We start from the raw sequence: 287281 nt of genomic DNA, 5'->3' as shown, positions 1-287281 counted from the left end.
CTAAGTAGAGACACTGCAAAGGCAGGTGAATATTCCAGAGTAGAATCCAGGGCAGAGGTCCAGGCTAAGGATATAAATTGGCAAGGCAGCAGCAGCATATGGTTAGCATCAGAACTATGAAGTTGGATGAGATCACCTAGGAAGAGAGTATGGGTAGAAAGGAGAAGAGGCCCAAGGCCCAAGCTCTGCAGGCTGTGAGTCTTTAGATAGCTAAAGAATTATGGTTACTCAGCACAGAAGACTGACCACCCAGCAATGGGAGGAGGATCAGGGGAGGAGGTTGTCCCCAAAGCCAGAGAAGAAAGCACATCAAGGAGAACATGACCAACTGTGTTCAGTACTATCAGATAAGGTCTCAGAAAAGGCCATTGGATTTAGCCTCAAGGTCACCCCTGGAAACCTGAAGTGCACTTTCAGTGGAGGAGCAGAGGTACAAAACCCTGATGAGAGTGGGTTCAAAATGAGTGGGATGAGAGAAACAAGAAGCAGCAAGTATTATTCAAAGACTTCCTTGAACCCATCAAGCATTTCCTTTTTCCTTAAGCTACTGTGAACTGCTTTTTATTGCTCATAACCAAAAACATCCAGCTAATGGAGGAGGGAGGCAGGAGGCAAATACCAAAGAAAGGTACTAAATACACACTATATGCCAGGAACTTCATACACATTGTCTCCTTTCATATACGTATACAATCACCCTATAAAGCAGGTGTTCCTTATCCTCATTTTAATGAGAAAGAAACTGAGGCCCAGAGAAATTAACTACCCTTGCATTCAAAGTGGCATTCAAACCCACCTTTGACTCTAGATCCCACAGCACACCTGGTGGGGCATGAGGACAAATATTACTGAAGGAACCAGAGAGTCACTGAGGCTCTATTTTGGATTAAGGTATGCACCAGTGGTTCTCAAACTTCAGAACCACCTGGAAAGCTTGTTAAAACCAGACTGCTGGATGCCAGATCAGCACTGGATAGGGAAGAGGGAAGAGTCTGCATTTCTAACGGGTTCCAGACGATGTTGACACTGCTGGTCCAAGGACCACACTTTGAGGACTGTGGATTTATACCATCAAACTCCCTTGCTCAGGTTTAGGGTCCCTGAAGAGCCCCATTCAGAACTCAGATCTCTCAGTCCAGCTTATCTCCAAGCTATGACAGGGAACTTCACAGTACTAGTCCAGACTCCTTCAGCCTCTTCCCTTGAATCCCTGCTGAGACCTGACACAGGGCAGTCACATGGCAGGCACTTAGTTTAAAATGTCTTGTGTTAAGGAAAAAAGTCTTGTATTTAAGAAGACTCCCCATATTTATCATCATATAGTCTATAACCATTTATAGTCATGATTATCAATGTGAGACACAGAACTCCCTAAATTCCACTCTTTCAGAACCATGGTTTCTTTGGGTAGTTTGACCAATGTGTAATCAAGGTGGAATACGTCTCTCCAGTGCCTTCAGGTCAGGCTGCTACAGATAGGACTATCCTGAAATTCACAGCCGTTTCCTCCGGCGTGCAGCCTCTGTAGAATGGTGTGGAGAACAACCCACATCCCTGACACTTCCTGCCCAGATCATAGTTTCTGACCCTAGAACTATATGCCTGCTCTTGTTGGACCCTGCCCTTCCTCACACCGCCACGGAGCAGGGTTGGGTCTCTTTTGGGTGTCTGCATCCATAAGGGACAGAACGGAGCATTGACCTTGAAGTTAGACACATTTCAATTCTACTCCAAATTCAGCCAAGTAGTATCTGTGTTCCCCCAAGCAAATGACTTGACCTCCCTGAGCCTGCTTCTTCTTCAATGAAAGAGAGACAAAAAAAAAAAAAATCTAATAGGTTGCTGGAGTGAATCATTAAAATGGTTTGTAAAATGCCCAGCATAAAGAATGGTTATTAACAGAGTTGTTTAATCATTCATTTAACAAGTATGTTAAATCATTCATTGAACAATTATGTTCGAGGCTCTGTGCTAGGAGCTGGGAGATCATCAGCGAAGAAAGGAAACAAAAATTCCTGCCCCTCCTAGATCTTAAGTCTGGTGGGAACAGTCAGGCCATTAGCATTATTACAGGACATGAAAAGGAGCTAAGTTTTTTGGAGAAGAGATGGGGCCCACCTTAGCAGGAAGTTTGCAACTGTTAATAGGATGGTCAGAGAAGGCCTTGTGGAGAAGATGTTCTTTGAACAAAGATTTGAGGAGATGAGGTGTGGGCCTTGTACTCTGGGGCAAGAGTACCTGAGGCAGAGAGAACAGCAAACACAAAGGCCCTGAGATGGGGCATTCTGCATGGGTTTGAAGATCAGCAAAGAGGACAGAGTGTGCAAACAGAAGAGGATTAGCAGTGAGGTCAGGACGTAATTATGTGGTTTTTTATTAATGGAAGCTATAAGCCAAAGGTAAGTCACAGCTGCCGTAAGTCAGTTCGCCTAGTGACAGCTACTAAAAGTCACGTTTTAAGTAATTGTGACATTTCACACATGACACAGCAGCCCTTGGTAAGCACACTTATGTGATGGGGTCTTTCCAATAGTAGTCAAAAGTGACCTTCACTAATATCAATAAAACCCAGATTCCCCAAGGATAGAATGGGGAAATGAATCTCAATGAATCTCCATGTGGGTAGGGGCAGCTGGATCTCAGCTCTTGAGCCCAGACCCCTGTCTTCCCATGGGGATCCGGCACCGCCACCAGCATTCTGGCCACTAGGGGGCGCTGCTTCCCATTTAACGCTCTCCTTGGCCTTAATGAGGAACCTTAGCTCAGCGGGGTCAAGGCTGAATGAAGTATGTTTATGAAGGTTTGCAAATACCAGGGAAGAGCAAAGGGGATCTAAACATAGGGACTTAACTGGAAATACGATCACCTGGGGATCTACGCCAACCCTAGGTTCCAGCTCCTAGCCAGCCTCTCTGAGGTGGGCACCATGTAGCATCTATTCATTTAATGCATCTTCATTGGGTGAATACCATGTGCCAAGCACTGTGCTAGACAATGGGGATAAAAATAAAATAGGCACAGATCTGGTACTTAACCAAGAAATCAACACATAATCCCAAAGGAATTACGCCAATAAAGGAAACGAAGAGAACACAGTGATACAGAGTATCTGAGCTGATTCAGGGTGCCCAGGGAAGAAGACCTCATGGGAGGGTTAACCTTTAATCTAAGACTTGTAGAGAGTCTATATACAGGGAGAGTAACCTTTATCCTAAGCTTCTAATGTATGCTCCTGAAGGTCTTGGAGCAAGGTAGTCGCAAAATGACCACAACAAGATCTTCTATGCCACATGCTCTTCCAGCATGACTTGGCCACATGAGAGGTAGGGTCCCAGTTCCCACCCCTGAGTCAGGACAGGGGCTGGGATTCTTCTCCCCAGTAGAGGAGGTGCCGTGTGACTCTGAAAGACAGGTCGTCCAAAGGATACAGCTTCCGCCCAGCTCGTCCCTCTTGAGACACTTGCTCTGGTGGAAGCCCTCATCTTGCTTATAAGGATGACCAAAGCCCAGGTGGAAGCTCACAGGGAGAGAAGTGATATAGAGAGAAACTGAGGCCCCCAGCCAATAGCTGACATCAACCACGAGACAGATGAGTCAAAAAGCCTTCAGATGACTCCAGCCACCAGCCTTGTGCAGCTGTCCCAGCTGAGGCCCCAAACACTGGTGGATAGACAAGCTGTCCCCACTGTGTCTTGTTTGAATTTTTCCCCCACAGAATCCACAAATGCAAATATTGTTTGTCTAACACCACTCTGTTGTGGAGAATGCACTGTGTAGTGCTGCGTAACTGGAACAAATGGATATAGGGAGAAGGAACCAGCTGGGAGGCAGATGCAGAAAAGAAGCACTATCCTAGACATTCTGATTCCCTGAAGTTTAGATCCAAAGAACATGACCCTTCCTTCTCCCCTACCTGATAAAACTTCCAGCCCCCTTTTCCTATCCAAGGAATCCCTGGCACCTAGGTGACTGACCTGGAAAGAATGGCTTCCCTTAATCAAGGGCCACCTACCTGCAGGTAGGATGGGTGGGGCCCCACAGTGAAGGACCATAAAGAATAAACAGAACGTGGTACAGTCACCTAGATGGTCCTGCATGGCGCATAGGCCAGGGAGTCATTTCCCTGCTTCCATTCTTGAGCCCATTCTGCTCATTCGTCCAAGGACGTGTCCACCTTAATTTTATATTTATAACATAATGTGTCAAGAGTAATTCCTTTTTCCATGATACGTAGCATTTCATCCCTTCAATGTTTTTGCTTCCTTTTAAATGTCGTTTGCTATTTTGCTTATTTTAGCATTTTAAAGACTTTTTTTTAAAAAAAAAAGCCATTTCATCCAAGTACATTTATCTTAATTGGGTGAAAATCCTTGAAATGCTGAAATGTAGCTAAATGGGAAAAATGCATCCAGAGTAAAGGGTTGCTACTGGCCTTCAAGGAGCACCACCCAGGGTTCAGTGTCTCCTCTATTGATGCAAAATTCAAAATCTAGAATGCAAAATTCATTTTGGGAGGCAATAAAATGAGTGAATCATTTTTTTTCTTATACTACCAGAAAAGAAATACATGTTGACTGTAGAAATTTTAGAAAATGTATAGTCAAAAGAAGGAGTAGTAAAATAATGGAAAGAGAGGAAAGAAAGAAATTAGAAATAATCCTATCATTACCCACAAAGCCAAAATTTCTCATTAATATATCCTGGTAGCCTATTAGGTCTTTTTTTAAAAAAGATTTATTTATTTTAGAAAGAGAAAGAGAGCATAGTGGGGCAGGACAGGGGGCAAGGGCAGAGGGAGAGAAAGAGTCTCAAGCAGACTGCACTGAGCACATAGCCTGATGCAGGGCTTGATCTCATGACCCTGAAATCATAACCTGATCCAAAACCAAGAGGTGGATGCCCAACTGATTGCACACCCCACCTACTAGGTCTTAATATGCTCATTCTGTGCCAAGCCAATGTCTCTCTTGTTTTTGTTCATTCATTCATTGTACAAATACTTATTAAGCACCTACTATGTGCCAGGCTCTGTCATAGGTAACGAAACTACAATGATGAACGGGCAACTATGACACAGCCTGATGCTTGCCATGGTGGGGAAAATAAAGGGCACTAGAAGGATGCATGGGAAGGCCCCCCCCCACTCTGCCACATTGGGGCACCAGGGAGAGATGTCTAAGTAGGCTTAATGATTGAGCAGACAGCAGGAATAAGGTGCCAGGCGTGGGGATCCCTGGGTGGCGCAGTGGTTTAGCGCCTGCCTTTGGCCCAGGATGCGATCCTGGAGACCCAGGATCGAATCCCACATTGGGCTCCCGGTGCATGGAGCCTGCTTCTCCCTCTGCCTGTGTCTCTGCCTCTCTCTCTCTCTCTCTCTCTCTCTCTCTCTGTGTGTGTGTGTGTGTGTGTGTGTGTGTGACTATCATAAATAAATAAAAAATAAAAAAAATATTTAAAAAAAAAAAAGGTGCCAGGCCTCAGGATGGAGGGGAGTGGCCTACATGTAGAGAGTGGCCTACAAATTGCAGGAACTGAGAGAATTTTGTATGGCCAGAGTCTGGATTGCAAGGAAGGGCATAGAGCCAGACTACCTCACAAAGGTGAGATCATGAAGGATCTTTATCCTAGGAAATAGGATAATGGAAAATGCAAAATATCTGTATAGGCCCCTTGTACGCTCAGATTTGAGGAGAGCCGATAATGAAGGTAGGGAGACTGGTCAGGAGGTTCTTCTCAAGTAACCCTGGCTGGAGATGCTAGAGGATGGTGAAGAAGAGGAAGAGTTCAAAGACTAGGGAGACATTTAGGAAGTAGAATCATCAGGACTTGGTGGGTGACTGGATATGGGGGTGAAGGAAAGATGGAAGTTGAAAATGACTACCGAGTATCCACGTTAACAAGTAGATACATTTGTGGATTTATCGCTAAAAGAGGGCACCAGGGGATGGGATGTGTTCAGTTTTTGACATATGAAGCTCCAAGTTTCCATGGGACATCCAGCTGGAGCTGAACAGTGGGGAGGTGAATGCAGTTTGCATTTCTGTCATTTCTGGCTGGTTTTCAGAGTCCCTGCATAGCATCTGTCTCTATCAAACTTCTCTGTGTTGGAAATTAGCAGTGTCTCTACTAGGATACAGGGTTTTGGACTCTGTTCCATACCTAATTCTGAAGCAAATGGTTACAAAAAGAAAAAGTCAAACAACTTGTTTTGTCTACAGAGTATGACCACTGAAAACAAACACACAAATAAATAAGAAATTAGTGGATTCACAAAGATGTTTGGGTTTATAAAGTTTCCCTCCACACAGCACCTGCCAACCCAAGGACATGCTGTGATCCTTATCAACAGGACCCATGTCACCAAGTTTACATTCCATTGGGGCTTGAGATCATTCTGTTAAATTAGTGTCACTCAGATTAGGCTGAGATTAACAATCCATGAGGACAACTCCTATATTACACAGCTGACTGAAGATGCATCTCCTGGTGGTGGCTACAAGGTATCTTACAAGGAAGAAAGGAAGACTAAGGATGTGGACAGAGGCTATAAGGGCTCAGGAAACAGGTTCAGAAGATGTATTTTACTTAAATCATAGCCTACTTTTGGTACCTTCTTGTGCCAAGGAGCCGTCTTATGTCCATTCCTCTGAATCTTCCCTCCACCCGCCCCTAAAACTGGCAGAGATCCCCTATCAGGATGAGCCCTGCCTTTCTAGCCTGCAGAGTTAGTTCCTCATAGAGAATCTGGACATTTTTGAGCCACCACAGCACAGGTTTGGGTTCACTTTTCATCCAAATCTTCAGAGTCTCAGATGCTATAGCCAAAGCCTGTTAAGTGGCTCCTTTGGCTCCATCTCAAGGTCTGCCTTCCTAACTCATTTCCGACTGCACCAGCAGGGGAACATGGTCAGCTTCCGGAATGAATTTCTGTGATGCATGCCTTTGTAGCTTCAGGAAATGGACCAAAGTTTTCAGCGTATTAGTTCTCCATTCATCCATTCAGCCATTTAATAAAACATTTAGCAAGTGCTATTTTCTGAAGATACAAGAGCAACAAAAACGAATGTGGCCCTTGCTCTCATGGAGGTTACAGTCTAGTTATGGCAACAGGCACTAATCCCCAGGGTTCAGAACGGCTGTTCCTATTCAGCAAGGTCTCCTGCAAGAGGAACAGGAGGATGTTTCATGCATCTCTGGCCATGACCAGAGATATGGAAAAAACCCAGATTCTTTATCACATGGTCCCCTCTCCGTAGGGTACAAGAATCCTCACACTAATCAGGTCCCATAAGCTTTCTACTTTGCCCACGGATCTCCAAGAAAGCTCAGATTCCTAAAATGACCCAGGTAAAGAACTGGAGACAATCTATCAGCTGCTTTAAGAAGTTGCCAAGGAGAGGGGCACCTGTGGCTCAGTCAGTTAAGCATCTGCCTTTAGCTCAGGTCATGATCTCAGGGTCCTGGGATCGAGCCCTGCATGGGGCTCCTTGCTCATCAGGGAGTCTGCTACTCTCTTTCCCTCTGCCCCTGTACCCACCCACCCACCACTTGTGCTTGCTCTCTCTCTCAAATAAATAAATAAAACTTAAAAAAAAGAAGTTGCCAAGGAGAATGTCTATTCAGTGTTCAACTGATATAAAAAACAAACCATCTCCTCGAATTTAAAGTAATGTTTACTCCCAGCATGTCAAGGTATCCCAATCAGGTGAGATGCCACCCCACTTCTTGACACACCTCAGTGTGCTGCATCCATGCTGTGTCAGGCATCTATTCTTGCCTCCAGGAGAACATGTGTAATTTTTGGCATTTTCATGTCTGCCATTAACCGATTAAAATTCCACTGAAATTGAAAGCTGCCAGCAAGGGAGCCTCAGGATTGTGGCCACTTTACCCAACATGGATTTGCCCACGGTGGTGGGAGTTGAGGCATCGACAACTGTTGGCCATTCTATGAAAGGAAAATGGACAAACGTATGGATTATGCTTCCTAGAATTCTCCTATTTGCAAAAGAAATTGCTGAATCAAAATCTCAACAGAAGTGATTGCAAAGGAAAGGACTGGCTGACAGATAAGTATTGAAAAGTCAAAAATTTTAGAAAGGGAGAAGGCACAAAACTAAACAGAAGAGTTAAAGCAGACAGAGGGGTGAACGAGTTGCTCTAGCTACAGAATGGAGCAGGGCTCCACAAGGAGGAGGAACACAGCCCATTTACAGGAGAGCAGCCAGACTCAAAAGACTACACAGAGCATATTTCCATTTATAAGATGTTCTGGAAAAGGCAAAATTGTGGGACAGGAAACAGATCGGTGGTCACCAGGGTCTGGGAGAGAGGAAAGGGGTTCACTACAAAGGGGTGCAAGGGGATCTGGGGGGTAATAGAATTCTTCTTGAATGTTGTAGTGACACAACCCTGTGCCTTTATCAAAACCCCCAAAAAGGATGGATTTTTGCTATATGCAAATTGTGCCTCAAGTTTTAAAAATTTAAATGTGGGAAAAAAAACAGGGAAAATATTTAGAATAAACATGTCAAATCCTGAGGTAATTCAGATTTATATATAGACACTTCAAGACCCAATAGATAGATAGGTAAAGAATAGAAATAGGCAATTTGTATGGGCCAGTATAAATCGTCTTTTAAAGAAGCATAGGGGGGGAAATCCATGCTGTTAAATTTTAATTCAGGCTAAAGCAACCTTGACATATCATTTTAAACCTACTCAATTTGGCAAAATTTCACAAAATAAACAATATGTAATGCGGGCCAAGTTGGAGAGAATCTAGAACCTCATTCATTACAGGTGCCATTATAAATCAGGATGGCCTCTTTGGAAAGCAGCATTATGAAACATTCCTAATAATTTCATTCCTGGAAACTTATACCAGAGAAATAACTCAACAAAAGCAAAAGCTACATGTCACAAATATGTTGATTACTTTCTCAGCTTTTACAGGCATATAACAACTAAAAACTAAATGTCCAACAGTAGACTATTGCTTGTAAATTATGACATAGCCACTAAAAATGACATCTGGAACATTGAGGAGAATTAAAAATGCTAATGATGTAGACTTGGGTAAAAAAAAAATGTGCAAAATTATATATGTAATGGTTTTTCACCTTAAGCAAGTTCTAAATTTTATTTCCTGTAAGTAAAAACATCCCATATATTTCAAAACAGCAAGAGCCAGTATTATTTGGAAAACAAGGATAGGGATTGTGTCAAACTCCATTTCTTATCTGCTTCCCCCTTACCCTTACCAACAGTGTTGGAAAGTCACACCTTCTAAGCCTTGGTTCCTTCATTTGTAAATTGAGGTAAGTAATGAGTGTTGTGGTTTAAAAAAAAAAAAAAAAAAGTAACAGGAAATAGCAAAAATTTAAGACAGTGGTTCAACAGGAAGTTGGAAGACTAATAAATAGCAGGGCTGATGACAAAGTTTTAAACAACTCCAGGATTTTGGGGGTGAGTTTTTTCTTTGTTTGTTTGTTTGTGCATATGTCTGTTCATGAGCTGGTTCTAGAGTGAACATTGCCAGAAGAGTTTTTAAAATTGAAAGAATGTGTTTAAAAATTAAATACCTTCTAATAACTTGCAAAAAGTTGCTTAAATTTTCCTTTTTTCTTTTTTCTCCTTTGCCTCCTTCTCCTTTTTGGTATGAAAATGTTCTCAACTCAGTTAAGCTGTTTGGATAATGTGATGTGGAGATATACAGTATGTGATTTGGAAGCAATAGTAAAGAAACAATATAATCGGGATCCCTGGGTGGCTCAGCAGTTTGGCGCCTGCCTTTGGCCCAGGGCGCGATCCTGGAGTCCCGGGATCGAGTCCCACGTTGGGCTCCTGGCATGGAGCCTGCTTCTCCCTCTTCCTGTGTCTCTGCCTCTCCCTCTCTCTCTCTCTAGCTCTATCTCTATCATAAATAAATAAATAAATTTAAAAAAAAGAAACAATATAATCACCACAGTGTCTTAAACATAAATGTTGTTGAGTCAATGATCAGTTGAATGAATATGGACAAGGGCCTGGGAGGATTTTTAAAAATCAAAATGTGGCCTTTGGGCAATTGGTGGTCTGAACACAACTTCAGAAATTCCAAGTCTAGAGGTTTAAGATAGTGTTTGAAATTCCATCTCAAAATTCCCCATTCCCAACACCTAATAAAATGAGCAAAACAGCTAAACCAGTACAAAACCAAACAGTCATCAACAGCAATCAAAGACCAACAGGATAAACTAATGAAATGTCAACTAAAGAAAGGAACACAAAATTCTGGGGCAAAACAAAAATTACAACATGGCATGGCTCTCAAACCACCCTTATCCCATAGAGGGGATAAGTCCCTTTAAGTAAATAAAGTTCAGAGAAGTTTTACTTAATCTCCCAATTCATACCCTTTTCTCTTCTGATATAGAAATAGGAGAAAGGGCTGCTGGGAAGAAATAGGGAGAGTCCAGGAACAGAGAAAGGGAACACCTAGAAAAAGCTCCAAATCTAAACACTGGCCCAACCCCTGGGGAGATAGAGATAGAGATAAGAGATATCCCACACACACACTAGTGGAGTGAACCTTGATCCAGGATACTGGTATAATTTAGAAGAGAGAATAGGGCTCAGCCAATTGTAACAGAAAGTATTTTTGCCTTTGTAGACTAAAGCAACTTTGCCCTGGATCTCTCTCCCTCCCTCCACCATTCCCCCAGGCCACAAATAAGTGCATGGAACACAAACTACCTAGCCTTTGAAATATAGCTTGGAGAGGAAACAATCTGGTTTCAGATAGGGTAGAAAGAGAGTTAAGAAGTCAACCACACTATATAATTATAAATAGAATGTCTGGTCAGAGCTGCCCAAGCATAAGATGAAAAGAAAGGTCACAGAAACTATGCAAACTTACTGAAGAAAAAAAAAAAAAGAAGAAGAAGGAAGGAAGGAAGAAGGGAGGGAGGGAGGAAAAAACATGCAAATATAAAACAAAAACTCAAGCAAGAAGGAAACATGACTCAAAAGAAAGGAAGAAATCCCTTATGTGCTACTTCATACCAGCAACAAATAAGAACATAAATCTCAATAAAACAAGAGCTCCAAACAAGAAAATAAAAACAATAGGATGAGATTTTCTGAACGGAGACTAAAGAATTAAGGAAACAAATTGAGAACCAAAACACTATTTTGGAACACTAAATAATTCAGGGCAGCAAAGAAGTGATTTTGGGTTGTAAACTGAATTAGTGAAATAAAAGTCTTGCATTACAATTAAAATGACAAACATCTTAAAACTGTTCAAGAGAAGCTGGCAGCTATGGAAGACAAAAAGTACCCAACATATGGATATTTGATTTCTTAAACTGCTAATCCAACAAAGATTTAAGAAGATGTGCTTACAGACATAATACCAAAAAATTGTCCTGATATAAAAAGAATAATGACTTTTTGGCTCTAAAGGGAAAATTTTATTAAGAATGCTTAATACCGGGATCCCTGGGTGGCGCAGCGGTTTGGCGCCTGCCTTTGGCCCAGGGCGCGATCCTGGAGACCCGGGATCGAATCCCACGTCAGGCTCCCGGTGCATGGAGCCTGCTTCTCCCTCTGCCTATGTCTCTGCCTCTCTCTCTCTCTCTCTCTCTCTCTCTCTCTCTGTATGACTACATAAATAAAATTAAAAAATTAAAAAAAAAAAAAAAGAATGCTTAATACCGAATATATCCCAGTTAAGCTGGGATCATACAGAATCAGAAAGAATTCCTCCCATACCCAGGAACAAGAATAAATTACCTACAAGGAAGAAAAAAAAGTCTAGCTATCCTCAGACAGTTCCACAGCATCATTCAATTTCAGCAGACAATGGAATAATGTCCACAAGGTTCTAAATGAAAGAAAGTGTATCTTGAGAATGCTATACCCAGTCCAGGATAATGCTCAAGCAATACAAGACTTATAAATCATTCTGGAAACAATGACTTCTATTGAAATCCAGACAACTGAGGGATGACCTTAAATAAATAATTCAGGAATGCAGAAGACATGTGAACAGGGCTGATGATGAGCACTAGATCTATTTCAATGTAGAACTAAGAATAAAGAACTATGGGGAAATATATTTAAATAACTGAATGTGAATGTTATAAACCTGGAAAATTAAAAATAGTGTAATTTTTAAAAATCAAGAAACAAAAGTAATAGGAAGAAACTCCTACATGTTAATCCTCTCATCTTTCTTAGCAAGAATAATTATACTGGCTAAAAACTAAAACACATAGCTTTTTAAAATCCCCAACCAGGGGACTGGCAAGATGGAGGAAGAGTTGGGGTCCTCAATTGATCTGGTCCACAAACTAACCTAGATAACATCCAAAACATCCTGAACACCTACAAATTTGACCTGAGATGGAAAGACAGAAGAGCTGGAATGCTACAGAGAAAAGTTTTTGCTTCTAACAATGTAGGGCGGCAAAAATAAAATAAAATAAAAAAGAAATAAAGTAGGGGAGGGGAACCGTGACTACCAAGGCTAAAGTGGAGTGGTGACAGCCTCTGGAGCAGGAAAGCCCACCCCTGGACAAGCGGGAACTTTAAAAATCCCTGCCTGAGTTTTCCCTGACAGAAAAGTGCTTAGCAAGGAAATCGGGCAAAATCGCAGGAGGGGCAGTGAAGCATCAAGATTCCCCGAGTGTGGGGATCCCTGGGTGGCGCAGTGGTTTGGCGCCTGCTTTTGGCCCAGGGCGCGATCCTGGAGACCCCGGATCGAGTCCCACGTTGGGCTCCTGGTGCATGGAGCCTGCTTCTCCCCCTGCCTGTGTCTCTGCCTCTCTCTCTCTCTGTGTGACTATCATAAAATAAAAAAAAATAAAAAATAAATAAAAAAATAAAAGATTCCCCGAGTGGGGCAGCCTCGGTGGCGCAGTGGTTTAGCGCTGCCTGCAGCCCAGGGTGTGATCCTGGAGGCCCGAGATCAAGTCCCATGTCAGGCTCCCTGCATGGAGCCTGCTTCTCCCTCTGCCTCTCTCTCTCTCTCTCTCTCTGAATAAATAAATTTTTAAAAATATTAAAAAAAAAAAAAAAAAGATTCCCAGAATCACATAAGAGGAGGGGCACCCGGGGGAAAGCTCACCGCAAATCAGTCTGATCTTGGTAAAGGGCTGGAGCGCCGCAGCCATCCGGAGTATTTGGAAGAAGACTGCTGGTTACATGGGTCAGCTCCGGAATACGCTTTACCCTACAGCCCAGCAACAGATGGAGGTGGCTGTCCTCTATTCCCTTTGGGAGAAGCAGTCCCCAGGGGCACAAGTCCAGCAGCGCAAGGCCCTGGATCTGAGGGCGCCAAAGCAGACAAAGCCGGCTATCCTCCTTTCACCCTGGGACAGGCAGAAGCAGGGAGGGCACAGGAAAGCAAAAACTCTCCTACCCTGGGCACCTGGCAAGCTGTCCAGATCAGTGCACCCACACCTGTCCCCAAGAGCATCTGGGCCAGTGTGGACTGGGAGACTGCAGTTAGTTACTCACAGGGAGCTCCACTCCAGAGCTAGAAATCTGGCTGCCACCATTTTTTTCCCTTTGTTTCACTTTGTGCCTGGGAGAGGCAGGGTGTCTAGGGAACAAAGGCCCCCCCAGAATAAACAGCTCATACTGAGCCCAGCACCTGGCAAGGGGCGGAGTATCTCGGCCCAGGCAGACACCTGAGAATCAGCATACCAAGCCCCTCCCCCAGAAGACCAGCTAGAAGAACAAGGGAAGAACAAGTTTATTGACCAAGCAGCACTGGAAAGCTCCAGAACTGAGGGAAAATAGTATACAGAACTAGAGGGCATCTTTCTTTCTTTTTCCATTACGACTCGTTTTTATACCAGACTAAAAATTTCCAATATTTTTTCTCTTTTCCTACCTTAACTTCAATATTTTACCAACTCTCATTTTTAAGGTTTTTTTTTCCTTTTTGACTTTCGTATTTCTACAAGTACATGTCTTAGATTTATTTTTCATTTCTGGATTCCCTTCAATGCATTCAATTTAATTTTCATAGATATCCGAGATATGGGTTTTTGTTTTTTGTTTTCTCCGTCTCACTTTGTTTTACAATGGTGGAAATTAGTACCTTCTAACACATGACCAAAATACACCCAGAACCAAGTGGAACAATGTGTTGGTTCATTCTGTGAGATTATATTCTGTCTTCCTTTCCATTCTGCCCCCCTATTTTATCTTGTTCATGTTTTTGTGGTCAATGTTGGGTCTTTATATAAGTAATACTGGTTTATGTAAATTTGGGAGTCAGCACCTTCTAACATACAGAAGAAAATACATTCAAAACCAAGAGCATCACCCTCTAGGTCCCCTCAGGGAGACTACATCCTCTCTACAACCACTTCCCTACCACCACCACCATCCTTTTTTCCTTTTTTTTTTTTCTTCATTTTTGGTTTTTTATTTTTACTACTTTGTTTTAGAATTTGTTTTTCACTTTAGAGTCCTTTTGTTTTATTTTGTTCTGTTCTTCTTTTTCTTTTATTTTCTGGTCTCATCTAGGGTGCATTTTACTAAGGTTATGGTTTATATTTTTGACTCAACTTGTTCATACAGCCAATTTGCACTGGACAAAATGACTAGAAGGAAGAATTCACCACAAAAGAAAGAACTGGAAACAATACTGTCTGTCACAGAGTTACAGAATTTGGATTTCAATGCAATGTCAGAAAGTCAGTTCAGAAGTACAATTATAAAGTTACCGGTGGCTCTGGAAAAAAGTGTAAAGGACTCTAGAGACTTTGTTACTGCAGAATTGAGATCTAATCAGGCCTAAATTAAAAATAGTTTAACTGAGATGCAATCCAAACTGGATTATCTAACTACTAGGGTTAATGAAGTGGAAGAGAGAGTGAATGACATAGAAGACAAGTTAATGGAAAGGAAGGAAGCTGAGGAAAAAAGGAGAAAAACAATTAAGAGCCCACGAGGAAAGGCTTTGGGAAATAAATGATAGCTTGAAAAGGAAGAATATACGTCTAATTGGGATTCCAGAAGAGGCTAAGAGAGAGAGGGGACGACAAAGTATATTTGAGCAAATCATAGCTGAGAACTTTCCAAACCGGGAAAGGAAACAGGCATTCAGATCCAAGAGAGAGAGAGAGGACCCCGCCAAAAATCAAAAATCATTCAACACCTCAACCTTTAATAGTGAAACTTGCAAATTTCAAAGACAAAGAGAAAATTCTTAAAGAAACTTGAGACAAGAGATTCTTGACTTATATGGAGAGAAATAGCAGATCAACAGCAGACTTCTCCACAGAGACCTGGAAGTCCAGAAAGGGCTGACATGATATATACAGGTTACTAAATGAGAAAAGCATGCAGCCAAGAATACTTTATCCAGCAAGGCTGGCATTCATAATAGAAGGAGATAAAGAGCTTCCAGAATAGGCAGAAACTGAAAGAATATGTGACCACCAAAGCAGCTCTGCAAGAAATATTAAGGGGGACCCTGTAAAAGAAAGAGGGAGCCCAAAGAAACAATCCACAAAAACAGGAACTGTATAGGTAATACAATGACACTAAATTCATTTCTTTCAATAGTTACTCTGAACATGAACAGGCTAAATGATTCCATCAAAAGATGCAGGGTATCAGACTGGATAAAAAGCAAGACCCATCTATATGCTGTCTACAAGAGACTCATTTTAGACCTAAGGACACTTGCAGCCTGAAAATGAAGGGGTTTACCATTTACCATTCAAATGATCCTCAAAAGAAAGCTGGGGTAGCAATCCTCATGTCAGAAAAATTAGAATTTACACCAAAGACTGTAGTAAGAGATGAAGAGGGACACTATATCATACTTGAGGGTCTATCCAATAAGAGGACCTAACAATCATGAATATTTATGCCCCTAATGTGGGAGCTGCCAAATATATCAATTAATAACCAAAGTAAAGAGATACTTAGATAATAATACACTAATAGTAGGAGACTTCAACAAGGCACTCTCAGCAAATGACAGATATTCTAAGCAGAACATTACCAAAGAAACAAGGGCCTTGAATGATACACTGGACCAGATTTCATAGATATATAAAACAGTCCATCCAAATGCAACCGAATACACATTCTTCTCAAGTGCATATGGAACTTTCTCCAGAATAGACCACATACTGAGTCACAAATCAAGTCTCAACCAATACCAAAAGACTGGGATTGTCCCCTGCATGTTTTCAGACCACAATACTTTGAAACTAGAACTCAACCACAAGAAGAAATTTGGAAGAAACTCAAACACATGGAGGTTAAAGAGCATCCTACTAAAAGATGAATGGATCAACCAGGAAATTAGAGAAGAATTAAAGATTCATGGAAAGTAATGAAAATATAACCGTTCAAAATCTTTGGGATACAGCAAAAGTGGTCCTAAGAGGGAAACACATTGCAATACAAGCCTCCCTCCAAAAATTAGAAAAATCTAAAATACACAAGCTAACCTTGCACCTAAAGGAATTGGAGAAAGAACAGCAAATAAAGCCTAAACCAAGAAGAAGAAGAGAGATAATAAAGATCAGAGCAGAACTCAAAGAAATATAGACCAGAAGAACTGTAGAACAAAATCAGGAGTTGGCACTTTGAAAGAATTAATAAGACAGATAAACTACTAGCCAGCCTTATTAAAAAGACTCAGATTAATAAAATCATGAATGAAAGAGGAGAGATCACATCCAATACCAAGGAAATACAAACGATTTTAAAAACATATTATGAGCAACTACATGCCAACAAATTAGGCAATCTAGAAGAAATGGATGCATTTCTGAAAACCTGCAAACTACCAAAACTGGAATAGGAAGAAATAGAAAACCTGAACAGGCCAATAACCAGCAAGGAAATTGAAGCAGTCATCAAAAACCTCCCAAAACACAAAAGTCCAGGGCCAGATGGCTTCCCAGAGGAATTCTATTTAAAGAAGAAATAATACCTATTCTACTAAAGCTGTTTTGAAGGATAGAAAGGGAGGGAATACTTGCAAACTTGTTTTATGAGGCCAGCATTACCTTGACATGGCCAACAAGTACATGAGAAAATGCTCCATATCACTTGCCATCAGGGAAATACAAATCAAAACCACAATGAGATACCACCTCACACCAGCGAGAATAGCGAAAATTAACAAGACAGGAAACAAATGTTGGAGAGGATTGGAGAAAGGAAACAAATGTTGGAGAGGATTGCAATGTTAGTGGGAATGCAAACTGGTACAGTGACTCTGGAAAACAGTGTGGAGGTTACTCAAGAAGTTAAAAGTAGAACTATCCTACTTGTAGGCCATGTCTATGTCTTCTTTGCAGAAATGTCTAATGTGAACTGGTACAGCCACTCTGGAAAATATTGTGGAGGTTACTCAAGAAGTTAAAAGTAGAATTACCCTATGACCCAACAATTGCACTACTGGGTATTTACCCCAAAGATCCTGATGTAGTGAAACACCAGGACACCTGCACCCCAATGTTCATAGCAGCAATGTCTACAATAGCCAAACTGTGGAAGGAGCCACGATGTCCCTCAACAGATGAATGGATAAAGAAGATGTGTTCTATATATATAATGGAATATTACTCAGCCATCAGAAGAGAGGAATACCCACCATTTGCTTCAACGTGGATGGAACTGGAGGGTATTATGCTGTGTGAAATAAGTCAGTCGGAGAAGGACAATCATCATATGGTTTCACTCATGTGTGGAATATAAGAAATAGTGAAAGGGATTATAAGGGAAAGTAGGGGAACTGGGTGGGAAAAAATTAGAGAGGAAAACAAACCATAAGAGACCCCCAACTCTGAGAAACAAAGGGTTGCAAGAGGGAAGGTGAGTGGCGGGGGGTAATGGGGTAACTGGGGGAAGGGCAATGAGGAGGGCACTTGAACGGATGACCACTGAGTGTTATACTATATGTTTGCAAATTGAATTTAAATTTTAAAAATGTAAAATAAATATAAATAAATCCCCAACCACTTAATAAAAATAAATTAAACTTAAAAATTTTTAAAATAGAGGCACCTGGGTGGCTCACTTAGTCAAGCATAGGACTCTTGATTTAAGCTCTGATCATGATCTTGAGGTAGTGCAATCAAGCCCAATGTCTGGCTCTACACTAAGTGGAGAGCCTACCTGGGACTTTCTCTCTCTCTTCCTCTTCTCCTCCCCTTATCCCTGCTCTCATAATAAATTAATTAATTAAATAAATAAATAAATAAATAAAAATAAAACACATCTACATAACAAAGAAAGAAAAATAAAATCTCCACTTAATTCTCATTCTCTCCCCAACCCACATCTCTCCTTCCCTCCCTCACCTCCTGTCATTCTTCTTAAAGGAATTATTACCCTCTTGTGGTAAAGACATATTTAAAATTTTTTTCAACTATTCCCTCTCGCTACAATTTCTTCTCTAGTACTGAATTCAAATAAAAGTAAAGTATTAAATTGAATGCTTTAAAAGAAATAGCATCTGCCTTTTATACAATATTTATATCTATATTCTAACCGTACGCATATACATAATACATTAAAACATGTGCCTATATCCATAAAAATATATCTAGAGCAGTTGTTCACCCGGTGTCAGCGATGGTTATTTCTGAGCTGTGGGATTTTTCCTCTGCTCCTGCGTCAACTTCCGCGCATCTTTTGATCTCTTTAGAACAAGCACGTTCTCTCTTTGGGTGTATTAGGAAGCCTATGGCTAGCAGAAGTGGACGTGCAAGGTGGTGGTGGAGGAGGGAGTGGGGCAGGTGTCAGGTGGACCGGGCAGCGGGACGGGGGGGGGGGGGGGGGGGGGGGGGGGGGGGGGGGCGGGGGCGGGGCCGGGCAGCGGGAGGGGAGGGGGCGGGGACCGGGCAGCGGGCACCTAGAGGGGAAGAGGGGGAAGGGCAGCGGGAGGGGGCGGGGCCGGGCAGCGGGATGGTGAGGGGGGAAGGGCAGCGGGCGGGGGCGGGGCGGGGCCGAGCAGCGGGAGGGGTTTGGGGGCGGGACCGTGCAGCGGGAGGGGGAAGGGGCGGGGCTGTGTAGCGGGCAGGGCGGGGCCCGGCAGCGAGAGGGGTTTGGGGGAGGGACCGTGCAGCGGGAGGGGGAAGGGGCGGGGCTGTGTAGCGGGCAGGGCGGGGCCCGGCAGCGAGAGGGGTTTGGGGGAGGGACCGTGCAGCGGGAGGGGGAAGGGGCGGGGCTGTGTAGCAGGCAGGGCGGGGCCCGGCAGCGAGAGGGGTTTGGGGGAGGGACCGTGCAGCGGGAGGGGGAGGGGGCGGGGCTGTGTAGCGGGCAGGGCGGGGCCCGGCAGCGGGAGGGGTTTGGGGGTGGGGCCGTGCAGCGGGAGGAGGCGGGGGCGGGACTGGGCAGCGGGAGGAGGCGGGGGCAGGACTGGGCAGCGGGAGGGGGCGGGGCCTGGCAGCAGGCGGGGGCGGGGCCGGGCAGCGGGCGGGGCCGTGCAGCGGGAGGGGGCGGGGCCGTGCAGCGGGAGGGCGGGGCCGTGCAGCGGGAGGGGCGGGGCCGTGCAGCGGGAGGGGCGGGCCGGGCAGCGGGAGGGGGAGGTCCAGGAAGGAGGAGGGGCGGGAGCGGGGGCTGCGGCGGGGGGAGCGCGTGCGGGGGAGCGGGCGGCGCTCCGGGAGGAGGAGCCCCGCGCGGCGAGGGAGGCGCGGGCTCGGGCAGGAAGCGCCGCCGGCCGCGCGCTGACCTACTTTCCTCGGGCCCCTGGGTTTGCGGCCTGGGCTCCTGCTGAGACAGCCCGGAGCCTCGGAGACACACACAGGTTCACCCCGGCGTCCCCGGGAAGGGGGTCCCCGCGCAGACGCCGCGTGCGGCCGGGCTTCCCGGCAGAGACCCGCCAGTGCAGTAGGCCCGTGACACCGAGTGGCTCCGTGGGACCTTCGGCCGAGAGCAGGCGCTCGCGCCCCGGGCCGCGGCTCCCGGCTGATGTCTGCGCTCCAGGCCGCAGGGAGGCCCGCGGGGCGACGCGCGCGCTTCCTCGGCTCCAGCTGCCTCCCAGCACCTGCCCAGAACTTGTAGAACAAGCCCAGTGTCACCTCGGCTCGGCCACTTTCCACGCCGTGTCCTTGGGCCGGTCACGATGCCCCGAGTCCCCGAGGCCTATCTTGCTTTTACAATGCAGAGAATGCTATTTCCGTCCCAAGGTCAGGGGGAGAGTAAATAAATAACGTGGGTCATGATGGCTGGACTGACCGCGGACACATGCCGTGTGTTCAACATAAAACGTGGTTTATCCACTCATTAGGAAGCCGCTTTGTCGAGGGCACCACTCATGGCCTCGGGTGCTCCACACCTGGTCAAGAGTGATTTATGTCATCAGAGTTACCTATGCCCTAAGACAGTTTAAAGTAACCATGTGCTTGAGGAAATGTGTCCTTTCTGAAATATTTCCTGTGAAATACTTTGGCCCTGTGCCCACTACCTAAAGAACTATGTTTTGGATCACTGGTATAAAAAATAATAAACACTTAAAAAGCAATTGCTATGAGCCAGATGGAGGGTGTCAGAGCTTTAGGTGAAGTAACTCTTGTAGCCTCTCTGTAGCAACCACCAGAAAGGAAACAGGCTGAAATAAGTGGTGGAGTTATAAACAGACATTTGTCATTTTGGGGTCAGAGGGTATCCATTCCCCCCTTTTCATGGTTAATATCTTTATTTCTTCTGGGGAAATGACCTCATCTGCACTGTGCATCTTGAGTAGCTGAGAAATCTTTTTTTTTTTTTTTTTAAGATTTTATTTATTTATTCATGAGAGACAGCAGAGGGAGAAGCAGGATCCATGCAGGGAGCCCAATGTGGGACTCGATCCTGGGACCACGGGATCATGCCCTGAGCCAGAGAGAGAAGTCAACTGCTGAGCCACCCAGGTGTCCCAAGTAGTGAAAAATCTAAGTCTCTTGCCCTCCCCACACCAAAGAGCTTACTCTGACCCAGCTTGGCCAACTGGACTCTCCCTCGCCCAGGACTTGGAATCACAATGGAAATGAACAGGACAGAAGAAAATACTAATTAAAAGGACAAAATTATAACAACAATAGCGCATTCTGCTGGTGATGCCCTATCTAGATTATTAATGCTCCCACCACAACCACCACCACCATGGCCCACAAGCCTCCTGTCTGCCCATCCAGAGCTCTGGATGCAGGAATCCAGCTAATATCCAGACAGCCGCAACCTGATATCCCAAGAGCACTAACTCTCCATCTCCCCCTCACCCCTAAATCTCTCCCATGTTCCTCGTCTCAGTGCAAGCCACCACCATCCTTCTAGTTTCCCAGCAGAGAGGCCTGGGAATTATCTTAGACTCTTCCTTTCTCATCCTCCACTCATCTGGTCTCCAGGCCTGTCAACTCTGCCTCGTAAAAGCTTGGAAACCCGTTCTTCCTTCATCTGCCTCAGTTCAGACCTTCATCCTTTGTCTCTTGGAAGATGGTGATCACTTCTCCAGGAAGATGCCTCCTATATCTGGGCCTTCCTCCTCTAACTCATCTTTCACGCCGCAGTCAGGGCAATCTTTCTCAAATCTTCCACATGTCTGTGTCAGGAGCTTGAAGCTCTTTGACAGTCTGTCCCTTGCTCCTTTGTAGAGCCCAGGCTCCTTATCATGGTAAATAAGGGCTTGTATCCCTTGCCACTCTGTTCCATTTCTTCTTATCTCTCAACACTCCTACCCAAGCACCTTCCTCCACTCACATGAAAGTTTTCACTGATGCAGGACATTCTTTGCTTTTTTGCTTTTACACTGTTCCCCAGTTCCACTCCGGCCACATGTTTTACTGCTTTGCATTTATCCTACAAGTGCTGTCTCAATCTGGCCCTTCTAACAACCACATCATCTCAAACAGAGTAGGATGAGTGAATGAGTACATTCTGCTTGGAGATGAAGAAAGGAGATAATCTCGCATTTGCTTTTTTCCCAGGCAGATTGTGGGAAGCTGGTTTACATTTCTGAGAGTGACTAAGAAGTAAGCCTGAAACTGCTGGCAGCCATGCTGCCACTACGAGGAAAACACTGCCTGGGAATGAAGCCGAAACAAAGGAAGACAGTTTGCCCATGAGACTGAGTTCCCCTGGTGACACTTCAGCCCCTAGATGCAGCTACAGCTGAAGTCAGACATAACTCTTGAACAATTGTGTAAACCATTCCCTCTTTTTGCCCAAGCCATTTAAAATGTGGGTTTTCCATCTATCACAAGCAGAAGAATCCTGATATCCCAAAAAAAAACACTAAATAAGAATACCCGTTGAGAGAAAAGCTTTAAAATCCACAAAATAGAAGTATAGGATCAACTTGAAGAGACAGAAATGGCCCAGCGGTTGGCAAGACTTAAACAAAGAAAGACTTATTGAGGGCAGATGTTGTGCCTAGATTCAAAGTTACCTGGCATTGTAAGTGTCTCTCAGAGGAGGGTTGGTTAGACATGCATGCCTGAACAAAGGAAAGTCAAGGAGAAAGAGTTGGCAATGCCCATCCAATTGCCATACAAGTTAAGAGGTATCAGAGTTCCCTTGGCAAGACTCCCCATCTAGTGCAAGGGCTCTGAACCTGGGGTCCCATGGCTGGGCTTCCTGGAGTTTTGTGAACCTCCTGAAATTGTATGTACAACTATACATCTTTCAGAGAAGAATGTCCATAATCTCAGATTCTCATGGGGGTTCATTACACCCCATGGGGGTTACAAATTGCTAAGGCAGTACACGAAAGTATTTCAGGCATTCTAACAGAGAAACTCTTCTGAAAGCCACCAAATTCTTTTATACCTTCCAGTCTCATTCTCAGGACACTCTCCAATAATCCTCTGTCCCATGCGTTTCCCCTCCAGGGAGAGATGCAGTGAGCCACTAATGGGGGACCCTTGGCTCCACTTGAGAGCTGTGTTTCTCACTGCCGAGTAAGAAATAGGGATATTGGCAGAGGGGGGCTGCATTATCCGAGGCAGCTCAGGTACAAGTACAGCAGGACTTGGGAAGTGGTATCTAGTATCTGTTGACCACATGTTCCAGGCACTTTCCTATATGTTATCTCACTTAATCCTAACAAATGTGAGACAGAAATTATTATCTCCATTTTTTATATGAGATCAAGGTTTATAGAGGCTAAGAAACTTCCACAGGGTTTCACAACTGCCTGACTTCCAAGACCATGTGTTTTCCACACGGCCAACAACTACCACAACCCCCATCCAAGTGCTGGTAATCACACTGGTTTGTGGTCACTTCGCCTGCGGTGCTACTGTCTTGATCTGCCCTCCCCGCCCCATGCACCACCACAACATGCTTCTAGCAGTGGACCCCTGCCTTCACCCCAAGCCACGGGGAATTTGAACCCAGGCACAACTACCTGTCACATCTTCTGGACAGAAAGGCTGATTTAGGGATGGAAACGACCCAAGTTCACACTACCTTCCTGGACTGTGTAAGTGGAGACCGCACGGGAGGCCCTTTGCCTCTTGGGCACTGGCGAAAACTAATCTTCAAGAGAAGAGAATAAAATCGATCAGCAACCAGAAGAGATGAGAGACAAGTAGCAGTAGCTCCAGCAGCTCCCAGTTCTAGAAGCTCTTCTTTGCATCCCATAAATTTCTCTAACAGCCTGGACAGAGTCACAACACCACGATGAAAGTGTAGTGCATGCCAGCATTTGACTCCCGTCAGTGAAAGCAGAATGATGTCATGAGAAAAAAAAAAAAAAAAAGAATGATGTCATGCCTCACTCAGTCTCAGGAGGGAGCTGGAAGTAGTTTAGAAGCTTCCAGTGAAGAAAGTTTGTCCCAGTAGATGGACACTTCCTAGCTTACCTAGAGAACCAATGTATTAGTCTGTATTGTGTTGCAGCAAAAGACTCCGAAAATCTTGGTGGCTTCCAACAACAAGGTTTATCTCTTGTACTCTGGTTTGCAGTCAGCTGCATCTCTGCCCCGCCCTGCCCCACATGTCTTCTCACTCCAGAGCTCAGGCTGAAGGAGCATCTGGGACATGCCGATCATTCTGCAGAAGGCAGGAAGGCAGGAGGCCAAGCCAGACTATGCAATATCTTCAAAAGTTTCTGCTCTGACATGGCATAAAATCACGTCTGCTTATATCACATTGGCTGAACAAAGGGCCAAGTCACATGGCCAAGTCACATGGCCAAGCCTGACAATATATTCCACCTACTGGAAAAACTCCTGGAAGAAATATATTCTACTCACTGGAATCACTGCTGGAAGTCATGTGGCAAAGGCTGTGGATATATAAAACCCTCATAGGGGGATCCCTGGGTGGCTCAACGGTTTAGCGCCTGCCTTCAGCCCAGGGCATGACCCTGGAGTCCTGGGATCGAGTCCCACATCGGGCTCCCTGCATGGAGCCTGCTTCTCCCTCTGCCTGTGTCTCTGCCCCCCGCTCTCTCTTATAAATAAATAAAATCTTAAAAAAAAAAAAAAACCCTCATAGGGAGGAAGAAGATGGTGGCAAACAATAACATAATCAATTACACCAAGAAACAAGCATGGGCTGGAACAACAGAACACATGACAAAGCTATCTTTTGTCAGAGGGAGCCCTCCAGCAGGGCTGCTGGGAAGAGGATGCAAAAGCAATGAGATTTGTGAATTGAACAAGGACAGAGCCCCAACTGCAGGCAGTCCAGGTTTCAGTGGCAAAAACAGAAAGTCCTGAGAGCTAAGTCTTTCAACATCTGGAACCCAAAGCGAGAATTCACAAAAGATGAGAATACAGTGGCCCAACGGAATGCCTGATGTGTGTGTCATAAGAATAATCATTATCTTGGGTTTTGAATAATTTTCCCGTCTGTTTTCTATTGTAGTCATTGTGCTACTTTCATAATTATAAAAATAAGCATTTTTATTTTTAAAGACATGAGCCCTCTGAAGCCTAAAAGAGCACGGGCTGTAGAGACAACTGGTTTCCAACGCCAAACTTCATGGTGATGAGGAAGGTTCATGTGTCGGATGATGCACCAAGGATGTGTCATTTCAATCCTGTGGGGAAAACAGTCCTGCCACCTATGGTAATGACTGACAAATGGAAAGCTGGTGGACTGGAAAAGCTTTTCCTTGGGCCGGGATGGGGGAAATCCCCAACCCAGATGTTCCAAGAATTTTCTGCTCAGATCCCATTTGGGGTTGAAGAAAGAGAAAGGCTACCATGAGTTCAGTATGTCTTGGAAATTCCGGGTTCCTTTCTGGCCCAAGAAAGGAGAGTAGGTAACATGAGCTTAAAAATGTCTTAGCACACACTAAGTGTGTGAGACAGTCAGCCCTGGGGTTTTGTGGAAATTAACAATGAGTTTGAGCTAATTTGCACCCAGTTTGGTGCAATGTGCATAGAGACTTTGGTGGTGGGCTTCTGAGTTACACAGACCTTTGAACCCTGGCCCTGTTGTGTGACAGCTCTGTGACTGTTAGCAAGTCACTTAATTTCTCTGTGCCTCAGTTTTCTCCTTGAAAAATGGGACAACAATAGCATCTATCTCATTGGGATGTGTTTTGGGGATTAAATACACACATGTGAAACTCCTAGCATTGTACCGGACAGCAGGCATACAACAGACTTCAGTTAGAAATAACTAATATAAGAGAGACAAAAATGATAGACATATGTGTATTTGCGGCTTTTCTCCTCCTTTCAAGAAAAGCTGGTGCTACTTGGTCATTATTTTCTCCTTCTGTCCCTTCTCACAACTTACCCTCCACTTCAGGGTCTTACTGGGGGGAGATGTGGCTAATCGGTGGGAGAAGAAGAGAGAGAAATGAGGATACGGATTTGCAGTGGAAAAGGCTAAACAGAACAAAAACAACAAGCAAACAATAAAGGAGAGAGAGAGAAGTAAAAGAAAAGAGGAGAAGTGGGCTTGAACAGTGAGGAAAATAAGAATTGGGACAAGAGACTTTGGAGCTATCTGGATAGTGGGAGAGAGGGGTACCCCAGATGAACCCAGGAAAGGGAATGGATTAGTTCTCTACTGCTGCATCAATTTTCCCAAAATTTAGCAGCTCACAGGAATACAAATACATCATCTCACAGTTTCTGCAGGTCAGAAACTGGGGAGACTGAGTTATTCTGGCTCAAGGCCTCTCATGGGGTGCAGTTACTGCATCAGGCAGGGATGAAGTCACCTCAAGACGAGATGACTGGAAGGAAGCCCCCCTCACACAGCTGTGGGCAGGAGGCCTCAGCTCCTCATCACAAGGCCTCTCCAGAGGGCTGCCTGGGTGTCTTCACAACGTGGCAGCCAGCTTCCTCAGAGGGAGTGAGCCAGCTCAGGGAACAGGAGGGAGCTGACCCAGCCCTGGAAATCCCCACCATCGCTTCCACTATATTTTGTTCACTAGTGGGCCACCAAGTCCAGCCCACTCTCAAGGTGAAGAGAACTGGCCTCCATCTTTTGAAAGGGGGGAGAGCAGATGAATTTTGGACATATCTTAAAACCACTGGAAGGATCTACGGGCATATCGCTGTGGATTGTGATTTTAATTTCCTTGAATATTATTGGGGGATGAAGCTTAGAATATTTTTTGCCTTGGCCATGAACTTTTTTGTTGTTGATTTACTATGACATGGTCCCTGGATTGGTCTTTACATTTCAGTATTATTTCCCTTATGCCTGAATGATATCTGTTAGCATTTCTTATAGTGTAGGTCTGCTGCAGGTGACTTCTCTCAGCCTCCTTCTGGTTCTGGGATTCTAAGGATACATATAAAAGACTATTGGATGTTGTCCCACAAACCAAGGCTCAGTTCACTTTTTGACATCTTTTCACTCTCTGTTCTTCAGTTGGACTATTATTACTCATCTGCCTTCCAGTTCCCAGATCTTGCCTTTTGCTATTTCAATCTACCACTAAGTACTCCCACTTCAGGTATTATTCATTTCAGTTCTTACTTTCACTGCTAGAATTTCCATTTGTTCTTTTTTTGTGGCCTTCACTTGTTTGCATAGGTCGCCTGTTCACTCCTTTAGTTCTCTGAATGCATTTATAATAGCTGCCCTAGAGTTTTCCTTTTCCAAGCCCAACATCTGGGCCATTGTGGGTTTAGTTTTTATTGCTTGCAGTTTTGCTTGACTAAATATTAAATTTTTCTGTTGCTTGTACATCTAGTATCTCTTCACTGAACACTGGGTGTTGTGATTAATCCATGATAGGGTACTCGTGGCTGTCTTTTTTTGTTGTTTTTTGGATTTTATCTTCTCAAAGGCACTGCTTCTGCAGTTCAGTTCCTGGTGGATCATCTTGAGCTAGTGTAGGTTTACTTTTAGGAGCTGTTACTCCAGATCTGTGGAAAGCCCAGTGTTTCCCAAGCTCCTCCAACTTGGCAGGACTCAACCATTAGTATGGAAAACTCTGCCTCTACTGAAAATCTTTTTTTTTTTTTTTTAGATTATTTATTTATTTATTTATTTATTTATTTATTTATTTATTTATTTATTTATTTGAAAGATAGGGAGGGAGAGAAAGAGAGAGTGCATGAGTGGGGTGGGGAAAGAAGCAGAGGGAGAAGGAAAGCAGACTCCCCAGTGAGCTGGGAGCCCAACACGTGGCTCCATTCCAGGACCCTGAAATCATGACCTGAGCTGAAGGCAGATGCTTAACCAACTAAGCCACCTAGATGCCCCTCTGCTCCAAATCTTATGACTCAGTTTTGCGTTCTGTTAGGAAAGGTACAAATTAGGTTCTAACCAAGGGCAGTAGTTGTCAACTGGGGTCATTCTGCCTCGAGAGGACACTTGACAATGGCTGGAGATATTTTTTGGCTGTCACAAGTCAGTGGTGTGGCATTACTGGTATCTAGGAGATGGGGGTCAGGATGCTAGATATCCTACAATGCACAAGACAGCCTCCCAACCACCCCGCCCCAACAAAGAACTCTCTTGTCCAAAATGGCAATAGAACCAAGGCTGAGAAATCCTACTCTAGGACAATCCTTTCTCCTAAGGTACGGCCTTCCTAGAAGCCAGATGCCATTAATGAGCCATTAACAAGCCATTAATGAGCTTTCTCCACTCTGGCAGGGCTGAAAATGCAATGAGTCCCAGACCAGAACTGCTGGTCCTCTAGTACCTAAACTCTGCTCTCAGACCTGTTCAGCAGCTCTGAACCTCTGATAGTCTTGTTTGCACGTGTCTCTCAGCTGGGGACTCAGAGGGAACCACACATATCTCCCCCTTGCCCCATGGATTCTAGCGTCTTCAGTTGCCCTGAACTCTGACCTATGCCTCTTTTAGCCAGTGGGACCATTGCATTCTGCTCAAATTCCTGTTCCTTATGCCACGGGTAGAACACCATCCCCAAGCAGGGAGCTGAATGGTTACAGGACTCAATTCAAGTTTCCCACTTCTGAGGGATCAGTCTTGTCACACTTATTGTCTACTGGCTGGACAAAAGTTACCCCCCATAGTTTGTCAGGCCAAGTTATTTATGGTGAGAGGGCTAATCCGTATCTTTACTCCATTGTGGCTAGAAACTGAAGTCCAGTGTGTTCATCTTGGCCTTTCCATTTCTAACCAAAACCTTATAGAAATTGGTGAATCTGAATAATTATGATAACATACCCACTGTAGGTGTTCCCAACCAGCTACTCACTGAAGACATTCCTAGTTCAGATTCTCATTCAACAGACATGAACTGAGCCATCTTGTAGATGAGGTTCACTGGATTTATCCGCATAACAGCCCTGAGAGGTGTGCATCATCATCCCTGTTTTTATGACATAAACTTGTGTCAGGAAGTGTAATTTTCCTAAAATTTAGGGGAGATAAAACAGATCCAGGGATCATATGGAAACACATCAGAAACATGAGGGGGACTCTCTGAACCTAAGTCCAGTGTCCTTTCTTTCCTTTCCAGCATCTGCAGCTGTCTTCCTGGGATCTATCCACCACCTCTCAGAGGAGATTAAATGGCCTCATAACATGACTGGTTTTTCCCTTCTCACACTCATCTGCTTTCTGCTAATTTCATTCATACTTTCCTTTTCTGGCAAGCCTGTATCTGGTGCTGGGCCTCTCTGTCCACATTTGTCCTGGGATATATCTGAGGCTAAATACTGCCTCTTTCCCTGGGATCCAGGAACTTACACTGTCAAGAAAATGTTTTCCAACATTTATATCACATAACTTTATTTCCTGTTAAAATCTTTTGAGACTTTTTAAAGTAATCTCTACACTCAACGTGGGGCTTAAACTCACAACCCCAAGATCAAGAGTCACATGCTCTACCAGCTGAGCCAGCTGGGCACCCCTCCTCTGTTAAAATCTTTTTTAAGAAAATCTCTCAAGTGTTAACTAAGCAGTTAAGCAATTTGGGAAAGAGAAGACTGAATGCTGTCTGTAGAGCACCAGTGAATACCGATCTACTTATTCCTACTTTTATGACTCAGGAACCAGTTTTTAGTTTGAAAACAGAGCAACATTATCTGTTTGCACTACAGAATCACAACAAAGAGCAACAACATTGTAGTGGGTTGAATGGAAGAATTAAAAAATATACACACACACACACACACACACATACATACATACATATATACCTTATAGAACACCTCTGGGTTCCAGAACTGTAGGAGAATAAATTTTTGTTGTTTTAAGACTCCTGGTTTTAGTAAGTTGTTATAGTGGGCACAGGAAACTTAGACAGATGTTCACAGAAAAAGGCAAATTTAATACACTAACCACACTGGACTTTTAAATATCTTTTCCGTTAATATTTGGTTTCCTGCTTGTTGGTGGATTTCTTCAATGACTAAATCTTGCTAGTACTGACAGCCAGCCATCAGAGCAGACTACAAATGTTTAAGTCAAAATAGGAGAAAAACTTAAAATTGAGAAATTAAGAAACAATTTTTCTGCTGATTAGGGAGTGATTGTTGTGTGCTTCCATAGCAACCTAGGTGGGACAGTTAGAATACTTTCAGCTGCAAGATGATGGAAAACCCAAACCAAAGTGGCTTAGACCTCAACAACACTTACTACTGGCTCACATTCTGGAAGAGCAAAGGTGGGATGGACTTCAGAGCCAGGGAGATAAAGTTGACAGATTTAATCGTCTCTCCACTCTGCCATTTACAGCGTTGGTTACTTCTTAAGGCTGTCCCCTTCACTGTTGGAGGGAAGCTGTCATAGGCAAGCATGGCTACATGCGTCCTCTTCCAGGTCCAGGAAGAGAGTCATAGAATAAGAGACAGAGACACAGAGAGATGTTTTCTGTAGCTCTCTCCTTAGAGAAGGTACTTTCCAGAAAACTAAAGAAAACCTTTCCAAGGTAATTGGCCAAAATTGGACCACATGCCTTTTTTTAAGCTGATTGCTAATAAGAATGATGGGTCATCCTAAAACTAAGGAGGCCATGAACTCTGAACTAGAAGTGGGTCAGGTTCCCCATGACCTCAGAATGCATTAAATGGGGAGTAGATATTTAAGCAAAATGGAGGTCTCTAAGGAAGGACCGGGAAGGGGACACTGATGGGTAAGTATTGTATATAAATGATGATGCAACAATACCAATGTGCCCACTATCCCATCTACCTTACAATATAAAATACAGCTATGGTTAAAGATCTCTGCATTCCCCTGCATAATTACATTCCTTCCTCCTCCCCAGAGTTACCTGCTATTTTAAATTTAGGGCTTATCGTCCCCATAGATTTCATTCTGTTTTTACTATATGTGTTTGTGTGCCTAAGCAATATGTTTCATTCATTGGTATGTTTTTAAATTTAATACACGTGGGATGTGCACATACTATTCTGCAACCTGCTTTTATTGTTCATCATCGGATCTGTGAGACACGTCCACGTAAATACGTGAAGTTTCAGTTCTCACATTTCCATGGATGCATTCCAAGGAATGGATTAATTCTCCTGTCAGTGAACATTTAGGCTGACGCTTTTTTCTTTAACTACTACAAAGAAAGCTGCTGTGAACATTCTCAGTACATGCTCAAAAGGAACATGAGTATATAATAGAAGTACCGGCACTGAGTTATATAAGGTTATATCTTTAACTTTCACTGTTCTCAGTAAATGCCAAACGAAATCATATCCCACCAGCTATGTCTGAGGGTTTTGCCCCTCCACACCCTTGCCAATACATGCTAAGCCCTCCTTAAAATGTGTTAGTCTTGTAAATGTTCTTTAAATAGTCTGTCGTTCTTGCTAGTCTCCTCCACATGGATGGGCAACCAACCACTGTGTTTACCCCATTCACTCCCAGACCCCAGACAATGCTTAGCACTTGGTAGGTTTTGTGACAAAATGGTGGGGCAGATGCTGAACTATTTTAGGGCAGGTTCCCAGCCTTATTTTTCTCTGCATAAATCCTTTGCTGTGTTGTTAGCAATAAGAAGGGAGGGAGGGTGTAATCGAGTTACCGGGAAAATCTTGCAATTAGCCGACTCAGCACACTCATGGGATCTGGAGTGTGGACAAAAGATGTCTCTACCTTTATCCTCAAGTTACCTATCAGTCAGAAGTCTTCTTCTCTCCTTCCCGGGGTGCTCCGGGTATCTAAGCCCACACTAAACCTCCTGGCCAGCGTCTTCCTCAGGCTCTGGCTCAGGCTTAGTTGTTCAGATCCATCCCATTTACCCTTTAATGGAGATGGGGGTTGGGAAGTAGGTGGGTGAACAGGGAGGAAGGGATGAAAAAAGAAGAAAACCAGCCTTCCTGGTCCCACCTTGGAGGGGAGCATATCAACACACAAATTTCTGAGCTCATAAATGGATCTGGTTTTCCCTCTGCTTTTTCTAGTACCTCCTTCTACTGTCCTAATTTAGTATGGGCCAAATTCCTAGAAAAAGACAAGTGTGCACCACACCCAGGACAGTGGGGACTGCATCCAAACTTTTTGTTTGTTCCAAAACCAGTCCCTGCCCCTGGCAGTGGTTCTCAACCAGGGGCAGCAGCGCCCTCTGGAGGCACACTGGAAATGCGTGGCGGCATTTTTAGTTACCTCCCTGCTTGGGAATTTAGTGGGTCAGGGCCAAGGATGTGCACAATGAACAGGCCTACAGAATAAGGAACTCTGGCCGAGGGTGAGGCCTGTCATGTTCACAAGTACGTCCTTGGGAGAGCCTGGCACATAGTGGAAGCTCCATAAGTCCTTGTTGAATGAACGAATGGGTGAATGCAGTCTTCTATGGCACCAGCTCACAGAACTCAAGTGCCTGCTCCAAGCACACACTGAAAACCAGAGTGTTAACTCATCGGTCTGAAACAGATGAGGAATCTGAAGGGAAAATATCCTCTCTGCCAGGAAGTAAGTGAAATAGTCTTTAAATGTGGGGAAAAGATTGTGTTCTCTATCCCTGGAAAGCTATGTAATCCTGTCTCCTCTCCCACTTAGAAATATGAGGGAGTTGAAAAGATACAGTCACAGTAAAAGAAAAGAAAAAAAAGGAAGAAAAAAAAAAAGCATAAATGCTCTGACATTACAAAGCAGCCAAAAACCTTATGCACATCAATCCCCTCCCCACTCCCCGGCCCCCTCACCACCATATGACAGTCACCATGAATGAACATCGAGGAACTAAATTTGCCAGAGCACTTACATGGGCTTTCAGGAGAAAGTGAAGGGAGTTCCCAAGCCTGTCGTACTCGGAGGGGGGAGAGCCAGTGACTGAGCGCTGGGCTCTAGATCAGAAGGCAAGGGTTTCAAACTATGCTGTGGCGCCCCATAGCCGAGAGACTTTGGGTAAGCTGCCAACTTCTCCAAGCCTGTTTCATCTATAAACTGGGTATAATGATACTTACCCTACAGGGTAACAATGAGGGTTAAATGAGAGAGTCAGTAGGGCACAGAGCACAGTGCCTGGCACTTAATAAACACATTATGATTTTATTATTAATTCTTTGAAAAGCAACCCCAAATAGCCAGTAATAAGACCACTGACCGCCTTGCAGAACAGAATAGACACTCAACCATTTAACCCAAGGACATGAGCAGACCAACAGAACACCCTGTTCTTAAAAGACACAGATGAAGAAATTTTATTCTGCTTCCAAGTCATTCTGTTCCCTGGTTGAACAACAGTATTGTGACTCACATTAAATTATAATTGTGTTTCTAGATCCCTCTGATGATAAAGATTTCACTTTTAGGCCTCTTTTTGCAAAAAGTGAAGGCCTTCCAGACAACTTATTCCTCGTTCAAACTTTACAAAATTCATTTATCTTCCCCCATCCTCCACCTTCCCAACTCAGGGCCACTGCTGGCATTTTGCTGTACGAAGGAATAGATGTGTGCTTTATTTCAATAACTTTGAGCATTGATAATAATGAAAACACTTGGCATCTGTTTTCTGTTGAAATGTGAAAGCTTCAGAGAAATATTTACAAAGCCTACTTTCCCCAACCACTGCTCTCAGATTTGATTAAATAACACAAAAAAACATGACATTCCAAATCAGAGTAACAAGCTGTTCTTGGGCTGTGTCGGGGCCAATCCTTTATATTTTCAAATTTATGAGTATGCTACTAGAGAAACACCACTTACCCAGCTGATCCAACAAATGCTCTCCCCTCTCGTTCACATGCAATAGTTTGTATCTTCCTGACTCAACTCCCAGTCACAGCCCCCTCCCACACCTTTGGAGATGAGGGGTGATGTGAGGAATATCTCCATAGTGCAGTGTACAAGTTGAGGCACATTCATAAGCTAACTGACCTTTTAGTGAAGATGCTCTGGCACAAATAAATCAAGGTAGAACAGGGAAGGCTTTTTTTTTTTTTTTTTTTTTTTAATGAAACTCAAGTCCCTATTCAGAAAGCTGAGAAATTCTTCTCCCTGGGAGAGCATGTAGGCAGGCAGCAACTTTCACACATCCAATTATAGAGATTTAAAGCAAACCCATTATCATTAAGTTTTACTATGTATAGGAGGCTGAATAATGGTCAAAGAGATCAGGTCCCAAAACCTGGGCCCTATAAATAGTATATTATTTGGAAAAGGGGTCTTTGCAATGTAATTAAATTGAGGGTCTTGAGATGGGGAAATTATCCGGGATTATCTGGTGGGCCCTAAATACCATCATAAGGGTCCTTTATAAGAAGGCAGAAGGAGAGCAAAAATAAGAGGCCATGTAGCTACAGAGGCAGAGATCGAAAGGATGTGGCTACCAGCCAAAGAATGCCAGCAGTCACTAGAAGCTTGTAGAGGCAAGGAATGGATTTTTCCCTAGAGCTTCAGGTGGGAACACAGTCCTGCCAACACCATGATTTCAGCCCAAAGACACCAATTTTGGAATTCTGGCCTTCAAGACTAAGAGAATAAATTTTTGTTATTTTAAGCCACTATGTCTGTGGCATTTTGTTACAGTGACCACAGGATATAAATGTACTATAAAAATAAAACGCAAATCATAACAGAGTCAAAATTTAATACTTTATGGGAAAATTTAATCCCATCCTCCCTCTGTTCCCATTTTATAGACCAGGAAATTAAATCAGAGAAGAGGCCAAGTGCCATGGTAAATCCACATACTGGGAGGCAGAGCTACGACCAGGTCTTCTGAGTCTCATAGCTCTTTTTAAAGAAAGAAGTCAAGCCTCCAGCCTGCTTGGGTGCCATTCTAACCTTCTCAGAATATTTCCGGCACTGTCCAATATTGTCCAATATGGTAGCCTCTAGCCACCTGAGGCTATTTAAATTCATTAAAATTAAATAAACTTTAAAATCCAGTCCCTTAGTCACACAAGCCACATTTCAAGGGCCCTACTACTCTCATGGATAGTCAGTGGCTACTGAATTACACAGCACAGGTAAACATTTCGATCATTACGGGAAGTTCTCCTGGACAGTGCTAGACTTGACACACAGAACACCCAGCCAACTTCTCACCAAACTTAAAAACTCCATGTCTGTTTGTTCATATTATATTTCCAACACCTAGTGCACTGGCTGGCCTGCTTGGGAACCCATAAAGACTTATATGAAGGTGCAGAGTGACATGAGGGATTGTGACCCTCTTACACTTTCTCCTTGCTGAGTAGGGCTTTCCTCTTGGCTTTGAGGGATACTACAACATTGGCCAAGTGCCACCACATCCCATACAGCTTCTTGTCTAGGCCCAAGAGCAGCACAGGGAGGCCAAGAATAAGACAAGGGGGCTAGACTGTTTCAAACCCTCATAGACCAAGGTCATGTCCTGAAAGAGCCTAGAAAGCATTCAGGGGCTGCTCCTAATTTGTTCTGATACCTCTTGGGATGCCAAGAGAAGTCTGACTCACTCTAGAAAATATCAATGAATATATGTGTGGCCCTTCAGAGTTCAAAAGCAATGCCATTGTCTCCTTTGATCCACACAACTGGTGAAGCTGAGACCTCCATTTTATGCCTGAGAAAACTGAGATTCAAAGAAGACAGACAACTTGCCAAAGATATGCAGAAAAGCCAAGATTCTAGTGAAAAATTCTAACTCTAAAAACTTGTTCACACCACCACCTCTTCTTCCTTCTTCCCTAAAGATACAGAGATATGTCCTAGGCCTTCTTGAGAACACAGACTGAGTCTTGCTCACCTGATATCCAGCAGTGCCTTCCTCAATCAAATAATGCTTAAGCTTGGTTTTCACATTTCACTCTTCCCCAGGGAAAACTTAAGGCAAATCAAGTCCAAAGGGAAATGAGACAAATAACTTGGAAATGCACCTCTGAGTAGTCAACTCCAGAAATAGAAATGTTATACAAATTCTTTTTTTTTTTTAAGTATTTTATTTATTTATTCATGAGAGACAGAGAAAGAGAGAGAGGCAGAGACACAGGCAGAGATAGACGCAGGATGCAGGATCAGATCATGGGACTCCAGAACCACGCCCCAAGCCAAAGGCAGATGCCCAACCACTGAGTCACCTAGGCATCCCAAAATGTTGTACAAATTCACTTCAGAGAAGTTCCTTATACTGACACAGAAAGCTACGTGCCACAATTGAGATAGGGTTTTTAGCACAGACAGCAGGCATTTTTGTCATGTGGCCAACATTCTGGAGGTTTTTTCTAACACACGCACACATGTGTTAGGATTCTGTGGACACTCCTAGTATTCTTAGAACACAATTTAAATCTCACCACACCTGAAATGGGATCATTTTATCCTCACACAACTCTATGCAGTAGAATTTAACCTTCCCATTTCACAGCGGAAGGAACCAAGGTTCAGACAGTTTAGGTAAATTTGTCCTCCCTCCATCACTACAGTTCATCAGCAACAGAGCTGGGATCTGAATACAAGGTCGGACTCTAAACTCCTTCTTGCAGCAGTACTCTGGCTCTCTACAAAGTCTGAAATAGACATTTTGGATTTATAGGAATTTGTCATGGAAAATAAGGCCTGGGGAGGAAAAAAGCCTCCAAAATAGTTATAAGTAGGCTTCCATGTAGATGGATGTGTACATATATATGTATATATACACGTATACCTCATATTTTGAACATACTCCTAATTTCATTCCTAGTGTTTATATTGTCAAAGTCTGTTGGTTTGTTTTTTTTTTTTTTTTTTTTTAGGCTACCCTCTGTCTTTAAGAGAAAAACCTAGAACCTATTAGAAACAATAAAAATAAAAATAAATCCTATCTAGGAAAAAAAAATCAACGGTATTGAGTCCTTTTCTCAGAAAAGGACATATTGATGACAAGTTATAATTCTAATGAAATTGCTTCTTGACTCAAAGAATCTAAGACTTTCCAAAAAATTTTTACTACGGAAATTTCAAGCATTCATTAGAGAGAAAAGTATAATAACCCTATGACTCAACCTTTTTTTTTTTAAATAAATTTATTTTTTATTGGTGTTCAATTTGTCAACATACAGAATAACACCCAGTGCTCATCCTGTCAAGTGCCCACCTCAGTGCCCGCCACCCAGTCTCCCTCGCCCCCCGCCCACCTCCCCTTCCACCACCCCTAGTTCGTTTCCCAGAGTTAGGGGTCTTTCATGATCTGTCTCCCTTTCTGATATTTCCCACTTATTTTTTCTCCTTTCCCTTTTATTCCCTTTCACTATTTTTTATATTCCCCAAATGAATCAACCTTTTATTTTCAACAGTTATCCACTCACGGACAATCCTGTTTCATCTAATCCCCCTGCACTCAACTATGTTTGCTGGTATTTTAAAGTAAATCCCACACATCTATCACTTCCCTCATGAATACTTTAGTAATGCATCCTTTTTCAAGGCAATCACAATCCATTATCACATTTAACAAAATTACAGTAATCTCTTATCACCTGAAACCCAATCTTACTTAAATTTTTCCAATTGTCCCCCAAAATGTCTTTTTTGCAGTTGGTTTGTTCCCATCAGAATCCAAGCAAGATTAATATATTGCATTTGGTTATGTTTCTTCAGTCTCTTAATTTTACACCACCCTCAAACCTGAACACAAAATGGATTTAACATTTAAACATAAGACCTGAAAAGTATAAAACTAGAAAAAAAACTTAGGAAAAAGCTCCTTGACGATGGCCTTGGCAACAATTTTCTGCAGATGACAGCAAAAGCACAAGCAACAAAAGCAAAAATAAACAAGTGGGACTACATTGAACTAGTAAGATTCTGCACAGCAAAAGAAACAATCAACAAAGTGAAAAGGCAATCTACAGAACAGGAAAAAATATTTGCAAGCCATATATGTGACAAAGGGTTACCATCCAAAACATATAAGGAAACAAAACAAAACATATAAGGAATTTATACAACTTGAAAGCAAAACAAAAAAAGCAAAAACATTGGATTAAAAAATGAGCTGAGGACCTGAACAGACATTTTTCCAAAGAAGACATACAAGTGCATACAGGTACATAAAAAGATGCTCAACATCACCAGTCATCAGAGAAATGCAAATCAAAACCACAATGAGACATCACCTCACACCTGTTGGAATGGCCATCACCCAAAAGATGTGTTAGAGAGAACATGGACAAAAGAGGATATTGACACTTGGGGTATTGGGAATTGCAAATGCTCTGTATGCAAACACTTCAGTTTAGCTAGGTCTAAAGCTCTCCACAGAATGCTTCAAGTTCTCAGTTCTTTACCCTGAAGAGCTGATTAAGAGCAAATGCCCTGAGAGTTTCATAATAGCTTTGCTCTTAAGATTTTGCTGTTATACTCGACATGACAATATGTCATATTAACACCCTTTCAATATATCACCAATAGGAACTGTTCTCAAAAACTTCGGTAGAGGGGTGCCTCGCTGGCTCAGTTGGTGGAGCATGCAACTCTTGATCTCAGGGCTGTAAATTTGAGCCACATGTTGAGTGCAGAGATTACTTAAAAATAAAATTGTTTGGGCACCTGGGTAGCTCAGGTGGTTCAGCATCTGCCTTTGGCTCAGGTCATGATTCCAGGGTCCTAAAGCTGAGCCCCCTGTCAGGCTCCACACTCACCACAGAGTCTGCTTGAGATTCTCTCCCTTTTTCCCTCTACCCCCCACCCCGCTCATTCTCTCTCCCTCAAAAAAATAAATCTTTAAAAAAAAATTAACTGGAGGAAAAGAACTAAGCTAGAGACGTGGCCAACAAGAGTAGGAAAGTCTTTAACCTTAAAGAAGTAGTCACTTTATGGTAGGTAGTTACATCGGAGATAGTGTAAGTCAAATTTTTCATCTACTTCTCTCCTGGGGATTTTATTTATTTATTTTTAATATTTTATTTATCTACTTATTCATGAGAGACACAGAGAGAGAGAGAGAGGCAGAGACACAGGCAGAGGGAGAAGCAGGCTCCATGCAGGGAGCCCGACGTGGGACTCAATCCCAGGTCTCCAGGATCACGCTCCGAGCTGAAGGCGGCGCTAAACCGCTGAGCCACCCGGGGATCCCCTCCTGGGGGTTTTATTAAAATGAAGATTCTCAGTGGGTATGAGGCAGGGCCTGACACTCTGCATCTCTAACAAGCTCCCATGTGATGCTGAAATTGCTGATCCGTGGACCACAGTTTGAGCAGCCAGAGTGCATATGTAGATGAAGGTGTATGGAGAGAATGCTCCCTTACAACTCCCCTTTCTGCCGTGCCCTTCCCACCTCCCCATATCCTCCCAACTACTTTCACTCCCCACTCACTATTCCTCTAGGATTAAAGACTTAGTCCTCTAACTGTTCAAAGTACAACCACTCCTCACAAGCAGCCATCTCTGCAGGTTAAAATTTTATGGAAGGTACACCTGCTCCTGGAAATGTAGCTGATTAGATTACCTAAAACTTTCCTAATAAAAAGTGCATATTTCAAATGAAATTTTTAAGGCACAGCTGACCTCATGGGAAAGTACAGAAAATCTTTGGAGGCTGAAAACACAATGCTGTAAAGCAAAAAAGTAAAAGTGTCAGCAGATGCTGTGCATCCTAGACCAGTCCCAGCAAACCTTTTCATTCACACACGGGACAAAGATGAAAGACGTTGGGTCTGCAGGAGTGGTACGGGAAATAAGAATACTATGTAGTGCCAGGAGCACCAAAGGGTACCCCCTCTAAATAAAGGCAACTAGAAAACAGCCATCCATTCACCAGCAATAGGGAGACCAGAGTAAAACCTAACTTATCTTGGGCTCTGAGAAGAAAAAAAATTATCACCCAGAATTCACAACCATGAGTCTTCCTCACCTAAACCTGAGCAATTTTCATTACTCAAGGGGTCCAGGAATCCCTAAACAACACAATTAGCACAAAAGGTGGCTCTGAGTCAGTAGCACCTCTGGGGCACCTGGCAGAGGCAAATACAAGAGCTCTGAAGGGTGGAGAGATACACCCTCAGGGACAACTGCACAAAGTCCAGTTAACTAAACCCACTAGAGATACGCTAATAGAAAAAAAAAACAACAACAACAACAACAACAACAACAAAACCACATAACACATCTCTAGCTTAGTTGCCATAAGGAAGAGACAGCAAACAAGCAGAAGTGTTAGATATCAAAAACTTCAAGTACTGGAACTATTAGATAAAAACTATCAAAGGAAAACTATTTAAAAATAAAACAAATAGGGATCCCTGGGTGGCGCAGCGGTTTAGCGCCTGCCTTTGGCCCAGGGCACGATCCTGGAGACCCGGGATCGAATCCCACGTTAGGCTCCTGGTGCATGGAGCCTGCTTCTCCCTCTGCCTGTGTCTCTGCCTCTCTCTCTGTGTGTGTGTGACTATCATAAATAAATAAAAATTTAAAAATAAATAAATAAATAAAACAAATAATAAAAAGTATTTTTTTTATTTTTATGAAAATAGGTGGATTTGAAAATGAACCAAATAAAACTTGGTTTTATTTGGGATTTCAACAATTACTGAAATTAAAAACTTCATGGTTGTTTAAACAGCAGAGAAGACACAGCAGAAGAGATAATAAACTGGAAAACAGATCTGAGAAAATCACCAAGAAGGCATGCAGAAACGTAAAGCAACAGAAAGTCAAAAGGGAAAGTATAATGCATATAATGTACATAATGGCAGAACGTTTTTACTACAAGGCATTGAATAAGCTATCTAAGCACTAGAAGGGATGAAGAAACTTCATGAACAATTCCTGAAGCCATCTGCAGAGCTGAATCTATGTTCCTGACACAATTAAGAGGCTGCTTGGCAAAAACAGGGGTAAACCACAGCACAAACATCTGGCCCTATAGCCACTCCATGTCCCCCATGATCCACACCAGCAAGACAAACACCTGACATCCTGCTCTCCCCAGTTCAAGCCCATTTCAAATTCAAATCTTAGTGATTAATGCACACTAATTCGTTAAATCCTAACTGTAAGAGAATCTGAGAAAATGGCTTTCCTGTTTCGGCGGTCTGGAGAAGCACATAGAACAAACATTGAGCAAGTTCATGTCCCACATAGAGGAACGTCCTTAACCAGGCATAGGTGTCTTCCAGGATTTTGTTTCAGTAACAAAACCAGTCTGATGCTTCTATTAAACACTGTACCAGATGCCTGAACCAAGTGCAATTTTTTTTTAAAGTATAAGCATTAGAAGAAACAATGCTGTTAATATATTCACAAGTGACATGACGGTCTACATAGAAATATCTAAAATAATCTATAAACTATTAGAATTAAGAATATTCAGCAAGCTTTCTGGATAGATCAATATAAAGAAATCAATTGCATTACATTAATAATAGTAAAATAGGACATGCAATTTTAAAAGTACCACTTAAGAGCAAATCTAGCAAAAGATGCATAAGATTGTCATTTAAAAATCATAAAAATGTATTTAAAAACATAAAAGACCTGAAAAAATGGACAGATATATTATTTAAACACCACTGAATTTAAACAATTCAATATCAATAAGATGTATTAATTTTACATCTGCAACTATTTGTGGTATAATTTAGAAATTCCTAGTGCAGTTGCAGATGTATCCTTACAGCTCAACAAAATCCAATGTTTATACTCAAGAGACACTCTCACAGGCTACACCAGAAGACATGTAAGAATGTTAATGATAGCATTTTAATAGCAGCAAAAATTTGCTATCTAAAAAAGACCATCAATAGGAAATGCATAAACTGTGGTACACATACAATGGAATATTACATAGCAGTTAAAATGAATAAAGAAGAACTTCATTTACTAGTATAATTGTGAAAAAAAGTAAGCTACAGAAGGCTATACACATCATGACAACTTCTAAGTAAAATATTTATACATACAAAATAATATAGTTTATGGATACTTACATCTATCTTAGAAGTGTAAAATCATACACAGGCATGAAATAGAGTGTAGTTACCTCTGATAAAGGAAGAAAGGGGAATAGGATTGGGCTGAGACACACAAGAAGGCTTCACCCACCTTTGTATTATTTATTTTAAAAAAATAACCTGAAACAAACATGGCAAAATGTCAGTTAATAATGCTGGAGAATGGGTACATGAGTGTTCATACAGTCTGCATACTTCTGTGAAGTTGACAAGTTTCCTTTACAAAGAGAATGGCAATGTTAGCTGGTTTCCCAAAGATAACTCACATGAGTGTGGCACTCTCGTCCCTCACAGTGTCAGAAGCGGTTCACGCTGGGTGAACTGGGTGTCTTCCAAGAGTGAGCACAGCTCTGCAAGCTCGCTTTCCCACCCCGCCTCTCTACCACCAGTCTCATTTTCAAGCATCCTGTCTTCCTGGACTAGCTGTACTTGGAGGAAGGAGACTGACCCCCAGGCCTCCAGCCTAGGCCACCTGCCCCACCTGGAATACCACTGAAGCAGAAGACTAATAACAAGCGTTCCTCTTGCCTCCCCTTGCGCTCTCCACTGTGAACCAGCCTCCTTCAGTGACTTCCCTGAGGGAGGCAGGCATGATCATGGATTTAGGCAGGATCTGGCATATCTGAATCCCCAGATATAACATCATTTAAAGGGCACCAATTTCCATCTGAGTTGGTGGCAAAGGCAGCTCACTTGGGACTTGGAGACTTGTTCTGCTAAGCATAGAGAGCTCTCTGGTGTGTCCACTGGCAGACCAATGACATTACCTCTATTGGTTTACCCCAAACTCTTTCTTAGGAAACAAACTCTGCGCTTTGAGCCAAAACCCCACGGACATTAAAGTGATTTTAAACTCCATTTATGAAGGGTCAGAAAAGGGTCAACTTTCTAACCTTGCCTTTAGTAAAACTGTTGTTGTGCTGTTTGCAGTAAAGTGTTAATAAATTTGTCATGAACAGAAAATCAGGGCTCACGGCGGTCTACAAAATTAGATTTCTCAGGAAAACGTTGGCCTGAGCTCTTCAACTTCAAGAGATGGTCCTTTATGACCCCAAACCACTAGAAATCCTAAGTGAAGTACATCTATCACTTCACTCTGCATCCTGCATAGACTCAACCATGTCTTCCCAGGGCCCTCCAAAGGAAACCCAAATTCTCCAACAGGACTTAAGTGGTCCTTTGTGACATGAGCCCTCACCTGGACGATGTCCAGCTCGTTCATCACTATAGCACCAGCACTCAATGCAGTACCAGGTGCCTGATAAAGTCAAGAGGACATAGGACCTCTGCTCCTTCCCACCCCATCTCCCTCTAGCCTCTTAGGCTCCTACTACAAGTGGCAATAAAAAACTAAAAATTAAAAACAGAAACAAAACAGAAATCCCCAGAAGGAAAGTGTGCTTGCTCCACAAAGGAGAAAACTGTGAGATTTCACGTTGACCACAGAGGGCTGAGGAAAGCAGGCCAACTGATGACATATCCTAAACCAGGTCACGGTATCGAGACAGAAAGAGATGCAGACAGCTGAGCACTGGGGCACAAATCCAATCATCAAGGTACAGGCAGGTCCCACTTCCTCCCTAATCTACCTGGCATACGGTTCCTCAGTCTTCCACAAATGACACACCCCTGTAGACTCTCTGAACTCCAGCAGTCCTGGACTGAAGGTGCTCTGTCGCAGAAGGCACAAAACAGTCTTGTGTTAGTGTACATCATAGGTAACAGGTACTTTCAACTGACACAATGTTAGAAATGGGAAAGGTGACCATCCGTGGGCAGTGATGACTCCTTGCATTCCTTCTGTGCAGTAGAGGTGTGCCACAGGGAGGTGGACGCAGCCGGGACCAGCTCCGGAGAGCACATCCTCACAGCTCCACTTCGATGACATCAGCCTAGTGTCTGAAATCTGCCTTGGCAGGAAGGTGTACACCACAGACAAGGGCAAACGCTACAAGTTAGGGCCTTTTATATTCATTTCTCAGGACCAGTTATTAAACATTTACTAGCTGATAACTAGTTCTTGGTAAACATGTTAGCGTGTCTGAGATTTGGGTCCTCAGAGAAGAAAAAGAGCCTGTGTGACAGCAGTGCACCTGCGCAGGCGGGTGTTTACTGCTCTCTGAAAGGAATACTTTGTTTCCTATGGTGCTTCAAGTTTTTAATTTCTCATTAGTTTTCTGGGGGAAAAAACAACAACAACAAGAGTATCCCTGTCAGCACAGGCCCTGAATCTCACTCACTTATGCATCCTCAAAGATTTCCCTCCACAAACCACTCGCTCCCTCCTTTCCGGCATTCTTTTCAAATATACCCATTCCCAGTGTCACTCACCATTTCCATTTGATTTTGTAAAACCCTCTCAACCTTACTCTGTCCTTCCCTTCAGAGCCAAAACTTTCCAAATACGCTGGCATCCTCCAGTTCCCTGTAAGGTCCCACCCACTCCACACCACAGGAAGCGGCTCTCAGGTCAGAGTTGACAGAGGAACTAAAGTGACTGGTGCCTCAGCCCTTCATTTGATCCAGTGACATTTCCTCCTCTGGAGCCCGCTTGGAACTCTGAGGCACCATTCTCTATGGTTTGCCCTCCCTCTCCAGGTCTGCTCCTTCTCCATATACAGGGCTCCTTTTCTCGTCCCAAAATAGTGATGTGAATGCACAGAGACCCACCCGTCAGTTATCCATACTTCTGGAGAGTTGAGGGGCATTAGGTAGGGTACAACATCTAGAAAACTCACAGATTGTCCAGATGTTCCACCAAAATGTGGAATTTTTAAAAAATCAAGCGACCCCAAAGTTTCAGCCTGCTCTATTAAACACCTCCGGTGGTCCACAAATCAACACTAGCCACATGCAAGCTGCTGTCTCCCAATTCTGTTCTTGTCCGACAGCAATTACATTCCAGACCTGCATCCTCAGAAGCTGGAAAGCCAGGGTTTTCTGCAAACCTCAAACCCAGCAGTGTACCCCACACGTATGCTACAACCCCTCCCACTTGGGGTAGAGCTCCAGCAGCAGGCAGATAGAAGTACCTGAGACCTCCTAGTCAGCCATGCTGTGTTCAAATTCCCCTCAAATCTAGACACCTGTTTGGATCCTCAAGCCAGGTCTCTATTTCAGGCCTTCATTTATTTACCACCCAAATCAGGGCAAAAAGCAAATAGGTCTCCCTGGGTGTAATCTCCCTTCTCTAATCTATCTCCTAAACTATCACCAGAAAAAAAATCTTACTAAAATACAAATAGAAACACATCACCGTTCCAAGTAAGGCCCCTCCACAAATCCCTAATCACCATAGTAAAATCTGCAACTGATCACAACAGCATGGAGGGGAAAAAACTCCCACTAAATTCAAAGTCATTTCTTATCTTCCTCCACCAACAGCTCTCATATTCCAGTCATGCTAAACAACTTGAAGCTTCCCCAGAATATATTCCATTTTCACTCTGTTTGTCAAAGGTTACCTTGCTCAGTAGCTTTCTTGGAATAGCTGCTTCCTTCTAAAGGCAGGGCATGGATGCCCTTTCTATGTTTTCTATGACAGCTACCTCATCGTGGTGCTGTGACACTACTGTATTAGTCAACTTGTCAGTTTACAACAAGCTGCTGAAGGCAAAATGTCTCATTTCTGCACCTGCAGTGACTGACACAGAGGAAGGGGCTGCATAAATATTCGTAAATCTCAGTCTTGAAAGGGTCCTCAGAAGTAATTCTACTCTTCCTCCAAATCCTCCGAGCCTTCATTAAATACCTGCTGTCCTGTGTAACCACCTTGCTAAGTGAATGTCCACACTCTTGAACACCTCTGATGATGGGGAAATCACTTACTCAACACTGACATCAGCAAGCCCTCATTCTGGACATACACACAGAATTCACTAGCAGGAGCTCACAGCTCACCGTCTGTTGACACCTCATCCAACAAGAAGGTCAAGGCCCTGCTGTGGCTGTGGCTAGAAGTTGCTAACTTCCAGATCCACACTGGTTTCAGGAACACCTGGCAGAAAGAGCACTGGGGGGTGCCTGCTAGAAATGAGTCTAGGAACAATAGAGTTGGGTCATTTCCATTATTGTGAACACAGCTGGGACTTCCAAACTCTTTTTGCCTCTTTTTGCCCTAGCCTGTGTCTTCAATGTTTAAGATCCAGAATTGCCACATGTCAAAGAGGTTAAGTCTAATGGGACCATTTTGCTCTAATTCCAGGAAAGTCTAAGAGAAAAGAAAAAATACGATTAAAGCCAATTATTTTATTGAAGGAGATAAGCAAATGCCCATTGTTGGCAAAGGGAAGAGACATGTTGGAAGTCAGGTGTGTTCGCAGATGAGAGAGAGTAACCAAGGCTCCACCCAACAAATATTCAGAATCAGGGCTTCTGTATTTCTCCATGGCTTGACTTCTCTTGGGTCACTTTCCAGTCAAAGGATTCTGGAGACCAAATCAGGTAAGATTCTTTTGGTTATCAACCAATAGTCTTTACATCTTCTCTCAGCCAAGGCATCCAGGGAAAGTATACAGGCAACCCTCAGAGAGACTACAAGTTTGGTTCCAGACCATCACGGTAAAGCAAATATAACAAAGTGAGTCAAATGAATTTTTTGGCTTCCCAGCACGTATGAAAATTACATTTATACTAGCCTGTAGTCTATTAAGTGTATAATAGCATTATGTCTAGAAAACAATGTACATGCCTTAATTAAAAAATACTTTATTGCTAATAAAGTACTGGAAGGTCTTGCTTCGATGTTGCTGCAGCTTCTACATTGGCACTTGCGGCTTCACCACGCGCTTTTAGGTTATAAAGACAGCTTCTTTGCTTTAAACCTCACAAATCAGTGTCTACCAGCTTCAAACTTTTCTTCTGCAGCTTCCTCACCTCTCGGCCATCACAGAATTGAAGAGAGCTAGGACTTTGCTCTAGAGTAGGCTTTGGCTTAAGGGAACGTTTGATCTTCTATCCAGACCACTGAAACAAGGCTGTTTTGCTTCCTTACCATTTGTGTGTTCACTGGAGTAGCACTTTTACTTTCCTTCAAGAACTTTCCCTTTGTATTTGGCAACTTGGCTCCAGCCTATCTCGGCTTTCAACATGCCTTTCTTGCTGAGCTTATCACTTCTACCTTTTGACTTACAGTGAGAGATGAAGGACTCTTCCTTTCACTTGAATACTTAGAGGCCATCGTAGGATTACTAACTGGCCTAATTTCAATATGTTGAGTCTCAGGGGGTAGGGAGGCCCAAGGACAGGAAGAGACAAGGGAATGGCTGGTTGGTGAGCAGTCACAATACATAGAACACTGATTAAGTTCACTGTCTTATACGGGCACACTTTGTGGCACCCCAAAACAATCACAATAGTAACATTACAGATCACCATAAGAAATATAATAATAATTACAAAGTTCAAAATATTGTAAGAATTACCAAAATGTGATACAAAGACACAAGGTGAGAAATGCTGTTGGAAAAATGGCGCCAATAGACTTGCTTGTGCCAGGTTGCCACAAACCTTCAATTTGAAAAAAACGCATTATCTGCGAAGTTCAATAAAACGAAGCACAATAAAACAAGGTATGCCTGTAATTTATTTTTCAGATTCCTCTGCGGGATTAAAAAGTCTTTTTCTCATCGCATTGCCATGCTCCCTGCTCTTGGTCCTCTTTTCCATGTACTGGAAAATAAAAGGAAGGGGGGAGAAAAGAGACAGCACATTATATTACCATTTGTACCAGCTAAGTTAAATATTTTAAAATATTTGCAAAATAAATTGTTTTTGCTGATAAAATTATTTGACTTTTACTTCACTGAATCTGAAATCACAAACACAGTACAGCACACCTACACTAATAAATACACAAATATTTACGGAATTAATTTCCTCCCAAAATATGAATTCAGTAAATATTTAAGATGAGTGAGTTTTGTCCCTGTTCTACAGGAGGAGCTCACAATCTATCAAAGTCGTCTAAGGCTGAACATTGCCGATTTCTACAAAGGTTAACAGAACATGGCTTCTGCCTTCTAATAGCTACTAAGTACCTTTTATAAAGTGCTTTATTATCAACATCCCTTATAAAAAAATATCACAATCAGAATTAAATATAGTGCTTCATGTACTCTGACAGATATGAACTACAGTGGACCTACTAGTTCTTATGACACAGATATTTTATTTCTATAAATATTTTCAAAAGTAATTGGCTTTTGGCAACCATATTATAACCCATTAGTTCACATGGAAACCTATAGTCAGCTGAACTTCCCAAGATTTTTTATTATGAATAGTCATCAAACCTGATGCTCTCCAAATCCTACATTTTTATGATCAGTTAGATCTAAATGTAGTTTTCACCTTGGAGGTTTTTAGCCTAGTATTCTGATCTGGCCAGTAGGTTACAAGTAACAGGAAATATACAGCCTGGCACTTAGAAAAAGCACTTGTTTAAACCAGAGAAAGTTGGATATAAGTGTTTTTATATAGACCAATAGACATATTTTAAAGGTGAATGAAGGATCCTTATGGAAAAGGGGGAAAAAGTAAAAGTAAATTCAAGTTGAAAACACTAAGTATATGTGAACAGCTAGACATCAAAATCTTTCAGGAGCCAGAAGTACAGGAAAAGGCCACAGAAAGAAAATCAGTGAGAGAGAGCTAACCAGGCGCCTGACTGGGTGCCCTGCCCCAGACCCCTGAGAGACAATGCTGTGAAGGTTTATGCTCACTGCATCTTTGGGTCCTGTAACCTCAAATAAGAGGAGCTAGGCTAGATTATCTCTAAGAAGTTTTCTAGATCTAAAGTTTTTATTGAAGAGTTCTAACATCGCTTCTGGAATCAGTTTTCAAACTTTTTCTTCTTCATCAAAGGGCCAGATGAAACACCAGGTCTCTTTAACCAAATTACAGATGAAACACCAGGTCCCTTTAACCAAAATCATTCCTTTTATCTGTCATACATTAATTTTTCTCTTAAGATTGTCAGAGGGAAAGGGAATTTTGTCACTTTAAAAACTATTTTTTAAAAAGAGGCACTGTTCTAAAACATGGAGGGATACCTAATCTGAGAAAAATATTTGGTTTCTATCTTTAATCACATATACTGGACTGCCTCTGGCAATCCCCTCTTCTTTGGGAGAAGGTTTTAAGGGTAAATCTTCAGAAGATAATACTTCATAGGCAGCCAAAAAAAAACAGTTAAAGAGCAAATTAAAACATAGTCTATGTTAAAATGTTTGCTAAGATATCTCCAAAGGGCAAGGTGGCCTTTGAATAAAAGAAGAAAAGAATGAATGTGATTTTATTCACAAAACTTCACTGAACGATACAACCAAACCAAACCAAAACAAATAAAACAACTAAGAAGGACAAAAGAGGATGCTACAAAAGTAGTATTAATGTAATCATTATTTCAATTAAAAAAAAAAAACCAAAAGCAGCGACATGGCAGCAAAGAGAGGCTAATGGAACTGGCCAGACCCTTTTGCTAGTTGAAAGCATCAAGCAATGAAGCACTCAAATGGTACGTGAAGGAGATGGTTAGAGGAGCATATGGAGACGGGAAACAGTCAACTAGAAAGCATTAAAGGCAGAGAGAAAATAAATGAGCACAGGTTCAGAAGACTGAAGGAGGAAAGAACAGAGAGAAAAACATCTATAAATCAGGTAATGAAGCAACATAAAAACCACACAAAGGACTTAGAAAATAAGTCAAGGAGAAAATCCAGAATTGACATGAAAACAAACTCAAAGTATGAAAAATGTCTCCGACGTTCTACCAGTCACTAACAGCTCAGGACCACCTGGGAAGAAAATTTTGTATAAAGATCTAACCACCATACCAATGGCAAAAATTATTGAACAATAAGAAGAAGAAAAAAATCTAAACTTAGGGGAAAAGCAATCTGACACAACTGAAAGCATGTGAGAAATAAACAGTTGTACTGAATAAAATATGGTAGGCTTCATTTTCCCATCATCTTATTGAAACAGGAACAGAGCCCTTGGGTTCAGTTTTCATATAAACCACCTTGCATAGAAGAAAAACTCTTCAAAAATCAATTTAAAATACTTCTACATGTACACATTTGTGCCAAGAAAATTATCACCCTGAATTCAGAACTCCAGAAAGTTCTTCAAACAGTAAAGACACTGGACAGGGATTCTGGGAAGAAAAAAAACCTTCAGATTGAAAAATACAAAAGTTGACAATAGATAGATGCTAGACAGCTTAAAATATATAACTAATACCTTTCAATATGAGGCTAATAGGAAAAAAAATTCAAAAATATAGAAAAAGAAAAAAACTGGAAGACAGGTTTTTAGTAGTTAAGAGATATTTAAGGGTTTTGGACATAACACAATTGATGTACGAAACAGAAATGGAATCAAATTTCTTTTTAAAGATTTCAAAAGCACTCTGCTGTATGCCCAAGTCCAAGTCATGGTCTAGAACTGGGTTTGGGAAATGAGTCGTCTTGACCAAGTCAAACCAGACCCGTGTGGCTCATACACGCCATGGTTATAAAGAAATTCACAATTTTAAACCTGTGAAGAGCCCAAGTCTAGCACCTGCCATGTTCTATGAGGAAGCAGAAGCCCAAGATGTGTTATCTGCTACAGCTAATAGCTGACTGACCAAAGTCTTTCTGCTAAACAAATTCAGTTTCCCGGCCCTCATGATTCATCCAGAGGAGTCACAATGATTGTAGTAAGAAAGTTGTTTTCATTTATGTGCATGAAAAAACAAACAAACAAACAAAAAAAAAAAATAGCAAAGTCCTAAAATTGTTCCCAGAAGAGGCTTTCATTTCTCCTCTGGGTTTTAGAGGAGAACATACACATGCAGTCAATCCTCTCTATTATACTAAAGTTTGGAATAAAAATTAGTAATGGCAGTATTCTAAATATTGTTCAGAAATGCTCTATTCTAATCTTCAACCATTTTCATCCTCTAACACTTTTCTTACCTCATTCTTCAAGCATTTTCTCATCTCCCGATCAAGATCATTGCAACGACCAAAAAATTTCAGAATGCTGTGCTAAAAGGAAGAAAAGGGGTAAATATTTTATCCCATATACAAAGGTCTCTGGCATAGAGAATTTAAATACTTATTCCTACAGAAATGAGTTTAATGTGTCACCACCCTGTTAATAAGCAAAGAGTTAAATACAGGTATAAAACATACAAATAAACGGAATTATCCTGGCCTTCCTAAAAGGAGGGATAAAAGTTCTCTTGGTAGAAATGAAAATATAAAGACTTTTCCTTGATAAGAGAGAAACCTATTAACCTGTAACCTATACCTATTAACTCACAATGACAGAGTGCAAATCATTCTGTTTTCTAATACTCTTTTCTTTAAGGACATGTGAAAATCACAGTACAACCATCGTCTATCACAGAGAGTAACACCAAAGTGCGATATGGCCATACTAACACAACCAGTGACTTCTTCACGAGTAAACATTCTGTCCCTTGAAGAATTACCTAATAAATGCTGGGTGCCAACGCTAATTTTCTCATTTGCCTCCATCCAAAATGTCATCAAAATACATCAGAAACACATAACACTATTATTATTAAATGGCTTATATGGGCCACATAAGTAAGCAACTAATCCACAATATAAGAAAACTTATGTTTGAAGTTCAAAGTCTGCTTTCTTTGCAAAGCAAAAATAAAAATCTCTTGGTGGTCTCAGGGCTTATGACGATTATCACGACAAAAAGTATGAATGCTCCAAAGCAGAATAAGATGAAGACTGAAGTCAAGAACACAAATTTTAGTCAGGCCATAATTAGTGTTTGCATATCACGATTTTTAAGGGTGGGTAGGAGAGCATGGTGATATCCTATAATGACATGCTGAAAGTGCTTAAACTTGTAATAATAAGCATCTTTTCCTTTTCTAATTAAGGCTTTCATGGAAACCAGACAACACGTAATTAATAAGCTATGCCTCGTGCTAGTCCTTTCTTTCCCTGCTTCACCATCACTGTACATGTCTTTTTCTGGTCCACAATGAATAAATGGGTCAGTTTTTCTGGCAAGCATTTAAGGTAAACTAAGATCTCCTACTGGTTACCTAAGGACCTTTGCAGAATAACTTCGCTGTGTATTTTTCTTTATTTCCTTGACAACAAATGAACAGGAACCATGCATTTTTACATGCCTTCTGCTGAAGGAGAAATAACAGAAAGGATTAGACTTTCAGAAGGCAATATTTCAGTTTGGCTTACATCGACTCATATCATCCCATAGACATACATCTTATTTTTAAATCCAAGATGGAAGGTTTTTGTTTTTTGTTTTTTTTTTGCTTTTTCAACTTTTAAACCCAATGAAGAATTATACTCTTGTGACATTACATGAAAAACCATCCCAAAGTGCTCCATTGGATCTGGGTTACGAAATGGCCAGGGTCTACACTTCTCTTGTATACACATGGCACAAGCCTCTAGCGTGTGATGTCTATCACCAAACTGACTGGGCAATTGATTGAAAAATGAATCGATTGGTATTTCAAAGACAATGTCCCAAGCACTAGGGAGACAGCATGAGGAAGGTGGACCTGGGCCCTCCTCTCAGTCCACAGTCAGAGGGAAGCCAGCTAACAAAGTGACTGCTGTAAAGCAGTAGTTTTCCAAGTGTAGTCGAGGAACACCCACAAGTTCCCAAGACCTTTCCAGGGGATGCACACAATAAAAACTATTTTCCTGATAATCAAAGATCTTACTCATTTTGTTCATTACCACTCTCTCACAAGGCTACTGTGGAACTTTCCAAACACTACACAAAAGGCAATATCACCAAAGACTGAACAGGAGGCAGATAGGAGGATCTGGCTATATTCTATTAAGCCAGGTATTAAAAAGAATTGCAAAAAGCAAGGTCATTCTTTTCATTCTTTTGTTTTGGAAAATAAGATCTTTTTAATGGAAAACTACTACATTAACACGTAATGGGTTTATTATTGTATTTTTATACAAATTAATTTTTAAAAAATTTCTCAGTTTTTATTTCTAATTCAGTAAATATTGATGGATATAGTCCACATACACAAAAGTTACCTAGGGTCCTCGGTAATTTTTAAGAGCATAAAGGAGTCATGAGATCAGAAAGTGTGAGAACTATCTCACAGTAGGAACTGTATTATATGTGGTTACTGGAGTACAGAGTGACCACACCAAGAGAATCTAGGCCTGGAAAGGAGGAAAGGAAAGGGAAATGACAAATGAATAAAACCTGGAGGATGAAGAAACCTGGTCTAGTGCACCGGAAGTAGAGATAGTGGAGAGCTATAAGATAAACAAGGAAAAAGTAAGCACAAAGGCTTAGAAGAGGAAAGCATGTTCCTACACAACTGCAGAGGAGCACACAGGAGCAAGTAGAAGAGGTGCAGGAGGGTGGTGAGACCCAAGGGATAAGTGGGGGCCAGGTTCATGAAGGCCCTGAAACACCACCAAGTGAGAAATTTAGATTTGACAACTGCAGGCAAAGGGAGCCATTAGAGGGGAACAATGATTCAACTTACATTTCAACAATCACTCCAGTGCAAGTGAATGAAGACAAAGAGGACAAAACAGGGTACTAGGGTGGCCCCACTAACACTGAAATTAACTGGTGTTAATAAACACATAAATCAGTGGAACAGATCAGAAAGCCCAGAAATAGGCCCAGTCACATATGGTCAATTGTTTTGACAAAGACAGCAAGATAATTTAGTAGGGAAAGGATGGTCACTGCAACAAATGGTGCTGCAACAACAATATCCATAGAGAAAGAAAGAAAAACTGGCTCATACCTCACATAATACACAAAAATTAACTTGAAATGAATCACAGATCTAGATGTAAAAGCTAAAACTCTACAAATTCCAGAAGAAAAAACAAGAGAAAATCTTTGTGACCAAGAAACAAAGATGCTTAGATGGCAAAACAAAAAACCAACCACAAAAAAAAAAAAAAAAAACCTAGTAATTAGACCTCATCAACTTAGAAACTGCTCTTTGAAACACAATCTTAAGAAAATGAAAAAGAATGTTACAGACTGAGAGAACATATTCACAATACACTCATCAGACAAAGGACTTGTATGACAAATGAAAAAAAAAGAATTCTTAAAATTCAATAATAAAGCAAACAACACAATTTTAAAACAAGGGCAAAAGAAAAAAATAAGAATAAATAAATAAAATGTAAACTTTTTAAAATAAAATAAAATATGGGCAAAAGACTTTATATGAATGGCCAATAAGCATGTGAAAGATGCTCAAAAACCAGCCATCAAGGAAACACAATCTAAAACCAAATGAGAAAAAAAAAATAAAAATAAAAATAAAAAAAAAATAAAACCAAATGAGAGAATAAATAAATAAATAAATAAATAAATAAAATAAAAACAAATGGGGGGCAGCCCCTGTGACTCAGCAGTTTAGCACCGCCTTCAGCCCAGGGCGTGGTCCCACAGGGGGCTCCCGGCACAGAGCCTGCTTCTCCCTCTGCCTGTGTCTCTGCCTCTCTCGCGCTCTCTCTCTCTGTGTCTCATGAATAAATAAATAAAATCTTAAAAAAAAAAAAAAAGGACACTACGGCACCCATAAAAATGACTAACCTTAAAAAGACTTACAGTATCAATTCTTGATCTAGATGTAGGCTGAAAAAAGTCTGCCTGAAGTATATTGTCAAGCAATAACAACAAAAATACCTAACTTCACAGGCCACAGGTATTACTCACTACCTTACTATTAGTCTTTAAAGTTTACTCATTTAAATGATGCTATTATTATAATTATATTATTAAAATTTAAATGATGTATATCATGTCTACAGTTTATGACTATCAGAAGGAAAATAACACATCATGCAAAGTTAAAGAAAAATAGAAATGCTCCTTACAGCTACCTCATGTAGCAAATATATGAAAAAAGCTAAGTATTTGACATTTGTAAAAATACCAGCTTAATTTAATGCTTTCCAAAACTGGGCTTCCTTTCTATTTTGGTTTAAACCATGGAATTTTACTTCCATCCCACTAACAAATAAGTAAACCTGTCAAATTAGACCAATTATAATTTAAATCTAGCTAACATCTAATTATTAAAAATGTTTCAATCTCCTTTAAACACAGAATGGTAAAGATCAAAGAAAATCTTAGAAAAATCTTAAAATCATTCCATTATGATCAGAAGAGTCAGAACTTAACATAACTGTTCTACTGCCCTATAATGAAAAAAAGGAAAGCGTTTTATTGTAAGAACGCGGATTCTAACTATTACATACCATTTCAGAAGTTCCCTAACGAGTTCCCTAACGAGCTACCACATGCTGCATTCTTACTAATCATGAAAGGGAATGGTGTCTGAAAAATCACAAGCATCAGTTACTAATCTTTAAGAAGTTAAGATCCATTCCTTTCCATTAGTGGAGGTAACATTTTACACCAGTGTGTTGTACCTAAGTTTCATTTTTACTTTCAGGTCGTTTTTCTGAACTCTTACATTTTTGTGACATTCCTTAAGCAAGTTAATCAAGACGTTGCATTCTTCAGTGTGCAAGTGTGGAGATAAGTCAGGATGCATCTTTAGGAGGTGACGGAGCACAGCAGGGCAACCTGTGGATACAAGAGTGTCTTGAATACGCGTGACTGTATTTGTTAATGCGACCTAACACTATTTCAGCAAAAACGTGCCATGAGCTTTATCAGAAAAGAATGCTGACCTTAGGCAAATTATTAAGCCTGACCCTGAGCTTCCTTATCCAACAATTTAACAGATTCAGCAGGTCATCAGATGTTGTTTGAAGAACCTGCAGGTTCAGAAAAAAGGCAGGACTCCACAAGAGACCCAATCCTGGAAATAAGTGCTCCAGAAGAACAGCTAGCCTGCATTAATAAACCTAATTTCAAGTATTTTCCCCACATTCCTGAAATTGATCACAACTCATTTTGTTCAGATGAAATTCCATAAAAGAATTGGTTTATTAATCCTTTTAAAATGCATATTCCTCTGAGGTTAAGCTCATTAGTCCTACATTACTGTGAACACATAAGGACTGCTTTCTTCCTAACATCTGGCTGAGAAAATCCAACTTAAACAATGAAGAGAAACAAAAAGCAGATGGGAAAAAAGTTTTTCAATTTAGCAGATATATCCATAATGCAGTTATTACTATGAAATCAAGAAGCTGAAATCCCAGAAATTAAATATAATTGGTTCTTTCACAAAATAGTAAATTAGCAGCCAACTTTCAAAGAAAAAGCATTATTTTGAAGTGTTTGCCAAAGTTAGGTAGCATTATTCACCTATTCTTTTTTTAACGTATTCTTTTTAACTTGAAAAAAGAACCAATTAATTGTTTTAATCTTTTAAAAGTTTCAAGAAAGAAAGCCTAAGAGAAAATAATGACCTTAGTTTGGGAAAAGAGTTCTTAGTTAAATAGGCCAAAAGCCCAATTCATTAAAAAAAAAAAAAAAAAAAGGTAAAATCTTATCAAATTAAAAAAAAAGTTCTCACTTCAAAATACACCATTAAGGGCAGCCCGGATGGCTCAGCGGTTTAGCACCTGCCTTCAGCCCAGGGTGTGATCCTGGAGACCTGGGATCAGGTCCCATGTCGGGCTCCCTGAAAGGAGCCTGCCTCTCCCTCTGCCTGTGTCTCTGCCTCTCTCTCTCTCTCTGTGTATTCTCATGAATAAATAAATAAATCTTAAAAAAAAATACACCATTAAAATAAAAAGACACAGGGATGTAAAATACAGCTAAAGGGAATGTAATCAATAATACTGTTCATACACTTATCATGGTGAGCATCTCATAATGTATATAATTAAAAGAAAAGAAAAAAACAAGCCACGCTTTGGGTGATAACAACATGTTAATGCGGGTTCATCAATTGTCAAAACATACAACTCTGGTGGGGGATGCTGATAGTGGGGCAGGCTGTACATGTGTGGGGCAGGGGGGCAAATGAGATCTCTCCATACGTTCTATTCAATTTTGCTGTGAATCTAAAACTGCTCTAAAAAATAAATATCCTACAAGCTACAGGCTAGGAGAAAATATTTGCTAATCATATATGAAAGAGGATTTGTTGAATGCTTACAAAGAACCCAACATTTAAAATGGACCCAAAAAATTGGCAAAAAATTTGAATGAATACTTCACAGAAGATGATACAGGAATGGTTAATTAAGCACACAAAAAATGCTAAACACCATTAGTCACAGGGAAATGCAAACTAAAATCACAATGAGATACCACTACACATCCTCCCAAATAGCTATAATCAAAAAGTCAGACAATAACAAGCATTGATTAGGATGCAGAGCAAACAGACCTCACGCATTTCTAGTAGAATAGTACATACTTAGGGAAACAATTCTGGCAGTGTCTTAAGGAGTTAAACAGAAACTTACCAAATGACCCAGAACATGAAACTGCAACTCCTAAGAATCTATCCAAAAGAAATGAAAACACATATGCACACAAAGGCATGTATGTGAATGTTCACAGTATTATTCATTATAGCCAATACCGGAAACAATCCAAATACCCAATAACCTGGTAACTGGATACACCAATGTGGTATATCTAGACAATGAAATACTATTTGGCAATCAACAGGAATGCACTGATACAGATATCAACACAGATGAAGCTCAAAAGCACTAAGCTAAATGAAAGAAGCCTGATTCAAGACTATACAGCATGACTCCATTTATGTGCAATGTGTAGAAAAAGCAAAACTGAAGAGAAAAAAGGCTGATGGGCCTGAAAATGAAAGTGAGGATTATTTGCCATTGGGCACAAAGAATATTTTTACATAATAAACACATTTTAAAATAGGATTGTGGTAATGGTTGCACAATTGCAGTTCACTAAAATTATCGAGTTCACTTACATAAAATGGGTAAATTTATGATATGTAAATTGTACCTTAATAGAGTTAATATCAAAAAGTTCAAGAAATTCAAACTGCCTATCTACCTTCCACTCACAAGTAAAATCCTCAAAAATATCTAAATAAATAATTCCAGAGAATTATAGTATTCCTACTACTGCAAAACTCAGTTTATAAAAATACATTAGTAGATCACTGTTCCACTGAGTGACTACTAAGTGTGCACGCACACACAGCATAGCACAGCTGAAGATCACATATCAGGCCATTGGGGCCAGCAAAGGGTTTAAAATGGAAACTAGAATGCAGCCAAGTTCAAGTTGGTTTGCCTGCTACTGACTACAAAACCTTTAATGAAATAATCTTTTTACAACAGAAAAATGAGACTTCACATAGTCTAACAATTTAGATCATCTAATATTATAACCAATATTATGCATCTAAACCTATTAGTTACCTGGTTGTCTGATTTCTGCCTCACTTTTTTCTGAAAGAAGATGTATACTGCCTTAGCCACCTAGAAAATGTCTTATTTTGTAAATATATTTGACAAAAATGTTTGCATATTTCTATCAATCAGCCCTCAGATGAGTGCTTTTACAGTTCAGAAACAAGCTTACAATGTAGTGAAATGATCTCTTTGGTTGGCAAAGAGTTTAGAAGACACTTGGCTGCTGAGATAAATACATGCACATTTTACACAAGTATCAATGCATACATATCATAATGTATATTTTTCCTCCCCCCATTACAAAAGTTTATGCTACTATAGACCCAGCCAGGGTACCAATGAGATGTCTTCCCTTCTACTTACTTATCCTAGGTAACTATGTCCAGTGAGAAAATAGTTTCATAGTTTCCTTTTCCTAGTCTTCTTGGTAAAAAGCTAAGCTACTACTTACCCTACACTTCTAAACAGTGACCAAATCCCTTATCTAACAAATTCCTTGCTTTACCAGTCTTCTCCCTCTTTCCTCCACCTTCTTTTTACTGAGATACCCTCTTCTGCGCCCAGTGTTGTCTGGCTTCATTAACAGTTGGTGTTCTGCAAGACTTTCGCAATTCACAAAACACAGCTATAAAACAATGGCATTGTTCTTAGGACACACTGGTGTTGAGTGCTGGTATCGCCCAGCAGTCATCTTTAAAAAGCCTGAATTCTAATCAGCATTATTATAACTCAAAAGTAACTTATGAACTGAAGAAAACTAAATGTATATTCCATATTCTTACTTTGAAGATTCCATCAAAGCCGTAAGAATATATCTACATTATTAGTGTAGAAAATAATTTGTTGAACACTTACCACACACTAGGCACAAGTCTTACAATCCTTCCAATAACTGTAGGGAGTAGGTAACTTCATAAATTCAGTGAAACCATAAGAAATTGACTTTTTGTAGTTCAAATATGCATTACTCATATTTTCAGAGTAAAACTGAGCCTCAAGTCACATAGTAAGTGGCACAGTTACTACCCAATGCAATTTCTCACCAGGACAGATTATTCCAATGTTCAAAATAGGAAAGGCATGCCTTCCCAGCAGTTTGTGGATGAAATAAATACAGATAGAAAAAACTATTTCCCAAAGAGCCTCTGGCTGGCTACAAGTTCAACAGACACTAATTCTAGGCCTACCTTCCAAAAATGTGATAATGTAATAATCCTATATTATTAGAAATAGAGGGCTTGTCTCCCTCAAGAAAAAGAACAGTACTACATTTGTCCTGATCAGCAAAGTCCAAAATACTGACAATGTGAGTATCTGGAGACAGTGCTCAGGATAAACATGGCTTTGACTCTCGGTTTAAACAGGAAGCCATTAATGAAACTGGGAATATTCACCAATATAGGGAAGTCCACATCAGAGGAGACAGTAAGAGAAACAATCTGGTTCAGTAGGACAATCAATGGATTTGAAATAAAAAGTTATGGATTTATCTGTCCATAAATTCTAACACTTTGGTTACTTACTCTGAGACCTAAGTCTCTTCTTCTGTAAATTGGAATTAGCTCTTGACCTGTATCTCTGGGTGGTCATGAGGTTTAAAATAACATCCGTGGAAGCATCTGAAATAGTGAGCAGTGACTGTGACACATGTAAAGTAGTGTTTGTATATCTGAAATGCTCTGTCACTGGATGGGAAAGGGTGAACTAAAATTTACAGTGGTGTTTCCAAGGTGCTTTCCAGAACAGGACTGGAAACCAAAGGGTGGATGCTAACAAAGGCAGAAGTCCTCTTCCTGGAGCTGTCCAACAAGGAAACTGGCTGCTCTGGGAAGTTCTCGGTTATCTGTCCTCACATACCCCAAGGAGACTGGCTACATCAATGAGGATGCCACACTGTATTCTTGCACTGCATCCTTAAGTTTCTTCTCAAATCTAAATCCACAATTAAATGATTTTAACCTATTTCCAAAACTAAAATTCTGTCCATGGACTTGCCTTGTTACCACTAAGAACACACGAAAGAATTTCAAAAGGGTAGGGCCAAAATAATTCTGAACATCAGCCACACTGTTGAACAAAGCTGAAGGGAACATTCATCTGTGTTAAGACTTCATGCATGGATGTTCACAGTGAGAAAGAGGAACAAATAAATAATAAATAAATTCCATTCAAACTGTTATCATTTAAACACAAAACTTCAGTCCCACCTGTGCATTGGCATCTAGAAAACATCAGAAGGGTTAACTTGTCACAGTTACAATGCTTCCCTTTCCACCTCAACTCCACTCACTGCTTCAAGTGTGCACACATTAATACCAAAACAGCCACTAACTCTTAGAAATGTTCAGCTGTGACAATTGGATGTTTTGATAACTAGGTGACAGGCCCCTGCAAAGCAACTTTAACTTTTACTTGGGGGTAGGCTGGGAGTACAGAAGCGGTATGATACTCTCACTAAAGACATAAAAATAATAGTCTTACTCAGGTCACTTCTTCGCCTTATTCTACCAAGACTGAGGTAAAATTTTCATAATGAATATTCCATGATAGATTTCAACCACCAGGTGGCACAATTTTAGAAAATAAACCAAGAGTAACCAATACCATAACTGTAGTAAAGCAAAATGCGTAAGCATTCCAGTAACACTTCAGCAAATCTAGAGTCACAAGGAGGAAACCCTTGATTTTAATGTCACTTGGATTTTCTTTAGAAATATTTTATTGTTGGTGGCTGCACCAGAAATTTATACTATAGTTGCAATTTCAAGCATCATTTTAGAACAACCAAAAAAGCAAGTTCAGGAAAGTCTCTTGTTCCAAGTTTGAAGAAGCTGTTCTCCAGCAAGAACTGTAAACTTAATGCTTTCCAAAACACATCCTTTTTAAAGTCTACTTTTCAGAAAGCAATGGAATTAAATTAGCATTTCTGTAACTATTTCAAACTATGCACCATAGTCCCCAGAGGTACCAGATACAGCAGGGTATTACCCACCCTACCCTTTCCTTTGCAGTTACAAAGTGACCAAATCTAAACATATGCTACTAAGTGACTCTTGCTCCCAAATACAGACCTTGCCCACCACTACTGAGAATAATCCCTAGGCTGCCTGGGGAAAAGGACTTGTAGTTCCACCACACAGTTTCTTAAGAAATGGGACAAGCTGTAGCTGTCCCTGAACATTTATCAGCACTCAGCAGATGCTGGGCATCTGTCAAATCATTTGAACTTGGGAGGGAAAAAAAAAAAAAAATCAGCCCATAGAACCCAAAGAATACACAGTGAGGGAGTATTCTTGTAAATGCACATAGTAAACGCCCAATAAATGTTTGCCAAATGCTGAATTTAGGATTACAACAGATCTGAGAATTGGTTCACACCTCAACATAGTTTTTTTTTTTCTTTTTCAAAGATTTATTTATTTATTCATGAGAGAGGCAGAGACACAGGCAGAGGGAGAAGCAGGCTCCATGCAGGGAGCCCGATGCGGGACTCGATCCCAGGACCCCGGGGTCACAACCTGAGCCAAAGGGAGATGCTCAACTGCTGAGCCACCCAGGCGTCCCAACATTTTTTTTTTAAAGGCTGAAAATGAAGATCATTTAAAATAAGTCAGTGCAGAATCCTATACATATAGGAAAAGAGATAAAGGCGTGTCACAACAGAAGTTTGCCACCACAAACTTCTTTTATGCATTTAAGATTTTAACTGAAGGATTCCAGAACTCGGATTTACTTAAGATTCTTCATCTAAAAAAAAAAAAAAAGTCTTCATAAAGCATCTATTGTGCGCCTACAAGCACGGTAATTTTTAAACCCAGTAAAAGGCACCTCAATGTTTCCTCTCCTTGAAAAAAGTGTACTGTTGGGGCACCTGGGTGGCTCAGTGGTTGAGCGATTGCCTAGGACTCAGGTCGTGGTCCCGGGGTGCGGGGATCGAGTCCCACATCAGGATCCCCGCAGGGAGCCTGCTTCTCTGTGTGTGTGTCTCTCATGAATGAATAAAATCTTTTAAAAAAAAAAAAAAGTGCACTGCTGAGGATCTCCCCGGATTCCCACTCTGCAACACGGACTGGTGGCAACTTTCACCGCAGCTGAGATGCGCCCGAAGACTCCCAAGACGACGACAAGAATAATCGTACAATTCTCTGCGCGCTCACCGCACCGAACACTGGGAAGGGCCTCCCTTTCTCACCAACGAGACGGCGGGTTATACCCATTTCACAGGCGTGGAAGCGGAAGCTGGAGGACGGGAGGGGCCCACCCACATCCCCAGGCCTGCGCCCAGCACGCTCCCTACTCCCCACCCCCGGCGCGTCCTCGGCCGGTGCCCGCGGGCCGAGAGCCCGGGGCGCGCCTCCAGCGACCGCGCGGCCAAGGCCCGGCGCGGGGAACCTCGAGCGCGGCAGGAGACGGGGCCGGGGGCCCCCTGGGGGCTCCTCGGCGCGGCCGGCCTGCCCAGACTCACCCGCCTTGCGGCCACACCGGGCCGGCTGAAGCCACCGTCACCAGCGAGGCCTCCCCATCCAAAGGCCGGCCCCCGGGACGCCGGGGGCGGGGCAGCTCCGGGCGGCGAGGGCTCCCGCGCCCTCCACGCCTGACCCCGCGGGGCTCCAGCGGCCACGGCGGCTCGCGGCGACTGCGGCGCATGCGCGCCCGGCCCGGCCCGGCCCATTTCCCGGCGCTGCGGAGGAGGGCGGGGGCGCACGGAGGCGCGCGAAGCCTTGGGGACGGCTCGCCGAACCAACCAGCCGGGTCTGGGGGCCGCGGCCGGCCGCGCTGAGCTAGTGTTCGCCGCTGGCAGGCGTGATGCGGGCATGCGGCGAGGTTCACTTCGGCCGCTCCCCGACGCGGCCCCCCGTGCCCAGGGTACAGTCCAAAGGGGAGGCGGGGCTGGGGGACGGCGGGAACTGCAATTGGTGGCTTCGAAGGCGCAGCGGGCGGGAACGGCTGCGGAGACACTGCGGGCGATGATGGACTGCAGGAGACCCGCGCGCGGCGTGGGACCGGGCCCTTGAGTGCGGCGGGAGCCCAGAGGAAGCCACACCCCGGGCCTGCGGGGCGACTTCTCCGCGACTACCACACGTCCCAAGGTGCTGGATTGGCGCTTGGCCTCGGGGGAGGTGGGGAACCACGGCTGCGGCTGGGACGACAGAGGGCAGTGACGCCCGGCCGTGACGTCACGTCCGCCCACAGTGGGGCGGGGCCTTACCCGGATGTGCGTCAGCTCCGGAGCTCCCGCGGGGCGTTACCTGACCCGCCTCTGCTCTCCGAGGGTTGTGGCTGCGCGCGGAGTTCGGTGTTTCGATTTTTTTTTTTTTCTTTTAAGTCAGGCTTGGCTTCCGGTTTTTTTTCCATCCGTGGGCCTCTTGTGTTTTTCCTTCTACTCCGATGGCAGCTCCTCCACGTAAATCTACAAAAAAGTTCACCTAAAAGGGCTCTTTTTTTTTGTCCTGCATTCATTGAACCAGTGACTTGAGCACCTGCTGTATGCCAGGCCCTGTGCCTAGAGCTAGGATTAAAAAGAAATTAGTCACGGGGAACCAGGAGCGTTTACTCAGGGGTTTATCAACCTTATGGGTGAGATTGAAGTCCATAGAATCTACCAGAAGTCTATAGAAAGGCATTTTGCAAACTACCCAGAATGGAGCCTTCCGAGGGATTCTAGAGAATCAGGCCAAAAAAAATGCAAGGTCTCACGCCCCGCTCGATGCCGCCCACCTTCTAGTTCAGATCAGCGGGGCCCGGGAATCTGCAGTTTTACAAGCTTACCCCCAAATCCAGTGTTTTTGATGGGAGACGTTGGTTTGATATATCACTGACTGTTGGACCCTGATTTTTTTTCCAGGTTATTTTATCTCCTCAGCACACTGCTTACAGAGAGTATCTAACATTTCTTTTCGTGTGCATTGATCAGTTAGAGACTAGCCATGAAGAAAGCATAGTTCCCAATATTGTAAAGCAATACAGTAATCAGTAAGTTAAAGCAAGATAATTAAAGACCATATGCACTACAAGGTGGGGGAGATACCCTTAGAATGGGTGGTCAGAATAAGTCAGACTAGAAGCTTTCCAAGCTGAGATAGCTTAGCTCTCCATTGCAAGAGCCCCACGTGAACAGGTGCAAGAAGAACCTTCTAGGCAGGGGTAACTGCAGGTACAATGGCCCTTCTCTGGAAAGATCCCTTCGTACTAGAGGAACTCAGGGTGAATATCGCTGGAGCTCAGAAAGCCAGGGAGAGAGGGGTAGGTGATGGGGAGGGAGGCAAGAAGCAAACACAGGGTCTTGTAGACCATGGTGAGGATTTTAGTGTTGACCTTGAGGGAGGTTGGTCCTGTATCTGGATAAGAAAACAAGTCAGGCTCAGTTCTCATGATCTTGATTCCGTTCTCACGTTCTTAATTCAGTTGTTTTTCTAAACCACTCCTAATAATTTGCTTTATTTTTGCTTTAACTGCTGTTTTCACTATCTTCTTAAAATCCTGTTGACTATCAGTATCTTTTTTTGGAAGTTGGCAATGGTGTTTTGTGTAGATTTTGTACAGTGTTCAACAAACACTCAAATGGTAGGAGTAAATCACAGCCTGGATTCTTGTAGAGGGGCACGTCTCTCTGTGTCCCCGCAAATCTCGTAGGCATGGTGGAAGCAAAGGAGATTGACAGGCTGATTTCTGCATCTTGAACATAGACACTGAAGTCCGTGTGCTCTTTTCTTGTTTGCAAGAGAGGCAGAGAATTTAAATTTAAATTCTGCATCTATCCTTAATCTTGTTTTAGAAATCACGCTTGCTTGCTTTTTATGTGCCATATTTTAAAAGGGGCCCCGGGGTGGGGGAGGGAGATGCGCATCAGGGTCTCCAAATGAAGTAGCAGAGTTAAGATCAGCTGTCACCCTTGGCCCACAGCTTCTGCCCCAAGGAAAATAATAAAAGGGCTCAGAAACCCCCACCCCAGGGCCACAGCTGTGAGACAGCCACTGAGCAATGCTCATGAAGATCATTGCCCTTGTCAGTTGCTGAGGGAGCCAAACCAGATTTGGGGCTCAAGACTTGCTGGACAGTTAAAAGAATCTCCCCTTCAGGCACCGGGCAGGAAAAGTGAGAGAGCAGCACTATGTTAATTGGTGACATCTTAAAGGAGAAAGAGACTACCATCCTCTTTACCTCCATCTCTTACTGTGTCCTCTAGACCAATACATCCCACAGGTTATTCCAGTATCTCCTCTTGGAGTTGAACAATTAATCTCAAAATGTACATGTTCAAAACAGAATTCTTGAGCTTTCTTTTGCCCACACTTCTAGTCTTCCCTAATTCAGGTAATAGCTCCGTTCCTCCAGCTGCCTGCTACAGACATTGTTATCACCTCTGACTCCTCTCTCTTGTTTCCCACATCTAGTCCATCAGGAACTCCTGTGGGCTCTCCCTTAAGAGCATATCCAGAGTCTGACCTCTTCCTGCCACCTCTGCTTCTCTCCACCTTCATCTCTTACTTGCCTTTTAGCAGCCTCCTGCCTGGCCTCCTGCTTCCACCCTCGCCCCCAGGACAGTAGCCAGACCGATCCCACCTCTTCTCAAAAATCTACCAGTCCCCAGTTTGTCAGAGTAGAAGCCATGATCCTTGCGGTGATCCCTGGGCCTCCATGTTCTCTCACCTTATTGCTCTCTCTCTTCTCTCTTCACTCTCTCTCTTTTCACTCACTCCGGCCTTACTGGAGGCATCCTTCGCCCTGTTCCTTGAAAGCCTTGGGGCTTTTGCACTTGCTGTTCCTTCTGTCTAGCAAGTTCTTCCACCAGCTAGCCATGTGGCTCACTCAGTCCCCTTGTTTGGCTCAAATGTCCCCTTCTCTACAAGGCCTGCTTGCTCCACTGCCACCTCATCGCCAGCCTGCTCTATTTTAACTACTGATCATTTCCTAGCACTGTTTATTCTCCCTGCAGCATTTACCACTTTTTTTTTTTTTAAGATTTTATTTACTTATTCATGAGAGACACACAGAGAGAGAGGCAGAAGACAGGCAGAGGGAGAAGCAGGCTCCATGCAGGGACTTGATCCTGGGACTTCAGGATCACGACCTGACCGAAGGCAGACGCTCAACCGCTGAGCCACCCAGTCGTCCCAGCATTTACCACTTTTAACACATTTTATGATTTTCCTGTTGCCTCTCTCTCCCCACTAGAATGGATTCTCCATACCAGCAGGGACTTTTGTCTTTACAGTTAAAGATGGAACTATCCCCCCGTGCCTATAGAAGTGCCTGGCACACACAGGTGCTCAAACTGTGTTACATGAATCAGTAAATGAATGAATGATTTACATATCATTACCATAAAAGATCAAAATACTCTAGCCAGTCAAGGAGAAGAAAGCACTAATTTTTAAAACCTCCAAAGTATATTTAAATATACAGCTTAAGGAGAAAATAAATCCTCCCGTTGAAAAACACTTTGCAGAGTGTCTGAAAGAAGATAAACATTTGGGTGTTTGACCTACAAATCAAAATCCTGGCTAAAAATATGCTGAAAAATTTAGTTCAGTTAAACTTTTTTATTTTTTAAAGATTTTATTTATTTATTCATAAGAGACACAGAGAGAGAGAGGCAGAGACACAGGCAGAGGGAGAAGCAGGCTTCCTGCAGGGAGCCTGATGCGGGACTCAATCCCAGGAGCCCAGGATCACAGCCTGAGCCCAAGGCAGATGCTCAACCACTGAGCCACCCAGGTGCCCCCAGTTAAGTCAAACTTTTATATTTGGTTAATACTTTATTGTGCTGTTTTTATTTTTATTAAAGTGCCAAAGAGATGGATGAAACTGTGGCCGAGTTTTTCAAGAGGACTATCTTGAAAATCCCAATGACTGAAATGATGACAATCCTCAAAGCCTGGGATTTCTTGTCTGAAAAGCAACTACAGAATGTAAACTTCCAGCAGAGAAAGGAATCTCTTGTTCATGACTTGGTTCTGCTCTGCGAGGTAACAGTGTTCAAAATGATGAAACTTACACATCACACCACCCCTTTGGTTTTTTCTTTCTTCCTTTTTTTTTTTAAACATTTTATTGGGTGACTGGGTGATGGGCACTGAGGGGGGCACTTGACGGGATGAGCACTGGGTATTATGCTATATGTTGACAAATCAAACTAAAGTTGTATGGAAAAAAGACCTCTTTCATGTGAATCTATTACTTTTTGTTTTAAAAAGATATCAGATTTTCAGAAAAGTTGCAGGTGTAGTACAAAGAACTTTCATATCCCTGTACATTCTTCCCTCAATCACTCTTAAATAAATACACGTTATGATTCAACAATTCCACTGTGGGAAATTTTTGTGGAAAAATTAATGGGGCACCTGGGTGGCTCAGTGGTTGAGCATCTGCCTTTGGCCCTAGTCGTGATCCTGGGGTCCTGGGATTGGGCTCCACACAGGGAGCCTCCTTCTCCCCCTTCCTGTGTCTCTGCCTCTCTCTCTCTGTGTCTCTCATGAATAAATAAATAAAATATTTTTTTAAAAAAAGGAAAATTAATAAAAAACAAGGTGTATATATGTATATACATATAAGTGTTATAATTGGTAAACGTTTATATACTTAGGTATGAACATGTAAATATATATATGTATATATATATATATATATATAAATAGAAATGTTAAGTAGCCTTGATTAAAAAAACAAAAAGTTGAAAAAAAAAGTTGGAGACAGCTATTCTAGGAGAATAGATAAATAATGATACATCCACATAACAAAATATTCTTCAACGATTGAAAAGGATAAACTAGATCTTTATGTACAACATTGAAAAACACTATATAATATACACGTATGTAAATGTAAATGTATAGGACAGTGATTCTCAACTAGGACAGTTTTACCTCCCAGAGGACACAGTGTCTGGAGACATTTCTGGTTGTCAGAGCTATGGGAATGCCACTGGCTTGTAGTGAGTAGAAGCCAGAATGTTCCTTAACATCCTAGGACAGCCCTCTACACAAAGAATTATCCAACTAATAAATGTCAGTTGTGCCCTCTTGGGAGACCCCGATGTAGAGAAAATTGAGAAGGATAGAGCTGATTTAAAAACAAAACAAGAGCCTGAAAGTGATGAATAAGAAGTAGACTGGGGGAAGAGTGGGGAGTGCTTGAACCGAGACACTTGTCAGGAGAGCATAAACTGGACACAGTTGCTCCAAGCAACCCTCAAATGTACTGTAAGTGGAGCAGAACCAAACTATCACCACTAAATATTTTATCTTCTCTTTCAGAAGAAGCGTGCAAGTGTCCATGATGCAGCCCTTTTAGACATCGTTTGTGAGTGTCGGTGCTTTGTATTTACACTTCCCAGTCCCATTTCATCAGAGAGGCCATGTTGTATGTAAGGGCTCAGATTCTTCCGTCAGGTGGACCTGGTTTCCATCCCTCTTCTGTGATGTACCAGTCGTGACTTGGCTGAGAAGTCACATTACCTTGCTAAGCCTAGACTCCTCCTAAGTAAAATGGAGTAAAACAGTAGCACCTACTTCACAGGGTGGCTTGGAGGGTTAAATCAGATTCTTGGAAAGCTCTTAGCAGGGTCACTGGCTATAGGAAGCACATAGTAGATTCTGTGTTAGGGTTTGTTATTAGCAGAATTTGAAAATATATTTCTGACAATGTTCTTATTACAATGTAGCTTTTTACCTCCCCTCTCCTTCCTCGTCTTTGGATCTTTTCCTTTGTGTCCTAGTTTTCTTTTCTATTTTTTTAAGATGTCTACTCTCCTCGTCAAGAGGCAACAGAGCGTAGGCCAGATTTTTTGGGTTCGGTTCATGGCTCTATCATTGTTTCCTGTGAGTCCTGGGGGAGGCCATTGGGAGCATAACAGAGTTGATAGTAAATGGGATCAATAAATGAGTAAGTCTATGAGAGAGGAAGAATTTCTATGCCTTACTATTATCATTTGACAGACCTACATCATAACGATAACATTGCATAAGGTTATGATGAGGATAAAATAAAGAGTCCTTGTCAAGTTCTTAGAACATAGCCTGGTATTTATTAGTTATTATCAACTTATATTAACTCCTTTTATGACCTGGTGCATAACAAATATTAACTTTATATTCTGCTCCAACTATGAAATAGCTGAATTCATTTACACATCAACCTCTGGTTAAGTCTGTCTAATTTTCAGCGATTGGATTACATCGAGACTATAAATGGTGGATCCACGTAGTTCCCATTTCTCACATGTTTGTTCAGATGTTCATTAAGCACTACTTAGTGGCAGGCTGTATGCTAGGTGCTGGTGGGTCAAACAGGTTGGTTCATTCTTACGAGGTCATAGTCTTATGGAGGAGGCAGGTTGCTTAATCACACAAATGCCTTCTTGCAGGCTATAGCAGATGCTATGAAGGATAACATAGAGGGGCTCTGTGTGAGCAGAGTGGGATCTGCCACACAGAGGGTTTAGGGAAGACTTCCTTGAGGACATGAGCTGAGAGCCAAAGGATGGGTGGCATTAACTAGGCAAAGGGAAGATGGGAGATTAAGGAACAGAAGAGCAAAGGGCACAGTGCTGGAAGTCTTGGAGCAGGAGGATGAAGTAGAGGAGTGGAGAGGTTAAAAATGGGAACTCGGGGATACAGGAGGTGTCAAATCAAATGAGGCATGGATAGGCGGATGATACAGAGCCTTAGAGGCCACTTAGAGGATTTCAGTCTTTATACTAAGAATAATGCAAAGCCTTATGAGCAATGAAGATTATGAGCAAGAAAGAATCAGGTTCTTGTTTTTTCAGAGCTCACTGGTTACAGTGCAGAGACAGAGACTGGGGAGGATGGGAGAGAACCTATAGGAGTCTGTTGGAGCATCTAAGCAAGGGAGGAAAATAGCCTGGGTGAGATGATAGTTGGGAGGAGAAAATTTAATCCATATAAAAGGTATATTTTGAACAAAAATGTGTCTGACCTAATTTCTCTGGTGTCATGTTATGTTAAATACATATTTGAGATATGTATTTATAAGCACATTACTTAAGAGTTCTAGGATATAACAGGATTAAGCTCTTCCTTCCTCTCTCAGATACTCAATTTCATCGGCACCGGAAAGTTTGGGATGTTTTTCAGATGAGTAAAGGACCAGGTAATGTTTCCCATTTTCAAAAAAATTGTGGCACCTAGGTGGCTCAGTTAGTTAAGCATCTGCCTTCATTCAGCTCAGATCATGATCCCAGGGTCCTGAGTTCAAGCCCCGTGTCAGGCTTCCTGCTCAGTGGAGAGTCTGCTTCTCCCTCTCCTTTTGCCTCTCTCCCCTGCTCCTTTTCTCTTGTTTGCTTACTCTCTCAAATAAACAAATAAAATCTTTAAATTTTTTTTTTAAGTAATCTTTGCACCCACCACGGGGCTTGAACTCAAAATGCTGAGATCAAGAGTCACATGCTTTTCTCACTGAGCCAGCCAAGGACTTCAGTGTTTTCCATTTTAAACTGAACACTTAGATTTTATATTTTGGCAATTTAAAAATGAATAGCAATATGTTCCTCTTAAATGTCTCTTCTTTCAAAATGAGTAATTTCAAAATTACTCTTTTGTGGGAAAAATGAAAAATATATTTGGTGATGCTGTGTCTGAGGTACCCGACAGCTTTGTTCTGATTTGATCATTGTAGCTCTTCGAGGTTACACAGAATGCTTACCTTCAGAGTCTTTGCAAATGTATTTCTAGAACACTGTACTCCCTTGATTTGTCTTTCTTTTTCTTTTCACTTTGACAGGTGAAGATATTGACCTTTTTGATATGGAACAATTCAAAAGTTCATTTAAGAAAATTCTTCAGAGAGCATTGAAAAATGTAAGAATTAAATTTGTCTGAATTTCCATGAAATGCAATATCAAGACATCTGTGCCGTTAAAATTTACCTACTACCTTGGGTTGTTTTTATTTTTTGGTAAGGATTTTAATTGTTAATATCCCATACTATGCTAAGCCAGATCAAAGACAAATCCTGCTTAATTATGAAAACTTCCCTCTCCCCTCACCTGTCAATTCAGGGCCAAATGCTTCTTTCTCAGAGGAGCACTGGGGGGATGCAATGATGGAACTGTTCTAAATCCACACTGTCTGGTACACTGGCTAGTAATCACGTGTGGCCACCAGTGTGACCAAGGAAGTGTAATGTTCATCTTCTATAACTGTAGTGAATTTTAGTGCAGTAGCCACGGGTGGCTGGTGGCTACAGAACTGGTCAGTGTAGCTCTAGAGCACCCGTGAATCTTCAGCTGCCATTCCACAAGTACCACTGAGGTGTTTTGTTTTTTTTTTTTTAATTTTATGTATTTATTCATGAGATACACAGAGAGAGGTAGAAACCGAGAGAGAAGCAGGCTCCATGCAAAAACCCTGATGCAGGACTTGATTCTAGGACCCCGGGATCACAACCTGAGCCAAAGGCAGATGCTCAACCACTGAGCCACTCAGGCGTCCCCCTCTTTTTTTTTTCTTTTTTTTTTTTTTTTTTTGAGAGAAAGAGAGCATGAGGGGAGAGGCAGAGGGGGAGAGACCATCTCAAGCAAGCTCCACGCCCAGCGCAGAGCCCAATGCAGGGCTCAATCTCACAACCCTGAGATAATGACCTGAGCTGAAATCAAGAGTCAGGCACTCAACCAACTGAGCCACCCAGGCACCCACCACCGAATATTGTCCCGTAGGTTCAGGCAGTCATTTTTTTAATGGCCTCCCTTACTTCATTCTCTTCCCACCTTGATCTGCCTTAGTTCTCCTTGCATGGCAAGACATCCCCAAAAACCTGCTGCAGTCACCGTGCTCTGGCTGTCCTTTCCAGAATGGTAGTGTTCCCTCTCCATACACAATGGTCTTTCCATCTCACCCTTTGTGCTCAGCTCACCCTTTGTGACTTCCACCATACTTGTACTTACCTTGTTCTTATAGCACCCCTCCTGTGAAAGGTTGGAATCCATCTCCTGCAGCCTCGTAGGACCGCAGGTTTGCTATTCTCTGTTCTGTTTCAAGTTTATAGTCTCTACTGCTTCCCACTCTGCTGTGTATAAACATGCTGAGGTCTCGGTGGAAGGACATCTACTCCCAGTGCTCAGCCTCAAGCTCTATTCTTTTGACCACAACGCTCTTGGAGAGAAATGTTCTTTTCTTGCTCCTGCTGTGTCCTGCTGCCACAGTGACATTGGCCCCCCCTTCCCTGTCCCTCTCCCCTCTCTTTGGCAGGAGAATAAGAGCAGCCGTGCCGACAGGGACATTTATCCTGGGCTCTTCTTCCAGAGCTGGCTCTCCCCCTGCAAGGGAGGCACCCCAGGGTGCTTCTGTCCATGACCATGTGGGCAACTCTGCCTGCACCCAGATTTTGATATCTGGGTGGCCACTTGCCTGAGCCAGTCACCAGTTGCTTGGCCTCCACCTACCAACTCTTGCCTTATGTCTAGCAGTGGGTCTAGCAGAACAGGCTGGAAGGGTGGTATTTATTGGCGACTTCAAAAGCCTTTCCAAAAAGACCCTCTGAAAGGGTAATACACCCTTGCTGGCTTCGTGCTTAAGCCCCTTGCATTCTGGCCACTGCTCTTGTCTTTGTGTTGAAACCGGGTTTTGAAAGGCCGTACTCCTCATAGTATGATCCCCAGACCAGCAGCATCCACGTCACCTGGGAACATATTAGATCTGCAAATTCTTGGGCTCCCTCAGACACCATAGGGGTGGGCCAAAGCCCTCCAGGTGATGCTAATGTCAAGTTTAAGAACCTCCCTGTTTGGCAGCACTAGTGATATCATAAAATCCCATGGTTCTCTTTCCCCAGTAATCCTGATTGCAAACAGCTACGTGTGCCAGGCCCTGGGCTAAGCCCTTGCCAGTCACTAACTCACTGCACCCTCCTGATAAAACAAGGTGGGTCTCCCAGTGGTAAGCGTCAGAGCTGGGGTTTAAACCCAGGCAGGTGGCTCTGAGCTCATGCTCCTCATGGTGACACTGGCAGGCTCTTACAGCTTAGTCTCTGCCCTGCACCAGATGCACAACATCCATTTCTTGTGCTCAGGAAGGTCACAAGAATTGGCAGTCAGACCCTCCTGATCCTCCATCTCTGTCTTCCGGTTGTCTTCTGCCCATCCGAAAGTGCACTTCATTGTCTCTGACTGACTCCCTTCCTTGCCTTCTGTCCTTTGCCAGAGCACCCCCCAAGTTTCTGCACTCAGCCTGCCTCCCGGTGAAGTTCGGCCATGGGAACTTACTTTAGTGGAAGCAAGGAGGGAGGTGGTGATGGAGTCATTCATCATTTCCCTTTCAGAAGCTAATGAGTTGTCCCAATGCCATTTGTAGACTAATTGAGCTTTTTCTACTGGTTTATCATCATTGGATTCTTCAGATTCATTCATGCTTTTAGAGTCTGTTCTACTTCTGATCTATTTCTCCTTGTGCACTCCTACATCCAACACCTGTACTCTACACTCCAGCCAAACTGAGCCAGTCTTCTTCCAGTTCTTTAACTTGCCACAGGCTGTTCCCTCTCCTCCTTGGAAGGACCTCCACTACTTGGCCTTGACACAGCTCATTCCTCCCCATCCTTCTGGCCTCCTCTTAACTAGTGCTCCCTCAGGGAGTGTCCCTGCCCTCCCCCCATGGCAGTTCCCCTGTCTTGTGCTACTGTCACCATACTCTTCCCTTTTCCTACTTTAATTGTCATAGTCCCCGAGAGGAAACCGACCATCCTGCCCCTCTCTGACACAGGCAAGTGTGCAACAGATGCTGGGGATGAATGGATTGAGCACATTCTTTGCAAATCGCTCATTCCTCTAATTCTGTGGTTTGTAAAATATTTTAATAACCATTAAAACAAGTCAGCCCTGTCCCTACCCCCAGTTACTCTTCTTTACCAAAAATGTCCTGGCTATTCTTCAAGAAGAAACTTAGAATCATTTTATCAGGTTTACAAAATGAAATCTTCATCGTGTTGAGTGGAGGTCTACTTAATTTATAAATTAATTCAAGGGTAATTGTGAGCCAAGAGAAGGTATGTCTCCTCTTTGGGTTTTCGGGGGTGGGGGGTAGTGTTTTTTATCTTTTGTGAATAATCACTCTTTGCTACTCTGTTCTTAAGTTGTTATTTTTTATTATATTTGAAAGATATTCATACCATGAGATAATACACTTTTCAGAGATTAAAGGAGAGACCCATATGGACCGTGGGTATGGCATGTGCACCTACTTTTCTTTAAACAACGAGCCTCACTGGCCCAGAATCCCTAGCCAGTTGTCCATAAATATAGATATTTGGTCTGGACCCTTCTGGAAGCAGCCTTTTTTATGAAGCCAAGCATGACTGGCTAAATCCTTTTGAGAAACCATGTTCCCACCCTGTTCACCCCATGCCAAAAGCGTAGAGAGAGCTGCTCTTAGCTGCAGTTCAGAGTTTGTCAGAGTCCTTCCTTTTCAGTGTCTTCTTCCCCTGTGATAGTCTTTCCTGCCCTTCTGTCCAGCACCAGGAACTTCTGTGGTCTGAACCCCACGCCTCCTGTCCTGACCATTCTATTTTTTCTTTTTCTTTTTTTTTCTAATTTTTTATTTATTATTTATGATAGACATAGAGAGAGGCAGAGACACAGGAGGAGGGAGAAGCAGGCTCTATGCCAGGAGCCTGACGCGGGACTCGATCCCGGGACTCCAGGATCGCGCCCTGGGCCAAAGGCAGGCGCTAAACCACTGAGCCACCCAGGGATCCCCTGTCCTGACCATTCTAGAAGAGTGAAATGTGCTCCCATATCTTCCTACTTCCATGGCCATGTATTTCAGTGGTTAGATTTCTTCTTTTGTCACTGCAGTGTGCCAAAAGCCTTTGCCTCCTGAATGAATTTCAGGCAGATTAGTGGGAAAGGCTGGGAGAACAAAGGAGCTTTTTTATTGGTCAGATCTTCCTGCTTGAAAGGCCAGCAGACGCCCACCACCCTGTGTCTTTTCTGTCTCCCTGGCTCCCCTGCTGTGAGCTGGCCCACATGTGCTAACCCTGTTTTTCAACTCAACTTCCTACTTTCCTCTTCATAACTTAACTAGCAGCTGGATAACCCCACTTTCCTAAAGGCTGACAATGGTGATATCATGCCATGTAGAGACTCCTGGAGTGAAAATAAACTTGCCCGCTGCTGTAGGACAGACATCTTAACCTTTCTTTGCCAAGGACACCTTTTGCTGTTAGTGAAACTTACACACCACTTCTTAGAAGATTATTTTTATTTTTTTTTAAAGATTTTATTCATTTATTCATGAGAGACACAGACTAAGAGAGGCTGAGACATAAGCAGAGAGAGAAGCAGGCTCCATGCAGGAAGCCTGATGTGGGACTTGATCCTGGGACTCCAGAATCATGCCCTGGGCTGAAGGCAGACACTAAACTGCTGAGCCACCCAGGGATCCCCAGAAGATTATTTTTAAATGCTATAATACATAGAATTACAAGAAAAACAAAATATGTTAAAAGACCATTATTAAGGCATTAAAATACTAAGTTGTGCTATAGTCATCATGTGTTTCTTATTAACACAGTAAGTACTCTCATAGTAGGTCTAAAAAACAGTTTCAAAGTCGTAAATTATATTTTTGAGGCAGGTGCCAACAATTGTAATGTATTGAGAAAATATTTGGGACAGTTTCTACAAAAAGCAAACAGGTCCTAACATTCCACATTTTGTTGCCTACCTTCACAATTAAAGAAGATGCTAAATTTCAGTTAGTTCTTAGGCACTCTGAGTTCTGACCAGGGACTTCAGGTTAAGAACTTCCTGCCCTTAAAAAAAAAAAAAAAAAAAAAGAACTTCCCACCCTTGAACCAATTGGGTAGAGAAGCTGGTATGAGAGGCAGCTGGGAACCTAACTGGGGAGTAATGGGTGGAGCCTGTGCTACAGGACATCCCATCCAGAGCCTTTGAGAGTGTATATCTCTGTGTGCAAGAGAGAGAAAGAGATTAACTCTTTATCTTACCATGTAAAACTATTCAAAACACTATGTTCTTACAAAGAAAGAAAAGACAAACTAAAATATATGTTTCAGTTGTAAAAAGGTAGCATATTTACTCTCCTTTTAATACCTGTAGATCATGTGGTATAATAATGATAGTCTATGCTAAATATACTAATATAATTAAATATGTAGCAATTCTCTGTGTTGTAAGTTACATTTGATTACCACACTAAACTTTTTTGTGGCCATGGCCAGTTAGGCTTGAACAATATTTATCTGAGCTATCCTTGATGAAAAATGCTTTGTCCTGACTACTAAAGGATGATATCTATTAAGGTAGTTTCTTAGGAAAATAGTAACGGTCTGCATTTGAGCCCTACCTCTTCAGGTATCTGAATATCATCTTTACTAGAAGAATGTGAGACCTAATATCTGAAAGCCACCTGGCCAAGATTATATTGGTTCTGTGAATATCCTTTTCTCTTAGTCCATTGATCTTTATTTAATCTTTTTTGGATCATAGAACCTTAGGAAAAATTTGATAAGTGATACAGGACCTCCAGAAAACTGTACACTTAAACATGTATGCCCAACTATACATCCAATGTAGGGAGGACACATCTTTAAGCTTCTCCACAAGGCTGTACCTAAATTATCCTCACTCTGGGCTAGAGAGATTACCTGAATATGTTGAGTACAACCAATTTTCTCCCTCTGGTAAAATGTTCCCTCCACATACTGCATTCAATCTTGATTTTACAGGCTTTGCTTTTGTAATGTGACACAAAGAGGCTATTCAGAATTAGACCCTGTCCTCTTCCATTGAAGCCAGCAGAGGTCCACTGAGCGCCTGCTAGGGCCAAGCACTGTGCTGCTCACTCGAGAAGGTCAGGCTGCTCTTCACACTCCACATGCTCCACACCCTCCACACCACACACGGAAGGTTCCTTGTATCATACACCAAGGGAATACAGGAAAACAGGAAGTACAGGAATACAGGAAATATTGCAGAGAGCCATCACTTCTTTCTAATTAAAAGAAATGAAAATACACATAAGTATAACATATCTAAGGCTCAAAGATATACACAGAGCACTAACAATCCATCTGCAGGAGTCTCCACATGAGCACACTGTTGCCATGCAGAGGAAATAATAACCTTGAGTCTGTGAGTAAGGCCAGATCTCTTATCATGAAAGGGAATACAGGAAAGCTCCTCACACTCCACATGCTTCACACCCTCCACACCACACAAGGAATGTTCCTTGTATCATACACCAAGGGAATACAGGAAAGCAGCCAGATAAAGAGTGGGCAGAGTCAGAATAACTGCCTTCTTTGCTAATGCCAACTGCCTCTTTGCAGCCTGCTTCTTCTGGAGTGGGATACAAGAGGGAGGAAGTAAAAAGATGTGGGCAAGCCAACTGTGCCTGTCTCGGGTGCCTCCTGTCCAGGATCTGGCCTCCCAGGGGAAGCTGGATTGAGGGGGAGCCTAAGAATCTAGGAACAGGCTTTTAAATTCCAAACCAACTGGCAGTTATATTTAGAAGTTTGGAAAAATCTGTGTTTTATCCATGAAATGGAAATGAAATAGAATTTTCTATATTGTTACCACATTACTTTGCAGTAATTATTAGCATCTGAGTTAAATGCATATGAGCATTAGGATTAATATATTAGAGCCCATCACTACATAGAAATCTTACTATTAAACTTTATAGTACACACTAGGTCTGTGCTTGATGCTGAAATGGCTTCATTATGAAACAGTTATGTCATTTGCAAGGCTGCCTTCATTCATAAATTTTTACATGTCAGGGAACAGTTTTTTTTTTTAAACAAGCCCAAGAAATTATTGAAAAATTGGGATATCCTGATTGTAGGATTTAAAACTTGTTTTCTTTCCAAAAGACCTGGCAAGGCATAATGTATCTTTCCAAAACAACCACAAAATCTTTTCCCAAAGATCCCTAAACACTGTAATAGAAAGTAGAAAAGACTGCTGGATCTCAGCCTGTGTGCAAGGTTATAGTAACATCCTTCACCCCTAAAGAGCACTTGCTGGTGCCACAGATTTTGTTTATTTGTTTAGATTTTATTTATTAGAGAGGAACAGAGGGAGCGAGAGAAGTGGACTCCCCACTGAACAGGGAGCCCGACATGGGCCTTGACCCCAGAACTCCAGGATCATGACCTGAACTGAAGGCAGACACTTAACTGACTAAGCCACCCAGGCGCCCCAGACTTTTGTGTGTGTGTGGCTTTTTTTTTTTTTTTAAGTAAGCTCTATGTCCAACATGGGGCTTGAACTCATGACCCTGAGATCAAGAGTCATACGTTGTAAAGAAAAAAAAAAGTCATATGTTGTACCAACTCAGCCAGCCAGTACCCCTGGTACAGATTTTAATTAGGAAACTTAACTCTTTTTTTTTTTCTTTTTAAGGTGATGGTCAGCTTCAGAGATGCTGAGGAGAATGCAGTATGGATTCGAATTGCCTGGGGAACACAGTATAGAAAGCCAAACCAGTACAAACCTGTTTATGTGGTATATTACTCCCAGACTCCCTATGCCTTCACTTCCTCCTGCCCACTGAGGAGCAATATACCTCTTCTGGGTCAGGTATGGAACCAATTACTATAAGCTATAATATTCTTATTGCTCTTATCTCAGAGGTTTAGGTAGGGTTAAACTGCTCAATATGCATTTTATATAAAATGCCACATGTAATTCTTGATTTCCTAAAACAAGCAGAAAGTGTTCTACAAGTGGTAGCATGGCACAAGCATGAGTTTGGAGTTCTCTCTTATTGTCTGTTAATCTAGAAGTAATGTGTGCTTAATACAAAAATTCAACCAAATATTATAGTTATTACAGATATTGGGGGATGAACGTGGTAATCCTAATAGTCTTGCCAATTTTCACTTCCAGGCACTGACAGTTGCTAGCAATCACCATAAAATTGTGAAAATGGACCTGAGAAGCCGGTATCTGGACTCTCTGAAGGCTATTGTTTTTAAACAGTATAATCAGGTAAGCACATCTCCATTTTCTCATTCACACTTGTGTTAGAAGCATCTGAGCAGGTGGGAAAACCCACCTCCAACAGAAGGAGATTATTTCCGATATTACTGAAGTGGAGAAAAGCCTTTAGTGAGTTAACATAAAAGGAAACCACAGTGCCTCACTGTCCTCTTTGTTAAATTGCATTGTGTTTTATACTATTCACTATTCACTAGAGTTTGTTACAGATCCCAGTTTCCAAATCAGCTATTCCAATTAGAATTTATCTTTGGAGTAACTTGACACTGTCTTTCAAAGCTAATTATATTATTCTATTATGCCCGAGAGAAGTAGAATTAATTTTTTTGTCCCATTAGTCAAGCAGGTGATATAGGAATTACAAGGAAGGGGGAAAGCACTGGTTTATTATTAAATCCCACAATTTATTTGTTGAAATTATTTGAAGGCATTGTTTCCTTTCATGATAAGAGATCTGGCTTTACTCACAGACTCAGGATTATTTTCTCTGCATGGCAACAGTGTGCTCATATGTTTAGACTCCTGTAGATGGATTGTTAGTGCTCTGGGTATATCTTTGAGCCCTTAGATATGTTATATTTATGTGTATTTTCATCTCTTTTAAGTAGAAAGAAGTGATGGCTCTCTGCAAGCCACTCTACGGAAAAAAAAAAATCTAACACTAAGTTAATGGTTTTTGCCCACAGTAACCCTCTCCCCTCTTACCCTCCACCCTCCCACCTGTTCTGCTATGACAGTTGAATTCTTAGGAAAATTCACACCGTCACATGCTTAATTATAAAAACATCAACTGCAAGTAAGATGGGATTGAGAGATTGGCTTCAGTAGCAAAATGATTTTTCCAAAAGGAGCGTCAGGGAATATTCTACGGTAATGAAGATGCAGCTATAAAGCTGAAGTATCACATTGCAAATTCTGCCTGGGATTCTTCTAGCTTTTCCACTTACCACCCAGGCTTCATCCAGAATCATTTTTATGCTAACAAAGTACAGAGCTTCTCATTCAAAACAGACATGTTGCTGGCCCAGCAGCCTCTGCCAGCCTCCTGCTCTGGGAGAAATGCTTAACTCAGCCTGGATGTGGCCTCAAATCTCTTTCTGTTGAAAATAAATAAATAAATAAAGATAAGATTTGACAAGCTGTTATGTACTAAAACCATTTATTATTTATATTTCAAGATGTTAAAAGTTAGGAAAAGAATCACTTTTTTTCCTTTTTCTTTTTTTAGACCTTTGAAACTTACAACTCCACTACACCTCTGCAGGAAAAATCCCTGGAGCTGGATATACACAGTATGTGTGTTTTAAGATAAAACCGAAATTTGGAAGCACATCATTCCTTTTTAGATTTCTGTCACTTGGGATCCCTGGGTGGCGCAGCGGTTTGGCGCCTGCCTTTGGCCTAGGGCACGATCCTGGAGACCCGGGATCGAATCCCACATCGGGCTCCCGGTGCATGGAGCCTGCTTCTCCCTCTGCCTATGTCTCTGCCTCTCTCTCTCTCTCTGTGACTATCATAAATAAATAAATAAAATTAAAAAAAAAAAAAAAAAAGATTTCTGTCACTTGGTAAAACATCTAATCATTAGGAGCCAGATTTTTTTTTTTTAAGATTTTATTCATTTATTCATGAGAGACAGAGAAAGAGAGAGGCAGAGACACAGGCGGAGGGAAAAGCAGGCTCCAGGCAGAGAACCCGACGTGGGACTCAATTCTGGGACTCCAGGATCACGCCCTGAGCCGAAGGCAGGCACTAAACCACTGAGCCACCCAGGGATTCCCTAGGAGCCGGATTCAAAACTATCTACTGCTTTCAGAAAAATTGAAAATGAACTTTCTGTTGAAAAGGGAAACTAAGGGGCTCCTGGGTGGCTCAATGGGTTGGGAGGCTGGCTGTCTTTGGCTCAGGTCATAATCTTGGGGTCCAGGGATCAATCCCATGTCTGGCTCCCTGCTCAGCAGGGAGTCTGCTTTTCCCTCTTCCTCTGCCCCTCCCCCAGCTCACGTTTTCTCTCTATCTCAAATAAATAAAATCTTTAAGAAAAAAAAATTGGGGGGGGGCACCTGGGTGGCTCAGTGATTGAATGTCTGACTTTGGCTTAGGTCATGATCCTGGGGTCCTGGGATCAAGCCCCACATTGAGCTCCCAGGGAAATCTGCTTCTCCCTCTGCCTGGGTCTCTGCCTCTCTCTGTGTGTCTCCCCATGAATAAATAAATAAAATATTTAAAAAAAAATTTTTAATGAAAAGGGAATCTAAGCTACCATAGGTTCCTTTTAGAATTTACTAGAACATCAAATAATAACACTTAAAAATTAACTTATAGTCAAGCATTTCTGTTGTGCCAAGCACCATACTCAGATGCTTATAGGTATCACTTCCTTCATCTTCATAGTGGTCTCCTGAACAGTCCTTTATTCATCAGGCAGCTGGGATTTAGAAGGGTTTAGTAACTTGCTAGGCAAAGTTACACAGCTAGTAATCACCAAAGCCAGGTGTGAAATCCAAATCTCTCTTGAGTGTGGAGCCCTGGAGCCCTGTCTCCAAATGCACTGGATAAACCAATCCTTGAATAATCAGAATGGTGACTTTGTTGCTACTTGAAGATGGCAGGAGTCTCTCCTGGAAAACCTGGGAGAAGAGAGTAAGAAACTACTGGAGTGAACTAGAAAGTTGAGAAGAGTGGTGGGATACAATCTAGATTTATAGAAATGAACATTTTCCTATCTCTCAGCAATGATTTGGCAATAAAATGAAATGGTACAGCAGTTTTGAATAAACATTTTTATGACTTTCCGATGGCATAGGAACTGCCGTTAATTTCATGTTAAGTAGAGAAAGCAGTATGCAAAATTGTGTGTATTTTATCATCTCAGTTTAGAAAATACTTATCTTTCTATTCATTAAGGAAAAGGCTAGACAGAAATACATTAAAATGTTAACAGTGCTTTCTATGCATTGGTAGAATGGGGGATTTTTATTTTATTTATCAGCCTGTGCTTTGCAACTTTCCTTTAATAAGAAATTATTGCAATCAAGAGAAGAAACTAAACATTATTTTTAAATGACACGAGCAAGTTGAAAGGAATGAAAAGAGGATACTTTACGGATGAAATACATTTCTAATATCTGTTTTCTTTTGAAATCTTCCATATTTAGTGGATTCTCGGATCATTCATGAAAACAGAATAGAAAAAGAGAGAGTCCAGAGAGTGACTCAAGAAACTTTTGGAGACTATTCTCAACCGAGACTAGAATTCGCACAATATAAGGTGGGACTTTGCTCTAAATGTGAACTACGAGTTATCCATATTTTTTTAAAAGAACAAAAACTTTAAGTGGACAGCTTTAAGAAACTTTCTTTTCCTTTATCACTTTTTTAAAAATTTTTTTCTAATTATTGAATAGAGTTGACACACGATGTTATAGCAGTTTTAAGTGTACAGCAGTGATGCAGCAATTCTATACATTACTTACCACAATAGGTATAGTATCACTTTAATTTTGCATAATGAATTTATGAGTTAGGATAGACATCTTTATCTATTTTTTTTTTTTTTTTTTTTTTTTTATGATAGTCACAGAGAGAGAGAGGGGCAGAGACACAGGCAGAGGGAGAAGCAGGCTCCATGCACCGGGAGCCTGACGTGGGATTCGATCCCGGGTCTCCAGGATCGTGCCCTGGGCCAAAGGCAAGCGCTAAACCGCTGCGCCACCCAGGGATCCCGATAGACATCTTTATCAATTTATTAAGTGCCTGTTAGCAAAGGGGACTTTTCGAAATTATGAATTTACCTTTATTTAATCTTACATATTAATTTAGTTATGTATAACTGGCCACAATCTATATTTTTGAGGGGAGAAAAGTTCTACCTTTCTAGCCCATCCATACCTAGAGCAACACACATAGTCGGTGCTCATAAATACCTGTTGAACAAAAGAATAAATGAAAAAAATAAGTCATGACATAACCCAGTTGGCATCACAGGAGAAAAACCAGTAGCCTAGTCAGTACTGCGAAATTAGCTCATTCCAGAAGTATGCCACTGCCCACCAAGAAGGCCAGCTTAGGGGCAAGCCCAGTGCCCCCAATAGAAGAATTCAAGGTTCATATGATGATTGCCCTAATCTAATACTTGGCATTCAACACCCTCCCCCGTCTAGTAAAATTCTTTCTGCGTAGCACCCCCTACAGCCACAGGCAATACTTTAAATCTGCCATTCATCTGATCACTCAAGCCTGACACCTATTTTCTTTAATTTGTTTATAGTGGGAAAAGGTGATTGATATATTTCACTTAGTGCTCCCTAAATGGCAGTTTTAACCCAGTTCCTTTGCACAGCCCATACTCTAGGACACTGGTTCCCAAATGTGGTCTCTGGACCCACCATATCAGCATTACTTGGGAATGGGTAAGAATTGCAGATTCTTGGCCCCACTGTGGTCCTCCTACTGGATCAGGGACTCTGGAGGTGGGACCCAACCATCTGTTCTTACAAGCCCTCTGGCTGATTCTGCCCACTAAAGGAACCATTGATCAGGAATAAGTAAGAATCCACAAATCTCAGTTTGTATATACAGTTTAGAATAGCTATACTCTGTAAGTCAAGGTACACATTGATTCATATAAGCTTTTAATTTTCCCTACTTTTTCTATTTTGAAAAATGTCAAACCTTCAGAACACTTGCAAGGATATTACAATGAACACCTATTTCCGCTTTGCTTCAATTCACCAGTTAACATTTTGCCACAATTCCTTAATTTCTTTTTGTTGATTTATTCTGAACCATTTGAGGTAGTTGCAGACATTACCCAACCTCTAAATATTTCAGGATAATGCCTTTAAATTTTAAGAGTCGGGGATCCCTGGGTGGCTCAGCGGTTTGGCACCTGCCTTTGGCCCAGGGCGCGATCCTGGAGTCCCGGGATCGAGTCCCGATTCGGGCTCCCGACATGGAGCCCGCTTCTCCCTCTGCCTGTGTCTCTGCCTCTCTCTCTAGGTCTATCATGAATAAATACATAAATAAATCTTTAACAATAAATAAATAAAAATAAATTTTAAGAGTCATTTTAACTAAAAAAAAATTGAAATTAGAATCTAAAACTCAAGTACCTATTGAAGCAGTGGATTTGCGTATTTGATGCTATTAAAGGATTGGGAGGTTGTTACTAATTTTTTTGATGTGGTAATGTTATGGTGAAATTTTTAAAAAGAGTCCTTCTCAGGTCTTTCTTAGATACATACTGAAATATTAAATGGATTAGCATCGTGTCTTGGATTTACTTCAGAATAATCCAATTGCCGTGGTCAGTAAGGAACGGGGAGGTAGGGTTGTAGATGATACAAGACTAGCCGTGAATTGATAATGGTTTCAGCTGCAGGATGTGCACACGGGGCTCATTATATTGTGTTCCTTACTATTGTGTACTTTTGAAATCTTACATGATTAGGTAAAAATAAATAGTGGTAGTGACTCAAAAGACATACTTTTGCATCAAAATGACAGATTACAAAAGATGGTGCTAATTTGCCGTTAAGAATGCAAACTAGGGGGCACTTGGGTGGCTCAGTGGGTTAGGCATGTGCCTTCAACTCAGGTCATGTGTCAGAGTCCTGGGATTAAGCCCTGCATCTCTCTCCGGCTCCCTGAGCCTTCTTCTCCCCCACCCTCTTCCTCTGCCCCTCCCCCCACTCATGCTTGCTGGATCTCTCAAATAAATGAATAAAATCTTTAAAAAAAAAAAAAAAGAAGGCATACTAAATGCTCAGGTCACCTGAAGGTGGAACTGACCTCCCAGGTCTCCTGTGTGTCAGGTGCCAAGTATTTTATGTGTGATACCATTTGATAACACTGGTTTTTCCTCTACATTTGCAGTTAGCAAATTTAAGTGGCTCACACACCCCTTAATCCCTGTATTTCTTGATGACAAGAATTAATAAAATGCATAACCTGATTCCATTATAGTTTGCCATTCCAGCTGATATATTTAGTAGTTATTTATAAATATATTCGTTGACAGCTTGAAACAAAATTCAAAAGTGACTTCAATGGAGACATCTTGGCGGAGAGAAAAGAGCCCCTCCGGTGCCTAATAAAGTTCTCCAGCCCGCATCTTCTAGAAGCATTGAAATCCTTAGCACCAGCTGGTAAGTAGTCAGCTTATTTTACAGGCAGGAAGAATTAACAGCAGACTACATTCGATCCTCTCTCTTGGCTGGCTAATTACCTCCAAGTGTTCTCCTGGCTCTCGTCTGCTATCCCCTCATGCCCTATTTTGCATGTTCTGCTTCAGTACATCATGAGGGTCCATAATCTGCCCTCAAATCTTGGCCATTGTTAAACTGACTCATTTTCTTTTCTTTTCTTTTTTAATTTCAGGTATTGCAGATGCACCACTTTCTCCATTGCTCACTTGCATACCTAATAAGGGGATGAATTATTTTAAAATTAAAGATAAATAAGATGTATGTGGTTTTTGTAAGCACAGCATCTCTTTGACTATTGTCTATGCATTTAATTAACAGCTAGCCGGATAGCTTCTGTGTATGAACTTGTGTTTTAGAAATTAATTCTTGATTTTGACAGTTCACAAATGTTCAATATATTTATTGGGATTGATTCTGTATGCCTCCTCTGTGTACCCCTCTCTCCCATATCCTGCAAAGCATAGCAACTGTGAGCTTTTAAAAAGTGACAACATGTCCTTTTTCTCCTCCATCCTGGAGAGATCAGGTTCTAATTGCTTGTTTCCAGGAATTTGTCTGAAGACTTGGATCCTGGAAAGAAGCAGCGAGAAACTATCCTTAACTCAAAACTTCCTAGGAAAATCATAAAATTGGTCCATTCAAAGGGTAGAGTTGGGTCCATGATGCTATAGCAGGAGGTAGCATATCAAATGATTCAGTAATATAAAATAATAGTTTCATTGTAAATATGATATTTTTCATAATCTGTTTTATCATATATTAAGACTCACCATATTATACTAATTTATGAATAAAGATTGAAAAGCTGGTATATTGGTTACTTCTGATGGAAATTTTTCAGTGATTATCACTAAGTAGCATGTCCTTTCTTAATTATGTTTCAAAATCTAGTCCCTATTTTGTTCCACAAAGGATTTGGGGTATAAAAACAGATATTATGACGATAAAATAGTCATGTAACAACATACATACAGGTACCTCCAGCTGCTATAAGTTTGAATAATTGAAATAGTGTCAGCCAGTGGGCGAAGCAGTGAAGAAAACATGAATTTGTGAATGAAGATACTTAAAAACTGGTACATCAATTACTTTTGATGAAAACCAAAAACAGGCTTAATATGCAGATATGTAAATACAGTCACAGAAGTGGGGCTGAAGAATACTTTATACTGTGATGGTACTGTCTACAGATTATAGATATGCAAAAAATATGTTTTTTTACTTAAATAGCAAATGGTATAGACACTTCCATTATCTCAGTGAGGCACTGAGTCTGCAGGGGCTCAGTAATGCTAATTTCCTTGTAGACCATAGACATGGTGTCGAGCACCTGTCCCTGTGTGCACACATGTGGGGGGCACTTTTGCTCAGTGCCTGAAGGCCTCTGTTAGTTCTGCACAGAGGCCCTGCTGGTTCGGGGATGGTTCCTCACAGGCTCCTGTCCTCCCTGGTGCTTGGCAGTGATGTGCAGTTGGAGCCTGAACAAGGAAGACAGTAATTCTATTATCCAGGCTACAGCGGAATCACTTGAGGCTGCACCTTGCGGCCTTCCGAGACAGGCACCTGTTTGAGGAAATGGGAATATGTGAAACTCTTTATCTGTTATGTACCTGATGTTTAGTCAGCCCTCAGTTCTTCTTTAAGAGGAATTATTCTTTAAATTTAAAGGTATAATTTGGTGCAATTCTATAGAAGAGGGGAGTTCAATTTCTTCATATGTCGCTGACTTACACTAGAACTTCTTTTATGTACTTGGTGATCCAGAGACACATACTGCATTCATCCAGATGCAGTCTTGGGAACAGATGGATCAGTAAGTGCAGACCCAAAGACCGCTACAGCCAAAGGAATTTATTATAAAAATGAATAGCTAACATTTATGGAGTACTTACTATGTCGGTGCTAAGTATTTTATGTGCCTTATCTTACTTTCATAACAATCCTATAAGGCTGGCAGCATTACTAGTCTTATTCTCCTGAAGTGAATAGCAAAGCTTAGGCTGGTAAGTGGCTGAGCCCACATTAGCCCCAGGCAATCAGACTTCAGAGCCTGCACTCTTAGACGCCATGTGGAAAGACACAATAGCTTGTGGGTGCTATCCCACACACCTGGGGTTTTTTTGGTCTCGCAGTACTTTTAAAATCAGAATTAGCTTCTGTGATAGGCAGAAATAATGCCCGCTTACTCAAAGATATCCACATCCTAATCCCTGGAATCTATAAATATATTACCTTACAAGGCAAAAGGACTTTGCAAAGGGGAGATTATTCTGGATTTCCTAAATGGAGCCACTGTAATCACAAGGGTCTTCAAAAGTGGAACAGGAATAGGAGAGAGCAGAGGGAGAAGTCCGTGATGTGACAGAGACTCCACTCACCATTACCAGCTTTGATAAGCTGGAAAAGGCAAGTCAGCAGATTCTTCTGCAGAGCCTCCAGAAGACATGCCACCCTGCTCGCATTTTGACCTAAACCTCACACTCGCGTCAGACCTCTGACTTCCAGAACTGTAAAATAACCAATCTGTGTTGTTTTAAGCCACTATGGTAATTTGTAACTGTAGCAATGGAAAACTAGTACAGCTGCTCATCTAGAAGTCAGAAGTTTTCACACAAAAACCTTCAAAAAATAGATCTAGTGATACCAAAGATGAATAGCAGCTGCCCTCCCCCCCTTTAAACAAAGGATGAATCTTCCATTTCACTGCAGTCCCCCCTTCTCCCTTTTGTCTACACCTGGCCTCCAATGCTCATTTACGTGGTCTAGCTAGTCCTTCCAAGGTCTTAGGCTTTGGAACCCTGCACTGAGCTATACTGTCCCAGGCCAAAAAAAAAAGAAGAAAAAGACACGGGCAAGTAAATCCAGCCTTCTTAAAATGATTAACTCAATCATAGCAACTCATTCGTTTGTATAATGCGACCTAGGGCTAGTTACTTCTCTGCAAAATGGAGGAAAACACGTATCGCCTCTCCTGCCGCTGAACATTTGGGTTGTTTCTAACCTTTGGGGAAATAAAGTTCCTGGACATACTGCTTTTTCTCCTGCCCAGTTATTGCCCCAGGTTAAGTTTTCCGGGAAGATGAAGGTGGATCCTTGGACCTACCTGTTCGCAGGAACCCCTGGGGCGTTTAGGGCCCCCCCCTCCTGCGGCGGCCTCCCGCAGACGCGCCCTCCGCGGCCGGCAGGGGGCGCCGCGGCCGTCCCGGCCCCGCCGGATGCTAATGAGCCTGGAAGCCCCTCCCCCTGCCGGAAGTGGCTGCGGCGGGAGGCGGGGCCTGCTCCCTCGGCCCTTCTGCCGTGCGGGAGCGATGGCGGCCTCTGAGGCGGCGGCGGCGGGGTCCGCGGCTCTGGCCTCGGGCGCCCCGACCGTCCCGACGGCCGCGAGGGGAGCCGCCGCCGCCGCCGCCGCCGCCGCCGCCGCCGCCTCGGGCCCGTGGGGGCCCCCCGGACGGCTAAGAGGCAGCCGGCCGCGGCCCGCGGCGGCGAGGCAGCAGCCCGCGGGTCCGGCGCCTCCGGCCCGGGAGCTGATCCAGCCGTCGGTGAGCGAGCTGTCCCGGGCCGTGCGGACCAACATCCTGTGCACGGTGCGCGGCTGCGGCAAGATCCTGCCCAACAGCCCGGCGCTCAACATGCACCTGGTCAAGAGCCACCGCCTGCAGGTGAGCCCGCGGCCGAACGGCGCCTCCTGGGGCCTGGCGCTCGGGGGCGCGGGCGCGGGCGTGCGGGGCGCCGCGGCCGTGGTCGCGCGTGTGCGGGTGCGCGTGTGCGTGTGCGGGTGCGCGCGGGTGCGGGTGCGGGTGCGTGTGGGGTGCAGCCCCGGGCCGCCGTCCAACCGGCCGGGGTCGCGGCGGGGCAGCGTGGAGCTCGCGCGCAGGGACGCGCAGCCGGAAAACCCTGTGTCATGCGCCGCGCCGTCGGCTCCGGCCTCGCGGCCTCGCGGCCCGGGCGGCCCTTCCCGCGACCTCGGTGGTTGCGGCCGCTCGGTGGGCCCGCGCCCCTCACCCTGCTTGCGCGGCCGGACTGCGCGGGGCTGTACCCCGCTGGCTGCTCCTCAGCCCACGCGCGATACCGCCCTCAGGCCTCTAGGCTCAGCCTGAAGGAGCCGCAGATTGGCCTCGAAGCCCCGTCGGAAAGTTTCCTCGCAGCGTTGGTAGGATCCGGGTCGCTCAGGATTGAGACCTTAAGGGAGATTTCTCCCGCAGGCCTTTCCGGAGGGACCCGTGTGCCACAGGACAGTAGTGCGGACGTCCCTTCCACCCTCTGTAAGGTGGGGCCGTGGGCTTTAACCTTTAGTGCGTGTGTGTGGAAAGCTCCTTGAAAATCCCGGTGTCTGGGCCCACCCTAGACCTGTTAGGTTACAACTTCCCAGTCGTTACGATAGGAAGCTTCTTCCACCACTTGTCACTCGCTTCTCTCTAGGCCAGCGGTGACATAATTCCAGAGCATGCCACGCAGAGCGGCCTTGTGGACGCAGCTTTTCACGGTCAGAACTGATTGAGGAATGAGTTGGAATGACCCTGGCGTGGTGCCTGCTCTGTCTGCCCCTCGGGTAAAGCCTCCCTGGAGATTCCCTTAGAATCAGGCTTTTTTTTTTTTTTTTTTTTTAGATTTTATTTATTCATGACAGAGAGAGAGAGACACAGGCAGAGGGAGAAGCAGGCTCCATGCAGGGAGCCTGACGTGGGACCCGATCCAGGGTCCCCAGGATCACGTCCTGGGATGAAGGCAGCGCTAAACCGCTGAGCCTCCCGGGCTGCCCAAGAATCAGGCTTCTGATAAGAATTTAGCAGGAGGTGTGAGGTTATAGTCTCTAGTAGGGCTGACGTGTTCCCATGAGAGGCAGTCCCCATCTGGCACCAGCTGAGCAGATGCAACGTCGTTCCCCCGTAAAGAAGAGGGAGCCCTGTTAGGAAATGTGCTGAGGACGGCCTTGCAGGTGGGCCAGCAGTTTCCCTCAGAATAGTTTCCCTTTCTTCCAGGACCCAAGTGCAGTAACTCTTCCGTGGTCTTTGGGAATGGCCTTCAGTCTTGGGTTTTCTGTTTCATATTGTTAACGAAATCCTTCCTTTTCTTTATATTTTAACCTAGGTAATTGAACTATGTATTTGTAGGAACTGTACATCCTTTGGTTCTCTCAATTCATATACAACAGCCAACACGCACCTTTAGTATCATGTCCTCAATGAGGAACAGCCAGGACACCTTACACCTCTGTGCACAAGAGAAGCTGCTGCCCTGACCAGGACTGTATTGGCCCAGAGATCACTCTAACAAGCACTTTGTGAGAGTTTTATTGTTCTTTTCTCTGGAATTGCTATCTGGAGCACGCTCTCTCTCTCTCACTCAAGACTCTGTGACACTCTTCAGGACTAGTTTGATAGCATATTAAGAATTTTATTTCTAATTGTGCTTTTAAAATATGTAAAGTTTAAGAATAATGAAGATAGCCATACATATACAAAATATACAAACACATGCAATATGCAATACATATACAAAATATAAAGTATAATAGGCTTAACACAGAGGAGTATGTTTGAGGCGAATACAAATTTTGATAGTCAAATCTTCACCTGGACGTTTCAAAGCAGCAGTATCCTCCCTTGCTTAGAACCTGTGGGAAGTCATTCTCCCACTTCTAAGCCATTTTTCAGATGTCTCTTGTGTGAAGACAGCACAGTGAGTGCACTCAGGATCCCTTTCTCAACTAGAAATGTTGAAGGGAAAAGTGGACTCTCCTGATTTTCCTTCGCAGGTCATTAGGGAGACCTATCTCAGCAGGAATTAAATCACCCAGAACCATCATTGTTTTGTGTTTTTCTTGCCCAAGGGGCTCACTTTCCTGCCTTGTTCTGCCTTTTTTTTTTTTTTTTTTTAAGATTTTATTTATTCATGAGAGACAGAGAGAGAGAGAGAGGCAGAGACACAGGCAGAGGGAGAAGCAGGCTCCATGCAGGGAGCCTGACCTGGGACTCCATCCCGGGACTCCAGGATCACGCCCTGGGCCGAAGGGAGGCACCAAACCGCTGAGCCACCCAGGGATTCCCCCCTTGTTCTGCCTTTTTAACCATAGCACCTAGAAACCCCTGAGCCTCTGCTGTATTGGAGGAAAGGAGTTCATTTTCTTTAATGAAGGTGACTTCTGTGACAAAATAGACATACCTGTACAGTGATGCCCCAGTGTGGTGAACCTCTACTTTCAGTCTGCATCCTGATTAGAAGGCTCTTGAGTTCAAACATTACCCTTGACACTTGTTTTCAAAGTATTAGAAGGAGGTGGCCTGAGGACAAGAGCCAACTGGGAGCTCTGGGTAGTTTTGAAAGCTGTTTGGAGAGACTCCGGTACCAGTCAAGTGTGTGCCTACTTTCTGTTCTGAAGGTGGTCTGAGTATATCTGCTTGGCAGATTTGCATAATATTCAGTGGGAGTTTTTCCTTCTGATTCTCTTGATTACAACTACTTGCAAAATTATAGTTTCTTTCCTAGTTTTCATTTTTTCTAGGTTATAATCTTTTATTTCCTTCCCCATTAGTTGCTGTATGGTCCTTATTTTATTCTAGACTTTCTTCAGAAGGTACTACCCTGCCCCCAAATAAATATTCCCTTCTTAATGTAAATAACCTTTCTGAAGGATGATGGGAAAGAATGGGGATTGAATTGTAAGGTGTAAGGACATACTGCCTTTTGGTTTTATGTGGGTTCTTATGAGATATGTCTATATTCCATCTCCTATAAGGAAATTGGAAATAACCCTGTCTAGCCTTGCCTACAGGGATTCCAGGGGGAATCCCTGGGGAAATGAAAGCTGGGGATTAAGGGAAAGGAAGAGTAGGAGTAAACGGACATTTTTCAGTTGTTAGAGATTCTTTTATTCCTCATGCTTGATTTTATTTATTCATGAGAGACAGAGAGAGAGAGAGAGGCAGAGACACAGGCAGAGGGAGAAGCAGGCTCCATGCACCGGGAGCCCGACGTGGGATTCGATCCCGGGCCTCCAGGATCGTGCCCTGGGCCAAAGGCAGGCACTAAACCGCTGTGCCACCCAGGGATCCCTTTATGTTCTCTTTTTAGTTTCGCACATAAAAGATAAAGCACAAAAAGTCTGGTGAATTTTGTTCTTGAGCATATTGAACAAAAGATGACTTTCTCACATGTGGTATTGTGCCATCCCCATTTCTTATCTCCCCATTCTCATCTTCACCCATCCTCTCCTTTGAGTGTATTGTCTCAGGACAAGAATGGGATGGAGGGAGGCTCCGGAACTGGGGTGGAGGGATGGTGATGGGGAGGCTGAGGAATCAGTTGGCCCTTAGAAAAGCAAAGTGTGAACTGCCTCAGGTTGTTGCCATGCCTGATAAACATGTTGCCATGCCATGTGATAAAGGCAACAACAGGACAATGGGACTGTTGATGTCCAGCATGGCAGTCTTTAGTGTTTAATCTTGGTGCATGATACGGTTTTGGCTTAGATGGCCACTCAAACATGTTCAGTATAATGCTCCCGGTTTTTACTGAACATTTACTCCATCTAGACATTCCCAAATGCAAAAGAAGGTATAAATACATTCCTCCTCTTGAAAAGGTTTGGGGGATTTTAAGTAGTTCCATTAGGTAAAACAGGTAAATAACAGAAGAGAAAGGCAATTCAAAGCTATATAGTAAGGGACTTGAATGTCTCAAGCTAGAGAAATTTGGACTCGGGTAGATTTGGGGTGCCACCAAAAATGTTTGAATGAGGTAATGACACGATCAGAGCTATACTTTAGAAAAATGAATCTGGCAAAGTGTGAATGAAAAAGATTGAATTTCTAGAGATGTTAAGGGGTTAATGATAAAAGCCCAGAGAGTCAGGATGACTTGAACTAGTGATGTAACAGTGAGAAAGGAAAGGTGAGGGAAGTGGTAGCTGCCACGTTAAGAGAAGTGCTTAATTGTCAAAACTCTGAAGCAAGCATGATGTTCAAAGTAGGTGAATGGATAGATGAACTGCGGTTCCTCCAGAAAACGGCATATTACTCAGCACTAAAAAGAAATGAGCTATCAAGCCAGGGAAAGACATGGAAGAAATTTAGATGTGGTGTATATACTCAATGAAAGAAGCCAATCCGAAAAGGGTACATACTGTATCATTCCAACTATATGACTTTCCAGAAAAGGCAAAAAAGATTAGTGGTTGCCAGGGTGGGTTTAAAGGGAAGAATGATATGAATAGGTGTAGCAGAGAGGATTTTCAGGGCAGTGAAAATAGTGTGTGGTAGTGTAACAGTGGATACATATCATTACACATTTGTCAAAAGCAAAGAATGTACAAGAGCAAGAATAAACCGAACTGTGGACTTTAGGTGATAATGATGTGCCAGTGTAGGTTCATTGATTGTAACAAATGTACCACTCTGGTAGGGGATAATTGCGAATAGTGGAACAGGCTGTACCTGTTTGCGGAGGGAGAGATACATGAGAACTCTGTGCTTTCTACTCAATTTCCTATCAACCTAAAACATCTCTAAGAAAATAAAGTTTGTTAATTTTTTAAAAGTGAAGTGAACAAGTATATGAGAATATGATTGGGAGTTTGAAAAGGGATCATAAGAGGCATGCCAAGCAGAGCTGTATATTAGAAGGGAGTGTGAATTTTGTAGTGACCCTATAGGCAGTTTTGTGGAACATCCGAACAACCTGGAACAGAAAGGGGCCATGTCATTGGCACATCACTAAGAGGAATTTTATAATTGCCAGGTAAATGAAAGATTTCTGAGTCTCCTTTAATATTCTTCCCACATTGTGCTCTCTCTTGCTGATAACACTAAATGGAAAAATAGAAGTTAACTGAAAGTATTTCATTAAAAAAACAAACAAACAAACAAACACTAGATGACTTGGTGAATAGGATGAGTTTGGTGATGAGACCATGGCAGTTATTAAAGCTAGCAGCTGCAAGTGTTTTAACAGAAGAGCCTTTCAGTCAGAATTTCATAAAGGACAGTATTTAATGTAAAGCACTGGTTTAGATTAGATCATTGGCATTAAGTTGTTGGCAAAAAACAAAAGAAGACACAAAACTCTCTGCAGCAAATAACTCAGCAATAATAACTGAGTGATTGATTATGTGATAAACACTATTCTAAACCCTATACATTTTGACTAAATCCCCACAACAGCCCTGAAGTAGATCCTGTTTTGCCTACTTTTCAGATAAGGAAACCAAGACAGTTCATCTTCTTAAGGTCACAGGAAAGTGACAAGGTAGAGAATTCAAACTATGGCAGTCCACGTTCCAGAACCCAGGGGTTTAACCACTATCCCTGAGGTTCCAAAGCTAGGCTGCACTTTGGGATCTTCTGAGGAGATTTAAAAACCAAATATGGATCCCTAATCCCTAACCCAAACTAATGGTATCAGAATATCTGGAGTTGCAACCAGGCAGAGATATTTTTTTAAGCGTCTGGTAATTTTTCACAGACCCTCGGGTTGAAAACCACTACCCTACCCTGCCTTTCAAAAAATGCTCTGCATTTAGCAGGCAATTGCTCTTTTTAAGCATTAAGACAATACCAAGAGGTGTACAAAAGAGCAAAAGTGTTTCTGCCCTTAAATTTAGTTGGAGAGACAGGAACTCTAGAAAAAATGGTAATATATAAAATAGCTTAAGTTTTACTATCTTTGAATTCAAACAGGAAATAGAGCTCTAGATATGGATGGTGGTAAGCAGAACAAGGAGTGTTGTTTACTGAGAATGTGTTCTGGGTTCAGTTTAATGATAATCCAGTACAAAATAATCCTGAGAGTTATCTATTGTATCTGTCTCAGAAATGAGTAAACTGGCTCAGAGAGGTTACTAGTTGGTGGTAGAAGTGGTTTATAGGTCTTGCAATGCCAAGTGCCTTTTCCACCATTGTATTCTGCCTGAAGAGAGCCAGAAGGTTGTAGGACAAATTGGGCCTTGATAGAAGGTGCAATTGTAATTAGGAAGAATGTGAGACTGAGTAGGGTGGTATATGAAAAGGGAACAGAAAAAAAGATAGGGTTATAATGGGAATTTGGAGGTGTAACACACCATTAGGTGACCCTTACAAATAAGTTTTTGGTATTTAAGAGACCATTTGAATACCCTAAATGGATATGAATATCTAGGCAGTATAATGCAGTAGGATTATAAAAGGGTGGACCAGTGTGGAAAACATGGAGGACTAATTGAATGTGATATGGAAAGATAAATTACATTGTTTAAAAATAAAACAAGAATACCTTCTTTTCCCCTCTGAGTGGACACAGACTCAGCAAGATCAACATGTTCCTCTTGAGATCATTGGGAAGGCAAAGGGAAGGAACCTTGGCCACATGGTTCTTCATTTCTCACTTCTCCAGAAACATTTATGGTAGAAAAGGAAGTGGACATGTTCGAAAAGTAATGACTTTTCTCATCAGAACACTAGATGACCAGAATAGCTGCTACGTGCTGCAGTAGCAACTGAGGCCTGAGTGAATGGGGACTTCTGCTACCTCCACTTTGACCTCAGTCTGTACTTCCTAATCGATTATGTTCTTTCCAGCTTATCTCTTCACTCAGCCAAAAGACCCAGGAGGCAAAGCATCCCATGATGGGGACTCAAAACTAGTCCCTCAAGCAACAGGGACTGCTTTTACACCAGCAAGACCCCAGGTGGTTGAACTCAAGACAGTGATTGACCTGACCTTCACTGCCCACTTGCACCGTACCCTTACATAAACCTGGAAGTATTTTCAGCACTTTGCAGACCATTTTTGAGATATTAGTCCACTGTCTTCTTGGTGATGTTCTCTGAAATAAATCCCATTCTTGTTTCACTACCACTTATCTCACTGCCTTTGGATTTTGTCAGTGGTGAGTGGCCAAACTTCGTATGTTTTGGGACCCCCAGAGTCAGGTGCTCCTGTACCCTTGAGCCCTGCTTACATGAATATATGTCCTGATGTTTCCAGTGACCTATAGAGAGGTCCACCCCCACCCACCCCCCTCACCACCACCACTACCTTCCTTTAGGGCAGATGGAAATTACACTGGAGGTCATAGGCCTCTCACCCCTGCAGTATGTGGGCTCATCAGGGGCACCAAGACAGAGCACTTCAGGCTTAAATTAAGTCACCAGTTATTTTAAACTCCCAACCAAAAAGTCAATCACATGCTTAATAACACAGGATGATTAGGATTATATGAGTTAATATATATAAATGCCTGACACAGAAATAAAAGCAATATAAGTACTGGTTACTGTAATGATTATTAAATGTCAAACATAGCATGGTGCCTATATTCAAGCTGCTATATCAAAAGTTGTGTTGACCAGCTTCAGCTACTTTAGTGGTACAACGATCAGAGAAAGTAATAATGCTAGGAGGAAGGCCTAGACCATAGTCAAAGGTTTTTTCAGGAGCTCCCGATAATTGAGAGTAGGATGAAAGGGAAGGAAACAACTGGAGTACCAAAATCTTGAGCCTGAAAAACTGTGAATATATCACTTACAAACAGAGAAAGCTGGCTTTAAGGACAGAGATTTTAAGTTTAGAAGGAGGAGTTTCAAAGGAATGGATAGAAGATTTTTATTTTTTTTTTTAATTTTTATTTATTTATGATAGTCACAGAGAGAGAGAGAGAGAGGCAGAGACATAGGCAGAGGGAGAAGCAGGCTCCATGCACCGGGAGCCTGATGTGGGATTCGATCCCGGGTCTCCAGGATCGTGCCCTGGGCCAAAGGCAAGCGCCAAACCACTGCGCCACCCAGGGATCCCTGGATAGAAGATTTTTAAACAGCATGGGTGTTTTTGTTTTGAAAAATTTTTACAGATTTATTGAGCTACAGTTTATCCACCATAAAATTTACCCATTTTAAGTCACTAATTATTTAGATTTACATAGTTGTGTACCAGCACTACAATCTAATTTTAGAACATCTTTATCTCCCTTAAAAAGATCCCTTGTACCCATCTTTAGTCATTCCTTGTTTCTGCTCCCAACCAGTTTTTTTGTTTTGTTTTGTTTTAATAATTCTTTAATTTTTTCTTTTGCAGGATGGCATAGTAAATCCAACAATAAGAAAAGACTTGAAAACCGTACCGAAATTCTACTGTTGTCCAATTGAAGGATGCCCTAGAGGCCCTGACAGACCATTTTCTCAATTTTCTCTCGTAAAACAGGTATTTTACTTGTCTTTAATTAAGTATACTTCTCTGAGGATGAAATACAGGTGATATAAACCTAACATGCATTCTAATCACTTACCAAACATAATTGGAAGACTCTCAAAGCTGCTTGTGAGAATAGCCTCCCAAGAGTCTGCCTGTTGGGGAAAATATGGGTAAGATATAAAACGAGTGAAGGAGATGTGGCTTGTTTGGGGGAGAAGACATACAGAAGTGAATTTGGAGAGAAAGACAAGAAGACTGGTTCAGCAAATGAGAATTGTGTCCTCCAGATCCTTTGTGAATCTGTGTGCCTCCAAGGCCAGAGGAGCAAAGGCACAAAGGAAAAGTTCCTTCTAAGGAAGTACGAAGCTGCAGAAGTCAGGAAAAGTTTCCGAAGCAGCTGCCTTAGGAGAAGGGAGGGGTCTAGCGAGTGAGGAAAGCAGTGACATAGGGCCGCAGAGCCTGACAGCTATAATACTTGTCCAAGGCTTTGCTTGAGGGGTCCTAAGAAAACCATGGCAGATGTTCTCCTGCCTGCAGCACTAATTTATAAAACCTAAACGGTGAGTGCTATGAATTATTTCCAAAACAGTGTCCTTGCTTTTCACAAAGCAGGAGTGGCAGGGAGAAGGGGCATGTGATAAACTGCAGTTTGCCTGCTTTTCCATCCTTTTGATTTAGACTGCTTTAGTTTGTCATGTAAACTCCTTGTTAACATGGGTACATGAAATGTTTTGAGCAGATGCAGTTTTCCACTTTGGTCCCTTCTGTGTTCTTCCTAGCACTTTATGAAAATGCATGCTGAAAAGAAGCATAAATGCAGTAAGTGCAGCAATTCCTATGGCACGGAGTGGGACTTGAAAAGGCATGCAGAGGATTGTGGCAAGACCTTCCAGTGCACGTGTGGCTGTCCCTATGCCAGTAGAACTGCTTTACAGTCCCACATCTACCGCACTGGCCATGAGATCCCAGCAGAGCACAGGTAAAGGGGAAGACATGGTGGTACAGAAGTCAGTGGCTATGGGAAGAGTTTCAGATGAAACTTCTGGAGAGCCATTAGTGCAGGGAGAAAGAAAGGAGGAATAATGGAAAATAGATGTGACATGGAAGAGGGGAACTTTCAGAAAAGTGAGCAGTACTAGCAGAGGACCCAGATCTACCTAACCCAGTTGTTCTTCCTTATTTCTTCCCATTTGAAAATCCCAACTTCCAGCATTTCCTATCAGAGGGATGTTAGGTTCTTGAAGAGTTAAGTTTTATCATGAAACTCTACTTCATTTTAAAGGTCAGATTTATATTTGGAGTAATAGCTTCCTACTTAAAGAAACAGTAAAAGTTGCATTATGTAATCTGGTAGCTTCCTCGTGCATGCAGAGTTAAGCTGAGTTCTGGAATACTCAGAGGTCTGCCCCAAAAAAAGATGTGCTTCCTCCTTCCCTACTTGCATGTTCCTGAACTTCTGCCCACCATATAGTAGGCCCAGAAGAGCACAAAAGGATGGATCTCTCTTCACCAGGTAGTCTGACCTCTGCTGTAGGTGTGGGGAGCAGCATGCATAAGTAATTGAAGATGCAGCATCAGGGTTGAAGAACGCTGCAGCCTAAACTTGGTTTTCTTTTTACTCTGTCCTTGTTTTCAGGGATCCACCTAGTAAAAAAAGGAAAATGGAGAGCTGCCTGCACAGCCAGAAGTTGTCCAGTAAGACCACTGAGTCCCTGAGTACCCAACCAGCTCCAAAACCAGATACTCAGGAACTGGAAACTTCAGAAATAAAGCTGGTCGCGTCTTTTGAAGACTCTTGCAGCTCTAATGCCGGAAAGCAGACTCTTACACCACCTCCAAGATACCCTCAGAAGTTGCTTTTACCCAAGCCCAAGGTGGCCCTGGTGAAACTTCCTGTTATGCAGTTTTCTCCCGTGCCTGTCTTCGTGCCTACAGCCGACTCCTCGGCTCAGCCTGTGGTGTTGGGTGTCGATCATCAAGGTTCTGCCCCAGGCGCTGTGCACATACTGCCCTTGTCAGTAGGAACCCTCATCCTTGGCCTAGATTCAGAGGCTGCCTGTCTTAAAGAGAGTCTCCCTCTTTCAAAAATTGTAAGTCCTGTGGCCATGGAGCCAATTAGTACAGGTGTTCAAGTGAACTTGGGTAAGAGCCTGTCTGATCCTTCACAAGAACTAGGGAACACCTGTCAGAAGAACAGCATATCTTCCATCAACGTACAGACGGACCTATCTTATGCCACACCGCACTTCGTACCTTCCACACAGTGGGCTGGCCCTGATTCCTCTGTATCTTCTTGTTCTCAAACAGATTTGACATTTGGTTCTCAAGTCTCCCTTCCCATTAGCGTTCATACGCAAACGTTTTTGCCCAGTTCTAAGGTGACCTCATCCATAGCTGCTCAGACTGATGCGTTTATAGATGCCTGTTACCAGTCAGGTGGGATCTCCAGAGAAACCCAGACCAGTGGAATGCATAATCTGACAGATGACAGAGTACAGATGGACCAAGCTGTAATGGGTGGAGACATTTTTGAGAGCGTCCATCCATCCTATGGTGTTTCTACAGACAGTATTATAAGCAGCAGCTTAGTAGCAGAGACTGTCACTCATGATTTGTTACCTCAGAACCACCCTAAGACTTTAAATCAAGATCTTGAGAAATCTGCACCAATTATAAACTTCAGTGCACAGCACAGTATGCTTCCTTCACAGAACATGACAGATAATCAGACCCAAACTATAGATTTATTAAGTGATTTAGAAAACATCTTGTCAAGTAATCTGCCCAGTCAGACACTGGACAATCGTAGTCTTTTGTCTGACACGAGTACTGGACCTGACCCCCAGCTTCCATCTGGCCCGACCCAGAATCCTGCAATCGATTTTGATATTGAAGAGTTCTTGTCGGCCTCAAATATCCAGACTCAAACCGAAGAGAGTGAGCTTAACACCATGACCACTGAGCCTGTCTTGGAATCGCTGGACATAGAAACCCAAACAGACTTCTTCCTTGCAGACACCTCTGCTCAGTCCTATAGTTGTAGGGGAAATTCCAACTTTTTAGGCCTTGAAATGTTTGACACACAGACACAGACAGACTTAAACTTCTTTTTAGACAGTAGCCCCCATCTGCCTCTGGGAAGTATTCTGAAACACTCCAGCTTTTCCATGAGTACTGATTCATCTGACACAGAGACCCAAACTGAAGGAATCTCCGCTGCTAAAAATATACCTACTATAGAGAGCAAAGTTCAGTTGAACAGTACAGAAACACAAACCATGAATTCCGGCTTCGAAACCCTGGGGAGCTTGTTCTTCACCAGCAACGAAACTCAAACAGCAATGGACGACTTTCTTCTGGCCGATTTGGCCTGGAACACAATGGAATCTCAGTTTAGCTCTGTAGAAACCCAGACATGTGCAGAACTACACACAGTCTCCAACTTCTGAAATTGATGTCCGTGTGTGCAACAGCTGTTACAATTTCCTCCTAGGTTTGGGAAAATGGGAGAGTGGGACAACAGTGTTAACACTATTGAATGTAGTTACTGATGCATTTACTTCTATTCTTGGAGGGTCTTTTGCCTTTTGTACTTGTAAACATGAAATTTGTGTATAAATGTGAGTGTATTATAAAGTGTAAGATGTTGATCTAAAAATATTGTTTCTGTGTTGCCTACGTTTGCCCTTTCACAGTTAGTCTTCCCATCTTAAGAACACAAGTGTATTTCACACCTTTAAAATCCATCTAGCAATTAACTGAAGCCAAGCTTACCAGGTACTAGGGTAGACTTTTCAGATCATCAAAACATTTCAGTGGAAATGTGACTTGCTTAACTTAAATTGCACCTAAAATATTTGAAAGTGCTTGTTAGAAATCCCTGTTTCCTGATAGTAAATCTAAAGAAATTGGATGCCACACATCAGATTTAAGCACCAATGCTTAGATGGCGTGGGACTCATGCTGCATGCAGCTTCATCTGCTTTGACATCTCACTTTTTTCTGACTTGAAGACAAAGGAAAATGACAGCTGTCTTTAGCTTTTGAGACCATCTTCGTGTAGTCCATGCCGTTCTTCCTCTGTATGAACTATTGCTGATACCAACCTAGGTGTACGTACTTTCCTCATAGGACGTGTTGCTGTAAAATTACTGCTTCATGAAGTAGCAGCAAGCACTTAGTGTAAATAGTGATCCTTCTAGTCTACGTAACTGTTCATTATCCCAGCTGTGGAAACACTGGGTGTGAATTGTGCCCGTTAGCTCATAATGCAGTGTGTCTGGGGAACATCCCTACTGCTCTCCCCTGTAGGCGAGGGTGGTGCTCCACAGCTGCTTCTCAAGAGTGTTCCCGTAGGCTGGATCTGAGTTTTGTCTCTCTAAGTGTTTATTTAAAAAAAAAAAAAAAAAAGGAAAGAGAAAAGGACATTCCCCCTAAATTTCAGTACTTTGTGTAAACTTAATAGGGCGAGAGTGCAAGCAACAATTACTCTAAAGTGAATCTTTTAATCCACCTCATATTATTTGAATAAGGAGAAACTTTACCCTAGCAAGGATGTTATTTGTGCCTTGAGGATAGCAAGTATAGAACAAATTCCACCTAAAATATGGCATTCTGCATTTTGTTGCTTTATTTGTTTAGACAGCAATATCAAACAGTCTTCAAAGAATAGGAGATGAAGACCAGTTACTTCAGTAATCAAGAACATCCATGTTTTTTAGATGGGAGCAAGTCAAATATACTTTGGAGGTTTTCTGTATTTAGGATTGTTGTCCAACTTTCAGTCAAGGAAAAATCGATGCAGTCTGTACGTTTTCTAAGTTTATTTTTAAAAATTCCTTCTGTGGCACATGCTTATGCTGCTGAAGGCTAAGTCCTCAAAATAAAACCTAAGGTGTGAACTAATAAATCAGTAATATTACTAATTCCTATCCCATAGAAGAATAGTGAATAACAAATCCTGGACAGATGAACCCAACCCGGTAGATCAGAGTTTGCTTTGGTCACAGTGGCCTATGATTATGGGTTTCAAAACAAACATAAAGCCTTAACTTAGAATTTCATTATGTTTTAGAATCGTCACTGCCTTAATGTTCAAACATTTAAGTTCTCCTAGTAAAGGAGAAATGCATGTTTGTTTATGGCTTTTTGTAAATACAAACGCAGTGATCTTTGGCTTTAAAAAAAATTTGTTTCTGTGAAAATGTTAATCCAGCCAATAGAGTTATTTACAGAATAGTTGAGCATGTCATAGTTCTTCATGTACAAGTAAGAACTGTTTTTCCTCCCAAAACCTTAGTTACCTGAATTGTCCTAAGATTATTCGTAAAAACTGAAGTTCAGTGATTAAAAAGAAGTTGGAATTCTACCTTTTTTTGTGAATTCTTTGACATAAAGTGACCTATTTTGTTGCCTTGACTTTTCACAAACCCATCATCTTCTGATAAAGGAGAGGTTGTGCCTAGTTATTTTCATTACCGTTTTACCTTTGTTCATGAAAATATACTAATTTCCTACTAGAAGAAAATGAAAAGACACTCCATTACTAAACTTTGTATTTTGATGTGAAGTTTTTATTTGGTAGAACTTATTTTATTTGATACACCTTAACAGTTTTAAGTTTTTGGAGAATTTCAAAGTAACTTACTCCCAATTCATGCATTTGCCAAAGGTGACCATTTTATAATGGAGTCCCCTTTATCTTTGTAAATAATGTAATTCTAGCTTATGAACAAAAATAAGGTTAGAATATGAGTAGTTCTTTGCTCAGTCACTAATTTGCAAAAAGCCCAATCGGTGTGTTTCTGATTTCTTGATACAAAAGAGAAATAAAAATAGAAAATTTTTGTAGACTAACCTGAAAGATGCTGAGAAAGGTTTGAGGCTATTTGGACCAGAAGAAAATATATTCGTATCAGTCCAGTTTTGAAGTTGTTTTATTAGTAGTGGCAAATTGACAGGGTGATACTTTCCTGTAATCCTTGATGGCCTCAGTTTTGGAAGGTTTATCTTAACAAGTCCAAACCTCACCAAACCTGCCATCTAATATTGACTCCAAGGACCATTTAAATACTCTGCTCTATTTCAAGCAGTGCTTCTCACTCCGGTCCTCAGGAGGCTCTTAGGAGAAATGTGTACCTTTGGGCATTTAGGGACAAAGACTTGAAGTCTCAAGTATTTATGTGGTTTTATTTTCCTTGCATTTCACAATAAATGTACGTGTTCCCATCAATAGTACATTAAAGTGTCGCTGATCAGATTCGGCACGTGGAAAGAGCATGTCAGTTTTCTGGCTTCATACTCCCAACATCCAAAAACTGTGTTAAATGACGGATTTTCATCTAGTTTCTTCAACAAGATGTTAGCTAGTTCTTATGGCCAAGAACTTAGTCAAGTAACGTTTCTTTTGCAGTGTTTTGATTCAAAGGGTTCTCAGTTGTGTCAATAGTATTGATGAGCAGACACCCTGATGTGTCAGCTTACATATCAGGAGAGGCAGGCTAAAGATGAAGGGGATTCCCAGGTTGTCAGTGTTCTCAAACTAACAAACATGGCACTACATTTAAAAACGTGTGTCTTTGAAGGAGCAAATGCCGGAAAGATGTGAATAAATTCAAGCATTGTCTGTAACACTTGAACTGGAAGAGTACCAATATTCGTTCATTTCTTTCAACTTCAGGAAAGAATCTCTGAATTTTGTATCACCTCACTAATCATAAAATGCACACATTTGTAACTTTGTTCTAGATCCACAGTCAAAATAGTGAAGGCTGGCATAGCAGAAACTCATTGCCAAGGCCCTGCCACTAACTTTTGGTACTTGACTGTGGAGCAAGTTAATATTATGGGACAGAATGCTACAAAAAAGAAACAGCAAAGTATTTTTTAAAAAGTGATACTCTTTTAGTTTATCAGTGAAACGGTCAAATGTGTGAAAAAAATGAAATTACCTTTTGAAAAAGTATCTCCATGGTGACTTTGTTACCTTCAAAAGTATATATGTCATTTCAATGTGAACCAAATTGTTTGGGTTTTTTTGTTTTGTTTGTCATAAAGGCAGGAGCTTATTAGCATGGTATGTGTCAGTAAGACCTTTTTACTGCTTTTGCCTGCAGCTTCTCTACTTTGCTTTCTGGTGATGCACTGCTCTATCCATGTCCTTGTTTGGTTTTATGATTGCCTCTCAAACATGTTGCTGTTTAGGACTGAATTTGAAGGTCATCCCCCTTTACCTTTTTCCTGTACTGTAACAAGAAATTTAGTGACTTCAGAAAATGTAGAGCTTGTGCTGCAATAAAAATGTGGCAGAAGTCAAATGCATCTGAATTAAGTAATCCTAAAAGGGTATTTAACCTTCCAATGCACCGCAATAACATCTCCCCATTTAAAGTGAGCCTTCAGAAACTACGATTTTATAGTACACTTTTAAAAGATTTATTTAGAGAGCAAGCAAGCATGCTAGCATGAGAGGGAGGGTGGGAGAGGAGCTGGTGGGACGAGAGCTGGACGCAGGGCCTGATCCAGGTACCCCCCGATCATGACCCAAGCTGATATCCAAAGTCAGATGTTCAACCGACTGAGCCACCCAGGCGCCCCTTAGAGTACACTTTCAAGAAACTAGCCAACTCTGCTTTCGAGATTTATTGGCTTATTCAGTTCATGGGAATACTTTTTGTTTAGCTATATTTGAGAGTGTAATGCTATTAATTGTAAGCTGCTGTCAGTTCGTTCTTTTTCACCTTTTTGGTAATACTTGCCCCATTTTAAAACCATTTAAATCGGGGATCCCTGGATGGTTCAGCGGTTTAGCGCCTGCCTTTGGCCCAAGGCGTGGTCCTGGAGTCCTGGGGTCAAGTCCTGCATCGGGCTCCCAGCATGGAGCCTGCTTCTCTCTCTGCCTGTGTCTGCCTCTCTCTGTGTGTCTCATGAATAAGTAAAATCTTTAAAAAAAATAAAAAAATAAAACCATTTAAATCACCATTCTCTAACGAGATACATGCACCTACGTAGTAAGTCTGGATTTAATGTTCTCTAGCTACTATAATAAGGATCTGACATTCCATTTTCCCGAAATTACATGGGAGAAATCAGTCATGAGGATTGAAACTAAGCCTTCATAGAGTCATGAACAGAATCAGAACTGGTGGTATTTATCCCAAATTAAATGTTTGATTTCTAGTTTTCTTCAGAACACATGCAGACCAAAATAAAATTGCTAACAGTCCTGTGACACTAAAAATATGACTAGTTTATGGTATGTTTTCAAGTTAACAGTGAAAGTTTTTAGAAGCAGAGAAATTGTTTCATTTGAAAAGATACACAGGGAAGAAAGGTTTGTAGTTTGAGCTAAATCGGGGACAAGAGCTATTTTCATATATACATATGATGTATCAACTTGCCAGTGGCTACAAGGAGTGGTATAGCCATGTGGGCCACCTCTTAATATTCACACTGAGTTAACACAAGCAGTGAATGTTGAGAGGATTGCTTAAACAGTAGGGAATTCTGAACAATGGCATTAAATGTAAACATGTCAACATCATTGAATTTTCTTGAGAACCTTGCCAAAGCAATAATGCACATTCTCAAAAGATGAATATGAGAATATTGACAGCTTTTTTTTTTTTTCCCTGGGCACTGGCTAAGCGGGCCTACTTTTCTTAGGAATTATCTCAGAGAAAAAAGCAAGCTTGTGATCGCTTCCTTCTGGGGTGTATCTGGGAAGGTACCACCAGAAGACCCTGAAGGACCAAGACAAAACTGAGAGCACCAGAGGGCTTTCGATCCAGAGCACCTGTGCTTTCCAGGATGCGGCAAGCCAGACATCACCACTCTTCCTTTGTCCCTGTGCCAGGACTTGTGCTCGGAGAAGCCACAAACACAGGCATTGGGTCCCTAAAGCATTGGTTCTCAATTGGGCTGATTTTGCCCTTGTGGCACTTGGTAATGTCTGGAGGCATTCTTGATTCTCACGACTGAGGAATACTATTGGTATCTAGCAGATAGAGGCCAGGGATGCTGCTAAATATTCTACTGTGTACAAAACAGTCCCTACAAAGAATTATCCAGCCCCTGAACAAAGGAAGGAGAAAATGATCCTCAACACTCATGTATTCGCTTAGGATAAAGATAATACCCAGAAGGGGCTTACAACAGTGCCTTGTAAATTCAAAGGAATTTCTGTATTGTGTGGCTGGTTTTGGCAGAGCTCGGGACAGTCTAGTCTGGACATCAAGAGCACGGCACAGAGTCCTGGCACCAGCGTCCCAGTGAGCTTGGCAGACGGTGGTAGAGTATTCCCTGGGGTACCAGCGACTGTCCTGATATGCCCTTGGTCATAGACACAGGAGCCCCTCTGTTTATTCTCCATCTTGCTTCTCAGAAGCCCCTAAGCTGCAGCACCAAGGTTGCACTGGACCCAAACCCAGATACCCCACCAAGGCCCAGACATGAGGCCTCAGGTCATGCATCTTGGCCTTCCTGGACAGCTGGGGATAGCCAGAGAGAAATGGGCAGGGTTTCTGTGGGCTCTCTGGGTCCCCAAAGCTCTTGAACTTGGAGGGAATGAAAACCAAATTGGTTCTGGGTTCAAGTAGCATGGTCCTTGAAGTACAGGTAAATTTCACAGAAGGAGGCCACATCCAGAATAAAAAGAATAAAGCTAAAAATTAGGGGAAGTCTCCCTGAGTAGCCAAAATCCTACACACGTGTCCAAATGTAGCCAGGCCTCATGGCTCTGTCAGGAAACATTGTCCAGGTTTCCTGCTGCTCCAGGCACCCCCTTGCCTCACCCAGACCCGCAGCAGCACCCCAGGCTTCAGCCTGGCCTCATCCAGAGAGTGACCTCAGGCCCTGCAGGAGCCCTGTGTCAGGTGCTGCCACAGTTTCACTTGGTGATTTTTAAAGTTTGGAGGAAAATAGGAGTTTGGAGAGTTTTATTAATGAGACATCCAATGAGAATGAGGGATGAAACACAGCCCTCCACGTGTGGCTTAGAGAGGACAAGAGGATCCAAAACCTGACTAGGACCATTACCTTGAGGCAGGAAGAAGGCTGTTGCCATAATGTGCTTAACGCCCTTAAATGGTGGGATTTCCCCTGAAAGTTTTTTTGGTGACCTAGATCCCTAATGGGGACTGCATTCTATTATATATTTTTCCTTGGGATGCCTGGGTGGCTCGGCAGTTGAGCATCTGCCTTTGGCTCAGGGCATGATCCCGGGAGTCCTAGGATCGAGTCCCACACCAGACTTCCTGCATGGAGCCTGCTTCTCCCTCTGCCTGTGTCTATGCCTCTGTGTGTGTGTGTGTGTGTGTGTGTGTCTCATGAATAAATAAAATCTTTTTCAAAAAGTATAAATATTATATATTTTTCCTTTATCTAGACATGGACATCAAAGACCAGTCTGGATGCCCTGATTCAATCTCAATGGAAACAGGCAAAACCTGGAGTGATTTTATCCACAGAAAACAAGCTACACCCAGGTTAATGCCAATAAGATCCCAGAGAAGCTTAATCAGGTTAATAGAAAAAATACCTAAAGAGACACCAAATGCGGGCAGCCTGGGTGGCTCAGCGGTTTAGCACCACCTTCATCCCAGGACGTGATCCTGGAGACCCGGGATCCAGTCCCACATTGAGCTCCCTGCATGGAGCCCACTTCTCCCTCTGCCTGTGTCTCTGCCCCCCCCCCACCCTCTGTGTGTGTGTGTGTGTGTGTGTGTCTCATAAATAAATAAATAAAATCTTAAAAAAAAAAAAAAGAGATGCCAAATGCACAATACTTGTATCTATTCATAGAGGAATCTCCTAGTCAGTGTGTTGTTGGCCAAACTAATTATTTGCTCAAAGAGAAGGATACTACAAAGCTTTAAATCTGGGCCCTTTCTTTGTTCAGACCAGCCCTCCTAATTCTAAATCATTACCCTCAAAATCTGTAGAATTTATGACCCTTATCACAACAAAAGGGTTTTTCTTACAAAAATATTCTAACTTAGATCAATGTTTTCCGACTGTCTCCAGATCTCAAAATGTAAGCACCCCGAGGCTAAGTAGGTGGGCTCTGTCCCTTGCTCACGCTGGTAGACATGCTTCCCTCCCAGCGACACTCCTGCCTATGTTCCATACTGAGCTTAGACATCATCTTGCTGTTTCTGAGATGAAGCTTGAAGAACCACTGACGCAGGAGGGCAGGCTGCCAGAGCTGGGTCCTCACACAGCACCAGGTCTCACACTTCACGGTCCTGACGCAGCGGGAGAGCAACAGCTTCTTGGGGGCAGAACCTAGATGGTTTCTTCATTCAGAGAAGAAGAGGTGGGCAGAACCTAAAAATTGCTTTTAGACTATAAAAAAGAAGTGTCCGACCTCAATAGGCAAAGTACACCTTTTAATGACCATTGTACTATATTCATTTCTGCATTTCTAGTGTTTTGTAAAAACAAATCACAAAACAATTAAAAAAAAAACTAAACTAAGAGACAAGACATTACAAAGACCAATTGTGGAAAGCAGATGTTTACAAACACAGTCCTACGTCTGTCTACCCATAATTTAGGGGACAGGAAGTCCAGAGATCAAGTACAACCTATCTTAAGCAAATGCAAACTATGTAATTACAGAGCGGCTAAATGGTTATTCATACTACAAAATGGTTTTTCAGAGCATTTCTCTACATAGCATTGTCACTTAGCACTTAAAATATAACTCATTTACAAATGTTTAATTTATATACAACGTTAGGAAATATGCATTGGGGTAAAATGAGGGAAGAAGGGAGAAAGTATTCCCTATTCTGTGTCTGTTTGGGATTGAGAGTTCCCAAAAATTAGACACAAGTTCAGACTGGAGGAAGCATGAGGGGTGACAGTCATAATCACAGTGACATTTTTTTTTCCCAAATAGTTATTCTTAACCTGCTTCCCAAGATGGACTTTATGGAGCTGCGGCTAAAACTTTTCCAGACATGGAGACTAGCATGAGGCTATGACCTAAGTATATGAAACCCTGGGATGTGCAGCATGTAGTGGATGCGGTATATCCGTGGATATAAGGATATGACACCTCAGACACAAGGATGTTTATTTGGACACAGGCTGGGGTTACCTATTAAAGCAATGTTTCAGATCTTTGTTGCAAGAGAAAATGAAGCATGATAGATAACTATATATGATAGATAACTGCCTGGTTCGCAAGATCAGGAAACAATTTGGTCTAAACAAGCCCTTACACTTGGCTTACGGCACGGGGGTGGGGTGGAAAGAACCCCTGCCGGTTGGCTCCAGGCTGACATGGGCAGCACTGAGGGAGGTCCTTCAGAGTCCCCACCATCCGCTTGGCTTCCAGGGGGAGTAGAGAGATAAGGCAGGCAGAGGCTGAGACTGGCATTACCAGCTTGCATTTTGTAAATGGCTAAGCAACAGAAGCAGGTGACACATAAACATGGGGTTTTGAGAATGAATTGAAACCCTTACAGTGAGGTTCCATTTCCTCTGGTTCTACAGCAAAAAAAGAAAAAGGACTAGGGGAGGGCCAGTGGCCGGGAAGAGCACCGCAGGAGGGAAGAGAAGAGAGGAGGATGGGATGGAGGGGGAGAGACAGGGAGAGGATGAAAGAATTCAAACAGTACTTATTCCCAGGGAGGTCTATTGTGGCAGCTCAGAGCAGTCTGTGAGTGGAGACTGGAATAACAACTCTGCTCACTGTGAGGGATGGCAAGAGCGTTCTCGGGAACACTTTGGTCTCCAACATTTGGAGCCTGTTTTCCTGCTTGGCCTCCGTGAGAATGCGCTTTTGAGCGTTGATGGGAGGTCTTGGCTCCCTGGCTCTGAATTTGGCTTTGTAGTTTTGCATTCCCTGTTTCTGCAAAAGCTGCACGGTGGTGAGATAGTGCACGTTGCTGGGATTGGGAGGGCACAGCAGGTTTCTCTCAGGCAGGAGGGACCACTGCAGACAGCACGGCTCCACATTGGCCAGCAGGGGTGTTGGGGCCACCCGGGGAGGGAAAGGCAGGGTGTCATTGACTTTGGGGTGCTTGGCCAGCTCAGTGGGTCTCTTTTCACCTTTCCCGTCAACTGTTTTCAATCCATATGCACAAGCCACACACTCATCCTTTTCCACACCCAGCACCTTCTCTTCCGGCTGCAAGAAAAAGTTCTTACTCTTCTTACCCAGAACATCCAAGCCATTTGGGGGTGAAGCCTTCAGGGGAGGCAGAACTAAAAGAGCCCTGGAAGTCAAGGAGTCTGAGATGGAGGGACCTCTGCTGGCACTTCTGGGGTCCTTGCCCCTAACAGTTTCAGGGGTGGCCCAGTCTTCCTTGCACCAAACAAATTCCTTTATTTGCAGACTTTTTTTCTCTCCCTGACTGTAGGTGGGAAAGCAGATCTTGCTAATCTCCCTGGAGGCAGCAGTGGGACCCTGAGGGGTCCCTTGAGTCTGGGAGGGGCTTCCTTGATCCTTCTCTGGACCCACCTCAGCAGGAGCCCCTGACCCCAATTTCCCAGCCTGAGGCCTGGCCTCAGTGCTCCCTTGGGAGAGGCTGCCACAGAGTAAGCAGCCGCTGGCAACTTCTCCCACCTTCGCCTTTTTAGGCTTCTTCCTGGGCCAGATGCAGGCAGTTGGAAAAGTCCTTCCCCAGCCTTGAACCTGCAAATAAAGTAGCATGTTACTCCCGGCTGAGCTGCTTACAGTCCAGCTGCTCCAGGGGTGACCATATCCCCATTGGGGGCCATCCTCTCGGAACTGGTATTTTCCTTAAAACTGACTCACCTTTTTTTTTTTTCTGTTGTTAATTTTAATACTATTTTAGCCTCATACTAAGTAATAGCATTTGTAATAGTGCTTGTTAATCTGAAATACTAGCAATTGGATTTCATATTAAAATACTAAGCAAAAATATCTGTAAATGGCCATCTTGATGTGCTGGCTCTATATGTTTTCAGATGCACATTAAAGTCAGAACTCTTAACATAAAATCAGAACTGTTTGTACTTGCCTCCCTACCAGGTTCTCTTAGACCACCAGGCTCTGTTATCAGACCCTGGGACACTGCTGTGTTGGACGGGCTGGAGGTAGAGAGGATGAGCAGAGGCAGGTCCTGGAGTCAGTGTATCCCAGAACCCCTGCGCCACTCTCCGCCTGGACACGCCTAGAGTCTCCTGGCTGAGCTTGCAACAGATTCACCATTAAATAGAGTTGCCAGATAAAAATACAGGACCACATCTGAGACATACTCAACACTAGACATATTAGGTACTGTCTACCAAAATTCAAATTTAACCAGGCATCCTGTGTCTTCATTTGCTAAATCTGGCCCTTATATGTTAAAAAAAAAAAAAGAAAAAAAGCAAACATAGTCCCCATGTTATTACTATGTTCCAGACACTGAGCTAAGGATCTATTGGCATTCATTCATTTAACCCTCACCACAGCACTTTAATTCAGGTATTCTGATGCCCAGATGACAAAGGTGGAAACTGTTGTTCAAAACATTATTACAGGGGCGCCTCGGTGGCTCAGTGGTTGAGTGTCTGCCTTCAGTTCAGAGAATGATCCCAGGAGTCCTGGGATTGAGTCCTGCATCGGGGTCCCCACAGGGAGCCTGCTTCTCCCTCTGCCTATCTCTGTCTCTCATAAATAAATAAAATCTTCAAACAAACAAACAAACATACAAACAAACAAAAACATCATTACAGCCCACAGCAGGTTCTGGCACATTCAGGTCTGTGTGTTTCCACGCAGGGGACAAGGAGAGGCTGTGAAGAACACAGTGTCTCCTGGGCCACCACAGGAGGCCAGCCTCTGGTTGTCTTGCACAAAAACATCCCTTTACTATCATTCGCGCCTGATCTCTGCACCCTCTCACTGCACATGCTCAGCTCCCCAGATTCCTCCAGTTAAAAAATCGTGTTTGGCATCCCTTTTTCAGAAAGTCTAGTAAGTGCCTGACGCTGAATTAGGCATTCCTGCCCTCCTCATACATCCTTTAGGGCCAGAATTTAGAGCTGAGGAACTTGGAGCTAGAGGAAGGAGCCCTCCCTGAGGTTATCGGCCTGTAAGTACTGAATCTGAATCTGGTCTTTCTTATTCCAAATTCCTTGGAATTCAAGGTATTCAAGTAGATACCCTGAATCTATTCCAACAAAAAACTCCCATTTTCTTTTGTATAGTTAAGTCCCAATTCTTAGATGGCAATGATATGTGGGAGCTGTAGGTCGCTGCCCTGTGCTACACTCGAGATAGCCAAAAGACACCTCTCCCAGCATCCTCCACCAGCTTCTGTCTTGGAACCCTGTCCCTTCATGTGCTGCGGAGTTGATGCTGGGTCTTCAAGAGGACCACATTCCTTGCTTCAGACCTCACTGCTCTTGACCCTGAGTTCCCAGGTGAATTTCCAGCTTTTGCAAAGAAGGGTCCCAGCACCTTAGCTAACAGATCCTCAGGCTAACTGGCCTCTCTATGGAAGGTGGCTTCAGCTGGAATGAGACAAGTCCTATACCCCTGCACATCCCGTCCTCCTCCAGCCAGACAAGGGGATTCATCTCCTGGTGATGCTTATTGAGCACACCAACTTTGACTCAGCTGGATATTTGAGAGAAACCTAAATTCTGGAACTTTAATCTTTTTACAGATTTCCCATTTAATCTGTTAAACAGGTGCACCTGTTGATTCCGAAAATGTTCTCTGCTTGTTTGACCTTAAGAGTCATCTGCACTGCTGCTTAAAAATCCAGATTCTTGAGCCCCACCCCAACCTATGCCAATACTCACAGGATGGACTTGGGCAGATGGTTTTAATAACACCCCAGGTGAGCCTGGGGTTGAGGCTGCTACAGAAGATCTATATCTCCAAGGTGTTCAGGTGGCCTGACAGGGGATCCAAGTCCAGAGATCAATGACACCTGGATTTTTTGATTCTCACAGGTAGGCTGTCACAGGTAAGCTACATGTTGGTTGGGTTGGTCTGAGTCAAACATGTATGGCCCTAAGGAAACCCATCCTGTGAGGTCCCTTGGCTCTGCAAACATAGGAAATTCTCACTAATTGCTGCCAGGAAAGTGTTCTCTGTCCTCATATACATACTGGCCCATGGGTCCCTGACACCAGCACAGGAAGTATCAAAGGGCCACAAGCCAGTGCAGGAAGCTAGCTTTGGTGGGAGAGAGGCCCCTGACACCCATCCTGAGACAAGGCCACCTGAGACACCAGCGGTGGGGGACTGGTTGGCAGAGAAAGTGAAGAGCAACAGGCAGCAGGCAGGAGGAGATGGCATGGTGTGATCATCCTCCACTGTGAACAGCAAACATGCTTTAAGCATGGGGCACATGTGGCATTTCTTCCAATTAAAAGAAAATTCTTTTCCAACAGCCCTTGGATATATACACTTGAAAGTCATTACTTTCAGTAGTAAACTGAACCTTCTAAACTTGGAAAGTTTTATATAGTCAAATAGAACTGTTTATAATCCTAACTTAGCTGGCACGAGCTTGCATGCACACAAGGTAGTGGGGTGGGGGGGTGGTACAACAGAGAGTACAAGACAAGGGTCCTCAAGACACAACTCTTTCAACTGTCAAGTAGACTTGGGGGAGTTGCTCTGCCAAGTGTTGGCCTCAGTTTCCATATTTATAAAATAAACCAATTAGATCAGGGTTCCTCAACATCAGCACTACTGACATTTAGGGCATGTTATGGATTGCATGACTGTGTCCCCCCAAATTCCCATGCTGAAGCCTGAATCCCCAAAGTAGTATTTGGAGGTGGGACCTTTGGGGGTAATCAGGGTTGATGAAGTCAAGAGAGTGGGATCCTCAAAATGCAATTAGTGCCCTTAAAAGAGGAAGAGGGTATAAGGGATCTACTTGTACCAACGAGGGCCATGTGAGCACAAAACAGGAAGAGGTTCCGCCACCAGAACCCAACCATGCTGGCACCTTGATCTCAAATGTCCACCCTCTGGAGTGTGAGCAATAAATGTCTGTTTTATATGCCCCCAGTCTATGGTATTCTGTTATAGCAGCCCCAAACTAAGACAGGGCTGGCTCATTCCTTGTGGTGGGGGCCGTCCTGGGCACTGTGGGATTTGGAGCAGCACTCCTGGACTCTATCCAATAGATGCCACTAGCATCCCCTTCCCCTCACCCTCAGTAGATGCCAGTAGCATCCCCTTCCCCGAGCCCCCAGTTGTGTGACATTGACAAGCATCACCTGAGAATCAGTGAATTCGATCAAATTTCCTTATAATTCTAAATTTAGGATTCCATTATTAATTCTAGGAAGAGTTTAAGAATAAACCCATGGTGTTCTGAGTGGAACCACTAGGACAGCAATCTCAGATTTCTTGGGGAGCTTAGCAGGGCAGTTAAGGAGCTTGGGTTCTGGAGTCCAGAAGAGCTGGATTTAAGCCCTGCCTTGACCTTTGGCTGGGTGATCTTTGGCACACTGTTTCACCTTTTGGATGCTTCATTTTCCTTGCTTGAAAAGTGAGGCTGTTCATAATACCTGCCTCATAGGGCTATTGAGAGGTTAAATGAATGGATATATGTGAAGCATTTGAGCTTGCCAACACCAACTGGCCACAAATACCCAATAAAAGGTACTGTTATCATTATTTATATCTCATTTCTATTCCTAAGGTTCCTAGATTTCAATGCTTTTTTTTTTTTTTTTTTGTAATTACTCTTTTTGGCAAAAGGAAAAGCTTGAACCAAAACACAGATGCCTGACTGAGGTCAGTTGAAGAAATACTCACGGCTTCTTCCCATCCAGTTCTGATGACAAACTCTTTGGCTTTTTCATCTTGTTCAAGCGTAATGTCACTGATATTGAGAAGACAACAAACATGATTCTTTTCACTTCTTTCATCTGAGCAAGTATATGTTAATTCTGCTTCTTCTGGGCTTTGAATTTCATTATTTTCACTGATTTCTAATTCAGTCTCCTTCTGACAGAGATCCATTACTGTGATTGTGGCCAAGGGTTTTTAACATCTTCTTCCTATAGCATGAAATGCGGGCTGGACTTAGTTATAATAATATTCATTTCTTTAAAAAACAAATCAATGACCCAGGTAAAATAACATCAAGACACATTCCAGAATAGACTGGAAGAAATATTACAAAATCAGCCATTGCCAGCCATTGGTATTATAAAAAATACAGCTAATTGGAAAGACTAATGGATCTAATTAAGGACTGAAGTTGGGACTGAAGAAGAGAGGATAAGATGTTAGCAGATGCTCTATCCCTCGTGATGGGGTAAAGCGTAGCAGGGAATGCAGGTTTGAGCACCCCTGCCCTCCACTCCAAAAAAAGGCCAGATGCTACTGTGCTAACACCACGGGAACTGTGGTCAGCATGGGTGACCTGGCCACTTTCCCTTCTTTCTCTTCCTGGCAACTCCAGATACCAGCCAAGGCTGGAGAGCATGTGGTCTAGGCTAGGTCACTCTGCTCATCCTACCCACCTTGGACGACTGGGTCCTTATGAAAGGGGAAATCTGGACACAGACACGCAGAAAGGGAGGCCATGTGAAGAGACACAGGGAGAAGAATGCAAGCCACAGAGACAGGCCTAGAGCAGATCCTTCCCTCATGTCCCTCAGAAGAAAGCAACTTTGCCCACACCTTGATTTCGGACTTCCAGTTTCCAGAAGTGTGAGGCAGTACATTTCTGTGGTTTCAGCTGTCCAGTGTCTATGGTACTACATCATGGCAGCCTTAGCATACTAGTCCCGTATGTGGTGGTAATGGTAGCAGTCACAGTGATGATGGGGGTGATATTGTCTATCATTAATGATATTTTCCCAGGCTGAAAAATGGGGCTTGGCCTTTATAATCAGTCAAAGAGTTAGGAAAGTTGTCATCCATTTTTTTTTTTTTTAAAGTAGGCTCCACACCCAGCATGGAGCTCCAGTGTGGGTCTTGAATTCAGGACCCTGAGATCAAGACCTGTGCTAAAATCAAGACTCAGATGCTTAACCAACTAAACCACCTATGGAAAGTTCTCATCCTGATTAGGAGCACAGACTTGGTTGCTAAACAGCCAGGGTTCCAATCCTATTACTAGTTGTATGATCTTGGGCAAGTTACATGTCCAAGTCTGTTTGCTTATCTATAAGATGGGCATGATTTTAGTACCTTCCTACAGACAGAGGCTCCCCCTGAGCACCATGAAAGCTGCAGAGATGAATCCCAGGGCCTAGGCAGTGACCTCCAATGGTCCAGCTGTATGCTAAGGAACAGCCAGTGCCTTCTTGAGGATTCCTGGCTTATAATGACACCCCCTGGGGACCACATACTTTGTTCTCTTACCCTAACATGATCCCTACTAGAAACCCACTTTTTAAATTTTCTGTTGAGGTAAAGATCTGTAACTTCTTTTTTTTTTTTTTTTTTTAGATCTGCAACTTCTTATAACCACATCTGTTTAATTACCATTTTGGCTTTTTCACATACGCTTAAAGTGGCATTTTGATGTAAATAAAGTTCCATTTACCTATGGAAGGTCACATATCTTTGGACATCCTAATCTTTTCCAATATGACATCAGAGGAAATAAATGAAATCTGAAAGGAAAAAAATGGTATTAGAAGTGACTAAAAACCACAAGTGTAATTCTGTTTATTAACAGAAACATGATTAAGGACCAGATTGTCCAAACCAGCCTGATCCCTTCATCTTATGAAATTTCACTTCAGTCACTGCTCAGGCCAAAGAAGCTCCCAACTCAGTCATGCACTTTCCTGAATTACAAATACATTTGTCCCACAGGAGCCCAAAGACTTAACAAGTATACAGTTCAAAAGGAAAAAGGTAGAGAATCAAAAGGAAAGTCGTTTATTTAAATAATAAAATAAATGTGCACTTGAGGTCAGTATAGCAAAGAAACAGATACAGTTTAGGAGAGATTAAGTATAGTAAGAATGTTCAAATCATTAAGAAAAAAGTTCTGTTCTGCACTTGAACTATCTCTGCTGGCAAAGCTCTCATTACTTAGCCTGTTCCAATGGCAAACTGCTCTGATTTACTGGTACTCCAACTTGGCTGTACACCCTACCCACAGAGATTCTGATTCTTATTGGTCTGGACAAAGTCTGGCCATCACTACTTTTAAAACTACCCTAACATGATTGCACAATCCTGCAGAGCTATCAGGAAGATATTTCTTATACTGACCCCAACACAGGTATTCCTGCCCCCTCAATATTCTCCACCCTTGTTGTCCTCCTTTGCCCTCCAAAGCTAAGCTCTGTGATGGGAAGCCCTCCCAACCATTCATTTCATCCAATGAAATGGATTTCATTTCAGGAGATCTAGGACACCTTGGAAAATGCTCAAGCATTTTTTCAGGAAAAGGGCTTGCATCAGAGGTACAAAGCTGTCTGTCACTGCAGAAGGTTGAAGAATCATTGATTCAAAGATTGCCTGTTGCCTCAGCTCCCCAATGGCCCTATGAAAAGGTTCCACATACTCTTCTGTCAGGTTAACCATCTCCAGCAACTTCAATGACTTGAAGTTGTCATGACTTCACATGACTTCATGACTTTCACATGTCATGAAAATATATGAAATCTGAGAGGAAGATAATATTAACTCTATATTGAGACAGACAGTGGAGGCCAAAGAGGCAGGTATCCAATACCCATCCACTATCCTTCCAATAGGAAGCCCCTATTTTGGAGTCAATAGAAGTTGGACCCAGTGAGGGTACCAGAGTAAGTTCCAATCGCATTATATTCCAAAGTGCCGAAAGAAACCCAGGTAATGATAACATTAAATAATAGAAGTAAGAGCTGCATGACAGTTTTTACTGTGCACCAGGCATTTTTATAGGCACTTTACATGTTATAAATATTGTGTTTTATAAGTATTTTATTCATTTAATGGAGGATCATGGGAACATATTGACTCCTTATGACCAAAAACTAAGAATCATCTCTGAAGTCAGTAAACATAGTATTCTTAGTCAAATAGCCAGATTACTGCATACCAGATTGCGAGGTGCTCCTCTGGAATACTGTTCAAGCTGGATAAGATGTTCCACTACAAAAATAGAATGTTGGTGGTCTTTTCCTAATTAGAAAAAAAAAAGAATTCAATTAGTGGAAAAACTGTCTTAATTTTAAATTTTTCTCCAATAATCATGCCTTCAAATTTTATTGCCCATTCTTCTCTTCCAACTCATGTAAGAGATGACAAATACAAGTATACAAAAAGCTATTAAGATCAACTAAAAGAGTGGATATGTGATTTCTTACAAATTGTATGCATTCTTACTTTTATGTTGAAATGCAAAAATCTGCATGGATGTGATAGTCATATTTTCTGATGGTAAATTATGCCTAGTTTACAGATTTGAAGTAAATCAATGGGTCATACTATTCCACTTCTTGACTTCCATGGAGTTTTACAATCATATGATCGAGAGCTCATTACTTTCCAAGCATCCTTTTTCACTCCACCGATAGCTCTGAAGATTAGAATGTTCTCAAAAACATCTGCAATCCTGAAACTTATGCTCCTCAATTCCTGGTGTTCCCCCAAAAAACAACATATGATAATCCTGAAAATAATTGAAGACAGCTATGATTACTTCAGAAGAGAATCTCAAATTCCCTCATCTTAAGAATGCACAACTTCCTGGTCAAATATAGTAACTGGAAATGGGGCTAATATTTCAAATGTGGTCATCTAGAAATGTCTTTTAAGTGTGACTCCCTTTGATCTGAAATCTACAGCTATTAATTGAACAAAGGTTGTTACAATTTTTTAAAGCTATATCTCAATCTTGATGAACACTGAGATGGAGGTCAACTATAAATTCTATATTTTTTCCCACATGGATGGTTAATAATCCCTGTCTTCTTCATTCCATATCCATGCTGTTAATTTTCTTTAAATTTTTTTTTCTTCTTTTGCACTAGATATAGACCTCTGAATGGATCAGATCCTTCTAAAATTTCCTCTTCTTAGTTTTTGACTATCATTCCAACCTGCTTAGATACTTGCCAATCTGACTCTGACACCCCACAGTTTGGCCATTCATTACCACTTTAAGATTTGCATTTGACGGGCATACCTCCTGTAACATCATCTGTCACTGATAAAACGTTGGTGAGGAGAGGGTAAAGGACAATGCCATGTGGATATGCCTTGTACTGCGGCATTTACTAATTACCAACTGGCTGCAAATTCACCTCATTATACAATTTATCTGGCCTATGCATATAAATCTCATCTACAGGATTCTTGATCTGTTGATTTAAGTAAAATTTTTTAAAAAAGGACTCTTACCAAGAGTTAAATGAATTTATATTTACATTGATGTCTATTAATTCTTAAAATATTTACTGTCTATAATAGGGATGAAGAATAGGTTGCCAATTGTCAGTTCAAATCAGTCCCAACACAACTAGGGTATTGTGTTGAGAAGGATGTTAAGGGTCACCTGGGTAGCTCAGTGGTTGAGTGTCTGTCTTTGGCTCAGGTCATGATCCTGGGGTTCTGGATCAAGTCCTGCATCAGGCTCCTCTCAGCCTGCTTCTCCTTCTGCCTATGTCTCCACCTCTCTCTATGTGTTTGTCATGAATAAATAAATAAAATCTTTAAAAAGAGAGAGGGAGAGAGAAGGATGTTAAGAGAGACAGGGAAGGATGTTAAGACTTGCCCACTACAGGAAAAAGTTGTGGTTTGATTAATGATGTCTGCAGAGAATAAAGAGTGCTAGCACACATGCCACCTATTTGCCATTGCTTATATAAAAAGTCAGATTCCAATGGCGTACTCTAGATTCCTACACCTGGTTGACACATTCCCAGGTTTAGATTAATGGGGGCTGGGGGAATGCTGATGGACCAGGAGAGGTCAAAAGCCCAGGATATTTAAATCAAAATCAAGCTATGATCCCTCAAAACTCCTTGCCACCTCCCTGGCCCTACACCGTGCCCTACACCCACCCCCATCTTCCTGGAAGTTTCAGGTTTTTTTTTTTTTTTTAAGATTTTATTTATTGATTCATGAAATACACACAGAGAGAGGCAGGCAGAGACACAGGCAGAGGGAGAAGCAAGCTCCATGCAGGAAGCCTGATATGGGACTTGATCCTGGGACCATGGGATCACCCCTGAGCCAAAGGCAGATGCTCAACCGCTGAGCCACCCAGGCGTCCCGGAGTTTCAGGTTTAAAGAATTTTGAATCCATGTCAGAATTCCTGCCAGGGAGGGATGCTTGGGTGGTTCAGCGGTTGAGCATCTACCTTTGGCTCAGGGCATGAGCCCAGGGTCTGGGGATTGAGTCCTGCATCGGGCTCCCTGCAGGGAGCCTGCTTCTCCTTCTGCTATGTCTCTGGCTCTCTCTGTCTCTCATGAATAAATAAATAAAATCTTAAAAAAAAAAAATCAGCCAGGGAAAGATGGGTTTCTGGCAATCTCAACTGGAATTCTGAATGGATGTTTCTGAGGATCCTTAACAACGTGTGTTGAAAGAAGACAAATCAAGGAATAGAAACACTGTTAATGATGGTGGAAGTTTCTTCATGCAGAGCCAAGCTTCAGGCATATGAAGTAGTTACGTCCTGAAGACTGTCTTGGGCACGCTGATCACTGTTAATATAGTTTCTAAAGGAAAATGATATGAAGACTTCGATCTAATTTACAGTTTTGGACGCAAGTCCGCAGGGAGTTGAATCTTTGCCTCAAAGTCAAGCACATGCGCCGCTCAACTTGCACAGTTTGTTCCCATTTTCAGGAATATAAATCTTATCTCTCCGAGTTCATTATCCGTGCCTTATGCCGATTACCTGCCCACACAGCACAGCAGCTTTGGCGACCCCGAGAAGGAGCCCTAGGGGCGTGGCTTATACACCAGCCCTTCCGGGAATAGAGCAGTAAAGCAGCGCGGGTCTCCCCAGCTGTCACACAGCTGACGAGTCTGCAGGAACGCCCAAGTCCTCAAGCACGCACTCCGCCTGTTCCGCCTGCTGCTCCTCAAGCCCAGGTGTTCCACACGGGGCTCTTCCCTCTCCTAGGCCAGCCCCTCCCCTTCCCTGAGCGGGGAAGATCCCTTCTTCCAAGATCCCTCCTGGTCCTCTTCATCCAGCAGTGCCTGCTGGGCCCCGAGAGATGCCCACCCTCCTCTCAAGCGCCCTGCCCGCCCGCAGAACGCGCCCACTCGCCCGCAGGCCCCGCCCCTTCCGCCTCGGCCCCGCCCCGCAGGCCCCGCCCACCAGCTCCTCCCACTGCCCCACCCGTTCCCCGCCCCCCCCTGCGCCTCTAACTACCTCTCCGCTTTGCCTCCCTTCCTCAGAGGCAGCTCCGAACCGGGCAGGGCCTCTCGCTCCGCTGCCTGCGGAGTCTGGGGCTTTGCCCTGCGGGCGGGGAAGCGGCCGCGGCCGCTCACACCCTCCTGTGGGGCCCACGGGATGGAAGGCCCCCGACAGCCGAGTCCCGCGGGCGGGCGAGGGCGGCGGTTGCCTTGGGTTACGGACGCGCTGGGGGCGGGGCCTGCGGGGCGGGGGCGGGGCCCGCGGGGAGGGGGCGGAAGTGACACAGACCCCGCCTCGTAACAAAGCTGGGGCGCGCGGGGCGCCGCGGCCGGCGGGCTGTGGGCACGTGCTCCCGGCAGGCTCTGCGCAGCTGCGCGCCCGCCGCCTGCGGGGGAGGGCGGGGGGGGGCGGGGGAGCGCCTGCGCCCGCCGTCGAGGGAAGGGGTCAGGCGGAGCCCGGGCCGATGCCCCGCGGACTCCGGCGCTAGAAGGCGAGGGCCCGTGGGCGGCTTCTCCTCGGGTTCCGCCGCTGCCGTCGGGCCGCAGGGCGCAGCGGTGCGCGTGGTCGGAAGCCCAGCACCTGCGGGAGGCCGGCGCACGGCGTCGCGCTCCCCGACCTTGGGACCCCGAAGGCAAGTAGCGTCGCGCCCTTGCAGGTGGGAGACGGTGCGGGGCAGCCCACTCCTCCCCTGCTTTGGGCCTCGCACTTTTGAGCACCTGGAGGTGCAGCCAGGTGCCCTGCGGCAGAGCCTGGACCCGGCTCACAACGGAGCCGAGAGCCCGTCCGCATTCTGAGTGTTTCTGCTGTATGAAAGCATTAGAGGTCTTTTATAGCACCGTGATTAAGAGGCACTCGGGAAGATAGCCACTAAGGCTCCTATACAGAACCCACGGTACTAATGAGCCTGGAAAAGCTATTGTGTGACATTTCTCTGGGATATTAGAACAAAGTACTTTTCTGGATACTTTTTTAGGTGTCATCTTCTTTACCTAAAATGTGCACATTTGTATGTTATATCCCACAACCTGGAAGAAATGGTATGCCTGCATACTTCTAAAAACAGTTGTACAAAAAAATAATAAAAAGTTGTACAAAACTGAGTTACTTCACTGCACATTTTTGTTACAAAATGTTCATAAATTTAAATGGTAGCAAAGTATTGACATCCGCAGTATCACAAATGTTGGCGTCTAGGAATGTTACGCCCCAGGGCGCCGGGGTGGCGGTCAGCTAAGGGCCCTGCTCATTTCCTGATCTAGGCTGTGAGACTGAGCTCTGCGCTGTGGGTCGGCTTGGACCTTCTCTCCCTCTCCAATAAATAAAACCTTAAAAAAATGTTGAACCTTTATCTGAATAGTACTGGAAGAAATCTAAATTTAATGAGTTTGATACTCATCAACATCTATTTAAAAATATAATTAAAAGATGGAAATTCTTTTGCTTTTTCTCCTTAAATTCATAATTGTATTCTTATTCTACTTCCTACACAGAACTTCATTCTAACATATCTATGATCGAAGACTTATTGAGTAGCCGTGTCACTTTGGGGTGCAACAACAAAATATTGAAAGCGAAACTTAAAGACTATAAGGCTAAAACAATCCAGTGTTTCCAGATTGAGAAATGTCTTTATTCAGTCAATACTCAGTTGACAAACATCAGAAATGTATTACATGTGTTGATAAATACTAGACAATGTTACTTGAAGCATATCAATGAAATGGGTGATGCTGTTCCTCCCCTTCCCGATTATCTGTGGATAAATATCAGTCAGAAAAAGATTCAGACCCCATTTTATTCATTTTCTAAATATATATAATCTGAAATACCTTGTCATACAAGATGCATATGAAAGAGTTTTGGTTTTTTTTTTAAAGATTTTATTCATTTAATTATGAGAGACACAGAGACTCAGAGGCATAGACAGAAGGAGAAGCAGGCTCCCTGGAGGAGCCAGGTGTGGGGACTCAATCCCAGACCCGGGATCGTACCTTGAGTCAAAGGCTCAGGCTCAACCGCTGAGCCACCCAGGCGCCCTAAAAGAGGTTTTGTTATAGCAGTCTCTCAACTTTTTAAAAATTCCTTTCCAAACAGAAATCACAGTTAGCAAAAAATATTTTAATGATAATAGTTGGGTTAGGTCCTCCTTCACTTATTTTGAAAACAGAAAATTTGAAATCACCTAACAGAAGGCTTTGTTACCTAGTCATGAAGGCTACTTTGTTTCTAGAAAGTATACCAAAAAACTTAAGAATTTTACTAAATGACTTTTTTTTTTAAGATTTTATTTAGTCATAGACACACAGAGAGAGGGGCAGAGACACAGGCAGAGGGAGAAGCAGGCTCCACACAGGGAGCCTGATGTGGGACTCGATCCCAGGACTCCAGGATCACACCCCAGGCTGCAGGCGGCGCCAACCGCTGCACCACCGGGGCTGCCCCCTTACTAAATGACTCTTAATTAAGCTTGACTGTAAGCACATTCTCATTAAGTATATGTGGAAGTTGGAAGATGGTTAACTGATTTCCTTCACAAGAACTGTGCCTGCACACCTTGCTTTTAAATGGGCTCTTTGTTGTAGTTTAGCAGGTAAAAACCTGATAGCATGACTAAGTAGAAACATTAAGGGTCAACTGTTTAGTCATGTTTACAAAAAGCCAATATAGGCTGAATCAGGATATCAGGAGTTCTAGTAGAGTAAGATCCTAGAGTTAGCCAAGGAATGTTTCAAAAACAGAAAAATAGAGGCAGGAGATATATGAAAACTATATTTTCTATTTTTGTTGTGAATCTAAATCTGGTCTACAAAGAATACTGATGGGGGTAGGTGGTGAGTTGTAAAGCCATTTTGCACGGAATAAAGAATTTAATCTCCTTGTAAAGTGAAGGCCCTCTCTGAGGAAGGCATATGTGTTTGGGTCTGAATGTTAAGCAGTAATAAGGACAATTACAATTAGCATAATTCTTTTAAAGATTTTAGAGAGAGCACAGTAGCAAGAGGAGCGACAGAGATGAGAGGGAGAGAATCTCAAGCAGACTCCCTGTTGAGGTCAGAGCCAATGCAGGCTGACCTCAGGTTCTTGAGATCCTGACCCCAGCCAAAACCAAGAATCACACACTCAGTGAACTGAGCCATCCCCTGGATAGGCGCCCATAGTAGTTTTTCTTAAAACTTAAGGCTGTCAGCGTCCTTAAACTCGGGGAAGTGATAAAATTTTTAAGATCATCAAAAAAATTTAATACCTTTAGAGTAACTTTTTCCATTTCTTGAGTTTAAATTATCAGCATTATTTTAAACCTTTATGAAACTGCTCTATTAAAACCAAAACCATTCAAAAGGAATATGAGGTCAGAGAAATTAAATTCTCTGTTGATTTACTTTTTGGAGGGCCACCGAATGCCTGGTATTTTTGGCAGCATTATAATAGAAATGAGGGTTGAAATGGTTCTGTATTCTAAATAGCAAAAGAACACGTTGCCATACCGTTTGGCTCTGAAAAAGTTCAGAGGGAGTCTAACAGTGCAAGTGTGTCTTTGAGAAAGGATGGGAGAATAAAAAACTGCCCATCTCTTTTAGATTATAATCACTGATGAACTTTTATTCTAGAATTGCCATTTTTGCTTGCTTCCCCTCTTAAGAACCTTCATCCTCCCTCCCTACCACCCCTATTCCAATTTAAGTATTTTTGTAGTAACATTACCTAAGGAATTAAGAGAATGCACCAGGAAATGTGAAAATCCTAACCATGGCTGCCCAGCTTTCTTTAAGTGTCTTATCATCCCTGCTACCTTTCTTTTCTGTGAAATGGTAGTATTTATGGATCTGTCCTACCTAGCTCTGGATATGGATTTATTTTAAAAATATTTTATTTTTTGGACAGCCCCGGTGGCACAGCGGTTTAGTGCTGCCTGCAGCCCAGGGCGTGATCTTGGAGACCCGGGATTGAGTCCCACATCAGGCTCCCTGCATGGTGCCTGCTTCTCCCTCTGCCTGTCTCTGCCTCTCTCTCTAGCTGTGTCTCTATGAATAAATAAATAAAATCTTTAAAAAAAAATTTAAAAAAATATTTTATTTTTTGAGAGACAGCACAAGCATGGGGAGTGGCAGCAGGGAGAAGCAGGCTCCCTTCTGAGCAGGGAGCCCAATGCAGGGCTCGATCCCAGGGTCCTGGAATCATGACCTGAGCCAAAGTCAGACACTTAACCAACTGAGCAACTAAGGTGCCCCTGGATATTGCTTTAATCATCATGAAGTAATGTATGAGAGTACTTCAAAAGAGTAAATCTATGTAATTGTTACTCATTCTTTTCTATTTCCAAAGGAGAGTCAAATTAATTTTTAATAATTAAAAATTGACTAATAATTAAACAAGGAGATAGTTACCAAAAATATTTTGAACACTTTGATAAGGTTGCAAAAATACAGCTCAGCAGTGACATGGCCATTAAAGGATGGTTTGTTTCTACTGAGCAGAAAGATTTGCTATTTACTTACATATTTCCTCTAGGTTTTCACATTTGCAGTTTATTCACCATCAGAAGGTAGTGGTATTTGAATATATCCCTTTTCTGGCACTAACTGGGAAAAATGATAGAAGTATGTCTGCTCTTGCTATGTCTATGTATTTATATATATTTATAGTTGTGTGTGAGTATATTATCATATCCCCATCAAAATATCAGCTTATTACACTTGGCTTAGAGAATATGGTATCTAGCTACTTAAAAATACCACTGGGCACTGTAAATTTGCTTAAGCAGATATTTACTAAGTCAGTGTGTGAGCTCTTAAAAAGTTTCACTATGCCCATTTCTGTTCCCATTACTTAAACATGAATGTGGTTTACTTTCTTAAGGATGCCATATGTTATGCTTATTAAACTTTTCCTTGTTTTCCTCTTATATCTTTTAACTTGGCAGCATTAAAAAAAAAAAAAAAAAAAAAACCACACACACACAAAACAAAAACCACCAAAGTCAGTGCTTTCTTAAAGATGACCAAAAATGGTACTTGATGCTATCAGGCAATTAGGTCTTTAAGAAAAACCAGATTTGTGATTAAAAGGAAACATTTTCTTGAAACCTTTCATTGTTATGGCTTAAATTTCCTTTTAAAAAATAACTTTCCATAAGTTAAAATTAGCATTTTCACAAATACTAGCAGAGTCACTCAATGAAATATTAACAGCAAAACAAAAAAACCATGATTAACAAAGTTGAAGATTTTATTATTAAACTATTTCTCTTCCTGCAAGGCTGTTGCTTCATTGTATAAAAATAGCACCAGCAAGTGCAGTAATGCTGCAAAATTAAGGTAGTATTGTTCCTTACCTGACACTATAAGACTAACAAACCTTTCTCTACTGCCAGTTATTTCCAATGGAAAGATTATTTATTTTGACCCCAAATCCTTGAATTACATAATTTTTTATAACTAGTTTTTAACCACAGATAATTTCAGGATTCTGAGTATCATAACTGGAGCCTAGCATAATCCAAAGGTGTTGCAAAAAAGATGCATATTGTGTTTATCTGCAATCATTGTAAAATTAAGGGTGTTTTCTTCCATTAGCATTATTGCAAGTAGTTTCTTTTTCCACGGATATTGCTAATAGTTGCTCTTTAAATCCTGTATGCACCACTAATTTAAGACAACTATGCTAGATTAAGTTGTTTCATACTAGTTTATTTAGGGTTTCATTTTCACTCCTCAATAGATTTTATGTATTTCTCATATGCTTCTTCACTCATTAATTCATCCAGTTCTGAAGGATTACTGAGTGCTATCTTGATCAGCCAACCTGCAACCAAAAAAAAGTATCATATTCCAAATTACCTTTTTAAAGAATAAAAGTCAGATTCATTCAAAATGTAAAATTTTTGAGTGCCTCAAAACTGATCTAGTATTCTTTATATAAATCACTCATTATTTATTCAAGGAGCTTTATATTTTAGCCTTAAGAATTCAGTTAATATTGTTGCATATCACAATTGAAAAGAAAACCAGAATAGATTCTACTATAATGGATTAAGAATGCTTAACCTCATGCCTATGAGAATGGCTAAAATAAAAACAGAAAACAAGTGTTGATGAGAATGTGCAGAAAAAGGAACCCTTGTGCACTACTGTTGAGAATGTAAACTGGTGCAGCCATTGGCAGTGTGGAGGTTCCTCAAAGTTAAAGACAGAACTAACCTATGATCCATTAATTGCACTACTGAGTAGTTATCCAAAGAATACAAAAACTAATTTGAAAGGATATATGCACCCCGAGGTTTACTGCAGCATTATTTACGATAGCCAAACTATGGAAGCAGCCAAAGTGTCCATCAGTAGATGAAGATGTAGTGTGTGTGTAAAACAGATTATTACTCAGCCATAAAGAAAAATATGAAGTCTTGCCATTTGCAACAACATGGATGGAGTTAGAGAGTATAATGTCAAGCAAAATAAGTCAGTCTGAAATACCACACTGAAATACCATATGATTTCAGTCACATGTGGAATTTTTTTAAAGTAGGCTCCACATCCAGCATGGACCCAACATGGGGCTTGAACTCATGGCTCCAATCAGCACCTGAGCTGAGGTCAAGAGTCGGATGCTTACCCGACTGAGCTACCCAGACACCCCTCATATGTGGAATTTACAAAACAAAATGAACAAAGAAAAAAAAAAAAGAGAGAAACTAAGAATCAAAATTTTTAAGTACAGAGAACTGATGGTTATTAGGGGAAGGTGGGTGGAGGGATGGGTTAAATATGGCATGGGGATTAAAGAGTATACATTTATTATGATAAGCTGCGAGTAATGTACAGAATTGCTGAATCACTATATTGTACACAGAAACTAATATAAACACTATATATTAACTATACTGGAATTAAATCTTTAAAAAAAATTTTTTAAAAAAGCCTTGAGTTGTCATAACCATCAACAACATTGAGAGATCCAAATATATAAGACCAGGGATAGCTAGCTTTAACAAAAGGAACACAGATACTGTAACTGCTGAGGTGAAGGGGAACAGGGAGCAGAAAGCACTACTAGTGTTAGAAGGGTTAGGTGAGGCAACAGAGAACTACAAACTAATCCTAATTTTGCAATTCATGGACAAAATGGAGAAAACTGCTGCTATTGCATTTCACCGAGTTATTAAGATGAAAATGTGACAAAACTGATTGAATAGGTATTATTCTGTTACCACCTACATCACACAATATGATTGGACACTTTATGTCTGAAGAGGTGAATACTTTGCAAGTGTTCATGAAGAGTCTACTACAGCTTAGTACTAAGAACTCTGAAGAATAAGGCGATGTTTTTATTGAGATCTTAAACCTAACCTTATATATTCAGTTAATCATATTCAGTTAACCTGTGTTTCCCTTTTTTAAAGCACAACATCACTACTTAGTTTCAAAAGTGCAAAAAGATGAAGTTATAATCTGCTGAAGCTTGCTTTAAATTCTAAATGTTAACTGCAGCAATAATCCTTTGAAAAAAATTCTAGCAACTTACCATCTTCATAACAAGATTTATTGACAAGTCCTGGATTTTCTGCAAGAGCTTCATTAATTTCAGTTACTTCTCCTGATAGAGGAGAGTAGAGTTCACTAGCAGCTTTCACACTTTCCAAAGCACCAAACTCATCTAAATTGAGAAAATTTAAACATTAAATATCAAAAGTCAATAACCTGAAAATATAAAATACAGAAGTAGTCACCTTTGATTCAGGATGATACCACATTCTAAATATCTTTAATTTAAAAATAAAACCACTGCTTATATCACCTATGAGAAGGGTATAAATATCTCAATAAAGTGGACCTGTTTTAGGAATGAACAACAAATGGTGACATATCTGAATACCAAATATGCTTTCATTCAGTATAAAACTCAATTTTCTTTTAATTTACTGTGGCTCCTAAAAAGCAAGTATCAGGAGATTCCAGTAATGGTGAAGTACCTCATGAGACCAGCCTTCCTGCAGATAGCAATTATAAACTCTAAACAAGATGAAAAACAACCATATGAAGGCTGTGAAGAGTGACCAAAGGTGGATTTAATCCTTAAAAGGGGGCCCAGGGCTGCCTGGCGGGCTCAGGAGTTTAGCGCTGCCTTCAGCCCGGGGCGTAATCCTTGAGACCTGGGATCGAGTCCAACATCAGGCTCCCTGCATGGCACCTACTTCTCCCTCTGCCTGTGTCTCTGCCTGTGTGTGTGTGTGTCTCTTGTGAATAAATAAATAAATAATCTTTAAAAAGGTGTGTGGGGGGGCAAACTGGGTGAGATCTTCCTTCATATAATTTGTACTAACAACCCCATTTAAAATGCACAGTGTTAACTAGAACACAGAGTAAAACCAGTCTTATTTGAGGGGTCAGAGGACGGAATGTAGGCCTGCCAAGGTGGCTAGAACCGAGGGCTGAAATCCTAGAAAAAAGGGGGCTATGGTTAAGAGATGACCCATAGACCTACATTTTGGGATAAGCAGAGAACCTATTATCTTCAGATTTTTAAAAAGCTCATCATGTATAAACACATGGGGGAATACCTGCAAAGAAATGAAAAATTGGGGGCGGGGGCACCTGGGTGGTTCAGTGGTTGAGCATCTGCTTTTTTTTTATATTTATTTATTTATTTATTTATTTACGATAGTCAGAGAGAGAGAGAGAGGCAGAGACACAGGCAGAGGGAGAAGCAGGCTCCATGCACCGGGAGCCCGACGTGGGATTCCATCCCTGGTCTCCAGGATCGCGCCCTGGGCCAAAGGCAGGCGCTAAACCGCTGCGCCACCCAGGGATCCCAAGCATCTGCCTTTTTGCTCGGTTTGTGATCCTGGGGTCTTGGGGATCAAGTCCAGCATCAGGCTCCCCACAAAGAGCCTGCTTTTTCCCTTTATGTATGTCTCTGCCTCTCTGCGTCTCTCGTGAATAAATTGAAAAAAAATGGAAATTTAAAAAGTGGACATTCTAGAACTGGAAAGTATAACATCTAAAATAAAATTCACTGGATAGCAATAACAGCAAAAGGGTCAGTTAATGTGAACAAAGAGCACCTTTTTTTAAAAAAGACTAAAAAATTAACAGAGCCTTAGTCACCTGTGGGACAACATCGAGTGATCTGAACTGAATGATTCTGAGAATACAATATACCCAAATTTGTGGGATATAGCTAAAATAGTGCTTTGAAGGAAATCATTATCTTTAGGTCTCATTTACAAAGAACATGTTAAAAAAATCAATGATCTCTGAGTTCTAAAGACACTAGAAAATGAACAAAAGCAGTCAATTCATGGAAAGGAGATAACACTTGAAAGAAGGGACAATAGTGGTGATTTTTTTTTTTAAATGGCATTTAGCCTGAAGACAAGACACCAATCTATGTCATTTGGGGCAGCCAAAGTTCTAAGAGGAAATCTCAGTCTTAATTGGTGTAAGGGACCAGAAGACGAATTGAGGCCACCATAACTAATAGAAAGTGAGGTGGGAAATCGTAAGGAGAGAGACTAAAAGGGAGAGCCCCAAATCCTATGTATAAACTCTGTCTAGGCCCTGAATGATGCCTGAACCATGCACGCACAGCTGGCATCCCAGTGAAGCCTAAAAGAATTAAACTTAGATTTTAGCTGCTACTCACTACAAGGGAGATGCAATTTACAGTTTGGGTAAAGAACGTACTTACTAAAAAGCCCCAATTTGCTACCTAAAGAAGTCAGAAAAATTAGAGCAAATTAAGTCTAACTTGAAGGAAGAAAACAAAGATATGAACATGAAATAAAGGGACTGTTAAGAATCAATGAATAAGAGATTTCTTAGAAAATATACAATGTTCTATACATAAATAAAAACATTAGTAACTTAGACATGTTAAAAATTAAAAGTTTATCCAAAAAACAGTTAAGAAAATGAAAAGGCAAAATCATAAACTATGACAAAACTTCACAAAATATAGATCTGAAAAAAATATATATAGATCTGAAAAGATTTGTATCTAGAATATATAGAATGCCTAAAAATCAATGGTAAAAAGACAACTCAAATAAATTTGGTAAAGGTTTGACTAGAGACTAAACACAAAAAAAGATGTGAGTGGCAAAAAGCACATGGAAGGCTGCTCAACAACACTTTGTTATCTCACTGTGGGATCTGCAGTGCCTAGAACTCTCTCATACTGCTGGTGAGAATGTAAAATGGTATAACCACTTTGGGAAGCTGTTTGTCAGTTTCTTATAGAGTTAAACATACAACTACTATACTACATGCCAGAAATTCCACTCCTATATGTATGTACCCAAGAGAAATGAAGACATCTACAGAAAGATTTCTACTAAAAAAAGTTTATAGATTTCTAACAGCTAAAAACTAGAAATAACACAAATCCATCAACAAAGGATTAAAAGGCTATATAATAGTACACTCTTCAGCAATAATGAACTACTGATCACTCAACATAAATCTCAAAATCATGATATTGGACAAAAGAAGCCAGATAAAATATAAAAACTGTGTGGTTCCTTTTAAATGAAGTTAAATAACAGGCAAATTAATCTATGGTGACAGAAATCAGAACAGGTTGTCTTGAGAAGGGTTTTTCAATCGGCAAGGTTTACAAAGTGTTTATGTTTGTCAAAACTCATTGTACACTTCAGGCATTTTCATTGTATGTAAATTTTACATCAATTTTCTAAAAGCCTTAGCAGAAAGTTTAAAGAGCATTCATTAGTTTAGATATATTTATGTTAATGTAAGTTTTTTAAACACAGCAGGTTTATGCTGCTCACTTGCTATTAAGAGATATTCAGAAAATGTTCAGTGAAATAAGAACTGTTCTCTAACAAGAAAAATGGACAGATAAAGATTATCAATCACAACAAGGGTCTTATAGTGACATTGGAAAAGGTTCCTGTGAAGACCTTCAAAATGGATATGACCTAATAATATATAACATATCCAGCTAGGATACTGAGAACCAGGAAGAAGAAAAAGTTCAAAGCAAGATAAATGATGGGGAAAGTTTAAGCAGAAAAAAATATGACCAATGTTGTCAAAGATACTTAGAAAAACAGATTGTTTACTGCCTCCAAGGAAAAACAGGTTTTACCTTCTCATCCTACTGTTGGATACGGCCATTTGAGAAAGTGATGCTTGAAGATTTTGCTGTCATTTTGTAACCTCTGGCACACTGAGGCAGAAAAAGTATGAAAAGAATTCATGTCCTTGATGACTCTTCACTATACCACTAAGACAATCCTGTTTCCATCTATCTCTAGACTTCTTGAAGGAGATAGAATAAACTCCAACTGTTCAATCTTTTAGATGAGTTTTCTATTACTTGAGTAAAAAGCACTCTAATTGATCCTAAGTGTAAACAGGTTGTTATGCAAAGTAAAGATACTTAAGGCATGAATAATATGCCAAGATGAGAAAAATACTCACCTTGTTTGTTCAGTTTTGTCCCAACTTCAGGCAGACTACAGTAAACAACATCTCCCAAAGCTTCCTAAAACAAACGAAACACAGACCTCTAAGAAATCAAATTAAACCTCCTAGTAAATAGGAACAAGCCAAACACTAACCTTCTATAATTCAGATAGTTCCTATTTTACACTCGAGGGACCACATTCTTTTGTTTTTCTTACAACTCTTCAAAAATGCAAAACTATTCTTAGCTCAGGACCTGCAAGAAAACAGGCTGCCAGCTAGCCTGGCCCACAAGCAGCAGTCATTCCTGTCACAAGCCATCCCATCAATATTCTAGGTCCTCTGAGAATAAACACACCTTGTGCTCCTCCATCTTTGCAGTTGTGCTTAGGCCATTTCCCCTGCTGTATTTGCTGAAATCCTACCCACTGATCTGTAAATCATCGTCCTCAGGCCTGGTACTCCCTGAAGACCTTGACTCCAAGTTAAGAAGTCAGCTCTCCATCAGGGGAGTTACAACCCTTGTGCTACTCAGATCACCATCCATCATGTACTGTTTTGTGTATAATTTCCCATGTAGGTGATTCTCGTATAAATAAACCGAGGAGGTGAAGACAGCGCCTGTACCGTATTGTACACAGTACCGTGTACTGGGCCACACATAGGCCAGTGAAGATACAATATGGGATCACTGGGAATAGCGAAATTAAGAGAAAAAGACTGGCTAAATAGAAGGTTTGCCTTTGTCTAGTCTGTGCCAATCTGGGTTTTCCTTCTTCATGCCCCCTGGTTGTGCATATGTTTTGTTATCCACAAAACACTGTCAACATCCCAGGCCTTCTGTTTCTCTTATTTTTCCCTTAACTGCCCCAACACCATTAAACATATTTCTTTCTTGAATAAGGTATGTTTACTTATAATTGTTAACCTTTTAATAATCTCTTAAAACACTATATACTGCCCTAAATTATATTTTGCTTGTTTACTTGATTGATGTTCTTTAAACATCAAAACAAAGAATAAGGGGCAGAATAATAGTTTTTAAAAGGCAGACAATCCAATTTAGGCAAGAGCAGACTGTTTTAAGTATTTCAAAACAATCCAATACCTGTGCAAAATTGCTGATTCCTACTGTTCCAATACCATTTTCTGTTGTTATCCATTCATGTTTGTCTGTGAATTTACGCACTAAAATAGAAGACCAATATTTCAGAAAAGCAGTGGTATCACTTCTTAAAAAGCACTTTTCATATCAATACTGTCAAAAGGCAAGACTTCTCTAGTATTTGTGTTTGACTCACTGACACCGACTTTTAGTAACATACTGCTGAGGAAAAACCAGATCACATGAAAAGACAAAATATCTTCTCAACAGTATCATTTAGGCAAAGATGGCCTGATGTGAATGGATACCTTGTGTATCTTTTGGAGATATGGTTATTCCAACATTAGTGTAAATTAAACATATAAACTATGTATACTTATTCATTTCTGGTCTGTCTTACAGAAGGTAGTCTGTCCCTCTGTAGACAGACTTGGGTTGAGGAAGCACAAATGCTCATAATGCTCATAAATGATTTAACATGAAAAAAAAAATGTGCCTGTTTAGGTGAAATTGACAGAAGAGGGCTTCACTGCAACTTGGTTATAAAGTGGAATCTTACATAACTGAAACTGACCTGCAACAATTATAATTTGACTAAGTTCTTAAAATTCCATTTTTTTTTTTAAGATTTTATTTTCGGGATCCCTGGGTGGCGCAGCGGTTTGGCGCCTGCCTTTGGCCCAGGGTGCGATCCTGGAGAGCCGGGATCGAGTCCCACGTCGGGCTCCCGGTGCATGGAGCCTGCTTCTCCCTCTGCCTGTGTCTCTGCCTCTCTCTCTCTATGTGTGTGACTATCATAAATAGAAAAAAAAAAAGAAAAAAGAAAAAAAAAAAAAAAAAAAAAAACAAAAAAAAAACAGAAAAAAAAAAAAAAAAAAAAAAAAAAAAAGATTTTATTTTCTATTCATGAGAGGCACACAGACAGAGAGGGAGAGAGGCAGAGACACAGGCAGAGGGAGAAGCAGGCTCCATGCAGGGAGCCTGATGTGGGACTCGATCAGGCCCGGGCCGAAAGCAGCGCTAAACCACTGGGCCACCGGGGCTGCCCTTAAAATTCCATTTTAATTGAATTCAACCTGCCATTGAAGAAAGTGGTCACTATCATTTAAAGAAACTTTAAGATCAGAACTCAACAGTCACCTCAGAGCTAAGGCATTAACTGGTGGAAAGTCTAGCTCTGCTCCACATTCAATGGCCAGGAAAAAAGACTGACCAAAGTTCGAGAGATGTGAAAAAAGCTATTTAGAATTTAATGTCAGAGCACTTGCTTTAAAGAATAAATTTTGGGGGCAGCCCCAGTGGCTCAGCGGTTTAACGCTGCCTTCAGCCCAGGGCGTGATCCTGGAGACGGGGGATCGAGTCCCATGTCAGGCTCCCTGGATGGAGCCTGCTTCTCCCTCTGCCTGTGTCTGCCTCGGCCTCTCTGGCCGCCCCCCTCTCCCCCCATGTTTCTCACAAATAAATTTTAAAAAATAATTTTAAAAATTAAAAATAATAATAAAGAATATTTTTTAAAAAGCATATGCTATTTTCTTAAATATACGTATCACAGTATGAGGCCAAGTATTTTTCCAAAACTAATGCATCAGAAATTAATAGACAATGGTTCATCAATTCAAATGCTTTTTTAGAGTAAGTCTTTCTGGTTCACTCTTATTCTTTATCCAAAAGATAGTTATACTTAAAACAGCATTAAATTGCTTTGATCACATAGCTATGATTAGAAGCAGAATGTAACTTACTGCTTTCTTTTCCCCCTAATCATTAAAAAAACTTTTAATTTCATAGTCTTCACTGGAAGAATTTCTAAAATGTCACAAAGGAACTTGCTTTGCTTCATTCCACTTGAAATACTAAATACTTAAGGTCAATCTGATCTTTCTGCAAAGTTTCTACTTGGTGTTCTGACTGGAATTCTCACCACCCCCCACCCCCCTGCCTTTTCTTGACTACTTCAAGTTGAGAAGCTCTTTTCTGCCAAAAAGCCTTCTGTAGCCTCCAGCTGGCTCCCACGGCATTCTGCACCACTCTCCCTGGACCGTGGCCCTACAATACACAGCACTTAAGGAGCTACACATATAGTCCTTTTGTCCATTCTCCCCAGGAAGGAGATGAAGCACAAAGCAAGCAAGAGCATTGCTTATTTCATTTTTATTTGTATTCTCAGTTCTAACACAGAGCTTACCACTCAGAAGTTTGTGAGTGAAGTAATTCTTTGTTTTAATTAAGTCAAGGAGATTCTGACCAAATTATCTATATAGGTATGTGGCTACACAACACTTAATTCTCCCTATCATGGTTACAACTCCAGAATTGGCTGATTACAATACCAATTATGAAAAGTTTACATCTATACCTTTTGAAAAAATTTTAAAAAAGATTTTATTTATTCACAAGAGACAGAGAGAGAGAGAGAGAGGCAGAGAGACACAGGCAGAGGGAGAAGCAGGCTCCATGCAGGGAGCCCGATGTGGGACTTGATCCCAGGTCTCGAGGATCACGCCCTGGGCTGAAGGTGGTTGAGCCACCCAGGGATCCCCTAAATCTATACCTTTTAAAAGTAACAACTAGAGCAGCCCGGGTGGCTCAGCAGTTTAGCGCCGCCTTCAGCCCCAGGTGTGATCCTGGAGACCTGGGATTGAGTCCCACATCAGGCTCCCTGCATGGAGCCTGCTTCTCCCTCTGCCTGTGTCTCTGCCTCTCTCTCTCTCTCTCTGTGGTCTCTCATGAGTAAATAAATAAAATCTTTAAAAAAAAATAAAACGAAATCTAAAAAAATAAAGCAACAAATGGACAACTATAAATATGACTTCTCTGAGACTGCGTATCAATTTGAGCCTTGCCATCTTGCCTAATTGTAAAGATAATCTTAGGAATAAGGTTGCTCACACTCAGTTTAGCAAATGAGCAACCACAAGTTTATATGAAAGACAGCAAGATTAGTAAGGTAAATGCCCGCAAGCCCACTTAATTTAAAGTCTGCAAGACTCTTTACAAGGCCAAGCTATTTAGGCTAAAGACAATGATTAGTTTAATTCTCCTTTAACCCTCAGCCCAATAGGATAAAAGTGGACAGGTCAGGTAAATAATTACTTTCTTACTGAGCCTTTAAAAACATCTTTGGCTTCAAAATGAGGTGTTTTCAGTAATTCATGAAAAGTCTGCATTTTCCTCCTTTCAGAGTCACTAATCAGGGGGCACCTGGCTGGCTCAGTAGTTGGAGCATATGACTCTTGATCTCAGGGTTGTAGTTCAGCCTCAGTACTGAGTGTGGAGCCTACTTAAAAAAGTATGTGTTTTAAAATCACTAGTCACGGGCGCCTGGGTGGCTCAGTGGTTGAACATCTGCCTCGGGCTCAGGGTGTGATCCCTGCTCTCTGCCTTTATCTCTGCCTCTCTGTGTCTCTCATCAATAAATAGATCTTAAAAAAATAAATAAAGTCAGTAGTCGGATAACAAAAATTGGCCAATTTTTACCTACTTGATTCTTTTTTTTTTTTAATTTTTATTTATTTATGTATTTATTTATGATAGTTGCACAGAGAGAGAGAGAGAAAGGCAGAAACACAGGCAGAGGGAGAAGCAGGCTCCATGCACCGGGAGCCCGACGTGGGATTCGATCCCGGGTCTCCAGGATCGCGCCCTGGGCCAAAGGCAGGCGCCAAACTGCTGCGCCACCCAGGGATCCCCTACCTACTTGATTCTATAATATTTAATAGCATTTACCAAATTCATTTCATCCGCCCAACAACTCTGTATGGTAGAAGTATTATCATAATACCTCTATTATGATAGAGGGAAAACAGACTAAGAAGTTAAGTGACTCTGCCCAAGATCACATAATTAGTAAGAGGTAGGGCTGAAATTGGAATTTGGGCCTCTGTTCTTAAAAACCCTGGTTGAGGGATCCCTGGATGGCGCAGCGGTTTGGCGCCTGCCTTTGGCCCAGGGCGCGATCCTGGAGACCCGGGATCGAATCCCACGTCGGGCTCCCGGTGCATGGAGCCTGCTTCTCCCTCTGCCTGTGTCTCTGCCTCTCTCTCTGTGTGACTATCATAAATAAATAAAGAAAAAAAATATTAAAAAAGAAACCCTGGTTGAACACCAGATCATGGGTATTGATATTCTAGACAATATTTAACTAGGTAACTGGAAAGTGCAAAAACCCAGCAACACTGAATAACCAAAAAAAAAAAAAAAAAGGTGCCTTGAAATTCACTTCTCTGCGATATGCTTTCCCTTTGTATTCAAATTGGTAATTATTGGTATGTGTCACCAACAGAACTAAAGGAAAGTGTTAGCAACCACAGAGAAGCATCTTTATGTTTCGGACTGGAGTAAATGTTATCAAACCTTCCATTTCCAAACAGGTTTCTAAAACAGTGAAATTAATGAGGCAACGGCCATCACAGACCTACACGCATCCCTAAGAAGCCTCAATTCCTGGAGGCGCAGGTGGCGTCTCATGCACTGGGGCTCGCAGTGAGGAAACTTTTCCTGCTGCAGTAACTGCGCTAAAGCGCAAAGTAGCACAGAAGCCAAGGCGGTCGTGGGCAGGGCCCCGGTTATTTCAACCCCAGGTCCGCGTGAGCCCTCATTTCTGTCCCAACACATTCAGGACCCGATACGGACTTTCGCAGAACGTCGGAGGGTCCAGAAGACTTCATCGCACTGTTTTTAGGAAACAGCGGAGCCTTCAAAGTCATGCTCACTTTTCTGCTAGTAAAAATCCAGCGCCAGTGCTTTCGTTTCCTGAAGTGCCCTTGCTCCGACTTTACCTCGGAGCTCTCAGCGACCCAAAGCCTACCATGCCCCGCTTCCAGGCCTATCGACGCGCACCCGCGGCATCACCACCTGAGGGCGCGGGGCTTAGCGACGCTGCGCGGTCCTCCAGCGGCGAGCGAGGGAGCCCGCCCCCGGCGGCCGCGCGTGTGCCCCGCGCTCCCCGGCCCGCAGCACCAGGGCTGCGGCGTGGGCCACGCCACCCGGAGGCGGCAGGCGCAGGGGCAGGGGCCGCGCAGCCCGCGACCCCGGCGGTCGGCCCGTCGCCCTCCGCAGCCCCGCTCGCCCCCACGTGCCCGCCCGCGCTTACCGGAGAGCAGAGCGGGGCCCGTGCGCAGCGTCCGGACGGCGTCCGCCCTCGGCCCCCAGGGCCGCGGCAGGCCGGGCGCGGCGGACACGGAGGCGACCCGCAGGCTGCACGCCGCAGCCCGCACGCCCCGCACCGCCAGGAGCGCCATGTTCGCAGAGGTGCGGAGGGCGCAGTGCGAGCGGCTCCGGCGCCCCGGCCGGCGGGGGCGGGGGCGGGGGCGGGGCCGGGGCCTGGGCGGCCGCGGACCGGAGAAAGCCGGAGCCAGCCGGCTGGGCCGGGGCGGGGGGCGGGGCCCGGGCGGGGGGGCGGGAACTCCGGGCCGGGCGCGGCCTCGGATAGGGCGGCGCGCGCGGAGGGGCGGGGACATGCAGAAGAGCAGGAGCCGCGGCCGGAAGGGGCTGAGGGCGAGGGGCGGGGCCTGGGCCGTGGTGCGGGGCGGGGCGGGGCCTCGTACCCGGGAGCCGCTTGGCCCGGGAGTGCACGCTCCGGTAGCGCGGGAGGGGTTCCCGGCGGCGATGGCTTCGCGGGATGCGCATTCCTGTGGCAGTGGGGCCCTGAGGTCTCAAGGAAGGTATAGGGTGTCCCCAGGCCTGTCGGAGGATCAAGGTCACCCGGAGCACGGCTCAGAGCCAGGTCTACGCGGAGTCATTCCGAAGAAGACAGTGGGGCATTGGCCAAAGGAGTTCAGACACGTGGTGTCTCTTTGACATTTCAAAATGCTGGAAACAGTCCGGGAACCCACGTTATTACTTTACAGATGCCAAGAGGCCTGGGTCCCCCACACGGACAGACCGAATCATGAAGCTCATAATGGTGCAAGGACTTGCCTGATTGGGTGGAGCCAGTCAGCCAATGCAGGAGCAATCCCAGCGTGCGCAGGTCCTTGCTTACCCAGCCAGCCCTGTGACCGGGGCCCCTCCAGAAAGGCAGAAGGCATGGCCCCATCCAAGGAGACAGAAAATAAGTTCTGGGAAAGGCCTCAACATCAACACAAATTAACTGGAGTGGGCGGGAATCAGCAAAGAAACCCCAGAGTGAAAAACATCTTAAGCTCCAGATCTTCATTATTCGGGGGTGGCCACCTAAATGTGTGTGTGTGTGTGTGTGTGTGTGCGCGCGCAGGGCTGTTTGGGAGACTCGTGTTGTTGCACCGAGCTTCCACGTCCCTCACAAAACGGGCATTGTCGTCAGCAGTCTGTGCAGTGGCTTGCAAGGGCTGTCGTGCTGCATTTTCCGTTCCCCTGCTATGTGCCTAGGACAGTGCAAACATTACCTTTTTAGTCCTCTCCAAACCCCGTTCTGATACCTATTACTTTCATTTCATTGGTGAGGAGCTGGAGGCTTAGAAAGGTTAAAAGACTTGCCCAGAGGGATCCCTGGGTGGCGCAGCGGTTTGGCGCCTGCCTTTGGCCCAGGGCGCGATCCTGGAGACCCGGGATCGAATCCCACGTCGGGCTCCCGGTGCATGGGGCCTGCTTCTGTCTCTGCCTCTCTCTCTCTCTCTCTCTCTCTCTCTGTGACTATCATAAATAAATAAATAAAAATTAAAAAAAAAAAAAAAAAAAAGACTTGCCCAGAAAGGAGTGGGGAAAGCATTCATAGCTTAGTTAAGCAGCTACTAGGTGGCAGTAGCAGGACTCGACCTCTAGTCGGATTCATGGTGCGCTGCTCTTAAGCTCTGCTGTACTTGCCTCCTTTGGGAGGCCGACTGGCTCACTGGTCTTCTCCAAACTCCAGATCCTGGCTAGCTTCTATAAGGTCAACATTCTGTTTTTATTGTTTTGGTATAAACCAACAGAGTATCCTACATGCCCTAAAATATTTATTCCCAGCTCGACTAAAGCATTTGGTGGGAAAAACAAGGTCACATATCAGTCTGTGGACCATATCTCACGATCTTCACTAAAACAATAGGAAATGTGTCATTTTTAAAAATTAATAAGCATTAGAATAATCAAAAATTCTCTTTTTTCGTAACTGATAATCTTTGTAACATCCATGGCTTGTGACTTGAAAAGTCATCTCAGCATGTTTGGTACATACAGACGCCTGAAACTTGCACATGGTTTTCTCTTTCAAGTGTCTTAAGAGGGACCCACTCATCCCTTTTTTTTTCTCTCTCATAACAATACAATTGGATGAGCTGCCAGTTTGATATTTACAGTCAGTAAAAGAGGGAAGAGTAGATGGGAAAGATGAGAGAGATGAAGAACTTACAACTTCTCCAGAACCTTTTGTTCTAAGATTTTCAGAATCTTAGAACTTTTCCTATTTAAAACAGACTATAGGGACCCCTGGGTGGCTCAGCAGTTGAGCATCTGCCTTTGGCTCAGAGTGTGATCCCGGCGTCCTGGTATCGAGTCCCACCTTGGGCTCCCTGCATGGAGCCTGCTTCTCCCTCTGCCTGTGTCTCTGCTTCTCTGTGTGTGTGTGTGTCTCATGAATAAATAAATAAAATCTTTAAAAAAAAAAAAAGTAAAACAGACTATATGAGGGTGCCTGAGTGGCTCAGTCAGTTAAGCATTTACCTTCAGCTCAGGTCATGATCTCAGGGTCCTGGGGTAGAGGCCTGCATTGGGCTCCCTACTCAGCGGGGAGTCTGCTTCTCCCCCGCCCACCCCCACTTGTGTGCACACACTCACATGTTTTCTCTCTCTCATAAATAAAATCTTAAACAAATAAAATAAAACAAACTATACATGTCTGGTCTCTGTACCAGTCTATCAGGACATGTGTGTACACCTTGCTATGGGGTATTTGATGAATATCTCTGCCCATATAGCTCATGTTCATATCTGGCACAATAAAGAATGGATGATGGACTTTTACTTGGATAGAAGACAATGAAATCCCCAAGGTTTTGCATATGTTCTATGTTGTATGGGTCTTTATAATAAAGGATCCATTGTTTTTGTTTTTGTTTTTAACTATCAGGGTAGGATCCTGATTTAACCGGCACAAAAACATTTAAGCTCTCATCCAGACAGAAGGCAATAGTTCAGTTCCAGGGTTAAGTTAGTCATCAAACATCCATGTTCCTCTCACCTTTCTATTCTGCTATGTTCAGATTATTCCCTATGGTCTCAAAATAGCTGCCAAAGTTCCAGGAGTCTTGCTTAAACCAGAAAATGTCTAGCAGCATAAGGCCCCATGTCTGTGGTGTCTCTTTATTATTAAGTAGACCTTTCCAGAAAGTATCCTGGAGACTTCATTTTTCATTTGCTGGAACTGGGTCCTGTGACTACCCTAAATCCCTCACTGTCAAGGGAAATGGATCACTATTACTAAGACATCAGGATTTGCCTTAGGTAGCAACAGGGTCACCTTCCCATGAGTCATGTGGGAAAGGAATAGATGTCTCCCTGAACAAAGTTGGGTTCTGATAGCAATGAGGAAAGCATGGGATGAATTTGGGGCAGGCAAACTGGAGAATCTGTTACCACAGATGAGTGAGGAAGAGGTACCAGATGGGTGAGCTGAAGAGGCTATGTGCTGTGCGTCCCCTGCATGGGGGAGGAGAAATGTGCCCTTATCCACACAGACACCTGAAAGCCTTTTCTTATTTAGGTCTGTGGTTCTCAGAATTTAGAGCATGGTTATTGAGTCTGATTATCAAGTCTGACTGCCCATTGGAATCACCTGGGGAGACTTTAAAACTATTATTGCCTGGGTCCTAGCCCAAAGGTTCTGATGCATTGGAATGAAGTCTGGGGAGTCTAGCATGCAGCCAAGGCTGAGAACCATTGATGTAAATCAACAATTCCCAAAGTATTGTCTAAAGAACACTAACTCTGACTAAGGTTGCTGCAGTACTGGATGCCTCAGAAGGGTTCAGGAGTCATTATACTCTTTATCTCTTGTGCTCATCTCATCCCAGGAGACTCACAGTGCCCATTTAGCATATTAAAAACTCTGACAATTCCCATGCTAAAGAACTTGTGTGACCTTTTTTAATCTAGCATTTCTCGCATTTATTTGATTCAGAAACATTTCCGGGGGAATGATGCCTGTTATGATGAATTTTGTTCCCTAAAGAGATATGTTGAAGTCCTAACCCCCAGTACTCACAATGTGATCTAATTTGGGAATAGGGTTGTTGCAGATGTAATTTGTTAAGATAAGGTCATAATAGAGTAGGATGGGCCCTCAATCCAGTATGACGAGACAATTTGTAAGATGAGGAAAAGAGGGGCGCCTGGGTGGCTCAGTGATTAAGTGCCTTCAGCTTGGGAGCCTTGGGACCAAACCCTGCATCAGGCTTCCTGTCCAGTAAGGTGTCTACTTCTCTCTCTACCCTTCACCCCTCCTCATGCTCTCTCTCAAATAAATAAAATATTAAAAAAAAAAGAAGAAGAAGAAAACCAGGACAGATACAAAGGAGGCCATGTGATGACACAGAGATTAGAATGTCTATAAGCCAAGGAACACCAAAGGACACTAGAGCTGGAAGAGAAGACTGTTCTCCAGAGTCTTCAGAGAGAGGATGTCCCCCCCTTGACACCTTGATTTGGGGCTCTAGCTTCCAAAACAGAGAATGTAAATTTCTGTTGTTTTAAGCCAACTAGTTTGTGGTACTTTGTTCCGGCAAATGTAGCCAACTTCTCTAACAGCCATTAACATCTCTTGGATAGATTTTGAGAAACCCTGAACTGGAATCATTCAGAACCAACCCCTGACCAACCAAGAAGATTAAATAGTCTATAGAGATGATTTTTACCCAAACTCCAGACAATATTTGTTTTATTTCTAGAAGGAAATACATTTGAACAAACAGTCTATCACAGTAGTGGTAATTGCATGTATCTGTATATATATTTATTTTTTTCACTTGTCAGACTTGGTGACTTTTCTATGCACACGGGAGAACATACAGAGAGACTATAGAATCACCAGTAAGCATAGGTCCAAGGCTCTGGCCATCTTCCTTCTAAAGATGTTCATGTGTGCATGAAGAGTTTGAACTTTGAGCGCAGCTGATGCAGGTGGAGGGGGCCCCCGCCTCTGATGGCTACTTGGGCTGCTCACTGCTGCTTCCAGGCTCCTCTCTTTTACGTTTAATAGCCAAGAAACCGAGTATTTTCATCAGTAACAAATCGACAATCTCTCCTTCTTCCGACAGCTGAAGGGGGGGAAAAAAAGCCCATGTGACATACCTAGAACCATCCTCTTTGGGGGCTTTTCTTTCTAAGGTGAAACCATGGCTTTATTGTCCAATTAGGTCTCTGCCAAAGTCACTTCACTCTTTAGAGTCTTTTTTTCTTTTCTTTTCTTTTTTCTTTTTTTTTTTTTTGTAGAGATTCTCCCTTTTCTGGGAATTCCAAGAGTGTGTGCTCCCACTTATTCCCCAGGAAGTTCCTTTTTTCCCTCTGATGAGAATAATAAAAATTCCTTCTACCACCCCCAGCAGAGGCTCTTACGAATTTATGTACAAAGAACCTTGTGCATTGCTGCTGGAAATATGAAACAGTGCAGCTGCTTTGCAAAGTAGTTTGCCACAGCTTCTCAAAATTTAAACTAGTTACCATATGACTTGTTGCAATAAATCTCTAATCCCAAGAAACACCTGGGTGGGTCAGTGGTTGAGTGTTTGCCTTCGGCTCAGGTCATGATCCCAGGGTCCTGGGATTGAGTCCTGCATCAGGCTCCCTGCAGGGAGCCTGCTTTTCCCTCTGCTTATATCTCTGCCTCTCTCTTTGTGTCTCTCATGAATAAATAAAATCTTTAAAGGAAAAATTTCTAAGCCCAAGATGGAGCTGGTCCTGCCTGGTGTGCCATGTCAGCAAACTGAAGTTTACAGAACTTTTGTGTCCCTATAAATGCTCCCCTGCCCAAAATGCAGTATACCAGGCTAGCCAGGACCGAAACACCAAGCCACTTCTGGGGTCTATACTTCTTTTCTATCTTACTCCAAACAAGGTTGACTCTGTGGCTCCAGCCAATCAGATCTTTTAAAAAAATTTTTCTCTTCCTTGTTCTCTATTCTTTATCCTATAAAAGCTTCTTGCCTTCCACCCTGTTTGTACTTCTCTGAATGGAGACTGTCTACTTCATGAAGTGTTAAAGTTTGTATCACTTAAGTTATCTGCTTTAATAATTTTTAACAGGTTCTCTGCTTCAGCTGTATATTGCAATCACATGGGAAGATATCAAAAATACCAGAGCTTGACTCATTCACCCAGAGATTCTAATGTACACGCAGGGCTGAGAATCACTGGACTGCCACCTTGGAAATCAGGAGACCCAATTCTGGTCTGTCCTTCATTTGCTTGTAGTCTCAAGAAGTAATTCCTTCCTTCTGGACCTGTTTCCCCTCCTATGAAATGAGGGCTTGGGGAGGTCTCAGTGTCTCTTAAATCCCCTTTATGTCTAATGCTACTCAGTATCTTCCTAGTTCAAGGTCAGGGACTGTTGAAAAATAGGCCAGAGGGACTCACCTGATCATTTTTTTGCTCCTCATTGAAGGCCACCAGAATGACAGAGATAAATAGATTCAGCACCACAAATGTCATGAAAATGATGCAGGACCCAATCAGGAAGGAGCCAAGCACTGGGCTGTAGTCCAGGACCTGTCAGGAAGAAAGCCGGAGTCATCCCCAGGAGTCCTGTGTCTCAGCAGTCACTTCCCCATAGGCACTCTCAGAGGGGAAACTGGTTCTCAGACTAGGCAGAGACTGGAACCAGGAGGGTCCCCTGCCGGATGGCAGCTGAAAGTATGGGCAGTCCATAAGGAGCTACCAGGAGAGGGAAAAGCCAACACCCCCTACTCCCTACTGCTACCATTTTCAAATATGGCTACCATTTCTGGCTAGGGCCGGGAACATTCCCTTCTAGATACCTCCCAGCTCAGCCCTCTCCTGAGTAGCCAGTACCTGATGTTCTCTAGTAAGCAGGGTCCCCGGGGCAAGCTACAGCCCTAGTATGGACGTGCCTGCCTAGAGGAAGGGGAACTTTCCTTTGTTCCCTGTTCATTGTTCAAAGCTGCCCTGTGCTTGCCAGGCCATGGACCCAAGGGGCAACATCTACCCAGGAGGAGGCACTTGAGGAGGGTGCTTTTTCTAACTTTCACAAAGGCTTGGTATACATGGTAGTGTCCATATCCCTCACCCCACCATACCCCATTACCTCCTCGTAGTTAAAGATTCCGAGCTGAAGGCTGATCATTGTTTCTGCTGCATCAAAGAGGGTTTTGTAGGAACGGAGTTTCCAACCAAATATTAAGTTTGACTGTTATGGAAAGAGTCCTCATGAACACAGAAGGAAACCAAGTGACCTCCCACCCCAGCCCCGATGCCTGTTTGACAGTAGAGTCAGTGTCCTGGGTCAGCCATATCCTTGGCCTGGCAAAGCCGTCTGTCCTTACAGGGGCTTGCAAGTGGGTGTGTGTACATACCCAGCTCTGTTAGGGGTGTGTATGCACCTCTGGGGCTCAGGCATCACGCACTAGGCCACTGTTGTGTTCACTCAGATGGTTGCTCTAAGCCTCAAGGATGAAACTGGGCTCTTTGAGGCCCTAACCTCTTTGCTCTGGGGCCGTTGGGTTGGATGACAAGAGGCTTCTGTCTGGGCAGGGCTTTCCCCACCGCCACTGTATTTCCTCCTTAGCACAGCATCCTTCCCCCCAAAGATTTCTGCTATTGTGTCAGGGAGGCCCAGCACTCCCTTGGCTCTGAGTTAGTGACTTCTGGTCCCAGGGGACACTGCAGTGTCCCTGCAGCTCCTGCACTGAAGATCAAGGACTGAATAAATCCACATGAATTAAGGGGTCAGGTGGAGTATTTTTGATAAAACCAGACTCTAGCTTTTTAGTATATACCCTCCACCACTGCATCAATGCACCTCACCCCATTTCTAAGGGTGAGAGAGGAAGATGGAGTAGGGTCAGAGATTAGGGAGTCAGGGTTGAGATTATAGGGACAGGAAAAGGATGAGGAATGGAAGGAGAGGCTTAGACAGGGAGTGGGGACCAGAATAAGAGGGATCATCAGGTTGTGTGGAGGTCAGGGATGGTGGAAAGTGAGATTGGAGGGGTTGGGGTAGAGAGTGGGTCAGGATTGAGGGGAGGGTCACAGAGGAGTGGGAGCCATGGTATAATGGAGAATGTGGACTTGGAGAGGATGGAGGGTATAATTAGATAGAGATCAAGATGTAGTAGAAGGCGTTTGTTTCCCACATTAATTGATAATAAAAGAGTTGACAGTGCAATGTTTTTTTCATTCACAAAGGAGTTGTGATTGCCAAAATGCTTTCAGTGTCCAGGGACTGAATGGAATGATTTTTGGCCCTAAGTTCACGCCCCAAGTGTAAGGCATCAGGCAGTGACATGGCCTGTGGATGTATCTGTCCTCACAATTCATCTCCACATCCCCCCACAAAGGGAATATTCTGTGCATGTCTGAACAATTGGGATGTCAAGAGAACTGGCATATCCAGGTAGGATCTAGATACAGAAAAGAATCCTTTATTGGAGGTAGTTGGCCCTTTTAGTCTTAGAGATTATTCCTCCTCACTCTTACCTGAGGTCTCCAGCCTTTGCCATGTGGGGTGGCCAGTTTATGAGCTCCAGCTAAAAAGCCTTGGACTCAGAAGATCCATCATCTCCCTCAGGTACCAAAATCTTCTTAACCCTAACCCTCAACTCCCCACCACTGAAAAGCCTTTGCTTCCAAGGAGACCAGCCCTGACGGTTTTACCAAAGGGACGACTCACCGCAATGGAGTAAGCCAGAAGCATGATGAGGATGACGATGATAAACCCCGAAATGTCCCCCCAAGCACGGCGCAGGGCTGATGTGATCATGTTCATTTTGGGGTTCAACCTGAGCAGATGCCAAAGCTTCACTGTGGACAGCAGTACCAGGAAGGCAATGATGTACCCAAGGGCAGCATCAGCCGCTGCTGTCTCACTGAAACTGATCCCCCTGTGGGACCAAAAGGGAAGACGGGATCTCAGAGACTATGAGTAGCTCACCCAGAGCTCATTTGGGATCAATTGAGCCCAGGATGCAGGATTGGATTTATGATGATCTCAGAGGCCCATCACGTCCCACAGTAGGTCTAGGAGGTAGAACTGGTCCAATTCCCCCAGCTAGGTGATGATGAACTGGTGATGATGGTGATGGTGGGGATGATGGTTATGATATGAATGATGATGATAATGAGGGAGGTGATAGTGGTGATAATGATAGGGGTGATGCTGGTGGTGAGGATGATGGTGAAGGTAATAAGGAAGATGGTGGGATGATGCCTCTGACAGGTATGATGATGTTGATGGTAGTCATGGGACCATTACCTAGCATTTTTGGTTTATGGCTGAAGAGCTTTGGAAGAATGGGAAAGGAGGAATCCTTCCAGCATCAAGAAGATAGAAGTGAGGGCATTCTGTGAGCCTCTCTTCCTGGTTTGGGGTCCCTAGGTGCCACGTCCTCCCTCACACTTGTCTGAGTGTATATCTTCCTTTGAAAGAACAATGGAAGTACCATTTAATTTCTGTGCCAAGTAAGGGCCTAATGAACCTCAACTGCCCTGTCTCATTTGACCTCCAAGACCACTGGATAAGGTTAAGTACTGCTGTCTCTACAGATATGGATTAAGATTGGCACAAGGTCACAGAGCTAGTGACATAACTAGTGGTAGAAGAATGAGAGTTGGAATCCAGGCATGTCTGATCCCAAAGTCTGGGTCCTTCCTGCCCTTCTATCCTACACTTCATTCCCTTTGTACCTTTGTACTTTTAATTCAGTCTTAATATTGGTGTGTTGTTAAAATGTCATAGAATCAAGGATGCCTGAGAGGCTCAGTCGGTTAAGCGTCTCACTCTTGTTCTCAGCTCAGGTCTTGATCTCAGGGTCGTGAGGTTAAGCCCTGTGTTGGGCTCCACACTGAACATGGAGCCTACTTAAAAATAAATAAATAAAATGGAATAGACCTATATATATCTAGTGACATGGATAGAGAACAGGCTATTGTTACAGGATTTCCTTTTCTTTGGTGCCCATGGTTCTTGGTCATGCTGGTTCGAAGAGTGAAGAGGTAGACCAGATAAAAAAGTGGTGGGCAGCAAATCAAAGTTTATTGAGCAATAGTAATGTGATAGTACAAAGTTCCTGAAGAGGGAGGGAACCTGAGAGGCTTGACACCAGAATTTCTAAGCCTCCGGGTTTTTATGGGCTTGTTGGCTGAGTTCTTGTAATCTGATTAACCCTCCCTGAGCCTGTCATCCAATCAGGCTTTTGTTACCCATCATTGTGAAAGGGTGGAGGGCTCCTTCCAGGGTGGTGTAAAATCCTTTTAAGGGTGGTTTTCTCTTAGGGCAGGGCCCCCTGTCTCTGCCTGCCTTTCTTCCAACTATCCATCATTACGGAACAGAATTATATGATCTCTAGTTTTTATGTGTGTGTGTTTTTAAAGATTTTATTTATTTATTGGAGAGAGAGTGAGTGAGACAGAGCACACGCCAGGGGAGGGGCAGATGCAGAGGGAGGAGCAGACACTTCACTGTGCAGGGAGCCCAATGCAGGACTCTATCCCAGAACCCTGTGATCCTGACCTGAGCGGAAGGCAGATGCTTAACCGACTGAGCCACCCAGGTGCCCTGATCTTAAGTTTGTAAAAGCAGTAAGCGCCTGAATGAAAGTTATCCTTCTACCTAATCTCCTGCCTTCCAGCATTATCCTTCCCTTTGAGCAGACTGGGGCTGCTGGTATGGATTGCTGCTTCCTCCTTTGGCTCCTGTGGCACCTTTCTCCTGCCTCATTTAAAACATCTAACGCTCTTATACCATTTAGAGCTTAGGGTTTGTGAGCTAAATGAGCCAGCAATAGGGTGGGAGGTTAGGAATGCAGAGTTCAAATTAAAGGCCTTGTATTTCCATTTCCAAATTGTGTGACCTCGGACAGACATCTTTTCTGAGCCTCAATTTCCTTCTCTGTAAGAAATGGATGTTGATCTTTTAAAAGTTTTGGGAAGATTAAAGCAGATGAGATAATACTGTTAAAGTGGTGTTTTTATAACTGTATAACATCCAACAATAAATAAATGTTATCCGTATCAATAAAGTCAGTGAATGAGTCAAGAAACACAATGGTTTAATGGAAGGGTTGGGATCCTAGAGTCACACAAGCTAGGTATTTGGGGTTTAAAAAAAAATTTTTTTTAAGATTTTATTTTTAAGTAATCTCTGCAGCCAACATGGGGCTCAAACTCATGATCTTAGGAGTCATATGTTCTACTGACTGAGCCAGCCAGCTACCCCTTAAAGATTTAATTATTAAGTAATCTCAAGCCAAGAGGCTCAAACTTACAACCCCAGAGTCAAAAGTTGCACATTCTGCTGACTGAGTCCCTCACGTAAGCTAGGTTTAAATTACTTCTCTGCCACCTTTTAGCCGTGTGACCATGGGGACGTTACCTCTGTGAGCTTCAATATCTTTATTTGTAAAATGGAGTAGTGATAATGTAAGCAGAAAGAGTTTAGGGAACCCCAGAAACAGAAAGACAGACCTAGCTTTTCTGACAAAGGAAGTCATCTTAAGCCCCCACCCACCTTGAGAATGAATCTAAGAATAAAACAGCCATTATCAGGCTGGGAGATAGTCTGATCCTATCAGGGGCAGTCAGTAATAAAACAAAGCCAAGATAGACCTGATGTGCATTCTTGAGTTCTCTGCAGGATCTAAACCCCCTTGAGTACTCAGATACCAAACCAACTGAAGCCAGAGAATTGATAATGATGACCTTTGCCTTCCTAGTAACTTTGACCAGGACTCAGTTACCCCAAGGTGACTTCTGCCTCAATTCCGTGCTGTATTTCCCATTGTGTGCACAAGGCCTCGATGAATATGTATTGATCCTTACCTTAAAACCTCCCTAATTTTGTTGTTTGGGGAGACAATGCTTTGGGAAAGATCTTCAGTGTTCTCCTTTACTTGTTGCAAGTAAAATCCTTCCTTTTCCTGCTCTTTTTGCTTGGTCATATCTTTTGGCTCAACACCCACCAAGAGGCAAACCCACAATTGGATAGCAATAGCGTCTACCACGATGTTGAGTTCTTGCAAGCATCTGAGAAGCTAGTGCATCATGACCAGCAGAGTAGACACTTTGTAAATGGTAGCAGATGTGTCCACACTGGTGGGCTACATCTTTTGGGAGGGAACCTTAACAGCATGTCCCATGGTTTTATGTTTGGGTCAGATTTGCAAAAAAGTAAGAAATTGTTCTATTTTGTCTTCAAAAAGCCCTTTCCAACTGTATATGTGTCAGGCCCCAAACCTGAATCTAAGTGGTAGTTATAGTTCCTTTTTTAAAGAGTGACCCCGATCCTCTAAGGATCAGTAAGATTTCAAAAGCTGCCCTCCGTCCCCCACCCCCCCAGACCCTGGGGCCATGGAGCTGGAGGAAGCAGGTCTAGTGTGGGAGTTGAGGGCTGAGGCAGAGCCACTTACTCCTCCCCGTGGCTCCTGTAGTGCTGGATGTCCCGTTCTGCCAGGATGGCCCTCTTCGCAAACATTGCCAGGGCACTCCAACTGGCTAGGATGATGGTCAGCTCCAGAAGATTCCACTTGCTATGGAAATAGCACCACTTCTGTTTTCTCATGAGCTTGCCCTGGGAAAGGAGCTGGAGGTTCTGCCAAATGCTGTACCCAGAACTGTGCCTCCCCATCCCTTCCACCATGACTCTCCGAACCACCCCAGATGACCCCCCAGCAGGGGCCTACTGTCTCCTGGAGAGGCTTCTCAAAGCCCTAGCCCCACGTGCATGGAGTGCCTGGAGCCTCTCTCCAGCCTTGTGCACAGACTGGTTATGAAAGCAGCCATCTGCTTTCATAACCAACTTGGGCTGCAGAATTTTGGAGGTACATAAGAGTAAATACAGAATCTGATAAGAAAAACATTTAATTATTTCTGATGCAAAAAATTGGGGAATGGGAAAGACCCTCCCACCCTTTCTTTCATAGAGCACTATGTATACATAGAGCACTATGTAATTGTATATTCTTTCTCTGCCCTTTTGAGATGTATGTAAATCCTTTTTGAAAGTTAAACTAGCCTCAGGTATATTTTTCTAAAGGACCTGGAAGCTTTCTCTTTGAGGTGCTATCATGAATCATGAAGGGAGATAGTTGGGTGACGGGCACTGAGGGGGGCACTTGATTGAATGAGCACTGGGTGTTATACTATATGTTGGCAAATTGAACTCCAATAAAAAAATATATATATAGAAATATATATATATATATACATATATATATATAAAAGAAGGGAGATAGTTCCATTCACTCTCAGTTTCCCTGGGAGGGTAGGAGCCAAATGGTAGGCACCTACCTCCAGGTTGCAAAATTACCTCCTATTGTGAACATGTACATTTATTTTTCCTTTTAATAAAGGCAGTTGGCAAACACAAGTGGCAGCCCCAATTACCAGGTGAATTTAGGGTAGACTAGTGGGACAGATGCTGCCGTAAATCCTCTTGAGGATTAATTAGTGTTTATTTTAAGAATGAATATGTAATGAGTCTTATTTGCCTGGCAATATGCAAGGGTGAGATTCCTTTCTGTCTTTGGAATCTGCTAGCAGATTTCCTGGGATGTGCATCACATTGTAGTGATGCTGACTCAATAAGAAACATTGTTTTCTTCGGAGGCAGTGGGGTTGTTTTTGGGGGGAGGGAGTTATTGTTTAATGGGTCCAGTTTCAGTTTTGTAAGAGGAAAAAAATCCTGGAGATGGCTGGTGATGATGGTTGCATGACAATGTGAATGTACATAACGCCACTGAGCTGTACATTTTAAAATGTTTAAAGTGGTGAATTTTATGTTATGTATATTTAGCTACCGCTATTAAAAAGAAATAATTTTGTTAAAGTCATTTTTTTTTCTTTGTGGATAGATAGGTTTTCTAGATTGGCAGATTTTATATTTAACCTTGTTTCCACATCAGGTGTCACAAGTCAAAGGAATTATGCTATGCAAGTTCTAGGCTTCCCTCCATTTTTCCCTCCCACTAAAGAGAAGCTTCTGTGGTCATTTCCTTCCACCTCCCTACTCTTGGCTGCTTAGAGACTAAGTTTGCCTCCATTATAAAGGGATGGAGAAAGGGGGGATGATTTTAAGAAGTGGCATTTTTAGAAAGATTTATGGGCTTTGCAAAGAAGTGTTGTGGGGGCATGTACAATCCAGAGGGTAGGATGGCGTTGGGTGGTGGATGGTCCTCCTTTGATGTTCGTAGGTGGTTATTTGATGACTGTTCCCTGTTGGGTTTGCATTGGTGACACTCGGAGACCCCATGGGATCCAGATTTTATGAGTCTGATGGTGCCACAGAGGGGTTGAGTGTCAAGTTCAGGGGTCACAGTCTCTGGGTTCAATTTTGGCCTTGAATAAATTCTTCATGTCTCTGGACTTCAGCTTCCTACTCTGTGAAATGAAGCCAACAGCACCTTTCTCCTGGTATTAAAAGAGAAAAGCCATGCAAGGTTTTTTGCGTAATGCCTATCACGTGGTGAAAACACTAAAGATATCATCCTCACTTTCGAGTGGCTGTGGCTGTTAAGCAGGGGTTGGGATGCCCTCTTAAGGTGTCTGATTTGCATTTTTGTTATGGGGAGGGGTGAGAGCATATACCAAGCTTTAGATGAGTTCCCAGCTTCCTCAAACCACCAACATTGTCAACATCTGCACCTTCATTTTGCAACATGGTGTCATTTAAAGGTGGCAAAGGGGATTTTTTCCTAATTCCCAGGGACCACAGGTGAACCACCGGCTGTGGGCACAGCCACCTCTCTCCTTTCTCACCTTTGACATTTTTTGGAATCTCTCATTTCCTCTCCCTTCCTCGCCCAGGAAAGACTACCCTCTGAGTCTCAGTTCCTGAGAAATACTAAAAGTTGGTCCCTGAGCTGGTCCCTCAGGACTACAGACGGACCAAAAGGGTGCCATGGCAAGAGGGTAGCAGAATGTTTCCCTCTCCCTTCTTTAGGCCTCACTTTGGGGAAGCTGTGTGAGATGGGACAGGCACACATTGCCGCCTCCATCCCCATGGAGTCATAGTCCACCCCTCACCTGCACAATCATGTAGTAGAGAAGAAACAGGAGGTAGATGGCCTCTGCTGCTACCACGAAGGGGTGCCAGCCGTCAGTGAAGGGGTACAGGCGCAGGCTCTGCAGGTTCGCATGTGGGAAGAAGGTTCCTGGGAAGCAAAACATGTTCTCACTCCTGGTTACCTGCCCACTCAGAGCCACCATTTCTGACTGGAAGTCATCAGTGGCATGATGTAAGCTCAGACCCTTCTGAGGGCTGGCCAGAGCAGAAGAGCAGATAAAGACCCTTCTGACCCACAGACTCAAGGGACTGGACACATAGTGGGTGCCAAAGACCATGGACATATGAGAGGAGATGCAGGGAGCTGCACTGGAAGAGCCACTCCCTATACTCTGCATCTGGTGTCAGCCATTCGTGCACTTGGTTACCTCCAGCCAAAGCACACTCACCCACTTAACATTAATTTACTCAAGGCTGGTTCAGCTAAAGAGGGTTCACTGAAGATCAATTCATCTATTGACCAATATGCCTAAAATTCAGCCTTTTTTTTGGATCATCTTTCATCCATTTCTGTGTCTTTTCTTTTGGGGGGTGGTATTGTAAAGATGTTTTAGTGATTATTAAAAAAAAACAAAACAGTTTGATAAGGCTACTTAGCCTCTGAAGACAAAGTCAACCCAAGAATGGCAGAATGGAGAGACAAAAACAACCTGGGTCCTTGCTGACATCAATGGACTGCTTGAACCAACCAGACCTGAAACCCACCCTCACTTCTCATTTGTAGAAACACATAATTTAATCAGAGGTGTTTGGGGACAGGCTGTTTAATTGGTCCTTAAGAGCCACAAAGGTGGCAAAATGCAGTAGAGGAACACAAGGATACAAAATAACTGCCTCCCCACCAAAGGATTTGAAAGAAGCTCTTAACAGTGGCCAATAATCATGGAAGTTGAAGGCCTTTTATTTTTCACTTTACAGTGTTCTGAAATTTAAAGAACTATATGCATGTATTAGTTTTATTAAAAATGTTATTGGATACTAAAAGTTGCTTAATATTTAAAGGAGAGGTGGTTGAATTTGGGGAAAATTAATTATTAGCTGAGGAAGCTTTAGGTAGTATTTTCCATAGATTTTGATAGGGGTAAAAGAGGCCAGAGGCAGGAAGTAGGAAGAAAAGTGGAACAGAACACAAAATACTGGAGTACATTACATGTAGTGAAGGGAAATATTTTTGAAGCTTTTGTCTCAGTTATATATATTTGTGTGTTAGAATATGATGTGAAATGTACTTTGTACTGTAGGTTTGAGGTACAAATTGTAAAATGCTGTTTTAAGTGAAATTATCTATTACCAGTTCGCCCCCTCCCCAGCCTTTCTCTGCCAGCCTCCCAACCCACATTCCCCAGACTGGGTAGCTCAAGATGATAAGCTGCCTTCAGACTGCAACTGGGTTCTCTCTGGGTATCTTGAGAGACAGTCTAGAGAGAGCGGAGGCAACTAGGAATAAGAGTGGAACAGCCCTGGAGCCTGGCCTTTAGGTGCCTACGGAGAACCAAGATCCACCCCCCAAACAACCATTGGCCCCAGAACTCTGGCCTGGGGCAGCAAGGCCCAGCCTGGTCAGGAGCTCTGGCCCAGAGGGAGGGGTGTCTGTCTTCCAGAACACTGTAGATGAGGTCACAGGCAAGGCTGCCCACCCAGGGCGCTAGTCTCCAGGGTCAGAGTGATGATGCAGAACAGGTTCACGTTGGCATTGTAGACAGTAAACTCCACAAAAACAGCTCTGGTCAGGCTGTCCAGCCAGGTGTTGTCAAAGAGGTACTGGAGAATTCTGTAGGAAGAGGGATATTTAGCGACATCTCCATCTATAGCGGCTCCCTCCCCCCTCTGCCCAGGAGGAGGCCAGGGTTTCCTATAGAAATGTATCCCTCGGGATCCCTGGGTGGCGCAGAGGTTTAGCGCCTGCCTTTGGCCCAGGGCGCGATCCTGGAGACCCGGGATCGAATCCCACATCGGGCTCCCGGTGCATGGAGCCTGCTTCTCCCTCTGCCTGTGTCTCTGCCTCTCTCTCTCTCTCTCTCTGTGACTATCATAAATAAAAAAAAGAAAAAAGAAAAAAGAAAAGAAATGTATCCCTCTGGCTCTGCTTCATGCCCTGGACCATAAGGCCTTAGGGCTGCCCTTGCAAGTGATCATAGTTTCCCACTAATGGTGCACTGTCATGACACCCATGGTCTCCTGGACGTTAGAGCAGAGGTCCTCAAAGTGTGTCCCCATACTGCCAGCATCCACATCTGGAAACTTTGTAGAAATGCAGATTCTCAGTCCCCACCCCAAGTCTCCTGAAACAAACTCCTCTGAGGATGGGGCCTGGGGATTTGTGTTTTGATGAGCCTTCCCAGGGATTGTGATGCCTTTTAAAGTTTGAGGATCACCATGTGAGAGGAACCACACAGAAAATCAGGGGCTTAGGCAGACAGCAGTAGCAGCAGTTGAGACCCCTCTTGGGTTGGCAGTTCACATGAGACCAGTTTCTGGAGGTCTGCCCACTGGTGTGGAAAGAGTATATGCTGGAAGAACTGGGGTTCAAATCCTGACTGCCTCATGGGGAAGCTAATAGCCTCTCTAGGACTCAGTTTCCTCAACTGCAATGGTGTTAACTCCAGTGCCTTGGGAACGTTGTGAAGAGAAAATGCAATAGTGTGTGTGTGTGTGTGTGTGTGTGTGTGTGTGTGTGTGTAAAAGTGACAGCTGTTATTACTGGCAGCAATAGTGATGGGCCTGTTTTAAAATATGCCCCTTCCCATTGGGTCTATGTTCCTGCTTGGAGTATAAAAGAGATAATACCTGTTGTTGCAAGTGGCAGGAAAACACCTCTTATGCTGAAATGGACTATTCCTGTCCTGTCCTTAATCCCAGGGGACCCCTGCCAGTTGTTCTCCCCAGGAGTTGGTTACCTGTGTCCCTTGGTGTTATGATAATAGAGTGGAGAAGACTGAGGTGCCTATGGGCTCACTACCTTGCCTGGGGCCACCCAGCTAACTAACAGGAGCAATGCCAGGGTTTCACGCCTAGGGCTCTCTAACCCTAGAGTGTGCTGGGAGAGGCAGTCGGCATGGGCTGTGGATATCCATGCACAATCATGTTGGGTATTCCAGGAATGCAAGGTCCTGGCTGGGCTTTACCCAAGGCATTTGCTGAAGCTGTGTTTGTAGTGAGCAAGCTCGGGGGGATAAGGTGACATCCTTCAGACAAAGAGCAGGCTTGCTTCTGCCACTATAGAAACAGTGAATACTCCCAACTCTTCTTCCTTGGTACTGTAAGTCACTACAAATAAAAGCATAATTCTTGGCTAAGGTTAAGAGCCTTAACTGCTTCCCACTTCCTGATGGTGGATGGCTTTGTGTGGTGGACTTCCCCATCCCTACACTGGCTCTAGCAGAAGCCACCAGACTCAGCCCACCAGGCTGAGAGTGCTGGAGAGAGACCCTGAGACCCCATTTTCCAGGGCCTGGAAATAATCTGAATACTTCCAAATCCCCTGGTCACTCCCTACAATGACATAAATGAGCTTGGCTGCATCAGCTAATCCGACCTGGACTCTAACAAATGGCTTTCCTTGGCCGCACATGAGTCAAGTGAGTCTTACCTTGATGTGCTTTTGCGATCAGTCCCTAAGGGGACCACGTAACCTCCTCCCCGGTACACAGTGAGTTTGCCCCAGATGGGATACCCTCGGCGTTGTCTCTGGCTCTGGTATTGCCACGCCTGGGAAAAGCCCCTGCTGTTATTGAGGATAGAGGCATTCCAGCCTTCCCCATAGTCTGATAGGTCTTCAATATCCAGGGAATATGGTGCATGACATCTGTCAAGAGAAGCCTGCAGGTGTGGGACAAGAGGGCAAGAGTTTTCCCGGACTCTCACTTGACGAATCTGGGCACTGCCAACCAGCTTAGAGTTCCCATCAGTGATAAAGCCTGGAGATGGAAAACAAGTGGGTCAGTTTAGACATCAAAGTCATCTTAGAGCATCCTGGCCTGGATGCTAATGTGAACTTGAGTAGAAGTTCTACTTCATTGTAGAAACAGTCAAGAGTAGTTCATGGCCAACCACAGGCTGCATTCCTCACCACCTTCCCACCTTAGGTGTGGTGTGGTCTACTTCCTACATAATCTTGAGGAATGGTACCCCCACCACCTAGCCATCAACTTGGAGACTCTTTGTGTCCTTTCCCTCAATGCCTACATCCTAATGGTCAACAAGGCTCATCAACTCTCTTCAGTGTTGTCTGCACCCATACCCATCTCTCTATCACCTCTGCCCCTCATCCCTGCATCAGCCCCATCGTTTCTCCCCAGCATCCTAACAACTCTGTCTTCCAACTTCCCCATGATTCCAGAATGATCCTTCTTAAATGCAAATTTGATTATGTTACTCCCTCATGGAGAAACTGTTCAATACCTTCCCATTTTCTTAAGCATAAAATATGAACTTCTGAGACCCTTCATGATTGGCCCCTATTTCTCTCTCCTGCTTTGCTTCTCACTGGTCCTCAACTCATACCTTATACTGCAGCCACACTCAATCTTTATAATTCTAGGAACGTGCTGTGATGTTTCAGACTTGCCTTTTCTCACATTGTCTTTCTGTCTGGTATACTATTTCTGCCTAGCCGATTCATGCTTGGTTATCTCTGATTTAGGAAGCCCTCCACTCTGCATCAGGGAAGAGTTAGGACCCGTCTCTCATGCACACACACACCCTTTTGAGGGTTTCTCCGTCAAAGCATATGGCCTTGTGGTTATCAGTTCTCTGTGAGGCTGATGGTGACAGTGGCTCACTCCTGTTCCTAGAAAGGAGTCTACACAAGGGGGCTGACACACGTCCTGGGGTGACGGGAGAGGGGAGAGGACCTGGGTAATGACTGTACAGGTTGCTCACGAGGGTGGTGTTGGCCCACATGAAGAACTCCTTGAAGCTTAACACAGCTGAAAAGCCTTGAGTGAAGCTGTGCTCCAGGTGTCTGTTGAAGTGGTAGGTGCTGGGGTCCCTCTGCCCATAGGCAACCAGCAGCAGCATCCACAGGAAGCCCAGGTATGCTGAGAAAGGGAGGCATAGCCCCTGGTCAGGTAGGGTCCCCAACTTCCACCAAGCCAAAGGCAAAAAATGAAGTGGTATGTGGCTCAGAATAGTCGAGGTCTTGCAGACCAGCTACTCAACCCCCTAGTGACAATGGAACCAATCCTTAGTGGGAATGAATGAAGTCCACAGATCATGAGCTTCCCGCCTAGGTTCAAATCCTCGCTCTGCCACTTCCAAGCCATGTGCCTTTCACAAGTGACTTAACCCCTCTGCTTTACTCTCCTCCTCTGTGAAATGGGGATAATAATTCTATTTCATAAAGTTTTGATGGTGAGTCAACAAATTAATATTTATAAAGCACTTAAGAATAGTGCCTGCCCAGAATGCATGCTACATAAATGCTCCTGGAAAAGAATCTTTTAAAAATGAGGCTCCGTCATGGTGCAATGCTGAGGATGGAGCAATGACAATGACAGTTGTGTTCTCTGCCCTCATGGAGCTCACCTATGGACAGGTGAGTGTGTAAGGGCCCTTTACATACAAAGATTTAGTTTAGGATGCAGCCATCAGGATGTGGGGGATGCAGAGCCTTACCCAGAATCTCTGGATCCAGGGCCTGGGAATATGCATCCCAGAAACCCCCTCCCTGGGATGAATTGGGGCTCTGCCCACACCCCTGGGCTCTCTTCATTCTGTAATATGCTGCTACTCCTATGCAGACTCCCCTGCTCTCTGCATTTGTCTGGCCCTATGTGCTCAGCCATTGGGAAGGCAAGGTGGGAGTGCTACAGGGTCAATGTCCTCCCCGGGAGCAGCCCTCACCACTGACCTGTGAGTGACAACCTGGGGGTGTGTACTACATGCCCCCACAGAGGACTGAGCTCCAGTTCCCTCATGGAACCCACTCATCAGCACAGTTTCTATTGCTTCCCTTCTTTCTCCTGTACTTTACTGTGTTTCCCAGGATCACCTCCCAAACCAACTACTTATACCCCAATCTGCTTATGGGAGAACCCAGACTAAGATACACAGTGATGTTTGGAAGGCCCTGGTCAGTAGCCTTGGAGAGCCTTTCTGAAGCCTTCAGGCTGAGAATTAAAAAACAAGGAATTAGCCAGAAGAAAAGACAGGGAGGAGAGAAGGTACTTTCCAGGCAGATTAGATTAGCCTGGGGAAGGGCCTGGGGTCCAGAGAGTGCAAGGAGTCCTAGGAGCTGCAGAACATGGTGTGACCACAGCTCAGGGCGCAGAGGGCTGGGAGAGGTGACCCAGGGTGGGCAGAGCCACGGTAGGGAGTTCAGATTTTATCCTAAGGGCCACGTGGGGCCACCAAGGGATTTTAAGTGTAGGGGAGAAGCTGGGGCTTCTTCAGTTCTGTGCTGACAACCAGCGAGTGGGGAGACTGCTTGTGGGTGACGTTGGTTGCCTACCCAAGATTTCTCTGATGAAGGCAAATGCCTTCTGTTCCTTGAGATGGGTGGTTTTCATCTTCTCGATGTCAGTGGTCAAAGGTGGCTGGTAAATGTCCTTTCTGCTGCATCTTCGTGCTCGGAACAAGGCAGTAGGGTCTGTGAAAGCAAGGGCATGAGGACAGTAGAACCAGCCTCTACTTTTGCATCCAGAAGTGTCCTCTCGCACAAGGAACATCAGGATCTATCATCCCTCCTCCTCAGGAGCCATTTTCCAGGGCTGCCCTCCATGCCTCTGCCCCACCATCCCTGTGCTCAGAATGCTGTTCCTCCTCCAGCTGGAGGATTCTCCTAGTGCGGAAAGCACAAGGCTCTCCCCACCCTGTGCTCCTGGACCCTAAGACAGGTCTCAGTCTCTCTGAAACCATAACAGATGGAAGAAGGAGGGTAATTTATATTTCAAAGTCCTGTCATGTCTAATTCTAAATATCTTCTTTTTCAAGTCACTTCATTGAGCTATGGTTTTCATAAATTTTCCCATTGGAAGGCTACCTCATTTGGTGATTTCAAGTACATGTACAGTTGTGCAACCATCACCACAACCCAGTTTTAGAACATCTTCATCAACCCAGAAGGTTCCCTCACGTCCCTATGAAGTCAGTTCCTACTTCCAGTCTGTTCCACCCTCAGCCTCATTAATCTGCTTTCTGTCTCTATAGATTTTTTCCTGGATCTTACAGTTAGATGGAATCCTACAGTGCCTCGTTTCTTGTGTCTGGTTTCTTTCACTTAGCATAATGGTTTGGAGTCCATCCATGTTGTTGTGTAATTAGTATTTAGTTCCTTTTTTTGGTATGGATACACTCCTGTTTGCTTATGTACTCACATCTAAATTATTTCTAGCTCTGGCTATTATGAATAATGCTACTATGAACATTCATGTACAGATGTTGGTATAGACATATATGTTCATGTCTCTTGGGTAGATTCCTAGGAGCGGCCGTTTAGCTATTTCAAATGAACCTGCTGTGAACATGTATATACACATTCTTGCATGGAAATAAGTCTTCATGTCTCTGGGATAAATGCCCAAGAATGCAATTGCTGGGGCATATGGTGAATCCATTCTTAGTTTTGAAAGGAACGGCCAAACTTTTCCAGAGTGACTGTACCATTTTATATTCCCAGCAGTGTGTGAGTGCCCCATATTCTCTGCATCCTTGTCAGCCTTTGGTATTATCACCACTTTTTACTTTAGCCGTTCCAATAGGGGTGTACTGTCCCAACTGTCTTTTGAATCCATGCCTTTCTTTCCACCCCCCACGGCCAGCACATGTCGCCTCTTGTCTGGATCATTCCAGTAGTGTTTTCCCCACTTTTACTTTTGACCCACTATTTCTGGTCTCCTAAGACCAGCCTCTGTAATCTTTCTCAGAGCACAAGATAGACCATGCTTCTGTCCTATGTAGCAGCCCTCCAAAACCCCAGCACTTCCCGGGTGCCTCAAGGCTGTGCTCCCCACCTACCACTCTGCCCTCATTTTGAACTATTCTCCTCCTAATTCCTTATGCTTGGGCTACACTGTCAGTAATCACTGTAAAATGATAAGCTCTGTCCTTTCTCAGGGGCCTTTGCAAGGGTCCAGGGTGCAGTCCCTCCCTTTGCCAGGCTCCAGGAGCCAATGTAGTTACCACCTCAGCAGAGGAGCCTGCATTCTCCTGGTCTCTCTCCAAGTTCTCCTTACATTTCACACTTGTGTTGTTAACTTGTTTAATGGGTCTCCCTAAGTAGGCTGTACCTTCCAAAGGCAACCTGCTCCATCATCCAGTGCTGCATTGCCTAGGGTGAGAGCAGAGACTGGCTTCAGATGGTCAAGAGGGAACCTTCTGAGGGGTGATGGAGCTGTTCCGAATCTGAATTAAGATAATGGTTGCACAGCTGTAGAAATCTACTAAAATCAATGAATTGTACACTTGCAGTGAGTGGATTTTATGTAAATCATGTTCCTAAGCCATCAAACTGCCTGGCACACGGCAAGTACTCCCTGGGTGGCTGCCAGAGGAATGACTGAATGAATATTTAATTGTTCTGGAAGCTGGCGTCTCTTTGGACAAAAATTACTCTTTTGTCTTGGGAAGAATATTTTAATGGACCTTTTGGATCTGCAAAGCCAAAACAAAAACAAACCCAAACCCTATCTTAGAGTGGAAGAATACAGGCCCATCGAGGAGGTAACCACACTATATAATAAGGTCAGTGCAATAATGTAGGTGTGCCTTTTGTATATTTGCTCCCGTTTCCTTTTCCCTGAATGTCAGAATATGTGTATAGAGTACTAGAGTGTTGATTCTGTTCTGTTTGCTAGTTTTTGTGATTGTCTTATTGTAGGCATTCTCAGGAGTTTAGGTTGGGAAGTATGAAACCAGGTTGGGGGGCAGGGGGCTGCTCAGTGGCCTCCTCTGACAGGGGTCAGCATGGCGCTGTTCTAATAAAACTTCATTTATGAAAATAAGCAGTGAGCTAGATTTGGCCTCCTGGCTGTGGTTTGCAGACCCTTGTCCCTGAACTCTCTGCAGCTCACCTCAAGCATGTTCTGTTTCAGTTTTTGTTCTAAGACCAGGGCCTTGAGCCTCGGAGGAGAACGCTGCTTGCTTGGGATTACACAGAGAATGACAGCCATGCAGAGCTCGGCCCCCAAGGGGCCTCTTCTGGCCAAGCGGTCATGCTTGGGTGCATGACCAGAGAGAAAGGCTGGGGTAGAGAAGGAACAAGGTTGCTCTAGAGACAGGAAGGAGTCGTTTGGTTTTGGATGGTTTGAGGGTGCTTCTCCAATCAGGGGTGAAGGATTGATGGAGCAAGAAGCTCAGCAGCTGGGCTCTATAGGACTGTCTTAGCTTCATTGGGTTCCAGGACCCTGCCTCTGCCTGTGCGCCATTACCTGGGCTAGACAGATGTCCTGGGAGGGAGGCCACGGGCTCCTCCTCGTCCTCCACTCTCTTCAAGACCAGTGCGAAGAAGGCAGCAAAGCCCAGCACCTGGAAAACACCTGCTATGAAACCCAGGCCTGGGATGGAAACTATCAACTGTGTCCTGGGCACAGAAGCCATGCTCTGGGGAAGTCAGGTGGGAACCAGCCCATCCTGTGCTGAGAAGGGATGTGGCTGTGAAAGGAGAGGGCCAGGGCACCTGGTCACCAAGCAGAGCCAGTGAATCCTGAGCTCCCCCTGCTTCTCACCCAAATTTCCCACCTGCGCCCCCACAGCCGGTGGACCCTCTTATGTCTTATACTACCTCTAGTGCAGAGTTCCATCTCCCTTCTCCCTCCGTCCCTTCCCTTTCTTCTGTATTAAGTAATTCATTCCATCCATGCCTTCATCTCTGCACCTAAATGCATGAACTTAGAAGGATTCTGTGCTTTGGTTGGGAGCAAAATGCCTCATGACTCTATTCTTACTATTCTCAGACTAGATTAGAGATGTCAGGAGTTGTTTAAATCTTCTGATAAAGGCTATTGGGGGCAGAACTGGGGAACTAATGGATGTGATGGGGGGGAGATTTGGAGAGTCTCACAGGCATCCAGATTCACTGTAAATATCCTCTCCTTTCTGTAGCCCCCACCCCCTACCCCAGTGCAATGATATATTCCTACCACCTGATTCCTTCCAGGGGGAGCTGTGGCTCAGTATTTCTCCAACTCTGACAGTAACTTTACATTTCAGAAATAGGAGTGCATCTTCCAAATGATGCACGTGTTTAATGACTTGGTGTTTTGTTTGGTTTGGTTTTTTCTAAAGATAAAGTTCCTACAAATTGCTGGCCTACCGCACAATTAAAAGGACTTCTAGAATTGAGGAAATATGGTATTATTCATATTTATACATATGACCTAGCACAAGATGTTTGTGACTTTACCTTCCTAATCTCAGGTTATCATTTTTAGTACAGAGACGAGGACCCTCCTGAGGGTGACTGTGACTCTGACTTAACACATCTTGGTGAGCTGCTTGTCCTGGCCTAGTCTCTGTACACCCCCCCCTCCTCAGCCCCAATCCCAGTGCTTGGATTATTATGGTGATTAACTTCATTATCATTTTCCCCCCAGCAAGGCACAGACAAGGTGCTGAGTAGGTTTGTAATGAACAGATAAAGAATGGCTGAGCCTAAGGACAGAGCAGCTGGGAGAAAGGAGAGTGTGGGCACAGGCGTCAAGGGCAGCCTCACCTTCAGAGGCTGGGTGATGAACACGCTCTCCACGAAGGAGATGGCCACGGAGATGAGCCATTTGAGGGAGCCGGCCCGCCCGTAGTGCAGGCCGTAGAGCATGGTAAAGAAGGCTGCCACGCCACTTGTGGCCGCCACCAGGAGCCAGCCCACTAGGACGCACCACCAGGGCAGGCCACGAGGAGGTTTGCTGGTCATCCGGAAGCTGTAAAGCAGGGTGGGTGTGATCAGAGTGGCACCCTCCGGGCTCAAGTTCAAATCCCACTTCACCCCCACCAGCTGTCTCGCTGGGGCCAAGCTCTTTGACCTCTTAGACTTTCAGTTTTCTCCTCTGTATCTCATACCCTACTCAAAGGGCTGTTCTGTATTCTATCTGGCAGGTAGACTTTTGTTCTGTTGAGGTCACATTTATTCAGTGCTTCAGAGCCAGTCCCCACATGAAGTGCTTTGCACAGATTTGCTCTGTTATTCATGGGTTTAGAAGACCTATCGAGTATAGAAAGCGCTAGATTATTCATGGGAAGCCTAGAAGGCTGGTACTCTATAATTTTTTCTAAAGTTTTTATTATGAAAATTTCTCATCATACAAAAATCAGTGAGCACTACATACCTCCAACAACTAGCTCAACAGCCATTCAACAGCCATCACTTCCCTGTTATGCTTATCCCATCTATCTTCAGTGTCTCTCTCCCTCCCTCTCTCCATTTTAGCTTTTGGGTTTATTTATTTTATTTTTTGCTGGGATATTTAAAAATAAATTCTAGACATAATGTGAAATCATCCCTAATTCAGAATATTTCTCAAAAATGATGATTTTCTTACTGAATTACAGTGCCATTGTCACACCAATCAAAATTAACAGTAATTCCTCAGTGTCATCTAATAGCCTGTGTACTCAGATTTCACTAATTATGTTTAAAAATGTGTTTTGAGTTAGGAGGTAGGAATTATTCCCATTTTACAGATGAGGACACTGCAGCTCAGAGAGGTTGAGGGACTTGTCCAAGGGTGCACAATTAGGAAACAGCCCACATGAATATGGTTCTAAACTGTAAACTACAACTGCCTTTGGCAAATAGCTCTATTCAAACCCTTCCTCCCTGAATTTGTACAGGAATCCTGAATCACTTCTGCCTGGGGAGATTTGGGTGAACATCCTTCCGAGGTGGCCTCGGATACGCTCTCTCTGCAGGCTCCCCCACTGGGGGCAGGTGCCCACTCAGCACCCAGGGGAGTGGATTACCCAGTGTATGCTGGGGGTGGGGTGCCCAGCTGTCCTCGCAGGCGGCCCTTCAGCATCTGCAGTTGGCTGAGGGCCCGGGTGTGGCTCTGGCCCTGCGGGAAGCCATGGGGTCCCACCAGCTGAAGCTCTTGCTCCATGTATTCCAGCTGAAGGTAGAGACACTGTTTGTAGGCATTGTCCTTCAGAGAGTCACTTGGGACTACCTCTGGCATCAGGCATTGCATTCGTTCTGGAGGACAAGGGAGAGAGAGCATCAGCTGGTGCCGAATGACAGAGCAGACTGCCTGCCGTAAAAACAGTGGTGTTAGTAACAGCTTCCTTATGTTGAGCACTTACTATGTGCCATGCCGTGAGAGATCTAGGCTGAGAAAGATGGGGAAAGGTACCAGGCTGCCATGGCCAGTTAGGATTCGTATGTTCAACTTTAGCTTTTTATTGGGGCACTCTCACAATTTCCTAATATATCGACAAAAGAAAACAGAATAAATACCTATCACCTGCTGCCACAACCTTTTGCCAATCTTGTTTTGTCTCTGCAAACTCCCCCCCACACACACACAACTTTTTTCTCTTTTTGGAATACCTTAAAGCAAATCCTAGACATGGTGTTATCTCATCAGCAAATAATATATACAAGATTTGCCTGGTGACAAAGATTGTTTTAGTCTTAATCTTTTGTTTTCAACTTATTTTTATAATGAAAAATGTTAAACTTAAAAGTAGAATAATGAGATAAACCTGCACACACCCACCACTCAAATTATCAACTTGTGGCCAACCTTGCTTCCCTGGCACCCAGCCCACTCTCTCCACGTGGGTGATTTTTTAAAAAAATATTTTATTTATTTATTCACGAGAGACAGAGAGAGGCAGAGACATACGCAGAGGGAGAAGCAGGCTCCAAGCAGGGAGCCCGACATGGGACTTGATCCTGGGACTCTAGGATCAGGCCCTGGGCTGAAGGCAGGCACCAAACCATTGAGCCACCCAGGGATCCCAACACATAGGTGATTTTGAAGCAAATTCCAAGGCCCAGGTCATGTCACTAAATATTGCAGTAGGCTTCTACAGAAGATAGGGACTCTTTAAAAATAAAACCATGATGTCATTTTCAACTTTTCAGTAACAATAATTCCTTAATCAGATGAAATACCCACATGGTCACTTCTTTCCCCAATTATCTCATGACTATTTCCCTACAATTGTTTTTTTTTTTTTTAATTTTAGCTTCCTAAAAAGTTTTAAAACAAACAAAGATGTTTTTTGTTTTAAATTACTCATTGCAAGAAAAAAAAAACAAACCTGAACATTTCCACTATTCCCCATACTTTGGCCTGGAGAGACCATGGGGGAGCTTGGCCTCTCCCAGCAGAACCAGGCCTAGGACTCTGGAGCCTAGGGGCACCTTCTCCCAGAGCAGTAAGGGCCCAGGTTGATCCAGACCAGTGTTTATATTTGCAAGAGGTATGTGAAGCTAGATAGGGGAAGTGGCAGGAGAGATCACCTCTCCCACAGCTCCTCAAGGTCACCAGTGAGAAGTGAATGAGTGGGAAGGTAACCAGCATTGTGAAGGGTACAGCTGGGCTTGGGCTAGATGACGGTGAAGGTCTGGGGCCTCCCTCTGACTCAGGCCTCCTCCCTCAGCCTCCTTGCAGAAGCCACAGCTGCAGGTTCTGACATCAGCAGCCTTTATGTTGCAAGCCCTCTGGCAATGTTTCTGGAAGATACCATCACTGCCGGATCAATTGTAACACCACCTACTGAATGCCTGCTTTGTATCAGGCTGAGTCTAAACTTTTCATGTGTCTTATGACTTCATTCAGTCCTCGGAATGAGCCAAGAGGCGAGGTGGATCAATACTCCCATTTTACAGGGGAATAAGCTAAGTCATAGGTTGAGCAACTTGTCCAAAGTTGCACAGCTGTTTTTGCAGCCGGGGGAGTCCCAGGGCCTGACTGACTCGAGAGTCCATAGTCTAAGGCCTCTGCTATGAACACCAAAGCCCCCAAATTCAAGGCCAGGTGTCCAGTGCAGGTATGAGCAGAGTTCCCGCAGAACTGCCTTCATAGCCCAAGCCCGGCTCTCTGGGACAAATCCTTCAGGGTAGCTGGAGCATGGGGTCAAGGTGGGGCTGACCACAGAGTCAGCATGGGCCCAGCCAGTAAGGACATGTGATCTTGTCTTGAGGTCATTGACTCTCAACATTCAGTGTGCTTTTAAGTCACCTGAGTGACTGGTTCAAACTGCAGATTCTGGCCTTAGCTACAAAAATGAAATCCACTATATCAGAGGGGTGGATGAAGAGTTTATGAATTCAAATTCCCCATTCTGTAGACCCTATGTCTGTATTCTATACAAGGTTTAGTGATTAGCCTGGTGCGCTAAAAATGGCAGCATTCTCAACCCTCACCAGCCAGTATGACAGCCACTGGCCCCCTTAATTTATTGAAATTAAGATAAGAAATGTAGTTTTCCCATCACACCAGCCACATTTCAAGTGCTCAGTAGCTACATGGGGCCAGGATGGTTGCAGATTTTAAAGAGCTCGTCACACAAGTCATGATTTGGCAGCAGGCTGTGTAAAAGCAATGCAAGAGACACCTAGGGGCTAAACAGTATGTGTCTGGAGATCTGTTGTGGCCTGGAGTGTGGGGTTGCTCCCCTGAGGAAGGAGGGCTTAAAACACTCCTTTAAAAACTAAAGTCTGATTAGGAATTAGCTAACAGAGGAGAAGAGAAAGAATATTCTCAATGAAAGGACAGGTACATGAGTAAAGGTCTTTAATGGCCAAGGCAGCTTGGTGTTGTAAAGAGAGCGGGTTGCCTGTGTGCACAGTGGGAGGTGATAGGAAGTGGTTGCAGTGGAGATCAGTGAGGGAGACCAAGTAGGACTTCACTCCCTAGTGATACAGACCTGCCTCCACCTGGCCCAGACATGCCCCCTTTCTCAGCTCAGACACATCAGGACTTACCTTTCACTTGTAGAGACCCAAGAGGCAGTATTAAAGGGTCCTCTCTCTGTTTGGCTTCCTCCCAGAACTCCTGCCCTTCCATGTTCTGTAGACAGATGACATCTTCCACCAAGACCAGCAGTTGATTGATGTCCATTAAGGTTGCTGAGTCCCAGCCAGAGGCAGGTGGTGGCACTTTCAGAGCTTTAAACAGGTTACTGACAAGTCTCCACATATCCTGCAAATCAGCCCAGGTTGGGTAAGGGAAAGGTGAGCTAAAGGTGAGGGGGCAGCATAGTGGTTAAGAGCATTCACCCCGGCGCCTGGCAGTTTGGGTTTGTATCCCAGCTTTGCCCACCGAGATATGATGTTGGATCATCCCAAGCTTCCATTTTGTCACCTAGAAAATCCCTTTTCTAGGATTCAAACTGGCTCATTCCAGGCTCTTTTTCTCAAAGTATGTCATGTATTAGGTGCTCAGTAAATGTTTATTGAGTGAATGAACGTAAAGGGAGTCCCTTCTGTGGGGATCCAGGGATCCAGCTGGGATCTATGATAAAAGTGTAATATTTTGTATGCACTAGGAACACAAAAAGTGTGTGCGCTTATATATATGTAGGTGTTTGTGTGTATGTATGTGTGCATGTGTGTATGTGTATGGTGTGTGTGCATATACATGTGTGTACATGTACAGGTATACAAAGGTATATATGTGTGTATGTCTTTATATATATGTGTGCAAGTGTACATGTCTGTAGGTGTGTGCATGTATACACATGCACCTTCACAATGTGTATTGTGTGTACACCTGTATATATGTGCACAACTGAACGTGTATGTCTGTTGATGAACCTTGGTGACTGATGCTGTCAGACATCATGGGGTGGATTGCCGGGCCTCAAGCCTCAGGACTCCCCCCCACCATTTCTGCCCAGGCCTAAGCACCCTCACACCGCCAAGGTTGAAGACATGCCTTGGTCACCACTTCAAGTGTCAGAAGACCATCCTCCATGGGCTGCAGTGAGGAGGCCAGACTGGGGGCGCCCCTGTCCCATTTCCCAGTTTTCTGCTCCTTAGTGACCCGAGGATGGGTGTTTCGAAAGATCTGAACAATTAGGAGGTTGATGGGGAACATGAGGAGAGAGCTCTCCAGTCCAATCATTACTTCCTGCCAGGTGAATTCAATTTTACCTAGAACAGAGGAAGGAAAGGGTCCATGGGAAAGTCTCCTCCACTGCTTCCAGAAAGTGGCTGCACAGTAAAGATTAATCTTGCCCAGAGAGAGGTCTCGCCCTTGAGTGGCTCCTGGGAGGTGACCTCTAAGCTCTTGAGATGTTCTGTCTGGTAGGTTCACCTTTGTTTACCTGAGATCTTGGGCCACACTGTATAGTCTATGTTAAGAGTGATTTATGATGTAGGCCTTGGCCACACAGTATCACCTCAGTCTCTGGAGAGGTTGGATGCTAAGGTCAGCCATGTGGGGGGGTCAGATATGTCTATGTGAGCAAGCCCCCAGAGAATAAAAATTCTGGACACTAGGGCTCAGGTGAGCGTCCCTGGATGGCAATACTCCATGTGTGTTGTCACACATCATTGTCAGAAAGAGTGAGCATTGTCACAGCTCCCCTGGGAGAAGACAACTGGAAGTCCCACCTGGTCCCTACCTGGACCCTGCCACATGTGCCTCTTTCCTTTCCTGGTTTTAATCTCTATCTTATATAATGAGCTTAATGGTGTTTCTGACTTCTGTGAATAGTTCTAGGGAATTACTGAACCTGAAGGTGGTCTTGGGACCTTGGGAGTTATGTGGTACCCACTGGCCACTAGCTCTGTCATGACATTGTGAGTTACCCAAGTCCATCTTTTGCTCAGCTGGGTCCTTGGGAACACCCCAGAACATGATGCTGGTCAGCATGGTGCAGAGAAGCAGAGAGAAGCAGCAGGACACCCTCTGGACACGGGTGAAGTTGCTCCTAGCTGAGCAGCTGAAGATGGAGTACCAGATGTGTCCATCCTGGAAGCCCGTGGAGGTCTTCATGAAAAACAGGTGGCTGTGAAAAGGCAGGGCAGGGGGCAGGGATGGGAGAAGACTGGTCTCTTCAGAGCAATCTTAGGATAAGAGGGAAGGGTTTGTTTCTAAGATTTATCCTCTATGTTCTCTAATGTGGAAGACATATAGCATCTTAGGGTCACTTAGAGTTAATGGGGCTCCAAACGGAGTGTGTTGGAATCCTAGGCAGCCCTCCTACTCACAGTGTGTCCTCAGACAAGTTCCTTTCCTCTTTGCATGTCAGTTTACTCATCTGCAAAATGGGGATTATAACAGAACCTGCCTCATGGGATTGTTGAAAGGATTAAGCAATGATTTTTGTAAAGCATTTGACAAAGTAGCTGGTATATGTGGGAGTGTTCATCAGTGTTAGCAATGATTATTTTTGTTATAATTTCAAAATAATAATGTAACTATAATGTTGTTAGGTTTATTATAGTTAGTGAATTAGAGGATACTGGCTAAAAATCCTAGGCTCTAACTTCAGGCTCAGTTTGAGAGAATCAAAATTGCAAGACAGAGTTTCTGAAAATGGCACCATATTGTCCTTAGGCATCTGTGTTGGTCTAGAATTTAGACTAGAATTCAGTTAGTCTAGAATTTAGTCTAACCACAGGACTTGCACAGGAGCCCAGATTCTCCTGAGAGTGTGTGGAACTGACATCTCCAGCTGGCGCCTGTTCTGGTGGCTAATGCCAGCACCCTTCAGGCTTGCACAGTACTTTGACCCATCACTCTGCTGTGCAGAGTAAAGGTACGTAGAAAGGTCAGGTACCAACACCAGTGACTTTCCACATGATTGTTCTACTCATCGTACTACTGACAGTTCAACAAATATTTGGTGAGTCTGATGCTGTGTGCCACATGTTCTCCTGGGCACCAGGATTCATGGGGGAATGACACAGCCCTGCCTTCAGACGACTCTTTGTCTGGTTTCTAGGCATCACACATTTGATGCATTGAGAGGATAATATCTGTTCTTATAATGGAGCACTTACTCTGAGCCACTCACTGTGCTAAGTACGCTACCCACATCATTTCACAGGACCTGCACAGGTCCCCTTGGGGCAAGCACACTGAACAAGTCATTCTTTGGATGTAGAAACTGAGGCGGGGAGAGATGAGCTGACTTTTACAAGGGCATGCAGCCAGTCAGAAGGAAGCCTGTGGAACTGTGCACTGTGTGCCCACATCGATGTTCTGCTTCTCCTGGGGCTCAAGTCTCTGTGACTCCAACTTCTTCCCTTTGCAGGCTGAACTATTCACAGTGGCAGCAAAGAGGAAAAGTCACCTTTTAGTAAACTCACTGGAAACAGACTTTGCTCTTGAACCCAACTCAGAAGCCATTTAAAGTAGAGGTCACAAAGCCAAATGCCTAGAGGGGCCTCTAAAGTCAAGTTAAATGAAGTGTGTTGGGAGTAAGGTATTAGGGAGTAGGTGAGGACTGTGGCAACACAGAGAACACATGACTCTTAGAAGAAGGCTGGTACTCCGCTCCAGCAGTTTGGAGTCAGGCAGGAACACTGGCCCGGCATCTTCATACTTGTCAGAATTTTGTGGAGTCTCTTGATTTTTTTAATATTGGTTGGGAACAGACTAAATGTCCATTGATAGAAGAATGGTTGGATTAGTTGTGGGACATTTAGTCTGTGAAATATTACTCAGCCAGTGAGGAAAACTTTGACCTAAACATACTGTCCTGGAAGGATGTTTATGGTCTATCATCAAAGAAAAAAGGTGACAGGCACCTGGTGGCTCAGTCATTTGAGTGTCTGCCTTAGGCTCAGGTCATGATCTCAGGGTCCTGAAATAGAGCACCACATTAGGTTTCCTGCTAAGCTTCTCCCTGCTTCTCCCTCTGCCTCTCTCCTCCACTTGTGCTCTCTCTTGCTCTCAAATAAATAAATGAAATATTAAAAAAAGAAAAAAGGTGACATTTAGAGTAATGCCATTTTAAAAGATAGAAAATAAACAATAGTCTGTGGTGTCATGTGTGTGTACACATGAGTGCGTGTGTATATATTTGTACTTGCTTTTATGTGTTTAACCAGATGTGGAAGGAAGGAAAGCCAAAGGACACGCATGCTGAAATACCCATCTAGGGTAAAATTGCATGAAGAAGGAGCGCCAGATGACCTGACATGGAATCACCATTCAAATCAGTCTGTTCACGAATATAAAATATATTTTTCTACAACATGTGTTAGGAAATATGGTAACTGTTCAACAATTTCACCACCTCAAAGATCTATGTCCAAGGGTCCATGTCCCTCCAGGGCCCCTCAATCCCAACAAGAAAAAATAATTGGTCATTAATGTCACCCAGTCCCAATAGCCAAAATGTGCTTTTATCTTGCTTTGATTGGATTGCAGTGCAACTTCCCTAGAGATGAAACAAGGTAAACAGCATTTCCTTAAAAAGAAAAAAAAAGTACCTGAATTGCTTCCTGTCCTTCTCTGTGGCCACAGGAAATACTTTGTCAAGGACACAGTCTCCGACATCGATGGACAGCCACGAGTTGCAGAGGAAATGCCACTTCCGGTCCCTAGCCAGGTCATGCACCAGCACCCGGCTCACATACCTGGAGAAGAGACCCATACTTCTGAGGACAAGGTTAGGGGTTGAGGCTTCTTTGGATACCATGAAGGTAACAGCTTTGCAAACCTGCATTTAAGAACAAAAACTCCTAAAAAGAGAGATTTTGTATTTTTCTGCACTGTTTTTATTTGGTGCCTTGACCAAAATGCCCTAATCAGTGGGTGAATTGGCCTCATGTGGGAGCTCAGCTAGTGTGGAGAGCCAGCTCTTTAGGCTGCCATGTTTTCGCAGATATGCTGCAAGAAGGTACATTCTGAAACTATTAACTCTGGTGCAGGGCAGTAAGCCCACGGCCAGTACCCAGATGCAAGTGAGGAAAGCCAAGTTGTGTAAATTGTATGCATTCAGGGAGGTGCAAGCTTAGGCACACAACCTGATCTTCCTGCAGGCTTCCACCCAGAGAGTAAGCCATCTATTTTGGACTCAGGATTTCATGGGTATCATCCAATCTGATTTAGGTCTTTGAGACCAAGGGAAGAAATGAAATCATCTCTCCTCTGCTGGTATATCAGCAGTGTAAGTGCTCTGTTTTGTTTTTCTAAGATTTTATTTTATTTTTATTTTTTTAAAATTATTTATGATAGTCACAGAGAGAGAGAGAGAGAGAGAGAGAGAGGCAGAGACACAGGCAGAGGAAGAAGCAGGCTCCATGCACCGGGAGCCCGATGTGGGACTCGATCCTGGGTCTCCAGGATCGCGCCCTGGGCCAAAGGTAGGCGCTAAACCGCTGCGCCACCCAGGGATCCCTTATTTGTTTATTCATGAGAGATACAGAGAGAGAAGCAGAGACATAGGCAGAGAGAGAAGGCTCCTCGCAGGAAGCCCGATGTGGGACTCAATCCCAGATCCTGAGATCACGCCCTCAGCCAAAGGCAGATGCTCAACTGCTGACCACCCAGGCATCCCATGCCCTGTTTTTTGTTTTTTTGTTTTTCAGTTGCAAGCCACTGATGGGTGATCAGATTGGAAATGACTCCTTTGGTCACTAGTTTTGGCCTCACACAGAATCCTCAGGTGGATGCTTAGCTCGGAGTTTGCCAGGTGTGTCACCTTGGACAAGTCACTTGTCTTCTCTGAGTTTAGATTTTTCCCACCTATAAAACAAGAATGAGAGTACTTGCCCTTGAGGAGCCAATGAGAAAAGGCACAGAAACAGGAAGGCTTAACTTAGTGCTCAGCTGTGACAGGTGTTCTTAGCTCTTCTACTAAAGAATCAGCCCAATGTCTCATTTAGTGTCCTCTTAGTAGGCAAGATTTGTCTTTACAATGGGCGTCTATCCCCATTTTACAGATGGGAAACTGGGGGCTAAATGAAGGTTGATGCTGCACATGTGCCAAGGGTAGGGCTAGCACTGGACCCCAGGGTTGCCACCGCCAGTCCTTCTCCTAGCTATTGATCCAGTGTGTGTGGCTTGTGGGTGGGTAGGTCTCTCTGACCGTCAGTGTCTCTGTCTATGAAGTGGGAATCCATTCTATGTATTTGCAGAGACATGTGAGGATCAGCCAGGCAGCAAATGCACAGTGCCCAGCTCTGGTGTGGTACTTAGTGGGTTCTCATGGTGTGCCCACCCCTGACTTACCAGGATGGCCGGTCCCCTGAGTTGTCATGCCATAGCCGCAGGCTCTTCAGTTCCCCCAGGGGGAACAGGGTGGAGAGTAAGAAGACATCCACTCCTCCTCGCTCAAAAACTGGGATGTCAGGGTCTGACAGGTGGTGGGGTTCACTCTCTCCATCCAGGCCATATAGGGTGACAGTCACCTGAAATCCAGAGACTAGGAGTGGCCAAATCCACGTGGTAACCAAGCCCTGGTGGATATGTTTCATTGGAATTTCCCAAAAACCTATGAGAACCAACATAGCATGGCCCCTTCATTCTCTCCTCTTCCCATCTTGGACCTGCCTGAGTTATTTTTCAGTGTATGAAGATTTGGGATGACACTATCTACATTTATATCTTCAGCACGAGTTATAAAACATTTCTTGGTAACCTTTTTAAACTTTTCATATATTTATTTGAAGAAGGGTAGGAACTGTCCCCCTCTCCCACCGCCAACAATTATATTCCCACAAGTCTCCCAAAGCACCTGGCACTGAGATATAAATCCATGAGTGCCCATTATCTTGAAAGTACATATTCCTAGGCCCTGCTCCAGACCTACCAACTAAAAATGCTGGGGACAGGGCCCAGGAATCTGCTTTTCTGTAGCCATCCAGGTGATGCTGATTTCCTAGCCAAACAGCTGCAGTTCAACCACCTGTGCTCAGCCCACATCCCTCAGCTTCACTGCTATAGCAATCCCTGCACCTACATCCAACTGCCAGCAGCTGCATCACTTTCCGGGGGTGGGGGTGGGGTGGGATTCTTGGGCTGTGAGAGCAGAGACTGGAAGAGCCAGAGAATGAAGGGTACTGTGAGCTGTCCTCCACCAATGACTGGTGGGATTGGTGCATAAATAAGCCAGCTCTCTCAGCCATCAGCTGGGATGACTTTGAGGCCCATGTTGGTTACTGTTTCCCATCATGGGACTAGCTCCAGCTGCCCAGTTTGGCAGCCTTTATTGTCTACTTCTGTTCCCTGTAGGCTTCTTGTCCCCAGTAGAGGATCCGCCCCTCAAATCAACTCCTTACACTGGAATCCTAGTTTCGAGTCTGCTTCCATAGCAGGGTTTCTTCACTATGGACATTCTGGACTCAATAATTTTGAGTGCTCTGGGGGCTTTCCTGTGCATTGCAGGGTGTTTAGCAGCATCCCTGGCCTGTGCCAGATACCCAAACTAAGACAATATCAAATTGAAATGTGACTACAACTCTCCAGAAAGAGAACTAGCCTGTGGATAACAAGTTTTCACTCCTTTCCTGGTGGACTTTTGAGTATCAAATGGAAATGAGATGAATGTTTCGTTAGATGGATGAAGTTAACTCCTATGTTTATTCCACAAGTAGTTACTGAGCACTTACTCCATGTTGGACAGCTCGTTGAGGACCCAAGACACAGCTATAAATCAAAATAAAATAATTTTTAAAATAAAAATAAGATAAATACATAAATAAAAATAAAATTTAAAAAGTAAAACGTAACTATGAGAGGCTCCTAACTCTGGGAAACAAAGTGTTGCATAAGGGGAGGGATGGGGTGGATGGGGTGAGGAGATGGGGTAACTGGGTGATGGGAACTAAGGAACTAAGGCTTATCCCTTGATGGGATAAGCACTGGGTATTATGCTATATATTGGCAAATTGAATTTAAAGTTTAAAAAAAGTAAAAAGTAAACGCTCTGCTCTAATGAAGCTTAATGTCATTTTTGAAAAAACAAACAAACAATAGAGCTTTCTCCAGGATAATATACACAGTGCCAGTGATTCTCAAACTGTGTTCCATGGAGCCCTCAGTTTTAGTAAAGGAACCCTGAAGGCTACCACTGAGAACAGTATATTCTGATGAGGGATGTGGCACAGGCTAGACTTAGCTAAGGACGCTGAGACATTACAGAGACAACCTGCTGAATGCTCCACAGCTAAATGCTCAAGAAATTCAGAGAGTTTATGAGTGAGATAGTTTTTTCACTACCTCTAGCCAGCCTGCTAAAGGACAGATGGCTCAGCCTGACCTCTTAGCTAGATGCCAGCTCATCAGTTTATCCAAAAAAATGTAACTCAAGACTCATTGTTTTCAAATGATAGGCATTTTTTTCTTTCCTTCCATTTCCTCTTTTCTCTTAAAAATTCTGTTTTCTCTTTATTCACCAATAACAGTTTACTGACTCTTCATATGTGAGCAAATTTGTGAGCAGGTTACCAATTAACCATCTGAGTTATTCTTTGGTAAGGATAAGGGAGATAACCAGAGGCACAGTGCTAGACCTCAACTTTCCCTTAACCTATTTTCCTCTATATTTTTAAATATTAGGGCTTGGGGGGGATATTTTGTTTGGCAAAAAGATTCTTTCCTTTAAAAAAAAAAAACAAACACCTTACAACACTAAATCCACCATGCTATGACTTGACAATGAGCCAGCAAGTGCTTTGTGGGGTGGGACATACTAACCAACACAGGGCAGGGGAGGGGGACTGTCTTGTATGATCAGGTACCTTCGAGGAAGTAGCTGCCCCTCTCCGGTGTCCAGTGTAGACTGTCACCAGGTAGTGGTACTGGGCAAAGGGATCATTGTCCTCCAGCACTGTGACCCTCACCTGGACAGAAGGATGACATTAGGAGGGCCCTGTCCAGTGGGTTCATCCACTACACAACAGCCAAGAGTGAGCTGGTCATTCATGACAAAGGGAGAGAGCAAAATTATGTATGTCATTTATTCATCCCACCAGGTGAGAATAAGTAAAATAAAAACCTTTTTTTTTTAAAGTACAAAATGCACTTAATATTCAATACAGTTCAAAAGTAGACTGGAAATGAACTTGGTATGAAGCTGAGAATGTTCAATGCTTGATCTGGTGAATGATACAAACTCTGTTTATATAGAATTTCTAAAATTGACAACCAGATTGCAACTCCAAGGGAATTTAAAGGGAATGAACGTTGAGGTGGTTTAGCAGCAAAACAAAACAAAGCCAGACTCTCTAGGCTACAGTGGGCAGATGAGCTGCCCGGATTAGCCAATGGAGGGGTTGTTCCCCCCCTTGTCAGGGATGCAAGATCCACCTCTCTTGAGGTCATGTGACCACCTGGGGAGGCTGACACACAATGGCAGACTGATGTGGTGTCTGGGCATGATCAAGACCTGGGCATCTTGACCCAACTTGGTCATCTCTGGAGCTCCTAGCTCAGTTTCTCTCTCTGCTCATCCTGCCTCCTTCTCTCCCTTCCCAGCGGTTGACCCTTAGCATCCCTTATGAAACACTGCTCAACTCCATTTCAGAGTGTGCTTCTTGAGAACCAACCTACAGGTGAGGCATTTAAAGTATTAATGTTTAATCCCTTGGGTGAATTGAAGACAGCAATATAAATGCTGCAACCGCTACTAAGTTTTATGCCACCTTAACATCCTAGGAGGTGTTGCTGTGTAGGGAGAGGACGGAAATGGAGGATATTTCAGAGCTTTGTGATACATCCTTGTAATCACTGATGTACTCACTCAAGACACAGAATTTTATCGAAGGCTCACTCACTAAATGTCATGGCACATACATTGGAAAAATAATCAGAACTTTGTTGTTGGCAATTTGTTGAGGTTTGGTCTCATTTCTATTCTCAGATCTGTCTTATGGTCAATCAGATCCAGGTTTGAATTCTGGATTCAGGGAGGTGGCTTTGGACCAGTTAGTTGCCCTCTCTGGTCTTTGGTCTCTTCCTCTGTAAGATGATAGAGGTACTGTGCAGTAAAGGGGGGCCTCAGAAGGCCTGGGCTGTCCAAACCCTACACATTTCAAAGAAAGGCCTGGTTCTTGGCCAGCTCCTAAAAGATAACCCCTATGTCCTCAGAATATCCAGCATGATAAGAGTGTCTTTGAATACCTTGGTCCATCCAGGTAGTCTGCTAACAATGTGGTTTATGGTAAGGGCTTCAGGCCATCTGTAAGAGCCTGACGTCTGGGTGTAGGTGGTGATGGGAAAGTGTTTTGCTGGAGCCTGAGTAAACTGAGTCATATGGCCACTCTGTATGTATGTGACTGACCCCCAGTTAAACCCTGGACACCAGGCCTCAGGTGGGCTTCCCCTATTGTCAATACTTCGTATGTACTGTCAAATGCCATTGCTAGGAAAATGAAGTCTGTCCATACAACTCCACTGGGGAGTATAAAGTTCTTGCTGGATCTCTCCTGGGCCCTTCCCTTTGCTGATTTTAGTCTGCATCCTTCACTGTAATAAACCATAATCATGAGGCTAACAGCTTTTCTGAATTCTGTCAGTCCTCCTAGTAAATCATTGAACTTAAGAATGGTCTTGGGGACTCTCAACACAGTATCTTCCCTTAGGGCTGTGGGGAGTATTAAATGGGATAATCCCTGGCATATAGTAAATCCTTAATAAATGGTCAGTAACACAATTCTCCTGACAATTTGATGACAAAAGCCATTTCACATATAATGAGGCTGAGGAGCTGGGTTTCCTGGGATGACCTGGATTTGCCACTAGTCCTTTGGCTTCCCACCTGGGCTCCATCCCCTAGAGATACTGCAAGGGAACACTCTACTCCTTCTTCCCATTCCTAGGGGCCATGCAACCTCACCTTGGCCTGATCCTGAGCATCCTTCCTCTTCGCCCAGATCACCACAAGTATGTAGGCCACACAGAGGCAGCCCACGGTGGTCACAACGACGGGGTTGTCCTCAAAGGTGGCAAAGAGTTCAGCAGTCTGGCGGACATCGATGGTGTTGGGCATGACCAGGAACGTGCTTCCAAAGAAGGTGAGGTGGTTGCAGAGGCAGTGTGTCTGGGAGAGGGTGGTCCGTGGCCCCACCTGCAACCCCAAAGAGGCCGTGCTAGAATGGCAGTACATCTGTCTGGGCTTGCTTGAGCCCAAGGGAGATGGACACCGCCATGACAGTCTCCCCATAAAACTGGCTGGGGAGACCAGCTTTAGGGTTCTCTTGAGCTTTAGCTTTTTTATTTAACTAAAAATTTTAGAATGCTGAGAATATTATCTATAACAACTATCTTTGTACCCATCATTCTCAGTGGGCAACTGTATATCTTGTCAGTCTTATTTATCCTTTTCAAGAGCTATTTTGGGTGAAGTTGAAGTCTCCTCTGCTCCCCACCCTCCATAAACAGTCATTATCACAACTTTGGTGTGTATCATTCCAGTATATTCTCCCCCTGATGCTTACTCATTGGGCAGATACATGTTGAGTGCTAATTCTAGGCCAGACAACAGGTTAGGTGCTGAGAGGACATCTGGGATACTTAGATCATCTGTTTCCCAGGGACTTGCCTTCTTCTGAAAATGAAAGTCCTGGTATGCCTGGGTGGATCAGCGGTCAAGCTCCTGCCTTTGGCCCAGGGTGTGATCCTGGAGTCCCAGGATCAGGTCCCACATCAGGCTCCCTGCATGGAGCTTGCCTTTCTCTCTACCTCTCTCTCTGCCTATGTCTCTGCCTCTCTCTCTGTATCTCATAAATTAAAAAAAAAAATCTTTAAAAAAAATAAATAAAAATGAAAGTCCTGTGCCCTGGAGGCCCCTAGTCCTGGCCACACTAGGATGATTGGTCATCTCACAGAAAAACAAAAAAATGGAGACTAGGGGAATCACATAAAGAGATGGGAAGGAAAAATGTTTAAATCCTAAGCTGCTGTCTCAGCACCAGGAAAGTATTCCCTAAATTTTACCCCTTAGATTTATGTACCAGGGACCCCTATCCTGGGCTTATGCTTTGAGGAGTGTCACTCTAGCTGCCCTCAGGCTGTGCACATCTGCACAAGATGGGGAGTCAGGGGTCCCTGGGGACATGCCCATCACAGCATATGCCACCCAGCTGTGTCTAGGGTGAGGCCCTCGGTGACCCCAAGAATGAGGCCCTCCTTAAATTTTACACTATAGATGCCTCACTTACCTTACCCTAGTCCTGGCTCTGGGACTCCCACTTCTAGACTATGGTTTAGGAACTTGGATCTGGAACTCCTTGCTTCTAGGGCCTGTATAGGCCTGTTCCTCAGGATCACTCTTCCCTGGTGGACTGGCCATAGGTGTTCCCACCTCTAGGCACAAGGGTGGCAAGATGTGGCTATGGGGGGCAAGGTGTGTAGATGGAGCTTGGGTACACAGTCCCCTGTATTATAGGATAATGAGGTTGGGATTGCAGGAACAGGAATGGGCCAGGACAGGGAACCCCTTCTGTGCTCTTAATTCACACCTGGCACTTAGGGCCTTCTCTAGATCTGTCGACTTCCAACCCTGCCACCCCACCAGGGCCATTTGGTAGGCTAAGGTTTCATTCAGCCCCACGTCTCAGCACCATCTTGTTATCCCAGGATCTACCAGGAGGTGTTAAGGTGGGAGAGAGCAGAAAACACTGTCATGCAGAAAGTTCTTCTCTGCTCAGCACATGAAAAGGAAGAAGCTGCTACAGCCCAAACTGCCCTAACAGGTAAGTCTTGTCTCTTTTCCTTAACAAGCCACCCAGCAAAGGCTGACCCCTCCACATGGGCATGACCCCAAATGTTTATTGACAGATTTTACTTCCGTGTTTGCTCCATTGTTTTTCTGTTTCCCAATCGTGGTCAGAATTTGGTGTGCAGCTGTGGGGCTTATGGGAACACCTGGCACTCCCAGAGAGGGTGGAGCTGGTTTCAGAGAAGAAAGCAGGTGCTGGTAATGAGACCACCTCAGTACTAGGAGCCCAGGGACCAGACTTTTTATGTCTACATCTCTGCCTCCCTTGGCTTTCACAACCCTCTCAGCATGAGAGTCTCTTGAACGCCGGGAATTAATCTGCTCATACCCTCGTGACAGCAATTGTACCTTTAGTAACCTTTGAGAAAATATATAAGCAAGAATCTAGGTTCTCAGACCCTTTGCAATAATTCTTCCTTTATCTGCTAAGAAAATCTACAGACCATAGATTGGGAGCTTTCTTCAGTCATGTAGAGAATTTGGTGCTGGTTTTCCACCCGAACTTGATCGTGTTTGCTTATTTATGGTTCTTCAGTGATTTCTATATACCTATATCTGTATTTACATCTATATAATGAGCATCAAGTACACAATATTGGATTCATATAACTTTTGGTCTCTGACATACCACCTTTGTATGTCCCACATTCATGGATGCATGTATTAGTAGGTGTATATTTTCAACAACATAATAAGGACCTGAAAACCCCTACCTACTCAAAAGTTAGAAACATTCCAATAACTTACATCTAGCTAAGTGGTCTTCCCCCCCATCTTTCCTCAAACTTCCCCCACCCAGTGACCATGGGTCCTTGATTTCCATTTCATGTGTAGTTTTTTCTTCTGTGTTCACTGTTCAACATGGCAATCACTTTGTGGAGCACTCACTGTGTGTCAGGTACCTCGCTAACTACTTTCTCCCCTAATCTTGCCAAGGTCCCACCCCAGCAGTAAGTGGTATCTATCATTTATCTCCATTTTCAGATGAGAATGCTGAGAGAGGTACAGTGACTTGTCCAAGGTCACCTGGCTAGTATTGATGAAGTAGGATTGGACCCAGGTCTGTCTGATGGCAGAGCTGTGCCCCTAGCTGCTGCAGCATCCCCCTTTCTGAGGACAGCCTTGCAAGGCATCCCAGGCCAGCATTGTGGGCATCAGACAGCTGCTGGGAGTGAAGGCTCTGGAAGGTCGCAACACACCGAGCGTCTTATTCATGAGGCACAAAGGCCTCTATTGCAAGCATGGGGAACACACTGTCTCTTGGACATGTCAATGCACCCGCTTCTTCTTGGCATTTTGGGAACTCCCTCCGTGTGGTGGCCGGAAGCCAGGGCAGGAATTGACAAGGGGGCTGAAGTTGTGGCAGAAATAAACCCAGAAGGAACTTGGCTCTGAGCCCCCTTCTGTGGCTCTGCTGGGGCCTGGCCTCTTACACTACTTGTGACCATTGTCATTTGATCATGTGTGCTATTTGCTTCTTGGCTGTGCCCTCTGCTAGACTGAAAGCTCACTGATTTCTCTAACCATTATATCCCCACTGCCTTGCACATGGTAATTATTTGTTAAATAAATGGAAGAAGGTATTTGTAGTCTAGTAGATGGAGGCAGATGTGTGATAAATTTCAGCTAGATGTGGAGGTTTGCTGTTCTTGGGGAGGGTGTTAAGAGCTGTGGAAGTCCAGCAGAGAGAGGCTCCTGATGTCTGGAAGTTCCCAAGGAGATGGCATTAGAATGGGAAAATTGAAGGGTGAATAGGAGTTTTCTGGGCAGGGTAGGTTGTTTCCGGGGAGAGAACAGAGTATGAAGGGCATGGAAGAAGGAAGAGGAACACCGATGCCCCAGAGATGGCCTCTGGTGGCCTCAAAGCCAATGTCTGGAAGTGTCATGCACAGAACTGAGCTGACCTGAGATAGGGATCTGATTGCAATTAATAGAGCCACGTGCCATCCAGGTGTTTGGCAAAACTGGATTGGGAGCTGGACACACAGCACTGCATATCCCTGAAGGCTCCTGCTCTGGAGACAGACTTGAGTTTGAGTCCCAACTCTGTTACCTACTAGGCAAGGGATTTGAGCTAAATGTGTTTACTTTCCTGAGCCTTTTTTTTACCACCTGTGGAATGGGAGTACCTAGTGTCTTAGAGGTTACTGTGGAGATCTGATGAAGTAATGCAGGTGAAGCATGGAACACAGCACCTGGCAGAGAATAAAGGGCTCAGCTCTGAGTTTGGTCCCCTGGAGAGGACACCCTGGCCTGGCCGCCTAGCAGCCCAGAGTCAACAGGGCTTCCCAATTATTTGTCTATTCCTTCAAGAGCCATTTGTTTTCAGTGGTGAGTGAAGCCCACTGTTCCTGACTTATGGGGCTCTCAGTGCACCATGGGAACAGACCTCATCTCAGGGACCTCCTGAGTAGATATGAAATGGCATAATGCTGTGTTTAGTGCTATGGAGGAGCAGATGTATGCACCAGGAAAGCCTACAGGGGGAATCTGATGTAGCCAGGGTGACAGTTTTCTCAAGGAAGTGACACTTGCGGCAGGATCTGAAGGAGGAGTTGACTAGACCAGGAAGAGGGGCATTCCAGGCACAGGGAACAGTGTAGGCAGAGACGCTCTGGTGGGGTACAAAATGGCCAGCAGAGACACTGGAAGGAAGCCCTAAGTGAGTTGGACACACCCAACCATGTTGCTCTGTCTTCTTCTTTGTATCCTCTCCTTACCTGGCACCCAGAGTTGTCCCAAGTCCCCTGGACCTCATCCCAGAACACACAATGGGACAGGAAGGTGGTGATGCCAACTGTGAGGTCCCTGCCAGGGATCAGTTCCAGGTCAGACTCGGGGACCACAGTCAGATAATAGACCCCTTCTCCAAAATGCAGGTCCTCTGGATTCAGGATCCACGTGGACAGCCCATCTGCAAGAAATAGGGATCCAGGTCAGCCGGAAGCCTCATGGAGCCTGGGGCTAACATCATGGAAGGGAGAGACCAAGGAGACTTGGCAGGGAAGCTCACTTTGGTGATCTCCCTAATGTCGTAGGAAAGCCCCCTCCTCCTGAGACCTGGAGGAGAGGAGAAGACACACTCCCAGGTCCGTGTGCAGAGCACAGCTTCCAAGTCAGATAGATGAGGGCCCAATTCTGACTCTGTCCCTTCTTGGCTGTGTGACTTTGTATCAGTTACTTAACCTCTCTGTTCTTATCTGGCAAGAGGAAATGCCCATAATGCCCATCCTGAGGGTTGTAATGAAGATTACAACAAGGTTACAACAAGGTTAGTTCTATAAGTGTTTGTCAGTTTCTTCAGGGCACGTAGTAAATGCTCACTTAATGTTGCCAAATGATAATAATAGTAGTAATAATAACACAAAAAATCAGCATTGAATGTGACATTATTTTTTTCTTTTTCTCTATGGCTTCTGATTCTCAAGTTTTAAGTTGGTCACCCTCTCCCCACCCCCAAGAAGCTCAAGAAGCTAGTCCAGTTGATGGACTACCTGTAGCAGCCATTGGCGGAATGTGAGCTTTTGCATCATAGCTGGTCTCATTGGGGTGGTAGCCATAGCCCAGGCTGAGTATGAGTGGGATGGCAGGTCTCCAGTGCAGCTGGATCCCCAAAGCTGCTCTGTCTGAAGTCAGGTTCACCCATAAAGCTTCAGGACTGGTCAGGTTTAACACAGTTGGCTCACTGTGCCCTTCCAAAAGCCGAGGCAGCAGGATCTGTTATCAAAAACAGTCAAATCAAGGGTACGTGGGGGTGGGAATGCCAATGAGCATCAGGGCTGCTGGACAGAGCAAGGCAAAGTGAGCATCCCAGGAATTGAGATCCACACTGTGCTGTGCTCATTCTATCAGTTTCCTGGGGCTGCTTAACTAATGACCACAAACTTGGTGGCTTACAACACCCCACATTTGCCATCTTACAGTTCTGGAGGCCAGAAATCCAAGATCAACTTCATAGGGATAAAGTTGGCAGGCTGATGCCTTCTGGAGATTCTAGGGAAGAATACCTTCCTTGCCTTTTCCAGCTTCTGGAGGCACCCATTTCCCTTGGCTCATGGCCTCTCCTCATATCACCCCAACTCCTTGCTTATGTCATCAGATCAGCCTTTTAAAGAAAATCTGACAGCTTAGAGCCTGGATGGTAAGAGTGGTTTATGTAATGAAGATGATTAAAATTCCAATCAACAGATATAAAGAAATGTTTTGATTGTATAGCCAAAGATTGGCAATGATATACATTTGTGGTTTTAAGCTAAAATACGATGTGTAACATAAAGACCATTCTAGGGCAGCCCGGGTGGCTCAGCAGTTTGGTGCCACTTTCAGCCTTGGGTGCGATCCTGGAGACCCACGATCGAGTCCCATATCGGGCTCCCTGCATGGAGCCTGCTTCTCCCTCTGCCTGTGTCTCTGCCTCTCTCTCTCTTTCTCTCTCTTTCTCTCTCTCTCTGTCTCTGTCTCAAATAAATAAATAAATAAATAAATAATCTTTTAAAAAAAAGACCGTTCTACTCTCCTCTTTAATCAACTTTCGGTCTCAACCAAGTTGAAGAAGAAAACAGAAGTGATCATGGACTTCTGACAGCACCCCCAACTTCTACCTCGATATTCTCCGACAGATTCCTCATGGGTATGAGATGTCCACTAGGGCTGGTCAAACAGAAACCACCAATAGTTCCACTGACATCAAAGTGACTTCGGGCTGGGAAGGGGCTCTTGGGGAAACTCATCACCTGAAACCAAGAACAAGAAGTGCTGGCTAAGGCCCCTGAAGGCTGGAAGGTGACTGCAACCCTGTGTGAATGATAAGCTTCCTAAGATGGGACAGACAAGTGGCCTTGTCCTATGGGGTGAGTGGGGAACCCGGCTGTTAGCTGTATCTGGCCTTCCTGGAGTGTGTCTGTCCTCCAGGGCTGAGGACCCACTCAGGCCTATAAAGCTATACAACTACTGGACCATGAAACCCTCCAAGTCTTTCTTCTTGGCAAAGCCAACAAGCCCCCAAGAGAGATATACTTGTCTGCCTTCACTGGGGCTCAAAGAACTGAGAGTCGGATGTGCCCTCACTTGGGAGTGAAAAGAACTCTGGGTTCACCATTTCCTAGTTATGGAATGAAGTCCAAAAAGCTTTATTTCCAGTAACTAATTGAACCAATTAGCTGGAGAAATTCCACAACACAGCGGAAGAAGGATGGATTTGGGTGTTGGAAGGCCCGAGTCTGCATCCCAGCTCTGCCACTTTGCTTGTGGCACTGGGTGAATCACTGAACCTCATCTGCAAAATGGGTGTAGTAATACTGTGTAACTGACAGGGTTGTTATCAACATAAATGAGCAAACACACATAGAAGTGACAAATAAGCTATAAAGGGCTGCTCCCAAGGAGGTTATTACTGTTGTTACCCTGATGTCCACAGGCTCCCAGCTGTCCTCCATGGAGCCAAGGGAGGAGGCCACAGGCAGGGTAAAGGTTGCAGAGCTGGCAGCCTTAGTATGCACAGAGGAGCCTCGCCAACTCCGGGGCTGTATTCTGGCCACAAGGTGAGAACATAGGTGTCAGGAGAGAGAGAGAAGAAAGCCAGTGTCAGAGGAACATCTCTTGCACTGCAGGGAACCCCAGCATTGCCATCAGAGTACATGGCTCTATTTCAGTCCCCTTAGATGGTTCTGCATGTTCATGTCAGTAGGAGCAGCACAAGAGCAGCTGATGGCCCCAGCGCTGGGTTGGGGGCTCTATGAGGACAGGGCATTCGCCAGCTCTGTTTGCTGCTGCGCTCCCAATGCCTAGAAGAGCACCTGACATATGATGGTGGTCAACACATACTTTGTTGAATGAATAAATGAGCTGATGTGGACACTTTTCCAGGCTTATCCCCTCTACCTACTTGATCTCAGATGTCATGGGCTTCTAGCCCCATCTTCTCTGGCCTTTGATGTCCCATCTGATTAGATTGGGGACCTGGTTTCAGACCCTAGTTCTGATCAGAATGCTGCTTCGGAAAACTGCCCCTGGCACCCAAGAGGGTAACCCTGGCATGAGGAATCAAAGAAGGGGGCTCACTACAAGAGTTGCAGCGGTGCCTGCAGGGTGGTGCAGCACCTGCTTGTCAGGTGGAGGCATGCAGGGTGGAGGGCATTCTCAGGTACTGTTAGGGTGCAGCAAGAGGCAGGCCCTCCACAAAGAATTCCCAAGGCCAGTGTATCTTGAATCCCCATAGCTCTGTGGAGCAATGGGGTTGGCCAGGCACACCCAGAACGTGGTGTAAAGTGGGCAGGCCCCCTTCATTCAGCCTCCCTGCCTGCTCGGCTCCAACATGATCCATCTCTCAGGACTCCTGGGTGGCTCCAAGATGGAACTTGGCACTCAACAGCTCCTTTCCTATGCTGTGCAAAGCTCTCTTGGGACCTCAGTGCAGCTGGTTACCTGTTTGTATATACAGAGATGGAAGGGGTGGCCAGAGTGGCTGGGAGGCCCCCAGGCAGTGTCCCCAGAAGGAGGGCAGCCTGCACATGCTCCACAACTCTGAGCAGCTGGGGCACGGAGGCCATCTGGAAAAGAAAACAGGGGTAACTGCTGGAGACCCATCTCTGTATGCTGTCTTTGGTTACTGTCACCAGGCTACGTGGGACCCTCAGCAGGGACTGGGAGAAGGCAGAGGAGTGAGGAAGGGACAGCACTACTGTTTATTGAGTTCCCGGCTCTGTGGGGAGTGAAAAGTAAGCACTCATGAAGATTCCAACCCCTTTTGGAATGTGAACCCCTTTTCATCCAAGTCTGGAAGGCAAGTGCTCTCACTATACCCATTTGGCAGATGGGAAAACAAAAGCACATAAAGGATAAGTGACTTGCAGAGGTCACATGTTGATAAAGACAAGTGCCAGGACTCACAGTGAGGTGCCAGGCATCTGGCTCCTGAGTCTGTGTGTTGAGCTGTCACACTGCATGCCTCTCTGGGCTGCGCTATTTGACCCTGACATCCACCCATAACCCAGGTCTTATTTGCGGGCAAATAGAAAGCCACAGGCAGAGCCATTTCACTGGGTCATCTGGGCTTGGACTGCTCCTCACCATACCCAGACCCCCAGATGAGGATGCAATGTCGCTGAAGCCAAAATATGAGGATCTGAGACGGGCTAGATGTTTGCACGAATTGTGTGTGTGTGTGTGTGTGTGTGTGTGTGTGTTTGTGTGTGTGTGTGTGTGTGTGACTGAGTGGATGTGAATGTGAATATGTGTGTGTTTGAGGGTGACCTGTGAATATAAGGAATTAAGTGTGTGTATCTGAGTATCTGAGCATAAGTGTGTGATTGTGAGTCTGAATGTGAATGTGGGTTTGAGGATATGTGTGAGTATGTGCTGGAACATAAGTGAGTGTCAATGTGGTTTTGTGTGTGACTGTAACCATGTGTGTGTGTGTGTGTGTGTGTGTGTGTGTGTGCAATCATGTGGCCATGTATGAAGATAGAAGTGTAAACGTGCATCTCTGTGAGTATGTGTAGGACTGTGTGCTTACATGTATGTGTGAGAGTGTGAGTGCTTATAAGTGTGTGTTAGTGTAGGAGTGTGTGTGAGTGAATATGTTAGTGTCTGTGGGTGTGTGTGAGTGCATGGGTGTGTTTGAGTGTGACTGTGTGTGTATGTGTGTGTGTTCCCCACATGCTACAGGACTATGGAGCAGCAAGAAATGGGTTTTCCACTCCATCATGATACCATCCTAGGAGGCCCTTCCCCTTGTGCCCCCATCAAGGACGCTGGGGCTGCCTCTCTTCTAAAAATGTACTGTGTGGGGTAGACATGTGATCTCTTCCATTGGTGGCTTATCTGAGATGAGACGGAATGCCTTGATTTGCAGGTGACATGTGAGACTGAGGGAAGTTATGTACCCTTCCCAAGTCTCAGGGTTTGAAAGCGACAGAGGCAGGATTGGAAGGCAGGCTGCCTTGATCCAGAGCCTGTGCTCTGCCTCCCAGAAGCTCTGGTCTCTGTAACTTTTCTTCTAGCTCCCCAGAAATGGTTTTAACCTCTTTGCCTCTTTTTCTTCATCTGCAAGATCTAGAAAGGCTGGTGTAAACTGGGTGTGTGGTAGCTGGGAGGTCTGCAGCTGGGCTGAGACACCTACCTGACTGCCCTTGGCCTCTGCATGCTTTTCCGGTCCCTCCCTCAGGGAAGCTTCCAGCACACTGCCCACAGCCTGAAACAGGTCCTTGGTGGCCGCCTGGCGCCCCTGGTCTTCAGGATGGGCCTTGGAACACAGTGCCAACAGGGCTTCACTGGCATGCTGCAGAGCCCAAGTGGCCTCCCACTGGATTTCCCAAAGGAGAAGGAAAAGCAACATGAGCCCTTGCTGATAGACTATCCCCTACACCATTCAAAGGACAAGAAGGGAGCAAGGTGAGAAACAAAGTAGGAGAAATCTAGGCCCATTGCACAGGCTGCCTGTGTCACTGACTTGAGGTAGGTTCTCCTTCCCTACAATGTGCTAAATTCCTTCAGGAGAGTAGCCTGGTCCATCTCTGAGTCTTCCCAGAGTGCCTTCCACAATGCCTAGCACATAGTAGTAAATGGTCACTGAGTGGGGGATGGGCTTGGGTGGAAGGATGGAAGGATGGTTGGGTGGCAGATGAGTAGATAGATGGATGGATAGATGGACAAGACACTTGTCCAGTTTTGTAATTATGTATGTATTTGTGAGATTATTTGTGTAAAGTGTTGCTCTCCCCGTACTCTGAAAGTGCTGTGAGCAGAGACTATGTCGTGTGACTTGCTGAATTCTTGATGCACAGTTTTTGCACAGTACCTAATATATATTAGGCATTCAGGAAGCATTTGTTGAATGAATGAATAAATTAATGCAGGATGAGTGAATGGAAAGGTAGAGTGATGGATGTACATAGATGGGCACTGAATAGATGTATGTACGTGGAGTGGATGGATGAGCAAATGGGTGTATAAATGGCAAATGTGATGTTAACAGCATCATGGCCCCAGAAATAAAGGTCAGCCTTGCTGGCTTCAGGCTGGAGAATGTGAGGGGCACAACCTCCTGAGAATAGGTGGAGCAGAGCCAGGATGGCTTTCCCCTCTTACTGATTTAGGGCTTCTTTTTTTAACCTTTCGTTACTATAACATGGGGAATATGGTGATTTAATTTGGGTTCTCCAAGAGGCAGAGCCTGAGGCAAGGGTTTAAGATGTAGGCAGGCAGAGTAGCTGGTGAGGTGGGGGTGGGAGTCAAAGAAGAAAGAGACAGGAACTGGCAACTGGACATCAGTCTGATATGTACTAGTGAACTTGAGTATGTATGAAGTGGGGAACATGGGTAGGTTAGCAGCAGCATCTGGGGACACATTTAGTGTCACCCAGTGATTAGAGTCAGGTACTCCCTTGAGGTGCCACTGGCAGGTAGGGGAGTAAGGTATGTGAGCACACAGGCTATGACACCCAGAATGAGACACAGGAGCTGCATCTTCTCTCTCGGCATCACTCATGCAGGATCATTGGAAAGAAGATAGCGGAAACCTTGGTGGCCCTGAGATTGAGGGACCTTTGACATGGGGGAGTTGTCAAATACCTACAGCAGAGTGTGTGTCCCATGGCTTGGCCTGGGACAGCAGATGGGCCTCACTTACCTGGGCCTTGGGTGTGAGCTCCTCACTATGGTGGGTCACCTCTCTCAGCACCTGGGCCAACCTTTGTACCTCCTGCATGTCCCCCAGGGTGGTAGTGATTGCAGATAGTGACCCCAGCACATGCTCTCTGACCTTGATGCAGAGGGAGGGAGATGGGGAGAGAAAATGTAATTTCAGTGGTTTGATGAAACGATTTCAGAAAGATTTGGGGTCAGAGCAAGTGACCAGGCTCATCTGGAGTTTTTCCAAACCTCATAGACCTCTCATAGGATATGTACTGGCCAGTGTAATGGCCTCCCAAAAATATCCATATCCTAATCCTTGAAACCTGTCAATATGTCACCTCACATGGCAAAAAGGACTTTGCCAAAATTTTTTTGGAGTTTTATTTTATTTTATTTTTTTATGTGCTCAGTGTGGGGCTTGACTCACACCCCTGAGATCAAGAGTTGCATGCTCCTCTGACTGAGCCAGCTAGGAGCCCCTGTTTTGGAATTTTAATTAAGTTAAGGTTCTGAGATAGGAGTGGATCTGGATAAACCAAGTGGGACCTATGTCACAGGGGTCTTTGTAAGAGGGAGGTGGGATGGTCAGAGCCAGAGAAGATGTGTGGATGGAGGCAGAGGTGAAGAAGAGGCTGGGGAAGGAAAGGAAAGGAAGTGAGGAGGGGAAATTTGAGGAGGGGAGGGAGGAGAAGTGGAGGGAAGAGGAAGGAAAGGAGGAAGAATATGAAGGTGCTGAGCTGCTGGCTTTGGAGATGGAGAGGAGTGTGGAGGCTTCTGGGGACCCTAGGGACCGTGCTCTCTGAGCTACGGAGCCCTAACAAGGGGCTCACTGGGGGCTGGTGTTGGCAGCTGCAAAGAAAACCTAAGAATAGAATTTCAGTACTGCCCAGGAGAACTTTCCACATTGATGAAACAGTCCTATCTCTGCACTGTCCACTCACCAAATGTGACTATTGAGCCCTTGAAATGTGGCCAACAGAAAACTGAATTTTTAAAACTTTATTTCATATTTATGCATTTAAGATAGGTGTAAGTACCTAGATATGGCGAATGGCAACCACCTGGCACAGCACAGATCCAAGTGAACAGTCCCCCTCTTGCAGCCTCTTCCTGACAGCTCACTCAGCCTACCTGTCTGACAGCCTGTCTTGGCAGCTGCAGAGTCTGGGCATGTCTGCTGTTAGCTCAGGGTGCATCTAGGCTCTGGCTAGGATGGAGGAGAGAATAGGCCAATGTATGGGGGGACTCTTGTCAGAATGTTCTGGAAGGAGAAACTGTGTTTGCTTTTACAAATCTTCCCTCCCTCCTTCGTCACTGTCCTGAAGGCAGCTTCCATGGAGATGCCACAATTCCTGACTCTCTGGCCAGGGGATTCATTCAGCAGGAAATGAGAGGGCAGGAGGAGAGAGAGCAAGAAGCTATTCTGGTGCTTCCCTCCCTCCACTGGTGGGTCAACTGCCTCATTCTTCAGAAGCTATTGCTTCCACCATGATGCCCCATGCAGCTGCCCCCTCCAGATTCTGGTCACTTCAGGCTAAGCCCCGACTTGAATCAACAGAACTCTTCTTAAATTCTTCTCAGTTATCCTGTTAGAGTTTTATGCCTGCCTCCTGCCAGGATCCCAGTGTTTCACGAGGAGATCTTGGATCAGGCTGCCATAGTCTGTGTGCTCAGGGACCACAGGATATCCAAATGGAAGTCTGCCATAGCTTATGTTCAGAGTGAAAGCAACCAAGACTGAGAACAAGAGGTGGGTGGGTGTATGGAGGGGCTAACATGAAACAGGGCAGGGCTGAGAGTCTTGGAGGGCAGGAGGTGGATGGGGGAAGAGCTCGTCTGGGTTGGAACCTCATATTCACTTCCACCTTAGAAATGTGAGCCTGGGCAAGCTGTTAAAATTCTCTAACCCTAAAAAAAAAAAAAATTCTCTAACCCTGTTTCCTCTTATGTGACCTAGACAGGGATCTCACCATTTATCTTGTAGGGTTTTAGTGAGAATTACATATCCATGAAGATCTTGGGGTTGGCAGCACAGAGTAGGTATTCAATAAATGTTAGCTATTTATCTATAAGTAGTTACTATGACAACCACCACTTCTTTGTATTAAGTACTTACCACATGTCCTACACCATGCTAAGTACTTTCATGCAAATCCTTCAGGGACCAGAGAAGTCCATCTTTTCTTCTCCATGCCCAGCAGGTGTATGTGATGCTGTGTGTGTGTGTGTGTGTGCGTGTGTGTGTACCTGCACCCACACATGTTCATATAGCAGGTACCAGGAGTGGAAGTAGTCCTACGCTCTGTCATAGTTGTTTGTCATGTCAGGTTGTAACACATGAAATGGCCATTCTGTGGATTACAACTGGTTGGATGTTGGTAATTTCAAATGGTTTGACCTAACCTTATGAGGAAAATACTATTTATTATCCCATTTTTCCAGTTGGCGAAACAGGCTTAGAGAAGTTCCTTCACCAGCCTGTGATGGTATAGATGGCAAATGACAGAGGTGCAATGACATCCAGGGTCTAACCCCAAACCATTAACTATATGAGAGTGGCCAGGCCACTTTTCTCCTCTGTTGTCATCTTTGACAGGAAGGACTGGAGTGATACTCTTAAATTCCCTCCTGCCCTGGAAGCCTTTGACACTGTGAGGCAGAGCAGGTTTCCATCATTTTAGGTCACTCGCCAAGAAAGGACCAGAGGGGGAGGTGATGTCAACAGCTAGGCAGATACTGAGGCTTCTCCACAGCTCCGTGAATTCCACTCCCCACCCTGAATGGCTGTACAGACCCTGGGGCCCCAGTGACAACCTAAAAAGGGGCCCGTTTGAGCACCTTCTTTCTGACATCCATGTTCAGCAGCTGCCCACAGCCCTGTCCCTGGCTCTCCAGGTCCAGGATGGATGACACAGCCGTGGCCAGCTGGAAGAGCCGTTCAGGGTCCCGCTCGCCTTGCAGAGTGGCGGTGACATTCTCCAGCACTGCGGCCTGGAATGCCATGTTCTCAACACAGATGTCTCCAAGTCCCACCTAACAGGGAAACCAGAAGCACGCTCAGTGCAGGGAAGACCTTGGCTCTCCAGTTCTTGTTCCAGAACCCGGAGCCCGAAGTCATGGTATCATGTGGCAAATCAGAGCAAGGCTGCAAGGCCTCACACTTAGTGTGGGGTCTCTCCTGAGGCTTGAGGGCAACTGGGCCCACTTGTAGCAGGCAGCCAACCACCACTGAAAGCAAGCCTTACGTGAGTCACTGCTTCTCCCTCACAGCCCTCCTCATCATGCCCCCAGTCCCTTTCTGCTCCACCTGGCCTCTCACCCTTGAAATTTACCCAGATTTTGTCCAACCCCTCTGCCTTGTAACCCTGATAGTTGATTTTGGTCCTCCTTCCTCTGGACTCCGATGACACTGGTCAGACTCATCCCTGGATCTTTGTGCTCCAAACCTCTAGGGCCCTATCCTTCTGCTGGCCACTGAGATATAGGATCTGCAAAGGTAGAGACCATGTTTGTTTTGTTCACAGCTGTGTCCCCAGGACCTGGCACATTGCAGATGCTCTGAAAATACTAGTTGAAGGAATGAATGAATCAGTGACTCAATGTGGTCATGCCCTTGGCTTCCTTCAACATAGCTACCCTCTTGGTGAGTTTCAGTTGGGTCAATAAGTTTTCTTAATAAAGAAAGAAAAGGCAGTCACCACCCACCTTCACCACTGCATGGGCCTGCTGTTTGTCCCCTGCGAGATTGGAAACAGAAATGACCACCGCCAGCATGAAGTCATTGTTTACTTTCCCAAGTGGCAGATAAACTGATGAGAGAGCAGGTTCAGGGCCACAGTGTAGACAGGATCCTAGTAAATGGAAACTGAACAGTTAGGGGGGCATCTCCAAGACCCCAGGGAGACTGGAAAACCATTGAAGTAGAGCCTGATGACAAGGGCACAAAAGACCCAGCTCATGAAGGCATGGCAAGCACTCGGGGACTCCATGCTTTCAGAGAGAAGACAGCCGTCTATACTGATCCACCAGCCTCTCTAGGTAATTGCAGGCTGCTATGACTTGGGAATAATTTTACTAGTATCCATAAAAAAATTTTAAAAACTTTTCCTCTTTGCAGGCTTAAAAAAAATTCAAGGTCATCAACCAAATTTAAAAAGGAAGAAGAGATCTTTAAAATTAGCTCAAAACATATCCAAGCTCACTCAAAAGTCAGTTCCTGTACCACGACCTTCCCAGGCTGGTGGATCTAAACAGCCTCCCCCACCCCACCCTCAGCCTCTCCCAGAAGTGGATGGCTGGGACACTGTGCCTGGGCCTAGAGGAGTCTTCGTGCTGCAAACCTCTCACACATGGAGCACACTTTTTGTAGCTCCCACAGGGAGACAGGCCCCTGTTTCGGGAGAGATGGCACCTCGTAGTGGAAGGGAATGCATAGCCCTGGGCCGGTACCTGACTCCAGACAGAAGCAGTACTCCAGGGGACCCAGGGCCGAGGATGTGTTACAGAAGATGGTGAAGCTCGTCAGAATGGTACCCTCTTCTGGAGTGATGGTGCAGCTGGGCACCTCCGGGGGAGGCAGAGAGCTGATCACGTAGGTGTCCTCCCCATAGGCATGCCTGGTCACTGCTGAGGAGTGAAGACAGAGAGTGTGTGGGGGACCGTGTGAGTCACACAAACCACCATGCTTCAGGATCGCCCTGGGAGCTTGTTAAGCATGCAGATTCCCAAGCCGATCTCCTGACCCCGACCTCTCCGGAGGTTCTGGGGTAGGGCTCAGTAATCTGAATATCTAACAATTCCCTCTGATGCAGGGTATCCTGGGGTCTCACTTTTTAAGAGTCAGTCCTTCTGTAGAACAGGGCTAATATTAGCTGCTTCCAGAATCTAGAAACAAGGTGACCCTGCCCAAAGCCTTGCTCTTTCCAGGCCTCCACCTGCACCAGCATCCCACACCACCTGGTGTTTCAAAAACAGTATATACCTGGAAGGGCTGGGCATAAAGAGAATTTAATCAGTTAAAAATGGATTCCTTAGCATAGACCTAATTCAGAAGGTTTAGGGCAAGCCTTGGGGTATTTATTTGATTTTATTTTTAAAGATTTTATTTGTTTACTTGAGAGAGAAAGAATGAATGAGAGAGAGAGGGAGAGAATCTGAAGCGGACTCTGCACTGAGCACGGAGTCCAATGAGGGGCTCGATCCCACAACCATGAGATCATGACCTGGGCTGAAACCAAGAGTCAGATGCTTAACTGAGCCACCAAGGCACCCCTGGAGTGTTCATTTTAAACTGGAATCCCAGGTTGTCCCCATGTGGGTGGTCTCTGGGCCACTTTGAGAAAAACTGGATCAAATGAACCCATCTGGAAGAGAATAATCACTCATCATTTGTCATTTTGATAATCTACCTTTCCCACCACACAGGGCTTGTTTAAAGTGAGAATCTTCCTGGCAGGACATGCACCACCCCAGAATAATATGTCACATCCACCCTGCATAATGCCATTCAGAGTCAGGAAACTGAGGGACGGAGAGTTTAAATGCCTTGCCTCCCAGGTAAAAAGTGATGGTGATGGGATTAACACCAGAGCCTGTGTATGGCCCCTGACCCTGCACTGAAGTCCCACATTTCAGGGCTTCATGTTTGTCTTGGTTCACTTTCTGGGCAAATGGGATCTGTGACAGGAGACTGAGGGGAGGCCTCCACACCTGTGGCTTTGATCCGGATGGCCTGGCCCCAGGTCTGCAAAAAGGAGCTGTTCAGCCGCAGTGTAGAGGTGTTGCTCTCAATGAGGATTAAAGCACTTGGCCAAAATCCCTGGAATCTGCAGGCAGCTGGGAGAGGCTCAGCCTGAAAGAGAACACCATCCAGAGCTCCTAAGGCTTCCACCTTGATGCTGGACCCCAGCAGGGCCGTGGCTTCCGACCCCTAGGAGGCCTTCCAGATTTGTCTCTGCTACAAAGGCACCGAGTGCTTACCTGGGACACACCAAATACCCAGTTTCCAGCCTTGTTTAGGTGTTTGTCTGAGGTCAGCTTCCCTTGTTGGAAAGCCTGCGACTTTTGTGCACAGGTCACTTACTGAGAGAGGCCTCTCAGGAAAATCAGAGGGGAGAAGGAAGCACAGTAGGGCAGAGAATGAAACTAGGGATAGAAGTGGCTTCAGGAGGTGTCCAGCCAGCCTCAACTGGATCCAGCAGGGAGCGTGAGGCCCACCACAGAAGCTGTCTCATTCAGAGGCAGGGTGGCTGGGCCATTAGACCCAACCTCCACTGATTACCGGCCGACAGTCACTGCCCAGCAGCTGAGGATAGGTGCATCAGCCTGGGAAGAGGAGCTGGGCTGGGGACTAGCAGCATCTGCTGGGAGGTTTCTCCATTGCTTCTGCTCCCTTGCATCTGTTCTCCCTTATGACCAGTGCCCTCCTTTTCCTCTGGGGAACACCACCATCCCACCTCCCCAACTCTGCGGGCTCTGACCCACCCCCAGCTCGGTACTGGCCATGTGACACAGGGTCTGGTCAGTCAAAGCAAGAGTGATCGCCAGTGTCCTCACCTTCTCCAGAGAAGTGTCCTCTAAGTACCAGTTGAACATGGCCACTGGGGAGTCATCCCCCAAGGTGACTCTGAGAACAATGTCTTCACTGGTATTTGCTGGCCTGCAGTTCTTCTCACAGCTGAGAGGGAGACAAAATGGAGTGCAGAAGCTCACTCAAGCCTCGTGGCTTGCTCTTTTGTCTGGTTCTTCTCAGGTCCTTTGCAAAGGTGGCAGAGGGCCTTTTTTTCAAGTGAAAAATAGAATAAAAGCAACCCAATGCCCCAACCAAAACCAGAACATAGTGTTGGTCATGGAGACGGAGGGATCTGTGCCTGCCCCAACTCCCACTCATTCCCTATGAAAGACAATGGTATGGAAAGTGCATGAAGCCCAGGGTCCTCAGATCCTGCCTCATATGAAAGGTCACTTTGCATGAGTCACTTAAATTCTCTGAGTCTTAGTTTCCTCACCTTCAAAGTGAAGGGATAAGAGCAGATGGTATTTCCGTGATTCCTTCTAGCTCTAACAATAATAAAGGAATGCTATGGTTTTATCGCATGTATGCCACAGGTTATAAATTATTTGCTTCATTATTCACTTATCCAGGGCTTACCACCACCCTGTGAGTGATATATCAGAATCCCCTATCATAGACAAGCAAATCAGGCTCAGGGTGCCAATGTGATTTGTCCCAGGTGACATGACTCTTGAGTGGGGGAAGGGAACATGAACCAGACTGTCTACATTCAGATCCTGGGCCTTCTCTATAGCATCCCTGCCTACATCTGTAAATAGACCCTTCGTCCACCTCTCATCAACTCCCAGTTTGAGGGAGACATCTCCTCGTTGGGACCTAGTTGAGAGACCAAGCTACCTTGAGCTTTCACCTTGACTACTGCAAGAGCTCCAGCAATCTCTGGGAACCCTCTCTTGCCTGCCTCCAACCTGCTCTCCACTCTGCTATCACAGCATTTTGAAGTAAGACGTGATCACGTCCCCAGCCTGCTTGCAACTAACTCTTGGATGGCTTTCTAGAACTCTTCAAAATCATGTCTGTGGCATAACCCACAAGTTTCCACCAGAGCCAGGCCCTGCCTCTTCCCCTAGTTTCTTCTTGCCCCTCTCTCTCTCCCTCCATACTTGAGCCACACCAATCTCTTTCACTTCCAGCTTATTCTATGCTCCCTCCCTTCGCCGCCCAGTTCCCTCTGCAGCCCCCTTTCCCTGCTAAGTTAATTCCTCTTCCCTGTTCACATCTCATCTGGGGAATGGCCTTCCCTGACCCGGAGTCAGGGAAGTTGTCATAGAGGTGAACCATCTCCCTCCATTTGTTGGGGTGGATCATTGCTGACCACCAGGGAGTGCTCCCTGTGAGAACTGTGACCCAGTCTACTGGGCCACCACTGTTAAGACCTAACCCCTACACCAGTGCCAGCTGGCTCTTCAGTAAATGGAGGCTGAAAGGGTGGCAGCACTGCAGAAGTTTGCTCTCTTGCCCCAACCTGACTCGAGGCCTGAGTTCCAGGGGGGCAGACACATAGAGGCACTGCTCCTCCTGGTTCTCTAGCTGTCTGCGTCTCCAGGTGACCAGGCGCAGGGTGATGGCAGAATTGGGTGGTGGCAGGCAGGATGGAAGAAGCACCAGCTCCCTCTGGTCTGTGCGGAGCAGCTGCCTCTCAACACAGTAGCTCCACTGGGCCCAGCAACGTCCTGAGAGAGAAGAGCAAACGCTGTTATCCATCCAAGGACCTCTGTGATTTGGAGTTTTTGGAAGAAAAGTCATAGATTAGAAAAGCAGCTCCAAAGAGGGAGTTTGGTTTTTAAAAACACTCTCACTTGCAGGGTGCAGGAATGCTACTGGGTAAGGATGCTTCTGGGGAGATGAGTGGCACTTCACTCTGAATCTGAGCACACCTGCAGCATATGTCAGCTGCTTTTGCCCCAGCAATTTGTATTGATGAACGAATGGGCAGGCATATATAGCAGGAGAGAGGCCAGGAGATTATACAGCTGTGCCTGGGAGAGCATCCAGGGCAGTTTCTTGTCCCTTGTGTAACTCTTACTCCACGTGGAAGCAGTTGTCCTCAGCTGTGTGTCTCTGTGGGTACCTTGGGGGCTATATCTCCATCTGGGAGGCTGCATGTCATCTGCTTTATGATACCAGCTCAGTAAATCCCTGTATCCTTTGCCCTTCATCTCTGTTGATTGATGTTTATCCATCAATCACTTTGCTTCCTCTTCCACCCAGTAGAGCATGGAACATGATCTAGGGTCAGGCCATCAGCTCAACCACTGTAACTCTATATTTGTATCCTCTATGAATTCTGATAATGAGAATTAATTCTGATAATGAGAAGTAATATTCAAAAGGATGTCTTGAGCACTTACCAATGGATTATCGAAAGGCTTCAAATTTTACATGATTTTTGACCTGGCTATTCCCTTTCTCAAAATTTTTTTATTTTCTCAAAACTTATGAAAGTTCACTACAGAGGCAAATAAAGATAGAACTACAAGGATGCTCATTACAATGTTGTTTTTAAAGGCAAATAATGCAAAACAACCTAAGTGTCTAAAAATAGGGCACGAGTAAATAAATGATCGGATACCAACTAGTCTATTACGCAGTTATTGTGAAATCAAGATGGAAAGGATGGCATTAAAATATGCAGGATATATTGTTCAAAGAAAGAAAACTAAAATAATATGTACAGTAGGCATGGCATTCATTTCCAAAAGAACTTGTGCCTCGCTAGGGTATAACCCTATAGAAAGGAGGACAACCATTTCTACATAATGGGTACTGGTGCTACCCTTTTGGTTTGTCTGAAAATACATCCTCACTTCTAGACTCTCTTCCCAGTGACATACCAAGGGGAAGGAAATGAAAGGAGGGATCCACCCAGAGAAGAGGAGTTGTTTTTATTTCATCACTGATGTTGTTTGTGGCGAAAATAAAGCAGATTGACTTTTAGGATTAATTACTGTCCTTTGATTCTCTGTAAGTCATGCACCTCCTTGTTGCCTGCCTTCAGGGCTACCTCTGCCTCGGTTTGCCTCTGCTTCCCCCCACCTTCCATTTCCATGGAATTCTCAATCTCTGGCACATGCAAGGTACACAAAATGTCAGGCGTAAGTAATGCCTGTCTGAAGGTTAAAAAACAGCAAAGCTGACCCCTATCCATTACTTTGTGTTGAGTTAGGACAGTTCTAGAGCTCTACAGCCACCTACCACATGACCACTGGAAGCGTAAATCCTTGCCACTGTCTGGCCAGCCCAGAGTCACAGTCGTGAAAGGATCCACATACTGACCAGGTTCCACATACACCTGCACATCCCCTTTCTCTCTCTGCAGAAAAAGCAGCTGGCTGGTGAGACGCCCCTCCACAGTTGGTACCCCGCCTCCCACCCCACAGCAATCTGTGCCAAGGGTAGTCACAGCATAGGGCATGGAATGGGAACAGACCCTGTATGATGCGCCTGGCTCACCTCTGGAGATGAATCACAGGGTAACTAACCTTATTATTATTTTTTTAATAAATTTATTTTTTATTGGTGTTCACTTTGCCAACATATAGAATAACACCCAGTGCTCATCCCATCAAGTGGCCTCCTCAGTGCCCGTCACCCAGTCACCCCCACCCCCCGCCCACCTCCCCTTCCACCACCCCTAGTTCGTTTCCCAGAGTTAGGAGTCTCTCATGTTCTGTCTCCCTCCCTGATATTTCCCACTTATTCTTTCTCCTTTCCCCTTTATTCCTTTTCACTATTTTTTATATTCCCCAAATGAATGAGACCATATAATGTTTGTCCTTCTCCGATTGACTTACTTCACTCAGCATGATACCCTCCAGTTCCATCCACGTTGAAGCAAATGGTGGGTATTTGTCGTTTCTAATGGCTGAGGAATATTCCAGTGTATACATAAACCACATCTTCTTTATCCATTCATCTTTCTATGGACACCGAGGCTCCTTCCACAGTTTGGCTATTGTGGACATTGCTGCTAGAAACATCGGGGTGCAGGTGTCCCGGCGTTTCACTGCATCTGTATCTTTGGGGTAAATCCCCAACAGTGCAATTGCTGGGTCGTAGGGCAGGTCTATTTTTAACTCTTTGAGGAACCTCCACACAGTTTTCCAGAGTGGCTGCACCAGTTCACATTCCCACCAGCAGTGCAAGAGGGCTCCCCTTTCTCCACGTCCTCTCCAACATTTGTGGTTTCCTGCCTTGTTAATTTTCCCCATTCTCACTGGTGTGAGGTGGTATCTCATTGTGGTTTTGATTTGGATTTCCCTGATGGCAAGTGATGCAGAGCATTTTCTCATGTGCGTGTTGGCCATGTCCATGTCTTCCTCTGTGAGATTTCTGTTCATGTCCTTTGCCCATTTCATGATTGGATTGTTTGTTTCTTTGCTGTTGAGTTTAAAAAATCCTCTAGGATTTTTGGAATCTTGTCTCACATTTAAATCTTTCATCCATTTTGAGTTTATCTTTGTGTATGGTGCAAGAGAGTGGTCTAGTTTCATAGGGTAACTAACTCTAATCTGAATTCAGACTCAGTACTAAGGGTCCGCCATGCATCCAACTATTGACAGAGCCTGCTCTGGGCCAAGCTCCATGCTTGATGCCTAGAGATACAGGAATAGAGACCTAGGTCTTGCCCTTAAGTTTGGGAGGGAAGACAGACAAGGCAATAGACCATTAAAACCCAGACTGCAAACTGCTACGGGGGGGGGGTGGGGGTGGGGCAGAGGATTATGAGAATGTGTAAGAGGGAGGCAGTAAGTTGAGAACATCTGCTCCTCTGAAGGTTTGATAGCATTCAATTCCTGGGTTGCTGTGGATTAAATGAGAGAAGCCAGTGACATACTTCCTATTGTGTCTGGTGCAGAGGAAGGCACAGAGTTGTGACTCTGCAAAGCAGATAGTTGACAAGCTTTGCCAGAGGACAGGACCACAGAGCAGTTGTGAAGGAGGAGTGAGCTTGCGGGTTTTAGGAGAGATTGGCAGGTATAAAGTGTACTCCTGGTAGGACCTATTAAATGGCCAGGCCTAGAGGGCTTAGTTTGGTGTAACAGGAGGCTGCATGGAACAACTCAACCCCTAGTGGTCTCCCATGTCCTGAGAATAAAACCCAAACCCACCTAAGACCTCATGTGATCTGGCCTAGGTCCATCTCACTGTAATCTCCTACATGCTCCCTTTCCCCTGTAAATCTCAGGCCAACTTCTAGTCCCAGGGCCTTTATATCTGTGCACCCAGAAAGCTCTTGTTCTGCTTTCTGGCATCACTGACTGTCTTATCTTCAGGTCTACACTGGAACATCACCTTCCGAGAGGCCTCATCTGATCACATTTGCTAGGCCACCCTGTATTGGTTGCTGTCACTGTACCCTGTTGCTTCTAGTTAGACACTTATCACAACTCTTAATGAGATGCTAATTTGGTGATTTCACCGACTAGGATCCAAGAAGGCAAGGACATGACTGTTTATGCACCTTTGTAGCCCTTGTCCCAAACATCAAGCTTGGGACATTGTAGATGCACAGTCTTCACTATTGAACAAGTGCGAGCACACTCTATGTCAACAGCAGAGTTGAAGACTCAGTCTTGTTGTAAAAACTGTGGAACCTGGGCCTGTTTTCTAAGTTAAGCATTAATAGCTATAAATTTCCCTCTGAACATTGCTTTAGTTGCATCCCACAAATTTGGATAGGTTGCACTGTCATCACTCAGAAATATTCTTAAATCTTCCTTGTGAATTTTTTCTTTGATCTGTTAATTTTTTTCAAGTGTCCTGTTTAATTTCCAAGATGTCTAAAAGGTATGTACATATTCCAGATATCTTATTACTGATTTGTAATATAACACTGTTCTGGTTGGAGAACATGCTGGTTTGATTTCATTCCTTCTGGATATCCTTTCAAATGGAAGAAAACTCTGTGCTTCCTAGTACTCTGGCTATTAGCACCAGAAAACCCAAACTCAAAAGTAAAGCAAAGTATTTAGACATCTTTTTTCTCGTGAGGTTAAGTATTTAAAAAACAAATACTCACATTCTTTTCCTTGGCCTTTGTTCTAAATGATCCTTGGAGACTAGAAGGAGCTGTAAACACAGTGGGAACAGGTATCAGACTTTGGTAGTGTTTATAAGGTTGCCAAAGGGCAGGGTCAAAGGGTATGTGCAAGATGCCCCAGGGGACCCACCTGTCTTGGAAGTGAGTTAGGGAAATTTAGCAAACATTCAGGCCATAGAAATGGGTAAAAACCCAAACCATCATGTCCACCACTGGACTAAAGACACCTCTTTGGTTAAGAAAGAGGTAGGCAGTTGCCAATGCAGATAAAATACACATGTAGAGACAGACATGTGACTGTATGCTATTAATGGTTAACTATCAATTGAGGCGGGGAGTGGGGAACTCTAATTTGTTGTGTTTGCTACTTTCTGTGGCATTGGTTTTCCTACTAAGGCAAATTTCAAGCTACCAAGCTGACCTCAGTGAACGTAGAGCAAGAGATGGACAGAACCAGCTCTGACAAGTGGCTAGGAGCCAGACTCAGCACATCATGGTGTATTTCTGGGTCCTTCTATTGGCCTCTTCCTAGCTATGTGAACCCGGGAGGGTTAGTTATTCTTTCTGAGTCTTAGATTCCTCACCCATTACAGAAAAGCAATCCCTATTTCTCAAGGCTCCAGGAGACCTGAATGTTGTGCTTATATACCATTGCTTTGTAATCTGTACACATATGTAAAGAGTATTAGTGTATCAAGTTAAAAAATGGAAAATGTGCATGCAATTGATATGCTCTGAAAAATACCATAATGTGAATATCATTAATGTCTAATTAAAGTGTAGTAATTGAAATAGAAATATGTTTTATCTGCCCTGGCAGATCTACATGAGTCTCTAGGCCTCAGTAACCTGGTTATTTTAAGATCTGGGTACCAATGATTTTTAAAAAATTTCTTTCCAATGCATTCTCATTCGGAGAACTCTAACTTTGAAGGTCTGAAAACTATATACAAAGTAAAGCTAAGATGCCAGACACAGAGGCCTTTATTAATCTTAAGAAGGAAGATGGTCCAGTAACCCTGAATGAAGAAATCAAGAGAAATAATTGCTGCCTCTGATCTTGCCATGAATTAGCTGAGTGGCTTTTGGAAAGTCAGTTAACCTCTCTGGTCCTGAAATTCCCTGTGTGGAAAAGGAGCCCTGTGGACAGTAGCAAGGACATTTGATGGTTTTTTCCCCCATCCAGGCATCTGTGCCCCCTTCTTTTGGTAACAGCACTTTGGATAACAGGTGACATTTTCACTGGGGAACCATCCCTCCCCCATTCCCAGTCCTTGGTTTGAGTGAAGCTGAGCCTGCATCGTGTTCCAGGTCGGCATGTGATTCTGGTCTGCCCAGACTGAATACCACTTTCCCCTGGCCTCAGCACGTTCCTGGAGGGAACGTCAACTGAGCTTGGACTGGTAAGAGGCAACCTCAGGACTTCTGGAAATATCCACAAAGAGGCATTCCTTATCTGGGGTTAAAGACTGAAGCCTGGCGTCCTCCAGCTGCTTGGGAAGAGGGAATCAGAATGACGCTAACATAGAACCAAGAGATGGGGAGAGACAGATTTCTCGTGACATTGAGTGACTGGATCCAGCTGTGCCTAAAGCCTGAAGTTTTCCTTTTCTGAGTTGAAAAAATTTCTCTTTGACTTGAGCCAGTTTGAACTGCTTTTCTGTCCCATGCTACTGAGAGTCCTAGCAAACAAAACTGCAGTGAACTTTAAGCTCTGTGACTGCTACTGTTGGCTGCCTACCCAGCAGCTAATACCCCACCCTTATTCTTGTTCCCAGAATCCACCTTGTCCCACAGAGCTGGAGGTGCTGAATACCTGCTTCTCAGCATCCCTTATAGCTGAGGTGCATGACCCCGCTGAGGTATCTGAGGGGAAGGTTGCTAGGACTAATGGGGAAAACATCCCACCCCACCACCCCATAATAAGAGCTATAGAGAGAGGAATGGGCTTGTGCAGCTGCTAGATAGTGCTGGGCTGACATGTGATGTCTGGAGCTGCAGCAGCCATGTTGATGAGACACAAGCCTAAGGACAAAACAGCAGCTCTGAGGATGGCAGGACGGACAACAGAGTGAGCCTGGGTCCTTGCCGGTGTCACTGAGCCACTGAACTACTGGAACTACTGGAACTACTTACCCCCTAATTTTGTAGTATGTGGGGTAATGGAGACTTGAACCTAAAGCCATCTTGGTTAGGCTTCCTGTTGCTTGGAGCCTAAAGCAGCATAAATAATGCAGACTTGGATGTTTTAGAATTCTGTAACAATGGCTGAATGTTTTACTGTATGTATCACTTCCCCTTAACATCTACATCTAGCAAGGTAAGTATTCAGAGCTCTGTTCTGAAGAGTCCCTCACTGGATCCCAAGCGAGTGCAGTGCCCAGACTCCTGGTCATGAGTTTTATACTCCCATGCAGAAATTCCTTGCCTGTGACAGTGATGCTTCCGACTTCCAAACTCAAGTTTGAAAAGGCATTCCTCACCATCACAGTGACCAGAAAGGTGCCTGCAATGCAAAGGATGGAAAATTATGGGGATTGCAATAAATTGTTTAACTTATGCTGAGACAGCTCTCTCAGCATATGCTTCTCAGGCCCACTGATTGCAGCATTTGAATCTTTTATCCTTCAAGCATTTGATGAACTCCTGTTGTATACCAGGCATGGTGCAAGGCTTTGGGGACACAGAGATAAATGAAATGTGGTCTTTGTCTTCAGGGTCCTTATAGTCTACTAGACAAGCAGGAGACCAAGTGCCAAACCACAGGAGGAATTGCCGTAGGGGCATTGTGGACACAGGGCAGGGGTCACTTCATGGATCATGGTTCACAGCAGGGCTAAAGCTAGAGTTCAAAGGACAATTAGTGCTCATTAGTCAGGTTAGAGAAGAGATTCCAGCAGAAGGAAAGACATGACAGGATTTTTTTAAAAGATTGAAGGGTAGGCACGCCGGGGTGGCTCAGCGGTTGAGCATTTGCCTTTGGCTCAGGGCATTATCCTGGAGTCCCAGGATCGAGTCCCACATCGGGCTCCCTGCATGGAGCCTGCTTCTCCCTCTGCCTGTGTCTCTGCCTCTCTCTCTCTCTCTCTCTCTCTCTCTCTCCCTCTCTGTGAGTGTGTGTGTGTGTGTCTCTCATGAATAAATAAAATCTAATAAATAAATAAGATTGAAGGGTAGATAAGGGAGAGAAGGATTTGTAAGATTTATTTGGGGTATGTGTGTATCCCACCTCTTTTCCCTCAGGGTGGAAGGTGATGGGTGCTACTTTCTCTTCTTGAATCTAGAGGGAAACATTAGAAGGGTCCCTTGGGAAGGTGGATATGTGTTCTTTGAGGTTGAGGACTCCCATGGAAGGGTTCCTTACTCATGTTCTTTAAGGATGGTTTCTGACAGGGGTAGGTGGAATGAGAAGGAGAGAGGGAAGGAGGAAAGGTCTACATTCCTGCAATTGTTTGGAAATAACTATAGTCGCTGGTAGCAGACCAAAGAAAAGGTAAGAATTCTCTATAGACCAGATGTTTGTCTCAGGGAGAGGGTATGCTGGAAAGGGTAGCGAGAATGAGAACAGAGGGTGACCCTGTTGGTGATCCAAAAGAGGCAGCAGCAGGGCACATGTGGCCAGCTGAGGGAGAGTCATCACCCTTCATCCTGGGAGCTGAGGAACATTGCAGGGACCTCAAAAGCTCATAGAAGCTCTCACAAGAGGTAGCTGCAAACATCTGCTGGGCCTTGAGAGCAAGGCCAGCCAGGACTGGGCCAACACCACCAAGTGAGGGCCTTCCTGTCCTACCTGGTTCCCTCTCTTTCCTCCTCACCCCCTTCATCCCTGGAGTCCTCCAAATCTGTTTTTCTTGCGGAGAGAAGACTACTTCTCATCTAAAAGTGAGCCAAAAACTCACAGGGCCTGAAGAGATGTTATCTATTATCCCCTGCCAAGCAACTTTTATAGAAGACAAAAAAATTAATTTGTGTTTGAATTATAGCCTATATATTGTGTGTATTTTCCATTGTCATTTCATTTTATTTCATTCTGGATTCTCCCTGTTTCAAGCTGGACCTCTGATACCTGGCGAAGTTCCAATGTTTTTCTTCTCAAATCTGTCATTTAACCTGCTATTTCTTTTGCCAGATCTGCTCCAGAGGAGGGCTTGGTAGCCCCACACCTGCACAATGTTGCCCCATTTCCTGCATACCTGCGGGGGACCGGGTGCCAGGTGGGCTGGAGACTCTACGACCCTCATCACATTCCTGCCTCCTGACTTCACCACACTGCCCTGAAGGACTCTCTGTTCTCTCCAGATTAAATGCAGATGTCTGCTATGGTCTCCTCCCCTAGTGGTGCCAGCCAGTCTGTCACCCTGTCTCTGTTCTAGCCAGCATCGTGACACTTCCTCTCTTGTTCCTCCCCCTCCTACCCTTGTTTTTACCTCTGTCTCCCCCAAGGGCAAGGACTAGTTTCCTGAACCACACTCTCCTCTAAAAATGATGGAATAAAAAAAAAAAATGATGGAATAGTTGGAATACTCCAGCTCCCTTTTAGTGGTTCTCAGGGGGAAGATTTTGCTGTCCAAGGGACAGTTGGCAATGTCTGGAGGTATTTCTGGTTGTCATGACTAAGGGGTCAGGGGCTCCTGGCATCTAGTGGATAGAAGTCAGGGATGCCACTAAACATCCTACTTTGTGCAGGACAGCCCCCACAACAAAGAACGATCCAGTCCCAAATGTCAGAAGTGCCAGAATTGAGAACCCCTGTGACTCTAAGCTCTATGGGGGCAGATAATATGTATCTTCCTTATTTTGTAACTCAGGCTGAATGCTGTGAACCAGGTTTGCGACAAGAACACATCAAAACTGGCTGGCAGGATCAAGGACACCCAAGTCAAGGGAAGAGGAAGGAAGTTTAGAAGGGGGCCCACCAAAAAAAAAAAAAAAAGAAGGGGGCCCACCAACCCCAAGTACCTTCAAGAGGAACTGCTACGTGGTAAATCCCAAGTGGTCCCTCGAGGCTTGCTTCTTCATGGGAGAAGGTTGCACTGAGTCCTGCCACTTCAAAGGTCAGCCCCTCCGGGATGCCATGAGCCACTGAGACATTGACCAGTAGGTCTTGTCCAAGCTCCAAGTGGTCAGAACCCAAGGAGGCCTGTAGCCCTGACAGAGGCTCCATGAAGTAGACTGTGATGTTTCTGGAAGGTGCAGCGGTGGTGGTGTTGCTGGTGGCTCGGATCTCCAGGTGGTGTATCCCTGGGCCCATCCGTTGTTGGGCTGCTCTGTCCAGGGTCAGATTGTAGGGTAGCAAGCCCCTCGGCGTGGTAAACTCAGCCAGGGTTGTGTTACCCAACAGCGCAGTGTAAGTTACCCCTGTTCCTATGTGTGGCAAGAAATATTTGAGAATGTTGGCAACAACCATGCCATAGATTGTACAGAGATAGTCAAGACTCAAGCTCTGAAGTCAGATTTTTGGATGTAGATGGGTATGCCCATCTACATGGGACATGGTATTGCCATAAAGACATATGGAAGGATAAGATCCAACCCCAAGTATTAACAGTGATTATCTCTGAGTATTGTGTATGTGAATGATTTTTCTTTTTGGCTCCTCTCTGCTCATCTGCACATTCTAATTTATACTATGCATGTGTTAACCATAAACTTAAAGGTTTGTAATAGAGATATGAGAACATTTTGTTGACAGGTTTGTCCTTGGAGAGAGGAAGGCTAAAAAGGGAGCATCTCCTGAGGCATGGCTGATTTTTATGCATAAGAATTAGCCTCCAGTCTTGTTCGAAGTAGGAGGAATAGGTGAAGTTTCCTTCCATCTCCACGGCAGACTGCCTGCAACCCTGCTCAACAGGAGCACTCAGCCTGTCCACGGTAAGATGGGGCTCCCTTATGGGTCGGGACTGACTGTCCTAACTGGATGCTAAATATTGTGGTTGACTCCTAAATCTGATTTAAACTACCAAATTAGGATTCTTTCCAATAGAAACCAAGCAATGTATTTCTTGTTTGAGTGATGATGATGATGTAGCTGATGCTGCCAAGAGTGATGTTAGCCCTCTGACTCTCATGTTTACTGCTCCCTCTCCCCACACTTGGTGAAGAGCAGGCACTCAATTATATTTGTGGAATGAAAAAATAAATGAAGGATTATCTTAGGCTTCCCAGGGGTACATAGCAGCCATCTTCAGCCAACAAGCACACCAGAACAGAGAGGAGCCCATGTTTAAGGACCCGCGATGGCTCTATCAAGTCACTGCTGACTGAGGCTCCGGGAGCTGTGAGGTCAGACTGAGTCATGTCCTCACCTCTGCAGCTCTCTTCCACGTGGTTTACCTCAACAGGCTTCTGTCCAGGTCTCAAATTAGACCTTTGCCTGCAGGAAAGATGCTGCATTGGTGAGGATAGGGTTGGTAGGGTCTCCATTGAGAAAAGGGATGATATTCAGAATATTCAACAACTGAAACTGCATGGTTTCAGTTGCATGGGTCCCAACCAAATAGGATGGATGTTCTGATAAATCAGAATGGACACTGTGACCAATCAGAATAGATGCTCTGACTGATCGGAAGGGACACCTTGCCTAATCAAAATGGATGCGATGACCAATCAGAATGGCCTCTGTGACCAATCAGAAAAGAAACTGACCAATCAGAGCAGAGAGCAGACACCAGCCATAACAGCAGCTGTGGCTATAGCAGCAAGTGTCACCAAATAGCAGTCCTGATCAGGGAAGCATCATTGTGCCAAGCTGGTCAATGCTGGCTGCACTGAGATGGGCTCAGGCCCAGCTGGTAGCTCTCCCGGTCTTCTCTAAGTTCCCCCAACAAGGAGTGACTTGGAAATTCAGTTCTGATGGGACCGTGGGCATGCAAAGAAGGGCATTCGGAAGAATGAGAGCTTCACTAGCTTCTAGTCTTATGACTTTGAACAAATTTCTGAACCTTTCCTCCATTTCTTCATCTGTAAACTGGAGATAACAGTAGTACATACTGGGTGGGCTAGTAATAAAGCATTTAGACCAGTTCTGGGCACACACTAGGTGCTAATAAATGGATAGCTAAAAAACCGACTGAATACATGAATGCTGTTAGTATTTACTAAAGCCTGGGATTTGGATGGATAGATTTGGAGAAAATCAAGGTGGCCCTGACCTTGACCATTTCTGTAGACTCACCTCCATCAAGTACCACTTGAACCCACAATGGGTCCCCAAAGACAGTGCGGCAGAGAGGGCTGGCTCCTGACATGGACAGGCTGGAGCACCCTGTCACACTGAGCCTCTCCATCTTGTCTCGGATTGTCACATGCTTCTGGGCCATCACATGCCACTCAGTGGTTGTGCACTCAGCAAACACAGTGAATTCCCCAGGGGCTGTGAACTGGTGGATCACACTGCTGGATGAACTGCCGGTAAAACTCAGTGTTACCAGTGTTGAGGACACAAACACATGCATTCACATATGTGTGCACACATGCACTCACCCACCTCACATTCTCCGGCTCTGCAAAGACAAATAGACAATAGATGAAGAAAGAGATACTACACAACCAAGCTCTTGGTTTTCATGAAGGTCTTGGTGTTCATGAAAGTCTGGAACAGCTGGGAGTGAAAGAAATAGCACTGCCCACCAGGAAGTTGAATATTTAGTTACAAGTCCTTTTTCTGCTATTTATTCCTTCTGTAGCTCACCTAAATCCCTTCTCTGGGTCTTCTTGCATACTGTGCCTCAGCCTACCACATTTTCCCCATGTATAAAGTGGGATCCTATTCCAAATGTATCAGAATTATGGGTATCTTTTGCTTCTTACTTTCCCAAGGGGACTAATTAAAAATCTCTAACATGGCCTATAAAGACCCACATGATCTGCCTTCCTGACTTCACGCCTATCTCCTGCCATGCCCCTCTAATTGTATGTCCACTAAAACCTTTTCAGTTCCTGGGATGTGCCACTTCCTGTCTGCTGTTCTTTGCTGGGAAGGCTCTTACCCATCTCTGCTCATACTCAAGCTGCCCCTTCTGTTCTCAGCTTAAACATCACTTCCTCAGGGAAGCCTTCCTTAGGTTCCCTATAAAAGGAAATGCCATAGCTTCACTGCTTCTCCTGGGGGACACTCATCCCTTGTGTGGTTGCTCAGTCACTCTCATTCTTCCCCTACTAGGTTGTCAGCGCAGACAGTATCTGTCTAATTTTTTATTATAACCTGGCATCTAGCTCAGCACCTGGCACATAGTAGATGCTGAGAAAAATTTGACAAGTGAATGTATTTTTGAAAAAGCTTAGAAAACAGTAACCTGACTTTTGGTGCTGACCACGGAGTAAGCCCACCATAGTCTATTGCTTCCATTGATTACAACTAAAAACCTGGGTAGAATTAAAAAAGAAACTTTCTGAGGATTCTGAAAAGTAAACAACAGCATACAGGTGGGGGAGAAAAATCAAAACTTTAAGAATTACCCATAAAGATGAGATTTTCTTGTTTCATGTATTTTCTTTCTTTCTCTTTTTCTTTTTTAACCTCCTTTATCTCTTGGCTTTGTCCCTAGGGTAGCCTGAGTCATGAAACTGCACAATGAATGAGGTAAACAAAAACCTCAAGAGAAATCCCCTCTGGTTGGCCAGAGAACCAAGAAAAAGAGACCTAGTGAGCCCAAGAGCACAGGGGAAAATACTTGTTTTTGTTTTGGGTTGTTTCTCTTTTTTCTTTCGTGGCCCTAACCCAGGCTGTCCTCTCTCTTGGAGCTGCACTGACTGCATAAGGTGATGCAGACACCACATCCCCAAGAGAAAACCCATCTTCCTATCCAGAGGAGCAATGAAAAGAGACCTGTGGGAGCTGGAGATTGTAGGGGAAACTCTAAAAAGGAGAGTTTTGGAGATGAGGATCCCCAACTTCTATGAACAACCCAGCACAAACCATGAGCTCACCCATAAATTATGCACGTGCAAAACAGACTCAAAGACACACAGCCAAGGCTTTGTTTGAATCAAACTACAATATAAACACCACTCGAGTGGCACATGAGTGGAGCAGACCCAAACGGTTTTGGAAACTGAATCGACATGGGAACCATTGCTCACAGAAGGCAAGTCATAAAGTGTGGTCTGAATTTAACTGGGTAGTTTGCCTGCTAAAACAAAATAAAAATCCATTTTACAGAGGATTTTAACAAGATCCAGAGTCTCAGAACCTAATATCAAAATGTCCAGAATACAACCCAAAAATTGCTTGATATACAAAGAATGAGGAAAATGTGATCCAATCTCAAGGGAAAACATAATAAATGTCAGCCTTTAGACTACTCAGAGGTTGGAATTATCAGATAGACTTGAAATCCTCCATTATAGCCATGCTCCGTGACATAAAAGTAGACCCTATTTAAATGAATCGAAAGCTAGACATCCTGAGTAGAGAAGCAAACTTTTTTTTTTTAATGGAAGTTTTATTTATTTATTTATTTTTTTTAATGGAAGTTTTAGAAGTAAAAAACAATACCTGAGATGAATTCATTGGATGCCTGCAACAGCAGAATAGTCACAACAGAGGGAAGTCAGTGAACTTGAACATAGAGCAAGAGAAAGCCTCCAAGTTGAAAAACAGATATTAAATAACTGGAAACATTAACAAAATATTAAATTTTTAAAAATGAGCAGAGCATCAGCAATCTGTGTGACAATATCAAAAGATAAAATATTTGTATCATTGGAGTACCAGTGAGAAGAGAGATTGGTGTAGAAAAATATACTGAAGAAATAATGGGTGAAAACTTCTCTAGTTTGGCAAAACATATATTTAAAGATTCACGAAGCTCCATGGAACCCCCCCCAAAAAAAGGAAAAAAGTTAAAACCATGCCTACACATACAGTAATCAAACTCCTGAAAATCAAAGATTAATGAGCCTGGAAAAAATGGCACATTACACGTAGAGATGTGAGTGACTGTAGATTTGTCCCTCAGAAACCATGGCAGTCAGAAACTAGTGGCAACATCTTTAAGAAAAGACCTGTTGACACCTAATCCTATATCTAGCAGAAATGTCCTCCAGGAAGTGAAGCAAAATAAAGATGTCAAGACATTCTCAGGAATAAAGAAATCCTCTAAGAGAATTTGTTGCTAGAAAATCTGCCATAGGGATCCCTGGGTGGCGCAGCGGTTTGGCGCCTGCCTTTGGCCCAGGGCGCAATCCTGGAGACCCGGGATCGAATCCCACGTCAGGCTCCCGGTGCATGGAGCCTGCTTCTCCCTCTGCCTGTGTCTCTGCCTCTCTCTCTCTCTCTCTCTGTGACTATCATAAATAAATAAAGATTTGAAAAAAAAAATAAATAAAATCTGCCATAAAAGAAATGGTTAAGGCAATTTTTCCAGCTGAATGGAAATGATACCAGAGGTGAACTTGGAATTTCAGGGATAAAGGGAGAGCCCAAGTAATGGTTAAATATTTTGGTTAATACGTAGATTTCTTTTCTCCTCTGAAGTTCTTTAAATGTGTATGACTTTTGGAAGGGGGTTTTCAATGTATGTTAATGTCCTACCTAGGACAATTATTATATAAAGGAGGATGGGCAAAGGGACCTATATGTCAGTAAGACTTCAACATTTTACTGAACATTTTTCTCGTCAAATATTAACTCCATGTAGATGGTGAGAGGTTGGATATGTGTATTGTAATCCCTGAAGCAACTACTAAAAAAGTGGTAAAGAGAGCTATAACCCAAAAAGTTAATAGATATGTTGAAATAGAATACTAAAAATATTCAAATACTCCAATAAGACAAGAAAGGTGAGGAACAGAGGGAAAATAAACAGAAGAGCAAAGAGAAAACAAATACAAAATAGTAGACCTAAATCTAACTATATCAGTAATTACATTACTTGTAAATGGTTGAAACACTCTAATTATTATGCCAGATGGGATTTAAAAAAAAAAAAGTCTCAACCAAAGGCTTTCTACAAGAAGTCCACTTTAAATATGATATAGATATGTTAAAAGTACAAGTATAGAAGCCATGCCAGCAGACACTAATCAAAAGGATGCTGGATTAGGCTTTATTAATATCAGATTATATAGTTTTCAGAAGAAAACACTAACTCTTTAGAGAAAGTGAAGGATGGTTTTGAATAGCAAAATCTGGGCTGTTTTTCAGGGATCTGTCTGGAAGAAGCAACTCATTCCATTCCCTGAACTCTGCTGCCAACTGAAATTGCCCAGAACTAAAAGGCAGAGAAGCAGATTTTTCCTGATTTGTCTCCCAATGAGCTCACCCAAGGGAGGAGACAACAAAGTGGCTTTTAGAAATTGCTGCCAACGAAGGGAAGATATTCTCAGAGTACAAAGCAATGGAGGCAACAGCTAAACATTTTGTTATAATGCTGTGAGCCAGCAATTCCACTCCTGGGTGCAAACCCAACAGAAATATGTACATATGCACACCAAAAGACATGCATTCATATGTTCACAGCTGCACGATTTGTAATTACCCAAATGGAAAAGCATTCGAAAGGACTACCAACACTAGAATAGATAAGTAAACTGAGGAATGTCCATACAATGGAATCATACACAGGAATGAGAAAAAAGAAATCACAGTTATACACAACAATATGGATAAATCTGAAAAAAGTACTATTGAGAGGATGTCAGATACAAAAGAGAGTACACTTTATGATTCAATTTCTAGAAGTTTCTAACAGGTCACACTGATCAATAGTGGTAGGAATCAGTACCCTTGGGAGCCTGTGGAAGATTCCTGGGAGACTGGTCATGTTTTGTTTCTTGGTCTGAGTGCTGGTTACATAGGTGTGTTCATCATATAGAAGTTAACTGAGCTCTGGTTGTGTGTGTGTGTGTGTAGTTTTTTGCATGTATCTTATGCTTCAATAGAAAGTTTAAAAATTAGTTTAAGACACTGTGACTCACTGATCTGTACATGCTGCTCGGTAGTTGATATTAATGGGATGCAGCTGTTCTTTAAAAACAAATAAAATGGAGAAGAAGCGCCCCTCCCCCCCCTTTTTAATCTTTGCTCATAATGTCCAATTGTTAGGAATACCAAGGTCTGGGTCATTTTGTTAATGTCACTCACAAGTTGCTAGCCATCTTGGTAGATGGAGTCCCCGACCGGATCAGGCAGTGTGGTGGAATGGAAAGGCTAAGGAAGCTTCCTCCATCACCTGCATGACCTAATGTCTCAGCACCCTTGTCCATGCAGTGAGGCGACAGCCATTCCTGGCTGGGTCGTCGTAGGGTTTACATGAGACTATGGCTGAGTAAGTACCTGGCATGTAATAGATTCAAATATTTAGGTGGTTTTTTTTTTTGTTTTTTGTTTTTTTGTATAATAGGATGACATTTATCCTACTTAGCCTCTTAAAAATACCGTCTACTAAAAAAAAAAAAAATACCGTCTACTTCTATGTAATATGAAAGTAATGGCAACAGCTACCCATTTTTAAGTATCAACTCTGTGCCAGTTCTTTTCTTCTTTGTAGTCCCATTTAGCCCTTAAAATTACCCAGTGACTATTAGCAACACTTGGAATAATATTAACAATCACATATCATGTACTGGAATGGCCTGAAGATTCTTATATATCCCCTGTCATGGATGCATGTCACCCAGAGTCTGCCCTTCAAGACCGAGGGCTGCATCCCCCAGCACTCTGGCATGTTAGTGGCGGAGGACTCACAGCTGAATCTATCTCCCCCTTAGCCAAAGGGAGCTGCCTCTCCTAAGATGTCATCCTGCATCCAATAGCAGCCCAATGCTAGAGTACAAAGGTTCTGCTCTCTTTTCTCAATAGAGACAGGTCCCCCAGCTTTAGAGTTCTCTGTAGGGATTGGAGGGGCCTGGATTGCTAGTGCATCCCAGTCCACCTTCTGCCCCTGCTCCATCCTGGTATCCCGCAGGAAACCTGCTGCACCCCAAAACAATTTTCTGGTACCCAAACTACATATTCTCTTAAAAACAATTTCTCTAAACTGGCTGGCATCAAGGCTCTTCATCAGTAGACCCCTTCTGAGTTTTCTAGCATCATTTTTCATACTCTCCACACACCCCTGAACTCCCGTTGTAGTAAGCTGCTCTGTGTTATGGAAGGAAGTTACACCCTTTCACATCCTTGACTTCATTTTCTCTACTTCCACTGCTCCTGCCTGATTCCCCTGAAAGACTTCAGTCTTTTGTGACCATCACCTTCCATATAATTCCTTTGATCCTCCCAACATCCTATGTATATCTAGGCCACTCTAATTTTTGTGTTGTCTTGAGAATTATCAATTGCCAGTGAAGTCCCCTCCTGCAGACTCGGCTATGTGCAGAGGCAGCTCTGAACAGACCCAAGAACGACAGTTCCCAGATCTGTCGGTAGGTGGTGCTGCGTTACCCAACGCTGGACAAGGACAAAGTTCACCTTAGCAAATTGTCCTGTAAGGCACATAATTAATTTCAGAAACCTAGAAAGTTTTTCCCATAACAAACAGTAAAGCAAAACAGCCTGACGTTCAAATGAACACAAGACATGGGGAGGGCATGGCAAGAAGGAGCTTCTAAAGGAGAAATCCTTTGACTGTTTCTATTTGAGATTGGATTCCCCCCATCAGCTCGTGTGATTTGTCTACAACAGAGCAGAAGTGTCTGATTTAGGTCTTAGCTTAACAAGCAAAAGAAGGGTTCTGTATAAACACATAAAAGCACGGGGACGTTCACACAAGGTATGTTACTTCTCTGTACTTAAAATTCATGCCATTTTTAATATTCTCATATTCTACCTGAGGTTGCTAGTGCTGATAAGTATCAGAAATTTCTCTCCCAAAGCTAACAAAAATGATAGAAGAAGGTGGGCAGGTAGTTTTAAGGTCCAAAAAGTTTTTTAAAAATAGATGAAATTGGATGATTTGAGAGGAGTGATGGCAGAGGGTATCACCATCTATTTCTTTTGGAAAGAAAAAAAAAAACAAAAAACAAATTCCAGTGGCTTTGGCTTCAAGTTAATGCCCAGAGGGATTGCGAGTGTAAAACACTGATTGTTGTTTCTCTTTGATTATCAAAAAAATTTAATCACAAAGAATCCAGAGAGCAAGATGACAAACACCCGTCACCTCACCATCCAGAGTTGACAAATACTGACATTTTGTCCCACATGCTCCCATTTTTAGCTACTGTTTGTTTATTACTGGAATGTCTTTGTGTAACTAAAGGTCTTAGCAGGGTTACTGACAGTCAATTTTGATTAATGCCAAATGCAAGTTGTCTAAAATTTGGGGGCTGGAAGATTGTGTAGCTGAGCATTTATTGTTTATTCAATGAAATGATAGCAAGCAAGAAGAAACCTGCAGAGCAAGGCCGTGGCTATTTGTGTCAAACATTTTCTTCCCCAAATCATCTTCACATGTAATTTCTCATTTTACTCCATGAAACAATCAAGGCCATCCATATAAATGTGACAGGGAAGGAAATGGAAACCCAAGACCAGGGATTGTCTTGCACATGTTAGCAGCAGCTAGGACTAGACGAACCTTAGCTTCTGGACATGCCGTTTTGTTTGGCAGCATGGCAGGATGCGTGAGACTTCAGAGTACCATTGGGTTTGAAACTAGCATACACTGGGGCAGATTTGGGCCATACACAAGGCTGGCCTTCTCTTGGCCTCACCCCACGCAGGGCTTCTAGCAATGCCGAGACTGCACAGGGCTAGATTTGGACCCCCTGGCTCCCACAAGGTAGAGCTACACATAGTTTGGAGTTAGGAGAGGGGCTTATGGGCCTCTATTATTTCCCTGGGAATTCATGTTGAACTGAGGACCCCTGTAAGAAGCCCCCAAACCCAATGAGGATCTGGAAATTCTGAAACATTTGGGGGCACCCTGCAGAGCAGAATGGAGCTTACCCCAGACCCAGGTAGGACTCTGAAATGTTATGAATTGGGTTCGGCTACTATCAGGTTGGGGAAGCTCTGGTCCCCTAGAGGATGCTCAGGCCCTGAGGCTGCATGCTGTCCACCAGGGGCTTCAGAGCCTCAGCTTTGATGCCAGACAATCCTGGCTTGCATCACCATGCTGCCACTCACGAGCTGCATAGCTTGGGCAATGCTGCTATATCCCTCTGAGCCTCATTTGTTTTGTCTGTAAAAACAAGATGATAATTACCTAGCTCAACACCATCTAATAGAATTACAAAGTGAGACATACAGAAATAGTGTCTGTTCTGATAGCCATATTGAAAAAGTAAGAATAAGTCAAATTAATTTTAATACTTTATTTTCTTTAACCCAATATATCCAAAATATTTTCATTTCAACATATAATCAATATAAAAACGTTAGTGATATACTTTACATTTTTTATGGGAAGTTGGAGGGGAAAACTAAATCTTCAAAATCCTGTGTGTATTTTATATTTACATCATATCTTAAGACCTGCCACACTCACTTCAAGTGTTCAGTAGCTCATGTGGTGGGTGGCTGTTCTATTGGAAAGCATAGCTCCAGCCGATAGGGTTGTAGTGAGGGTTGAATGAGATTTCATGTGAAAGCTCCTTGGCTGGACTGTTTTTAATATCGCTACTATTATTTTTTTATTATTCTTGCCAACAGAAAACATTCCCACATTCAGGTGAGCATCTTCTTCACCTCATCTGCTAAATCTGCTAAAACTGACTCCTTGGACAATGGCCCAGGAGAGATTCTACACAGAGCCAAGACGTAAGGACCCAGCTCTTCATGACTGTTCATGTAGCCTCTATAATAAGAAAACCTGTGAGTGCCACTTACTCCCATTCCTATACATTTGCCCCTTTGTACAGTGGCTCTGCCATTCCTTTCATCAACAGGTGGAGTCCATTCTTCACCTGTTGAATCTGGTCTTGGCCATGGAACCTGTTTTGGCCAATGAGACATTAGAAAATGTGACACAAATAGAGATTTGAAAAATGCTTGCACATTAGGCCTTGTTCTTGCTTGCTGCTAGAAACCCTCAGACACCATGCCAGTGAGGCTAGGCCAGCCTGTTGGGTGATAAGCATCACATGTCCCTGGCCAATATTCAGCTAACCACCAGACATGCAGGTGAGGACTTCTGAGGCCATCCAGCCCCAGTTGAGCTGGCCCACATAAGCAAAGCCACCTAGCTTATCAAAAGAACCATGAGAAATAATATTATTGTAAGCTACTAAGTTTTGGGATGTTTTGTTATGCAGTAGAAACTGACTGATACATCCTGAAACAAGACTCAGAGATTCCTCTTACCTGGGAGGGTAGTAGGGATCGAAAGTGTGGCCATCTCCCGTACTAATTATACATGACAGATTTCCAATGTAGGGAGAAAGGAGCCATGTCAGGGAGATGGTGACATTGTCAAAGATGAAACTCTCATTGGACACCATCAGCTGCAGGCCTGCAGACCAAAAAATGGAAATACTGTGTGCCATCAGAAAGCAAAATTACATGTTTTTGTTTAAAACTTAGTCTCCTCTATCCACCTGTCCATCCTTAGGTGGGGCTTTTTAAAGATTTTTTTTAAGTTCTTTTGAATTTTATTTTTCATTCATAGGTAATAGGTGACCAAGGTACAGAATTTGAAATTTTTATAAAGGATGTAGAGTGAAAAGAAAGCTTCCCTCCCTTCCTTCCTTCAGCCCCCTCCCCCCGCCAGAGGCAATCATTGTTACCAGTATTCAGAGTCACCTTCTAGGGATATCTTCACATTCACAAGCACATACATAATTTCCTATTTATACAAGTGGTACATGATATATACAGTTACTTTGACACTCCTTTTTTTTTTTTTTACTTATTATATCTTGGAGATTGTTCTATATGAATTTAGTTAGAGCTGCCTTGTTCTTTGTAATAGCTGCACAATGTACCCTATTTAACCAGGATTCTATTGATTATCTAAATATATTTTTATTATGTTTAAAAATACAAAATGCAAAGCTCCTTTAGGAAAATCTGCTTGGCTAAGGTGGCTAATGATTCATTGTAAGCCATTTAGCAGACATTAAATTTTACAAAACCTGACCTTTCAAAGTTGGCATGGAGGATGAGGAGGGGAATAGAATTTGTTGGGGCTTTACACAGCCCTGGGCTAATTTGTGCAGCATGATCTTTCTGTTTCCAAGCACAGACAAGGAAGGCAATTAAAAGGACTTTCCTGAGTTGTTGCCATCCTGATTCACAGCTACCTGAGGAAACCTGGACCATGGCTAGTGCCCTTTTGGGCACTGTGGCAGCGGGCACAGGGTGGGGGGATGCTGGATAAGTCTCTCCATTTACAAATCAGAAACATTGCGTTCAGAACACATCGATTCACAAGGGAGCAGGATTTTTGAAATCAAAGTTGGGGCAAAAATTTAGTTCAGGGTCTCCAGACCCCATATACCCCCTGGCCTAAGCAATGCGTCTGTCCAGTGACAGCCACACTGTGACTGGCAGATCTCCAGAGGGCACCCTTTGTTCATTAGCAAAACCACCAGATGGAAAGTGCTGCCAAATCACATGGTCTCTTCTTCCCAGAAAACAAATGAAGACATCCCAGTCACTCTCATTTCACCCAAGCGTGTCTAGTAAACTAATGCTGCTGGTGAAAGCTGTCCTCTCCTCTTCTCTGTGCGGTCCTCCCTTCTCCATCCATAGACCCTGCTCTCCCAGATGGCCCCTGGAGGCCCCAACACTCCCTGACTCACTCTTTCCCTTCAGAGCTCCCTGCCCATCACTCATGCCCTCAATAGAAGGTGCTGTTGTGACTAATTGTCTGGACGATGACATAGGGGAAGTGGCACTCACAGATACTCTTAGTGGGAATATAAATCAATGCAGCCGTTTTTTGGAGTGTAGTATCTATTAACATATAAAGAGCGTACACCCTGTGACCCAGCATTCCTTCTACTAGGGATCAGTCCTCTAAAAATAATCAGGCACATGTCAAGATATATGCACAAGAATGAGTGCTGCAGAGTGGTATTTAACAACAAAAAATCAGAAGCAACCAGAGGACTGGTCCAATACATTTGACATAATCTTATGATGGGATCCTATTCAGCTATTAAAAGAATAAGGTAGTGACTTGGATAGATGTCCAGGATATGTTATTAAGTTAAAGAAATTGAGCTATAAACTAATGCATTTAACATTATATTTTACACATATACATTCGTACACAGTCATGTGTAAAAACAGTTTAAAAAGCAGAGAAGAACTTATTCTGAACATTGAACAGTGGTTTCCTTAAGGAGAGTAGGACTGTAGAACTGAAGGAAGGGGCTCTGTCTTCTTGATTTGGACAAACTTTTATAAAGTGTAGTAATACGGGTTATTTTTATAGCTTTCAAAATTTGTCATTTTAAGAAGTCCCCATGTGGGGGATCCCTGGGTGGCGCAGCGGTTTGGCGCCTGCCTTTGGCCCAGGGCGCGATCTTGGAGACCCGGGATCGAATCCCACGTCGGGCTCCCTGCATGGAGCCTGCTTCTCCCTCTGTGACTATCATAAATAAATTAAAAAATCTTTAAAAAAAAAAGAAGAAGTCCCCGTGTGTTCTAAAATGTAAGTTCTTGGCAGGGTGATGTTTAGTGGGTGTAGGGTATGTAAGTGCAAAAAAAATCTTTTGATTTTTTTGAGTCAAGCAATGTTGGTCTTGTCTGGATAAATATCACTCCATGATATTTATCACTATTGGGTCACTCCATGAAATTTAATCTGAAGCATCCTGGGAGTTAAAAATATATATATTTCTTAATATATATTAATATATTTAATATTTATATTAAATCATATATTTAATATTATATAATATATTTTATATTTACAATATTAAATATATTAATATATTATAGTATTAATTTTAATATCTATATTAATATATTAAATATTAAATATATTTTAATATATATTTTTAAACTTCTGGCTTGATAGCTCATTTCTGCAATAGGAGCCTCAAACTCTTTACCCCACAAGGCTAAGCCAGGTGGGGAGGTCAGGCTGCAAGGAATCAATAGTGAGGAAGTCTCTTAGTTCACAGATTGGCCCCCGAGGGTAGTTGCTCCCTCTGTTCCAAGTGGGGCTGGACTTGGTGTGGAAATAAGGGAACTTGCACGTACTGGCAAGATGGGGACTCACCTTCCTGGCACTGGTACTGCACCCATAGGTAGCTGCCCTGGGTAGGGCACAGGTCTCCAAAGTAGGTCCCATCTGCAGCCACCTGGCATACCTGCAGCCCCTGGCACTGGCCTGGGAAGTGCCCGAATCCCAGCAGGAGCAGGAACAGTGTAAAGGACAAAAAGGGACAGGTTCAGACAGAGATGAATGACCTCTCATTCATTTATTCACCCACCATCCCCCCACCCCCAGTGGATATCTGCTGGTATCTACTGAAGACCAGACACTGTGCTAGGTATTGGGGGGAAGAAAAGTAGGGTTTTTGTCCTCAAGCAGCTCAGGGTCCAGCACAGGGGTTCTCAAGTCTTAGAATATACCAGAATCTCCTGGAGGGCTCTGGAAGACACAGATTTCTAGACCCCGCCCCCAGTGCTTCTGATTCAGTTGATATGGAGGACAGTGTAAGAATTTACTTTTCTAACAAGCTCCCAGGTGATGCTGATACTGCTGGCCTAGGCATCCCACTTTGGGAACCACTGGTCCAGTAGCATCCAGTCAGATGGCCTAAGTGGGAACCTAGATTTTGAGAACTGGCAAAAAGGGGGGAAAAAAATCAGGAATCTTATCTAGGTGCCCACAGGAGAGAGACATGTGGAGAGCCCAGGCCAGAAATTTCAGGTCATCCCAACACCTCTCCCTCATGCCCATGCAGATGAGTGGCATGCCTACAAAGGAGCCTAGGAGGAGGACAGGCAGGTGCTGCACACCTGGTTATAGGCCTGAGCTCCCATTTCCTTGCTGGATGTCATCTGGAACCCACCCTTAGCTCCTACAGCCATTCTCTGGTCCTTGTGCATGGCTCAAAGCCAGCAATGGGGTGTCGGATCTGTCTCACACTTGAACTCTGATCTCTCCATCAGCCTCATCTCTGGCTTCTAGCCAGAGAAATTTCTTTGCTTTTAAGGGGTCATGTGGTTAAATTGTGCCCATTTGGATAATCCAGACTAGGAACCCATAATTAGGTCTGCAAAGTCCCTTTGCTGTGTCAAGTAACATATTCACAGGCATGGTATCTCATCATACTAAGTTCCAGGGATTAGGGTGGCAAATCTTGGGGGCCATACTTCTGCCCATCCCTAACAGGAAGCCATAAGAGGGCAGAGTGCTTTTCATCCTCTCTCTGACTGCAGCTCCCTCTGGATAAGCGCTCTTTCATGGTCCTCACTTACACAGGGCAGCCTCGACCATGATCCTAGCACCTCCTGGATGGTCCTGACTTCTGATTTTGATAAGATCATCCCAAGTCATCCCTCCAGCCCTTAGGGGTGGTAGTGGCTTTCCATTGCTGCTAATCTCAGAGTTATATCTTTATCCCCTTCTTTGACTTCTCAGCACTTCCATACTTGATAATCAATTCCCTGCATTAAATTTCCTCTGCTGAAAGACCTAGCATGATTTCTGTTTTCCTAAAGGGACCTAGCCTGATACACTCCTCAATCAGAGTTCTGTACCCCTACTTTCTGCATTCACAGCCCTAGACTACACTTTCCAAGAGAGAGGAAGTATTTTGTTTTGTTTTTGTTCACTGCTCTATTTCCACTCCAGTTCACAGAACAGTACCCAGCACATGGCAGGTACAAAGTAAGTCTTGCATAAATAAACACATAACACCTCCGGAGGCTCCTTTCTGTTGTGGCATTGAGCATAGTGCTAGGTGATTGCTTGTGTTCATATCTCTCTCCCCATTAGACTGTGAGCTCTTTGAAAAACAGACTATTTGATTGATTCCTTTATCCACAGAGCCCAGGATAGAGCCTGGCACAATGTTGGGCTCAAAGAATGTTTACTGGCCAACTGACAGTGAATGAGTGAGTGTGGCACTTAGATACAAACAGATTTCCCTGGGATCCTGCCCAGCTCTTTTCCTCTGACCCCTCCCAGAAGGATGCAGGGTTCCTCTCCAATGTGCTTTCTGGGGGGTGGCTGCAAGGTTTGGAAACTTGCATCTGGGCCTTTGCAGAAATAGCCCACTAGGTCCCCTCAATGCCTCCATGAGGGAGGCACATCCATCAGCCCACCAAACCCAGACCTTCCCCCCTCAGAGGGGACACAGCCTCAGGAATGCCAGTGCAACAAGAAGAGTGCATGGGAACCAAGGAGCTGATTGCAGCATTTCCTTCCTTCACACCTGCTCTAAGGAGACCAGGGACAATGTGGGCCAGACGTGGAATGGAGAAGAACAAATCACTGTCCCAGGGAGACCTGGTACACTTTCCCAAACTGGGGTCGAGGCTGCTTGGCAGGTCCTGGGAGTACAGGGCACTCCTCCCTGAATCTCCATGGGCCCTTTGGGCAGAGGCAGAGCCATTCAGTGAATTGCCGAGAGGCTCTACATGGTGTGGTACTGACACTCCCTTGTCCAAGGGGGGCACAGAGAAACTAAGTCATTAGCAGAGGGTCACAGAGGAGATTCAGAGAAGCTAAGTCATTAGCAGAGGGTCACAGAGGAGATTCAACCTGAGACCGCAGAGCTTCTAGCTTGGGCACAGACTGCTGTGTCCTCACTTGGCCAAGAAGCAACAAACCACCTGCCTTCCTGGGACGTTATGGGCCCGATTCTACTAACCACAGCAAAGAGGAAGGAGGCCCCTGTGTCCTGGACAATAGAGGTTTCTGAGAACTTTGCACCCCCCAGGAGGGTGCCAGGAGTCCCCATAACCCCTGAAACTGAACCCTTCTCATGAGGCAAATGCAGCTCAGAGGCAAGTTTAATCTGATTTAGAAAAGCAAGGCCATGGAGAAGCTCTCCCACATGAACAATTGATGCTACTAGGAATGTGTATTTCAGCATTATTCATAATAGCAAGGATTGAGACATGACCCATTCCACTCTCAACAGAGAAGGAGACACATTATGGTATAGTTATAAACTGGACTAAGCGAATAAACTAATACATGTATCAAAATGGATAATAGGAGATTTAAAGCTATATTCACTGCTATAATGAGGGGATGTTAAGCAAATATGACGTAATGTTAGGATTTAAGAACAATGGGTAGTGAGTCTATGGGAGGTCAATAAAATATTTTTATTGTCTACATGCTTGGAGTATTTAGAAATTTTTAAAAGTTTAAAAAAGAAAGCAATGTTTCTTGCACCCAAGTGGAGTGGGGAGCAGAATGCCTCCCTGGCCCACTGAGGTAGGTTTGCTAGCAGGTAAGGAGGCGAGCCATGGCCTCCTTGCTTCCCTACATGGTTCTGTGGGCAGAGACTGGCCTGTTTTCCTAATGTGGGAGGCCCAGATATGAAGATTATTCAAGTCTTCCAGACCCCTTTACTGGGTACGGGATACCAGGAACTGCCCTGCCCCCACAGCCAGAGCTGTCCTTGGGTTCTTACCTGCCACTTCGTCCTTGACGCTGGTCCAGCTGCATTCCTCCTCCAAGGGGCGTGCAGCACCCTGGGTGCAATAATGAGGGGTCTGGCGTCCGTAGATGGCGTCCTGGATCTGGATGACTTCCCCTGAGCCACAGTGCATGGTGGCATTGAGGCCGTCACAGGTCAGACTCTGGCCAACCCCTGTGACAAAGGGAAGGGGACACCTTAGGAGGGACCAGCTGTGGTCACGGCTGGACAAGTGCCTGGTTGATGGGAAGTGGAAGGTGTCAGGGGTCGGGTCTGAGATGAAGGGCTACAGCAGGAGCCAGCTCCACAGCGATGAGAAATAGAACGTGGTGGGCATGAGCATGGCTCTGGAGCCAGACTGCCTGGGCTCAGATGCCACCAGCCATGCCCTGGCTCTGTGACCCGCTGCTAATTATCTAGCTTCTCTGTGCCCCCCTTGGCACGAGAGAGGGTCAGTACCATACCATGTAGGGTCTTTAGGAGGATTAAATGAGTTTTTACGTGCAGAGTAAGGGTTATACCAGTAGCCACTATATTCTCCTATTTTGAGTACCTTCCTTGAGCCTTATCTGAAAACAATGCCTGGCGTATGATAGATGCTAAACAAGCATTTGTAGAATGGATGAGTGACTTAGTGAGCCTTTGTATCAGTCCTAGAAGCTGGGTTACTAACCTCCCCACTAGGAACATCAGGCTCATGGGGGTCACTATGTTGAGACTTCAGGCCAGCTCCTGGCATGGGGTCCACGTTCAGTAACCATTTGTTGGAAAAGAACAATCTGGCTCAGATGAATATAGCCAGAAAGTAGGAAACTGGGTCCAAACTCAGGCCTGTCTGCCTGGTGGGAGAGCCACAGTGTAGGGCATGAGACCAAAATCTGTGTTCGTTTCCTATGGCTGCTATACAAATTGCTAGCACATTAATGTCTGAAGCCAGTACAAATCTATCATCCTCCAGGTATGAAGGTCAGAAGTCCAGAATGGGTCTTAAATAGGCTAGCATCAAGGTGTGGGTAGGCCTGGTTCCTTCTGGAGCCTCTGGGGGGGGAGACTGCTCCCTAGCCATTTTCAGCTTCCAGAGACACTGACATTTGTTGGATTGTGACTCCTTGATCTCGAAAGCCAGCAGCACTGCATCTGCCCATCTCCCTCTGACCATGGACAAACCTGGGTTCACGTCTTGTCATTGTCACTTCCCAGCTACGTGGCCTTGGGCAAGGAGCTTACCCTTTCTGAGCCTCACTATTCTTAGCTCTATAATGGGCCTACAATAGAATAGCAGAGGTGCTTCTACTGTGATGAATACACACAGAGTGTACAGCTCTGTGCCTAGAGGACCGGCTTGATACATATTAGCTCCTCATGGTGTGACTTCATACCAGTGGCTCCAAGGCCCTGGAAGCTGACAGATTCTGAGACAGGCTTCAGGTTGGGGCATAGAAGGGGGCAGTACTTTGGGAGGACTGTGACAAGAAGGTCCCTGAAGCTGCAAGTTTTCATAATTAGCCAGGCTGGGGGCCTACATGGCATCTATTTAAACCCAGATGGGGGAAAAGGGGTAGGAGGCCCTGTAGGTGCCCAAGCCCAGAATGATCCCTAGGAGCTAGGATTCTTCACTGAGGGGCTTAGAGACAGGGAGGGGGCTGAGCCCAGGAAGCCTGGAAACTTCTGTCAAGCCTGGCTTGAAAGTCAGAGGGTCATGGGGCAGCTTGGGTGCAAGACCAGGGCACTATGCCAGGACCCTGCATGTCAGGCAGTACCCAGCATGGGGCCACGGGCTGCTCGTGCTGAAGCTTTTACACAGAGGCCCCATGGAAGGGTCTCCAGGGTGTAAAGGGGGTCAATCATGGACAGCAGCTAGGAAGGACACAAGAGCAGAGTGTGGGGGAATTTAGGAATCAGGGATGATGGGTGGTGAGACTCAGACCCAGTCTCGTCAGGGCAGCAGGAATCAAGGGTGAGTGAGAACAGCCTCCTGGGTCATGTCTCCTTCATTGGAAGATTGGAAAAAGAGAGTAAATAGGGCTGGGCATTTGCCCCTAGATGCAGATATCTGAGAGGAAAAGAGGGACAGGAATGAGACTAGTAGTCAGGTTAGTAGGTAAGTGGATGAGGAGAGGCAGGTTGTGAGCTAGGGAGACAAAATGAGACAGGCACAGAATGCCACACAGAGATGGGTGGACATTTAGGGAGACACAGAATTAGAGACACAGAGAGACACACACAGAGAGACCCCACAGAGACAGAGACACAAAGAAAGACAGAGATGCAGAGACAGACACACACAGAGGGACAAGGAGGGAGGCCCCACAACAGAGGCCAGCTCACCAAACTCGCAGATGAAGGCAAACAGCTGTGTGCAGTTGTCTGAAGCCGCCCACCCAAAGGAAGCGTCTCTCCTGATGTAACCACAGGTGTTGAGAACAGGAGAGGCCTGTTTTCCATGCCAGTGGCTATAGCTCACATTGGAGGTGTCCAGCCAGATCCCTGGCCCTGGGATGGAAACACAACCACCAGGACTTGGAAACGTACTTCTGACCCCTTTTTATGAACAGGGCTTGCCTCAACTCAGCTCCCTGGTATGCAGGAGGTGCTCAATCAAGGCCAAGAGGCTGAGGGCCTTTCTTTCCCATGCCAACGACGAAGGGACATTGCTGGCTGTTATTGTCCAACACCCAGAAGGAAGAACTCAGCCTAAAAACCAGGGTGCCAAGTCAGGGACCCCAAACAAAGTAGCTTGATTGAGTACATGATGTTTCCAGCTCTGTGTTACTATAATCTAAAGAAAAGCACAGAAGTGTGTCTTGGGATGTTCAAAGAGAGGCAGGAGCCCTTGTCAGATATATATGGGCTATGCTGGGTTAAAATGGAAGCAGTTTTCCTTACTTCAGGACTCTTCAGTCCCTGATGTACTCTTGAAGAAGTGGTGTGTGTGCGTGTGTGTGTGTTACAAAGGCATTTCAAGGACAGAAACAGAAAACACTAAATATAAAATATTTACTCTGAAGACTTAAAAGTGTATATATTCATTTTGAAAAATAAAACAACTCCATACAGGTGGTTAAGAAATTTTTGGAGTGAAATGCAAAATGTGTAAAAGTAAAATGAAAACATCTCCCCTCTCCCAACCAATGGGATCCTCGCATTATTGTTATGTTTCTTGTGAATTGATCCAGACTGAATTGTACCCATTCATCATCTGTGAGTGCCTGAAATCTATTTACACAAATGCCATCATATTGCACATGGCACTCTGTCCCTTGTTTCTTAAATAACATTAAGTACTGGAGGTGATTACATGTCAGCCTACACATATCTACCTCATGTTCTGTAACAGCCATGTGATATCCCTTGGTGATTTTTAAATAGACACAACTCCTTTAGCTGCATATGAATGGACATTCAATATACAGAAATCCGCAGTTGCTATATCTACAAATCAAGAAACCATTCACTAGATATTACCTGAAGATGCACTTTTAGAATTCAAATCCTAAGGCTATGCATTTCCTAAAAGGAGCTTGCCCAACTGCTCCCTAATTAAGCCTTTCCATCGACTCTGGTATATAAGTGCTTAGCCCAAGACTGAGTTGCTTATTTCTAAACCCAGTAGCTTTGACAGGGCAATGTGAGGTGGAGGGACATTGGCCCAAGAGAGTCTTCACTGCCTTTCACCAGTAGCGTCCTCTTGAGTGAACCATTTCGTCCCCCTAGACTTCTTGTTCCTCATCCATAAAATAAGAGTAGCAATGTGTACCTCTTGGGGCAGGTGCAAGGATTACATATGAATCTTCATTTTTCCATTCTCTGCTATGTACAGGCACCAGAAAAAATGGCCAGAATCTGTTTCCTACCCTCGAGGATCTCATTGTCTAGGAAGGAAGACAGACACCTAAAAACTTAAAGTCATGCCGAAAATACCCTCCCAGAGGTGCGGACAAGACCTACAGGTGCAGAGAGAAGGACTTACCTGACTGTCCTGGGGTTGGAGAAAGAAGCCCTCACAGAGTAAAAAGTAAGGAAAAGTTTCTAGGAAGACCATTAAAATGAGACCATTTGATGAGAAGGGACTTGCTTTAATCCCGTAAGAAACGGGGAAAGGCATGTGGAAGTGCTTGCTTGCTTGCTTGCTTGCTTCTTTCTTTTTTTAAAGATTTATTTATTTGAGAGAGAGAAGGTGGAGGAAGGGGCACAGGGAGAGTGAAAGAGAAAGTTATGCAGACTGTACTCAGCACAGAGCCTGATGCGGGGCTTGATCTCATAACCCTGAGATCAGAACCTGAGCCAAAACCAAAAGTTGGATACTTAACTGACTACACCACCCAAGCACCCCTAGAAGTGCCTTGAGAATAGCTTAGTAAGTATTTCCTGAGACTCTGTTTTCTCATCTGTAAAATAGAAACAGCAATATTACCTCACTGGTTGTCATAGGGATTCAAGCTGATAATGGACTAGAAGTATGTAGGGATAGTGCCTTAGAAGAAGTCATTGCTAGTATTATTAGTATTGAGCACATTCAAACAAATGAATGTTTTCAGAGCATCAACTATGTGCTGGATTCTGTGCTAGGTACTGTACACAAGTGATTTCATTTGATCCACACAGCAACCAAAGAGGAGGATATCCTTACCATGAGAATTAGGATATCTTAATTTTGTTCCATGAGGCTCAGGGTAAGAAACATGAGTGAGAAACACAGCCACAAGCTTCCCGTGAAATACAGCTTTCACAGCACCTACCTCCTATGGTTCCATTCTGAGCCGAGTTCCCTACGAGTCCAATCCACCATTCCCTGTCCTGGGAGATGTGCTTCTGCAGGAACTGCTGTGTGTCTTCATCATGAATAAAGACCAAATGGCCCCCTTGCTCCTCGCACCAGCTCTGGGCACCATAGAAGGTTTGAGCGAAAGGCACAAATTCATAGCAAGAGTCTCTGAAGGCCACTTGGCTTTTGGAGCAAAAGCTTCCCTCCTCTGGCTTAGAGATTGTGGCCCTAAACCTCAGAGCAAGCCCCAAAAGTACCAAACTTGCTGCACTCATCCTTGAACCACTCCTGGAGCATCTGGCTGGAGCCAGCACTCAGGTCCTTCTTATACTGGTGCCTCACAATTATCTGCCATTCATCTTTCCTTCTCTCTTTGCATCAAATAATAGCAACTACCTCTTTTTAAGAAACAAAAGGCTCAGGATGAATGTTGTCTGCCTTTTTGCTTTGCCCAGCTCTTTTTTCAATGTCTGTTCCAAATCCAATTAATTTGCAAAATGGCCTTCGAGAGAAACATATAGCTCCTATCGCACCTGTCTGCTTCTCATTCGATCAACTGTTAGTTCTTGATAAAAAATTCCTTGCTATTGGTTTCATGTTGTTATCCTGGAGGACCACATGTTTCACAAGAAGTCATCAGCATGTGGAAAATATGTGATAAAAGAAAAATGGCAGGAAAGTGAGAGTGATGGGGTAGTAAAGAACCCAAGTTACATTCATCTCCAATCCTATTGTCTAGAGTGGTGGCTGTGCCCAAATGATAATCACATTCTCCCCAGCATGGCTTAAATCCTAATGGATATGTCTCCCTCTCTCTGATTCATCACATTATTACTCATGCCTGTTGGAGAAAACACATTTTCTATAAAATTGTTTTGATATCATTATGAAAACAATTAAAACTTCAAACCTGCTCATCCTCACCCACTGCCTAAACCCTCCATTTGGGTGTCCATGGTCTATGGATCAAGTTCAAGCTTCTCAGCTTTGTATACAATGCTCTGTATGAACTGGCCACTGACAGTATTTCCAAACACATACTCCAAATGTGAAGAAATAGACTCACTCATTGCTGATGGGAGTGTAAATTGGTACAACCTCCATTGTGGGCAGTTTGATAATATCTATCAAAAATTTAAAAGCATGAGCTCTTAGTTCAACTTCTAGAAATTTTACCTACAAATAAATTCATACATGTGCAAAATGTCATATGTATAAGGTTATTTATTACAGAATTTTTAAGAAGAAAGGATCTAATCTAAATGTCCATTGATTGGAAAGTGATCAATAAAACATGGTACATTCTCCATATGCACAAAAAATGAGCAAATTCTTTATATAAATATTTGGAGGGATATCTAAGATTTTTGCTAATATTGAAAGCAACGTATGAGAGACATTGTTGATGGTCCAATCCCATTTACACAAAAACATCTATGAATATTTATTTGTATGTGTAGAATAGATCTCATAAAGGACTTAAAGAGACTGGCAATAGAGATTGCCTGGGTCAGGAGTGGAGGGAGTTAGGTGAGTGGGAGAGAGGAGAGGGCAAGACTTTTACTTCACTTTTGAAACTTTTCCATCTTGTACCTTGTGAATATCTTACCTGTTCAAAAGGGTAAATTCTTTTTTAAAAAACATCTCATGGGTCCATCATCCCCCTACCAGCTCAAAGTTATAGCTCTTTGTAACTACCATAGTTCACTGCTAGCAACGTTTTTTTCATGCCTCTCTATGCCTGTGCTATTCCCTCTGCCAGGAACGGTTTTCTCTCTGGTCCTGCCCTGTCGACCTTCCTGATTCAGCTCAAACATCAGTTCCTTTGTGGATTTTGTAGACCTTGCCTCATATAATATGCCACTCCCTTCTGACTTTCCTTTTTCTTTTCTTTTTTTTTTTTTAAATAATTTTTTTTAATTTTTATTTATTTATGATAGGAACACAGAGAGAGAGAGAGAGGCAGAGACACAGGCGGAGGGAGAAGCAGGCTCCATGCACCGGGAGCCTGATGTGGGATTCGATCCCGGATCTCCAGGATCGAGCCCTGGGCCAAAGGCAGGCGCCAAACCGCTGCGCCACCCAGGGATCCCATCCTTTTTCTTTCTTTCAATAAAAACTTAAGATAGAGTTCACATACCATACAATCACCCATTTAAAATATGCAGATCAGTGGTTTTTAGTATATTCACAAAGTTGTGCAGCCTTCACCATGATTGATTTTAGAACTTTTGCATGACCCCAAAAGGAAACCCTTTACCCGTTGGCATTCACTGCCAAACCTCTATCCCGCAGCTTCTGACAACCACTGATCTCCTTTCTGGCTCTGTGGGTTTGCATCCTCTGCACATTTCATATACACAGAATCCCCAAACGTGTGGTTTTTGTGACCAGCTCCTTTCATGTCAGCATAGTGTGTTCAAGCTTCCTCCATCTTATAGTGTGGACCATTACTTCACTACTTTACTCCTTTTGTTTGTTTGTTTTCTTTTGACACCCAATAAAAGTTTATAGAATAAAATTGAATGAAGAGGGACACCTGGGTGGCTCAGCAGTTGAGCGTCTGCCTTTGGCTCTGGGCGTGATCCTGGAGTCTGGGATCGAGTTCCACATTGGGCTCCCTGTAGGGAGCCTGCTTCTCCTCCCTCTGTCTGTGTCTCTGCCTCTCTGGGTCTCTCGTGAATAAATAAATAAAATCTTTTTTTTTTATAAATTTTGTTTATTTATTCATGAGAGACACAGAGGGAGAGAGGTAGAGACACAGGCAGAGGGAGAAACAGGCTCCATGCAGGGAGCCCGACATGGGACTCGATCCCAGGTCTTCAGGATCATGCCCTGGGCTGAAGGCAGCGCTAAACCGCTGAGCCACCTGGGCTGCCCCTAAATAAATAAAATCTTAAAAAAACAAAACAACAACAACAACAACAAAAACTGAATGAAGAGTTTTCCAGAACTCATATATTCCCCCACCTTAGCTTCTTGTTTGCGGAGCAATGTTTGTTGTTCATGAGAACTTTCCAAATTAACTGAGTTTGACACAATTACAAAGTTGCTTCGGTGGTGGGAAAAATTGTAATTACTAACACCAGAGTTCCTCTTGGGCACTTTTCCTAGATAGGCCACTTGGGTTGGGCCAGGGGAGACAGCAAGGGTATGGTTTGTACTATTACAACAAAGCACAGCACTGGATGACTGGTCTGCATAAGAAGTCAGTGATTCAAGGTTGGAGAAAAGACTATATAACATGGGGTAGGACTCTAGAACATTCAAAAAAGATATTAGGCAAGGTGCCTGAGTGGCTCAATTTGTTGGGCACCTGCCTTTGGCTCAGGTCATACTCAGGTCATGATCCCAGGGTGCCTGCTCAGCAAGGAGCCTGCTTCTCCCTCTCCCTGTGTCCCCTACTTGTACTCTCTCATGCGTTCTCTCTCTCAAATAAATAAACAAAATCTTTAAAGAAAAAGGTATTAGGGAAATAGTTTCTTACAGCAGGGTGGCCAAAGACTTTCAGAACACAGTGGTCTAATATGTGGCTTTAAATTACTCACTTACGGGACACCTGGGTGGCTAGGCGGTTGAGCATCTGCCTTCGGCTCAGGGCATCATCCCAGGGTCTGGGATCGAGTCCTACATTGGGCTCCTTGCAGGGAGCCTACTTCTCCCTCTATGTCTCTGCCTCTCTCTCTCTCTCTCTGTCTCTCTCTCTCTCCTCATAAATATGTAAATAAATAAAAATCTTAAAAAAATAAAATACTCACTTGCTCTGACATAATTCAACTTTTCTCCCCCTCCCCATTTCCTCCTCTGGTCCCTGGCAACCATTACTCTCTGTCTCTATGGATTTGCAGATTTGGAACATTTCATGTAAATGGAATTATACAATATGTGAACTTTTGTGTCTAGCTTTTTTCACTCAGCCTAATTTTTTTCCAGCATCATCCATGTTGGAGGGTGTATTAGTACTTCATACCTTTCATATAGCTAAATAATGTCCTGTATATGGATATATTACATTTTGCTTATCCATTCATCCATTGATGGACATTTTGGTTATTTTATTCTTGCAAGAAAGGGATAGTCTCTTAATCTCTGCTTGTACCATGACTGGCACACAGTAGGACTCAATGAACATTTCTCAGCCTGGCGCCACCTCTCAGGTCCTTGGGTGTTGGGAGAGGTTGAGAGGATGTGATTGCTAATCCACCCATGAGTGGGACCCAGGCAATTAGAAGCTCCTCATGCCCTCCCCGTCCTTAGAATGTGCATTCTGGTTGCCTTCCTCACTCCCAGAAGCTGTCTCAAGGACACAGCCTTGAGATAGTGATATGGTGTGGAAATCATTTGGACAGTATACATGACTCAACCCAGTTAAAGCCTTTATATAAACTTTTAAGATTTGGCTGGTAAGTATGGAGATCTACCTAGGACAAGCCTTGTATGTTAAGTTCCCTTGCTTGTTAAACCTGCCGCCTACTAGTCTGGAGTGATCTGCTTCTTCCTTAGGTCTCTTCCTGCCCTAGTTGTACAGAGGCCAGTTTTCGAACCAACACCAGGGCTGACCCTTGACCCCCATCCCTTTCCCAGAAGCCCTTCCAAGCCCTCTGGAGTAGCCCTGCCAGTAGCCCAGAGCAGGACTCGATGTCATTGCTGAGTCATAGGCTGGAACACAGAGAACACTGGTCTCTTATCTCCAGGGGCCAAGCGCCTAATGACTTCTATTAGAAAACTATGTGGAAGGCCGCATACAGTGATAATGTATCTCCTGAGTAAAAGCTTAATTTACGTCCTCCATGGAACATGCTTGGAGACATTTGATAACAAATGCAAATCTGCAGGCTAAATTCCACTTCTGCTTTCTTTACATTCTGATAAATTGCAGACTCCTGGGCACAGAATTCATCTTGGTGAAGTCAGCATGCAATGTGCCTTAGCATCTGTGTACATGAAGAAAGTAAGTAGGGCATGCTGACCTGTGTGAGCCTGTCCCCAGCGATCTGACCCAGCTGCTTGAGCCTCTAAACCCTGCTTTTCAGGACCATCAAATGAAAACAGAAAGAGAGCAAATTTGGAGTAAGCAAAGTAAGCAAATTTGGGGTCTCAAGTCAATGAACATCTTCATAAAAATGTTCATGCCCTGTGGCACAGCCATCCCAATTCTGGGAATGGACCCATTTTAGTTTGAGTTCCCCCAGACGTTAATGAGACAAGAATTCAAGAGCAAGCAGTTTATTTAGGAGGGCATGCAGGAAACAGTAGCAGGGGAGAAGGGAGTACATTGCTTTATATGAATTGATGTTTTTATTGGCCATAAATGAATTGAATCTTTGCCCTCCATTCAACTGAAAAGACAACATAACAAGAGAATCCTTATGGTCCCCTTACCCTAAGACAGTTTCATTTCTTTGTGGTTCCTTCAAGTGCTTCTTGCCTTGGAGATGGGTGTTTGCTCAGGCACAACTGTGGTGTGCACATAATTAGTTCATAGGATGCTTCCCACTTAGCTTTCAATGGTAGGACTTTTCCATGTTGCTAAAGGGCTTTGGAATTGGCATGGTGGGGGCTGTGCTCCCTTTCCCTGAATGGACATTTACTACACCATTCCCACAGTGATAGACACTTTGTGCAGTTTTCGTCACTTGTTACATATTCAATTTTGCAATTCTAGTCAACACTGCTGTGAACATCTTTTTGCACTTGCCATTTAGCCTAAGCTATCTCCTGAGGGTTGTTAGCAGGCATTACCAAGGACCCATCTTAACCCCTCACACTTACCACGTGAGGCTTCTAAATGCAAGCCTCTACAGCTTTCTGCCTCCCTGTGCACACAAGGGACTGGATGGAGGTGCTTGAAAGTTTGTGCCTCTTGTGAAAAACTTTCACCCTTGATTGGCCAGGTTGGTGGATCAATTCCCCAGATCCCTCAAGATAACTCTAAAGCGCGCTGACAGCCCAACTCACAGCCCAACAGCCAGACTGAGCTTTGATTGCCCATGATGGTAACAGCCTTGATAATGCAGCATTAACATCTTCCCTCCCTGTTTCACTTCCCCATACTCTTCCTGGCATTTCCTGGCTTCCCCTCCCAAATAAGCCACTTGCACTTGAATCCTTGCCTGGCCCACAGGATACAAACATCTTCATGATTCTTGCTATGGACTCAGTGCTTATTTAAACCAGATCAATTATCTTTTAGTTTTTCATATTGCTGATCCCACTTGAGGACTCAAGTCCATTTGCCAGGTCAAATCCCAGGAAACAGGCTCACGTAGCTGAGCTGTGTCTTGCACACTTTCCTGATGGTTTCAATTTTATACTTAGGGATCCATCTCTGAGCAGCTAATAATGACCTCAGGGCATTGGGATGGTGGACGGTATTCTTGTTTTTTTTTTTTTTTAAGATTTTTTATTTATTCATTCATGAGAGACACAGAGAGGGAGAGAGAGGCAGAGACACAGGCAGAGGGAGAAGCAGGCTCCATGCAGGGAGCCCGACGTGGGACTCGATCCCGGGACTCCAGGATCACGCCCTGGACTGAAGGCGGCGCTAAACCACTGAGCCACCCAGGAATCCCCTATTCTTGGTTTTTTAGACGTGTATGTAGGTGAGTCCTTTGTGTTTGCTAAGCCGTTTGCTTCTGTCAGGTGGGTAGACCTGGATCTTGAAGGGCTAACCAGGAAGAATGGGGTGGGGATAGAGGTAGAGGTGAGGGGAGAGCTAGTAGAAAGAGTGCCTCAGGGAGAGGCCCTATAATACCAATTCCTTATTTCTTGTCAGTACCTCAGAACCAGTATAAACTACAACCCCCTGCATTATCATCCACACAGTGTTCTGCCTCCAGTTTCATTCATGCAGTTTCTTTACAAGAGTGCTTCTTTTTGGGGCACTCGGGTGGCTCGGTTGAGCATCTGACTCTTGGCTTCAGCCCAGGTTGTGATGGGATCAAGCCCCACATGAGGTTCTGTCTCAGTAGGAAGTCTGCTTGAGGTTCTCTTTCACTCCCCCTCTGCCCCTGCCTCTGCATGCTCAGCTCTCTCTAAAATTAAAAAAAAAAAAATCTTAAGCGATGCCTGGGTGGCTCAGTGGTTGAGCATCTGCATGCCTCAGGATGTGATCCTGGAGTTCTGGGATCGAGTCCCACGTGGGCTCCCTGCAGGGAGCCTGCTTCTCCTCTGCCTATGTCGCTGCCTCTTTCTCCGTGCCTCTCATGAATGAATAAATAAAATCTTTAAATAAAAAAAAATCTTAAAAAACAAACGAATGCCTCTTCTTATACATTTGCTCGTACAGCTGCATCCTTTTCTCAAGTATGGCTCAGCTATAAACCTCGTCTCTGAAGCCTTCTCAGAGCCTACAGGAGTTAACTGCCCTGTCTTCCATGTCCTCATAGCAGTTTAACCTACTTCCATGTTAACACTGTTTAAAAGTCTCTAGCCATAAAAAAAAGAGAGAGAGAGAAAGAGCAAGAGAGGAACTATGAGCTTGGCTGTAAAAATAAGTCCATGTATATATAGCCTTTAAAATTTCTACTTTTAAACTGTTTTTGCTTAATGACTATTGTGGGCTCAATTGTGTCTTCCAGAAAGACACGCTGGAGTCCTAAGCCTTGGTGCCTGTGAATGTGCCTTCTTTGGAAATGGGGACTTTGGCAATGTAATCAAGATGAGGTCATGGTGGGTGAAGGTGGATCCAAACACAGTGACAGGGTCCTTATAAGAAAGGGAAGAATCTGAGCACAGAGGCAAACAGACACAGAGGAGAAAAGGCTACGTGACAACAGAGGCAGAGACTGGAGCCAGGGAACATTAAGAACGGCTGGCAACCACACCAGAAGTTAGAAGAAGAGGAGGGATTTTCCCCTAGAGACTTCAGAAGGCTCATGGCTTCACTGACACTTTGATTTTGGACTTCTGACCTCCAGAACTGTGACAGAATAAATTTCTGTTTAAGCGTTTGTGGCGGTACTTTGTCATGGCAGCCCTAGAAAACCAGTATGATGATGATATAGCACGGTGAGGCCACGTGTCTGTCATTCATTCATTCAATAAATATTTGTTGAGCCCCCACTACATGCTAGCCACTGTGTTAAACCCTGGATTTTAAACTGGAGAATGACATGATCAGGCTTGCATTTCAGGCAGATCACCTGGCAGCAGCAGGGAAGGTAGATTGAAGTAGGTGGGATTGGAGGCAGGGAGGCCAGGAGAAGGCTGTTCCCAACAGGTGAGCAGTAGTGAGGATGGTAGTTAGGGGGCTGGAGGAAAAAAGGAACAATCTGAAGATTAGTTAGGAGGCAGAAATGTCAGGTCTACAGTTGTAAGTTGAATTTTTGTGACACTTCACTGACTGAGCCCTGAGTACAACACCATGGAAGTTAGAATGTTTCAGCTCAGGCATTAGAAGGTACTTCCTTTTCTACCAATAATGTCCTCTGTGTTTCAGTCTTGTTTCTTCTACCTCCCAGGTATAGCATATTATATAATATTATTTATTAAATAATTATTAAATAATTATTATTTGCTTTCCTTTCTTCCCTATTAAGCTGTGAGTTCATTGAGTTGAGGGCTTAATGATTTTTCCATCTTTCTATCTCTCTTGTACCCAATGTGATCTGCAGGTAATAGGACTCTGTGGGATTGATGAACCCTCCTATGTGTTAATGGGGTTAGTTGTGGTCTTTTGTTTTGGTGGTGAAGTCGGCCCTCCAGGAATCCTAGGGCAGCCCCCCTGCCACTCCCTACGTCCTGCTTCCTGTCCAGGTCTGTGGAGAGCAGTGGTGTTCTGGAGCTCACCACTGATACTCTCCCTTGGGAAGGCAGCTGCCACCTTTGCTAGGACTTTGCCTATACCTTGAACCCTGCTATCTAAGATTTCCACATTGTCTGCTCAGTTTGTCATGCTGGCTAATTAAAGCCACCATTTAGAAGCCAACTTAATTGGAAAACTGCAAAGTAATTTAGATATGATAACAGTATCTCCATAAAGGGAAATATTAACTCATTTTTGGCAGTGACTTTGAAATAGGAGATACAGAATTACAAAATAAGGCCGTTGTGTTGTGATTTTTTTTTATAGCAGAAAAACTTTTCGAATTCAGTTTTACTTCTTCACCATATGACTGCTTAATGGATGCAACACATCCCATGGAAAAAGTGGCCTCTGGAAAGGCAGCCTCCTCTTCCTTGCTGCTTCCCCACATTATAAGGTAAGAGGATCCCACGCTCATATCTTCTACCCCTCTGCCACATGTGCGATCTATGGCCCAAGGGCACAACCTCACCAAACTTCAGCTGCTTCCTCAATAAAAAAAGGGGGTAATAATAGTACCTGCCAGCTCTGTGCCAGAATTAGAAGATACGGTGTGTGCAAAATACAGAGGAGGGGACTTTGTCTGTGAATGCCTCAACTTCCCCCCACCAAAGGGAGGAGATGAAGGCTTCCTGCTTGCCCAGGGAGCATCTCGGGCCCTCCAAAGGGCAGACTATGTGTGGTCCCATACCAAGTCCTGCACCCTCTGGAAGTGAATTCTCTTCTACAGTCTCTGCATCGCTGCTGGAGGCAGTATGGCCAGCTTGTGCAAACGTGTGTGACTTGGGAAAAGCCTGGGAAATACTTGACCTGACTTGAGGAAGAGCCCTGCCAGGCAGCACCTCCATGGAACTCCCACCCTTCACTGGCTCTCTGCTTCTTCCTGCTTCCCTCTCGGCAACCCCAGCCTCCAGGCCCCAAGTCTGCAAACATTTACCTCTTTCTTCTATCTCCTGCGTGCCATCTTCCTCTGGCCCCTGCTCACCTCTCCGGCTTCTCTCCTGTCCCAGCCTCACGCCTCCAATAATCATCCAGAGCCATGTGGGGTGGCCATGTGTTGTGATGCCTCTGGATCTGCAACCTTCCCAGGTTCTCTGCTTGGCCAGCTCCCAGCTTCTGGTTTACCATTGCCATTTTCAGGAAGCATGGACATTCCCTGTCTTCACCATGCCCCTTGGCCCTGGAGGACTTCCCCCACTTCCTCTCTGGTGCCACAGCAGGCTGTGTCACCTCTGGTGTGCATCTGCTCCCACTGGATGGGTGGTATTACATATTTGAGGGACAGATGAATGAATGAGTGAATGAATGAACACATGAGCTATTTCACATTTTTACCATTGCCAACCATGGAATTGTCTGACACTTGTACCCTCTAAACTGACCTGCAGTGTAGCCATAGCTGCCTCTCTCCACCTCAGTCATATATAAATGCCGTCTTAGCAGCTCTCCTGCTAGCTCAGCATTGTCAGTAGAACTTCCCCTCATGATGGGGATGTTCTATCTGCACATGCCAGTATGGCAGCTCCTAGCCACATGTGTCTATGGAGCCTTTGAAATGTGGTTCATATGAACAAGGAATATAATTTCATTGTAATTAATTTGTACTTATATTTATATAGCCAGCTGCATGCTTCTTGTGGCTACTGTAGTGGGGAGCACAGCTAATCTCCTAGTTTAATGCCTTCGTTGGACATGATCTCTTAACTTAGGACACCATTGTCTACAGTATGAAGCCCAAATTCTTGCATACTTGCACAATCTAGTCCCTAAACCACTTTCTGCCCTTATCTCAGTGCTAGCAGAGATGATTAGTGATTCCAAGTATGGCCTCTGGAGTCAAGCTGCTTGGGTTCGAAGTCCAGCCTCAGGGGGCTGGCAAATTACCTAACTCCTCTGAGGGTCACTTCCATTATCTGTAAAATGGAGTAGAATACCTATACTTAGGGTTTTTGTGAGGAGGACATGCATTCCTATGTGCCAAAGGCTTAGAAGAATGCCTGGCACATAGGAAGTTCTCAGTAAATGGCACCTATAAATATCATTATTTCTCTCTGTGTCCCTGGCACAGCCAGCCTGTCCTCCTCACTGTCCCCTCACTAAATTGTCCAGCTCCATGTCATCATTCACACTAGTCCTCCTCTTTGCCTACCCAAACACTTCCCACTCTCAAGTGCACCCCTTCCTCCAGGAAGCCCTCTTTACCAACCTACCCAAGCCTGAGCAAACTTTCCTTCCTCAGAACTCCCATAATACTTCTTATCTGTGCCTCTTCTAGAGCAGCTGTGATAGGCAACTAGTTATTACTTACTGTGTACATGTCTTCACAGCCAGAGTAGAACAAACTTAAAATCCTAGACTAGGTCATGAATGTATATTTTACTTACAGGGACAGGCCAGATATGTATGCATTGTAACTGGAAAAAAATTAGCATTTCCGAGTATCATGTTAGCTGATCTTTCCGATTTTTCTCTTTCCCAAGAAAAGAAAGGAGAGGAACATGCTCTAAGCTCTCACTTATTCTCAGCACCACAGTGGATATGATGACAGTTTTTATAGTTTAATTTAAACTTGGCAGCCATCTGGTGGGCTAGGTATTATAATTCCTATTTTCAAGATCAGTCAACTGAGGGTCTGAGATTGAAGCAAGCAATACAGACACTCAGCTAGTAAGTGGAAGAGCTATGGCTCCAATGAAAATAGGTCCCTTGAGGTTGCTGGGGCCAAAGATGGCCCAATAAGGGACCACACCAGCCAGATACCATGTTCACACCTTTACTCAGCCACCCTCGGCTGGCTCTGGGATTTGCACTAACCAATAGAAGGCAGTGAAGTGAAACTATGCCAGTCCTGGGCTCATCCTTACAGGAGACTGGCAACTTCCTCTCTCTTGAAATACTTTTGGGATTTTTCCCATTGATTCCCTGTATGAGTGAAACCATATCATGTTTGTCCTCCGATTGACTTACTTCACTCAGCATAATCCCCTCCAGTTCCATCCACATCAAAGCAAATGGTGGGGAAAATTAGAGAGGGTGTCAAAACATGAGAGACTCCTAACTCTGGGAAATGAACAAGGGGTAGTGGAAGGGGAGGTGGGTGGGGGGATGGGGTGACTGGGTGACGGGTACTGAGGGGGGCACTTGATGGGATGAGCACTGAGTGTTATACTATATGCTGGCAAGTTGAACTCCAATAAAAAATATACAAAAATAGATAAGTAAATAAATAAAATCTTTTAAAAAAGAAAAAAGAAATACTTTTGGGAGGCTTTTGCTGCCATGGAAGGAGTCCAGCGATCCTGCTGGAGAGATCCCAAGGAGAAGGTCAAGGACAGGCCCTGAGGCCACATGGAGAGGGAGAGAAGCCCAGACCCAGCCCCCAACTGGCAGACCCAGTTGACTGCCAGCTGACTTGTAACCACATAAGGAACCCCAAGTGGTGAAAACAGAAACATTCCCAGCAGAGCCAATGAGCCCACACAATGGAGCCCAGGGAGGTAAGAACAATGACGGTTGCTTTAAGTCACTAAGTTTTGGAGTGGTTTAAGACGAGCTACATGTTCACATTGTCCTGCTCTCTTTTGCACTGGCCAGTTTTCGGTCCACTTGAAGGCAGCAATGCATTATAAAAATTGTCTGTGGGACATCCACTTTTGCTCTCCTACCTCCATCTATTCTTCAACCAGAGACTTCAGCAAGTGGTAAGCATTACCATGTAATGGGGAGGAATATGCACTGACTAGCTGTTGACCTGAATCATGTTCCTTCACATCTCTGAGGCTTTAAAAATAAGATTGTCAATGACTCCCTGGCAGGGATGTGTAGGAATTAAATAAAATACTGCTAATCAGACACCTAGCATGGTACTTGGCACATGTCAAGCATCCAGTGAATGATGTTTATGAGAGGCTGAAGAACAGGCCAGGAGACAGCTCCTACTGGTGACAAGTCTCTTGTCCCACTCTTCCCTTATTAGCAAAGACCTAGAAAGCAGAGGTCAGGCTTTCATGCGGCCAGAGCAATGCCAGAGCTTCCTGAGAAAGAGCAGCTGCTGCTTGTTATCTGTGTTTACAAAGAAGGAGGATGGACATTCAACATGAAGGCTGTCCTGTGAACCGCTGCAGGCCCCTCAACCCCTTTGGGAAATGTATGTCCTTTGGGATATGAAGACTCTGCCTCCCAACAAAAAGAACAACATAGGAGTGAAGAAGGCAGAGACTGAGTCTCATTAACTGTCTCTATAACCCCAGAGCCTGGCAACTAGCCAGTGTATGTTCAAAGAAGGTACAGAATTATTTTCCTGCTTCATTCACTGTTTTATTTCCAGCACATAGTAGGTGTTTAGTAAAAATGTGTTGAATGAATAAATGAATGTGGGGATGAATGAATGTTGCACGGCCTGTAGCCAACACTGCAGGTTGCCTGTCCCAAGCCATTGCCTCTGCTCCTTGCTAATGGATTCCTGGTGTGAGTCTGGTGGCAACATGCTGCCCAGGAAGCCTCCTGATGGGTTTAAGAAAATCAGGGCACTCTGGCTCCTCCTTGTCAGGAATTGGTCTAAGGGTGGTCATGCAATACCGTTTAGCCAATGAGATTTTTTTTTAAGATTTTATTTTTTCATGAGAGACACACAAAGAGAGAAGCAGAGACATTAGGCAGAAGGAGAAACAGAAAGAAAAAAAAAAAAAGAAGAAGAAGAAGAAGAAGAAGGAGAAACAGGCTCTATTTAGGGAGCCCGATGTGGGACTTGATCCAAGGACTCCGGGATCACGCCCTGAGCCGAAGGCAGACACTCAACTGCTGAGCCACCCAGGCGTCCCTAGCCAATGAGATTAAGAGAAAAATCTGCTTGGGCAGATTCTGGGAAAGGTTTTCCTTGGCATGAAGAGAGGGAGCTATAAGAAGGAAATGCCTCCTTTATCCCTACCTTGTGGCTCGGCTTTAGCACAGTATTCTGTAAGACATGATTCCTGGGTTGAAGGCAATCACTCATAAGCAAAACTGAGCCCAAGGATGAGAAGCCAGCCCTCTGAGGACGGCATGGTGGTGCCTGATGAGATGGGCCAGATGAGCTTCCTGGCCACCTAGGACCCCCAGATGACTTGATGTCTGAGACAAATGAGCATCCTCAGGGTTTCTGCGGATATTCTGTTACTATCAGCCAGAGCATCTTCCATTAACTTGCTAAACCTTCATGATATCATTATAGGATGAACTGTGTCTCCCTTCCACCCCAAGATTCACATGTTGGAGCCCCAGTACCTCGGAATGTGACTGCATTTGGAGATAGAGCCTTTAAAAAGATGATTAAATTAAAATGAGTCCATTTAGGGCAGGTCCTATTCCATCCTGAATGGTAGCCTTATAAAAAGTGGAAGTTTGGACACACAACCAGGAACAACCACATAAGGACATAGTGAGAAAAGATGGCCATCTACACACCAAGGGGAGAGGCCTCAGAAGAAGCCAGCCCTGTAGACATTTTGATCTTGCACTTCTAGCCGCCTGAAGTGTAAGAAAACAAACCTGTGCTATTTAAGCCGTCCAGTGGTACTTTGTTATGGTAGCCCAGAAAGCTAATACAGATACCCATTGTTATGATCAATTTATTATCCCCATTATCAAAAAATCCTGACCTCACCATGTATTTGTCCCCAGGGTATGGTTGGGGCCTTGGTTTCTCAGTATTATATAACAAGGCAATGATATCAACCCAAGACTGGCCCTCTCAGGTCCTCCACCCATCGACACATCCACCCGTTACTTCATTCAACAAAAATCTGACAAACATCCATCATGTATCAGCACTGAGTGGAATTGTCACAGAGTGTATACTCTGGAGTCGGGCTGCCCAGCTTGGCTTCCTAATTATCTCCTAGCCACTGTGTGACCTGAGGCAAGCTAGTAATCTTTCCTGACTTTCTGCATCTCTAGAATGATACTAAGAATACCCATCTCATAGGATTCTATAAAGTCAGAGCAAGCCGACACACGTAGAGTGCTTTGCAAAGCGCTTGACTCAGAGAAGGCGCTTGATGGATGGGGGTCATTGCTTTGCTGGATGTACAGAACGGACAAGAAAGGAGACACGGTCATGTTTTCCCTTCTGTGGTTTCAGTATTGCCCTCCCCACAAACCGTGTGGCCTAGGTATTGCCATCCTGTTTCTCAGAGTAAAGTGAGGTTCAGAGGGGTTGTGACAACAGTCACAGCTTTTAAATCACAGCCTTGAGATCCCAACAGGTCTTCAGACCTCTAAGCCTTGAGCTCTTTCTTTTTTCTCCTGCACTAGAGCTGCTGCTGGTGGTGGTGCAATTTTTTTTCCTGATCCCATAGTTTACGCCAGACATTCTCATTTAATCCCCACAAGGACACAGCTTTCACAACCTAGGAATAATAACCCTGACATGGATACACATGTTTAGACCAGACAGAAGAATAAGTGGGCATGTTATGGGATGGAATGGAAAATGTGGGTCAAAGGGAATTCATTGCCTTCTGAGCGAATGGGGAAGAAGGGGTAATAACTGGTAGCTGTTGGGGCCAGGTGCTTTTGCTAGACGCTTGACTTATAATACTTTGAGACTTTGATAGCATTACGCCCCCATTTCATGGTTAAGGAAATGGAGGCTCAGAGAGGATGAGGTAGACACATAGAAAAGGGAAGAATCTAAATCTAGTATCAACCCAAACAGGATCTTCCCCTGGACCAGCGATCCTCAATAGCTGCTGAGAATCAGAATCATCCAAGACGTTTTTAAGCATACCCAGGGCTGGGCTCCACCTTCAGAGATCCCGCATCAGTGGGTGTGGAGTGACTCTCAGCCCTGGACCCCGGAGAGCTGCAGCCAGGTGATCGGAGCGCAGCCGGGGGTGGGCGCACAGCGGACCAGGCGGACCAGGCAGCTGTCGGACTGGGCCCTGAGATCCAGGAACACAGTCCCGGCCCAGACCTGACAGGAACTGTACTCAGCAGCCACGTAAAGACCAGCGCCACACCCTGTCTTCCTCCACCCAGAGACGAAACAGCTGCTTTCTTTTAGTAAGAGAAGTAGAGAGGAGTCCTTTAGTCATCCAACGTTCATAGGCGCTTGAATGTGGGTTTTAGGCAATGGCATCACATGACAGACACAGATACAGGGGAACTCTGAAATCACAGAGGGACGTCCTTTCTCCCTCCTGTTAGACCAGGAAGTCGAACTGACATTTGTGTGTTTTTTTGGGTTTTTGGTTTACAATTCCTCATTGTTCTCGAGTAGAGTTTTTGGTTCCCCGTATTTGTTTAAACGGGTAAACATTTTATGTTTACTTCTCCAAAAAAGAAATATAATAAATTAAGTTGCTCCTTGCATCTGATTTTTTTTAAGGAGAGGGAGGCTCAGGGACCTTTATTCAAAAGAAAACCAAAACCCTCTCTCTGCTCAAGAAGTTCCATGTGCAGAAGGAATTCTACAGATTGACGCACTTTCGGCTCCCCTAATCCCAGGTCCTGATAGTTTCTCTTCTCTGATAAATCATCTCTACCTCCTGGGCTGGATCATTTCAGGCTGCGTATCTGTGCAGAATGCACCCACTGAATTATCCTGCCAATATAAACCCAGCAAAAGACTAGCTTTTCTTGCTTAAGCCAGAAGTGGAACTGGAAAGGGAGTTGGGGGGGGGGGTGGCGGGGGGGACACAATAAGAGGGTTAAAGATTAGCCAGGACTCATGGCTGGGGAACTGACCTTTGACCACAGATAAATAACACCAGCTTCCCCTCTTGTGTGCAAAGAGATACCAGGTTCTCAGAGCATCAGGAGGAGATGCAAGAGAAGGAAGCTGCAGGAGAGCAGGAAGGAAAAAAAGGAGGAGCCGAAGAGCAGTTGCCTTGAACACAGCAGAGTGTCTGTTCACTGTCAGCATCACTCCTGTTCAGCGCCCCATGCCATGGATATAATATTTGGCAGAAATAAGAAGGAGCAGCTGGAACCTGTGCGGGCCAAAGTGACAGGTGAGAGTTCCATATAGATGGCTGCCTCTTCTTGTATGTTTAAACATACCTTTTTTCTGGTCATAAAAGTAACATTTATTGTAAATTATTTTTGGAAAATATGGCAAATGATATATAGTGGGGAATGATCCACAAGACATATTCTCTGTGAAAATCTAGGTGTGCTTTTTATACACAGAAACTGTTTCCAGGGGGAGAGAGTCCTTTTCACTACTTCTGGGTGAAGAGCCCGGGAACACTACAACTGGCACACATACAGGGGAATTATTCTGCAAAGCGTGGCCCGTTCCAAGCTTTGGGTACATTTGTGCAAATATGTGCATCCTAAGTTAAATTCTAGATGGCATGAGAAGCGTACCTGTGCTGCCCTTCCTACATGCACATGCTGGAGGGCATGCAGAGCACGCCCTGGTTTCCTCACAGGTGTTCACTGTGACCTGGGCCTTCAAGTACCTGCAGAACCATAAGGCAAATGGACCCAGAGTGGGACGCTCTAGGAGAAAATTCTTTTGTGTCTTGTTTTCTTCATCTTTTTTTCTCTCTCTCCTCTTGTGTGCTGCCTCTGAGGATGGGTGAGTGGGCTGGCTCAGGCACACAGGAGGTTTCATCTTCAGATACTTGGACCTGGAGGTTTTTCCTGAGTGACCATTTCTCTATGAGCAAAGTCAGATTGGAGCTTTTCAACCAAAGAATTGTCTCCGAAGGCTTTTGAAAGGATAGCTTTTATGTTTGTTTTTCTCTGATTACAAAGGTAACATGTTTTGTATGTATATGTGTTTTTATGTACATGTGCATATATAAAAACTTGAAAATGCTAATGGGAACACAAAGGGAAATGAAATCAGCTGTATTTCCACCTCAAACACTCCTAATATTGGAGTAGTTTCAAGTTTTTAAAATATATAGTATAGGCTACAAATATTTTTTTCAAAAACAAATGTATATTAATTTTTTTTAATTTTTTATTTATTTATGATAGTCACAGAGAGAGAGAGAGAGGCAGAGACACAGGCGGAGGGAGAAGCAGGCTCCATGCACCGGGAGCCTGATGTGGGATTCGATCCCGGATCTCCAGGATCGCGCCCTGGGCCAAAGGCAGGCGCCAAACCGCTGCGCCACCCAGGGATCCCAATTTTTTTTTTTTATTTTAAAAAAGCCTCTGATACCTATCCTTTTATGCTCTGGGATGTCATGAACATGTTGCCCATAAGCCTTACATTTAATAATTGCATGGAAATCCTTGGAAACTTTAGAAACCTGGAATTCTAGCACCTGCAGACTTGAGTGGACCCTCTAGATCCAGATCAGCTGCTCTCCCCACCTCCATCTCACAGCTGCAGGCTCACCATCACCTGGGTGCTTGTTAGAATCACGAATTCCTGGGTCCACTCCAGACCCACGGAATCAAACACGCTGCGGGTGTAGCCTAGCAATCTGTGTTTCTACAAGCCCTCTGGCTGCTTCCAAGTATGAGAACCACTGCTGTAAATCACACCTCCCTCCTCGAGGGAAGCTGGAGAGGGGCTGTGACTTGCCTGCAGCCAGTGAAAGACAGGGTCCTAATCCTCAGTTGAGGCCTCCAGACCTGGGTCAAGTCTAATCAGTTGGTTTGTGTCCATTAACCAACTGCTAACTAAAGATTGTGCCTATGTGGCCACGTCTACTCACAGAGGCCATGTCCAGGCTTCATGTTGGGCTGTGCATTGTTGGCTCTGAGACCTCCTTTGCCAGTTACTGAAGCATTTCCTGCCTCAATTCTCTCTTATATCAAACCTCCCACGTGTGACTTGCCGCATAGGATTGCTGCAATGACTATATGATTTAATGCACCTGCAGCCAGTGCTCAATATGTGTTCTCCTATCTAGGGTTTTGACTGTGTGCTCAGATTCATCTCTCTCTGCTCTGCCTCACCTGCTCCTTCTCCTGCATCTGGGTCTCTGAATAGTCCCATATTCACTTAGTTGCCCAAGGCAGGAGACTTGGTGGCACTTCGGGGTACCCCTCCCTTCTTCCCCATATTCATTCAAACTCCCAGTCCTATCCATTCCACATCCTTCAACTCTCTGCTCTGTTGTTTCTCTCCATCCTCTCTCTCTGGTCTTCCCACCTCCTCTTGGCTCCTCCTTCTCCACACTCAGCACCACAGTCAGAGACAACTTTTGTCACTCCAAATCTAAGCCTACTCCATTAATACGAGCTGTCCAGAAGAGGCAGATCCTAAAAGACAAAGTAGATTAGCAGTTGTCAGGAGGACAGGGCTTTGTTTTGGGGTAATGGAATGTTCTGGAACTAGATGGTGATGGTTGCATAATATTGTGAATATATTGAAAACCTCCATATGGTACACTTTAAAATGGTGGATTTTTCTATGTGAATTTTATCTAAAAAAAAAGTGCACATGCGCAAAAATCTGATCCTCTCATTCCCTGTTTTAACTGACCAAGCTGTCCCATTCTTCTGAGCATCTAATCAAAGCCCTTGGTGTTGTCTCATTGACCTTTTTCACTTGGTCCCTGCCTAGCTCTCCAACCTCAATACTTATGGCTTCCTCATTTGAAAATTACAGACCAGGCTTGCTAAACAACTGACACATCTCCTGGTCTTTGAACTGGACTTTGAACTGGACTTTGAGCTGGACTTTGAGCTGGTCTTTGAGCTGGTCTTTGATCTCTTGGTTCAAGTTCCTCCAGAGATAAGAATTCAGATATAGGGATGTCTGGGTGGCTCAGCGGTTGAATGTCTGCCTTCAACTCAGGGTGTGATCCCGGTTTGGGGATCGAGTCCCGCATCGGGCTCCCTGAGAGGAGCCTCCTTCTCCCTCTGTCTGTGCCTTTGCCTCTCTCTGTCTGTCATGAATAAGTGAATAAAATCTTTTTTTTTAAAAAAAAGGATTCAGATGTAAGTAGTTTATTTGGGACATGATCCCAAGAAACACTGGGAGGGAAACCAATAAAAGGGGCATTGTCAAGCCACTGACCACTGTGAGCCATCAGAGCGGAACCCGCTGGGAATAGTGTAAAACATGCCTCATATTGCCTCAGCTGAGGGCAAGGAAGTGGTGACATATGAGGCCCAACTCCCCATCCATCTTTGGCTGACAGCCACTTCCAGAGACATTACCTCCAAGGTGTTCCAGCTTGCCCAGCGTATGGGCAGAGTAGCTCCCACAGTGAAAACAAAGCCCTCAAGCAGAGAGCTGAAGATAGTTGCAGAAAGCAACTTTCAAGGAGAGGTCATTGTTAAGAGGACAAAGGTGAGGCATCAACAGCATCTGCTCCAGACCCTACCCCTAGAGCAGTGCCATTCAACAGAGGTGTAATGCATGCCCACATGCATGTGGTTTTAAACTTTCTAATAGCCACACTCTAAGAAGTAAACAAACAAACCTATTACTTATGTAATTTTAAAAAGCTGAAAAATATACAGTGATTCCTCTATGTACAAAAAAAAAGACAAACCAGTGAAATTAATTTTAAGAGTATATTTTATTTAAGGCAATATATCCAAAATATTTTTAAGTTCAACAAGTAATATTTTTTAAATTGCTAATAAGATATTTTACATTTTTTTTCATACTTAGCCTTTGAAATCCAGTGTGAATTTTACACTTACAGCACATCTCCACTTGGACTGGCCAGGTTTCAAGTGCTCAGTGGCCACATGAGGCTGTGACTACTGTATCAGATAGCACAGTTCTAGAATGTTCTTTCCTCATGCCTTTTTGAGGCCAACACCTACTCCCCCTAAAGACTCAGTAGCTCTTCCAGGACACAGTCCCCACCCTCCAGCTCTCACCCCACCTGGGGATGAGATTCTGTTCCATGCAGCCCCCTTTGCTGAGCCTGTCACATTGCCTTTACCGTGTTGTGGTTTGAGTGTCTGTTCATCCATCTGCTCTATGGATGGTGAGCAACTTGAAGAGAGGGATGACGTTGGCTCATCTTGGTATCCTCAGTGCTGGCACAACTCAGGCATATCCTACCCTTTCAGGAAATAACTGCTAAAGGAATGAATGAGTACAGTGAGTCGTGTTGGGACGGTGGCCTCAATTCCTTTCCATGGCTGTGTCTCAGAGATTTTTTGGTTGGGACATGAAAACTTGGAAACAAAACTTCCTTTCTCTTAACAGGCAGGATTCCAACATGGCTGCAGGGCACCCTGCTCCGTAACGGGCCTGGAATGCACACAGTGGGAGAGACCAGATACAACCATTGGTTCGATGGCCTGGCCTTGCTCCATAGCTTCACAATCAGAGATGGTAAGAGCACTGTCTTGGTTTGCCATTGCTGCTGTAAAGACAGCCACAAATTTAGTAGCTTAAAACAGCATTAATTTATTCTTATAGTTGTAGAAGTGAGAAGTCAAAACTGGGCTAAAATCATGGTGTTGGAAGCTCTAGAGTGACAGTCCATTTCCTTGCCTTTTCCAGCTTCTAGAGGCTGCCTGAATTCCTTGGCTTGTGGACCCAGCTGCATCTGCAAAGAGCAGCCGAGCCTCTTGCACACCTGCTCTCTCTCTCTCACTCTCCCCATCTCCCTCGCTTCCATAATCACATTTCCTTCTCTGACCCTCCTGTCTGCCTCTTAGAAGGACCTTTGTGATGGATTGGGCCCAACCATATAATCCAGGAACATCTGTCTCAAAATCTTTAATCATATCTATATTGCCCTGTAAGGTAACAAAGTCACAAGTTTCAGGGATTAGAACATAGACATCTTGGGGAGACCATTATTCAGCCAACCACAGGCACAAACCCCCCTGGAAAGGCAGCCAAGGCTCTCTTTCAAAGATTCCAACCTGCAAATGATACACATTCTCAGTAAGATGAGCAAGAGCAGGAGGAGATTACTGGCTTTGGACTCAGATGTGCCTCAAATTAAAATAGGAAGAGCACAGAGCTGAAAGGAACAATATGCTGCTCAGTAGGCAAGGGAGAGCCAATCACTCAAGCAACAAGTTCAGTGCCTTTCCTAGGGGGAGATTGAATGGCTGAATAAGGCAAAATTCTGGGTTCAGGTGACTGGCTCATGAGGTGGATTGTAAACTCTTTGCTGTTGGCTGTTGAGCTGGTGTATGTCACAACAGCATGCTCTGAGTTCTTAGAGAATTTCAGGATGGGTCACATGAGGCTTTCGGAGGCTCAGGGTCACATGCTGGGGAAGTTCGTGTCCCAGTGCTTCAGCTTGGTGACATTTTTCTTTAACCTCTGTGTTCCTCACCGGGACACCTGCATCCTGATATTTATAGCAGCAATGTCCACAATAGCCAAACTGTGGAAGGAGCCTCAGTGTCCATCAAAAGATGAATGGATAGAGAAGATGTGGTCTATGTATACAATGGAATATTCCTCAGCCATTAGAAACGACAAATACCTACTATTTGCTTCGATGTGGAGGGACCTGGAGGGTATTATGCTGAGTGCAGTAAGTCAATCAGAAAAGGACAAACATTATATGGTCTCATTCATTTGGGGAATATAAATAATAGTGAAAGGGAATATAAGGGAAGGGAGAAGAAATGTGTGGGAAATATCAGAAAGGGAGACAGAACATAAAGACTCCTAACTCTGGGAAATGAACTAGGGGTGGTGGAAGGGGAGGAGGGCGGGGGGTGGGGGTGAATGGGTGACGGGCACTGAGGGGGGCACTTGATGGGATGAGCACTGGGTGTTATTCTGTATGTTGGCAAAGTGAACACCAATAAAAATAAATTTATTATTAAAAAAACAAAAACAAAAACCAAAACCTCTGTGTTCCAGCATGAAAAACTGGTCACTTCACCTGCCTTGGCCTCTGTTTCCTCCTCAGTAAGAAGAGCTTGATGATCCTCTCTGGAGAGCTGTCAGATAGTTAGAAGGGCCAGGCATCTAGCAAGGGCCTGACACCTGGTAGGCACAGAATAGATTAAAAACCACCATCATTGTTGCTGCATTTAAATCCCATCTTTATCTGAGCTAACGTGTATCCAAGCTGTGTGACCTTGGCCAAGTTACTGACCCTTTCTGTGTCTGTCTCCCCATCTGTAAAATAGAGATATCAGAGTTGCTGCAGAATTTAAAGGCATTAATATGAGTAAGGAGCTTTGTATAATGCCTGGCACATAATACATGCTTAATAAGCATCCCCCCCCTTTTTTTTTCTTAATTACCTTCTCTTCTAAGCCAGTCAGCAATTATTTTTTTGAATACAGACTCTATACCGGTGGCTTGCTCTAAGACTTCATGAATAGAGACCCCATGTGTGAAAACCATGAGCTCTGAGTTTGCAAAAACCCAACAGATTTTACTGAGACTCAGCTACAGAGTGGGTGGGTCCATGTTTCCTGACAGCCCTAAGCCTTAATAATCCCCTCCTTTTCTAGACACAAGTTACCAATGATTCATGGGGAAATAATGCTGTTTTGGATGACATGTACAAAAAGTAAAAGTACACTGGCTTCCTTTCCATGAGTCCCTGCTTTACTGGGCAGGTCCCAGTTTCTTTGTGGTCCATTTCAGGTGTTCACATTAGTGCTGCATGGGAGGTATGCTTGTCCCATCTTTGCAGATGTGGAAATGGGAACTTTAGAAAGGTTTAGTGACTTACCCAAGCAAGGTCACTGAGGTAGGGCTGAAATCTGACTTGTGTTTTCTAGGGTTCAAGTTTGCAACCATCCCTGCTCTCTTCTCCCCATCCCTACCACCCCCCTGAGAAACGGCAGATAGCTTAAGTGGCCCTTCTCAGCTTACTGAATGGTGGCTTTCACATGCTTCCATAGAGGCTCCAGAGACAGGAGAACCAGCAGGGCATAACCAAGCCATGGCTGTCTTGCAGAAGCATGGCTGCCATCCACCAAAAGCCTTGAGTGGGCTAAACAGGCACGTGACTGAAGTTATCCCATAGTGTTTAGACTTTCTGAAAGTCTCTAGTAGATTCTCAAACTAAAAATTCATTGTCAACGGTAAGTAGCCATTTTGTCTTTTTTTATGGGATGATCAGTCAGATGTGACCACAAATGGAGACAAGAGAGGCGTGGGAACAAAGCCTATTATACTCACAGGTCCTAGGAGGCACAGCATCTCACACAGGCCCACAGTGGATAGCACCAGGGTGGTCCAGAGGTGGAAGACAGGAGCAGAGGGAGCACATAGCCCGTAGCCTGTCCTAGGGTTTCCAAGGGATAGACAAGATGGGGCAGATTAAATACTTAGGATCAGCTAGTATGAATAGTGTTGGCAGGCTTTGGGCTCCAGGGGTGGTCTCTGGTTGCCTGGCACCTAGCCCTGGGGTGATGAAGGCAGAGGAATATTGCCTCCTGGAGTGCATGAGCCAGGTAGAGTAGATCTGGCTGTGGATTGGTTAGTTTTCATCTCAGAGACATGCTGGGCCCTTTGCTACTTCTAAGAATTGGCTAGTCCAGGGAAGGACCATCTCCCCCAGCTGGAAAGGTTTTTTTAAGATATCAAAACATAATATACAGAAAATTTAAAAACCATATGCAACAGCATGAAAGACTCAATTCTATGTGTGATCTGGAACTGGCTGGAAAATAGGAAGTACAGAGAGTCCACTCAATTACTTGCCTTTCCCCATCCTGTTCTTGAACCTGGCCTATGTCGAAAGTACATGCCCCACTCCACTTTCAATGGTCAGCTTGCCTTTCTCCAGCCTGGTGTGGGAGGCCCCAGAACACAGGGTTTCTGTTCAAATTGTTGTGTGTTCATTACCCAGCACTGGGTCTGGCCCGGAGCGGCACTAGAAAACTATTTATGGAGCCCAAACAAGGTGAAGGTTGTTTTGGGAGAAGGAAGCAATATGATCCCAGTTGATCTCTTCAAATTCACTACAGGGAGTGCTTGCTGGCCACTGGCCCAAGTGCTGCATGCCCATCCACAACTCAGTCCTCACGACAGCTCCTGAGGAAGGTACTTCTCAATTTTACAGATGAGTCTGAAGCCCAGAGAGGCCAAGTAACTTGCCCAAAGGCACACAGCTAAGGAGTGGTAGAGGTCAGGTATAAACCCAAAGCTCTCTAAATCCAGAATCCCATGACGTAAGCATTATGCAGTTCTGCTCTACTTCCCCCTCCTGCTGGCGACCTTCTCTCCTTGTCTCTCCAGCCCAATCCTCTCCAGGCTATCAGATTGCCAACATTGGTGTGGGATAGCCTGGCCTCATCTCTCCTCTCCTCTAGAACTCTCAATGGTTCCCCTTTCTACTCCTCAAGTAGAAACATAAACCAAAAATGTTAAGTACTACTATACCTGATCCAAGAAGACATGCACAGAGTAAGCAGTGTTCTCTGATTTACAGATAACACAAAGCCAATATTTCTCTAAGGTGGTTTGTGTACCTCTTACATTGGAATCCCCTAGGATTAAAGCTACAAATCCTGAGACCCCACCAAGAGCTGAATGAACCATAATCCAAGCATCGGTGTTTCTAACACATTTCCTAGATGGCCCTGAGTACACTGAGGTTTCAGAAAACCTTCAAAATGGGCCTCCAGCCTAGCTGTCCTGTCCCACCCAAGACCAAGTTCATCAGGATGCCGTGGAGGTGGGGGTCAGGCTTCTGCCACTGTTTCAAAGCAGCAGGTGATTTAGTGTACAGCCAGCATGGAGAACCAGAATCAGTGCCAAACCAGTAAGAAAAGACTGGAATAAGAAAGCAAAAAGACAGAAAAATTGTTTGTGGCCTTCAGCAGAAGCCAGTGAAATTTAATGCCTTAAAAACCTAACAAAAGGACGCCTGGGTGGCTCAGTGGTTGAGTGTCTGCCTTCGGCTCAGGTCATGATCCTAGGGTCCTGGGATTGAGTCCCACAATGGGCTCCCCGCAGGGAGCCTGCTTCTCCCTCTGCCTGTGTCTCTGCCTCTCTCTCTGTCTCCCATGAATAAATAAATAAAATCTTTAAAAAATAAAATATAAAACCTAACAAAGATTTAATTAAAGGAGGCTGAGTGGAGGAGAAGCTGGACAGAGGATATACAGGAGTGTTCTTATTTTTTTTTTTTAGGAGTGTTCTTTTTTTAAGCCAAAAATTATTTCAATTTTTTTTAAAGCATGAAGCCCAATGCATGGCTTGAACTCACGACCCTGAGATCAAGATCTGAACTGAGATCAAGAGTTGGACATATAACCGACTGAGCCACCTGGGTGCCCCTAAAATTATTTCAAAATTAAAAATTTGTTATAAAGCACACATAGAGATGAATGAACCCCAGTCTCCCTCCGCAGTACACTCGGTAATTTTTTTTATTAAGAGGCAAGGTCATTGTCTCACGAGAATTTGAATATGTGAATTCCAAGAGTCAGCATCACCGAGGTTTAGAGACAAAAGCCTTCCAGAATTTTGTCTGTTCTGAAGCGTTTTCAATTATTATAGCTTTACAGTAGCTTTTTGGAAGTTTGCTTAAAAGGGAGATAGATATAGATCTACCTATAAAATCTCCCACTCCCTCCAGAATATCAAACTCGACCCAGTTCTAGAAGATTCCAAGCAGGAGCACATCTGTTTACTTGTGTCCCTTTAGAAGGAATGTAGCTAATTGGGGCTCACCAGGGAGGGGGCTTCTGGGGAATGTTTGTTGTCCTCTAATCTCAGCTTCAGAGTTGAGTGTCAGCCTTGAGCTGTTCCAGAGACATGTTTTCCTATGGCCCTGAGCCCTCTGTGTGTGCTCTGGGCTGGCTGTTTATAGGAAATGGGCGGCCTGCTGACAGCCTGCCTGGGATGGGTGTTTACATTTCAAGTGAACATAATTCCGCATTTTAGGCAAAGCAGTTTAGCCAGTGCTTGGAGGTGGCGAACCTCAGAGTAAGTGACCAGTGAAGGACAGGCTGGCTCAGGGGGAGACCAGGAGGGCCCTGAAGTAGGTTCTGTGTAGCAGGTGACCAAAGACCAGTGTGTATACCCTCACCAACCCCCAGCTGAGTCTTCCTGCCTCCAGGATTTTGTTGGACAATTCAAAATTCCCACAACCATTACTTAGCAAGTGCATGCTGTGTGCCAATGGGCCAAACTCCTTTTATCACCCCATCTCATTTAAAACTGCCAGTCCTATCTGGGGAGGGCAGTGTGATCCCTAATTTCTAGTTGAGAAAAATGAGGTTCAATGACATAAGGAGACTCTCCCAGGATCACACGGCTTGGATTAGGACTAACCCCAGAACCAAAGCCTTGCCCACTCTACCTATTGCATCTTGAGAGCATATGTAGCTTTTATTGAGCACCTACTATATGCTGAGTGCTTTATAGTCCTTAACCTCACAGCAACTCCATAAGGAATGTGTCATGATCCTCCCATCAGAGCAGAGAGGACCAAGTCTTGCCTTGGACACAAGGCCAATTGCATGGTTTGTAGATACCAGAACAGGATTCATAGCTACATGGAGACTTGAATCCTCTCAGGAGTAGAGATATGCCTGCCCTGCTCACCCCTACTTCCTGGCCCACTGTGGTGATTAATACACACTGGTTGAATGCACAAACCCAGTTCCAGGTTAACCCAAAGCCATTCCTACCTATTTCTTCCTGTTGCCCCAGAACAGAGCCCTGCCTCCTGAAATATCTCAGTGATACTTATTTTCAGAGCAGCCACCTCTGAAAAGATGTTTGAGAAGAGGATAGATGGTTATCTGCACCTGGACACACACAGTTTGCCTCCTAAAGGCTGGAGAAAGAACTAGAAGGTCTTTCATGGTCTTTTCCAATTTTACGAAGACTAGCATCACCATTATTGCTATTATTTCCATCTAGGTGTACAGGTTGGAATCCTTACCACTGAAACAGACACTCACGTCCTTTGGAGAAGGACATGAAAACACAATCCTGAGGGCAAAACTAGTTGAGGCTATTCCAAGTCAAGATAGTGGCTCTCTGGGTCAGCAGGGGGTGGGTGGGGAGGGTGGGCTGGTGACTGGACAAGCTGTGTGGGGCTTCCAGGGGTTCTCATGTTCTGTTCATTAGGATGTAGTTCTTCATATGGGTCTGTCCAGTTTGCGAAGCTTCATCAAGCCATGCAGTCACAGCAGCACATCTCCTTAGATGATCAAACAGACTGGTCAAATGGATGGTGGTGGCTGTGTCAGCTTTGAATGCAGGTTACCCCTTCCTAGCTGTGTGGCTTAGAGTGAGGTACTTAACCTCTCTGTGCCTCCATTTTACCAACTGGAAATGGGTCTGCAGAGCCACGAGTGCCTAGGCCCTTTGTAGTTCGTTTGGTAAGAAATTTAAAACCTTCAAGCATTGTTTAAATTTTGTTTTATTTTGCTGTTAATTAGCAAATGACATTAGGTTGATTTTTGTCTCCTAAAGAATGCATTTCTAGTTGGTGTATTCTATACACTTTCAATGTTTTAGAATTCACCAGAAAATACACATAAAGTGTCCACACAGTACTTAGCACATGCATGCTCAATAGTGCTCATAGCACTATTTCCTTTCTTAGATATAAAGTCACCAGACAAGAATTTCTTGGGAAGGTATTCTCTCCTAAGCCCATCATTGTGGCAGTGGATACAAGAAGGATATTTTTCTGATCAACTCTTATTTTATGGGAATGAAATGTCAGTATGGCCTGGCCCTCCTTTTTTGCATATTATAGTTATACCCGTATTGGAAGCATGTATTAGACTACAGCAAGGTATGTGCTCTTTGTGGAGGGGAAGGGGTGGGAATCAACATGTCACTTGCTAATTAACAGCTAAATTAAATTAAAATTTTTTTTAAGTACGGATTTCAAATTGTATGCCAAATCAAGCTTGAAGGCCTCATGTATCCCAGTTGGGCCCCTGTCCTTAACCTCACCTCATTCATGCTGCTCCCAAGCCCCTACCTCATGCTGAAGCCCATCTTGACTCAGCCCTTGCAGGAGGTGGGGTTGCCTTTCCACCTCCAGGCCTTTGCTTTCAGAGTTTCTAGGAAGTGTGAGTGGAAATGCCCTACTCTCTCCCCTACTTGCACCTCCTCGATCTATTGTGGGCAATAATTTTACTCGTCTTCAAAGGGCCATTTCAAGTGCCACCCACTTCAGGAAGTCTTTCCTGATCCATCCACTCCCAGCTGGGCTTCCTCAGCTCTCTCTTCTCTTTTCCCCCACCCCTGCCCCCATTCTCTTCCAGAAGGAACCTGTGAATATACTACAAAAGTGTCTTTAAGTTAAGGGCCTTGAAGGTGGGGAGATTATCCAGGTGGGCTCAGTGTAATCACAAGGGTCATTACAAGGGAAAGAGGAAGGTCGGATTCAAAAAAGATGTGACAGTAGAATCAGAGATCAGAGTGATGTGACCACAAACCAAGCAATGCAGGCAACTTCTAGAAGCTAGAAAAGTCAGAGATGGACACCTTGCTTTTTAGCCCTGTAAGACCCATTCAGGCTATATCTTCCAAAATGGTAAGATAACAGATTTGTATAATTTTAAGCCACTAAGTTTGTGGTGATTTGTTACAGCAACTATAGGAACCTAATACAGGTCTAGAACCATCCAGCACATTTTCAGGTTAGTCTTGATGAACTGGTCCACAGTCCCTGCTTTTATGCAATGACTTAGATTTTAGATTTTAGATTTTCTCCAGGGTCTACATAAATTAGACACCCACACATGTACTGGCCCTCTCCCATATGCAGAATCAGGTGCCAGGTCACCCTCTGGTTGGAGTAGGTATCAAATGTTACTCTACGGGCTGAAATGGTCAATGGAAGGTTTCCAAGGCTGAACCAGGTCCTGGGGAAACCTAGGCAAAGTATGAGGCCTTCTGGACCAGTCCTCCAAACCTGACCTTCTCTGGAGGGATGCTAGCATATTGGAAGAGATGGTCAATGGGCCTCAGCACCTCTTGGCAAGGCAACTGAACGTGTCTGAGCCTCAGTCCCTGCTGTGTAAAATGGAGCTCCTAGGGATGCTTACCTTGCCTTATTGTTGTCTCAAGTGAGGAAATGTGTGTGAAAGCTCATCGCAAATACTCCTTGTATCCAGCACTATTAAAGGAGATCGTCCTAGTGAACTCGACTCCCCTTCCCATAATACCCCTAGAACTGCTGAGATTGACCTTAAAGCTCTGTAAAGGTGTCAGCACAGGATGATTCTGTGTCTTCTCTTTCAGGTGAAGTTTATTACAGGAGCAAATACCTGAGAAGTGATACCTACAAAGACAACATCGAGGCCAACAGGATTGTGGTGTCAGAGTTTGGAACGATGGCCTACCCAGACCCCTGCAAAAACATATTTTCTAAGTAACTGTCCATTTTGAATCTAGTCATGCTTTTCAATATCCACCAGCATGTGCTCCTCTGACAATCCTCTTTAGGGCACATGAAAACCTTCACCTGGCTGGGCTTTCCCTGTATATGCCACATAGTTCTGGATCACTGATAGCAAGAGAGGCAAAGAGCATCTGACAGATTATTAGGTATTTTTCCATGTGGCTGGTAGGAGAGCCATATGGTAATTATCTCTCAAAATTATAAACACACGTTCTCTTCAGGCTAGAGATAGGCTTGCTCATGGCTGGAATGGCAAACTTATAACCTTATCCACGGCTGCATCATTTGTTATAATGAGGAACTGAAAATAACCCTAATGTTCATCCACACAAGGGTAGTTAATAAGAGTGAAACTGTACAAGAAAATATCAGGCAGGAACAACAGCAACAACAAAAGTGATGAGGATCCTGTCTATGCACTGAATGGAGAGATTTCCCACATCGCTTATTGAGTGGTGGGCGCAGGGCAGAACAAGGTGTAGAAAGAGCATATGATATGTTTTGTGTTAGAAGAGCATGAAGAAATCTGGATTTATTTTTGCTTGTATGTGTGCAGAGGAAGTGGGAGGGTCTGTAAAGTGGGAAATTGGCAAATGAGAGAAAGAGATAGGGAGAGATTTTTAGTAGGATACGTTTCAAATCATCTGGGCTAGGATGACTATGAATATATTACACACTTGATGACTAAACTCTTGGCTGGGGAATCAGACCCACCGTCAGGATCTCGTGCTTGATACTCTTCGGATATAGAAGAGTTATGAAATGTGCTAGCAGTAGACTGCCCAGAGATGGAAGAGTGCTCCTGCTTTTCAGTAACTGACGTCATCTTTCTAGTTCCAGGATCCAGTGCTGGGGCTGGCACACAGCAAGCACTGAATTCACATTTGCAGGTTGGGAAGGAGCCAAGCAGGAAGCCGGGAGGGGGAGAGAAGGAACACAAAACCAAGGCTCCCCTAGGGCAGTTTTCTTGCTTCACCATTCGCCAGCAGGGGGGGCACTAACCAACACATGGATCCAGGATCTTCTGATCAAAACAATGATGAGTATTTTTCCCATAATTTGTTTGCTTTCCTTTAAAGAAAAAAAAAATACTAAACTAATTTCCTGGACAAATTCAAAATGTCCATTGTGGACTCTTATTCCTTCCAAAAGTAAGGATTATCTGTTTTGCTAGTCTTAGGAGGCCATTATGGATGGATATGTATGACTTCTGTAGAGCTTTTTTTTTTTTTTTTCTGTAGAGCTTCTTAAAATACTTTGGAACACTTTGGCTATTGTGGACATTGCTGCTATAAACATTGGGGTGCAGGTATCCTGGCGTTTCACTGCATCTGTATCTTTGGGGTAAATCCCCAGCAGTGCAATTGCTGGGTCATAGGGCAGTTCTAGTTTTAATTCTTTGAGGAACCTCCACACAGTTTTCCAGAGTGGCTGCACCAGTTCACATTCCCACCAGCAGTGCAAGAGGGTTCCCCTTTCTCCACATCCTCTCCAACATTTGTGGTTTCCTGTCTTGTTAATTCTCACCATTCTCACTGGTGTGAGGTGGTATCTCATTGTGGGTTTGATTTGTATTTCCCTGATGGCCAGTGATGTGGAGCATTTTCTCATGTGCTTGTTGGCCATGTCTATGTCTTCTTTAGTGAAATTTCTGTTCATGTCTTTTGCCTGTTTCATGATTGGACTGTTTGTTTCTTTGCTGTTGAATTTAATAAGTTCTTTATAGATTTTGGATACTAGCCCTTTATCTGATGTTATTTGCAAATATCTTCTCCCATTCTGTAGGTTGTCTTTTAGTTTTGTTGACTGTTTCTTTTGCTGTGCAGAAGCTTTTTATCTTAATTAAGTCCCAATAGTTCATTTTTGCTTTTGTTTCCCTTGCCTTCATAGATGTATCTTGCAAGAAGTTGCTGTGGCCAAGTTTAAAAAGGGTGTTGCTTGTGTTTTTCTCCAGGATTTCGATGGATTCTTGTCTCACATTTAGATCTTTCATCCATTTTGAGTTTATCTTTGTGTATGGTGTAAGAGAATGGTCTAGTTGCATTCTTCTGCACATGGCTGTCCAGTTTTCCCAGCACCATTTATTGAAGAGACTGTCCTTTTTTCCAGTGGAGAGTCCTTCCTACTTTGTTGAATATTAGTTGACCATAGAGTTGAGGGCCCATTTCTGGGTTCTCTATTCTGTTCCATTGATCTGTGTGTCTGCTTTTGTCCCAGTACTACACTGTCTTGATGACCACAGCTTTGTAGTACAACTTGAAATCAGGCATTGTGATGCCCCCGGCTCTGGTTTTCTTTTTCAATATTCCCCTGGCTATTGATTCCACACTGTGGAAGGAGCCTCAGTGTCCATCGAAAGATGAATGGATAAAGAAGATGTGGTCTGTATATACAATGGAATATTAATCAGCCATTAGAAAAGAGGAATACCCACCATTTGCTTCAACATGGATAGAACTGGAGGGTATTATGCTGAGTGAAGTAGGTCAATTGGAGAAGGACAAACATATGGTTTCATTCATTCGGGGAATATAAAAAATAGTGAAAGGGAAAATAGTGAAAGGGGAAAGGAGAGAAAATGAGTTGGAAATATCAGAGAGGGTACAGAACATGAGAGACACCTAACTCTGGGAAATGAACAAGGGGTAGTGGAAAGGGAGGTGGGTGGGGGGATGGGGTGACTGGGTGACGGGCACTGAGGGGGGCACTTGACGGGATGAGCACTGGGTGTTATACTATATGTTGGCAAATCGAACTCCAAAAAAAAAATATACAAAAAAAATACTTTGGAACAACCCACTAGCTCTTAGTGTCTCTGGTGTGGGAGACCTTTGGATTTTTGAGAGCCCAGGAGGGTTCAGTTGGTGGCCAACTTGTCCCAGATGACTCACTTCTTAGCTAATTCAACATGGTGGTATCTTTGAACAACTTGATACTGGAGTCCTCCAGATTCCTCAAGTGATCTTTTGGGACCCCAAACTTTTCTCCCTTAATTGAAGTAGAGTATTTTAAGTGGCAGGAAAACTTAAAGCCATCTTAAGTAGAGCTTTCCAATTGGGTAGACACAGCCATTGATTTGCTATTGATCTGCTTTCCCCCACAGAGCTTTCTCCTACTTGTCCCATACCATCCCTGATTTCACAGACAATTGCCTGATTAACATCATGAAGTGTGGGGAAGACTTCTATGCGACCACAGAGACCAATTACATCAGGAAAATCAACCCACATACCCTGGAAACCCTGGAGAAGGTACTATTGAATCTACTACAACCAGCATTAATTCCTGGCTTGTGAAAGGGACCCCGGGTGGGGCCATGTGGCCTGTAGGAACTCACAAGGGGCTGTCCCTCCTTTAATGCCATTGGATCCTGAGCTTCCCCAGTACAGCATTTAGCACTATATTCTAAGCTCCCTTAGGGCAGGGGCTGTGTCATTTCATTTCTGTGTCAGTGTTTGTTCTTAGGACTACTAAAACAAAGTACCAAAAACAAAGAATCAAAGTTCTGTTAGGACAACAGAAACTTATTCTCTCACGGTTCTAGGGGCTGGAAATCTGAAATTGGGGTGTTCGTGGAGCCATGCTCTCTGAAGGCTCTAAGGGAAGATACAGGCTTGCCTCTTCCAGCTTCTGATGGCTGCCAGGAATCCTCAATGTTCCTTGGCTTATAGATGCATCACTCCAATACACATCATTGGATTGGGGCCCTCCTCCATCCAGACTGACTTTATTTTAACTTGATTACATCTACAAAGGCCCTTTTTCCAAATATACGTACCAAGGATTAGGGCTTCAACATATCTTTTTGGAAGACAGAATTCAACCCTTAACAGTGTCCACTGTCTTGGCACAGAGTGGGAGCTTAATGGGAGTTTGAATGATTGTACCAAATTGTCTGGACTTGAGTAGCCCTACCTTGTATTGACCTGAAGAGGGAGGCCTTAGGCAGAGAGCAAAGAGGCAAAAATAAATGTCCAAGCAGATATCTTTCCTGGGCTGAAGCAAGTCAACATTTTCATGAAAATCAATAGACCCACTCATTTTTCTCCAGCTGGCTATTCGAAGCCTCAATGTCTTCTCCATACATTTTAATGATCTGTTAAAGGGAATGCTTTTCTTAGCTGTGAAATTATGTCCAGCACCTTTTAAGCTGAGCGGCATCGGTCCAACTGATGTATGCTTTCCACAAAGCCTCAGAGAGGAAATACTAAGAGAGAATGAAGCCTTCCCTGACTTTTGGCTGGAGGTCGTGCTATTCTGAGGAAGGAAAGGAGGACAGTTGGTTCCCCGGCCATGCATTATTCTGTGGCTGTGCCCTGTTGGGAGTTTTTGGGGGTGGTCATTATTGAGCTTGTTAGTCGTTTGGCTTTGACCAAGTGTTTTTGTAACTCTGTTCCCAGAATAATGCTATGAGAGAGGCCCAGAGATTTATGCCTCTGTGGTATGCAAAAGGAGAGAATTTAAATGACATAACCAGAGCAGCAGTTAAGATTAGAGCTAAAGGCTGCCCCTCTGCCCAGGTCATCGCTCTGTGGTGAGGCATCTGCTGCCATGCTGAGGACACCCAGCAGGACCAGGGGCAGCAGGGCCGAAACACAACAGCCACAGAAAACATACACAGCTCACCAACTCCCCTGCAAGCTCTATGCTGTAGGAGGCTGACTGTCGTGAGGTTCTATCAGGTCACATGAGTAAACCTCCTCTTTAAAGGTGAAGTCTGTCTTATTTTCAGATCAGAAGATCTGCAAAAGTAGCCATCATCTCTCTGAACCTAGAGCAGTTGCATTTCATCAAGTTTCACCTGCTCCCATTTTTAAAACCAGGTGGCTGTCATTTTGCAGGTTGATTATCGCAAGTTCGTGGCTGTAAATCTGGCAACAGCACATCCTCATTATGATGAAGCTGGAAATGTTCTTAATATGGGCACGTCCATCATGGACAAGGGGAAGACAAAATATGTGATCTTTAAAATCCCTGCCACAGTCCCAGGTAGGTCATTCTGGGGATATAATGAAGCACAGACACCAAGGGTGGCTCCCTCCAAAGAGTTCTGATTTTTATTGATGATGTAAGACACAATCTGAGACTTTCCCTCATGGGTGATTCAGAATGACCATGAACATACTTTTTTCCTTTAGGAGGAAAGAGATGTTGCTGGGCTTCCTTTTGAAGAATGAATTCTTTTACTATCCTAACCTGATTTTCTTTAGGCTCTAGTTCATTCATTCATTAATTTATTCATTATTCATCCACCATCTACCTGTCCATCCATCTGTCTGTTTATCCACCCATCATCCATCTAACTATCCATCATCCATCCACCTATCCATTCATCATCCGTCCAACCATCAGTTTGTCCACCCATCCATCCACTTGCCCATCAAATATCTTTTCCTTCCATCCATCCTTCCTTCCATTCATCCTTCCATCTGTTTTTTTTTTGTGTTTGTTTGTTCTTTTTGTTTTGTTTTTTGTGCTGCTGCCCACTTTCATCCCAGCCCCTGAACCCAGGTTCCTAGTGTCAATATGGGAGCTCAGCCCTGCTTCAGACCTTCAGCCTTTCAGACACCACTCCCCCCACCCCCCCACACACACTCTGTTCTCAGGACCTTCTGTACCTTTTCCTTTTAAGGCCAGGAAACTGGAGAAAATCCCAGGCCAGTTGTGATTGCATATTCCTGAGAAGAGGAGGCTCCTGACCCTTATTTGTCCAGGACCCTCCTGGGAAGCACACCCAGGAGACCAGGCCTCTGAGGGTAGTTGCACAGGTCTTAGGAGACAGGGAAGAACTATGAGGGTGCTTGGCTTGACCTGCCAGCTTAGGGAAATTGGCTTCCTTCTGTGATCCCTGCTGGCCCCTTCCCTCATGTCCTGGAGAACCTCCTGAGCTAATTACTAGACTCTGTTGGCTGAGGTGAGCCCGTAAGGTCAGAAGGCACAATGAGTATTCTTGTTAAATGGAATCCCATGACTTAAGCTAATGGAGGAATAGAGGGTCTAGCCAGGATCCTAGAATGTCAGCCCTGGGATGGTCTAGGCATTTGAGTTTGTCACCTCATATTACAAAAGGATGATGATGAGGCCCAAGGGGATCAGGTGACATGCTCACGGTCATGCTGGTCACAGGAGCCACCAACATCATGCCACCGGCTCCCCACTAAGCACCTGCTCTCTGCTAGTGGCTTCCCTGGGATTTATGCCTATGTCTTGCCTCCTAGGCCAGGGTGCTTTTCATTTCAGTTTGCTTTGTGCTCCATTTGTTTTGTGAATAAAAGAACCACCCCCAAGCCCCACAGCATCCCTCCCACCAGCCAGCTGTTTACAGTGTGCACAGGTGGCCACAAGAAAGGTGGGGACGCTTGCAGATAACTCATTATAAACCAGCCCCAGGCCTGGGTGGGGAGGCCTTTTGGCCAGTAGTGACTCATCCTTACAGAGGAATAAGAACAGGAACATGTACCGAGCACCTTTGCTGTCTGGATGCTTGGGTGAGCTACTTGGACTACTTCATGATTTCATTCTGTTCTCTCTCTCCACTCTGTGTCATTATCCCTAATAACAGAGGAGGTAGCCAGGCTAAGGGGGCCATGCTTTCTTGGCTTAACCTTTTGCCTTTGGCCGTAATGATAGACCATTCCATTACGCCTCAGTTTCCCATCTGTAAAATGGGGATCATTCAGTCTACTTCGATTGTCACAAGATGTACAATAGCCCCTTATCACATTGGGTACTTAGTCTCACTCCCAGGTGTTTCACAATGGTCAGAGTGAAGAGAAATTCATGGAAACCCTATGAGATACATCTTAAATGGTGGTCCTCAGCAAAATATTAAAGTTGAAGCCTGTGAAGCCAGCCCATCCTGTGGGTGCTTGATAGAAATGCAAGACCTCAGGCCCTAGCCCCCACATACTGAATCAAACTCCACACTTTGATCATGATCCCCAATGATTTGTGTCCATAAAGAGGTGTTGTTCCAGAACAGGGGCTAACAAGCTTTATCTGTAGGGGCCCAAGAATAAATATCTGGGCTTTGCAGACACGCGGTCTCTGTTGCAACTACTCAGCAATGCCACTGCAGCCTGAGAGCAAGTGTGGCCATGGACCCTGCATAAAGGAAGGAGTGTGGCTATGTTTCCAAAGAAACCCTGATGCAAAAGCAGGGGGAGGCTGGCTTCAGCCCCTAGGCTGTGGTACAGACCCCTAGCCTAGAGGCCTGGCTCTGTGGCTCAGTGTTTTCAGATCATAGCACCAGGTCTCACAGAGCAGGAGGGCTTAGGTGGGAAGCACTCAGAGCCCCTATGTGAGCCAGGCAGCAAGCCCTTCATTGGTTTAGTTGTCAGCTCTCATCCTAAGGTTCTTCTTAGTGGCCAGGTCAGTTTGAAAGGCTCAGGTGATGGTGGCGTTGTCTGCGGGCAGCCAGGTCCTGTGCTGCTCCTGAGGCTTGCCTTTCTCTAGAGGACAAGAAGGAGAAGAACCCCTTGAAGCACACGGAGGTGTTCTGCTCCATCGCCTCCCGCTCCCTCCTCTCCCCGAGCTATTACCACAGCTTCGGAGTCACGGAGAACTACGTCATTTTCCTCGAGCAGCCTTTCAAGCTGGATATCCTCAAAATGTCAACTGCGTACATCCGGGGAGTGAACTGGGCTTCCTGCATGGCTTTCCACAAGGAAGACAAGGTAAGGCCTGGCTGGGACCCCCCAGCCCCACTGGGCCAGGAGACCCCTCAACACAAGGACAGCCAGAGTGAGGTATCCTGGGAAGCAGACTGAGATGGAGGTTGGCGTGCAGGAGGTTTCTTAGGGAGGGAGAAATGAGCTACCATCCAGTCTCCCCAGAGGCATCATCCAAACTTCCAGAGGGCTCTGAAGCTGGATGGTCCTGCAGAGTTGTCCCAGGTTAGGGCAAGGGGGCCGGGGCCCCAAGTCAATGAGTCAGGGGAGCAGACTGTCCCTGTCAGAAGAGCGAGTGACCTTGGGCAAGCCAGCTCTCATCAGCCAGGCAGTCTACACCAGCCCAGCAGCCAAGGGCTACTCATCAGTGCTGACCTATATCTGGGCTTCTTGCAGCTTCCACCATGGGCCTTGTCCATGGACAAGGCCCTTCCAGCATCCTGGCAGCCACCGGTAATGTCAGGGAAGAGGTTCTATATATGATTTAGACATCATAATGACAGAGCATTCACCAGATAGTACAGCCAAACATCTTCAGGCACACCTGAGTGCTCAGAGTGTGGAGGCGTGCATATGTGTGTGTGCCTGCCTGTGTACATGCATGCTTGTATATTCAGGGGTGTGTGTATGTGCACATATGTATGTGTATGGATATATCTATGCATGGATATGTGTGTGTGTTTGCTTCCTGTTGAAATGAGTAAATTTTTACGTGTGATAAATATCAAGTAATTCTTAATGTCCTCTATTCAAACAATACACAAGTAGAGAAAGTAACATGTCAAGTCCCCTCTCCTCTCCCTTGCTGCTGCCAATCCACTCTCCAGAGGTAACCACCACTACGCAACTTTAAGACCTGTCCTTCTCAGGGAGGAGAGTGAGGTCCCTCCTCTGCTCAGAACATTCTAGTGATTTCTCATCTTCCTCAGGATAAGTTCCAAAGGCTTCACTGACCAGCCTGCAAATCCTCACAGGCCCATATCCCAACCACTGGCTCCCTGCTCACTCAGCCTCCTCTTGGGCCTCCTGTATCTCAAACCAGCCTAACATGTTCCTGCCTCGGGGCCTTTGCATTTTCTGTCCCTTCCACCTGGAATGTTCTTTCCCAGAAGTCTTCCTCCCTCAATTAATCCAGGTCTCAGCTAAAATATCCAGATCCTTGAGGCCTTCTGTGATGAACCAATCTCTAACAGACCCTGCCATAGGCTTCTCCATCCCCTACCTGTCTTCATTTTTCTCAGTAATGTTCATTGTCCAAGGCACATTATTTGATCACTGCTGGCCTCTCCCCCACTGAACTATAAGTTCCATGAAAGCAGGGGCTTGGTTCTATTCTGTATTTCCCGGAAAAGTGTTCCTGAAATGAACACACTGGAATGAATGCACTGGGGCAAGGGGGCCAGCAGGGAAGCCAGCTGTAGCTGGTTTTGCTCTTTGGCCCCTGGAGATCCGTTGGCCCTCAGAGAATCCCACAGTGAGAAGACCCGGCTGCCAGGAGGAGGGCAGAAAGCCCTGGGAAGGACTTTGGAATGCATTTAGAAGAGAGATTTCTGAAAAGTTCCTGCACCTGACTCAGGGATTGGGATCACAGAGAAGCAACCTGCCCATCGCCCACCCCCAACACTGTCAAAGCCTTCCTCCTCTGCATTCCCACTTAGCATTCAAAACTGGATTCTGGGGAAGGAGAGAAAGAGGCACATGAGCTGGGAGGTGACGGCCACAGAACAGCCTGGAGAGTCCCTCCCTGCCTTTCAGAAGGAGGGTGGTTAGGCCAGAAATGCCAAAAGAAAGAACCCCCACACATACCTTGAATTAGGCAACTGGGGTTGCAGATATGGCTAATTACCACCCAGAGTGATACTGCCTTGTGACACCCAGAGGTGTGTGCAGATACCCATATGGGCTCCTTAGCTAGAACAGGTCTTTGCACCCTAGAGCCTCCAGGATAAGGGAGGTTGCCATGACAACTGCATCCTGGCAAACCAGGCAGCAGGTGGAGGTCAGGAGAGGGTCCCAGAATGGTTGGTGTGGTTTTAGGGGCTCCAGCTGTGGCTAGAGCCCAAGGAGGGCTAGAACACTGGTCAGTTCTCCCTGACTTGGCCATTGCCAGGGAGCTAGTTTGTCATGGCCCACCATGAGTCACAGTCAAGTGAAGGGGGTAGAGGGACAGTGTACCCTCCAGAGTCTCCCCCACTCTCTGTCCTCCTGGTGATGCAGAGGCCCCAGCAGCAGAGCTTCCCTCTGTTCCATCTGACGGAAATGATCAGGGACGTGCACCAGCTGGCAGCTCCCATTTTCTTAGCCTCGCTCCGCTGGAGCTCTGGGGGAGGGGGATGCTCCAGGGTCACTAGCTGGTGGAGGGCAGGGCTAGGTCTTGACTTGTGCCCAATGTTATAGTGCCAGGCTGCTGAGGGAAAGCTGACCCCTTGGTGGGCATCTTCTTTCAGACTTATATTCACATCATCGACCAAAGGACCAGGAAACCTGTGCCCACCAAGTTTTACACGGACCCCATGGTGGTCTTTCATCACGTCAATGCCTATGAGGAGGATGGCTGCCTTCTCTTTGACGTCATTGCCTATGAGGACAGCAGCCTTTACCAGCTCTTCTACTTGGCCAACCTGAACCAGGACTTTGAGGAGAACTCAAGGCTAACCTCCATCCCCACCCTCAGGAGGTTTGCTGTGCCTCTCAATGTGGACAAGGTAATGGCTTGGAAGGGGACCCGTTTCATTCCTGGGGAGCCATGAGCCTTCGTGGGAGGGACTTTGGCACTCATTTAATTGACCTTGAAATCCAAAGTGAGCTGTTCTTAAAGGCAAAACATTTTTTTTTAAGGCAAAACATTTTTTCATTGTTTTTCCAAAAGTGCTGCATATTCATCATATAAACCTAAGAAAAAAGAGATTAGGAAAAAAGGAAAAAAACCCATGAACCTATTATGGATATATTTATATTACCTCCAACATCTCTCTCCATAGGTAGACAGACATATTGATACACATATTAATGTATCTGTATATATGTATATATAATATGTATTATATACTATTAATATATACTATTAATACATATCTCCATAAAGCTGTTAAAAATTCTGTGTAATATAACTTCTCTAAAACTTAGAAATATATATGTATATTTTATATATTGCTTAATTTCAGAGAAGGAAGTCACAGAATTCCACGCAGCTTTATTGAGACATAATTTCATATACCATACATTTAAAGTGCACCATTTCAGTTGCTTTTAGTAACTTCGCAGAGTTGTGCCGCCAACTGGATTTTAAAACCCTTTTTTGCCCCGGCAAGAAACCTTGTGCCCTTCCACCAAGCCCCTCCACCCCTCCACCCCCGGAGCCCTAGCACCTACCCACTTCCCATCTCGAGGACCTGCCTGTTCCAGACACATCACACACATGGAGACACGCGCAGGGCGGTTTCCCACGGTGGCCACCCTCCCTCTGCCTCGTGTTTCCAAGGTCTGTTTCTGCCACAGCGTGTGGCAGCCCTTACTTCCTTTTCATGGCAGAATATGCAAATACTTTTTTTCACTTATGTGTATATCTAAACATCTCTCCATGACCTCCAATATTGTTCTCCAACATCATTTTAGATATTTGTCTGATGGTCTCCACCAGGATTCATAACTACTCGCTTACCTAATGCCCTCCTGTTGATTAGTTCCCTTCCTGCATTAAAAATGACCAGTAGGCCAGATATTATCCTCAATTAGGGTGATGCTACCAAGGCTCCAGGCTTGGTTTCGGAGGCTACAGAGATTTCTGGCTCCAGAACTCACTGACTTCATGACTTAATTAATTTAAATGAAAGCAAATTCAATTCAACTCAATTTTGATGGCTCCTATTTACTAAATGCACTCTATGTGCCAGGTACTTTGCTAAGCATTTTATTTTCCTTGCCTCACTTAACGATCAGAACAACCTATGGGAGAGGTCCTCATGTTAGCCTCATTTTACAAAGAAACTGAGACTCAGAGAGGTTAAGGAATATGCCCAAGGTCACACAGCCTCCAGGGGCAGAGCCACGATTAGCCCCTGCAACAGCTTACCTTCCAACTGCACTTGTAGCTGGTGTGAAGGTACAATTCTACCATCCTCCCCAGCAGGCCTAACTCCTGGAAGGAGCCCACAGAGATCATCCTGACCCCTCTCGGGGTTCTGCAGGTCTCGGGAATGGAGGACTCTGCTCCAGAAGGCCCAGGGAGCCTTCCCCCAGTCTCACTGTTGGGCTCCTCGATGCAGAAGCTCAGGCACGCTCCCACTCAGTAAGCAGGGCTCTGCATGTGCACCCAGGTTTGTCTGGCTCTGGAGTCAGGGTTCTTTGCTATCTTCCTGGCATTTCCCCACCTGCAGTCATAGGTGTAGCTCTGTCATGATTTTCACCATATCTCCTATCACCTCAATTTAACATTCACAAAGTCATGTTTTGTTCAAACCATCTTACTCTTGAAAGGAAACCTGTCACCAGCCAGTGGAAAGCTAGCATTGCTTGTTGCAAATAGAAGACAAGCACGGGCATAAGGCATGGGCATAAAGCACTGGAGATAAAGCAAAGGTCTGAAGCTCCAGCCAGATATTCTTGCTTTTCAAGACTTAATCTCATTGTTAAAAAGAAAGTTCTAAAACTATGAGGTGTTAAAGACATAGTGGCACCTCACTGAGACTCTCCTCGACCCAACCAGGAAGACTGGAAGAGACAAGGGAATGAACTTTCTCCCCTCGTAGTTCAGGGCTGCTGAATGAACAGCCACATTCCATGAAGTCATCACATGGGCCCCTGCCCTCTGCGGCCTGTGCTCTGGGCGGCACCACAATGCCATGCAGTGCCATGCTTGGTCTCCTGGTTCCAGGAAGCAGTGGGAGGCAGGGGGTGGGTGGGTGGGCGGTGGTGTCACAGAGCACACAGGTGGCAAATCCCAAGGCCTGGCCCTGCCTCACGCAGACCTCAGCCTGGGGATGAAACAGAGAGGAAACGCTTCCTCCCACTGCCCACACACTGAGGGATTTTATAACCTTTTATCGTGCTTGAAAAATGATTTGCTTCCTTGGAACCAACCTAAGATGTTTTGCACGTATATTTTGAAAAGCTGCCATGTGAGCCACCTACTGCTTTGAAACTAGCAAAGAAGTGTGAGCCCTGGGAAGAGTAGCTCTGGCCACGCTTTTTAATTGCTATTTATTATCCCTTAAAAAGTCTTCTTGCTTCACTTTCAAGTTGCCCTGGCTGCATATGAAATCAAAAAGTTGAGCAGATGGACATGGTGGACATGTCCAGATCTGGCACCTCTAATTCCATCCTATCCAAGGCTTTTTAGGACAGACTGTGGGAGACACCACCTTTCTCTGGCACCCATCAGTCTGGGGCCTTCACATGTCACTGTCCCCCTGCCTGCAACCCTGCCCTCTTCCCATCAGGTTGGGGAACAACCTGTCCTCTTGCCTGCAGGTTGGACTCACCTGGGGGCTTTGAGACCACACCTGGCCTAGGTCCTGGGACATGGGGGTGGGGAGGAGGGTGGGGAGGGAAGAGCAGGGTCTCAGCCCCCAGGGGCTTCTAATTTGCAGCCAGTCTAGCAAATTCCTGCTCACCCTTCAGATGTCAGGATCATCTTAGTGAAGTTTGTATGCTGTGCTCTGCCCCTGCAGCTCCTTGCTGAACATTTATCCCAGGTAAAGGAGCTTGTTAGTCACCTGCCCTGGGAAAGCTTTGAGAGGGCCAGAGCCATTGGTCTTGTCAGCCATCTATCCCCTGTGCCTGTCACAGGGCAAGCTTGTAACTACTTTAAATCAATGAACGAGTGACAGGTGAGTGAGAAATGTGTGAAGTGGGGGGTCTCTAAAAGGACACGGGTGTTTCTTTAGCATTTGGAACATTTCCCACGTGGAAGGAATGTGCAATAGTGAAGTATATTTAAGAGTCTGGGACCTCCCAGCTGCCCCAGATTCTCTTGTGGTCCGGCCAGCTAGGGTCAAAGGAAGGTGGGGCCCCTTGGCACCCTCGGCCTGTTTATGTTGGGTGGCTCAGGGTTGTCTAAGGCGGAGCTGGGCTGGGAGGGGCGTGGACAAGTACAGACAGTTCAGGCGGCCGCCCTGCCCTCGTCCTGCAGGGCTAGGAGCGCTGCCTCCAGGTGGGTTCGTAAGCACTGGCCTTCCCTTCCGACAGCTACGTATGCACAAGGTGCCATCAGGGAAGGCGGCTTTGTGGACTTACAAGGAGCGGTTTCAACTGGCTGAGTAGATTTGGTTTTTGTCTTGACCCCAAGTGCAAAAACAAAGGTCCAGTAATAAAAGAAGCTGCCATTTACTGAGTGCTCAGTATGTACCAGGCCCTGTGTTAGATGCCTTTTTTCCTCTTAGACCCCAGCAAGAGGGGCCACTGCTCTAGACCTGGCATTGGGGGGAGAGGGGATGGCCTGATCAGGCTTTCTCTGGCAGTGTCCCTTCCTCAGAGGAGTTCATAGGGCTCGAGGGGCTGTGCCCACCCAGAGAGGGGCCTTCCCCTGCCCCAACCGTGAACCAGCTACCTGGGGTCCCTGGATACCCGGCCCAAATAGCCCCAAGACTGCTCCCAGCACCTGCCTCTCTCATCCTGAGAGCAGGCTGTGCCACTGGTGTACTGGCCTCAGACCCATGAGGTGGCCAGGGTTGGCAATTGCCTCAGTCATGCTGGCTGGGGTATCTGTGCAGTGAGAGAAAAGGGGGCAGAGACCAAGAAGGCCAGGCCCAGAGGCTGATCCTCATTCTGCCAATTCCAGCTCAGAACTCCAAGGAGTCCTAGAATTCCAAATTCACACATCCTTCCAGACCAGCCTTGTGCAAAAGAATCCGCTGCAATGATGAAACATTATCTAATGCAGTAGCCACTAGCCCCGTATGCCATTGAAATGTGGCCAATGCAGCTGAGGAACTGGATGTTTAATTGTACTTAATTTTTAAGTTAAGTGTAAATAGCCACATGTGGTCGGTGGTTGCCATACTGGACAGCACGGTTCCACATTAGGAAGGTCTATGTATTTGCTCAATGTATTTAGACATAGGGTTGGTGGGTCTCCACTCTTGTCTTGGGTCCTGCAAATTTTAGGAACTGTTAATGCTTTCCATGCTTCTCACCTGATTAGTAGGACACTCCTCTGAGTTGCTTATTATCCTCATGACTACAGATGAGAGAGAAAGTAACTTGCCCAACATCACAGGAACATCTGTGGGATTTGAGCTGGGATTTGAATGCAGGTCTGTCTGGGTCCAAGTTACTAACTACGATGTATCTGACCCTCAACACGGTGTTTTTATAACTATTATTTCATTGTAACTATAGCCTTTAGACACAGGTCAAAGCATCCCCACTTATGGTCACTACCTGTCAAAAAGTTATGAGTCGCCCTCATATTTTATAAATGAGGAAACAGGCTCAAGGAAGGCTTGGGGATGAGGGTGGGGAGAGGCTGCTCAAGTTCACATAGAAACCCCTCGAGTCAGGTTTCACATGCAGGGCTTCTGAACCCCAAAGCCAATGTTTCAGATAATTATCGAGATGGCTGCTTCTCCCAGGATTTCAAGGTAAACCTGTAGGATTTTGTTGACTTTGGGCTGGAAAGCTCTTTCAATGCTGAGCATGCTGGCCACCAAAAGTAGCCGAGTCATGTTCATTACTGCTGTGTGGAAAAATTCAGTTTATCCCTCAACCAGTCTGACCAGTTTTAGGCTGGAATTAAAAGACGTCTCTGAGACATACTCCCTGAGACACAAGCCCAGGGCATGCACAACAGGCCTGTTGCTGTCAGGTGACTTAGCAAGCACTGAGCAGAGCCTCCCCAGCGTGTGGTGTGGTGCAGGTGGAGGCCTTCAGACCTTCTGTTTACAAGACCCCACCGATGTGCTGGGTGTCAGGTGACTTTTGCATGCCTTTCATCTCATTTAATTCCTACAACTACCCTGTACAGTACATGTTTTGCACCTTGACAGTGGAAGGAAAACTAATTGAATCATGTATTCACTCATTCATTCAGCAGTTACTTCCTGGGAGCTATGTGCCATGCATTGAACAAAATCTGGTTCCAGTCTTCAAGAGGAAGACAACATGAAGGAAGCAGCTCCATGCAGGAGATAATTACAGCTCAGGACAAATGCCTCGGAGACACTGTAGATGCAGTTAGGGAAGGGGTTATTTGGGCAAAGACCTACAGGATGGGAACAGGCCAGCCCCAGGGTCTTTGTACCTGCTTTGCCCTCTGCCTGCAATGCTCTTGCTTCTAAGCAAAAGAATTCTGATGCAAAGGGCCTAGAGTCTCCTTTCCTCTGTGTGGCCTTGGGCAAGTCACTTTCCTTCTCTGGGCTTTGTTTTACTCTTCTGTCACTTGAGTTGAACTAAACAAATCTCAAAGGGCCCCTGCAGTTCAACTGCTAGGATGCAGCAAATTCACCCTCTTTCCCAGCAAAAAGCTGCTCATTCAAATAGGTTTCCTTTATTTTTTTTTTAAGATTTTATTTATTCATTTTTTATTTTATTCATGAGAGACCCAGAGAGAGAGAGGCAGGCTCCATGCAGGGAGCCTGATGTGGGACTCGATCCCGGGTCTCCAGGATCATGCCTAGGGATGAAGGCGGTGCTAAACTGCTGAGCCACCCAGGCTGCCTGATGCTGTCATTCAAATAGGTTTCCTTTATTTTTTTTAAAGATTTTATTTATTTATTTGACAGAGAGTGTGCACAGACACACAAGCAAGGGAGAGTGGAAGGTGAAGGGAGAAGGAGAAGCAGGACCCTGGAATCATGACCTGAGCCAAAGGCAGACGCTTCACTGACTGAGCCACCTAGGTGCCCCTGAATAGGTATCTTTTAATGATAAAATCCTTTTTTGGAAAATTTGGAAAGTAGAAAAGAGTTTAAATGAGAAGAAGTCAGCCATAACAATAATTCTCACCCTGTAAACTCCATGAAAACAGGGACTCGGTCTTATTTCTCCTCCTACATTGCCTAACCTGCACTCCCCTCAGTGGTAGTAACATAATAATAAAAAAATAATAAAAACGATGTAGGGGCACCTGGGTGGTGCAGTCGATTAAGTATATGACTCTTGGTTTTGGCTCAGGTCATGATCTCAGGGTCGTGAGATTGAGCCCTTTGTTGGGCTCCTCGCTGAGCACGGGGTCTGCTTGAGATTTTCCATCTCCCTCTGCCCCTCCCACTCGCATGCACACCACTTGCATGCACATCCGCTCTCTCTCAAATCTTTAAAAACAACATTTTCAACTGCAGCTAACATTTATTTAGTACTGACTGTTAATCAGGCCCTCTTGTAAACCATTTGTATGGATTATTTATTCTGCACAATACTTTGGAGACGCATACACTCTTTGCATGAGGCATCTACTATACCTTACACAGATGAGGCCACAGAACTTCAGCTTTACTAAGTCACTTGCTCGAAGCCCCATAGCTGGAAACAGGGAGCAATAGAAGCCCAATAAATGTTTAATCAATTGTTTTAAGTCCCTCTCCTGGATTACAATGACAATGGTAAGGCCCTGAACAAAGCCTGTAAATTGAAACCAAGGTATGCCCTCCCTAGACCTTTCACTCCAAGCAGTTATTTATTGCCTGTCTTCATTTCAGCAACGGTACATTTTCATAGGAGAAAATCCCAAAAATACAGATGAACACAGAAAAAAAAGTCCCCATAATCCCACTGCCTGCTGTCTTGTTAATAACTGGTGTATTTCCCTCAGGCTCTTTTAGGTGTAGGTTTTTGTTTTTGTTTTTTTTTAGCCTGATTGAGCTCAGACAGCGTATGCAATTTACTGCTTTTCTCAGGATTCTATCATGAGCATTTCCCATGTCATTATGAACTCTTTATAAACATCCCCTTAATGACTGATGCAGCCTTATACAAGTGAATCAGCCAGTATTTAAAAAGTGAGAACCTACCAGTACATTAATTTCACCTGTGAAAGATAAGCTAGGAGAAAAGAGCCAGGAGTTTAGAGACCCCCACCCCCATCCTACCACCATAGCTATGCTGTCTCTGAGAATAAGAGTAAAAAATACCGACAATATGCTAGCTGCTTCCTGTGGCTCATGTGAAGCCAGAACAAGATGACATCCACCGAAGCACTTTTTATAACATACTCAGTAAAGCAAGTGTCTGCTCTGGATAACCAGTTTTTGATTTTTTTTTAAACTGATTCTTTCAGAATGCAGAGGTGGGCTCAAATCTAATCAAACTGGCATCTACAACAGCAAGAGCCCTGAAGGAAAAGGATGACCAAGTCTACTGCCAGCCGGAGTTGCTTTATGAAGGTAAAATGCATCCTCTTTCTATGCATAAGGGAAAGGAGAGAAAATGAGTGAGAAAAATCGGAGAGGGTGACAAACATGAGAGACTCCTAACTCTGGGAAATGAACAAGGGGTAGTGGAAGGGGAGGTGGGCAGGGGGTTGGGGTGACTGGGTGACGGGCACTGAGGGGGGCACTTGATGGGATGAGCACTGGGTGATATGCTATATGCTGGCAAATCGAACTCCAATAAAAGAATATACAAAAATAAAAAAATATAGTAGATGCTTAGGGAAGAGGCAGGCTTTTGTGAATTCCTGAGGCCTCTCTGTACCTCCTTCTGATGCAGAGGAGCTGCATACAGACAAGGAACAAACAGGAAGGCTCTTGAGGTGCCCCAGTGGAAAGCATTTGGGGACAGTTCTCTTTCATATATCTTCAAACACCTCCCAGAAAGGCACTCAGCCAGAGGGTGGCCAGGGGTGGGGGTGGTCATTGGATCGGGTGACTTTCATGGCTGGCCTCTATAAACACTCTGATTTATTGAATGCTCACTTACTGAACAGGGAAAGTGTGTTTGCATTTCTACTTCTACACTTTCAGAATATCCTACAGAATAGAAGCCATCAGCCCCATTTTATGGAGGAGGAGATGGCTTGGAAAGGTATGCCCCCCACAGAATGTAAACCCCTCTAATAAAAGTTGCACCCATGAGAGCAGGGCTTCTCAACCTGGGCACACCTGATATTTGGGGTTTGGGTCATGCTTTGTGCCGGGGGTCATCCTGGGCACTGTAGGATATTGACCAGCATCCCTGGCCTTGATCCACCAGATGCCTGTAGCACCGACACCCTGAATTGGAACAGCCAAAAACCTGTCCAGACATTGCCAGTGTCTGGTGGGGGCACCATCACCCTGATGGAGAACCACTGCCCTAGAATATAAGCCTGTGAGGCAGGGACCATGTTTCTGTGCTCGGTGTTATCACCAGTATGTGACAGAAGTATGGCTTAGAGGGGTCTCTGCTCAACACAGGTGTGGAATGAATGGGCTGTACAGGACACTCAGCCAGAGGGTGGCCAGGCGTGGCTCTGCTTTGCTCCCCATGTTGGCTGCCCCATGCCAGGTTCAGGCATCTGGAAGGACACCATCCTAGAGACTTTGTGGGACAACCCCAGATTTGCGCATAAGAACCACTGCTATACAACAGAATCTGTGGAACCCCAGGCACTGGGAGTCTTTACAAGTGAATATATAGATCTTGGCCTCAGTTCTTAAGGGATCAACTTGCATCCCCACTCACCTGGCACATTGTGTGGGTAGATGGAAGCTTAAAACATTATGGTCTTTTTTGTATCTGAGGAGAGACTTCTTGCTTATTGTGGCAGTCTTGGGCAGTGCTGAAAAGCATGGCAATAGGTAAATCCCTCGGAATTCCTCCACCCATGGCAACTCTTTGGAAATACGCATCATCTTTCTGTAGTGTACGGGTTGCTTGGCATGTGTCAGGCCCTCTTCTAGAGCTTCCCAGACCTCACCCCGACAGTCTCACCCTGTTATCTTTGGACATTAGATGAGTTTGCTCCAAGGGCCTGGCCCATAGTGAGAGTCCAGCACAAGGTAAAAGTTGTGGGAGAACTTCTCTGGGAGGCAGGTGTCAGCATGTGTCATTTTTGTTTCAGAGCTGAGGACAGCAAAGCTGAAGATAATACCATAACTTTCCCAAAGACAGGGAGCAGAGCCAGGATCTGAAGGCATGTCTCTTAGACTCAAAAACCCTTAACCTCTGCATTTATAGTTTTACAAAATGTGTACGTACCATACCATCTTGAATATTCTGAAATGGCTTCTTCCACTTAATGAATATAGCCTGGGAATTTCCCCATTTCCTGAAGATTCTTCAAGAGCATGGTTTCAGTAGCCTCACAAAATTCGCAGGGATGAATTTTACTATTTTACTTAACCAAGTACCTGAGGCTGGTCATTTACAGGGTAGAGGTAAAGGGGAGGAGGGTGGTCTCCAGACCAGGTTTGAGGCCCAGGAGCACCATGCGAAGTCTCAGACCTACTCTGGAGCCAATTGTGGGCACCTTTTTCTGATTTCAGTATATGGGTGGTCCTTCCTGCTCATGGTCACTGTGACCTGTCTTCTTGGAACTTTCATGAATATTTGTCTGTGGGACTGGACATCTTCTACCTCAATAGGCCATTTCCAGGATCCTGGGTGGCTCAGCGGTTTAGCATCTGCCTTTAGCTCAGGGCGTGATCCTGGAGTCCCAGGATCGAGTCCAATATCGGGCTCCCTGCATGGGGCCTGCTTCTCCCTCTGCCTGTGTCTCTGCCTCTCTCTCTCTCTCTCTCTCTCTCTCTCTGTCTCTCATGAATAAATAAATAAAATCTTAAAAAAAAAAAATAGGCCATTCCCCTGCACTTCCCTTGATCCTAATCACTACTCATGCCTTGCATCCGTTTTAGGAGGCCTCTGTGTGGCAGATTTTCCATGCCTGCTTCCTCTTTTCTTGGACATTTTCATCAGCAGTTGGCTCTAACTGCCTGAAATATTCCATAAGAGCGGGGGAAGGGGAGTGATTTTCATTTTAGCACTCAGAAATTTAATCTGACAAGACAGGCATATATGTATACATGCACATGGACAAAATTTTAAGGTATTTTTTTATTACAAAAGTAATAGGCATAACAAAAATTTATCATAATTTGTACAGAGTACAATATAAATCATAAACTACAAGGAAATTATTATCCTAGCAATTTTCTCTACATTTATAACATAGTAGAGATAATTCTGTAACTAGCCTTTTATACTTTGTCTTATGGACACTTTCCCGTGTTATTAAATTTCTTCGTAAACATTAGTTTTACTTAGGTTATTATATTAATTCCCCAGATTTATTTATTCCCCATGGACACCCCTTTCCACAGCTTTAGAAGTTTTTTTCCACACCCTCATACATGTGCATGCATACATGAGTACTTTTTTTTAAAAGAGCTTTAAAAAAATTGCAGTAGCCTCTGATTTTAATCATGCAATTCTTTTTGATTTCTATCTTGGATAATTAAAGATGCTTATACACAAAAAACTAGGTCTATCTTTCCTTGCTCCTGAACCTTCTAATAGAGCCAGGGTAATTATCAGAGGTTCCCTCCCCCTGCCCTGTTACCAACCTTGATCTAATCCAGGGCCTGAAGCCAGTTCAGGGATCCTGGATTGGGAGTGGTTTTTGTGGACAGGATGCCCAACATAGCATGAAGGGTGGATGCTCCCAGTCCTCAGTGACGGGGGCTTCATCAGCGGTGTCATTCTCTCCAGGTTTAGAGCTGCCTCGGATCAATTATGCTCACAATGGGAAGCGATACCGCTATGTCTTTGCTGCTGAAGTTCAGTGGAGTCCCATCCCAACCAAGGTACCGATCCCTATGTGACTTGGGCTGGTGCTCCCTACAATGACTGTGTCTGCCTGCAAAGCTGAACCCTAGGTTCTCAGACTGGGTGACCTTGAACAGAAAAGGGAGGTCCCTTTGGAGCATATCAGAGAGTGAAGTCCAGTTGGGACAGTATACAATGGAAGCAATGACGAGTCATCCAAGAGAGGCAGCCATACCTGATGGACAGAAGCTCAGCAAAGAAGTCACAGCTGTAGTTTATCCACTGATTTCTTTATTCAATACATTTTATTGAGCACCGACCATGTGCTACAACATGGCAGCAGTGAGGCTAGGAAGTGAACAGAGTGATCCCAGTCCCTGCCTGAAGGAACTCACCCTTTCAAGCAGAGGGCTGAAACTTAAAGCATTTATTTTGTTACTTGTTACCATTTGTTGGACACTTACTGTATCCCAGGGACTATGCTGAGTATACAGACATCACTTGTCTTTAATGTTTTCATTTTTAATAATAAATGGAATATCTTTTCTCAAAAATGCAAGCAGTGCAGAAATGTACAAAGCAAAAACTTAAGGTTCACACACACACATAAATACAGGCACACACACACACACCCAAGCCACTCCCCACTAATCTCACATCCTAAGGGGAAACAGGTCTATTAAGGATTAAGAGAAATCCAGGGACTTGCACTTTTAAAACAACAAAAGGATAGTATTACACTTTAAATGTTTGCATCGAATACATTAGTTTATGTAACACATGTAAAAATTGCAACGTAGCTCCAAATACTAGATAAATTCAGGATTTTTATTTTTAAAACTTCAGTATGTAGTGTCAGTTATGTGGGGGGGCGGGATGGGCAGGAGGACCTTTGCTTAAAGATGGAGGAGGAAGAAGCTAGCTGCTTTCATTTCTGCCGCTGATCCTAAGTAGATGTCACTTGGAGTCTACACTGGAGGGGCTTAATCCTCTCTTTGTGGGCATTGATGTCATCTGTTCCCAGGGAATGAGCCTGCTTTCCAACAGGTCACTCATGTGTCTCTCCTCTTTGGATGTATAGATACTGAAATATGATGTACTCACAAAGTCATCCTTAAAATGGGGACAGGAACACTGCTGGCCAGCAGAACCCCTGTTTGTACCCACACCGGGTGCCAAGGACGAGGATGATGGTAAGACTCCAGGAAAGGGAGCCTGCCTGCTGTGCTCTACTTGCAATCACCCCTCAAACAGAGACATCATTTGGGGGGCAGTGACCTCCCTCCACGACCCCCACAGCACATAGCTGGTGGAACCAGGCTTTGAAACCCAGGTCTGTCCGAGTCCAAAGCTGTGAGGTTAAGGAGTCCCTCAAAGCACCCTCACTTCTGACACCAACTACAAGTTGAGCAGCCCCAAGACCACCCTGGGTTTCGACAGAGGGATGCACAGAACACACTAAAAACTACTGTTACTCATGGTTACAGTTTATCGAGTGAAAGGATGCAGATTGAAAGAAAAGATGCTCATGGGACAGAATCCAGGAGAATTGTGTGCATGAAGTATCTGGTTGTCCCTGGAGGTCATGGCCCACCCCAACTCCTTCAACAATATCCATGCGGTATCACCAACCAAGGAAGCTCCTCCAAGCCAGGAAGGCAGAGCTTTTTATTTTTTTTTTTATTTTTTTTTTAAATTTTTTTTTAATTTATTATTTATGATAGTCACAGAGAGAGAGAGAGAGAGAGAGAGAGAGAGAGAGGCAGAGACACAGGCAGAGGGAGAAGCAGGCTCCATGCACCGGGAGCCTGATGTGGGATTCGATCCTGGGTCTCCAGGATCGCGCCCTGGGCCAAAGGCAAGCGCTAAACCGCTGCGCCACCCAGGGATCCCAAGGCAGAGCTTTTTAGGGGCTTGGTCATGTAGACATGGTTGGTTGGCCATGTGGCTGACCTTCAGCCTTCAGCCTCTCTGGAGGTCAAACTGACATCTAAATCACTTTGTGAGGACAGATTATCAGGCTGGCCCCAGGTAAATAAAGACACTCTTCTGAGGGAGGACAGTATAGGGGCTTAGAGGTCACTTTCCAGGAGCAAAGCTCAGACCTCCCTTTGGGAGACATTAAATTATTCATTACACAAAAGCCCAGTTCCTTTCCACTTTAAAATTCATTGCAATGGCTGGGAGAGAATTCTTAACTATCTCTAAGCATGTGTCTTCTGCATGGAGCACCTGTAAATGCATATACTCCTGGGGATGCTAAGGAGGGCAACTAGAACCATGGGTGGGGCTGCCCCACTGAGCTTGCCAGCTGCTTCCCTCAGTGAGGAGTGGTTTTCTGCCTGGGTCCTGTCTACCTACTGGCCATGTGTGGCGTGGTATGGCACACCAAGCGGGGGACCCCACGTTACTGTCACCTCAGAGGTAGGGGATGGGGGGAAGCACCTCCTGCTGAAGCTGGCCTCCCACTGGGCTGGACCAGGGCTTCCCCTACATTCTCTTGTGGGCAGGGAGTAGCAATGTCTTCACCAAAGGAGAGGCTGAGGGAATGATGTCACTTACAAGGCCACACACACTGTGCCTACAGAGTTAGGATTTTAATCTAAGCCAATCATCCTGAGACCCAGGAGGCCTTGGGAGGAAGTTTATGGGCATTTATTTCATTTAATCCTATATAGAGTGAGTCCTTAGAATACATAAACACGCACGTGCGCGCGCGCACACACACACACACACATCCATTTTATAGAGGGGAGGGCTGAAGCTACTAGCGTGCTGCATGTGCATAAAGTGAGTTGGGCTCATTCAAATGCCATTGAGTGCAGCCAGTCTGAGTTTAGTTAAGTGCCATATATTAGCCTAAATACAGCATCTAAACTGATTCTCTATAATCAGACTTTCTAAATAATAGCCAAATAACCATTCTCCAACATATGCAATACTTACCAAAAAGCTTTCATTGTTCCCCATACAAGAGATTCTCTCCGTAACCCTGTGGGAGTAGGGAGGATAATCCCTACTCTGCAGATGAATGGACTAAGGTTGGGAGAGGCAGAGGGACTGGCCCTGGCAGGGCTGGAACCAAGTCTTCTGATTCCTAGTTCCCTGGCCTCTCCCTTCTCACACAGAATCTCAAATTTGTTTTCCTTTTATTTTGATTCTATACTTAAAGAGGACAGGGAGACATAGCTGAGAGACTTAGCCCTCCAGCTAAAGGAAGTTCAAGTGTGCATGTGCACTTTTACAAGGTGTCTCTCTTTGTTTCCCCAAAGGGATTATCTTATCAGCCATCGTCTCTACTGATCCCCAAAAGCTGCCTTTTCTACTTATTCTGGATGCCAAAAGTTTTACAGAATTAGCCCGTGCATCTATTGATGTAGAGATGCACCTGGATCTCCATGGGCTATTCATCCCGGACACAGACTGCAACACCGGGAAGCAGGCCCCTTCCCAGGAAGAGCGGGACAGGGCTCTGGACTGCCACGCGGCCCCACAGATCTGACTGGGCTGGGGCCTGGGCCCCTCCCCAGGAAGAAGGACTCCAGGGTTGCTTCTTCTCTGGGTGAAGGGGACATCCTTCATTTCGTTTTGCACTTATTCTTTCTGTGGTTGCTTTGAGACGAAGGTATGGAAATAGTGTGCTTGTCAGTATCTTTTCTTTCAACTTATTTTGGCCATAAAAACCTTGTTTAAAAAGTGGATCAAATATTTATTGATTAGCTCAAGCACTTCTAAGAAAGCCTTTTTCCTTTATTATAATAACAATGACCAGAAATTGTATTAAGTCATATAATCATCCTTCTTAGAATAAGCAACCACTGACTTGTCAAAGAAGAGACAAGTAAGTATTTTTCGCTGCTCCGTCCTGCCACCCCTTCTTTCCCTCTTTCCAGGAGACTAGATTGTGCATCTGAGAGTCCTAGCTTTCTCCACCGAGCCCTGTTAGTAAATTATGTGGCCAGGAAGGCAGAGTGCTTTGTGGTCATTCCATGCAAGGCATGGCATGATATAAAATAATAAAAACTTTAAAATCTGTTCCAACCTTATTTAATTTTTACGTGGCTTCTTTCCTCTGAAGTTCTTCTAAGACAATAAAATAGAGCTGGACAGTTTGTAGCCAGCTAGATGCCCCATTGTACAACCACTGGGACAGCAATGGTGTGTGCATTCCCCTTTGCAGGAGGGGGTTAAGGGGCTGGACACTCACTCCTAGCCATGGCTAGGGGGCTAGAATCTAGGATCAAGGCCCAGGGCTGGCATGAGGAGTTCTTGCCTAATGGTGAGAACTAGGGCAGTGAGCCATGCTAGTATCTGTATGGGAAAGTAGGTTCTGCAAGCTGAATGTGCTGCCAGGATGGACCAAGTGTTTGCACAGAGGTGAAAGCAGGTTGGTGGTGGGGATGGCAGAAGTGGGGAATAAGCCAC

General features: G+C 44.3%; 7 protein-coding genes and 1 long non-coding RNA gene across 13 annotated transcripts; 3 read left to right on the top strand and 5 right to left on the bottom strand.

Moving 5' to 3' along the window:
• Nucleotides 1-47280: 47280 nt before the first annotated feature.
• Nucleotides 47281-62827, bottom strand: CMC2 (C-X9-C motif containing 2). Of its 4 annotated transcripts, none has more exons than XM_041771767.1 (5): nt 62526-62713; nt 57125-57162; nt 55210-55322; nt 50678-50744; nt 47281-47384 (listed from the first exon to the last, which is right to left on the bottom strand). In XM_041771767.1, exons 1-4 carry the CDS (start codon nt 62705-62707, stop codon nt 50715-50717), a joined length of 363 nt encoding a protein of 120 aa, XP_041627701.1. In that variant the 5' UTR covers nt 62708-62713; the 3' UTR covers nt 47281-47384; nt 50678-50714. The 4 variants fall into 4 exon arrangements, with proteins under 4 accessions (XP_041627701.1, XP_041627700.1, XP_041627702.1 ...); XM_041771766.1 differs by having other exon boundaries at nt 50678-50749; nt 62526-62701; XM_041771768.1 differs by lacking the exon at nt 57125-57162 and having other exon boundaries at nt 50678-50749; nt 62526-62663.
• Nucleotides 62828-62959: 132 nt separating this feature from the next.
• CENPN (centromere protein N) lies at nt 62960-86055 on the top strand. 3 transcript variants are annotated; one of them, XM_041771764.1, is made up of 11 exons: nt 62960-63150; nt 66849-67029; nt 68320-68362; nt 70115-70174; nt 70805-70881; nt 78447-78623; nt 78933-79034; nt 80272-80335; nt 82202-82314; nt 85066-85192; nt 85425-86055. In XM_041771764.1, exons 2-11 carry the CDS (start codon nt 66859-66861, stop codon nt 85505-85507), a joined length of 1017 nt encoding a protein of 338 aa, XP_041627698.1. In that variant the 5' UTR covers nt 62960-63150; nt 66849-66858; the 3' UTR covers nt 85508-86055. The 3 variants fall into 3 exon arrangements, with proteins under 3 accessions (XP_041627698.1, XP_041627699.1, XP_041627696.1); XM_041771762.1 differs by having other exon boundaries at nt 62964-63150; nt 68317-68362; XM_041771765.1 differs by lacking the exon at nt 70115-70174 and having other exon boundaries at nt 62961-63150; nt 68317-68362.
• On the bottom strand, nt 75502-88383 carry LOC121500223. The gene is made up of 3 exons (XR_005990337.1): nt 88356-88383; nt 79991-80140; nt 75502-77031 (listed from the first exon to the last, which is right to left on the bottom strand). It is a non-coding gene; the product is annotated as an uncharacterized LOC121500223 (long non-coding RNA).
• Nucleotides 88384-88530: 147 nt separating this feature from the next.
• Nucleotides 88531-102782, top strand: ATMIN (ATM interactor). Its single transcript, XM_041771824.1, has 4 exons — nt 88531-88911; nt 97298-97423; nt 98194-98393; nt 99051-102782. Exons 1-4 carry the CDS (start codon nt 88561-88563, stop codon nt 100861-100863), a joined length of 2490 nt encoding a protein of 829 aa, XP_041627758.1. The 5' UTR covers nt 88531-88560; the 3' UTR covers nt 100864-102782.
• Nucleotides 102783-108827: 6045 nt separating this feature from the next.
• On the bottom strand, nt 108828-121776 carry C10H16orf46 (chromosome 10 C16orf46 homolog). Its single transcript, XM_041771761.1, has 5 exons — nt 121691-121776; nt 118402-118484; nt 116908-116977; nt 115164-115408; nt 108828-111059 (listed from the first exon to the last, which is right to left on the bottom strand). The coding sequence occupies exons 4-5, from the start codon at nt 115368-115370 to the stop codon at nt 110070-110072; spliced, it is 1197 nt and encodes a 398-aa protein (XP_041627695.1). The 5' UTR covers nt 115371-115408; nt 116908-116977; nt 118402-118484; nt 121691-121776; the 3' UTR covers nt 108828-110069.
• A 5570-nt stretch (nt 121777-127346) lies between these two features.
• GCSH (glycine cleavage system protein H) lies at nt 127347-139529 on the bottom strand. Its single transcript, XM_041772887.1, has 5 exons — nt 139299-139529; nt 134210-134289; nt 133117-133180; nt 129197-129328; nt 127347-127477 (listed from the first exon to the last, which is right to left on the bottom strand). Exons 1-5 carry the CDS (start codon nt 139444-139446, stop codon nt 127380-127382), a joined length of 522 nt encoding a protein of 173 aa, XP_041628821.1. The 5' UTR covers nt 139447-139529; the 3' UTR covers nt 127347-127379.
• A 4777-nt stretch (nt 139530-144306) lies between these two features.
• Nucleotides 144307-231742, bottom strand: PKD1L2 (polycystin 1 like 2). Its single transcript, XM_041773043.1, has 42 exons — nt 231442-231742; nt 229031-229195; nt 226697-226876; nt 223318-223428; nt 220449-220596; nt 211380-211609; nt 209165-209569; nt 206634-206711; nt 201358-201546; nt 199628-199835; nt 198144-198264; nt 197298-197439; nt 196038-196214; nt 195294-195439; nt 194427-194621; nt 191584-191715; nt 190075-190257; nt 188379-188503; nt 187358-187484; nt 186557-186688; nt 185450-185672; nt 184676-184869; nt 180072-180302; nt 177976-178077; nt 175466-175644; nt 173722-173868; nt 171088-171287; nt 170210-170427; nt 169258-169474; nt 166287-166515; nt 165043-165247; nt 163760-163856; nt 160843-160980; nt 159245-159430; nt 157981-158308; nt 156029-156162; nt 154352-154479; nt 151738-151898; nt 148005-148215; nt 146421-146522; nt 145733-145864; nt 144307-144417 (listed from the first exon to the last, which is right to left on the bottom strand). Exons 1-42 carry the CDS (start codon nt 231740-231742, stop codon nt 144307-144309), a joined length of 7368 nt encoding a protein of 2455 aa, XP_041628977.1.
• A 16303-nt stretch (nt 231743-248045) lies between these two features.
• On the top strand, nt 248046-286902 carry BCO1 (beta-carotene oxygenase 1). Its single transcript, XM_041770052.1, has 11 exons — nt 248046-248264; nt 252395-252523; nt 261347-261476; nt 264610-264757; nt 266348-266495; nt 268962-269182; nt 271624-271881; nt 279390-279495; nt 282800-282894; nt 283938-284049; nt 286129-286902. Exons 1-11 carry the CDS (start codon nt 248201-248203, stop codon nt 286356-286358), a joined length of 1641 nt encoding a protein of 546 aa, XP_041625986.1. The 5' UTR covers nt 248046-248200; the 3' UTR covers nt 286359-286902.
• The last annotated feature ends 379 nt before the right edge of the window (nt 286903-287281 follow it).

This window comes from Vulpes lagopus, chromosome 10 (genome assembly GCF_018345385.1).
Source record: "Vulpes lagopus strain Blue_001 chromosome 10, ASM1834538v1, whole genome shotgun sequence".
Taxonomy (NCBI): domain Eukaryota; kingdom Metazoa; phylum Chordata; class Mammalia; order Carnivora; family Canidae; genus Vulpes; species Vulpes lagopus.
This window is presented reverse-complemented; position numbering and strand designations above follow the sequence as displayed.

What these genes read in the sequence shown, in the direction of transcription:
- CENPN (XM_041771762.1), top strand. Translation starts at nt 66,859, where the DNA reads ATGGATGAAACTGTGGCCGAGTTTTTCAAGAGGACTATCTTGAAAATC. An exon ending in TTCAGAGAGCATTGAAAAAT is followed by an intron (nt 70,882 to 78,446) that starts GTAAGAATTAAA and finishes TTTCTTTTTAAG; the next exon opens with GTGATGGTCAGCTTCAGAGA. An exon ending in TAGAATTCGCACAATATAAG is followed by an intron (nt 82,315 to 85,065) that starts GTGGGACTTTGC and finishes ATTCGTTGACAG; the next exon opens with CTTGAAACAAAATTCAAAAG.
- C10H16orf46 (XM_041771761.1), bottom strand. Translation starts at nt 115,370, where the DNA reads ATGGATCTCTGTCAGAAGGAGACTGAATTAGAAATCAGTGAAAATAAT. An exon ending in GAACTGGATGGGAAGAAGCC is followed by an intron (nt 111,060 to 115,163) that starts GTGAGTATTTCT and finishes CTTTATTTGCAG; the next exon opens with GTTCAAGGCTGGGGAAGGAC.
- CMC2 (XM_041771767.1), bottom strand. Translation starts at nt 62,707, where the DNA reads ATGCGCCGCAGTCGCCGCGAGCCGCCGTGGCCGCTGGAGCCCCGCGGG. An exon ending in CCGGTGTGGCCGCAAGGCGG is followed by an intron (nt 57,163 to 62,525) that starts GTGAGTCTGGGC and finishes TCTTTTGGATAG; the next exon opens with ATTCTTAGGAGTTGCAGTTT. An exon ending in TTAAGGAATGTCACAAAAAT is followed by an intron (nt 50,745 to 55,209) that starts GTAAGAGTTCAG and finishes CTTTTAGCACAG; the next exon opens with CATTCTGAAATTTTTTGGTC.
- GCSH (XM_041772887.1), bottom strand. Translation starts at nt 139,446, where the DNA reads ATGGCGCTCCTGGCGGTGCGGGGCGTGCGGGCTGCGGCGTGCAGCCTG. An exon ending in GAATCAGCAATTTTGCACAG is followed by an intron (nt 133,181 to 134,209) that starts GTATTGGATTGT and finishes CGTTTGTTTTAG; the next exon opens with GAAGCTTTGGGAGATGTTGT. An exon ending in GACAAAACTGAACAAACAAG is followed by an intron (nt 129,329 to 133,116) that starts GTGAGTATTTTT and finishes TTCTCAATTTAG; the next exon opens with ATGAGTTTGGTGCTTTGGAA.
- ATMIN (XM_041771824.1), top strand. Translation starts at nt 88,561, where the DNA reads ATGGCGGCCTCTGAGGCGGCGGCGGCGGGGTCCGCGGCTCTGGCCTCG. An exon ending in TCAAGAGCCACCGCCTGCAG is followed by an intron (nt 88,912 to 97,297) that starts GTGAGCCCGCGG and finishes TTTCTTTTGCAG; the next exon opens with GATGGCATAGTAAATCCAAC. An exon ending in AATTTTCTCTCGTAAAACAG is followed by an intron (nt 97,424 to 98,193) that starts GTATTTTACTTG and finishes TGTTCTTCCTAG; the next exon opens with CACTTTATGAAAATGCATGC.
- BCO1 (XM_041770052.1), top strand. Translation starts at nt 248,201, where the DNA reads ATGGATATAATATTTGGCAGAAATAAGAAGGAGCAGCTGGAACCTGTG. An exon ending in TGTGCGGGCCAAAGTGACAG is followed by an intron (nt 248,265 to 252,394) that starts GTGAGAGTTCCA and finishes TTCTCTTAACAG; the next exon opens with GCAGGATTCCAACATGGCTG. An exon ending in GGAGTCCCATCCCAACCAAG is followed by an intron (nt 282,895 to 283,937) that starts GTACCGATCCCT and finishes TTGGATGTATAG; the next exon opens with ATACTGAAATATGATGTACT.
- PKD1L2 (XM_041773043.1), bottom strand. Translation starts at nt 231,742, where the DNA reads ATGAGTGCAGCAAGTTTGGTACTTTTGGGGCTTGCTCTGAGGTTTAGG. An exon ending in CGTAGCAGTTCCTCTTGAAG is followed by an intron (nt 206,712 to 209,164) that starts GTACTTGGGGTT and finishes TTTGCATTGCAG; the next exon opens with GCACCTTTCTGGTCACTGTG. An exon ending in CTTCATCAGAGAAATCTTGG is followed by an intron (nt 159,431 to 160,842) that starts GTAGGCAACCAA and finishes TCCCTTTCTCAG; the next exon opens with CATACCTGGGCTTCCTGTGG.